The sequence below is a fragment of the Schistocerca cancellata genome, chromosome 3 (assembly GCF_023864275.1).
Source record: "Schistocerca cancellata isolate TAMUIC-IGC-003103 chromosome 3, iqSchCanc2.1, whole genome shotgun sequence".
Taxonomy (NCBI): Eukaryota; Metazoa; Arthropoda; class Insecta; order Orthoptera; family Acrididae; genus Schistocerca; species Schistocerca cancellata.
Window position 1 is genome coordinate 63,875,067 of NC_064628.1, and position 288,358 is coordinate 64,163,424.

Sequence of the window (288,358 nt, forward strand, 5' to 3'; positions counted from 1 at the left end):
ATCCTGCCTCCGGTGTGGATGTGTGTGATGTCCTTAGTTAGGTTTAAGTGGTTCTAAGAGTAGGGGATTGATGACCCCAGTTGTTAACTCCCATAGTGCTTAGAGCCATTTGAACCATCATTATCCCACACCACACGTTTTAACCCCATGGTCGCTAACGTTCCACCTGACACAGCCAACGGGGATTGTCAATAGACCAATAGTGTATGTTTCGGGCGTTTACCTGGCCGTGATTGGTAAATGTGGCTTCAACACTAAATAAGGTACATGATACATCTGGAGTATCCTGTCTTAATGCCCGTGACAGAAATTAACATGATTCTCCGTTTCCACGCAGCTCTGGATGGAGACAGATGTGACAGGGACGAAACCTGTGTCGAAACAGCAGCAAGAACATTTAATTCCCCCTCTTATGCCGTAACTTGTTTCCTACTGTTACATTGTCTGCGTGTTACACTATCACTTTTACGTAACTGGTTGAAGGTGTTGATAAATAATTGCTGATATCGTGACGTCTATCGCGATACCTTGCCGCATACACCATACAAGAACAAACTGCATTCTTCCTACACTCTCCATGCACCGTGGTCATGTCGGCTTTCACTGCATTGGTAAATCCCATCGTCCACTCACTACCTACTACTTGGACTGACACACACTGACTAGCAAGTCGTGATGCATTCAAGGAACGCAAAAGGACACTGTAATCAAACATAACAACATCGTACCTAGCAACTACGCAGGTTGAGTGGCACGAACAACTTTCGGTGAGTAAACTCTTCAGAATACGATATCTCGTAAACGACTCGCACTATAATCCTGCAACAAACACCACTGACATCTTAATGTATCCTACTTTTAGTCTGCCTTAATGTCAATAGGTTGTTCCATGCAATAAAGTGTATGTTTGCACAAAAAGACCACTTTCTAAGTATTACTGAAATGTATTGACTGACGAAGAATATGAGTCTCTGACTACCAATTCAGTCTGTAAAAACGGTACATCTGTAGCACTTGCCATTTCCGCAACATTTGCGATGCAAGTTTTAAGTGATTCCTTCTGTAAACCCGCATCGGAGTCGCTTTCTTGCATATCCCTACAGTAACGCCCTCGGACGGATATTATTTGATAGTGCCTTACGTTAGACCTGTGGAGAGCGCTTTACAAAAAGCTATTAGAAATAGTTTGAAAAGAAGACTATTTTTATTTTGGCGTAACACACAGAACGAAAACAGTCAATGAAGAACATCACAGCCGGTAGTAAAAACTTTCTTTCTGATGTGCGCTTTTTTGTACGACAGCATACAGACCTCGTCAACGGAATTTCGAACTGCTTAGAAATTTTATTTTTCTCGCAACGTTTTAAGCTCTTCGCAACTGATATATTCTTTTCTATATCCTTGCAATCGAAGTTCCAGTAAACGATAAAACAGAAAGACTTGAATGCACTTGTTGTAGCTCGGATTCACAGCCATAGAGAATTTTTTGAAGGACATCATCTTTACGCTAGTGACTGTTATAAGTTTTTATTACACTATTGCAATTTCGGCCTTAGGCCATTATCAAGTGATATTATGGCTCTAAACCAAGTCAACGTAATACAAGCTGACAACGACACACAAATGTGTCAGCTTACATTACGTTGACAGGGCTCAAAGCCATAACATCACTCGATAATGCAATAGTGTAATAAAAACTTATAACAGTCACTGGAGTAAAGATGATGTCCTTCAAGAAAGACTTGAGATGCTGCTGTTCGGAGGTATTAGTCAGTTGTTTCTGACACTCTGAAATGAAATAGTACTTAAATAAAAAGCAGTTGAGCTTCTGTAAAGTCTGGAAGGTAGGAGACGAGGTACTGGCAGAAGTAAAGCTGTGAGTACCGGGCGTGAGTCGTGCTTCGGTAGCTCAGTTGGTAGAGCACTTGCCCGCGAAAGGCAAAGGTCCCGAGTTCGAGTCTCGGTCGGGCACACAGTTTTAATCTGCCAGGAAGTTTCATATCAGCGCACACTCCGCTGCAGAGTGAAAATCTCATTCTGGAAAAAGCAGTTCCTTGAATTATGTGATTGGATGTAAACGGTCGACAGTAACTAGGGTATCAAGTTTCTGTCATCTTGGTCACACCATATAGAGAAGACGAACGTTCAGTGGGTTAGTAAGCTGTAGATAATGATATCTTTAGAGAAGGACGAGACAAAACCCATAAGCACATTTATCTATCGATATTAACATGATTCAATGACTATATACAAACCAAGTTATACCTAAAGGCCGCCCTAGTACTAAGATCCAGATAAATTTTTCCTCATGTTTCAAATTGCCAAACATTTACCTGAAACAAAAGCCGCTAACCAGCCTAAAATCTTCCTAAAGCCACGTCTAAAACGCAAGCTCGGAATGGCTGGAGTAATCGAACGCAGCGACCTGGGTTCTATCCTCGAAGGCTTTCGCCTGTCCAGTCTGACAACGTCCAGAACATTAAACCACGCGACCACAGAAGTGTGGGTCCGTTTTTCGAAGTATAGCAACACATGTTAGCCTCATAAGATAATTTATACATCGAATCTTACTTGCTTTTGAAGCGCGTTATCAACACATTCTATCTTACTTGCTTCAAAAGAGCGCGTTAACAACACATGCTACACTGCCACGTTTGCTGGACACGTGCTAACATCACTTATTCGTTGGCACGGTAAACAAGAGAGATCCGCCTTTACACCTTCTGTTACGAATCACTAGAGGTCACAGAGACCCATAGTATTCGGAAATACCGTGTGAGATTTTCGCCCACTAGCTGTGGCAGACGCTAGGATGGTGATAATTGTTTGACGTGGAGGGTAACCGGAGGTTTTCTCGAAAGTTAAGATTTCGTTCTACTAGTTTTTAATACATGGGAGGATGTAGTAACTAAAATATCCGTTTAAATGTCATACAAATCCAAGGACGTCATTAAGGTACCTTTTCAAGTAGTTAGGCATTTCAACTGCGCCGTCACAATACATAATATATTCGCTAATGAAATTCGTCATAAATACTCCATCACAATTTGAGAAGAATAGTTATTCCATACCCACAACGCCAGGCGGAAAAATTACCTTCATTATCCATTATTAAAGCTGTCAGTGGTCCAGAAACGAGTTCAATATGCAACAACAAAATTTTTTTGTCATTTGCCCAATAACATAAAATGTCTGACAGGAGCGAAGCAGGTTTTAAACCTAATTCAAAAACATTTACTCTGGACAACTCCATCTATTCCATTGAGGAGTTCCTACTTAAAAACTGGTAGCCAGAAAAAAATGTGAAATTGCACGAGTATGGCTAAAAATAATATGTTCATTTATGTTAACATTTCAGAATGAGTTCTGCAAGGTATGCAGGAGAACTTCTGCGAAGTTTGGAAGTTAGGAGACGAGGTACTGGCGGAATTAAAGCTGTGAGGACGGGGTATGAGTCGTGCTTGGGTAGCTCAGTTGGTAGAGCACTTGCCCGCGAAAGGCAAAGGCCCCTAGTTCGAGTCTCGGTCCGGCACACAGTTTTCATCTGCTAGGAAGTTTCAGTGTTAATATTAATTACCCTATAAACTGACGCGATCCACATCATTTCGATAAAAGAATCGTTCAAATGATGGAAAATGTAACTAACTAATTGACGACCAACATTGATTTCTTGGCAAACTGACTGCAGAATTTTCGTGGATTTTTACTATCCCAAATCCAAAACACACAGCAAACATGCTAGGGACCGATAAAGGCAGCCATCTTTCCTGCAACTACACCTAGCGCTTATGGTGGCGCAATACTGTACTTGCGTGCCACGTCAGTAAAAACTTGACCTATTTTCCTTTAAGATGACACAAACACTAAGTCTGGAAGTCGTATGAATAAGTTTGTACGAATTTTCAAAGTTGTAAAATTCTGATATCGCCTTCGCCGACAAGGGGCCTCGAAGACGTGCTTACGGGCCTGTTCGTATTCTGTCAAACTCATTTGGAAAGACTGCAGAAATTATGAGCTCGTACTGATCGTAATTTACTTGTTAGTCTGGTCCAACGTGCTCCGCTCAAGAAGAGGGAGGACCTAAACATTTCGTAGTCAAACTAATGGAGAACGAACTCTGACTGTATAAGCTTCCATTGTGCTATTTCCTCAACGTTTATTTCAAGTACTTGCGTTTAATCGTGAAGTTATTTCCGTATTAGGAACTAGTTACAAAGTTGGATACTTGTTTGTGAAGGTCAGCAAAGACCATGTGTGTTGAACTCATTGTGTTCTTAAATGTTGTTGTTGTTGTTGTCTTCAGTCCTGAGACTGGTTTGATGCAGCTCTCCATGCCACTCTATCCTGTGCAAGATTCTTCATCTTCCAGTACTTACTGCAACCTACATCCTTCCGAATCTGCTTGGTGTATTCATCTATTGGTCTCCCTCCACGATTTTTACCCTCCACGCTGCCCTCCAATGCTAAATTGGTGATCCCTTGATGCCTCAGAACATGTCCAACCTACCGGTCCCTTCTTCTTGTCAATTTGTGCCACAAACTCCTCTTCTCCCCAATTCTATTCAATACCTCCTCATTAGTTATGTGATCTACCCATCTAATCTTCAGCATTCTTCTGTAGCACCACATTTCGAAAGCTTCTATTCTCTTCTTAAATATAGAGGATAAACTACATGCTCGTGTGTTTCTTGCGGAAGTATTCCAAGTCCAGGATACTTCAATTGGCGACGAAGATTTAAACGAACTTTCTATGCAACAGTTGCAGGTAGTGCCTGTGTCCAGACAGTTTCAAGCATGGCATCTGCCGCAGAAACAAGTGGACTTAATCCACCCAGTGATCATTCTGCTGCAGAAGATGCAACACACCAACGAACTCCTGGTGGAGCGATTGGCAGCTGTGGCCCAGTCGATGCTGGAGGTTGCTGGGCAGTCAGGCCAACTGGACGCCTCCATCCGCAACGTCCAGCTGCTGCCACCGCCTTTTCAGGAATAACGTAGAACCGTCGTCGTGCAACATTGCACGGATGCAACATCACAGGAAAGACACAACAACGTGCTTTCCTCCAGGTTAACGCCAGTCCATAAATTTATCAACTGCTACTGCTGTTTCACCCAGAGGTATATCCTCATGCCATTCCTTACAATACGTCGCGATCTAATCTACTTGATTACTTTGATCCTCAGATACACAGCCGGCCGCGGTGGTCTAGCGGTTCTAGGCGCTCAGTCCGGAACCGCGAGACTGCTACGGTCGCAGGTTCGAATCCTGCCTCGGGCATGGATGTGTGTGATGTCCTTAGGTTAGTTAGGTTTAAGTAGTTCTAAGTTCTAGGGGACTGATGACCACAGATGTTAAGTCCCATAGTGCTCAGAGCCATTTGAACAGATACACACAGCGGCAGCACGCTACTAATTTTTTAGTTGTCTCAAACTGTCTTCTGACTTATACAGCGAATGGATAGCTCGCCTCCAATGACTCTCTTGTAAATTCCGTTTCCACTGTGCCCACCCACAAGCTCATACGCTTCTTCAATCGCGCGTGATATATTCCTTGTACATTCAAAAAATGGTTCAAATGGATCTGAGCACTATGGGACTCAACTGCTGAGGTCATCAGTCCCCTAGAACTTAGAACTACTGAAACCTAACTAACCTAAGGACATCACAAACATCCATGCCCGAGGCAGGATTCGAACCTGCGACCGTACCGGTCGCGCGGTTCCAGACTGTAGCGCCTAGAAACGCTCGGCCACTCCGGCCGGCCCTTGTACATTCCCAGGACGAAACGTTACGTCACGAGCTCTTTAAACTCAAAGATCCGTCTCTGGAAGAATGTCTGCCTATCATTCGCGTCTTTGTCTTTGCGGAGTGCTCTGCTCTCTTTACAAGATCCACCACTGGTGTTTGCCTCCCGCCACGTTCGTTGCACTCATTCTACTTCTCCGGTAGTGCTGGGTAGTGCTGAAGAGCTCCCTTCGTGCAGCCAGTGCTTTGTCAGTCACCAGCGCCATCAATGTCGCCACCGACGGGCAACATGCGTCGCCTGTCGAAAATCGACTCACAAAAGGGGCTGGCGCGGCAACATGTCTACTGGAGGGGCATGGACACTGCAATAACCAACGTGGTCGCTGCCTGCCCCACATTCCAGAGCAAGCAAGCTACCCCAACTCGACGATACTTCCCATGGCCCACTAATACCACACCTTGGTCCCGACTTTGCTCATCCTTCCTGAGTGCACCCTGGCTCGTCATTATTGAGTTTGTAATTAACATGGTCTCTACCTCTGCCACACAGACGATAAATGTTCCCCGAAATTACTGTCACGGACAACATACCTCAGTTCACTTCCACCGAATTCTCTTTCTTTTGTGCCGTGAATGGAATCTCTCTCATTCATATGGCACCATTCCATCCAGCATCCAATGACATCGCGGAGCGGTTTATCCAGGCATTCGAGACACAAATGGTAAACCTTTGTCGTCATCACTCCTCGAATGACGCTTTTTGGCATCATATTGGGCCAATTCCCAGCAGCCCTCCCGATGGAAAGCTTACATGGTGGACCACATCATTTTTCTCTCTCCATCCTTCACCCCCAGGAACAGGGGACCGCCTACCACACTCCAGACAGCCCCACTTCTCCTTGCAGCACCCAGTGTGGTCGACCCTGCTGGCTTCCTGTTACAGTGTCCCGCATTCTTGGCTGTGCAATGATGGAAGTCACCCTGCAAAACGGCTCCCGCAGTCGCAAACACATCAATCAGTTTTCTGTTCCAGACACCCAGCGTGGTAACGAGATTACTGAGAATGTCCCTTGATGCTTCTCTTCAGTGGGAAGGGAGGCGTCCGATGTCACAGCCCGACACCCCATTAGAAATCGATCCTACGCCGCATTCACTTCCCCGGACGAGCCAGGACGACACCAGTGACCTTTTCGGGGACTCCCACATCTGTCACTTTCATAAGGGGAAGAGGAATGGCGTGTCGCAAAAGCCGTCAAGCGCCGAAGCCACACGGCAACACACCGCCGTCGGATTGTTTGCCAGCTCAGTCCGTGCGACTACATGAAGTTTCGACTCCACCATTCGCAGCGCGACCTGCAGAGGGCAATCGCCACGAACCTTTTGCTGCATCCGCCAATGTCACGTGCAGCCTATCAGGAGGGAGTGTACCTCCGCCGTGCGTGCGGGTGTTAGAACCGCGCCCGCGCCGATCACGGCAGTTACGACGCAGCCACCCAAGAGAAGTCTGCTCCGGATCCAGCGTCGCCTCGACCACACTCCGCCTTCGCCGCCAAGGAACCTCGGAAACGTGCTCGCGGGCCTGTTCGTATTCTGTCAGACTAATTTGGCAAGACTGCAGCAACTGTGAACTCGTACAGGTCATAACTTACGTGTTAGTTTGTTCCAATGTGCTCCACACAAGAAGAGGGAGGACTTAAACATTTCGTAGCCAAACTAGTGCAGAACTAACTCCGACTGCAGAAGCTTTCATTGTGTTGTTGCCTCAATCAAGACTTGTTTTCCAAGTGCTTGCGTTTAGCGGTGAACTTATTTCCGTATTAGGAACTACACTCCTGGAAATGGAAAAAAGAACACACTGACACCGGTGTGTCAGACCCACCATACTTGCTCCGGACACTGCGAGAGGGCTGTACAAGCAATGATCACACGCACGGCACAGCGGACACACCAGGAACCGCGGTGTTGGCCGTCGAATGGCGCTAGCTGCGCAGCATTTGTGCACCGCCGCCGTCAGTGTCAGCCAGTTTGCCGTGGCATACGGAGCTCCATCGCAGTCTTTAACACTGGTAGCATGCCGCGACAGCGTGGACGTGAACCGTATGTGCAGTTGACGGACTTTGAGCGAGGGCGCATAGTGGGCATGCGGGAGGCCGGGTGGACGTACCGCCGAATTGCTCAACACGTGGGGCGTGAGGTCTCCACAGTACATCGATGTTGTCGCCAGTGGTCGGCGGAAGGTGCACGTGCCCGTCGACCTGGGACCGGACCGCAGCGACGCACGGATGCACGCCAAGACCGTAGGATCCTACGCAGTGCCGTAGGGGACCGCACCGCCACTTCCCAACAAATTAGGGACACTGTTGCTCCTGGGGTATCGGCGAGGACCATTCGCAACCGTCTCCATGAAGCTGGGCTACGGTCCCGCACACCGTTAGGCCGTCTTCCGCTCACGCCCCAACATCGTGCAGCCCGCCTCCAGTGATGTCGCGACAGGCGTGAATGGAGGGACGAATGGAGACGTGTCGTCTTCAGCAATGAGAGTCGCTTCTGCCTTGGTGCCAATGATGGTCGTATGCGTGTTTGGCGCCGTGCAGGTGAGCGCCACAATCAGGACTGCATACGACCGAGGCACACAGGGCCAACACACGGCATCATGGTGTGGGGAGCGATCTCCTACACTGGCCGTACACCACTGGCGATCGTCGAGGGGACACTGAATAGTGCACGGTACATCCAAACCGTCATCGAACCCATCGTTCTACCATCCCTAGACCGGCAAGGGAACTTGCTGTTCCAACAGGACAATGCACGTCCGCATGTATCCCGTGCCACCCAACGTGCTCTAGAAGGTGTAAGTCAACTACCCTGGCCAGCAAGATCTCCGGATCTGTCCCCCATTGAGCATGTTTGGGACTGGATGAAGCGTCGTCTCACGCGGTCTGCACGTCCAGCACGAACGCTGGTCCAACTGAGGCGCCAGGTGGAAATGGCATGGCAAGCCGTTCCACAGGACTACATCCAGCGTCTCTACGATCGTCTCCATGGAAGAATAGCAGCCTGCATTGCTGCGAAAGGTGGATATACACTGTACTAGTGCCGACATTGTGCATGCTCTGTTGCCTGTGTCTATGTGCCTGTGGTTCTGTCAGTGTGATCATGTGATGTATCTGACCCCAGGAATGTGTCAATAAAGTTTCCCCTTCCTGGGTCAATGAATTCACGGTGTTCTTATTTCAATTTCCAGGAGTGTAGTTACAAAGTTGGTTACTTTTTGCCGGCCGGAGTGGCCGAGCGGTTCTAGGCGCTTCAGTCTGGAACCGTGCGACCGCTACGGTCGCAGGTTGGAATTGAGCCTCGGGCATGGATGTATGTGATGTCCTTAGGTTAGTTAGGTTTAAGTAGTTCTAAGTTCTAGGGGACTGATGACCTTAGAAGTTAAGTCCCATAGTGCTCAGAGCCATTTGAAACTTTTTTTTTACTTGTTTGAGACGGTCAACGAAGACCGTTTGTGTTGTGCTCATTGTGTTCTTAAATAGAGAAGGTGAATTACATGCTCGTGAGTTTCTTGCGGAAGTGTTCCAAGTCCACAATACTTCAATTTTCCCCTTAAAAGTATTCTGTCACTACCGGTTTCTCGACGATGTAAACATATGGGGCATTGGTGAGAAAAGTCTGATGCTTTACTGTAAGGGGCGAGCAAAAACCTTCCGTTCGAAGCCCGCACTAACGATTTGCCTACATGTCAGTGCTTATATACCCACATCGAAGTCGCACCGGGTTCCATATACGCTGCCGCAACGCTCTCAAACGGAGACTTTTGGATTCTTACATCTGACTTGACCCTGTACAGAATGGTCGACAACGAGAGGAATTTGGTACTTATAGGCTACAGCAGTAACGTAAATATTCATGTAGGATCACAGATGCCTGGAAGGTTGACACTCCAATAAAACCCGTGGTTATATGCGTTAAACTTCATTAAATCCGCATTTCTAATGCTTCAAGATGAATATTAACACAGTATTACAAACGGCAGCACATTTAATACCTTGCTGGTAACAACATGTACAAACATGACGCAACTGTGGCAGGGATATAAATGTGATTTAAGCGACACCAGTTACCAAGAGAGCACACCACACATCCTTTACATCTCATCTGCAGTCCACAAACCCTTCTTCAGAAGTGAATGGCCACCACGTCTCTACTGGAAGTGAGACACACTTATGGACAGGTGGTACGTTATCCTCCATACGCACTTACTAGGGCGAATAGAGCCAACCAAAGGGCGACCATCCCTTCGCTATGCTTACTTTTCGCTAATACTTTTCAATAATATAGTTGTCTGGCATCAGACTTGACTCTATCTTGCTGTTGTTTTGGTCTTCAGCCCAAAGATGGGTTCGAAGCGGCTGTCTATGCTACTCTGCACAAGCCTCATCATCTCCGAATAATTACTACAAACTATATTCATTTGAACCTACTTCCTTTATTCATCCCTTGGTCTCCGTATACAATTTTTGTCCCTCTCACTTCCCTCCAGTACCATCTTAACAGTTCCTCGGTACCTCAGAACGTATCCTATGAAACGATCCCTCCTTTTAGTCAATTTGTGCCAGAAATTTCATTTCTCCCCAATTCCGTTCAGTACCTTCTCTTTCGTTACGCGATCTAACCACCTAATCTTCGGCATTCTTTCACAGCACCACATTTCAGAAGTTTCTATTCTCTTCTTGTCTGAATTATCGTCCACGTTTCACTTCCGTACAGGGCTACACTTCAGACAAATACCTTAATTAAAGTCATTCTGACTCTGAAGCATAGCACGGCACTTACATTTGCTTTCGTTTCACTTTAAGATCATTATTGGGTTATCAGACGCTACTACGAGACCAGATAATTCGGTGATTAATTGTGCTGCACGATTCGATGCTTATTTTAAAGTTATAGACAACGATTGATTTCTGGATTTGGTTGGTGGGTAACATTATTTTGCTGACCGTAATTTAATTGATGAAAGGAGAAAATATAAAAATGCAGTAAATGAAACAGGCAAAAAGGAAAACAAACGTCTCAAAAATGCGATTGACAGGAAGTGCAAAATGGCTAAGCAGGGATGGTTAGAGGACAAATGTAAGGATGTAGAGGCTTGTCTCACTAGGGGTAAGATAGATACTGCCTACAGGAAAATTAAAGAGACCTTTGACCTTTGGAGAGAAGAGAACCACTTGTATGAATATCAAGAGCTCAGATGGCAACCCAGTTCTAAGCAAAGAAGGGAAGGCAGAAAGGTGGAAGGAGTATATAGAGGGTTTATACAAGGGCGATGTACTTGAGGACAATATTATGGAAATGGAAGAGGATGTAGATGAAGATGAAATGGGAGATACGATACTGCGTGAAGAGTTTGACAGAGCACTGAAAGACCTGAGTCGAAACAAGGCCCCGGGAGTAGACAACATTCCATTAGAACTACTGACGGCCTTGGGAGAGCCAGTCATGACAGAACTCTACCATCTGGTGAGCAAGATGTATGAGACAGGTGAAATACCCTCAGACTTCAAGAAGAATATAATAATTCCAATCCCAAAGAAAGCAGGTGTTGACAGATGTGAAAATTACCGAACTATCAAATTAATAAGTCACAGCTGCAAAATACTAACGCGAATTCTTTACAGACGAATGGAAAAACTGGTAGAAGCGGACCTCGGGGAAGATCAGTTTGGATTCCGTAGAAATGTTGGAACACGTGAGGCAATACTAACCTTACGACTTATCTTAGAAGAAAGATTAAGAAAAGGCAAACCTACGTTTCTAGCAGTTGTAGACTTAGAGAAAGCTTTTGACAATGTTGACTGGAATACTCTCTTCCACATTCTAAAGGTGGCAAGGGTAAAATACAGGGATAGAAAGGCTATTTACAATTTGTACAGAAACCAGATGGCAGTTATAAGAGTCGAGGGGCATGAAAGGGACGCAGTGGTTGGGAAAGGAGTGAGACAGGGTTGTAGCCTATCCCCGATGTTATTCAATATGTATATTGAGCAAGCAGTAAAGGAAACAAAAGAAAAATTCGGAGTAGGTATTAAAATTCATGGAGAAGAAGTAAAAACTTTGAGGTTCGCCGATGACATTGTAATTCTGTCAGAGACAGCAAAGGACTTGGAAGAGCAGTTGAACGGAATGGATGGTATCTTGAAGGGAGGATATAAGATGAACATCAACAAAAGCAAAACGAGGATGATGGAATGTAGTCGAATTAAGTCGGGTGATGCTGAGGGAATTAGATTAGGAAATGAGACACTTAAAGTAGTAAAGGAGTTTTACTATTTAGGGAGTAAAATAACTGACGATGGTCGAAGTAGAGAGGATATAAAATGTAGACTGGCAATGGCAAGTAAAGCGTTTCTCAAGAAGATAAATTTGTTAACATCGAGTATAGATTTAAGTGTCAGGAAGTCGTTTCTGAAAGTATTTGTATGGAGTGTAGCCATGTATGGAAGTGAAACATGGACGATAACTAGTTTGGACAAGAAGAGAATAGAAGCTTTCGAAATGTGGTGCTACAGAAGAATGCTGAAGATAAGGTGGGTAGATCACGTAACTAATGAGGCGGTATTGAATAGGATTCGGGAGAAGAGAAGTTTGTGGCACAACTTGACTAGAAGAAGGGATCAGTTGGTAGGATATGTTTTGAGGCATCAAGGGATTACAAATTTAGCATTGGAGGGCAGCGTGGAGGGTAAAAATCGTAGAGGAAGACCAAGAGGTGAAAACACTAAGCAGATTCAGAAGGACGTAGGTTGCAGTAGGTACTGGGAGATGAAGAAGCTTGCACAGGATAGAGTAGCGTGGAGAGCTGCATCAAACCAGTCTCAGGACTGAAGACCACAACAACAACAACAACAGAATACTTGCGATTGGCCCAGAGAGGCGGAATAACACTCGCATTGGTGTTCTAACATTCTTCCGGCTACTCCACGTGGAGTAACGTCGAAATTTTAAGGACGCTTCGCCGGTGGGCGGTCAGCTTGTAACGCTACCGCCCGCTCGGACGTGCGTTAGCTCTATAAAGCCTGTACTGTAATAAGTTCACGGGCTTCACCTTGTAAACAAGGATTTTAGTACATAAATTGACCGCGTGTACCTAATGGAAGCAAGATCGGACCTATACTCAGTCAGTAACTACAGTGATGCGTCAAGCAAATGTAAAGTATAATTACGCGTTCGCACGGACAAGAAGTACACACAGTAGATATTACCAATGATTAATAATTCGGTCGCCAGCCTAATTAGGCACTGAGTGAGTTTTTCCTTGTACAAGTGGGTGCATGTACAAGCATAATGACACGTAGTAATGTTGCGTTTTATGGCAAAATTTGGAACCAGAAAGAATCTACTGAACTAAGGTTTTCATCTTTTGTACTAATTTGGACGAGCTAAAATTACACAACACCACACAGCAATGATTACTACGAACTGCATTTTGTATATTGATCAGACTGAAATCGGGCATAGGTTACCCTAGAATTAGCAATTTTGAAGCACACATACAATGTCACTATTAAAATTGGAAAAAAAACACTAATACACTTAGGTTTAATATAGAACTTAACTTTGCTGTTCAAATCTGATCAGTACACTTCAAGATGTGAAAGAATGGGCAAGAGAAGGGGGGGGGGGCCTGAAACTGTTATGGTCGTTATACTGAAACTTTTAAGTCCTGAAGGTAAATTAACACTCAAAATTATCAATCTATGGATAACTACTCTTTTCTCTTATTTCTGAATTATTTGACTGTCTCACATTAATTAAATAACATTGCTAACTCATTTCAAAATTTATCTTCCAATTTAATCATACTTTTGTTCTTTATCAACATTTACAATAACACACATAAATTTTAACTTCTTTATAGCATAGCTTTGTCTACTGATAATTCTCGTAAATACTGTCTTTAAACTTTCAGTTCGGGATACTCGGGTTGCACAATATGTGGTAAGGACCCTGTCTAGGTCAATGATAAGGATAAGTGATGGCTAAGGCAATTCTGGTAAAAGTCACCTTATTATTGAACAGTTAAAACAGTTTCGACACTGGTCCACACAGATACAATTCTAAAGATGAATTAAATGTTTGACCTGTGCACGTCGGTGCGGCGGTTGGCGGGCAGCGAGATAGCGGGCAGCACAGCACACATACAAGCACGGCTAAGGCTCTCACTGCATCGGCACTTTCCTTCTTCTTAGCGTCGTAATCTTTCCAATTTTGTGCCTAAGAATATAGCCATGCCAAGTAGTCGTCGGAATCGGCACATCCGAGGCTCAATGGAATTCACTTTTCCTGGATAGCCTCCTCGGTACGGTACATGTTCCTCTGACCGATGCCCAACTCCGACTGTAATACTGAGCCCGTTGTGCCGAACCGCGCCAGTGTGCGTTTTCCCGCGCTCGCCTGCATCCACCTTTTCCCGCTCCCCTACAGGTAGGGTATTCACCACAGGTTTTCTACTACACATATCCTAATGCATTACCTACGTATGGACCAAGTGTATAAATTACAATTTTCACATCTTACAATAGTTTTAACATTAAATACACTTTCTTTTGATTGTCACATTGCTTGAAATCTAACATAAATAATAACATTCATTTCAAAAGTTATTCACAGTTTCTTTAACATCACGACATGAAAAGAAAAAGAAATTCAAAACATTGCTTACATTAATTTACCTAAATTCAGAAAGAAAAAAATTATTATATGTACAGTTGTCGTTACACATGCCCCTGTTTCCAGAAAATTTTCTTAAGTCCAAATTTTATGGGAACACTAAATTTTACAATTATACAGTGGTTCTGAATCTCTACGTAAATGTTCAAACAGATTTACACTACATATTTCCTTTCACTCACTGTATATAGGTTTACACTTTTTTAACATATCAAGAATAATTACTTATCATTTACTCAAATGCCTTTTGCACAGTCCAACTTCCCATCACAACATTACTAAAATAGCAATTTAATCATTTTTTTTAACTTCTCCAAGAAATAATTTCAGATTATGGAATACAAACATTCAACTACAAAAACAAATGCATATTTTGTATACACTATAAGATAATTTGTTGCTGCTTGCTTTGAATAGCAGTCCATTTCCTTACTTACTAAACAAAACACACACACAAAATTTTCAGAAAATTAACTACACATATTTGCTGCCTATTATGCGGATTTGGGCAGTCCTTTTCACTTCATATGGTCACATCCCCTGGATCACAATTACAATTTTCCATCACTATTTATCTGCCCTCATTGGTATTTGGCAGTCCTTCGTTTTATGGTTCACACACTGCCCATTTTCATTTTTGACAGTTCCATCTTTTATCTGGCTGATAGCATTTATCCTTTCTTTTCAGTCCTCTCCTCCATACATTTTTACAGTTACAGTACAATTGGTAATCTGAAACTCACATAACTACATTAGCACACTTTCAAGGGTATACAGACATTTACAAAGATTAGTTACATTTGAAACAACTTGGGTTCAGCATAAGATACAGCACAATTACTCGTTTCTAGGAACATACAGTTTCAGGTCCACAATATTTCTTACACCTAAAGGTCTTTTGGATTTCGGGTAGACCAGGTAGTAAGCATTATCGTGTGGAATGTTCTGTATTATATATGGTCCATTATAAATATATTTAAATTTGGAAATTTCATGGTTTAGTTCACTAGACTTTTCGTGGGTTTTTAAAAGAACATAATCTCCAATTTTAAATTTTGAAACTTTTAGATTTTTATTGTGTCTTTTAGATCTAGATTCAGCTTTTTGCTTTGCCCTTTTTTATCACCAATTCTTTCTTTTGATTCAATCCCAAACTTGTACAAGGTGGAAACTCTAATTTCTCTTCAATTAAACTTTTACTACTTCTGTCTAACAAGATTTCTTCCGGTGGAAACCCTGTAGTTTCATGATGTAATGCGTTCATGACATTCTCAAAATCCGATATGAATCTGCCCCAGGCTCTAATTCAACAAAACAATAATTCAATTTCAGATAACACTGAGTTACAGTAACAACAAAGTTATGCATAATATTAATAATATATACAAATACAGCATCCTGCCCCTTAATCTCTTTATTGACAAGGCAGTCTTTTAAAGTTCATAAAACAGTCACTTAAGTCTGGTGGCTTCTTAGGCTTCTTGAGTTCAAAGTCTTTGCTCACTTGAACTCTTCGCAAAAAAAACACAGAATCGTCAGGTGGCTCTTTCTTTCTTTGTTCTGTTTCAACGTCCGGATTTTGTTTTGATACTTCGTCATCGTTAGGTACAATATCGTAATTAACTGTATCCCCTTTATTTTCACTGATTTTCTCATACCCTCTTTCAGTAAAAGTGTATTCACTTTCTTTTACACCTGAAAATTCATCTTCACTAGAGTCATCACTACTCTCTTCCTCAACACCAGATTCATTTAAGTACGCTACTTTTGCACAATAGGGAAAGTTAGTATATTCAATTTTGTCTGTATTTGCGTATGTTTCATCATCTGAACTATCGTCGGAATCCGACCATTCCGGATCGCTTTCAGGTTCTAACATAAAAGCTTTTCTGAGACAGGCACTAAGTTCTTCCCTCGGTATTGTCGTCAGGCTTGGATTTTAATTCAATCTCCTCTTTTGGCAAAACGGCCTCATCCTCAGCTTTATTCACATCCACTGTGACTTCATATTCGGTGTAATCCTCGTGGACTTTAATTACTTTTAGGTAATCATCTGCCCCTTCTCCATGGTGCCTCTTGGTAGCAGCTTGTACTATTGGCGGATTGTTAGCAGAAGTTATTTCTTCGTCAATGCTGAGGATTTCATCCTCCAACTCCTTCCTATTATTAATCTGCGTTATATTGGCGGCACGCGTACTTTGCGCGGCGCTATTTATTCTCCCCTCTTCAAATTTGGGGCCCGTCACTTTATTGACGTCCCTACTATCTCCCTTTCCACCAACTAATTTCCTCGCCTCATACTCCTTCTTAAAATCCTCCCACTCACATTGCTTTAGGCCCTTGTACAGATCATCGATCTGCACACGCCAATCAGTTACTTCTGCTAATTCATTTTCGCCTTTTACCTCATTGCAAACACTGCTAATCGCACCTCTCTGTGTACTCACAGTCTCATTTACCGTTTCCTTTGCCACAGAATTATCACTCGTAAAATTTTCATTAGCTCTGACGGCTATGTTCGCACCTGCTGCTGCTGTATTGCTAGCGGCTTCTCTCTGAACAGAAGTTCTGCTAGGCTGGGTCGTCGCCCTCTGATGCTCCACTCGCCTGTTAACCTGTAGCGCTCTGTGCGGCCGAGAGGACTCATTCTGGCCCGCACCTGACGCTTGTTTCGCCACAACACGTTGCGTTGCTTCACGCCTGTCTCTAACCTGCCTCATTATATTACGGTCGGTCCGGTATCTTTTCTTAAAACGGGGCCGGTATGTATTGTCCGCTTCCGTTTGGCCCGCAATGTTCGCGGAAGTTAGTTTCCCGCGTCATTATTATTTTGCGCGGTGTATCCTCTACCGCGACCTGGATTATTTCCTCTGCCTCTTCCTCTTCCTCTCTGTATTATATTGACGCGAAATCCATCGCCGTCATTTCTTTCATCATTGTGTCGGTTATTATGGTTACCAAAGTTTTGATAATTGGCACGACTTGCGCGCCAATGATCTTCGTCTTCGACTCTTTCGAGAAACGCTTGGAAGCTGCGATGATTGCTTCCTACGTACCTCTTTGAATCTTCTGGAAGCTTTTTATATAGCTCCCAGATAATTTCTGAATCTGATCATCTACCTCTTAAATGCATCAACTTCCTGTACCAATACTTGCAGAAATCTTTCAAAGAATTCCTGCCCCTGTTATCATGCTGTTTGGCCATGATAAACTCGCGCCATAAATGGTCCTGCTTTTGTTCAGACCAATATTCTTCTGTAAATCTTTGCCTGAATTCTTCGAACGTCATTCGTTCGGTATTTAAATTGATTCCCCAGCGCTTAGCGTCACCTGCTAAGGCGCTAATTACAACGTTTATCTTTTCCTGATCAGACAAGTGCTCAGGAAATACTCTCTCGCAATTTTTGATGAAATCTAACGGATGCCACCCGTTATGTTTCTTGGCTGGATCGAAGCGTTCCTCACCTTCTAATAGCTTCATAATTGGTGTGCCATTACAGACAACACCAGGCCTATCTTTAATTTTGCTCTCCAGATCGAAAATTCTGCCTTGAATTTTCGTAGTATTTTGTTCACAATTTTGAACACATCTGGTTACTTTTTTACCTAAATCCCTTTCAGTGTCTAAAACTACCTTTTTCAATTGTGATATCCCGTGTTGACATTCGTTTACGATCTCAGTTTTAAGACCGAAAACCTTTTTCGTCTACCTTAGTTTCAACCAGAGGTTCTACTTTCTCTTGGATGTTGAGAATTTCAACATCGAATCTACTATTAATGTTAGCAATTTCCTCTTGCATAGTATCCATATTTTTGTTAATAGTATCAATTTCAAATTTCATATTATTTACCACAGAACTTAAATTTCCCACTTTTTGTTCTACCTGCTCTATTTGTTTACTGATTTTAATTCCTTGATCTTTGACCTGTGCTTTAATTTGATCAACGTGTGTTTTAAGCTGCTCGTTTTGTGTTTTGAGTTGATGGCCCTGTGTTTTGAGCTGCTCATCAACGTGTGTTTTAAGCTGCTCATTCTGTCCTGCAATTTGTTTGGTTAATTGTTCAAATAAATCGTTCATGCTTAAAATTTTCACACTATTTTGTTCTACGGAATCTGTGTTTTCCGATCCTACTTCAAAAGTTTCTTTCGGTTCTTTCTTTATCTGTGGTGAATCAAATATGTCAGTGGATTCGTTCACGTACCCACTATCATCTACAAAGTCACCCTCTACTTCCTGTTTTGTCCCTTGCTGTGTTCGAGACGATCTCGACATTTTAATCTGTTCGTTGACGTGTTCATGGTATTGTACGTACGCCAATTGTCTTCCGCTAACGCCATCTGTTATCTGGCCGCGTACACTCCTGCTACTGCTAGCCGCATTCTCCATTTCGCTCGGCACATCTACCGTGTCTACGTTTCTGTCCATACTAAATGCCAATTACACCACACTATTATACTTGACTCACACTGCAGTTTATTTTACTGAACTTTATTGCTATTTGTGCCACAGAACATCCACTGTTCGGTCTTTACGTTAATTTGTAACCGACAACAACTGGATGTCCTGTCACTGGGAAGCCACTTGTAACGCTACCGCCCGCTCGGACGTGCGTTAGCTCTATAAAGCCTGTACTGTAATAAGTTCACGGGCTTCACCTTGTAAACAAGGATTTTAGTACATAAATTGACTGCGTGTACCTAATGGAAGCAAGATCGGACCTATACTCAGTCAGTAACTACAGTGATGCGTCAAGTAAATGTAAAGTATAATTACGCGTTCGCACGGACAAGAAGTCACACAGTAGATATTACCAATGATTAATAATTCGGTCGCCAGCCTAATTAGGCACTGAGTGAGTTTTTCCTTGTTCAAGTGGGTGCATGTACAAGCATAATGACACGTAGTAATGTTGCGTTTTATGGCAAAATTTGGAACCAGAAAGAATCTACTGAACTAAGGTTTTCATCTTTTGTACTAATTTGGACGAGCTAAAATTACACAACACCACACAGCAATGATTACTACGAACTGCATTTTGTATATTGATCAGACTGAAATCGGGCATAGGTTACCCTAGAATTAGCAATTTTGAAAGCACATAAACAATGTCACTATTAAAATTGGAAAAAACACTAATACACTTAGGTTTAATATAGAACTTAACTTTGCTGTTCAAATCTGATCAGTACACTTCAAGATGTGAAAGAATGGGCAAGAGAAGGGGGGGGGGGCTGAAACTGTTATGGTCGTTATACTGAAACTTTTAAGTCCTGAAGGTAAATTAACACTCAAAATTATCAATCTATGAATAACTACTCTTTTCTCTTATTTCTGAATTATTTGACTGTCTCACATTAATTAAATATTATTGCTAACTCATTTCAAAATTTATCTTCCAATTTAATCATACTTTTGTTCTTTATCAACATTTACAATAACACACATAAATTTTAACTTCTTTATAGCATAGCTTTGTCTACTGATAATTCTCGTAAATACTGTCTTTAAACTTTCAGTTCGGGATACTCGGGTTGCACAATATGTGGTAAGGACCCTGTCTAGGTCAATGATAAGGATAAGTGATGGCTAAGGCAATTCTGGTAAAAGTCACCTTATTATTGAACAGTTAAAACAGTTTCGACACTGGTCCACACAGATACAATTCTAAAGATGAATTAAATGTTTGACCTGTGCACGTCGGTGCGGCGGTTGGCGGGCAGCGAGATAGTGGGCAGCACAGCACACATACAAGCACGGCTAAGGCTCTCACTGCATCGGCACTTTCCTTCTTCTTAGCGTTGTAATCTTTCCAATTTTGTGCCTAAGAATATAGCCATGCCAAGTAGTCGTCGGAATCGGCACATCCGAGGCTCAATGGAATTCACTTTTCCTGGATAGCCTCCTCGGTACGGTACATGTTCCTCTGACCGATGCCCAACTCCGACTGTAATACTGAGCCCGTTGTGCCGAACCGCGCCAGTGTGCGTTTTCCCGCGCTCGCCTGCATCCACCTTTTCCCGCTCCCCTACAGGTAGGGTATTCACCACAGGTTTTCTACTACACATATCCTAATGCATTACCTACGTATGGACCAAGTGTATAAATTACAATTTTCACATCTTACAATAGTTTTAACATTAAATACACTTTCTTTTGATTGTCACATTGCTTGAAATCTAACATAAATAATAACATTCATTTCAAAAGTTGTTCACAGTTTCTTTAACATCACGACATGAAAAGAAAAAGAAATTCAAAACATTGCTTACATTAATTTACCTAAATTCAGAAAGAAAAAAATTATTATATGTACAGTTGTCGTTACACATGCCCCTGTTTCCAGAAAATTTTCTTAAGTCCAAATTTTATGGGAACACTAAATTTTACAATTATACAGTGGTTCTGAATCTCTACGTAAATGTTCAAACAGATTTACACTACATATTTCCTTTCACTCACTGTATATAGGTTTACACTTTTTTAACATATCAAGAATAATTACTTATCATTTACTCAAATGCCTTTTGCACAGTCCAACTTCCCATCACAACATTACTAAAATAGCAATTTAATCATTTTTTTTAACTTCTCCAAGAAATAATTTCAGATTATGGAATACAAACATTCAACTACAAAAACAAATGCATATTTTGTATACACTATAAGATAATTTGTTGCTGCTTGCTTTGAATAGCAGTCCATTTCCTTACTTACTAAACAAAACACACACACAAAATTTTCAGAAAATTAACTACACATATTTGCTGCCTATTATGCGGATTTGGGCAGTCCTTTTCACTTCATATGGTCACATCCCCTGGATCACAATTACAATTTTCCATCACTATTTATCTGCCCTCATTGGTATTTGGCAGTCCTTCGTTTTATGGTTCACACACTGCCCATTTTCATTTTTGACAGTTCCATCTTTTATCTGGCTGATAGCATTTATCCTTTCTTTTCAGTCCTCTCCTCCATACATTTTTACAGTTACAGTACAATTGGTAATCTGAAACTCACATAACTACATTAGCACACTTTCAAGGGTATACAGACATTTACAAAGATTAGTTACATTTGAAACAACTTGGGTTCAGCATAAGATACAGCACAATTACTCGTTTCTAGGAACATACAGTTTCAGGTCCACAATATTTCTTACACCTAAAGGTCTTTTGGATTTCGGGTAGACCAGGTAGTAAGCATTATCGTGTGGAATGTTCTGTATTATATATGGTCCATTATAAATATATTTAAATTTGGAAATTTCATGGTTTAGTTCACTAGACTTTTCGTGGGTTTTTAAAAGAACATAATCTCCAATTTTAAATTTTGAAACTTTTAGATTTTTATTGTGTCTTTTAGATCTAGATTCAGCTTTTTGCTTTGCCCTTTTTTATCACCAATTCTTTCTTTTGATTCAATCCCAAACTTGTACAAGGTGGAAACTCTAATTTCTCTTCAATTAAACTTTTACTACTTCTGTCTAACAAGATTTCTTCCGGTGGAAACCCTGTAGTTTCATGATGTAATGCGTTCATGACATTCTCAAAATCCGATATGAATCTGCCCCAGGCTCTAATTCAACAAAACAATAATTCAATTTCAGATAACACTGAGTTACAGTAACAACAAAGTTATGCATAATATTAATAATATATACAAATACAGCATCCTGCCCCTTAATCTCTTTATTGACAAGGCAGTCTTTTAAAGTTCATAAAACAGTCACTTAAGTCTGGTGGCTTCTTAGGCTTCTTGAGTTCAAAGTCTTTGCTCACTTGAACTCTTCGCAAAAAAAACACAGAATCGTCAGGTGGCTCTTTCTTTCTTTGTTCTGTTTCAACGTCCGGATTTTGTTTTGATACTTCGTCATCGTTAGGTACAATATCGTAATTAACTGTATCCCCTTTATTTTCACTGATTTTCTCATACCCTCTTTCAGTAAAAGTGTATTCACTTTCTTTTACACCTGAAAATTCATCTTCACTAGAGTCATCACTACTCTCTTCCTCAACACCAGATTCATTTAAGTACGCTACTTTTGCACAATAGGGAAAGTTAGTATATTCAATTTTGTCTGTATTTGCGTATGTTTCATCATCTGAACTATCGTCGGAATCCGACCATTCCGGATCGCTTTCAGGTTCTAACATAAAAGCTTTTCTGAGACAGGCACTAAGTTCTTCCCTCGGTATTGTCGTCAGGCTTGGATTTTAATTCAATCTCCTCTTTTGGCAAAACGGCCTCATCCTCAGCTTTATTCACATCCACTGTGACTTCATATTCGGTGTAATCCTCGTGGACTTTAATTACTTTTAGGTAATCATCTGCCCCTTCTCCATGGTGCCTCTTGGTAGCAGCTTGTACTATTGGCGGATTGTTAGCAGAAGTTATTTCTTCGTCAATGCTGAGGATTTCATCCTCCAACTTCTTCCTATTATTAATCTGCGTCCTATTGGTGGCACGCGTACTTTGCGCTGCGCTATTTAGTCTCCCCTCTTCAAATTTGGGCCCCGTTACTTTATTGATGTCCCTTCTATCTCTCTTTCCACCAACTAATTTTCTCGCCTCATACTCCTTCTTAAAATCCTCCCACTCACATTGCTTTAGGCCCTTGTACAGATCATCGATCTGCACATGCCAATCAGTTACTTCTGCTAATTCATTTTCGCCTTTTACCTCATTGCAAACACTGCTAATCGCACCTCTCTGTGTACTCACAGTCTCATTTACCGTTTCCTTTGCCACAGAATTATCACTCGTAAAATTTTCATTAGCTCTGACGGCTATGTTCGCACCTGCTGCTGCTGTATTGCTAGCGGCTTCTCTCTGAACAGAAGTTCTGCTAGGCTGGGTCGTCGCCCTCTGATGCTCCACTCGCCTGTTAACCTGTAGCGCTCTGTGCGGCCAAGATGACTCATTCTGGCCCGCACCTGACGCTTGTTTCGCCACAACACGTTGCGTTGTTTCACGCCTGTCTCTAACCTGCCACATTATATTACGGTCGGTCCGGTATCTTTTCTTAAATCGGGGCCGGTATGTATTGTCCGCTTCCGTTTGGCCCGCAACGTTCGCGGAAATTAGTTTCCCGTGTCGTTATTATTTTGCGCGGTGTATCCTCTACCGCGACCTGGATTATTTCCTCTGCCTCTTCCTCTCTGTATTATATTGACGCGAAATCCATCGCCGTCATTTCTTTCGTCATTGTGTCGGTTATTATGGTTACCAAAGTTTTGATAATTGGCACTACTTGCGCGCCAATGATCTTCGTCTTCGACTCTTTCGAGAAACGCTTGGAAGCTGCGATGATTGCTTCCTACGTACCTCTTTGAATCTTCTGGAAGCTTTTTATATAGCTCCCAGATAATTTCTGAATCTGATCTTCTACCTCTTAAATGCGTCAACTTCCTGTACCAATACTCGCAGAAATCTTTCAAAGAATTCCTGCCCCTGTTATCATGCTGTTTGGCCATGATAAACTCGCGCCATAAATGGTCCTGCTTTTGTTCAGACCAATATTCTTCTGTAAATCTTTGCCTGAATTCTTCGAACGTCATTCGTTCGGTTTTTAAATTGATTCCCCAGCGCTTAGCGTCACCTGCTAAGGCACTAATTACAACGTTTATCTTTTCCTGATCAGACAAGTGCTCAGGAAATACTCTCTCGCAATTTTTGATGAAATCTAACGGATGCCACCTGTTATGTTTCTTGGCTGGACCGAAGCGTTCCTCACCTTCTAATAGCTTCGTAATTGGTGTGCCATTACAGACAACACCAGGCCTATCTTTAATTTTGCTCTCCAGATCGAAAATTCTGCCTTGAATTTTCGTAGTATTTTGTTCACAATTTTGAACACATCTGGTTACTTTTTTACCTAAATCCCTTTCAGTGTCTAAAACTTCCTTTTTCAATTGTGATATCCCGTGTTGACATTCGTTTACGATCTCAGTTTTAAGACCGAAAACCTTTTTCGTCTATCTTAGTTTCAACCAGAGGTTCTACTTTCTCTTGGATGTTGAGAATTTCAACATCGAATCTACTATTAATGTTAGCAATTTCCTCTTGCATAGTATCCATATTTTTGTTAATAGTATCAATTTCAAATTTCATATTATTTACCACAGAACTTAAATTTCCCACTTTTTGTTCTACCTGCTCTATTTGTTTACTGATTTTAATTCCTTGATCTTTGACCTGTGCTTTAATTTGATCAACGTGTGTTTTAAGCTGCTCGTTTTGTGTTTTGAGCTGATGGCCCTGTGTTTTGAGCTGCTCATCAATGTGCGTTTTAAGGTGCTCATTCTGTCCTGCAATTTGTTTGGTTAATTGTTCAAATAAATCGTTCATGCTTAAAATTTTCACACTATTTTGTTCTACAGAATCTGTGTTTTCCGATCCTACTACAAAAGTTTCTTTCGGTTCTTTCTTTATCTGTGGTGAATCAAATATGTCAGTGGATTCGTTCACGTACCCACTATCATCTACAAAGTCACCCTCTACTTCCTGTTTTGTCCCTTGCTGTGTTCGAGACGATATCGACATTTTAATCTGTTCGTTGACGTGTTCATGGTATTGTATGTACGCCAATTGTCTTCCGCTAACGCCATCTGTTATCTGGCCGCGTACACTCCTGCTACTGCTAGCCGCATTCTCCATTTCGCTCGGCACATCTACCGTGTCTGCGTTTCTGTCCATACTAAATGCCAATTACACCACACTATTATACTTGACTCACACTGCAGTTTATTTTACTGAACTTTATTGCTATTCGTGCCACGGAACATCCACTGTTCGGTCTTTACGTTAATTTGTAACCGACAACAACTGGATGTCCTGTCACTGGGAAGCCACTTGTAACGCTACCGCCCGCTCGGACGTGCGTTAGCTCTATAAAGCCTGTACTGTAATAAGTTCACGGGCTTCACCTTGTAAACAAGGATTTTAGTACATAAATTGACCGCGTGTACCTAATGGAAGCAAGATCGGACCTATACTCAGTCAGTAACTACAGTGATGCGTCAAGCAAATGTAAAGTATAATTACGCGTTGAAAGGTGGCTACACTGAGCCACAGCGCCAAAGATCGCGCCAGAGAGTATTGTTCCGCCGCCTCCACTGGCAGTGCTTATTGAGACGTAGCGGCAGGCAGTGCTTGCCGAGAAGTTGTGGTGGACACTGCTTGTCGCTGAAGTTGGAGTGAGATGGGGTAGTAGTGAGTGTTTGTTCCATGTTTTATGCAGCTATTTGATGGGAGAGATAGCAGATGTTATTCTAATGGAGACATTGTAATGATCAGAGTGCATTTCGTCAATATAAATTAAGGTAACAAACTACTTTTATTTTTCTCTCTCATTATTTCAGTGACCTAAATAATGCATCATCACAGGTTCAGTCAACAAAGCATCTGGCTTGTGTTCTTGTATTAGAGTGTAATTTTGGTTTTCTTGCACAATTATACCGAGCGAGGTGGCGCAGTGGTTAGCACACTGGACTCGCATTCGGGAGGACGATGGTTCAATCCCGTCTCCGGCCATCCTGATTTAGGTTTTCCGTGATTTCCCTAAATCGCTTCAGGCAAATGCCGGGATGGTTCCTTTGAAAGGGCACGGCCGATTTCCTTCCCCATCCTTCCCTCACCCGAGCTTGCGCTCCGTCTCTAATGGCCTCGTTGTCGACGGGACGTTAAACACTAATATCCTCCTCCTCCACAATTATAGTATTTCTAATTTCCTTTTATCACGTCAGTATAATTGGTATTTAAAAATTCTGGTCTTGTTGAAGAAGAACCGTGCCAGATGTGCGTTGAGTCATACTACCACATACAGAACAGCTACACTTGTGCTTTGTTGGTTTCGTAGGTTTTATAGCTGCTGGGGACTTAATTAATTAATTGTATTAACTGAAATTTTCATTTCATTCTTTGTTGTTGTTCTATGCAGTCAGATTGCGTACTAATACTAGTCAGGGCCAGCCGTTTACGAGACTTGCGTAATCGGACAGCTACAAAAAAAAAATATTTGCATTCCTTATATATATATATAAAATAAAAGCCCCCATGCAGCGTTCGCACGGACAAGAAGTACACACTGTAGATATTACCAATGATTAATAATTCGGTCGCCAGCCTAATTAGGCATTGAGTGAGTTTTTCCTTGTATAAGTGGGTGCATGTACAAGCATAATGACACGTAGGAATGTTGCGTTTTATGGCAAAATTTGGAACTAGAAAGAATCTACTGAACTAAGGTTTTCATCTTTTGTACTAATTTGGACGAGCTAAAATTACACAACACCACACAGCAATGATTACTACGAACTGCATTTTGTATATTGATCAGACTGAAATCGGGCATAGGTTACCCTAGAATTAGCAATTTTGAAAGCACACATACAATGTCACTATTAAAATTGGAAAAAACACTAATACACTTAGGTTTAATATAGAACTTAACTTTGCTGTTCAAATCTGATCAGTACACTTCAAGATGTGAAAGAATGGGCAAGAGAAGGGGGGGGGGGGCTGAAACTGTTATGGTCGTTATACTGAAACTATTAAGTCCTGAAGGTAAATTAACACTCAAAATTATCAATCTATGAATAACTACTCTTTTCTCTTATTTCTGAATTATTTGACTGTCTCACATTAATTAAATATTATTGCTAACTCATTTCAAAATTTATCTTCCAATTTAATCATACTTTTGTTCTTTATCAACATTTACAATAACACACATAAATTTTAACTTCTTTATAGCATAGCTTTGTCTACTGATAATTCTCGTAAATACTGTCTTTAAACTTTCAGTTCGGGATACTCGGGTTGCACAATATGTGGTAAGGACCCTGTCTAGGTCAATGATAAGGATAAGTGATGGCTAAGGCAATTCTGGTAAAAGTCACCTTATTATTGAACAGTTAAAACAGTTTCGACACTGGTCCACACAGATACAATTCTAAAGATGAATTAAATGTTTGACCTGTGCACGTCGGTGCGGCGGTTGGCGGGCAGCGAGATAGTGGGCAGCACAGCACACATACAAGCACGGCTAAGGCTCTCACTGCATCGGCACTTTCCTTCTTCTTAGCGTTGTAATCTTTCCAATTTTGTGCCTAAGAATATAGCCATGCCAAGTAGTCGTCGGAATCGGCACATCCGAGGCTCAATGGAATTCACTTTTCCTGGATAGCCTCCTCGGTACGGTACATGTTCCTCTGACCGATGCCCAACTCCGACTGTAATACTGAGCCCGTTGTGCCGAACCGCGCCAGTGTGCGTTTTCCCGCGCTCGCCTGCATCCACCTTTTCCCGCTCCCCTACAGGTAGGGTATTCACCACAGGTTTTCTACTACACATATCCTAATGCATTACCTACGTATGGACCAAGTGTATAAATTACAATTTTCACATCTTACAATAGTTTTAACATTAAATACACTTTCTTTTGATTGTCACATTGCTTGAAATCTAACATAAATAATAACATTCATTTCAAAAGTTGTTCACAGTTTCTTTAACATCACGACATGAAAAGAAAAAGAAATTCAAAACATTGCTTACATTAATTTACCTAAATTCAGAAAGAAAAAAATTATTATATGTACAGTTGTCGTTACAAGCTGTGAAGACAGTACGGCCGTGGGAGGCGGAGAGTAAGAACATCCCCCGTGGGCGTCGTAGAAAAAGGAGACTTCAGCCAGCAGAGCCGTTGAGGAAAGACATCGGCTACGGGGGCCTACTTGGCCAGGTTCCTGAGCAGCCAGCAATTTGTTCGAGATTAAGCACTGTGCTATCTTGCATCTTGTGTTGGGTGCAAGTGAGATCCTCGCAGGTTAGGCAGAGTAATTTCGCACAAGAGTTTGTTCACGTGTTAAGATAAGCTGTTTACAACAGCTACAGCTGCTGTACTTGCACGTTTAGGGTGCCACCAACCAGTGAGGTTCAACCATTTTCACTTTTCTCTGTTTGTCCATTACGACAAGGGGTTATCGGCACGTACGTACTTTTCAATTCCATAAACTTTATCAACAGCCGTACACTTTAAGATATTTTGTTTTATTTTGAAAGCAACCAGTTTCGGCAATTAATTTTGCCGTCTTCAAGCCCCATACGCTTTTTTCAAATCAACGAACTTACCGTACAGCGCCATAAAAATGGGTATCGTGAATTCCAATGGTTATGCAGCTGATTCATACGAAAGTGTGACAGCGACCAAGCTTGACTTGCTGTCACGTTTTCACATGAATCAACTGCACAACGATTGGAATTCACGATACCCAGTTTTATGGCTCTGTACGATAAGTTCGTTGATTTGTAAAAAGCATGTGGGGCCTGAAGATGGCAAAGTGAACTGCCGAAACTGGTTGCTTTCGAAATAAAATAAAATATCTTATAGTCCATGATTTTAAACATGGCTGCGGCAGCAACTGTTAAGTTGTGTAAGATTGTTAGTAAAATTTATTGAATTGAAAAATTTTGACTTTTGTAGTAATTTGCTAGATTCTGTTATCAATTAATTTCTTCAAGGGTAAAATTGTGGAAATTCTTCCTCTAATTCCTCAACTTTGTCAGCCCCAATTAATTTTACTCAGAGTATGCTACTTAAGTTTATCAATCAATGTACTTATCACTATCCCAACTTGTCGTTGGTTAAAAATACACATTACATATTCGTGATCCTTAGCACGGTCTACAATTCAAGTAGATGGTATCTTGATATAATTATTTTTGTGATAGGCTATTGGGAGACATAATTTGACTAAATTGTCGGTTAGAAATAGAGACGTGAAGTACTCCAATCAGTGAGCCTGGCCGTATAACTCTATGCATTTAATTCCGTTGCGCTCAGATTATAGGTCATTGCTTATAGGGTGTATTTCTGTGCCCACGTTACTTCCGAGATAGAAATTTATAGCAGGTATCCCCATGCTTCACTTTAAACACCGCACTTCCCAACACTTAAATTTATATTCGATGTTAACAAATCCTTCTTTTCCAGAAATGCTTTTCTTTCTATTGTCAGTCTGCATTGTACTGGGTGATCAAAAAGTCGGTATAAATTTGAAAACTGAATAAATCACGGAATAATGTAGATAGAGAGGTACAAATGGACACACATGCTTGGAATGACATGGGGTTTTATTAGAACCAAAAAAAGACAAAAGTTCAAAAAAATGTCCGACAGATGGCGCCTCATCTGATCAGAATAGCAATAATTAGCATAACAAAGTAAGACAAAGCAAAGATGATGTTCTTTACAGGAAATGCTCAATATGTCCACCATCATTTCTCAACAATAGCTGTAGTCGAGTAATAATGTTGTGATCAGCACTGTAAAGCAGTCCGGAGTTGTGGTGAGGCATTGGCGTCGGATGTTGTTTTTCAGCATCCCTAGAGATGTCGGTCGATCACGATACACTTGCAATTTCAGGTAACCCCAAAGCCAATAATCGCACGGACTGAGGTCTGGGGACCTGGGAGGGCAAGCATGACGAAAGTGGCGGCTGAGCACACGATCATCACCAAACGACGTGCGCAAGAAATCTTTCAAGCGTCTAGCAATATGGGGTGCTATTTTTGCTTCTAATAAAACCCCATGTCATTCCAAGCATGTGTGTCAATTTTACCTCTCTATCTACATTATTCCGTGGTTTATTAAGTTTTCAAATTCATACTGACTTTTTGATCAACCGGTATATCCTCGCTACTTCGGCTATCATCAGCTATTTTGTTGTCCAAATAACAAAACTCATCTACTACGACGGTGTGCTAACAAGTAATGCCACCGAATTTTTTGTATGAAAACTCTTCAAGTGTTTTAAATATAACTAGCTTTCTTAACGTTGTATATCTTTATCCTTGATGTCTACATATTTATTTCTCAACGTAGTCACCCTGGCGACGGATACATTTCTCCCAACGAGAGGCAAATGTGTGGATATCGTCACTGTAGAATGTTTGGCTTTGTTGACGGAACCACCATCTCACCTCCGCTTGCACCGGTTCGTCACTATTAAAGTGAAGTCCACGGAGGGTGTTCTTCAACTTTTGGAAACAGATGAAAATCGAATGGAGCCCAACCGGAACTATATGGAGGATGATCGATGACAGTGGACCCAAGGCGTCGGATTGTAATAGATGTCGTAGCGCTCGTACGTGGTATGGTAATGTCACGCTGAAGGACAGGGTGATCCATGTGTGGGCGAACTCTTCGAATTTGTGATTTCAGTTTTCTGAGTACCTCGCAGAATCTTGCTGGTTCACTTAGCCATTAATTCCAAATGCACCACACCTTGAACATCCCGTAACACCGTGAGCGTGACAATGCCTGCTGACGGCATAGTACTGAACATTTTTGGCGTCGGTGATCCTTTGTGGCGGAACTCCATTGATGCTCATACAATGTAAGCTTTCACGGCCAGAATTGACTTCACTTAAAACTTCCGGGCTGATAGGCCATGGTCGATGGATAAAACTTTCCCCTAAAGTTTCACCTCCGACGGCGGGAGACATCTTCAGAGGTAAAGCGGCGAACTACAACTAGAACTCGAGGGAGTGCCCATATATAGGCAGTGTAAAGATTTCTCTAATAATGCCAACGTTCTTGGTTGAAAGTAATCGATCGTCATTCTTATCGTGCCACGTTGACATCCAAATTTTACCTAATATAACACCTTCCTCTTTTCTGTTAAAATTATTACAGTGTTTATAAATCTCAGTAGCCTCTCTATTCACGCTGCATGATAATGTGTTTTTTTCGATCTAACGCTCTTCTCACTAAATTTTATTTCATGATTACCCTCTTGGTGAACCATAAGGTATACAAGAAACTCACGCATACTGACCGTTGCCCTCGTAAAGAGTCTAGCCGCTACCCCAGACAAAAAAGAGCTGTGATTAATACTTTGGTAGACAGTACGTATAAAATTTGTGAACTGACTTATTTAAAAGATGAGGTTGAGCATCTACGGTCGACATTCAAGAAGAATGGTTGTTCTAACAAGGAGATAGGCCGAGCACTTCACCCTAGGAAGGGAATCAGAATGAACGAAGAACAGCGGCCGTCCAAGGGGAAAGTTTCCCTTCCGTTCGTTAGTAAGATTACAGATCGCATTGAGAAAGTGTTGAGCAAGTATGGTGTGGCAGCTATTTTCAGACCCACCAGAAAGACAAAAGAATGTTAAAGATCGGCAAATATATACGACTTCCTTTGGCTACGCCGGGTGTGTGTGAAATTCCTTGTACTTGTGGACGAGTTAATATCAGTACCACGAAAAGAAGTGTTAACACTCGTCTGGTTAAAGCACTAGGAACTGTCGTTGGGACATACGGGTAAATCGGCCGTAGCGGAACAAGTTTAGCAGGAGGGAAATCATGAAATAAAATTTAATAAGACGAGCGTCATGTCGAAACTGCCGCATTATCATCCGCGCATGTATAATAATAATTTTAACAGAAAAGAGGGAGGTGTTAGATAAAATTTGGATGTCAACGTAGCACCGCAAGAATGACGATCGATTACTTTCAGCCGAGAGTATTGGCAACTTGTAGCGATATCATGTAATGGATGTGGTACCCTCTGCTGTGCTTATATATTCGGTGCTCCCTCGAGTTCTAGTTGCAGTTCACCGCTTTACCTCTGAAGATGACTCCCGCAGGAGGAGATGAAACGTTAGGGGAAAGTTTTATGCTGCTCTCTCGTTTTTGAGGTCAAAATAAAGCCAGCTTTCATCACCGGTCGCAATATCGTTAACCAACCCATCAAGCTCACGCTCAAAATGCAAAGAAATTTACGGTTGTCTAATCTCCTCCGTTTTATGTTAGGAGTGACACCCACCGTGCATACAGTTTTCCACACCGCAGTTCCGTAGTGATGGCCTGTACACACTCTCGCGATAAGCCACGCTTACCTGAGAGCTGAGTCTGTCTTAACAGACGGTTTCTTCTGTTGAATTCCGCTGGGTCTCGTCGGTTGCCATACGCGGACGTCCAATCTGAGCTCTGTCATACACTTCGGACCTCGGACCTGAAGTCCTGATAGAGGTGTGCGACCATAATAGCAGTAATTACGAAAGCTAATTTAAAACTACTGGTAAGTCGCATAAGTACTACAGATCCGATGGTATTGAGCCGTTTATTTCTCAATATAATGCTAATTGAGCTTTTATTATTTTATATTAACATTTTGATTTCACACATAATCAGAAATGCTGCCCACTAGCTACTCCCCCGCAAGCGGTGCCTTGACACTGCAACTGTAGTCAGCTGCTGATTAGGTCTACTTATATACGCGAGTATATGTTTTGCTTGACATTTGGACGGACATTATTCAACGTCCTTGTCAGTGTATATAATGATCTTAGGTGGTATGTATTTATGTTCTTAAAAAATGTGTGTAATTAATTACGTTTGACATTTATGTAACGTCATTTTTCGTTGGTGAAGCTGTATTGTAGGATATCATTATTTGCACTTCTCTTTATTAGTTGTTTACCAGGTCGTCCAATGATAGGCTATATCCGAAACGCGTCATGAGAGCAATAAAGCATCTTGATCTGTATTACTTATGCGACTTACAGCATTTTTAAATTCATTTTCATAGTTCTGTCACACAACTCGCGGTTAGCACAAAGTTTCCTTCTTTACGAGAACAAACAAGACAATGTCGCACATTACTGATGTCGGTACAATCATCGCCGAACACAGATTTCTTTCCTCTTAAGGATTTCAATTTGAGCCACGTTTTCTGCAGCTATAAACTTGATCACAGCACCCTGTTTCTCATGCACTGACGTAGTTACGTTGCGCATCGCCTTGTTACAAGCTACAATTCGGAGCTTGTAGCGTCGCAAGTTGTTCCGAGCGAACTTTCGTTTTAAGGTAGCTTTCTGTATGTAACTTCGGGGGCTGACATCTAGCGGCCTACCCGGGAGACACACGTGCATCTATCACTGCCTGCCGCGGGAAAGCTATTCTATGTCTTACTGAACGCGTAGATTCACCATCTAAAAGAATCTAAATAAAGGATAGTAGTTTTTTTGTAATCGCTTTCAAAATTTGTATGCTGCACTTCGTTATTAATAGAAAGGTAGTGTGAAAATCTCAGCTTTCTAGCGGGCATATTTTCGGAGACAGAAAAATTTACTTTAAAGCTAGAAAAACTACACTTAAGGAAGCAAATTCACCCGGGAACGTTTATGACTTGTTTTTGGTTCTCAATTGAAATACTCACCTGAAGTATTAGGGTACAGAATTATTCAACTGAAATTTAATTTAAAAAATTTCAAATACCTTACAATTTTCGTAGTATGAAATCTAGGATAATTTCAGAAAGAACTATTAAAATCAATATTTATTTTGTTATGTGTTATGTGAGCCTGTGAGTAAATGAGAGTGTCTATGTGGGACATTTGCCAAATTTCAGTATTGCAGTATATACTGTCTTAAGTAACGTGCAAGATTTACACAAGCCTGTCGTGGAAAAATGATCCTAGGGGATTTACCCACTTTGCTGATGACGTATGTGTAGGTGTGATTCCTCCCGCCGGTGGTTCGAGTCCTCCCTCAGGCATGGGTGTGTGTGTTGTTCTTAGCGTAGGTTAGTTTAAGATAGTTTAAGTAGTGAGTAAGTCTAGGGACCGATGACCTGTGCAGTTTGGTCCCTTAAGAACTCACACACATTTGAGCATTTTCTAGGTGCGATTGCTATTGTAACAGAGCAGCCAGAAAGTCAGCTGGAGTAAAATCTGCATCTAAAGAATATTTCCAGAATTGTCTTTTCGTTTCTAGTTTATTAAACATTACTATAATATTTGTATGTCAGATTGACGCAAATGCGTCTAAGGATTGGTGCAGGCCAGTTTTGGGGCAAGTATGATCACGAGCGAGTATTCTGATTGGCCGTCAGTATGGTCAGCCAATCAGAATTAAGACGGTTTCCGCTCGTTACCTGATAGATGTACTGGGATTGAGGCTGGAAGAAGAAAGTCGCTCGCTAGCTTTGAACGCGGACGGTCATGTTAGTAGTGCCAGTAAAATAATGTGTAAGATGAAGAATTACTTAGTGTTTGAGTTATTAGTGAGCTAAGTCGATAGCAGTTGTTGTTGAGGACTGCTTGGCGAAATTTCAGAGGTTTTGACTAAATCTGTTGGACAGATATTCGCGTGTGAAATATTGCCTTTCATAGGATCCGCGTTGCATGTTTCAGTATTCAACCACTGAGCATTTTTGGCGAGCAGTTTCTTTTTTAGAAATCCATAAGAAGGACCAAATGTAGTACCTCACATTAGTGGTGAAATTAATGACTGTGAAAACGTTGTTTAATTTGGGTCGGGTTTGGAAAGATTTCTGGTTGCTGTGTGTGTGAAATCTGTGTATGAATCGTGAAGTGGAAGGAAATAACCAATAGTTTAAATGTGGACTGAACAGTACCTTTTCTTTGGTTATCAAGGACAAAATAAACATTATTGTGTTGAAATTTCGGGCATTATTTTCCAGAAGCCAATCCATTTTCTTATTGCTCGATAAAACTGGATGAGAGTATTTCTACAGAACTTTCTTTCGTAACTAGAGTTGTGCGGCCTCAGTAATTGTAGATATTATTTGGTGTTTCTTATCAACGCTGCTTTTACATCATCTTGTAAGTATCTACGCTGCCGAGTAAAGGGACATTGAGCTGACGCCGTTCTGAGGTAGGTGAATTTTAATTTGCAGCCTGCACAGTGACAACGACTAACAGACACGAGAAATTAAACCTCGACCCGCCACAAGTCCTCTAGCACTAGAGAGTTACAAATTGCATCAGCGAAGCGAGGAAGTCGACCGAGTAATATGCATGACTTACAATACCTGAGTCGACATTGAGAACGGAGTAAAAAATTCGGAGACATTACTTCTCAGCACGCCCTCGTACTTTAGCGTCTCATTTTCTAATTTAATTCCCTCAGTAACGCCTAATTTAACTGGATTACAGTTAAATTACCCTTGTTTTACTTTTTTTGATGCCCACCTTATATCCTCCATTTAGGGCACTGTCCACTCTGTTCATCAACTGTTCTCCCACGACCTTTGCTTTCTCTGACAGAGCTACAATGTCATTGGCAAAGCTGGAAGTTTTTATTTCTTCTACGAGGTATGTCCACAAAGTAAGTTCCGTTTGGTTATATAAAACAAAGTTGCACAGACACAGAAAAAATATTTATTCCTCAAAAATCTACAACTGTTAAGCTACTTTTCTACATAGCTTCCGAACTTTTGTAGCCACTTGTCATAGCGTGGCACAAGTTTTTGTATGCCGTCTTCGTAGAGGGTTGGTGGTGTGAAATCTTATTGGACGTAACTGCTAAGGTCATCAGTCCTTAAGCCTACATACTACTTAACCTAAATTATCCTAACGACAAACACACACATTCATGCCCGAGGGAGGACCCGAACCTCCGCCGGGACCAGCCGCACAGTCCATGACTTCAGCGCCGAGACCGCTCCGCTAATCCACGCGGCATAGAGGGTTGCCGCATGTGTATTCAACCATGCGGTAACGTTCTTTCAGCTCGTCATCATGGTTAAGTGTTGACCACCAAGGACAGATTTTAGGTGTCTGTAGAGATGTTCTTTCAGCTCGTCATCATGGTTAAGTGTTGACCACCAAGGACAGATTTTAGGTGTCTGTAGAGATGTTCTTTCAGCTCGTCATCGTGGTTAAGTGTTGACCACCAAGGACAGATTTTAGGTGTCTGTAGAGATGTTCTTTCAGCTCGTCATCGTGGTTAAGTGTTGACCACCAAGGACAGATTTTAGGTGTCTGTAGAAATGTTCTTTCAGCTCGTCATCATGGTTAAGTGTTGACCACCAAGGACAGATTTTAGGTGTCTGTAGAGATGTTCTTTCAGCTCGTCATCGTGGTTAAGTGTTGACCACCAAGGACAGATTTTAGGTGTCTGAAGAGATGGAAGTCGCTACGAGCGAGGTCCGGGCTGTACGGAGGATGATCAAACGAGTACCAGTGAAATTCCCGTAAGAGTTGTTTGGTCACATTCGCCGTATGAAGTCGGGCATTATCGTGGAAAAAAACAACACCTTTTGACAGTAACCCTCGGCGCTTGTTCTGTATTGCGCGGCGCAATTTCTTACTGTTCTCGCAGTAACCATGTGCTTTCTTTGCATTTAGAAAACGAATCACAGGTTTGATTTCACACGCGGCGGCATTTTTAATTACGGCTGACATTATAAAGAAGCGCTACAAAGCACACGCCGGCAGCAGCGATCTGTAAATGGCGTACCTATCTTCTCCTTGAGTCAGAGTAATTGCCGCGCATGCTCGGAACTGCGATCGTAGCGCTGCCGTGGATGGAAATAGAAACGGAACTTACAGGGTGTTTCAAAAATGACCGGTATATTTGAAACGGCAATAAAAACTAAACGAGCAGCGATAGAAATACACCGTTTGTTGCAATATGCTTGGGACAACAGTACATTTTCAGGCAGACAAACTTTCGAAATTACAGTAGTTACAATTTTCAACAACAGATGGCGCTACGGTCTGGGAAACTCTATAGTACGATATTTTCCACATATCCACCATGCGTAGCAATAATATGGCGTAGTCTCTGAATGAAATTACCCGAAACCTTTGACAACGTGTCTGGCGGAATGGCTTCACATGCAGATGAGATGTACTGCTTCAGCTGTTCAATTGTTTCTGGATTCTGGCGGTACACCTGGTCTTTCAAGTGTCCCCACAGAAAGAAGTCACAGGGGTTCATGTCTGGCGAATAGGGAGGCCAATCCACGGCGCCTCCTGTATGTTTCGGATAGCCCAAAGCAATCACACGATCATCGAAATATTCATTCAGGAAATTAAAGACGTCGGCCGTGCGATGTGGCCGGGCACCATCTTGCATAAACCACGAGGTGTTCGCAGTGTCGTCTAAGGCAGTTTGTACCGCCACAAATTCACGAAGAATGTCCAGATAGCGTGATGCAGTAATCGTTTCGGATCTGAAAAATGGGCCAATGATTCCTTTGGAAGAAATGGCGGCCCAGACCAGTACTTTTTGAGGATGCAGGGACGATGGGACTGCAACATGGGGCTTTCGGTTCCCCATATGCGCCAGTTCTGTTTATTGACGAAGCCGTCCAGGTAAAAATAAGCTTCGTCAGTAAACCAAATGCTGCCCACATGCATATCGCCGTCATCAATCCTGTGCACTATATCGTTAGCGAATGTCTCTCGTGCAGCAATGGTAGCGGCGCTGAGGGGTTGCCGCGTTTGAATTTTGTATGGATAGAGGTGTAAACTCTGGCGCATGAGACGATACGTGGACGTTGGCGTCATTTGGACCGCAGCTGCAACACGGCGAACGGAAACCCGAGGCCGCTGTTGGATCACCTGCTGCACTAGCCGTACGCGGTCGCCCTACCTTTCCAGCACGTTCATCCGTCACGTTCCCAGTCCGAGATCCTTTATTGTTTCGCTTTTCGGTCCATTGGTTACATTAAACCTCCGTTGAAAACTTCGTCTTGTTGCAACAACACTGTGTTCTAGGCGGTGGAATTCCAACACCAGAAAAATCCTCTGTTCTAAGGAATAAACCATGTTGTCTACAGCACACTTGCACGTTGTGAACAGCACACGCTTACAGCAGAAAGACGACGTACATAATGGCGCACCCACAGACTGCGTTGTCTTCTATATCTTTCACATCACTTGCAGCGCCATCTGTTGTTGAAAATTGTAACTACTGTAATTTCGAAAGTTTGTCCGCCTGAAAATGTACTGTTGTCCCAAGCATATTGCAACAAACGGTGTATTTCTATCGCTGCTCGTTTAGTTTTTATTGCCGTTTCAAATATACCGGTCATTTTTGAAACACCCTGTACTTTGTGGACGACCCTCGTACGTGAATTTAGTTCCTGTCTTCCGCATATATGCAGACCGAAGTAGCGAATGAAAATTTGTACCAAGGCGGGGATACGAAACTGGTTCTTCAGCTCACTAAGCAGATGCGCTAACCACTATGCCACCCTGGCACAGTGGCATTGTACAACAGCATGGGCCACTCTAGCACACATCTCTACCCAATCCAAATTCCCATTCCCATCTCCGCTGATCTGGTATTCCCCGTAAACTAAAACAGCATGCAGAGGCTCTCTAATTGCATTGACACAGTACCTCAGCATGGAACGAAGCTGGGGATCCTGCCTAAAATTTTCATTCTTTACTGCAGTCTGCACGTATACATGATATCTTCGTATATCCATAATCTTCAGATGATGTTGTAACAACATCGAAACTAGTTGCCAATAAAACCAACACCTTTATACAGCTGGAGGAATTTCGTCATTTTTTAACATATACAGGGTGTCCGAAAAGTCTTTCCCTGATTACATAAATTGATAACTCAGGCTAGAAGTAAGATACAAATATGAAACTGGTGTCTAATTTTTTACAAACTATCGAAGTTTTTTTCACATATCAGTAAACTTCCATATGAGCACCCTTGGTAGCACGTAGCACATCTAGGCGATATTCAATTTCCGTCCACGCATTAGCCAACATCACTGGAGGGATCGATTCAACGACTGTGATGACCGTTGCCGCAGGGTTTCAAGATCTGGTACACGTGTTCGGTAGATCTCGTCCTTGACATAACCCCATAAAAAGAAGTGTAATGGGGTTATTTCAGGAGAGCGTGGAGGCCAAACCGTTGGCCCATCACCACCAATCCATCGCCCAGGAGAGGTCATATCGAGATAGGCACGGAAGTCCAAACCCCAATGAGGCGGTGCACTGTCTCACTGAAACAAGACATGGGGGTGATACTGAAGCAGCTGAGGAAGAGCACACAGTTGCAACATGTCCAGATACACTGCAGATGTGATGGTAGCCTCAGCGAACAAGAATGGCCCGATAATTCGATCGTGCAATAGCGCGCACCAAACATTCACCTTTGGACTGCCTCTGGTGCACTCCATGACCTCGCCATGGGGTTGTGAACCCCAAATGTGCACATTATGGCGATTCACTACTCCACTGAAAAAAGGTCGCTTCGTCGGAAAAGGCAATTCGTCTGAGATAACCATCATCGTCCTCAATACGCAAAGTCATATCGACGTGTACTGTCATTGGGCAACAAGGCCTGAACTATGTGGAAGTTTACTGATATGTGAAAAAAAACTTTGATAGTTTGTAAACAATTAGACACCAGTTTCATATTTTCATCTTACTTCTAGCCTGAGTTATCAATTTATGTAATCAGGGAAAGACTTTTCGGACACCCTGTACATCATAGGTGTTTGAGACCTGATAAGATCTGTGGAACCATATGGTTTCACTTCCTTTCCTCCACCTGAAGTTGCATTCCTGTTAATTTAATTCTTCCTCAATGTATAGATTAATAACATCGGGGATAGTCTTTAAGTTGCTCTTTCTCTGTTTCAAACATTAGTTTTAGTTCTTCGTGTATTACTCTATTTAGTTTCTGTAATGAGATTTGCTGCGACAGTATCTGGCGGGCAGCCTTTGCTAGCCACCTCCTGGAAGCTCAGTTAGGTTTCCTTGCTACTCGCCGTAGCCCACATATACTTCTGTGTGGCCATGTCAGAGAATCTGAGGCAGGACCTCGAGTCGATTGTGACACGCGCCGTGCCCAGCACAGAAACCATAACTCTAAGAACACACGTGCCCAGTATCTTTAATTCGATTTTGAATAGCTGTACCTTTACATGTCTCACAGCTGCAAAATACTAACACGAATTCTTTACAGACGAATGGAAAAACTAGTAGAAGCTGACCTCGGGGATGATCAGTTTGGATTCCGTAGAAATGTTGGAACACGTGAGGCAATACTGACCTTACGACTTATCTTAGAAGAAAGATTAAGGAAAGGCAAACCTACGTTTCTAGCATTTGTAGACTTAGAGAAAGCTTTTGACAATGTTGACTGGAATACTCTCTTTCAAATACTAAAGGTGGCAGGGGTAAAATACAGGGAGCGAAAGGCTATTTACAATTTGTACAGAAAGCAGATGGCAGTTATAAGAGTCGAGGGACATGAAAGGGAAGCAGTGGTTGGGAATGGAGTAAGACAGGGTTGTAGCCTCTCCCCGACGTTATTCAATCTGTATACGAGCAAGCAGTAAAGGAAACAAAAGAAAAATTTGGAGTAGGTATTAAAATCCATGGAGAAGAAATAAAAACTTTGAGGTTCGCCGATGACATTGTAATTCTATCAGAGACAGCAATGGACTTGGAAGACCAGTTGAACGGAATGGATGGTGTCTTTAAGGGAGGATATAAGATGAATACCAACAAAAGCAAAACGAGGATAATGGAATGTAGTCGAATTAAGTCGGATGATGTTGAGGGTATTAGATTAGGAAATGAGACACTTAAAGTAGTAAAGGAGTTTTGCTATTTGGGGAGCAAAATAACTGATGATGGTCAAAGTAGAGAGGATATAAAATGTAGACTGGCAATGGCAAGGAAAGCGTTTCTGAAGAAGAGAAATTTGCTAACATCGAGTATAGATTTAAGTGTCAGGAGGTCGTTTCTGAAAGTATTTGTATGGAGTGTAGCCATGTACGGAAGTGAAACATGGACGGTAAATAGTTTGGACAAGAAGAGAATAGAAGCTTTCGAAACGTGGTGCTACAGGAGAATGCTGAAGATTAGATGGGTAGACCACATAACTAATGAGGAAGTATTGAATAGGATTGAGGAGAAGAGAAGTTTGTGGCACAACTTGACCAGAAGAAGGGATCGGTTGGTAGGACATGTTCTGAGGCATCAAGGGATCACCAATTTAGTATTGGAGGGCAGCGTGGAGGGTAAAAATCGTAGAGGGAGACCAAGAAATGAATACACTAAGCAGATTCAGAAGGATGTAGGTTGCAGTAGGTACTGGGAGATGAAGAAGCTTGCACAGGATAGAGTAGCATGGAGAGCTGCATCAAACCAGTCTCAGGACTGAAGACCACAACAACAACAACAACAACAACCTTTACATGGTTCAGACTCTCTTCTGAGTCTTTGTACCGCAGGAGATCATTCATAACTTTTGTGCAGTGTAGCACGACGTTTTGGTTATTGGACGTACGCTGTTCCCGTGACGCCAACAGAATTCGATAGTGGGCTCGTCAGTACGGCGGTGCGGCACGTAGGCGATGCCGCCAGGGCAGCAAAGAGGGCGCGCTATCGCATCTGCGGCGTGCAAACGGCGGGACGGGCATTGCCGGAAGCAGGAGATGGCAGGGCAGAGCCGCGGCTGTGCCGTGCCCACAAAGGGCGCGGGCCGCGTATTGATCTGCCGACACCTCGCCTCGCCTAGCCACGCACCGCACGCGCCGCGCGACACGCAGCACGCAGCACGCAGCACGGCGGGGAGCCACGGCGCGACTCCGAGCGAAGAGGCCGGCAGGCGGCTGGCTGCTGCTGCGCCTCTGCCCACATCTGCGTCGTACCGTCTTCCTGTTTGCATCTACACCGCTTCTCTGCAAGTCACAATACCGCGTATTCCTAGATTTCCAGACTGTGCAACACAAGCGGCTTGAAGTGAAATTGCCTGCTTATGGAACATCGTCTCAGTTATGTAACTGGATTCGTTATTTCCTGTCAGAGAGTCCGTAGTTCGCAATAACTGACGGGAAGTCATCGAGTAAAACAGAAGTGGTTTCTGGCGTTCCCCGAGGTAGTGTTATAGGCCCTTTGCTGGTCATAAACGATTTGGGACACAACTGAGCAGCCGTCTTAGGTTTTCTGCATATGATACTGTCATTTATCGACTAGTAAACTTATCAAAAGGTCAAAAAAGGTTGCAAAACGATTTAGAAAAGATATCTGTTAGGTGCAAAATTTGGCAATTGATCCTAAATAGCCGGCCGCTGTGGCCGAGCTGTTCTAGGCGCTTCAGTCCGGAACCGCGCTGCTGCTGCGGTCGCAGGTTCGAATCCTGCTACGGGCATAGATATGTGTGATGTCCTTAGGTTAGTTAGGTTTAAGTAGTTCTAAGTTCTAGGCGACTGATGACCTCAGATGTTAAGTCCCATACTGCCTAGAGCCATTTGAACCATTTAAAAAAAAGATCCTAAATAACAAAAGTGCGAGGTCATCCACATGAGTGCTGAAACGAATCCGTTAAACTTCGATTACACGATAAATCAGTCAAATCTAAAGGCCGTAAATTCAACTAAATACCTAGGAATTACAATTACGAACAACTTAAATTGAGAGAAACACATAGAACATGTCGTGGGAAAGGCTAGCCAGGGCCTGCGTTTTATTAGCATGACAGAAAATGTAACAGATCTACTAAAGAGACTGCCTACACTACGCTTCTCCGTCCTCTTTTACAATACTGAAGCGCAGTGTGGGATCCTTACCCGATACGATTGACGGAGTACATCGAGAAAGTTCAGAGAAAGACAGCACCTTTTGTATTATCGCGAAATAGAGGAGAGAATGTCACAGAAATAATACAGGATTTGGGGTGGGCATCATTAAAACCAAGGCGTTTCTCGCTGCGGCGGAATTTTCTCACGAAATTCCAATCACCAACTTTCTCCTGCGAATGCGAAAAAAATTTTGCTGACGCCGACCTACATACGAAAAAACTATCATCATAAAATAAAGAAAATCAGAGCTCGCACGGAAACATATAGGTGTTCGTTTTTTCCGCGCACTGTACGACACTGGAACAATAGAGAATTATTGTGAAGGTGGTTCGCTGAACCCTGTGCCAGGCACTTAAATGTGATTTACAGAGTATCCAAGTAGGTGAAAATGTAGAAGCCAGAGGGCACTTCTGGTACCGCACCACGGAGTATGATGCCGAATCTCTCTGAGTTTGCTATCTTTCTCATTTCGCCGGATGTGTTTGGGAGGGATCAATACGTTGTCGAGCTCTTCTCGAAACGTACAAGTATACAGGGGGAATTTTGATACACTGCGGGAATGTAAAGTACTTCACCATGTAGCAACAGTTCTGTGGTGTCACCGCCAGACACCACACTTGCTAGGTGGTAGCTTTAAATCGGCCGCGGTCCATTAGTACATGTCGGACCCGCGTGTCGCCACTGTCAGTAATTGCAGACCGAGCGCCACCACACGGCAGGTCTTGAGAGACTTACTAGGACTCGTCCCCAGTTGTACGACGACTTTGCTAGCGACTACACTGACGAAGCCTTTCTCTCATTAGCCGAGAGATAGTCAGAATAGCCTTCAGCTAAGTCCATGGCTACGACCTAGCAAGGTGCCATTAACCATTTCTAGAGAGAGTCTCACTTGTATCATCAAGAATGCTGTATACAAATGATGGATTAAAGTTAAGTATTCCAGCAGCTACGTACTTCTCTTTATAGCATTCATTACGTATCCTGTTTCAGACCTAACGCCAGCCGGCGTGTGTAAACGCGTGCCTTTCGGTTACCCGTCACTGTGGACTGGCTGTCTTTTCAATCCACAACAGTTTGGCGACGCGGATCAAAAAGGATCTGGTTCTTTATACTTGCTTTGCCCTAATTTACTTGTGTCATGGCTTCGCCACATTCTCCAGATGTACTGTCCGAATTTTATCGCTTTCAGAATCAGCAGACTCAGGCCTTATTGGATGCCCTTGGACAGCTCGTCCAGGGTCAACGTGCACTGCAAAACGATGCGGCCGCCGCCGTTTCACCGCTACCGCAGCTACAACAGGCAGTTGCACCCCAGTTTCGCCCTTTTGATTCAGCCCAGGAAACATGGACGGAGTGGTCACGCCAATTTGGATTCCATCTCGCCGCCTACAGAATTCAAGGTAATGAGCGGCAGCCGTTTTTGCTTTCGTGTGTAGGTGTGTCCACCTACCGTGTGATAGTGAAATTGTTTCCCCGACGCGACGTCGCAACTCTGTCCTAAGAGGAAATTTTGTCTGCATTGGATGCCTGTTTCAAAGAAACAGTCAATGTCGTTGCAAAAAGGTATACGTTCTTTCGGACAAAACGTACGGCCGGTCAGACTAATAGGGAGTGGGTTGCAACACTGCAAGGCCTTACAAGGGATTGTGCTTCTGAGTGTGAATGTGGACTCCCTTATTCAGATACTATGGTGCGTGATGCAATTGCACAGAACGTTTCTGATGTTCGCATAAGGGAACAGATTTTGAAACTAGTCAATCCCTCCCTTCAACAAGTGATAGACATATTGGATAGGCAAGACACACTTGACTTTGCTCCGGAATCATTTGAAACTTCGCCAGCTGTGTGTCACATTAACCGGCCCGCCGGGCGAGCTGCACGGAACTGTAAACAGCCCTCGCGCACGTACGCGCAGATACGTGTGCCGCGCAAGCACGCAAATGCAGTGAAATCATGCCCGTGGTGTGCAACTAGACATTCGCGTGAGAATTGCCCGTCACGCCAAGCTATTTGCTTTTTCTGTAATAAAAAAGGACATGTTCAAAGTGTTTGCCAGAAAAAGCTCAGAACGGACACTCACAACCATTCCAAGCCCTTTGCTTCGCGCCGGAATGGGTATCGAACCAAGGACACTCAGGCTCGTGAACCTTCGCCCATGGACATTCATGTAGTTAATTCCACACCGTTCAGTGCTACTCTCTCTAATGGTGACTGTGTTCGTCCCACAAATACTGTGCGTCGACGTCGCCGGAAATCGCGTCAAGTCGCAAGTGCTTCAGTACCAGAAACAGTTCACGTTGCACGAGACAGTCGCTCTTGTCGACAGCAGGACAATAAACTTTTTGTAGACTTGGAAATTCATGGCAACGTGATACCATTCCAGCTCGATACCGGAGCTGCAGTTTCACTACTCAATCACGACACGTACAAACAACTGGGCGCACTTCCGTTGCGTGCCGCAAATGTTCAGCTTACTAGTTATTCAGGACAGCATATCCCTGTGTTAGGACAGTGCAGCCTTCTTGCAACATACAAGGGACAAACAAAACTTGTGTCATTTTACGTTCTTCGTTCTTCTTCTGCAGTGAACTTGTTTGGTTTAGATTTATTTCAGTTGTTTAACTTGTCTATCGTAAATCAGGTCCTATCAGTGAACCAGACTGTGCCTTCCGCCAGTGTTTCTCGTCTATGTGAAGAATTTGCAGACATTTTTGCACCGGGCCTTGGTTGCGCTAAGAACTATGAAGCACATTTGGAACTGAAAGTCAACGCGCAACCGAAATTTTTCAGAGCGCGCAATGTTCCCCACACATTGCGTGATGAGGTCGCAAGAACATTAAAAGATTTAGAATCACAAGGTGTAATTGAACGCATGCAGGCTTCTCTCTGGGCCTCACCCTTAGTAATTTTGCCAAAACCTTCCGGAAAATTGAGACTTTGCGTGGACTTCAAGGCAACAGTGAATCCATAACTAGTGACTGCAACTTTTCCTTTGCCCCGCCCGGAAGATCTTTTGACAAACTGTGCCCGGGTAAATACTTTTCGAAGTTGGACCTCGCAGATGCGTACTTGCAAATACCGGTGGATGAAGAATCCTAGGGCGTATTGGTGGTTAACACGCATCTTGATTTGTACCGATTCAAAAGACTGCCATTCGGGTGTGCATCTGCCCCTGCATTGTTTCAGCAATATCTGCAAACTGTTTGTGCGTCGGTCCCTACTGCAGCAAACTATCTGGACGATATTGTGATCTCCGGAAAGACAGCAGAAGACCATTTAATCAATCTACGAACATTATTTCAGGTCTTCCGACAAAATGGTCTTCGCTTGCGGAAGGACAAATGTGTGTTTTTTGTTCGTGACTTACCATATCTGGGACATGTAATCAATGCCCAAGGCATACATCCGAGTCCAGCGCACCTCCGTGCCATACAGGACTTGCCTTCGCCGCAGAATTTGAAGCAGCTACAGAGTGTGTTGGGAAAAATTAACTATTATCATAAAAATATTACGCATGCCTCTTCCATTTCAGCTCCGCTTCATCGCTTACGCCGTAAGGGTGTTCCGTTCGTCTGGTCGACGGAATGCGAACGCGCCTTTCGACAATTGAAATCGGCGTTGCTTTCTAATACTTGCCTTACGCCATTCGATCCCCAGAAACCCCTTTTGTTGATGGTAGATGCATCGGATTTCGGGATCGGTGCTGTGCTTGCGCACAAAGATGGTTCGCATGATCGCCCTATTGCCTTTGCGTCCACATTGCTGTCGTCTGCGCAAAGAAATTATTCCCAGATCGAGAAAGAAGCTTTGGCTCTCGTGTTTTGTGCTACAAAGTTTCATGATTTCTTGTATGTTCGTCCCTTTACCATCATCACAGACCACAAACATTTGACATCGCTTTTTCATCCGAACAAGCCTGTACCTCCACGTACAGCGCAGAAATTCATTCGATGGTCTCTTTTCCTCTCGCAGTACCGCTACGATATCTTGTATCGGTCCACTGCTAAGCACGGAAACGCCGATGCGTTGTCCCGTTTGCCTGTTGCTGAGGATAGAGCATTCGATTCTTCCGAACTTGCTTGCATGTTCATTGATGCGGAAACCGATGATGTGGTCGAATCGTTTCCGATTGATTTTCGTCGTGTAGCTGCAGCCACAGCTGCCGACCCTGTCCTTGCTACCGTTTTGCGTTTTGTTGCTACGCAATGGCCTTTGTCAAAGTCACGGATCGAGGATCCGTTGGTTCGCCGATTTTTATCTCACAGGGAGAGACTTTTTGTTCGACGTGGTGTTTTGTTGTTGCGTTCTGATAATGATCAGTCTAGGGTCGTGGTCCCACGTTCGTTACAGTCCTCTGTCTTAAAGCTTCTCCACCAAGGACATTGGGGTATAGTGCGAACGAAACAACTTGCTCGTCAGCACTGTACTTGGTTCGGAATCGATGCTGCGATTACGCATATGTGCTCTTCTTGCATGGCGTGTGCCGAACAACAATCCGCACTGCCGCGGAAATTCTTTGCATGGCTAAAAGTCACTTCCCCTTGGCAACGCTTACACATCGATTTTGCTGGTCCCTTCTGGAATGTTCGATGGTTGGTTGTTGTCGATTCCTTCAGTAATTTTCCATTTGTTGTCCGGATGTCTTCCACGACGTCATCTGCCACCATCCAAGCGTTGGCTGCTATCTTTTGCATTGAAGGTCTACCACAGACTATTGTTTCCGACAATGGCCCACAATTCATGTCCGCAGAATTTCAGTCTTTCTGCAAGGCCAATGGTATTCAACATCTGACATCCGCGCCGTTTTCGCCTCAGTCAAACGGTGCCGCTGAACGATTGGTCCGGACTTTCAAGTCACAGATGTTGAAGTTGAAAGAGTCGCAACCTCGGGAGGACGCGTTGTTGCTCTTTTTGTCCTCGTATCGCTCTCAGCCCCGCGATGGTCGCTCGCCGGCTGAGCTGCTTCACGGTCGTCCTCATCGAACCTTGATGTCTTTGCTGCATCCGCCGCATCAGGTTCCTGTGCAGCGGCAGCCACCTGCTTTTGCTCCTGGCGACGTAGTATACTATCGCAACTATCGCGGTTCACGGCGTTGGCTCGCAGGGCGCAATCTTCGCTGCCTCGGCCGCGCGATGTATTTGGTTTTGGGGGCCTCTGGTGAGGTGCGTCGGCATCTCAATCAGCTGCGCCTCTGTCGTCGCACGGGTTCTGCCGCTCCCCGTCTGCTTTCAGCGACGGTGCCGTCCGGTCAGCGCCCTGAGGACCCATCTACTGGCTCGCCTCATCCCCAGGTGTTACCGACGATGCCTTCCATTTTGCCCCATGGCGACGCGCCGCCGCCGCCGCCGCCGCCGCCTGTTCTTCCGCCGGCGCCGCCCGCAGTGGACGCTTCGCTGCAGCCGCCAAGCGCCTCCCTGGGTCACGCGCCGCCGATCGCTTCCCGTGACCAGCTGTCCTCCGCCATGGACCTCTTGCCCGCTCCGGACCACATGGCGTCATCGCGCGTCGGATACCCCGATGCAATGGAGGTCGACCCGTCGGCCCCTCCTGTCTCTTTACGGGCGCATACACCGCATGTTGACGTGCACCCTGGACTAGGTTTCCAGGCGTTTCCTAGCTCCCCTCGGACCGAATGGCCGGGTGCGGGTGGCACAGCCTCGCCTGTTGTTAGGCTCCCCACCTCATCGCATACGTCAACATGGGGCCCTCCCCACGGCGGGCGGAAGCCTTATAACACGACCGTTCGCCGATTTGCGGGGGAGGAATGTGGTGTCACCGCCAGACACCACACTTGCTAGGTGGTAGCTTTAAATCGGCCGCGGTCCATTAGTACATGTCGGACCCGCGTGTCGCCAGTCAGTAATTGCAGACCGAGCGCCACCACACGGCAGGTCTTGAGAGACTTACTAGGACTCGTCCCCAGTTGTACGACGACTTTGCTAGCGACTACACTGACGAAGCCTTTCTCTCATTAGCCGAGAGATAGTTAGAACTTCAGCTAAGTCCATGGCTACGACCTAGCAAGGCGCCATTAACCATTTCTAGAGAGAGTCTCACTTGTATCATCAAGAATGCTGTATACAAATGATGGATTAAAGTTAAGTATTCCAGCAGCTACGTACTTCTCTTTATAGCATTCATTACGTATCCTGTTTCAGACCTAACGCCAGCCGGCGTGTGTAAACGCGTGCCTTTCGGTTACCCGTCACTGTGGACTGGCTGTCTTGTCAATCCAGAACAAGCTCGAAATTTATCAAACTTTTTGGAGATGCTTATAACATAATGGGTATTAAATAATGAAAGTTTCATTCCTTTCGAAACTGATTTCCATCATCAGCATCAGTATGAAGTGTGACTCCAAGAGCACGAACACACTCCTATATCCGTTGTAGCATTGAAGCAAACAGTCGCCGAATGTCATATTGAGGAATTTCTTGGCATGACTGAAACAGATGCTATGTCAGTTCATGAAGAATGCTAGCTGGAGTCTGATATGAATGTATACGTCTTCCTAGACATCGTCTATGGACGGTTAATCAGCGAACCTGACAGGCCAGTCAAGGATCGGTACACTCCTCAGTGCATTTGTAATGTGGCCTGGAGTTTGGGGACTTTCATTTCCCTATTGGAAAATGCCATATGGTACCGCATATCCTGGTCGTGAAGTGTATGACTACATGGTTTATCAGTCTTGCCACACTCTGGTAAGTATTTAGCCAACCTTCAACAATCACCAAACCAGTGTTCTTGTTATATCCAACACCTCCCCACACCATGATTCCAGGAGTTGGAGCCGTATGTGTCTCGAGAATCGTCGCCTTCTCTAACCTTTTCCACGTTATGTACAGACACGTTGGGATCAATCCGACCATTTGACCGTACAACAGGTTCTATTCCACAATCTAGATTTAGGCCTTAAGCCATTACCAAGTGTTACAAGTATCAAAAATCATTAGATTTGAGTAGAACACAAGCCAGCGTCAAAATATGTATATTCGGCTATATAAACCACTTTTACTTTTGACAAAAATGGTTAATATAACCGAAGATACATATGTTGATGATGTATTCTACTCGAGTCTAAGGATTTTTTATACTTGTAACAATTAATAATGGCCTAAGATCGAAATCCTATGTTGTGGAATAAAACCTGTTGTAGAGTCTACAGGGTGTTGCAAAAAGGTAGGGCCAAACTTTCAGGAAACATTCCTCACACACAAAGAAAGAAAATATGTTATGTGGACATGTCAGGAAACGCTTACTTTCCATGTTACAGCTCATTTTATTACTTCTCTTCAAATCACATTAATCATGGAATGGAAACACACAGCAACAGAACGTACCAGCGTGACTTCTTGTTACAGGAAATGTTCAAAATGTCCTCCGTTAGCGAGGATACATGCATCCACCCTCCGTCGCATAGAATCCCTGATGCGCTGATGCAGCCCTGGAGAATGGCGTATTGTATCACAGCCGTCGCCAATACGAGCACGAAGAGTCTCTACATTTGGTACCGGGGTTGCGTAGACAAGAGCTTTCAAATGCCCCCATAAATGAAAGTCAAGAGGGTTGAGGTCAGGAGAGCGTGGAGGCCATGGAATTGGTCCGCGTCTACCAATCCATCGGTCACCGAATCTCTTGTTGAGAAGCGTACGAACATTTCGACTGAAATATGCAGGCGCTCCATCGTGCATGAACCACATGTTGTGTCGTACTTGTAAAGGCACATGTTCTAGCAGCACAGGTAGAGTATCACCTATGAAATCATGATAACGTGCTCCATTGAGCGTAGGTGGAAGAACATGGGGCCCAATAAAGACATCACCAACAATGCCTGCCCAAATGTTCACAGAAAATCTGTGTCGTTGACGTGATTGCACAATTGCGTGCGGATTCTCGTCAGCCCACACATGTTGATTGTGAAAGTTTATAATTTGATCACGTTGGAATGAAGCATCATCCGTAAAGAGAACATTTGCACTGAAATGAGGATTGACACATTGTTGGATGAACCATTCGCAGAAGTGTACCCGTGGAGGCCAATCAGCTGCTGATAGTGCCTGCACACGCTGTACATGGTACGGAAACAACTGGTTCTCCCGTAGCACTCTCCATACAGTGACGTGGTCAACGTTACCTTGTACAGCAGCAACTTCTCTGACGCTGACATTAGGGTTATCGTCAACTGCACGAAGAATTGCCTCGTCCATTGCAGGTGTCCTCGTCGTTCTAGGTCTTCCCCAGTCGCGAGTCATAGGCTGGAATGTTCCGTGCTCCCTAAGACGCCGATCAATTGCTTCGAACGTCTTCCTGTCGGGACACCTTCGTCCTGGAAATCTGTCTCGATACAAACGTACCGCGCCACGGCTATTGCCCCGTGCTAATCCATACATCAAATGGGCATCTGCCAACTCCGCATTTGTAAACATTGCACTGACTGCAAAACCACGTTCGTGATGAACACTAACCTGTTGATGCTACGTACTGATGTGCTTGATGCTAGTACTGTAGAGCAATGAGTCGCATGTCAACACAAGCACCGAAGTCAACATTACCTTCCTTCAATTGGGCCAACTGGCGGTGAATCGAGGAAGTACAGTACATACTGACGAAACTAAAATGAGCTCTAACATGGAAATTAAGCATTTCCGGACACATGTCCACATAACATCTTTTCTTTATTTGTGTGTGAGGAATGTTTCCTGAAAGTTTGGCCGTACCTTTTTGTAACGCCCTGTAATTGCGGTTATATCTTTCAAAAGTTTCACAAGACTGTTGCTCCACACGAAAATAAAATCATTCGAAGTGACAGTCATCGCTGAACACGGAATGCCACCCAACGTACCAGCTGACCTTGGTGTACACTAGGCATGTCTAAAGTGTGCGTGGTATATGTCAGTGGTATACGACAGAAGGAAACCTAAGATCTTAATCCAGCCTCCAGCAATCTCTTCCCGGCGATTCGTGGTGTCACTCTGCCTATAGCCTCTGCTCGTATTTCAGCTGTTGTCATCCGCCTATTCGTCAGAAGTACTCGACCAATCCTTCGAGCTCTTCGTGACGTAGTCCTTATTAAAGGGGCCGTGCCCGCTCTTCTAACCACACGTCCCGAGCCCATTGCGTTGCTAGTCGTTCTGCAAATACTGTCTGTGCGATCTGTCGGTATGACGCTCCCGTGCCCCTCCAGCCACTGATTCGGCCTTTCTCAAAACATGGCGATGAACCGCACGTACAGGTCCTCTCAGCCTGCTCTGTTGCGGTCTCGCCGGCCGCGGTGACCGACCGGTTCTAGGCGCTTCAGTCCGGAACCGCGCGACTGCTACGGTAGCAGGTTCGATGTGTGTGATGTCCTTAGGTTAGTTAGGTTTAAGTAGTTTTACGCCAAGGGGACTGATGACCTCAGATGTTAAGTCCCATAGTGCTCAGAGCCATTTGAACCATTTGTTGCGGCCTCTGCCTTACAAGTTCCATTGACGCCACACACACCCAACAGTCATCATGTACTCACAACAGTCTCCATCTGTAGAAATGGCTTTTGTAAGTAGTGAAAATAAGCTCGCATAAGAATGAAATTTTAAGCAACATATCCCACAGGCTTGGAAATGACAGTGTCAGTTTGTCAGCGTTCGGTCATGGGGTTCATGGTGCAACACTTTCCATTAATCCAGTAATCCTCCCCGCGTTGCACAATGTCAATCATGAACGCCAGCCCCTAACGCTTTGGTACTTACTAAACCATCCGCGACCAGACGCACCGCTTTTCAAATGGTTCAAATGGCTCTGAGTACTATGGGACTTAACATCTGAGGTCATCAGTCCCCTAGAACTTAGAACTACTTAAACCTAACTAACCTAAGGACATCACACACATCCATGCCCGAGGCAGAATTCGAACCTGCGACCGTAGCAGCAGCGCGGTTCCAGACTGAAGTGCCTAGAACCGCACGGCCACTAGAGGTCGGCGCACCGCTTTTCATTCGATTTTCACTCCCAATGATAGTCTGGTATCTGTTTCTGTTACAGATAGTTCTACATGGTCGCTCCAGTTTCAGTAATTCCATACAGCAGCTCCTATGCATTTTACCGTTTGCTTGCGTTTCCAGTTATTTTTTGAAAATTTGTAACCCAAAATAATGGAGGCTTTCCGACTATTTATATTTAAAACGTTACACTTTTTTACGCTGAGGATTAAATGCCATTCCCTGCACCATGCGTTGATCATCTGCTGCACTTTCTGCACTGCGGTTTTCTAGCGCTGCAACTTTTCTGTATGCAACTGCATAGTCCGCGAACAGTTTTAAGGAGATTTCCGAACGATCCAGATTATCACACAGTCGGTTACTTTCAACCATTATCAAAAGTGACCCCACTTTTACGTTTCGTAAAGACCACAGTCTTACTATTCTCCCGTTAAGAAGTTCATGCGATTCGTTGTAATAGGCTAATCTTGTGACGATGTGATACTGCTACAATTTTTACTTTTATTACACTTCCTCGTAGATGAATGCTTCTTCTGCAAAAAGTCTGAAATTTTAACAATAACACCTTCTGAGGTATTGGTCGTCAAACTGTGGCCCGAGGGCCGTATGCGGCCAGAATCAAGTATTGGTGCGGTCTGGGGTTCCCTGTAGAATTTTACAACAACGTGCAACTAGCAGCTAACAGTCGAATGAAAAAAAAGAAAAAAACGAAAATTAAGAACTTCTTAAGGGTGCTATTTCCCTGCTCAGTAACAAACAAAAATTCAGAGAGTAGTATTTTAAGATGTGCTTCACTATAATTGACGTTTGTGAATGCGGCCGTGAGCTAAGTAAAGTTGGCCTCTTACCCCTGGGACGGAGAATAAGTAGCGCGGCCGCTGTAGGGTTGTGGGTGTGAGAGACGGAATGTTTTATCGACTGTGTTCCAGTACTGACAACTCACCGCCGTGCACAATTGGTACCGATCAGCTGCTATGGCATAACTTTTCGTACGGAAATAACGTGGAATCGCGAATGCGCATTAGAGAGACGGTCATCTTCAAATGCGGTACTTATTCGTAGTAAGGAACATTAAATTAATTAATACTGTCGTGATACAAAGCAGTGGGTAGACGTATACTGACATTCAAAATATTAAGCAAAAATTTGTGGTTGTGTCTCATGTTGCGTAATGCATTTAAGTGCAGTTACTGTTATTATTCTGTCCGGCCGGGTTGGCTGATCGGGTCTAGGCGCTTCAGTCTGGAACCGCACGACCCCTACGGTCGCAGGTTCGAATTCTGCCTCAAGCATGGATGTGTGTGATGTCCTTAGGTTAGTTAGGTTTAAGTAGTTCTAAGTTCAAGGAGACTGATAACCACAGATGTTAAGTCCCACAGTGCTCAGAGCCATTTTTTTGTTATTAATCTATTACTGATCCACTCACACAGACACCACAACAAAATATCGTTAGGCAATTACAGTGTGACATCAACGATGGGGTCGCTGAGGATGGCAGTAAGAACAGCCGACACGAAATTTTGTGGGTGGTGGTGACGTTTAACTATCACTGCTTGGAGGACGGCGGCTAACTCATAGCGCCCTTACACTCGCTAGTCTATTGGGGGCTCACAAGGTACTAAAAGATGAAGGTTACTAATTAATAACATCGGTACATATGCTGTCCGATGCGCCACCTAAAAAATATTCGCTCTTGAGCGAAAAAGTTTGAGACCACTGTTCTAAGGCATCTACACTCCTGGAAATTGAAATAAGAACACCGTGAATTCATTGTCCCAGGAAGGGGAAACTTTATTGACACATTCCTTGGGTCAGATACATCACATGATCACCCTGACAGAACCACAGGCACATAGACACAGGCAACAGAGCATGCACAATATCGGCACTAGTACAGTGTATATCCACCTTTCGCAGCAATGCAGGCTGCTATTCTCCCATGGAGACGATCGTAGAGATGCTGGATGTAGTCCTGTGGAACGGCTTGCCATGCCATTTCCACCTGGCGCCTCAGTTGGACCAGCGTTCGTGCTGGACGTGCAGACCGCGTGAGACGACGCTTCATCCAGTCCCAAACATGCTCAATGGGGGACAGATCCGGAGATCTTGCTGGCCAGGGTAGTAGACTTACACCTTCTAGAGCACGTTGGGTGGCACGGGATACATGCGGACGTGCATTGTCCTGTTGGAACAGCAAGTTCCCTTGCCGGTCTAGGAATGGTAGAACGATGGGTTCGATGACGGTTTGGATGTACCGTGCACTATTCAGTGTCCCCTCGACGATCACCAGTGGTGTACGGCCAGTGTAGGAGATCGCTCCCCACACCATGATGCCGGGTGTTGGCCCTGTGTGCCTCGGTCGTATACAGTCCTGATTGTGGCGCTCACCTGCACGGCGCCAAACACGCATACGACCATCATTGGCACCAAGGCAGAAGCGACTCTCATCACTGAAGACTACACGTCTCCATTCGTCCCTCCATTCACGCCTGTCGCGACACCACTGGAGGCGGGCTGCACGATGTTGGGGCGTGAGCGGAAGACGGCCTAACGGTGTGCGGGACCGTAGCCCAGCTTCGTGGAGACGGTTGCGAATGGTCCTCGCCGATACCCCAGGAGCAACAGTGTCCCTAATTTGCTGGGAAGTGGCGGTGCGGTCCCCTACGGCACTGCGTAGGATCCTACGGTCTTGGCGTGCATCCGTGCGTCGCTGCGGTCCGGTCCCAGGTCGACGGGCACGTGCACCTTCCGCCGACCACTGGCGACAACATCGATGTACTGTGGAGACCTCACGCCCCACGTGTTGAGCAATTCGGCGGTACGTCCACCCGGCCTCCCGCATGCCCACTATACGCCCTCGCTCAAAGTCCGTCAACTGCACATACGGTTCACGTCCACGCTGTCGCGGCATGCTACCAGTGTTAAAGACTGCGATGGAGCTCCGTATGCCACGGCAAACTGGCTGACACTGACGGCGGCGGTGCACAAATGCTGCGCAGCTAGCGCCATTCGACGGCCAACACCGCGGTCCCTGGTGTGTCCGCTGTGCCGTGCGTGTGATCATTGCTTGTACAGCCCTCTCGCAGTGTCCGGAGCAAGTATGGTGGGTCTGACACACCGGTGTCAATGTGTTCTTTTTTCCATTTCCAGGAGTGTATTAATGACCCACTCACACAGACACCACAACAAAGTTTCGTTAGGCAATTACAGTGTGACATCAACGATGGGGTCGCTGAGGATGGCAGTAAGAACAGCCGACACGAAATTTTGTGGGTGGTGGCGACGTTTAACTATCACTGCTTGGAGGACGGCGGCTAACTCATAGCGCCCTTACACTCGCTAGTCTATTGGGGGCTCACAAGGTACTAAAAGATGAAGGTTACTAATTAATAACATCGGTACATATGCTGTCCGATGCGCCACCTAAAAAATATTGGCTCTTGAGCGAAAAAGTTTGAGACCAATGTTCTAAGGCATCTATATGTAATGCGGGCAGTAACGGCGCTACCACACTTCTCTGGAGGACACACGAGATTAGGGCTGTGTCTGAGTACCAGCTGAAACGTCCCCTTAGAACAATTCTACAAGACTGTGCTTAAACTGACATACAATATTTTTAGCGCAACGCAATCTGACTTTCAAAAATCCCTACAAAAGAATGGCCCTGACTAACATTAACCTATACGTTTCACAAATCACTTACCTCACCAAAATCTTCGTTACTCAATCTACAGAAATACAGCGAGCGCCACTACTGCCAGCTAAATAAAAGATTCAAACTACAGAAGGCACTAACTACTGATAGGCATAGTTAGCAAATGACAGATTTTAATAGAGAACAAACAATGTATTTACCTTAATGGTCATAATATATATAGCAGTTCATGCCACCCAGTATTACAAATTTCAAAACTCCGCCATCTCTCTCCCCACATCCACCACTGCTGGCGGCTCACCTCCAACTGCGCATCGCTACGCGCTGTTAACATCCAGCTGCCCAACACTACAATGGCAGACAACAATGCAAACTAGCCACAGACCGCACACAGCACAGCCAGTGATTTTCATACAGAGCGCTACGTAACGTTGCCAATAAGAAAACATAAACAGCCTACTTACAGAGCCTCTATCACAAATAGCGCGTCACGTTGCGACTGTCAGACTTGGCCAGGTACCCCGTCCACACCTGTTTCCTTGAGTAATGTGTTGTGACCGTAGAAAATATTTATTTGTATTCTTGCTTTTGTGACCGTAATAAGAGTAGATTAAAACTGAAGAAACTGCAAAAAGGTGGAAATTTACGGAGATGGGACCTGGATAACCTGAAAGAACCAGAGGTTGTACAGAGTTTCAGGGAGAGCATAAGGGAACAATTGACAGGAATGGGGGAAAGAAATACAGTAGAAGAAGAATGGGTAGCTTTGAGAGATGAAGTAGTGAAGAGATGAAGTAGTGAACGCAGCAGAGGACCTAGTAGGTAAAAAGACGAGGGCTAGTAGAAATCCTTGGGTAACAGAAGAAATACTGAATTTACTTGATGAAAGGAGAAAATATAAAAATGCAGTAAATAAAGCAGGCAAAAAGGAATACAAACGTCTCAAAAACAAGATCGACAGGAAGCGCAAAATGGCTAAGCAGGGATGGCTAGAGGACAAATGTAAGGATGTAGAGGGTTATCTCACGAGGGGTAAGATAGATACTGCCTACAGGAAAATTAAAGAGACCTTTGGAGAACAGAGAACCACTTGTATGAATATCAAGAGCTTAGATGGAAACCCAGTTCTAAGCAGAGAAGGGAAAGCAGAAAGGTAGAAGGAGTATATAGAGGGTCTATACAAGGGCAATGTACTTGAGGACAATATTATGGAAATGGAAGAGAATGTAGACGAAGATGAAATGGGAGATACGGTACTGCGTGAAGAGTTTGACAGAGCACTGAAAGACCTGAGTCGAAACAAGGCCCCCGGAGTAGACAACGTTCCATTAGAACTACTGACGGCCTTGGGAGAGCCAGTCCTGACAAAACTCTACCATCTGGTGAGCAAGATGTATGAGACAGGCGAAATACCCTCAGACTTCAAGAAGAATATAATAATTCAAATCCCAAAGAAAGCAGGCGCTCACAGATGTGAAAATTACCGAACTATCAGTTTAATAAGTCACAGCTGCAAAATACTAACGCGTATTCTCTACAAACGAGTGGAAAAACTGGTAGAAGCCGACCTCGGGGAAGATCAGTTTGGATTCCGTAGAAATACTGGAACACGTGAGGCAATACTGACCTTACGACTTATCTTAGAAGAAAGATTAAGGAAAGGCAAACCTACGTTTCTAGCATTTGTAGACTTAAAGAAAGCTTTTGACAATGTTGACTGGAATACGCTCTTTCAAATTCTAAAGGTGGTAGGGGTAAAATACAGGGAGCGAAAGGCTATTTACAATTTGTACAGAAACCAGATGGCAGTTATAAGAGTCGAGGGGCACGAAAGAGAAGCAGTGGTTGGGAAGGGAGTGAGACAGGGTTGTAGCCTATCCCCGATGTTATTCAATCTGTATATTGAGCAAGCAGTGAAGGAAACAAAAGAAAAATTCGGAGTAGGTATTGAAATCCATGGAGAAGAAATAAAAACTTTGAGGTTCGCCGATGACATTGTAATTCTGTCAGAGACAGCAACGGAAATGGAAGAGCAGTTGAACGGAATGGACAGTGTCATGAAAGGAGGGTATAAGATGAACATCAACAAAAGCAAAACGAGGATAATGGAATGTAGTCGAATTATGTCAGGTGATTCTGAGGGAATTAGATTAGGAAATGAGATACTTAAAGTAGTAAAGGAGTTTTTCTATTTGGGGAGCAAAATAACTGATGATGGTCGAAGTAGAGAGGATATCAAATGTAGACTGGCAATGGCAAGGAAAGCGTTTCTGAAGAAGAGAAATTTGTTAACATAGAATATTGATTTAAGTGTCAGGAAGTCGTTTCTGAAAGTATTTGTATGGACCGTAGCCATGTATGGAAGTGAAACATGGACGATAACTAGTTTGGACAAGAAGAGAACAGAAGCTTTCGAAATGTGGTGCTACAGAAGAATGTTGAAGATTAGATGCGTAGATCATATAACTAACGAGGAGGTATTGAATAGGATTGGAGAGAAGAGAAGTTTGTGGCACAAGTTGACTAGAAGAAGGGATCGGTTGATAGGACATGTTCTGAGGCATCAAGGGATCACCAATTTAGTATTGGAGGGCAGTGTGGAGGGTAAAAATCGTAGAGGGAGACCAAGAAATGAATACACTAAACAGATTCAGAAGGATGTGGGTTGCAGTAAGTACTGGGAGATGAAGAAGCTTGCACAGGATAGAGTAGCATGGAGAGCTGCATCAAACCAGTCTCAGGACTGAAGACCACAACAACAACAACAACAACAACAACAATAAGAGTCCAGGCTCCATAGGCAAACAGCCAGCCAACATAAAGAAATATTCCACCAGGACGTCGGGCCAAGATAAGCGGCGGAGGATGCCAAGTATGGCTTGTTAATCAAATAACTTAGTGTTTGACTTCCTGCCAGAGGAAGCAGCATGAATCAAACTTGTGCAATGGAAGACGCAAACACCAGGGTGATAATACAGCAAGAGAGAGTGTCAGTCACGTGTATAAAAGACTCGTGTGGAACCAAATTAAGTTGTGTGCAGTTAGAAACGAAAGTGTCGTGTGGACCCAAAGGCATTCTTGTGCAATCCGATCACTTAGAAATGAAATGGTCGTGTGAAACAAATTAACTCGTGTGCACCCAAGTACATAAGAAACGAAATAAAAGGCCAGGCAGCTGAAAGCTAGAGGCAGAGATTCAGATGGAGATTCAGAGCTAATGTCAGCAGTTTGTAGATTTCGCAGCGAGACGCCAGTGGGGCCGAGTAGGTCCATAGCAGCCGACACAGCTGATAAAGACTTCAACTACGAGAAGACGGTGATAGACTCTGGTGGACACTCAGGAACTGCAGGTCAAGTAGGATTTTTAGAGTCTCATTGGAATAGTGTCGAACAGAGGCTGTCAGTCTTTGTCTCAATTACTTAGAGAGATTTCAGCGCTAACCAATAAGAAGTGATTGTTTTGTACTTGTTTCTTATATGTACCGGCAATTAGCTTTGAAGTAGCAGGTCTGAATAAATAGACTGAATCTTACTAAGAGGTTTATGATCCAACACCTCACATAAGTATATGTGAGAATAAACTTGAATGAAACTAACCAATCTTTTCTGCCTATTGCAATTCTGTAACCTATTTTCAGGAAACTTATTTGCTTCAAACCAAGGAGATTCTCTCCCTCTCATCTCCGATATAAAGGTTGACAGCAATTTATAACTAACCCATTGTCGTTAACGCCCCGAATGCGCTACGCAAACGCAGTTCGCACTTACTTCATTCTGGTATAGTGAGGCTGTGCCGGGACGCGACAAATGGCGTGCTATTCAAATGCAACAGATTTCGAAATTCTAAAATCCCGAATCTACCATCTTATCTGTGTGCCTGATCCTTATTATATTACAGTTTGCTACGCTTAATGTGAAAGTGAAAAATGAAGCCTGTCCGTTTTCTGGGATTTTTCAGGCGTTTGAGTTTCGTGTCTCAAAAACAATGTCTTTGAAGCGGTAGCCAGATACGAGAGGTCTAAGATATTAAACCACATGCACAACCACAACTTGTATATGAGCGTGCCTGTTTCTGACGAGAATCTCCCCAGAGGTTCTGACGCATGCCTGAAAACATAGACGGTCCTTCTCCGTCCCAGGTTAAAAAGAGGGTCTATTTGCTTGTTCCATGGCTCATAATCGTGATCTCTCGCTGTGACGTGAAACTTGTCAGATATTTTACAAGAGTAATACGGCAGTACAGTCTCCCAGTGAATAATGTGGCAGTGCAGAACTTCCTTTTTTCTTAACTTACGAGTACTTCACTCTATCAGGCACAGAGGACTGCGCGCAACTACAGAGCTCCCCTTGGCTGAACTCTACTCCCTGCTTTCTGCTGCCAATCTCCCTCAATGCTGATCTGCAAGAAGTTCTCACTGATTCCACCTTTCCATCTTTTCTTTCCCCTTAAGCTACGTTTATTTAATACTTTTTTTTTACATTTTATTAAAACGTTATACATTCTGCACACACACACACACACACACACACACACACACACACACACACGTATCCACTTTTACGTACTTAGAAGATCTTATACCCTTCAGATCGTAATTGTCGAAGTAAACATCATCGGTTTCAGATGAATTAAGTCTCCCTCTGTCTGTTCGTTGAGACAGTGTCACCCCTCTGGCAGTGACCGAATAGAAATTTGTCTGTGACAAGTACTCTTCATACAGCCCGCCCGGTTGGCCGTGCGGTCTAACGCACGGCTTTCCGGGCGGGAAGGAGTGCCTGGTCTCCGGCACGAATCCGCCCGGCGGATTTGTGTCGAGGTCCGGTGAACCGGCCAGTCTGTGGATGACTTTTAGACGGTTTTCCATCTGCCTCGGCGAATGCGGGCTGGTTCCCCTTATTCCGCCTATGTCGGCGATTGCTGCGCAAACAAGTTCTACACGTACGCGTACACCACCATTACTCTACTACACAAACATAGGGGTTACACTCGTCTGGTGTGAGACGTTCCACCGGGGAGGGAGGGGCGGGGTCCACAGGGGGGGGGGCACAGGGGGGGGGGGGTTGTGGACCACTGCGGCTGCGGCGGGGACGGAGCCTCTCCGTCGTTTCTAGGTCCCCAGTTAACATACAATACAATACAATACTGTTCATACGATACCTAAATGGAAGAAGGCACTTTGCAAAGCTGATGGTACCAGTGATAAGTAGCTGGATTATTTAAATCGAAATCGTTAACGTTTACTTAACACAGAGCGAGTTAGAATGAACTTTGATATTACATATTCTTGTCTATAAGTACTACGTTCACGATGAAATCAAGTTTTCATTATCATGTTTTTGCGAATAAAAATCCAGTGTCGAACTGGGCATAAGAAAACTTACATCTGTAGCTCCATCCTGCGACTAGCTGTGAACTGCGCGATGGAGGCTACTCTCATTGTACCTTATGTTAAGGTGATTCTTCCTGCTCCATTCATGGACAGAGCAAGGGAAGAATAAGTACTTGTACATCTCTGTGAATGCAGTTTTTACGTAATTATCCTACACGATTTCAACAGGATAGGTATGTATGGGTCCGTAGGATATTCGTAGTTTTTGTCCTGAAAGAGGGTTCTTGTATTGTCCCAAGCGGGTTCTTGGGACATGTACGGAATCTTTCTTTGAGTGTCTGTAACTTCAGAGTTTTTAACATTTCTGCTACTCTCTCTCGTCAGTTAAACAAACCAGTGACCAATCGCACCCTTCTATGTACACACTAGATGCCTACTGTTGATCTGATACTAGAGCATTATTGAATTATTGTCCGTACAATTGCCTTGTATGTAATCCCTTTTGTAGACTAACTGCAACTTCCCAGTGTGCTTTACCTAAAACTAAGCCTATATGGTTGTTCCACTTCGTATCTCTACACATTTGTGTTCCTAAATATTGGTCTGACATGAGTGACTCACGTTGATACTGATTAATACTGCAGGCCACAATTTTACGTTTCATGAGATGCATAACTTCGGATTCCTGTGCATGTAGAGCTAGCTGTCAATTTTTATACCATGCTGATTTGCCGAGAAGTAACTAGATATTACTGCCGTTTTGACTGGGTAGAATAACTGCACTGTATGTGAAATGCCTGAGATTGGAAGTAACAGTACCCGCAAAGCCATTAATGTGTAACATGAGCAGCAACGATCCTATTACTCTCTACAGGGCACTCCAGTTATTACATCAGTGTCTGCGTCTGGTCTGACAGAGCATTTGATGTGGAACGTGTTGGTTTACAGTCCACGTAAACCTGATATCCTATCATGGCCACAAGGTGGCAATTTAGAGGTTACAAAATAGCAAACCGGGTTAGATTTAATAAGAATGAACGCATTAGTCTTTACTCGTGTAACTGGAGATACACCAATGAAACAAAAGACCAATGGCATTCAACAATGTCAGACTGCAGCACGCGGTCTATTTTGAACAAATACTTTTTTATTCGCATTTGTCCTAATCGCGTTTGGTCAGCTTACGACAGATTATAAATTGCGACCGTTACGAAAAAAAGGCAAAAATCTGAAATTGCTGTCAAATAGAAAAAACTATAAAAACTTTTAAAAGAGCAAAATAAAGAGAAAAAAATGGAATATCTAGTATATTGTCACGAAAGTGATACATCAAATGATCATCCAGCGCCAATCATGGCCACTTGAAATCAACTGCCGTTCCTACTCGTACATTGTATTTATAAAGCGGACCAACTATGTTCATAGAGGGCGCTCGAGCATGCTCGGGTACATGTGCGAGAGGCACAATTTAAAAACACATATATCAGTACTTATATTTAAAAAAGTATTATTTTTCATTTTTTGAAATACAATCAACTACAATTTAGACTTTGTATGACTACTCTTGCAATGAAACGAAATGTACACCTCACTGCCTTGCATATCACAGTACATATCGGCATATCAAATGTAAAACTATTATGTACAAACATAAACATAACTACATTGCGCAACATAGTTATGTTTATATTTGTACATAATACTTTTCCGTTTGTACATTTGACATGCCAATGTATGGTAGTCTTCATGGTAGTGAGGTATACGTGTGTAATGTGAAGCGACTTGTAACACTGGTGAATAATATGTCATAAAAATTCAAAAGCACAACATCCGATGATGACAGCATAGCTCTGTCGAAACCAGTCATTCAACCGAAAAACGTAAGTAAACTTTTTATTATTTCAAAAGTGATCGCCATAGCTATTGATACACTTATCCCACAGTGAGACAAGACGATTGATTCCTTCACGGAGAAAAGTTTGCAGTTGTCTACGGAACGAAGATTGTACCCAGGCGTCCACTTCTTTATTCGAAGCAAATCGACTGTCAGGAATGTCTTTCTTCAGGCCTCCAAAAATATGGAAATCGTATGGGGGGGGGGGGGGTGAGAGAGATCAGGACTGTATGCAGGAAGTCGTTCCCAGTTGATACCAAGACCGTTTCGACTGCTCTGCTGACGTTTCTCTAGGGAGCCCTTACACGTCTTCCATACAGTCCCCATCTCTCCCCGTCCGATTTCCATATTTTTGGAGCCCTGAAGAAAGACATTTGTAGCCGTCGATTTGCTTCGGACGAAGAGATGCCCACCTAGGTACAATCATGCTTCCCTAGGCAACCGAAAACATGTCTCTATGAAGGCACTGACCGCCTTGTCTCACAGTGAGATAAGTGTATCAACAGTTACGGCGATTACTTTTGAAATAACAAAAAGTTTACTTACTATTTTCCATCTGCTTCATTTTAATAAATCTGGATGACCGAAGTGGGATTTGATCCACCGTCCTCTAAGAGAGCAGTGTGGGTGATGAAAACGGATTGATTGTCTTATCGTCGTTGGTTTCGGAACCCATTGTGGCGTGTTTTTCAGTGGTTTGGTATTTAACTAATTTGTAAATAAAAATATAATGTTTTTTCATCACAGTGAGTAATTACAAAATAATTTTTTCTCCCGGCTAAAGATTTGGTCAAGTTGCTAAAGAAATCCAAGTTAACGTTGTGTTAAAGTGTTGTCTGTAAGTCGTGTAAGTATCACTACATCACAGTTCATACAACAGATTCTATACAACTATTGATTATGATGGAAACAGTTATCTTCAGCAAAATGATCATTAAAACCACCGAATATCAGCCGCGTACTACACTGACGTATCTTACCTGAAACAATATTCTTCGCAACTCGTGCGTAATTAATTTCGGCTCCATACATCAGCAAGAAAAAGTTTGAAACTTCCTGGCAGATTAAAACTGTGTGCCGGACCGAGACTCGAACTCGGGACCTTTGCCTTTTGCGGGCAAGTGCTCTACCAATTTTTTTTTTTTATTTCTCCCAATTTATTAGTCATAACATTCCACAGTAGTACATAATTTTCAACTGACATTTACAAGTAATAAAAGAAAATAAAATTAATTACAGGTTCCTTCTACCCAAGCACGACTCACGCCCCGTCCTCACAGCTTTACTTCTGCCAGTACCTCGTCTCCTACCTTCCAAACTTGGGTAGCTCAGTGGTAGAGCACATGCCCGCGAAAGGCAAAGGTCCCGAGTTCGAGTCTCGGTCCGGCACACAGTTTTTATCTGCCAGGAAGTTTCATATCAGCGCACATTCCGCTGCATGGTGAAAACCTCATTCAATAAAAAGTTCGTTATATGGATCGTGCTATGAGCACTGTTTTTAAAGACCCAATCTGATTCCAATTATTTTCATTAAAATGAGTTCAGGACCATTGGTACACATTTATTTTTACACATTTTTATTACCTTCGGCATTTATGTCTGCAGAGTTGCGTAATTTGATTTTGCCGCTGAGATAATCGTTAAGATGGCGGCAGACAATTGACAGAGACTTTCTATTGTTAGAGCAAATTTCCTTTTAACAGGATAAGTATTTGAATTAATGCCGATTAAACTTTACTTTTATATTGTGCATTATTTACACTAATTTTCATCAAGCAAACCTTTGAGACTTTCGTAAGAAACACAGATAAAAATTGGATACAAATCGCTATCATCAATGGCTGCGCTTGCAGCGAAAGAAATAATTAACACAGATAATGCTTATTGGGAGAGGAACTAAAGTTACAAATAATTATTCTCACATATTTATAATAATAAAGAACTTTATTCTCAAGTAATAATTAACAAATAATTAGAATTTTTAACAGACCTCAGTTTGATATGCGTCTTGCGTCCGCAACCTACGAAAGCCAACCAAAAAAAGGTAAAAACAAAAAAAGACTAACTCAGATCATAAAAGGAATTTACAATTATCATTGTCTTTGTAGGATACACATCGATATGTCCAATTACATCATAAAATATTATTTAAATAATTAATATTTATCATCGTTTTGTTTTATTTCACTGTTTTTCTATATGTCGGATAGATAATGTTTATAACTGTTAGAGGCATAATTTCCTCTCGTCGCACTGTAGCTCAAATTTATCTCGTGGGTGTTACACCGTGTTGATCTCCATGGAGTAGAATGGTTCAGTAGAATGGCAATAAGTAGGAAGCCCGAAAGCAAAGAATTATACTCGAAATGCTCCGAAACTAAAAAACAGAGGAAAGTAGAAAAACGAAAATGTAGTCTATGACGAGCGTTGTGAGGGAGCGTCAACCCTAACGCAGAGAGGCCACTGATAGCTGGATGGCTGGGTGTTATCTCAGTTACTGCAGCGGGGAGAGAGCAGAGTTTCCTCTCCGACTGTTGTAACTACGACGCCTCCCTCCTCCCCCTCCTCCCCCCCCCCCCCCCCCCGGCCTGAAATTCTCGCTTCCCCCACACAGCTTGCAGTTCTGTTCGGCTCCCGAGCCGGCGAGGCTTAGAAGGAGTTCGCGGCGTTTTGTAAGTAGCTTTTCACTCCACCTTTTTTTATTTTTATTTTACAAAAATTTCGGCCCCAGAAAAATCTCGCCGGCGTAAAAGCGGAAGCCTTTTCACACTTTCATTAATTGAAGGCGTCGGGAAATAGAGAAATGTTCATTCGCCGGCGTGCAGTTTCCCACCGGTGGCAGAACTGCGGTGACGTGCTGAAAAGGTGAGCGATGTCTCTTAGACGAAAGGAAATAAAAAAAAAGCGAGGAAAGAAAAGCGGCTTTTCGACGGCTGCAATAGTGGAGCTTAATTATGAGACGGGCGCGATTAAAAAAGGAAATTGAAATGAATTTTCTTTTCATCGCGAAGGTGCAAAATGGCTGCTTAAAACACTCCGCGAGAACAAGATCGAAAGTGTGACAAGTGCTGCATAATGACGTGAGGTGCGGACGTAAAAAACGCAATTTGTGTGACAGTGGGGCGCCGGCTTTGGCGCTGGCTAAGTGACGGAAGTTGCAGCTAAGCGTCAACTCCAGCAAAGCGGAAGGCTCCGGCTGGCGGTGTTGGGCCTTACGGCACGAGCTCGGTTCACCTCCCACCCGAACACTGCCGCCGCGCGCTTTCGAACCAGACTGCCCGTGCCTGCTCGGCAGCTTGGGATCCAGCCACACCTTCGTGGAGAATTCATCCAGACCTCATTACAACAATTTCTTTAATTGCAATTTCTGCAGTCTTGACAATAAATCCGTCCTCTCGTTATACCTATAGAGGACTGTAAGTCTATATAATTAAATTAATTAAGTTTTTTATTTAATGTAATTTAATTCGTCTGATACCATAGTACCATAGGAGCCAAGTTTACTTTGCCTTGGAGCTAGTCAGATGAAACTTTACCTTAGTGCTACTACACACATCAAAAAAAGTTTTGCATCACCCCGGTTCACAGTACTCCTGAAGTTAGACGTTGATTGTGGATATTGCATCGCAGACATAGTCGCTTTGACTGTTCAGAGATGTCACTAAACCCGCCCGAAGATGTAAACAACTATGCATGAGCAGTGCCTATTAGACCGAGGGGGTCCAACAGTTACAGTCATTCCACCAGGAAGGAGGTAAAAACGTTCAAATGTTTGTGAAATCTTATGCGACTTAACTGCTAAGGCCATCAGTCCCTAAGCTTACACTCTTACTTAACCTAAATTATCCTAAGGACAAACACACACACATACCCGAGGGAGGACTCGAACCTCCGCCAGGAAGGAGGTACACGGCTCGTGTTGTCTGTAGGTCAACCATGCCTAGACAGCTCATACCGCAGTTCGATCGCGCCCGCATTGTTACTTTGTGACAGGAAGGGCTCTCAACAAGGGGAGTGTCCAGGCGTCTCGGAGTGAATCAAAATGATGTTAATACTTGTTTTGTAAATAAAACTGCTTTTTCCTGCTGCTGCTTACTTTATTTGTCCCATACGCGTTTCGCCTTCTCCTGTTCTAAGGCATCATCAGTGGGATCTATAACGATACAGTTTTGTTAGTTACAGATTATCAAACAGTTCACTTCGCGATTTTTTGTAAAAAAAAGTAATTACTTACGATTTGCTGATCTGCGTTTCCTCACATCTGGTCTGGAGGTCGCACTACCACTTTTATCACTGCCATATAATCACATCTTTGTGTTCTCTACTTCCAAACACTGTTCACCATGTTTCTCACTCTTTTTTGTGGTGGACTATTGTTCTTTTGTCACTCGATACAACTATTTCGTCGTACACTGCTTTTCACAGCGTAAATATTGCGACTCCATTATGTGTTTCATCTTCTTTTGTATATTTACCTATTTGTTGCCAACCTAACGAAGTATATGCTTGTTACTGACTTCTACTTATGATGTTTATACCGTGTGTGTGTGTGTGTATGAGTGAGAGAGAGAGGGGGATAGAGACGACTTTTCTTTTTTTCTTTTCGGGGGAGGGGGGATTACCAGCTGTTAGCGAGTGACTGAAAACTTTGGTGACAGCTGTTTTGACTTTTCGTTTCAATATTCTGTGGAGGCGTTCATAGAGGAGTGAGTGTAAAGATGTTGGGTTCTTCTATTATTATTACATTGGACAGTATTATTATATCAATACTTTTTGCGAACTTTATTCTATTATTTTATCTATTTGAGTAAATAATGAATGGCTTGGCATGTGTAATTGGTCATTCAACAGGAATTTCCCCTCTGCTTTGGTTTTATGTATGTCGTAATTTTCTTGCATGGTCAGAAGGTGTTTTTTATTGTTGATTCTAATTATTTTCATGTCATCTTGTCAGAGTGATGTTGTTCGGACAGAGAGAGAGGGTCTGTCGATGACATGCCTCGCTCAGGCCGCCCAAGGGTTGCTATTGCAGTGGATGACCGCTACCTACTGATTATGGCTCGGAGGAACCCTGACACCAACGCCGCCATGTTGGATAATGCTTTTCGTGCAGCTACAGGCCGTCGTGTTACTACCCAAACTCTGTGCAATAGGCTACATGACGCGCAACTTCACTCCCGACGTCCATAGCGAAGTCCATCTTTGCAGCCACAACACCATGAAGATGGGCCCAACAACATGCCGAATGGACCGATCAGGATTGGCATCACGTTCTCTTCACCGACGAGCCTCGCATATGCCTTCAACCAGACAACCGTCGGAATGTGTTTGGAAGCAACCCAGTCATGCTGAACGCCTTAGGCACACTGTCCAGCGATGCAGGAACGTGGAGGTTCCCTGCCGTTTTGGGGTGGCATTATGTGGGGCCGACGTACGCCGCTGGTGGTCATGGAAGGCGCCGTAACAGCTGTACGATACGTGAATGCCATCCTCCGACAAATAGTGCAACCATATTGGCAGCATATTGGCGAGGCTTTCGTCTTCATGGAAGAAAATTCGCGCCCCCATCGTGCACATCTTGAGAATGATTTCCTTCAGGATAACGACATCGATCGAATAGAGTGGCTAGCATGTTCTCCAGGCATGAATCCTTTTGAACATGCTTGGGATTGATTGAAAAGGGCTGTTTATGGACGGTGTGACCCACCAACCACTCTGAGGGATCTACGCCAAATTGCTGTTGAGGGGTGGGACAATCTGGACCAACAGTGCCTTGATGAACTTATGGATAGTATGACGCGACGAATATAGGCACGCATCAATGCAAGAGGACCTGCTACTGGATATTAGAGTACCAGTGTGTACTTCAATCTGGACCACCACCTCTGAATGTCTCGCGGTATCGTGGTACAACATGCAATGTGTGGTTTTCATGAGCATTAAAAAAGGGCGGAAATGATGTTCATGTTGATCTCTATTCCAGTTTTGTGTACAGGTTCCGGAACTCTCGGAACCCAGGTGATGCAAAACTTTTTTTTTTATGTGTTATATAAACACGCTACGTGGTCACTGCTTTGAGATGCACAGCTGCCACATGATGACGCTATGTCTCAAATAGTCGCAGCAGAATAAAATATTATTTCATAGCGGTTTTTGGTGGTAAAAGATGGTTTTTCATAAAGCCCGACAACCACAATTTAATGAAGATGTTATTAGTAAAGAATTGCAGATCCACATCATTATTGGCACGATTTTCAGATACAACAGTCATATACGACTTGCATCTGGGAAACGATTGCAGCTTTATAACGCTGCTAATAATAAATATAAATCTCCATCTCTCGCGTTGTGCAGCGTATATGCAACATAGCGCGACTTTGATGCGGATATATACGAGGTGCGACAATAACGTAATGAGAGTGACGTGAAAAAAAATGTTGCTTACCGTTTTAGTCAAGTTTAGTGTTGTCTCCTTCAAAGTAGTTCCCTTCTGATAGCACACACTTTTTCCATCGCTTCTGCCATTGATGGTAACGTTTCTGGAACTCATCTTCTGTAATATACTCCAAGACTCTCGTCACAGCTTTTTGGACATCTTGTGTTGTTTTAAAATGGTGTCCCTCGACCACCGTTTTGACCTTGGAAATAGAAAAAAGTTGCACGGAGTGACATCTGGTGAACAGGGTGGCTGCAGTAGTACTGAAATCTATTTTGAGGTTAAAAATTGCTGTACTGACAGAGCAGTATGGGATGGCGCATTATCGTGATCCAGAATTCAATTATCAGCAATGTTGGCACGGGCACGAAGAAATCTTTTACGAAGTCTTTCTAAAATTTATTTGTAGTAATATTGGTTAACTGTTTGTCCAGGGCCGGCCGTGGTGGCCAAGCGGTTAAAGGCGCTAGTCTGGAACCGCGCGACCGCTACGGTCGCAGGTTCGAATCCTGCCTCGGGCATGGATGTATGTGATGTCCTTAGGTTGGTTAGGTTTAAGTAGTTCTAAGTTCTAGGGGACTGATGACCTTAGAAGTTAAGTCCCATAATGCTCAGAGCCATTTGATTTTGTTTGTCTAGGAGGAACACACTTTATGAACAATTCCCTTGGAATTAAGGCAGCACACAAGCATGCATTTCACTTTTGACTTAGACATGCGAGCTTTTTATGGTCTGGGTGATCCCTTTGAGCACCACTGAAAACTTTGGCGTTTAGTCTCTGGATCGTACTGAAAAAAAAAAAACTTTCATCAACACGGCTCTACAATTCTGGATCGATTTCCGTTTGCTTTAACAGATCGGCTGCCACATTTTTCCGTGTTTCTCGCTGTTGTGGTGTGAGATTTTTGGGGACCATTTTTGCACAAATCTTTCTCATACCAAGATCTTCAGTTATTATTAGACGAACCGTTTCTCGATTGATGATGTTCAGTTCTTCTGCAATCATTTTCACGGATAATCTTGGATCAGATCGTACGAGTTCACACACCCTGGCCAGGCTGACATCTGACCGTCAGGTTGATGGTCGTCCACTGCGGTCTTCAACATTCGTTCTGCCTTCACTAAACATTTTATGCCAACGAAAAACTTGAGCTGATGACATAACCGCCTCTCCAAAATCCTTCTGAAGCTTACCGTAAGTTGTCGTCGCGTTTTCACCCAATTTAACGCAAAAAGAAATGGCATAACATTGCGCAATATTATGCGGTTCCATTTCCGTGACGAGAGACACAAACATGTATTAACTTTGTAACGCCGGAAATGCATATCCTCCTATTTCCATCTATTGTACTATACATTTTTCTCCTTGTTTTGTTACCTCAAGATATGACATTTCTGTGTCTTTATATATTGTAATTGTTTTACTATTTGTATATATATATTTATGCATCTATGTCGATGTATTATTGGTTTGTTTTGTGAATATTATTTGTATTTATACGCTGGGTCTGGCCTAGGGAAAACTATACTATCGAACGAATACATCGATAGGTTGTGTGGAGAACGAAAGTGTTTAGGATCTTTGGTAGTGTGAACTCTGCCGCGTGGAGTGCGGGCTGAGCAGAGAGAGTCTGGCTGGGGTGGTGCAGTGGAGCAGGTGTATTGTGTGAAGCTCCCGCGAGTTGCCGCGCTTTCGGGGTTTGGCAGAATGTAATTGCGCTCGACTTGCGATGATAGTGTCTGGCACGGTGTCACGGACGGGAAGCATTAGCTGGCGCACATCAAGAGCCCGTTTCGCCTGGTGACCGTGTCGAGAAGAAGGCGCGCCAACATCCAGCTTCTGCAACAGCGACGGCCAACAATGAGTGACTGTCGCCACCTCCTCGATCGACGGCTTCAAACCTTCAATCAACCAACAAGGAAGACTGGAAGCACGTAAAGTTTTAGAACTGTATGGCAGACCTCAGCTTTTCAAACTGTACCATTTTCGTAACTATAATTACAGGAACTTAGCATGAACATTTGTTGCTCATTGTCCCAATTGCATTACCAAGCAGGGTCCCTTCCTTTTCCGGAAGAACCCGAGTGTCGTTGAAATTCAAACGCCAGCATTAAAGCAATATTATAGCATTTCACTGCTTTAATTTCAGAGTTCAGTTAAAGTATTCATAGCTGACTACAATATTTAGATTACACAAGCACGAATTAAGAGTGCGAGTTTTGTTACCGTATTTTAGCTTACCTGTGACTGCAGCTCAGCTTGGTACGTACTAAATTTTACTATTGTTAATTGTTCAGAATCGTTTAAATCAAGTTCAAAGTTAAATCTCTTCTTTCTAAATTGCGTAGATTCAAGTAGCTTTTTGAAATGATTGTTGAGGTAGTCCAAGACTACCCGTATTTTACTGAATTTCGATGTGCTTCAGAAAGAAAGCTCACTATTATCTTCAGTGCGCTGTTTTCTTGACAACAAATGGGACTTAACTTCTGAGGTCATCAGTCCCCTAGAACTTAGAACTACTTAAACCTAGCTAACGTTCCATGCCCGAGGCAGGATTTGAACCTGCGACCGTAGCGGTCACGCGTTTCCAGACTGTAGCGCCAAGAACCGCACGGCCACCCCGGCCGGCTCTTGACAACAGCTGGAATTGCATGTCAGAATCTCCGTGCAGTTAAAGTCCATAGGATGACCGGTGCCAAGACAATATTCTGCAGTTCCAGTTTTATTGCAAGGATGTGTGGCGCTTATGCTCAGTGCACCGGTTCTCCACGGACCTCACCAATGTATGACATGCCACAACTGTAAGCAACGCAGTCGATACCCGTCCTAGGCAAACCACGATCATCCTTAAGGGAACCTAAAAGGATCCTAATCTTATATGGAGGGCGAAAGACACATTGCACATCATATTTCCGCACAATACAGCCAGTCTTGTTGGAAACGTTCCCTGCGTTAGGCAAAGACGCCGTAGACTTCGGAGCCAACTAGGTACTATCATCACGCACCCGGTACATCGTAGATCGACTCTGTCTTTCACTATATCCATTCTGACGAAAGTTGATCTCAAGAAGGGCTAACTCAGCTGACAACCGCTCAGTGTCTGGAATGACTTGTGTCCTGTGGCCGGATAGGAACAACAATCTGCGTTATCTACACACTGAATAGACACAGGATGGAAAGACAATTCTAGAATTGAACGTTTCATGACTTACGTGAGGCCCTGAGAGGCACCTCAATCTGAAGAGGTTGCACAATGTCAATAATTTTCTGTGGCTCTGCTGGGGGTATGTTCGTATTGTGGGTGTGGCCCAACAGGAACCATATGTTGTAATGTCACTGAAACAAAAAATGAGCATAGTCTTAAAAAACTAGTTCCTCCAACTCTCTCCATTGACGTTACTCCTCACTGCGATCATATGTGATTGCCTTAGCCTACTGGGTAATGCGCTAGAATTTCAATAAAGAGAAGAAGCGACTGCAATTTCAGATGGATAAAGGAGGGAAGGGCAGTGTCAAGGGGACCGCAGACAAATTGTTGTTTCCCCGCGTTCCAAGAAGATGGGCGCATTAATAACCGCGCCTGCCTCTGCCGCCCCTCCCACAGAGACCTGCTGCGGCGGATTGCCTCTGGGGCTGACGGGCTGCCGGGCTCAAGTTGCGGTTCCTACCAGTCTGTCAGCTAGCCTACAGCCTCCACTCAAGACAGGGGCGCACGGAAAACGCCGAAGCCAAATACTCCTCAAGCATACCGATTATGTTGTTGTTGTTGTGGTCTTCAGTCCTGAGACTGGTTTGATGCAGCTCTCCATGCTACTCTATCCTGTGCAAGCTTCTTCATCTCCCAGTACCTACTGCAACCTACATCCTTCTGAATCTGCTTAGTGTACTCATCTCTTGGTCTCCCCCTACGATTTTTACCCTCCACGCTGCCCTCCAATACTAAATTGGTGATCCCTTGATGCCTCAGAACATGTCCTACCAACCGATCCCTTCTTCTGGTCAAGTTGTGCCACAAACTTCTCTTCTCCCCAATCCTATTCAATACTTCCTCATTAGTTATGTGATCTACCCATCTAATCTTCAGCATTCTTCTGTAGCACCACATTTCGAAAGCTTCTATTCTCTTCTTGTCCAAACTATTTATCGTCCATGTTTCACTTCCATACATGGCTACACTCCATACAAATACTTTCAGAAACGACTTCCTGACACTTAAATCTATACTCGATGTTAACAAATTTCTCTTCTTGAGAAACGCTTTCCTTGCCATTGCCAGTCTACATTTTATATCCTCTCTACTTCGACCATCATCAGTTATTTTGTTCCCCAAATAGCAGAACTCATTTACTACTTTAAGTGTCTCATTTCCTAATCTCATTCCCTCAGCATCACCCGACTTAATTCGACTACATTCCATTATCCTCGTTTTGCTTTTGTTGATGTTCATCTTATATCCTCCTTTCAAGACACTGTCCATTCCGTTCAACTGCTCTTCCAGGTCCTTTGCTGTCTCTGACAGAATTACAATGTCATCGGCAAACCTCAAAGTTTTTATTTCTTCTCCATGGATTTTAATACCTACTCCGAATTTTTCTTTTGTTTCCTTTGCTGCTTGCTCAATATACAGATTGAATAACATCGGGGAGAGGCTACAACCCTGTCTCACTCCCTTCCCAACCACTGCTTCCCTTTCACGATTATAGCGTTTGAAATAAAAACGTGTTTGTATCTTCCGCAACCTACCACCATCAGAAATCGAATGATGTTTACATACGATTGCCCTTCAGTCGTAGATGGTCAATTTGCACGTTTATTTGTCTCTGTTTCAAACTATCTGATGGAAAAAAATCACAACATCAAAAAATAAATAATGTAGAGCAATGAAACTTCGGGAATATGTTTTTCGAGGTAACTGGCCATTAAAATTGCTACACCTCGAAGATGACGTACTACAGAACCGAAATTTAACCGACAGGAAGAAGATGCTGTGATATGCAAATGATTACCTTTTCAGAGCATTCACACAAGGTTGGCGCCGGTGGCGACACCTACAACGTGCTGACATGAGCAAAGTTTCCAACCGATTTCTCATACACAAACAGCAGCTGACCGGCGTTGCCTGGTGAAACGTTGTTGCGATGCCTCGTGTAAGGAGAAGAAATGCGTACCATCACGTTTCCGACTTTGATAAAGGTCGGATTGTAGCCTACCGCGATTGCGGTTTATCGTATCGCGACATTGCTGCTCGCGTTGGTCGACATCCAATGACTGTTAGCAGAATATGGAATCGGTGGGTTCAGGAGACTAATGCGGAACGCCGTGCTGGATCCCAACGGCCTCGTATCACTAGCAGTAGAGATGACAGGCATCTTATCCGCATGGCTGTAACGGATCGTGCAGCCACGTCTCGATCCCTGAGTCAACAGTTGGGGACTTTTGCAAGACAACAACCATCTGCACGAACAGTTTGACGGCGTTTGCGGCAGAATGGACCATGGCTGCGGTTACCCTTGACGCTGCATCACAGACACGAGCGCCTGCGATGGTGTACTCAACGATGAACCTGGGTTCTCGAACGGCAAAACGTCATTTTTTCGGATGAATCGAGGTTCTGTTTACAACATCATGATGGTCGCATTCGTGTTTGGCGACATCGCGGTGAACACACATTGGAAGCGTGTATTCGTCATCGCCATACTGCCGTATTACCCGGCGTGATGGTATAGGGTGCCATTGGTTACACGCCTCGGTCACCTCTTGTTCGCATTGACGGCACTTTGAACAGTGGACGTTACATTCCAGATGTGTTACGACCCGTGGCTCTATCCTTCATTCGATCCCTGCGAAACCCTACATTTCAGCAGGATAATGCACGACCGCATGTTTCAGGTCCTGTACGGGCCTTTATGGATACAGAAAATACTCGACTGCTGCCGTGGCCAGCACTTTCTCCAGATCTCTCACCAATTGAAAACGTCTGGTCATTGGTGACCGAGCAACTGGCTCGTCACAATACACCAGTCACTAATCGTGATGAACTGTGGTATCGTGTTGAAGTTGCATGGGCAGCTGTACCTGTACATGCCATCCAAGCTCTGTTTGACTCAATGCCCAGGCGTATCAAGGCCGTTATTACGGCCAGAGGTGGTTGTTCTGGGTACTGATTTCTTAGGATCTATGCACCCAAATTGCGTGAAAATGTAATCACATGTCAGTTCTAGTATAATATATTTGTCCAATGAATACCCGTTTATCATCTGCATTTCTTCTTGGTGTGGCAATTTTAATGACCAGTAGTGTTATTAACACTGAGAGGTCGCAGATTAATGCAAGCGCGAGATAAGCCATTCATCATCATCATCATCATCATCATTTAAGACTGATTATGTCTTTCAGCGTTCAGTGTGGAGCATAGCCCCCCTTATACAGTTCCTCCATGATCCCCTATTCAGTACTAACTTTGGTGCCTCTTCTGATGTTAAACCTATTACTTCAAAATCATTCTTAACCGAATCCAGGTACCTTCTCCTCGGTCTGCCCCGACTCCTCCTACCCTCTACTGCTGAATCCATGAGTCTCTTGGGTAACCTTGCTTCTCCCATGCGTGTAACATGACCCCACCATCTAAGCCTGTTCGCCCTGACTGCTACATCTATAGAGTTCATTCCCAGTTTTTCTTTGATTTCTTCATTGTGGACACCCTCCTGCCATTGTTCCCATCTACTAGTACCTGCAATCATCCTAGCTACTTTCATATCCGTAACCTCAACCTTGTTGATAAGGTAGCCTGAATCCACCCAGCTTTCGCTCCCATACAACAAAGTTGGTCGAAAGATTGAACGGTGCACAGATAACTTAGTCGTGGTACTGACTTCCTTCTTGCAGAAGAGAGTAGATCGTAGCTGAGCGCTCACTGCATTAGCTTTGGTACACCTCGCTTCCAGTTCTTTCACTATGTTGCCATCCTGTGAGAATATGCATCCTAAGTACTTGAAACCGTCCACCTGTTGTAACTTTGTTCCTCCTATTTGGCACTCAATCCGTTTATATTTCTTTCCCACTGACATTACTTTCGTTTTGGAGATGCTAATCTTCATACCATAGTCCTTACATTTCTGATCTAGCTCTGAAATATTACTCTGCAAACTTTCAATCGAATCTGCCATGACAACTAAGTCATCCGCATATGCAAGACTGCTTATTTTGTGTTCACATATCTTAATCTCACCCAGCCAGTCTATTGTTTTCAACATATGATCCATAAATAATATGAACAACAGTGGAGACAGGTTGCAGCCTTGTCTTACCCCTGAAACTACTCTGAACCATGAACTCAATTTACCATCAACTCTAACTGCTGCCTGACTATCCATGTAAAGACCTTTAATTGCTTGCAAAAGTTTGCCTCCTATTCCATAATCTTGTCAAACAGACAATAACTTCCTCCAAGGAACCCGGTCATATGCCTTTTCTAGATCTATAAAGCATAGATACAATTCCCTGTTCCACTCATAACACTTCTTCATTATTTGCCGTAAGCTAAAGATCTGGTCCTGACAACCTCTAAGAGGCCTAAACCCACACTGATTTTCATCCAATTGGTCCTCAACTAATACTCGCACTTTCCTTTCAACAATACCTGAGAAGATTTTACCCACAACGCTGATTAAAGATAAGCCATTGCAAATGTGAAATGCTGGTACGTTAATAACAGGCGTAACCGCCAAATGTTGAATGCAAGCATCCAAACGTGCATGAATTGTGCTGCACAGGTGCCGGATATCAGTTTGTGGGACGGAGTTCCATACCTGTTGCACTTGCGACGTTCAGTACACGGACGGTTAATGCTGGTTGGGGATGACACTGGAGTTGTCATCCGGCGATGTCCCATACGTGCTCGACTGGAGAGAGATCTGTTGATCGAGCAGACCAAGGCAACATGTCGACACACTGTACAAAATGTTGGGTTACAGCAGAGTTATGTGGCCGAGCGCCATCCTATTGGAAAACACTTCCTAGAATGCTGCTAGTGAATGGTAGCACAACAGGTCGAATCACCAGACCGACGTACAATTTTGCATTGAGGGTGCGTAGGATAACCAAGAGAGTGCTCCGGCTGTCATGAGAAATCGCACCCCAGACAATAACTCTAGGTGTTGGTCCAGTGTGTGTAGCATGCCGACAGACTGGGAGCAGGTCCTCAATTCGCCTCCTTCTAACATCACTGGTACCGAGGCAAAACCGGCTTTCATCAGAAAACGCAACAGACCTCCACCCTGCCCTCCAATGATCTCTTGCCTGACACCACTCAAGTCGCAAATGGCGCTGGTTTTGGGCCGGTGAATGCACGTTACAGGGCGTCTGGCTCGGAGCTGTCGTTGAAGTTTCAGATTTCTGAGAGTTCGTCGTCTCACTTTGGTGCCAACTGTTGTTCGAATTGCTGCTACAGATGCTGTACGATGCGCCATACGCCGAATACGATGGTCTTCCCTATCGTAGTGCCACATGGCCGTCCAGAGTCCAGTCTTCCTGCCACTTACATGAATATAGTCCATGCCAATCGAGAGGTTTCACGTCCAATCACCGGCTTTATTCAAATATCTACATGTGTAAGAAAAATTCCAGAAAAAGGAGGGGGGAGAATTAGCTAGAAAAATACACAAGTAGTGCTCGTGGATAAGCCGAAAACCATGACTAAATGAAAGGATCTATTACAAAAAATAGCACTCAGTAACTATGGATCAAATAAAAGTTTCCAAATGAAGTAGAAAACCACATCATAATGTCAAAAAACACTTAGTACAAGGAAATCAAACAACATCAGCTGTTACAAGCTCTCCCAAAATAAATAAAGACAATATCCCCATGAGGCTAATTATCAACTTTAACACTGCTCTCACATACCTCATTGTAAAGTTGAAACATCAGTTCTAATCTGAACACAAACTCAGTAACAACAGCAGTAGAATTAATCCCAAAAGGAGAAAACACACACACACACACAGGCGTGCACGTACACACACACAAGAATATCATCAGAGTAGCCGACCAGAGTGGCAGAGCGGTTAAAGGCGCTACAGTCTGGAACCGCACGACCGCTACGGTCGCAGGTTCGAATCCTGCCTCGGGCATGGATGTGTGTGATGTCCTTAGGTTAGGTAGGTTTAAGTAGTTCTAAGTTTAGGGGACTGATGACCTCAGAAGTTAAGTACCATAGTGCTCAGAGCCATTTGAACCATTTTTTATCATCAGAGTACTCCAAGTACTCCACAAGCACGTCAGCCACCCATCCTCCTTCCCCCTCCTTCCTGCCAACCCATACAGGCAACTCCATTGTTACCCTCTGCACTTCCCTTGGTTCGTCAGTTACGACAGCAGTTAAATCAAGATTGCTGTAAAACGCATCGTAATTCATGTTCACAGTAGCCCAAGTTTGATACGATAAAAAGCCACAAAACATAACGGAACTACCTCCGGCATGAACTACATTATCCGCATACAGTGGGTACAAACGTCCCATTGAGCCTTCGGTGGATTCAACGCCTTGCACCATTTGAAAACAGACAAAATCGCGGTTCACAATACCTCACTAGACGCCTCCACTTAGCTGAAGTCCAGTATCAATGCTGTTTAGCCAATAGAAGACGTGCAGCTTTACGTGCCTCTCAGAGCCAATGTATGGCATTCGCTTCGCGATGTTCACTTGGAAACTGGTTGAGATAGGCCTATATTCATTGACAGCAACAATTCCTTCGGGTATGACAGCGATTGTCATTGAGAAGATGTGACACTCGTCTCGGGCTACTGTCGGTTAAGATAATTTTACGACCACTTTTCTTACTCCTTGTTGCATGGCTGCGACAGTCCGTGGTGGTAAACCAATATATGTGGCAACTTCATTCACGGTGTGCGCTTGGACACGTCCAGGCTGGCACTGTGCCACGTCTCCATGTCTCACCGTGCTGATTCCATTCAAACAGCGGCACGCACACGCCACTTCACCGGAGAAAGGCGGCGGAAATGTGTAGCGCAGGGAGGCTGTACATGACAGCCTCATACCAGTTCTACAACATAAAAAAACTGTGGGCAATAATTCGAGTTTCCGACATCAAGAGTGTCTAGTGCAAACAACATCGCAGAGACAATGCTTCCACGTCCCACCACAAAGGGCGACCACAAGTGTTAAGCGAATGGACGTCACGTTACCTCCACAGAGCCAACTCTCTTCGACAAGTAAGATAGATTCCGATTTGAATGTCAGAGTCAGGAACCCTAGCAGGACTGTCCGGAGACAAATTACACAGTAAAGGCTTCAGCAGGCGACGACTGAGTCGCGTCCCAGTGCCTCTATGTGACTTTTGGTCAGTCAGTGTAACGCTACGTTTCCATTCTGACAATTTCCAGACACATGTCGCGCAACATATGCAGGGAGCATGTTGTGTGTTGTAACTAACCTGTTACTAGGGGTTATTCCTTATTATTGGGAATGGAAATACTTATTGCTTATGAAATTAACTTGAGAAGATTAGGGTCGCCACCGACTCTAACCATACAACTAATCGAAGGTTTGGTCAACTCAGAAAATAAATTAATTTGATCATAGACCAAAAACTCACAAAAATGCATACGTTGTGAGGTCGCACACAGCGGATACGATGTAATTAATAGTATTGCCTGTGCACTGTTCACGACAATCAAACATTTAAAATAAAATAGAAAATGCATGAACACTGCATAAGATCAGCTCCCAGCAACACACCTGAAAATATGACTTAATCTAAAGCATTTGTTATAAAATACAAGAGGAGACTAATCACTGGACCTGTGCATAAGGAAACGCATTGGATGTGCTAACGGGAAAGCTACGAGGTGAGTGGCTTAGGTGCAAAAACGTAATCTAGGAACACAAGAGAAAATTGTAGGTAAAATCATTTATTCCTAAGATAAGGACGTGAGGCATATACACGATTCCTGATAACCCGTGGTTTGTGGAGATACAATTTCTAGGTATAGTGCCCAAATTCCAACAATATCACATCACACAATCATGTTAACATTATCTAAAACAAACATGCGATCGGACAGTTAGTGATGCCGGTAGCCCAACAACTATAATGTTCTACCACGTGGTTGGCTCCCCACGGACGAAAGACACATACACCAAGGAAAATTTACGGGAAGGCAAAGCTCTAAATATTTAGAAAGGTGAAAGCTTATGCAGGCACAGCTGAAGGCAAACAGACATTCATACAGAAACGAGTGCTCATTTCTTATCGACACCTTTGTGTGGCGCTCTTCCGGCGGGTCCAAGTCTGCTACAGAAATTTGCTAAAAAAAAAATCTGCCAAAGTTTTGCATTCCTTGCTGCGACAAGGCAAAACAATCTTCCAGATTTGAACAGCGAGACCAAAAGCTAACAGCTCTTCTCTCGCCAAGTAACAACGCGCCACGCGGTCAGTCTAACTCACCCTTCTTCGACTGGAGCACAGCTGTGGACGCTTCCCGTACCGGCGGCAGACTGCCCCCTTTTTTCTCTCCAGCCTCCTCCACGATCCGCGTGGACCGGAAAGCCCAAAGATGCCATTTCTGCCACCAACCTAACACAGGTGGATTTCTCACAAATAGCGCAAACCTCTTTGCCTACTTGACCACTACGAGAGTTGGCTATTCTGTACCAGTGCTGCTGAATCTGTACGACTATCGCAGACTTTCTGCAGCAGACTACGCCACCGTCTAGCAACGTGACACAGAACCACATCCATTCAATCACGCCACTATGAGAGTAAAGAGAAAAGTGAAACAAGGAAAAGAAAGAGAAATACTTGTGAAATTGGGCTACCGGACTAATGAAAGGTGGCTACAGGATCCTTTCAGTGTCATTTTGTCGACTGTTTTCAATTACCTGCGACAACTGCAACTTTTTGATAGAGTTCTGGAGTGCAGGCCTGTTTGTACAGTGAATCAGATACAGTGTTTTACAATGATTCTTAGTGATTTGTCGATTTTAAATCAGTATGGACAGCTCAGCTACTTCAGCTTTTACGGTAATTGCAGGCGCATAAAATGAAATGATCGTATGTTGGCCGGGAGGCCCCATGCGGAGAAGTTCGGCCGCCGTATTGCAAGTCCTTTTTAGTTGAGGCCACTTCGGCGACTTGCGAGTCAATGAAGATGAAATGATGATGAACACACAACACCCAGTCATCACGAGGCAGAGAAAATCCCTGACCCCGCCGGGAATCGAACCCGGGACCCCGTGCGCAGGAAGCGAGAACGCTACCGCAAGACCACGGGCTGCGGACTGCGGGCGTATAAAAAAAGGTGAAAACGACAGAGATGGTGGATTAGAAGTTTTCTAGATAGAAGACATTCGGAAGGAGCCTGTAACTCGTTAATACTAGACTTACTCTCCAAAGTCCGTACGAGAAATTTGTTAGAAGGCCAGTAAGTTATTTTTGATGTCTGTGATTGCTGCGCAAACAAGTTCTCCACGTACGCGTACACCACCATTACTCTACCTCGCAAACATAGGGGTTACACTCGTCTGGTGTGAGACGTTCCCTGGGGGGTCCACCGGGGGCCGAACCGCACAGTAACCCAGGGTTCGGTGTGGGGCGGTGGAGGGGTAAAGTGGACTGCGGTAGTCGCCGTGGGGTTGTGGATCGTTGCGGCTGCGGCGGGGACGGAGCCCCTCTGTCGTTTCTAGGTCCCCGGTTAACATACAACACAATACACATAAATTATTTTGAGGTTTTACTAAACCTTGTTAGACCGGACATTACAAAAAACAGGAAATGTGGGGAAGCAAAATCGCCTGGCGAAACGTTAGCGACAACTCATCGCTTCTTAGTAACAGATGTTAGCTAAAAAGAAATGGTTCAGATGGGTCTGAGCACTATGGGACTTAACATCTGAGGTCATCAGTCCCCTAGACTTAGAACTACTTAAACCTAAATAACCTAAAGACATCACACACATCCATGCCCGAGGCAGGATTCGAACCTGCGACCGCAGCGATCGCTCGGTTCCGGACTGAAGCGCCTAGAACCGCTCGCCCACAGCGCCGGCTAACAGGTGTTAGCTACAGTTCTTTAATGCATCTACACAGAATCTTCAAAACCGCCATTTCAGAATTCATACAGTATGTGTGCAAGGCCACTATTGCAGCTTTGAGAGATTGTATTTGTGGTGTCACCGCCAGACACCACACTTGCTAGGTGGTAGCTTTTAAATCGGCCGCGGTCCGCTGGTATACTACGGACCCGCGTGTCGCCACTGTCAGTGATGGCAGACCGAGCGCCGCCACACGGCAGGTCTAGAGACACGTCCTAGCACTCGCCCCAGTTGTACAGCCGACTTAGCCAGAGATGGATCACTGGCAACTACGCTCTCATTTGCCGAGACAATAGTTAGCATAGCCTTCAGCTACGTCATTTGCTACGACCTAGCAAGGCGCCATAGCATTTGATATTGAGATTATAACATGTACCGTCAAGAGCGATGTACACCAATTGTGGATTAAAGTTAAGTATTATATCAACTACGTACTTTATTTGCTACTATTAATTCCCTTAACTGTTCCAGACCTCACGCCAGTCAGCGTGTAATTAAACGCGTGCATTTCGGCCTCCTCTAGCTACAAGGTGTTGGCTCTTTTGCCAACACTTCAGTATTAAGGTATGAACTGTTAACATGAAATTTTGTTCAAGCTTGAACGTTAATTTTGAGGAAATAAATGTACCAGTTGACAATCATCTTGTTTTATTTGCACTTCCTTAGAGGAATATTGGGGCTCGCTGTTGCTACTTTGGGGAAAAAGTATGAACTCTGTGGACTAATTTGCTAACAGTTACTGGTGGACCAGTTGCTAGGATGAGGCTGGTTGTACGCATGAACTGTTTGCTGTGAACGAGCGTAATTTGTAAATTCAGGATGAAATAGTTGAGAAAATGGGCTTTCTGCTCCTCCACATTCACCTTGATGAAGTACGGTTGCAATGCTGTCGCGAACAGAAGCCTTAGTTTCTCTGTCTTGAGTGTTTTTTAATGACTCACCTATGTACTCGCCAAAATATACATTCTCACCCCTGCCCTTATTCACAGTAATGTCTCCTACTTATATAGTTCAACAAGTTTCGTCTATTTACATTTAGACCAGTCCACGACAAAACAAACACACTCGTCAACACAATAGTGAAATACCACGACCACAAACAAGAAAGCGCGTTTAAGGTTATACTCGCAAAATTCTTGATTGTGATTACAGACTGTACTGCGCATGCGCAAGTCCGGGCTACATGTTGCCCTCGGTCTCCTTTGTTAGTGGTACAAGTTGCGGCACACTTGTCTCTTGGGAAACTTCTGCTCCCTTCACTTGCCGCAAAATGTTGCACTCTGTTTTCATTTGAAATAATTTCGGACATATGTGCCAGAACATGACGTGCAACTTGTTGTGGGACAGATATGTAGTAATGGAAACGAAACGTAGCAGGTACGTCGGCTGGAGGCAGAGCAAGCGGTTAATTGAGATTGCGTGTAACAGAAGCCGCATTCGAGCTTTTACGACGTCTGACAGGCTGCCAAGCTGAGCACCTGCCGCTCGTTAGCAAGTGGCCGGTAATGGCGCGCTTCCAAATGGTCTCCGCTAGTGCACCGCCACGCACGTGGCTTTCTAAAATCCGCTAATGAGGCATTCCCATCTGCTCTGCGTACTCCGAGGAGGTAATATATTGCGCATTCAAGGTAAAAATCTACTACTACCGGATTGATAAAATATTTCAGGCAGCCACTCACCTATAAAACTAGTGTCGATTCTATCAGAGTAGCCCGTTCACGGAATAACGAACACACTGACGTCATGACTGAGGAACTTAAAAGTATTTAACCAAATCATTATACGCTGTACACGAAAGGTAGAAATCATGGTTGCTCACAGAAGAGGTAATAAAGATGGTAAAGGACTCATTCGATGTGAGAATTTCTTGTCAGAAACGCAAACCAAGACGATACGGTTAGCCGAGCCCTCGAAAGAGAACAAGGAGTCAGTTGCTTAATGCAATGGACATTTGCAGATAATCACAAAGCAAAACCCGCTCAGCAGCTGGACATGCTGGATGTAAACGTTAAACTTGTACTCGAGACCCTTACAGAGGTTGTAAGTAGGCTGTTTATGTTTTCTTAATGGCAACGTTACGTAACGCTCTGTGTGCTAGTTTGCATTGTTGTCTGCCATTGTAGTGTTGGGCAGCGGCAGCTGGATGTGAACAGCGCGTAGCGTTGCGCAGTTGGAGGTGAGCCGCCAGCAGTGGTGGATGTGGGGAGAGAGATGGCGGAGTTTGGAAATTTGTAAAAATGGATGTCATGAGCTGCTGTATATATTATGACTTTTGATGACTATTAAGGTAAATACATTGTTTGTTCTCTATTAAAATCTTTCATTTGCTAACTATGCCTATCAGTAGTTAGTGCCTTCCGTAGTTTGAATCTTTTATTTAGCTGGCAGAAGTGGCGCTCGCTGTATTGCAGTAGTTCGAGTAACGGAGATTTTTGGTGAGGTAAGTGATTTGTGAAAGGTATAGATTAATGTTAGTCAGGGCCATTCTTTTGCAGGGATTTTTGAAAGTCAGATTGCGTTGCGCTAAAAAATATTGTGTGTCAGTTTAAGCACAGTCCTGTATAATTTTTCTAAGGGGACATTTCAAGGTGAATGGATGTTTTCAGAACGAATAAAGGAGAATACATGAAATGCATAGTATCAAGGCAAAAGCTTGCCAAAAAAAGTCTACATATTCACCTGTGTGGGAAAAGATACTAGAAGTACCATTAACGTTCACTGTCTGCCACGTACGCATTCACCATCACTACTCTACCACGCAAACATTGGGGTTACACTCGTCTGCTGTCAGAAGTTCCCGAGGGGTGAGGGGTCCACTGGGGACCAAACCGCACAATAACCCTGGGTTCTGTGTCGGGCGGCGGTGGGGTGGGTGGACTGCTGTGACCTGTTGTGGGGTTGTGAACCACTGAGAGCTACGGCGGGACGAAGCCTTTCCGTTGTTTCTAGGTCCCCTATTCAGTACATACAGACAATATACAAACACCATTAACATTTCTTGCTCCGTTCGCAAATATTCCTTGGGAATAATGACTGGCAGTAAACGACAGTATGACTACCTGATTTTGCCATCGGTCATTTTGTGAAATTTATTTGGCACTAAGTAATATACAGTACGCCACTGTTAACACCCGTCTCCATAGCCGTCAATTTAGAGGCAGCCATTTCGAATCCTTGCAGCGGAAAAAATTTTCACCCCCGGTATTTGACCATATACAGGGAGAGATGTAGTAGCGTAAGGTTCTTGATCATCAGAATTGGCGTCAAACTCGCGGATTAAATTCCACACCGCTACGTAGTGTGCCACAGGGTGAGGGCATCTGGCAGTGTTGACGTCGATCCGTCAATCAGGTGGAGACATTAAGCCGTTTAGTATCGCTGGTGCCACTCCACAGGAGTAAGCTGAGTGTGTGTTGGCATCGGCTGTCACCCTGTCCTTGTCTCACTGTCACAGGGTACCAAGTATGACGTCACGCTTACCCCACAGCCACTTACATTTATGCCGCAATTTACACGCACCGTGAACAAAGTGTCATTGAGCCCGGATGAAGAAAATCCTTTCCGATTAGATTACTGAATCTGCCCCTCGGTGTCTCCCAGACAACGTCATACGTCTCTTTCTTTAGCATGTGGTAGCATTTCAAATAATCTAGACAACAGAAGCGAGCCACGCATTCGTTACGTAGGATATTACGTCGTTCTTCTGCCTCACCATGATTGTTTCCTTCTCTGCTGGTAATGGATTGCTACACTGTGGTATGGATTTGGCTTAAAATAAAACGCATGCATTACTTATTCACATATGAGATAAAATTTCGCCAGTAGCGATGACATTTCAATAAAAACTCTAAATGTATTAAAAGTTAAATAGTAATTTGTAAACAACAGAAGCTTTGCTTGTACAATAGCTGCATGACTCATCTATACACAGAACTAAAGCAGTAAAACATCTTAGAACTAACGCTGAAAATGAAATATGAATAGTTATTGCAGTTAATACCGAGTACTTCTTCCGCAGCTAACTTATCAAGACGACCTACCATGCCGTCTGTAACGTCTACCTGTGCCCAGGGAAAATAGTACATTTTTACTAAAACGCGCTACCAAAAAACGCGTCCCGCCACGGTAGCAGCCTATCAAGAAAAACTGTCCAATCAAATGGCGCCTGCCACCCCTCCCCCCCACCCCCGCCCTTCCTCCCAATCCCCCGCAGGTCATTTTTGATATTATTTGTTGGTCAAATGATTGAGCGGAGCGAGAACTAGACTCCTTGGAAATCACGCAACTGATTATTGTCCGAATTTTCATAGCCAAATGAAGGGTGTGAAATGGACAAACTGGCTATCAGTGTTTCAATAAAGAGTTAATAGCCTGAAAGCAAGCAGTATAATTACGAAAAACTTAATTAGCGATTTGAGGTAAAATAACGAAATGAATTTTTTCCGGGTTTTCTTAGCTAAACGAAGACTGGGCGATGGACAAGTGGGATATTAAATTGATCATTGTCCGGTCTAATTTTGCAAAAAAAAAATTTATCGTTTGAAAGTTAAGGAAAACTTAATTAGTGATTTCAGGGAAAATTACACAATGGATTTTCGTCCGAATTTTCATAGACAAACGAAGAGTGGGAGATGGACAACAGGGTAGGTGTCAAACTGACCAGAGTGAGGTCTAATTTTGCAAAGAAAGATTTATTGCTTGAACGTAACCTGGTTGATTAAGAAAAAATTAGTGCTTTAAGGGAAAATTGTACAACGGATTTTTGTCCGAATTCTCCTACCCAAACAAAGACCGGGAAGTGGACGAGTGGGGTATCAAATTGACCAGACTGTGGTCTAGTTTTGCATAGAAAAATCTAATCGCTTGAAAATCATCGGAGTAATTAATAAAACTGAGGGAAAACTGAGATATTTCGCGAAAAGCTACTGGTGGCTATGTAAATGAAGTGGCAAGAAGTTCATGACTGCAAGGTCCAACTCTTTTGCGCATAAAAAGTTACATTGGTATCATATTTAACCGCAAATAAAAATTGAAAAAAAGGCCGTCAAATGTTTTCTGAAATGATTTGTCTAAAACTAAGAAATAGATTAGAGAAACAAGTCATACGCCTTTCAATGATGCTCGAAATAATGTACAGCAAATGAGGTGCCGATGAGAATTTAAAACTCAATGTTTAAGTTGTTGGTTTTCAGTATAATTATAGGTTTGTTGCAACTCTGCATGCTAGTCAGTCCTGTGAAATCTTCTTCATATCCATATGACTGCCGCAACCTGCATCCTTTTGAACCTACTGACTTTTATCCCCAATACTTTCTTTCATTACTAAATTGACAACTCCTTGATGTCTCACGATGTGTCCTGTCGACTGATCCCGTGCCATATTTTTTTTTCCTCAGTTCGATTCAGTACCTTCTCATTCGTTACTCGATCTGCGTATCTAATCTTCAGCATTCTTCTACAGCAACATTTTTCAAAAGCTTCTATCTTCTTCTTGTACGAATTGCTTATCATCCATGTTTTATTTCAGACAAATACCTCCAGAAAAGTCTTCCTAATACTTAAATTTATATTAATGGATAAAAATTCCTTTTTTCAGTCCGCATTTTATGTTTTAATATGAGTGCTGCAGAACTCCTGAATTGGTCGCTAAATGAAATGCCACTAGTTAAGAAACCAATGACTCTATTTGACGCGTTTTGGGAGATACAAATTATCAGATAGTCTGGGAACCAAAATACAAATGACAGAAAATATGCAAAGATAAAGAGAGTAAGATGACAAGAGTACAAGCATTACAAAGTTTCATCATATTCAGAGTGAATCATACACCATGATCATCTAGGTATTCAGATGCATAAAGACACGTTGTAACTGATACTGCAGTCATGGCAGACTAAATTCAAGGTAGACAATTTACACCACCAGAGGGCGGTGAAGCATACATAGGTGGTGCCTCATAGCGGCGAAATAGGATGATAAAGTTTAATTTACTTACATAAAAATTGTTGAATATAACAAAGATATACAAAGTAAGAGAGTTAAGCAACAAGCCATAAAACAATGTTTACATTGGTATAAAATGCCATCAATAGAATAGATATAGAAAACAATATGCGTAAGGTATACATGCGTAAGGTATATATGGGAGGCGTAATAAAGCTTTGGAGTTAACAGAACAAAATATTGTAATAAAGAAGCAAATAATTTTATAGTTAACGGATGTCAGGGACTCAAACCCTCAAGAAAACACATTAAATGCAGTGCGTACTGAACGCCTACTTCCGAACAATGAAACATAAAAATGTGTCATACACAGAATTAGAGCAGTTACCCCCCCCCCCCCCCCCATCACAGGACAGTGTGAGGGAGATCGCACAAGTAAGAACATAGGTAATAAGTGAAAATACTGTGCATAATGTAGAACAAGTATTAACAACTCATTAAAGAGTACTACAGAATATTTGTCTTATGGATTACGCAGGCCGTACTCATTTGCGGTACATGATTTCGAGAAGCATTGAAAGGTGCATCGAATATTTCTCTAATGTGTTTGATTTCTTTTACATAAGTCATTTCACAAAACATTTGACCGGTCTTTCTCAATTTTTTTATTTTATTTATTTATTTATTTATTTATTTTGTCTTTTCACTTCAATCATAAATTTCCACATGTCAGTCAATCTTGTCTAGGTATTAAGTACCTTTTACAACGTCACTATTGTTAATTATAATTCAATTTGAACTATATTAGTTCATGTTATGCTCGCTGATTTGCTGGAAATGATTTGACACGCAAACATGGGCTGCGACTGCTGTGGAGGACTGATACAGAGCGCCTTCCACTTTGAGCCAGCCTCAAGCACTTCTCAGGAAGGAATAAATTCTCATAAAGATCTCAATACAATTTCAAAGTGGTGCAGATACTTCCAGATTACTTTAAATGTTCAGAAATGTAATGTTTTCACTTCACGAAAGGCAGAACACTCTATGACCACAATATCAATGGGGCGCACTTGGTTTCAGTCAACGCAAACAAATATACCTCGGTTTAACAATTTGTAGTGATATGAAGTGGAATGTGTAATTCAAAAAATGGTTCAAATGGCTCTGAGCACTATGGGACTTAACATCTATGGTCATCAGTCCCCTAGAACTTAGAACTACTTAAACCTAACTAACCTAAGCACATCACACAACACCCAGTCATCACGAGGCAGAGAAAATCCCTGCCCCGCCGGGAATCGAACCCGGGAAGGAATGTGTAATTCTTACACAATGAGTCACCATGTTACACACACTTATTCATGAGTAATATTTTTATCGATTTATACTTATTTCTTCATACTGATGACTTCTGTAAATGAATAATGCTATTTTGTATTTTTTTGAATTTATATACAGCTATTGTGCAATTTTGAATTGCAATTTACGATGTTGCTGGTCCACGTATAGGAATCGACAATCATAAATGTTAGAATAGAGAGCAAAAACGCGGAGGGGAGCGCCTCTGTGCTACGGAGACAGAAAAATACGAAAGGGAAAGGTGGAGCGCGCGGGAAGATTGTGTGCCACTCGAGAACACTGCAAGAGCCGTACGGGAACCGCCAAGCTATAAGCACGTCTTGGTACAGCGAGCTATCGTAGGCGCTAGAAGTTGTGCAAAAGGCCGAGCATAAACAGTAGTTCCATTCCTAGCAGATGAAAAGTACGCGGAAGCTCCAGGGGCACGTTAACAAATATTGTGCTGTTTAGGTACTGCAGCTATGAGAGTTGAGCAGCCGACGACAACGACGAAACACCGCTTCATCATCTCCAAACAAAGTACTGATATAGTATTGTAATGTGTGGACCATCCTTTAAATGTGCTTTTCTAGATTCTATATACTGTGTTAACTTAAATGTTTTGCGGATAGTGAAATACTTAGAGCATACTATATGGGATAGGTACCTGCTACGAATTCTTTATTCAACTTTAGTGTTACATTATTGAGTTTTAGCTTAATTGTCATCATTTAAAAATTGAACTTTAACAATTGCAGTTATTCCATAATAAATCTTTAGCTTCGGACAATATTTGCCATTAAGTTTACTCTCATTGCTTAAACAAAGACAAATACTTAATCAGTGTACCATGGTGTTTATAACAGTGAAAAAATAAATAGTTTATTCAAAGCATGCATTTACACAGTAATCTTGTTGTTAAAAATAGTGCATGTCCGCCTTGGTCTTGCGACAGTAATTTTACTTGCCATAAACCCGTACACATCTGTAATTTGGCTATTTCGTGCTTAGGATTCCATTTCAAAATTAATTTGCATGAACTCCAGTTGCTCTCAAAGATAACGGTCAAAATTCGTGTTTACTTCCACGGATATATAAGGACGATCACAACATTCACAGAAGGATTTAATTTTGCTGTGAGCTACTAATATTAAATTAGCTGCAGTAGGTTTACAAGCAGTTACAGAGGATTGTTACAAACGATTCCACAGGGTAAGTCAGAGGTAAAGTAGGTTGTAGGATACAGTGGAAATGCAGTGAGTCTAGAAAGGATACTGCTTACAAAACATACGTGAGACCCACCATAGAGTATTGCTCCAGCTTGTCGCACCCATACGAAAAAGTACCATCAGGGATGCTGAAAGTACGCAAAGAAAACAGTAGGAATGTTCACAGATATACACTGCAGAGTCAAAGAAACTGGTACGCCTGCCTAATGTCGTGTAGGGTCCCCGTGAGCACGCAGGAGTACCGCAACACGACGTGGCACGCACTCCACTAGCGTCTGAAGTAGTGCTGGAGGGAACTGAACCATGGATCCTGCAGGATTGTCCATAAATCCGTAAGAGTACGAGGGAGTGGAGATCTCTTCTGAACAGCACGGTGCAAGGCATCCCAGATATACTCAATAATGTTCATGTTTGAGCAGTTTGGTGGCCAACGGAAGTGTTTATACTCAGAAGAGTGTTTTTGTAGCCACTCTGTAGCAATTCTGGATGTGTGGGGTATCGCATTGTCCTGCTGGAATTTCCCAAGTCCGTTGGAATTCACAATGGCCTTGAATGGATGCGGGTGATCAGACAGGATGCTTAAGTACGTGTCACCTGTCAGAGTCGTATCAAGGCGCATCAGGGGCCCCATACCACTCCAACTACACACGGCCCACACCATTACAGAACCTCCACCAGCTTGAACAGTCCCCTTCTGACATGCACGGTCTATGGATACATGAGATTGTCCTCATACCCGTACACGTCCATCCGCTCGATACAATTTGGAACGAGATTCGTCGGACCAGGAAACATCTTTCCAGTCATCAACAGTCCATTGTCGGTGTTGACGGGCCCAGGCGAGACGTGAAGCTTTGTGTCATGCAGTCATCAAGAATACAAGAGTGAGTCATCGGCTCCGAAAGCCGATATCGATGATGTTTCGTTGAATGGTTCGCACGCCGATACTTATTGATGTCCAAGCATTGAAATCTGCAGCATTTTGCAGAAGGGTTGCACTTCTGTCACGCTGAACGGTTCTCTTCAGTCATTGTTGGTCGCGTTCTTGCAGCATCTTTTTCCGGCCACAGAGATGTAGGAGATTCGGTGTTTTCCCGGATGCCTGATATTCACGTACACTCGTATTCAATTGATATTGAGATTCTATTAATGTATCATCAAGAGCGATGTTCTACAAATGTGGATTAAAGTTAAGTATTCCAGAAGCTACGTACTTTTCTTTATAGCATTCATTACGTATCCTGTTTCAGACCTCACGCCAGCCTGCGTGAGTTTAAGCGCGTGCCTTTCGGCTTCCTCTCATTGTGTCTAGGCTGTCTTGTCTAGACACAACATATTTGGCGACGAGTCTCCAAAAGGGTCTTCTTCTTCTTCTTTCTACTTGCTTAATTTACTTGTGTCATGGCTTCGCCACATTCTCCAGATGTACTGTCCGAATTTTATCGCTTGCAGAATCAGCAGACGCAGGCCTTATTGGATGCCCTTGGACAGTTCGTCCAGGGTCAACGTGCACTGCAAAACGATGCGGCCGCCGCCGATCCACCACTACAGCAGACACAACACGCAGTTGCACCACCTTTCCGTAATTTTCATGCGGAAGTGGAAAGCTGGACGGAGTGGTCACGCCAATTTGGATTCCATCTCGCCGCCTACAGAATTCAAGGTAACGAGCGGCAGCCTCATCTCCTTTCTTGTGTCGGTGTGTCCACCTACCGCGTGATAGTGAAATTGTTTCCCCGACGCGACGTAGCAACTCTGTCCTACGAAGAAATTTTGTCTGCTTTAGATGCCTATTTCGAAGAGTCAGTTAATGTAGTTGCAAAAAGGTATACGTTCTTTCGTACAAAACGTACGGCCGGTCAGACTAATCGGGAGTGGGTTGCAACTTTGCAAGGCCTTACAAGGGATTGTGCATTTGAGTGTGAATGTGGACTCCCTTATTCAGATACTATGGTGCGTGATGCAATTGCACAGAACGTTTCTGATGTTCGTATCAGGGAACAGATTTTGAAACTAGTCAGTCCCTCCCTTCAACAAGTGATGGACATATTGGAGAGGCAAGACACACTTGACTTTGCTCAGGAATCATTTGAAACTTCGCCAGCTGTGTGTCACATTAACCGGCCCGCCGGGCGAGCTGCACGGAACTGTAAACAGCCCTCGCGCACGTCCACACAGCCACGTGTGCCGCGCAAGCACGCAAATGCAGTGAAATCATGCCCGTGGTGTGTTACTAGACATTCGCGTGAGAATTGCCCGTCACGCCAAGCTATTTGCTTTTCCTGTAATAAAAAAGGCCATGTTCAAAGTGTTTGCCAGAAAAAGCTCCGATCGGACACTCACAACCGTTCCAGGCCCTTTGCTTCGCGCCGGAATCGAACCAAGGATACTCAGGCTCATGAACCTTCGCCCATGGAAATTCATGTAGTTAATGCCACTCCGCCCAGTGCTACTCTCTCTAATGGTGACTGTGTTCGTTCCACAAAAGTGTGCGTCGACATCGACGGAAATCACGTCAAGTAGCAAGTGATTCTGTACCAGTGTCTGTTCACGTTGCACAAGACAGTCGCTCTTGTCGTCAGCACGACAATAAACTTTTTGTAGACTTGGACATTAATGGCAACGTGATCCCATTCCAGCTCGATACCGGAGCTGCAGTTTCACTACTCAATCACGACACGTACAAACAGCTGGGCAAACCTCCGTTGCGTGCCGCAAATGTTAAGTTACATAGTTATTCCGGACAGAATATCCCTGTGTTAGGACAGTGCAGCCTTCTTGCAACATACAAGGGACAAACAAAACTTGTGTCATTTTACGTCCTTCGTTCTTCTTCTGCAGTGAACTTGTTTGGCTAGATTTATTTCAGTTGTTTCACTTGTCTATAATCAATCAGGTCCTATCAGTGAACCCGTGCCTTCAGCCAGTGTTTCTCGTCTATGTGAAGAATTTGCAGACATTTTTGCACCGGGCCTGGGTTGCGCTAAGAACTATGAAGCACATTTGGAACTGAAAGTCAACGCGCAACCGAAATTTTTCAGAGCGTGCAATGTTCCCCACGCATTGCGTGATGAGGTCGCAAGAACATTAAACGATTTAGAATCACAAGGTGTAATTGAGCATGTGCAGGCTTCTCTCTGGGCTTCACCCTTAGTAATTTTGCAAAAACCTTCCGGAAAGTTGCGACTTTGTGTGGACTTCAAGGCAACAGTGAATCCACAACTTGTGACTGCTACTTTTCCTTTACCCCGCCCGGAAGATCTTTTTGACAAACTGTGCCCGGGTAAATATTTTTCGAAGTTGGACCTCGCAGATGCGTACTTGCAAATACCGGTGGACGAAGAATCCCAGCGCGTCTTGGTGGTTAACACGCATCTTGGTTTGTACCGATTCAAAAGACTGCCATTCGGGTGTGCATCCGCCCCTGCATTGTTTCAGCAATATTTACAAACTGTTTGTGCGTCGGTCCCTATTGCAGCAAACTATCTGGACGATATTGTGATCTCCGGAAAGACGGCAGACGAACATTTCGCCAACCTCCGCACATTATTTCAGGTCTTGCGACAAAATGGTCTTCGCTTGCGGAAGGACAAATGTGTGTTTTTTGCTCGTGATTTGCCATATCTGGGACATGTACTCAATGCCCAAGGCATACATCCCAGTCCAGAGCACCTTCGAGCCATACAAGACTTGCCTTCGCCGCAGAATTTGAAGCAGCTACAAAGTGTGCTGGGTAAAATAAATTATTACCATCGCTATATCCCCCATGCCTCTTCCATTTCAGCTCCGCTTCATCGCTTACGCCGTAAAGGTGTTCCGTTCGTCTGGTCGGCGGAATGCGAACGCGTTGCTTTCTAATACTTGCCTTACGCCATTCGATCCCCAGAAACCCCTTTTGTTGATGGTAGATGCCTCGGATTTCGGGATCGGTGCTGTGCTTGTGCACAAAGATGGCTCGCATGATCGCCCTATTGCCTTTGCGTCCAAATTGCTATCGTCTGCGCAAAGAAATTATTCACAGATCGAGAAAGAAGTTTTGGCTCTCGTACTTGGTGTTACCAAGTTTCGTGATTTCTTGTATGGTCGTCACTTTACCATCATCACAGACCACAAACCTTTGACATCGCTTTTTCATCCGAACAAGCCTGTACCTCCGCGTACAGCGCAGAAATTCATTCGCTGGTCTCTTTTCCTCTCGCAGTACCGCTACGATATCTTGTATCGGTCCACTGCTAAGCACGGAAACACCGATGCATTGTCCCGTTTGCCTGTTGCTGAGGATACAGCATTCGATTCTTCCGAACTTGCTTGCATGTTCATTGATGCGGAAACCGATGACGTGGTCGAATCGTTTCCAATTGATTTTCGTCATGTAGCTACAGCCACAGCTGCTGACCCTGTCCTTGCTACCGTTTTGCGTTTTGTTGCTACGCAATGGCCTTTGTCAAAGTCACGGATCGAGGATCCGTTGGTTCGCCGATTTTTTGCTCACAAGGAGAGACTTTTTGTACGACGTGGTGTTTTGCTGTTGCGTTCTGATAATGATCAGTCCAGGGTCGTGGTCCCATGTTCGTTCCAGTCCTCTGTCTTAAAGCTTCTCCACCAAGGACATTGGGGTATAGTGAGAACGAAACAACTTGCTCGTCAGCACTGTACTTGGTTCGGAATCGATGCTGTGATTACGAATATGTGCTCTTCTTGCATGGCGTGTGCCGAACAACAATCCGCACCACCGCGGAAATTTTTTGCATGGCCAAAAGCCACTTCCCCTTGGCAACGCTTACACATCGATTTTGCTGGTCCATTCTGGAATGCTCGATGGTTGGTTGTGGTGGATTCCTTCAGTAATTTTCCTTTTGTTGTCCGGATGTCTTCCACGACGTCTTCTGCTACAATCCAAGCGTTGTCCGCTACCTTTTGCATTGAAGGTCTACCACAGTCTATTGTTTCCGACAATGGCCCACAATTCATGTCCGCAGAATTTCAGTCTTTCTGCAAGGCCAATGGTATTCAACATCTGACGTCCGCGCCGTTTTCGCCTCAGTCAAACGGTGCCGCTGAACGTTTGGTCCGGACTTTCAAGTCACAGATGTTGAAACTGAAAGAGTCGCATTTGCGGGAGGACGCGTTATTGCTCTTTTTGTCCTCGTATCGCTCTCAGCCCCGCGATGGTCGCTCGCCGGCTGAGTTGCTCCATGGTCGTCCTCATCGAACCTTGATGTCTTTGCTGCATCCGCCGCATCAGGTTCCTGTGCAGCGGCAGCCACCTGCTTTTGCTCCTGGCGACGTTGTATACTATCGCAACTATCGAGGTTCACGGCGTTGGCTCGCAGGGCGCATTCTTCGCTGCCTCGGCCGCGCTATGTATCTGGTTATGGGGGCCGCTGGTGCGGTGCGTCGGCATCTCAATCAGCTGCGCCTCTGTCGTCGCCTGGGTTCTGCCGCTCCCCGTCTGCTTTCAGCGACGGTGCCGTCCGGTCAGCGCCCTGGGGACCCATCTACTGGCTCGCCTCATCCCCAGGTGTTACCGACGCTGCCTTCCATTTTGCCCCATGGCGACGCGCCGCCGCCGCCGCCGCCGCCTGTTCTCCCGCCGGCGCCGCCCGCAGTGGACGCGTCGCTGCAACCGCCGGGCGCCTCCCTGGGTCACGCGCCGCCGATCGCTTCCCGTGACCAGCTGTCCTCCGGCATGGAACTCTTGCCCGCTCCGGACCATCTGTCGTCTTCGCCAGTCGAGTGCTCCGACTCGATGGAGGTCGACCCTTCGGCCCCTCTTGACTATCTACGGGCGCATACACCTCATGTTGGCGTGCACCCTGGACTAGGTTTTCAGGCGTTTCCTAGCTCCCCTCGGACCGAATGGCCGGGTGCGGGTGGCACAGCCTCGCCTGTTGTTAGGCTCCCCACCTCGTCGCATACGTCAACATGGGGTCCTCCCCACGGCGGGCGGAAGCCTTATAACACAACAACCGTTCGCCGATTTTCGGGGGAGGAATGTGGTGTCACCGCCAGACACCACACTAGCTAGGTGGTAGCTTTTAAATCGGCCGCGGTCCGCTAGTATACGACGGACCCGCGTGTCGCCACTGTCAGTAATTGCAGACCGAGCGCCACCACACGGCAGGTCTAGAGAGACGTACTAGCACTCGCCCCAGTTGTACAGCCGACGTTGCTAGCCATGGTTCACTGAGAATTACGCTCTCATTGGCCGAGACGATAGTTAGCATAGCCTTCAGCTACATTTGCTACGACCTAGCAAGGCGCTGTATTCAATTGATATTGAGATTCTATTAATGTATCATCAAGAGCGATGTTCTACAAATGTGGATTAAAGTTAAGTATTCCAGAAGCTACTAGCATTCATTACGTATCCTGTTTCAGACCTCACGCCAGCCTGCGTGAGTTTAAGCGCGTGCCTTTCGGCTTCCTCTCATTGTGTCTAGGCTGTCTTGTCTAGACACAACAATAACACCATGTTCAAACTCACTTAAGTCTTGATAACCTACCATTGTAGCAGCAGTAACCGATGTAACAACTGCGCCAGACACTTGTTGCCTTATATAGGGGTTGCCGACCGCATAGCCGTATTCTGTCTGTTTACATATCTCTGTATTTGAATACGCATGCCTACACCAGTTCTTTGACGCTTCAGTGTGTGTGTGTCCCCTGGGAGAGCCTCTCGGAGATGCTGTGAAAACTAAACTGGCAGAAGCTTGAAGATAGATGCCAGCTTTCCCAGAAAAGCCTACTTACAAAGTTTCATGAACCATCATTAAGGACACCTTCAAACGTAACCACTTAGCTGCGCTTCTTAGCATCGCTGCCGATAGTGGATGCTGCAGGTTTCACACGCAGCCGCCGTGGCGCTGCTGGCCGTCTCCGTAGTCTGCTTCGCCCCGAGTTCCGACCACAGAGAGTGGCTCCTCTCGCGACTATGCGAGGAACGTGATGGTAGCGTTCAGACTGCGTCACAGCCGCACCACTTTTATCACATGCGCGAGCGCCGCGCTGCTAATGCACAAATCGTGGGCCGCTTTGTTCCTAGTGTAGCAGGTGCTACATCTACACATCTACTTCTACATCTACGGGTTTACTCTGCTATTCACAATAAAGTGCCTGGCAGAGGGTTCAATGAACAACCTTTAGGCTGTCTCTCTACCGTTCCACTCTCGAACGGCACGCGGGAAAAACGAGCGCTTAAATTTTTCTGTTCGAGCCCCGATTTCTCTTATTTTATCGCGGTGATCATTTCTCCCTATGTAGGTGGGTGCCAACAGAATGTTTTCGCAATCGGAGGACAAAACTGGTGATTGAAATTTCATGAGAAGATCCCGTCGCAACGAAAAACGCCTTTGTTTTAATGATTCCTACTCCAATTGACGTATCATATCTGTGACACTATCTCCCCTATTTCGCGATAATACAAAACGAACTGCACTTCTTTGCACTTTTTCGATGTCATCCGACAGTCCCAGCTGATGCGGATCCCACACCGCACAGCAATACTCCAGAATAGGGCGGACAAGCGTGGTGTAAGCAGTCTCTTTAGTAGACCTGTTGCACCTTCTAAGTGTCCTGCCAATGAATCGAAGTCTTTGGTTTGCTCTACCCACAATATTATCTATGTGATCGTTTCAATTTAGGTTATTTGTAATTGTAATCCCTAAGTATTTAGTTGAATTTACAGCCGTCAGATTTGTGTGACTTATCGCGTAATCGAAATTTAACTGATTTCTTTTAGTACTCATGTGAATAACTTCACATTATTCTTTATTGAGGGTCAATTGCCACTTTTCGCAGCATACAGATATCTTATCTAAATCATTTTGCAAGTTGTTTTCATCATCTGATGACTTTACAAGATGGTAAATGACAGCATCATCTGCAAACAATCTAAGAGGGCTACTCAGATTATCTCCTATGTCGTTAATATAGATCAGGAACAATAGAGGGCCTATAACACTTCCTTGGGGAACGCCGGATATTACTTCTGTTTTACTCGATGACTTTCCGTCTATTACTACGAACTGTGACCTTTCTGACAGGAAAGAGGAAGTGGTTGGTTTGCACTGTCGCCGACAGTGGCGTTGTATACGTTAACACACGGACCAAACACCAATACAGAAATTTCGCCACTGATACTCAAAAGTAGCCTGGAATGTGCAAGATGAAATTTGACGCTTACAGCAACGAGATCGCAAACTAGAATGCCTGGTAGCCAATGCTAGGGAAATCCTAAACAAATTATCACAAGCATGTTCACAGCAGAGAAAAGCTTAATCGGTAAGAAAGATAATTAAACTTCCTGGCAGATTAACACTGTGTGCCGGACCGAGACTCGAACTCCGGACCTTTGCCTTTCGCGGGCAAGTGCTCTACCAACTGAGCTACCCAAGCACGACTCACGTCCCGTCCTCACAGCCTTACGTCTGCCAGTACCTCGTCTCCTACCTTCCAAACTTTACAGAAGCTCTCCTGCGAACCTTGCAGAACTAGCACTCCTGAAAGAATGGATATTGCGGAGACATGACTTAGCCACAGCCTGGGGGATGTTTCCAGAATGAGATTTTCACTCTGCAGCGGAGTGTGCGCTGATATGAAACTTCCTGGCAGATTAAAACTGTGTGCCGGACCGGTCGCGAGTTCGAGTCTCGCTGCAGAGTGAAAATCTCATTCTGGAAGAAAGATAATGTTTATTTCTACCAAATCCAGTAATACAGGAAATACTGTAGTTACATTATAAATTCAGTGCATGCAAAGTTGTATTTCAAGCAAACATCTCAGCTGTACGAGGTGCATTCAAGTTCTAAGGCCTCCGATTTTTTTTCTAATTAACTACTCACCCGAAATCGATGAAACTGCCGTTACTTCTCGACGTAATCGCCCTGCAGACGTACACATTTTTCACAACGCTAAAGCCATGATTCCATGGCAGCGGCGAAGGCTTCTTTAGGAGTCTGTTTTGACCTCTGGAAAATCGCTGAGGCAATAGCAGCATGGCTGGTGAATGTGCGGCCACGGAGAGTGTATTTCATTGTTGGAAAAAGCAAAAGTCACTAGGAGCCAGGTCAGGTGAGTAGGGAGCATGAGGAATCACTTCAAAGTTATTATCACGAAGAAACTGTTGCGTAACGTTAGCTCGATGTGTGGGTGCGTTGTCTTGGTGAAACAGCACACGCACAGCCCTTCCCGGACGTTTTTGTTGCAGTGCAGGAAGGAATTTGTTCTTCAAAACATTTTCGTAGGATGCACCTGTTACCGTAGTGCCCTTTGGAACGCAATCGGTAAGGATTACGCCCTCGCTGTCCCAGAACATGGACACCATCATTTTTTCAGCACTGGCGGTTACCCGAAATTTTTTTGGTGGCGGTGAATCTGCGTGCTTCCATTGAGCTGACTGGTGCTTTGTTTCTGGATTGAAAAATGGCATCCACGTCTCATCCATTGTCACAACCGACGAAAAGAAAGTCCCATTCATGCTGTCGTTGCGCGTCAACATTGCTTGGCAACATGCCACATGGGCAGCCATGTGGTCGTCTGTCAGCATTCGTGGCACCCACCTGGATGACACTTTTCGCATTTTCAGGTCGTCGTGCAGGATTGTGTGCACAGAACCCACAGAAATGCCAACTCTGGAGGCGATCTGTTCAACAGTCATTCAGCGATCCCTCAAAACAATTCTCTCCACTTTCTCGATCATGTCGTCAGACCGGCTTGTGCGAGCCTGAGATTGTTTCGGTTTGTTGTCACACGATGCGCTGCCTTCTTTAAACTGTCGCACCCATGAACACACTTTCGACACATCCATAACTCCATCACCACATGTCTCCTTCAACTGTCGATGAACTTCAATTGGTTTCACACCACGCAAATTCAGAAAACGAATTATTGCACGCTGTTCAAGTAAGGAAAACGTCGCCATTTTAAGTATTTAAAACAGTTCTCATTCTCGCCGCTGGCGGTAAAATTCCATCTGCCGTACGGTGCTGCCATCTCTGGGACGTATTGACAATGAACGCGGCCTCATTTTAAAACAATGCGCATGTTTCTATCTCTTTCCAGTCCGGAGAAAAAAAATCGGAGGCCTTAGAACTTGAATGCACCTCGTATGTTAATCCTGATTACAAATTTGATGTACATTTAAATCATTTACAAGGCCCCTCATTCATTAAGTAATCAGCAGTCTGTTCGCGTGCATTTATCAGCGTTTCCAGGCAGAGAGCTGTCTACTGGCACCTCATCCTCTAATCCAGCAACAGAAAGTGTGTCCACAATCTTATACCCATCTCTTTTCCTGACGAAGTTATGCATATGGCAGTAATTTTCTATTGTAATTTGTACCCAGTCCTACTGAAGACTTAATGAAATATCCTCCAGTTATTGCTCAGTGTTTTGCACAAGATGAGCAGAGCTTAGAGCGCCACTAATATCAGGGGAAGCGCTGCAAAGTAGTACCGTGTGAAGCCGGCTTAAGTAACGCCCTTTCTATCGATCCCGTAGAAATTACCATGACAATGTTACACTAATTACAGCGGGCACAACGAGCAATCATTCTTCCCGCACTCCCTACGCGAATGGATAAGGAAGAAGCACCAACGTGCGATACAATGAGAAGTGTCCTCCACTGTGCACTTCACAAGAGATAGCTGAGCGCCGATGTAGACGTAGAATACCGGCAGGAACGACTGCCATTCGCTCGTCGAGTACGGGCACCGAACGTTTGCAACCATCATGCAGCCACTGAAGATGAAACGCTACGGTATTCATGTACCATTCTGATCTTAATACTCTTATTCCTGCAAATTCACGGCGGTCTTGTAACGTTAGAAGAAAACTCGAACCGTTTTGTACATCATGCTCAACAACATGAAACTGAGAGACTCTACTGCTGTGTAATGGACATGAAAATGATACACGAAGCTTTCTATAGCGCACATAAGATGAGAAGCTCGAACCAAGCTTGTCGAGTTTTAACAGGTTCTTTTTTTTTACATTTGCATTAGGATGTTACAGCTGTCACTTCACGGTGTGTGTGCATCTTCTGGTTGTGTTGACAGTGCAGACGGCTGGGTCTTCTGCGACAGGAGGATCTCGACAGGCGGGAGGACGTCCTGAGGTCCACCCCCAAGCAGTGGCTTTCCAGCCGTGCGGAAGAAGAGCTTGCGGCCCACAAAGCGATGTCCGGCCCCCCCGGTGGCCACCGAAATTGCACGTCAGACCCTCCATCTCATCCCAAGCCGACAAACTCCTCTCTCTCTCCTGTCACCAGCACTGCCGCCGCTTCTTATAACCTGATCATTTCATTTTGCGACCATCGCTCATCAAGTCCAAATAGTCCAAAGCCAACTACACCACACGACGGCCTCCATTGCCACAGTTTAGCGTACAAATAGCACACGTCATTAAACTCTATATTACAGTATTTACGCAGCCTAGCAACGAAAGATATCTGGTACTCCCAACTTCTGTCTATCTACCAGATTAAGTGCAGGTTATTAATAAGATATTTACGAGAGGTGTTCAATAAAAAAATGCAACACATTTTTTCTCCGCCAATTTCGGTTAAAAAATGCGGAATCGTGGGACATTCCCACTTCAGCCCCTATAGTTTCATAAAGTTGATAGGTGGTGGCGCTATACGTAGTCTTCAAAGTGGCGTCTGTAACGAAGGTGCATTCCAAGCAGAGAGCTGTAATGGACTTTCTATTCGCGGAAAACCGTAGCATCGAAGATATTCATACGCGCTTGCAGAATGTCTACGGAGACCTGGCAGTGAACAAAAGCATGGAGAGTCGTTGGGTGAGGCGTCCGTCTTCATCGCAGCAAAGTCGTGCAAACCTGTCCGATCTCCCGCGGGCAGCGCAGAGCTATGACTCCTGCATGTTGGAACGTGCGGACACTCTCGTTCGAAGAGATCGGCAGATTACAATCAAACAACTCACTGCACAACTCTGATGTCCTGCCTCAAGGTGCAACGATCAACTCTGAAGTGTATTGTGCTACCCTCAGAAAACTGAAAAAACGACTTCAGCGTCCTCATCGCCACAAAAATGAGAACGAACTTCTCCTTCTAAGTGACAACGCAAGACCTCACAAATCCTGTGCACCCGAGAAGAGCCCACAAAACTTCATTGGACTGTTCTTCCTCATCCAACCTACAGCCCATAGCACGCACCTTCCGACTTCCATACGTTCGGCCTTCGGCCTATAAAGTATATGCTGCAAGCTAGCGAAGTATAACGCCCTCACAACTAACGCTACCCTCTGGCAGGAATTTTGTATTTGACCGTGTTTTTACCTAATGGACAGAGGGTATCGACATGGCTTTTGTGACTATGGCAGTTAATAGAAAGCCGAAAGACTTTAATTTAGGAAATAATAAAAAAGTGAAAGTTTTCGTGAATAAAATAATAAACGGTCGCCAGCCTATTTAGGCATAATAATGTGGGAACATTAAGTTCAAAGAATTTAACTGTAATTTTGCAACAGGGACTTTCATTCCCTCTCTCTTTGTGAAGTGCTATGAATACACACAGCTACCAGACGAACTGAACAGTGGTTAGCAGCAGTTACCATTCGCATAAATTAGCAGTCACAGAAGGGTAAATGGTACTTTACTCCTGTTAATAATAATCATCATCTCAACTATTAACCAATTCAGCACGAAAAATTTATCAAGAACATCACGAGACTAAGTGGAGCTTGACAAGAGTCCTGGTTTAACTAACACACAAACACTTTTTTTTATATCCTCTCTTTCATGGAAATACTTCAAATTCCTTTAGTAAAAGCAATATTTAATTTAACTTTCTCATAATAAGAAAGAAGATAGTGCGGCCCATAAACTGTCATTCACTCTACTAGCAAATTCTGTGACTATTTCAGAGACAGATTGCATTATACTAATATGGATTTCTAACCCCATTTGTACTTGTTTATATTTCAATACTTTATAGCAGTTTACTCAGTTGTTAATCGCAAATAAAACTTCAGAAATTAGTGCATTGTAGTAGTCAAAGCAAAATTATTATTGAAAAAGCACACACACGAACATACTGGTCCATACTAAGATACATATTTGATTTCCTGATGTTGGCGGAGCAGTGGTGCAATAGTGGAGGTAAGCACGTGGCGGCTATCTGGTCTCACCTCTTGCTATTTAATGCTCTTTCAAGATTTCTTCTTGGCGACGTATTAATCATTTTAGAGCCACTCCATAATACAGGAGCACCATATTACAGCCGAAATCACATCCGAGGCCATTCCATCATAAATCGGCTTCCGAATGCCTCACTTGGCACCCACGGTATTGACTGTACAACTGCTGGCCACTGACTGCGTAATGTGCTCTCTCTCTTTCCGCCCCGAGTGGCCGCCAAATCCACCTTTTCACGCACGCCAAACCCCTTCCGCAGCGGAGGGGTTCCCTACACCTTTTCCTTTATATAACCCAGCTTCCCTAAGTACGAGCATTCATATTTTATGAAGTTTCACTATTTTTAAACATTATTAAATCTTTACAATATATATCATAAACTTCCACTTTCCCTCTGACAATTCAAAGATCTTAACTAGTACAGAACAATCACTTCATAGTTACGTATACATAATAACACTGTATAAACTACTTACAATCGGAAATGGTATTACAGGCCCAATGAAGGAAGCACTCCGAGGGAAGCAGTACGTGGACATAAGGAGGACGTTGGCTCGCATGCCGGAGTGGCCGAGCGGTTAAAGGCGCTACAGTCTGGAACCGCACGACCGTTACGGTCGCAGGTTCGAATCCTGCCTCGGGCATGGATGTGTGTGATGTCCTTAGGTTAGTTAGGTTTAAGTAGTTCTAAGTTCTAGGGGACTTATGACCACAGCAGTTGAGTCCCATAGTGCTCAGAGCCATTTGAACCATTTTGACGTTGGCTCCAACGCCGATCGGTAGCGTGGTACTATGCGGGCAGATAGGCTCTCCCAGTAAGACGGCGTAAGGCCGTCGCATTGAACGGCGATTGTGTAAAAAAATTAGGTTTTGTAGACAAAGGAGTGGAGAATAACAGGATTTAAGAAAGGAATACATTATCCGTCGTAGGCTGTATGTAATATACATATGTAATACATGACATAGCAACTGTGCTTGATAATGGCTCACGGCCGAAATTAGCTAATGGCGCGATTTTAATAAAACACAATACGGCCTACAACGGCACTGTATTCTTTTATTAGTCACTTTGTGGCTGTGGATCCCCGCGGAAGCAAAATAATAAGATCTATTGGAATGATGTATAAAAACAACCTGCTTTCGCAAAAAAAAAATGAGTTGGATTACTTACGTAACGTCCCATGTTAATAACGTACGCAAACTGATTTGAAACTCTCGTCTTCTAATTCTGATAAAAGTCTTTGCTTAAAATGTAATGAAAACTCATACAGTAATTCCTATTTCGCTAGCTAAGATAGCAGAATAACGACAACTTGTCTACTCTCTATGAGCTTGCTTCCGAACAGCATGAAAACATCGCATAGTAATACAGCATCTCTGAAGTGAGCTTTCAGATGTGCAGACAGAACTTTTGTCGCCAACATACATCATCTCCATAGTCATGCCATTATAACACAGTGTAAACGCCCTAAGTCGTAACTTATCTCTGGAACGATTAGCGTGTCAGCTCCTTCTCGTACCCGCGCTTTGCCGCGGTACGATTGGTCGCGATCGTCTTCTTAGGCGCGCACGGAACGATTGACAGGAAGTGGGCGCAGCAGCGAGACACGGTGGAAGTTACGCTGGTTACCGAGAGATGGCAGTGCTGGTCGTGCTGTGGTTGATGGTGGGCCGTACGAGCCCGGAATTTGTTTTGGCCGAGTACGGAAGCAATGTTCGTCAGTGGACGACTTGGCGTGAGACTTCTTCCTACGTATTGAGGCCTGAATGCAACAGTCTGCATCCTATCACCGTGCTAAGACTTCTGTCTTCAGTTGTGTTAATCCTGGTGGGTAATCTGTTTTCCCATCTAGGATATTTCTGTTACGATTCACTGTTGGATGGCCCTCAAATGTGCTATCGCGTTTGTGTGTGGGATTTCCTCGCTCTGTAGGTGCCATTGTGCTGACAAGTACTACCTGTGTCTACTGCGTAATTTATTGAGTCTAACTTACGAAAGCTGTGTCAATTCTTCAAACTATGTAGAGCTTGAGTAGGGGAAATTCTAGTGGAGTAATATCTATTTATTTAAAGCCCAATACCTGTAAAGTTCTATAAGAGCGACTGTGATAAAGTCTGTTATTTTGTTTCAAGTATGTTATATTGAATAGCCGCGTGTGTAATCTAAATTGTGAATCAACTGAAGTGCTGGTAAAGGAGTTTCTTGAAGTACTTGATTATGTACTGGTCACCTCTGCTCAACTGCGTGCGCAAGAAACTCAAATTATGCAGTGCCATTTTAGTTGTAATTCTAAAGAGCCTATAATGGTGTGCTGTTACTGCTTTGCGCACTGCTAGATTATTTCAATAAGCCTGCTACTGACATCAATTGATGGTCAAAGTTGCAATGAAACTGTCTTAATTGCTTTATAAAGTATTGCAATTTGCTTGAAAAACTTCGGGCTTATTGACCATTTATCAGGCTGTATGTTAATATCTGATGTAACATCTTGCACGCAAAAGATTGGCTGCCTTCACAGTTGGAGAATAACGAGCCATGTTCTAATAGTACGCTGGTGTGTTATAGAAAAATCTTGTTTTCTAAGGTGGTTTGGCTGCACCTCACGAGCTGTCGCGTTATCAGTACAACTGAGTAGGTCTACGACCGCGGAAGGCTGCAAAGTTTGAGCAGTACTGTAGCTGATGCATGTATTCTACCTTTAAGAAATATTTTTTCTGACTTAAAACTGTAGCTAATAGAAGTTTTTGGTTCTGAGTTAAAAAAAGTCATATTGAAGGAAGTCACTGCCATATTTCTTATATTAAAATACATGTTCTTAAACATTACGCTTATTGCTTTGGAACATTTGTTCACTTTATTTATTATTTGAACAATTAATAAGCTGTAGTACGATAGTGTCTCTGTACTATTACCAGTGTTCGTTGTTTCTACGCCGGTTAAATAAATTTTGTTGTTGAGAATCCCCTTACTCCCAGAAGCCTTGAGACCTGCTATCAACATATCAAGCCCTGCAGGTTTTGAAAGTCATTACATTGCTAGTACAGATTCCGATCAAAAGTATCGTGAGATTTGTACAAGCGATTCAAAGCATCCTAACAACTATCATTCGATATCTGGAGTGAACTTGGCTGAAAGCTTTGATGAGATAAGTGGAAAGGTAATTCACTTTTTTTAGAGAAGTATAGGACTCGCGATTTTTCAGGTTTTGTGTTGCACTTGATCGAATGACATAGCCTGTTTCAATAAACTGGAAACCTCGGATGTAAATAATGGTAAGGAACAGTCGATGAGAAACAGTTTTTGCATGTGAAACGTGGTGATGGGGTTTATTCAAATTAGTTAGTTCAGAGATAAACTGAGAGATAGCCGACTGTCTCTAATTTCAGATTCCCACTAATGGTAACTATGTCAAAACGCGTGCATGTGAATAGTGGTTAAGTGCCAAAAACATGGCTGCCAACAGTAGTAAAGAGTGCGGTGTTCGTCTCAGGAAAATTTATTTCACTTCTAATTTGAACGACTCTGAGGATGATACGAACAATGCCGCCTCATTGATATATTGCTGAACGCAAAGGTGTTGCTAATAAAGTAAATGTAGATAATTCTTAAAGCATGTAAACAATGGTAAGGTGTCTCTTACTATTGTTAACGTGGATATACTTGGCAGCGTGATGGCAGAAATGTTTAATGGCCATCCTCATCATTGTTTATGTACTGTAGTAAGGTACTTCTTAAAATTAATTTTATATTCTGCTGAATCATAGATTGAACTTGGACGTTACTATGCTCTGTTGTTTCAGAAATTTTTAATGCAAATCTTAATATCAAAAACTGAAAGAATGAAGACCTTTCAAATTTGTATTTCTGAGATGTATCGCAGTAATGTTCTGTTAACTCGCCTGGCAAGTAAACAGTGGAACGTTAACTGCTAACCCATATTAAATGCAGTCAGTTCCCAAGTAAACAACATTAAGTACCCATTGACGAATTTTAAGAGTAACATTTTGGGTAGAATTTATCATTTTAAAAATACATCGTTACTATGGATACTTTTGGAAACAATGACTTACTGAATAAAAAATTACGTTGTACGCACTGGAAATGTCTTATTTATGAGATTTTATTGAAACTTTTACTGCGCAATTTCTCGAAACAACGAACTTGTCCTTCACCATTGCTTACGGCTGAGGCCTTCAATTATTTTGTGGTGGCATTTCAAAATGGCTTCCAATTACCCCAAAGTGAAAATAACTTGAAAAACCTCGAATTTAGAGATATGACATGCGGCAAATTTGCGATACATCACTCTTTGAAATATTTTTCAGATGAAATTCTTCCATTTTGTTTTCTGGTGTAGCTTTTAGCTTCACTCGTCCTTAGAAACACTAAAACATTAATGGCACACTATAATTCTCCGTGTCATAGATACTAATTATACAGTTGCTTATTGCAACTACATCCTCTTAAATAGTATAATGGCATGGTGATCTTATATTCCAAAAGAAATAATGTAGATTGTCGTATATAAATCTTACCTCCTGATGAAAATAGCTCTAAAAGTGTTTACGCTGATTGCAGTAACTGGCAGCACACTCCCACTCTATGGTACTGAATATACTCATATTTAGGACTTGTATCGTAAATACAGTATATGACCGATCAGTTACATAAATTCCCCAACGGTACTAGCTGTTTATTACAATGTATCTCGTTATTTTCAACAGATTGGTTCAAATCGCTCTGAGCACTATGGGACTTAACATCTGAGGTCATCAATCCCCTAGAACTTAGAACTACTTAAACCTAACTAACCTAAGGACATCACACACATCCATGCCCGAGGCAGGATTCGAACCTGCGACCGTAGCGGTCGCGCGGTTCCAGACTGAAGCGCCTAGAACCGCTCGGCCACAACGGCCGGCTTCAACAGATAAAGCGTCTTTTATTAATATTGTAACCTTAAACAGACATTTGTGGTACTTACGTACGATGTTTCCTCTTTGTTGAATCTGCGTGCGTAGCAGCAGCAATTGTTGGCCATTGCTGTTGATAATAAATAAATGTGTAATATTAAAGTTTCGCTCTTAACACACAACGTAAACACACAACTTTGTACGAACGTCACTGGAAAATCCCAGTTTGATATTGGCCATAAACGCATTACACTAAGCTCACTCCATAGATATTCCTCCTATCTGGCACGTGCCAGTGATCTTCAGAGAGTATTGTCAACGATAACAACATTGGCGTCGCAAAATGACGCCTTAAAATTGCTGCGACTGAACACGAACTTATCTCTCTTCATCGGGGGCAGTCGACATATGTGTCATGTCACAACTAGCAGTCACTCATATTCGTCGACGATAAGCATGTTCCTCAAGTCAGCAGTGTTTTGACCGGTCACTAAAAAGCGAAATACAGTTTTCCGTTAAAGATAATTTAGTTACGGAATGACGCACATGTAATTGCAAACGGAAAACGAGCGCGAAAATCGGATGAAGCTATTTTTCAGAGAAGTCATTCCAGAATGCAGCTCAAGTGATTTAGGGAAGGCATGGAAGTGGGTATACCACGGATGTGATAAAATCTCTCGAATTCATCATTCTTAACAGTGTAAGATTGGTAGCAAATACTTAGTCATTGTATAATGGATTGCATATAATTTGAATTTGCACGCATTAAAAGTTGGTTCTGATAGTACAACATAAAACTGATTCAAATATCCTGTCGCTTTTCACATTAGTGAGGCTACAGTTGAGCTTTAAGTGTACTCCTATGATGCCAACAGGGTCTGAACCTGGGGATCTATACAAGGAACAGACCGCTTCCCATAAGATCATGTGAAGTATTAAGACAAAGTTACCAACAGATATTATTCAGTATCTCAACTTCATCGGGGGTACCTCAATTAAACATGGAAATATGGGTACCATAGCTCACACATAAATAATGAGGAAAGTTTTATCAAAGTATCGAATGAAACAATAGGTCAGAATAAAGTCTTGTTTATTGCTGAAATGTAGGGTCTTGAATAAATTATACAAGGAATTATTAAGTACACAATGATTAAAATGGATTATTAAACATACATGACAATATATTGGCATGGAGGCGGGGGGCTAAATTGGAAACTAATTGCTAATAATGTCGTATAATTTGCTATGCTCATGTGAACTGCCAATGACTGCTGAATTAACTAACATATTAAAGGAGAGCCACTAAAGTACATGCGAGCACCAATACCTTGCCTGAGTGCATGTTGAATCCAATTAGCTGTGTGCATGAATTACTTCAGAAAAGTAAGAGCTTAATTCGAAACAAATAACTTCCCATTCGCTTTGCTACATTGTGCGCAAATGTTGCACACGTTTACCTCCGTTCTAAAACTCAGATGCAGATTGAAAGGTCTCTGTTGGATTCCTTTCATGTTTAATTTCTTAAATCTGTTGCCATTTATGGAATAAATTCCTCTTCTAAATGTACTGTGGCGTTTCTGACTATCTGGGAGGAGACTGAGCAGTGGAACGTGTTACTTTTACACATAAACAAGAACGATCTGTCACACTACTACACTTTAAAGCACAGTTTATATGTAATTCTTATATGTAATTCATGTCACACAGTCTCATACGGAACCTACATCCGCTTTCTTTTATATACTGTATATGATAAGATACTGTCATCCCCCTTCCCTTTTGTGTGAGAGGATGAATGAGCATATGTATTTCTAGTTGCATGCTTGAGGGTAGCAGACAAGGCTGTCTGCTAGAGAACAGTAGGACCAACGTCGGAACAGGTAGCTACGCTTCCTAAAAGCAAAGAGGTTTCTATTCTTAGTATGGTCCTGTCCGTCCGTTGTCATGTTGGTATAGGAAGCTGCCCCTCTGGCCACTTCCGTTGGTCTTTGTGAGCCACCCCTCAGGAAGTACGCTGGGCAGTAAGGCAGTTGTAGGGTGGCCGTGGCGAGCGTCTGAAGTGGTAAGATCTCCGGCTAAGCGCGTGTCTGTTAAGTCCATAAGACAATGGATTTCTTAAGTTCAGCCTAACTGAAAATTTAATCACCTTGATTTCAGGTTTAGCTCTAAAATATCTAATGCTATCTTAAAGTGCAGCGGAGTGTAATTATCGTGTGAAGTTCAGATTATTTTTCGGTAGTTGCTTTGTTACTACTTTGTCAGTAAAATGGAACCACGTGTTGATCAGTAACTCTAACTAAATTCATCAATCTTAAATCCGAATGTGCGTGAGATTATAACGTCTCGTCTTGAGAATATTTTTTTAATATAGCAACTTTTCTTTATGCTTTTCTTTATGTTCAACCCACGTGGGGTGTACTTTGCGAGACCAGTACCACGTGCTTATATAACTGTTTGACCCATCAGGTTAATAGTAAGACGTTAGTAACCAGTTCAAGGTTTTTCTTTTGTCAATTTCTTTTCGATCTAATGTATTTTAATTATCAAAATTATTGTGCAGTTGTACGCTTTGTGTAAACCAAGTTGACCACGTGGAGCATGTGGTGTAATCATCAAAGTAGCCCTCAGCTATTCTTTTTGCGAAGACTTCACAAAGAGTTAATATGAATTTAGTATACCAGTGTGTGGTAATTACATGACGGACAGGATTGTGGTATGAACGTAATTTCTTTGGGTAAAAAAAAAAAAAAAAAAAAAAAAGAACTGAATCTGTTGGTTGTGGTTAATTTCTTCTTGCTTATGTTTCAATGTTCTTCGTGTGTTATTTTATGAATGCAGTGTGGTATGCAGTCTCCCAATCTTGGCTCCATATTTTATGTGTTCCGTAAGATTACAATCTCACATTTTTTCAATCGTAAATAAGGCACCAGCTCAGTTATAACTCACGTATAATATGCTGAAATTTCAATGAACAATCTTAAAATAAATTTCCAAATATAAACTGATTTCTTTCCTTTTATTTAAATTCTCCTTTTTATATATATATTACCGGTTTTGTCTGCTTGGTAAACCTAGACTAAATATCTGATGAAACAGTTGCCCAGTAATCCACGGTTAACGTCCCCAGACAGATCACGGCTTTTAACCCACTTTCATTGTCAATTAGCTCTGATTTCAGCATACCAAATTAAAGTTACAACGTTACACATCAGCATACCAAATTAAAGTTACAACGTTACACATGGCGACCCTGTTCTGTGATTCTGCTAGACTCTGGAATCTCTGAAACGTTAGATTGCGAGCGCGTTATAATCTTAATTTTTTTTCCTACAGCGCTCAAACAACTTCTGTGTTGTTTCCGAGCAGACTTTCAAAAGATTCACGGCGTTGTTGATCGGCGTTGCGTTGTTTGTCTTGTTTTGTTTTTTATACTTGTGTGTTTTATATGTCTGTGTGTTTTTTATTCTCGCTTGTAAATTCCACTGTTTCGATCTAAAATAAAAATTTGTTTTGCGTGTGAAAAAGTGCGTACTAGGTTGGGTATCTTTCGTGTGACTGTCGTAATTTTTGTGGGACACATTTATTTTGATTAGTGTGTCGCATACCGGTTATAAATTGCACTAATGCAGACACGTAACCAAACTAAAAGTAAGCGGTCCGACAACCTAAGCAACATGGACCAAGGGGATAATTTAATTTCGAATGTTAACGCGTCGGGCGGTTCCGAAAATGCAATGGGGAATACTTCAGACGAAATGCAAGACAGGACGAACGGGCTCACATCAGAGCCACAAATTAATTTGCCTTCAACTAACCAAATTGATTTGGCAGAACTCATGAAAGCCTTATTGCAACAAAATAAAGAATCATTTGAAAAATCGTTCCGAGAACAAAAAGAATCATCAGAAAAATCGTTCCGAGAACAACAAGAATCATCCGAAAAATCGATCCGCGAGCTAGGCGAACAAATGACGCATAAATCTGAAAAATCGATCCGAGAGCTAGGGGAACAAATGACGCAGAAATCAGAAAAATCGATCCGAGAGCTAGGCGAACAAATAGACGAAAAACTAATCCAGCAGACAAATAAAGTCGACAAGTCGATGCAGAGAGTGTCCGATGATATCTCACAAAGAATAAACAATCTGGCAAGTGAGATAAAAAGTGATATTATGAAAGAATTAGGCCGTACATTTGAACAAATCGATGATCGTCTGCAAGCTTTAGAACAGAGCAAGCGGAGGGGCGATACCGAATCTAAAGAAAGCGAAGAACGGCTACTTACGAATTTCCAAGAGCTGAGGGAAGAATGCCAAAGGGAACACCAGCAGTTACTCTCGAGGGTCCAGCAGGCGGAAACGCATTGTCCCACGTCCGTTAGCAACACAATAGCGGACAACAGTTTAGCGATCCACGCGTTGGAACAGCAAATAGAACAATTGAAGCAGACTGGGGCGGAGGACAAGAGACAAATTGATGATAAGATTGCGGCATTAGCGGACACTGTAGGCACGATGAAGCTGACGGAAAGCGAGAACAATACTACACCGGTAGCGGCCGCAGAGACCGAAGAAGTGCGTTCGCTTCTTAGATTTCAGAAGGGACAGTTTGAAGTGAACAGACAACACAAAGCTGTAACAGGCGAATTACAAGAACGCGTGGCGCATCTGGAAAACCGCATGGCGTGTGATTCCGAACTCGCCAATAGCACTAAAAATAGCCGTATGAACAGTGCAGAGAGGGACTCCGGCCACGAGGGAGATTTTGACGACAGGGAAGAATGTAATTTAAGGGGCAGACATGAGAGAAACAGAAACATTCAAGGGCCTCGCCAGGAGGAAATGCGGGGATTTGATTTCAAACATTTCCTTACGGTGAGAAAGTTTGAAATATTCCGAAATTCGCAAAAAGGAATACATCCACGAGCATGGCTCGAGCAATTTGAGTTCTGTCTTCCTCCCGACTGGGCAAGTTCACATAAGATAGAATATATGTGTGGCTATTTGGAAGGCGAACCGGCGATTCGCATGAGGTCGGCAGCGCGTCACTGCAACTCCACTCGGGAGTTTCGACAAGCCTTTCTGTCCGCCTATTGGTCGGAAACGGCACAAGATAGGGTCAAACATGGCATAATTATGCTGCCAAATTTGAACCAGTCTGGTTTCGGCAGCCCTGCACGTCTATTCGACCACATGCTGCAGGCAAATCAATTTTTATACGACCCATACGGGCCTGCGGAACTAATTAGGATATGCATCACCAAATTGCCGATGCACTTGCGGCACGTCATTCTTGCGGGACGATGCAAAGAGGACGTGGAAACGTTTAAGACGCTTCTCCAAGAGTTGGAATACAATACAGGAGAATGCCCGCCTAATCAGGCACAAAGTTATTACGGGGCACAGCAGCGCGACCGCAGTCGTGGCCGTATTACTAATCAACGGCGTGACTGGTCGTCGCGACGCGAACGGAACAATAATCGGGACCGGCCGTATAGAAACTGGGGTGACAGTCGCGAACACAGGTGGAACAACAGAAATGATCGAGGACGTAGACAGAATCGTGAACGGAACAGTTACGGCAACCAGAATCGATACTACGGTGAACACGGTGGGAATAGGACTATAGGCGGAGCACCTCATGGTGTTGAAATTCGGCCAGCTAACCCTAGACATAATCCAGCAAATGGAAATGAACAAAACCGGCAATGACAAACGATCAGCGCAGAAGGCGCCCAATCGGAAACAATGAACGACATGGCAAAGGAGTGCATACGGTATATAGAGAGGGAAGATATTAGAGAGGATTTGTTGCAAGAAATTACGAGTACTAAAATTTCGGGAGTAAATCCAGTCGTGACAGTTGCAGTAAACGAAATATGTTTTAAGTGTGTCATTGACACTGGAAGCCCTTTCTCGATAGTGAGCGAGGCAGCATTTCAAAAATGCGAAGGGACTGGGACTTGGCCCGTTTTTCAAGTGCGAGGAATTAAAGTGAAGGGCGCAATCTACGGTAAGAGCATAGAAATCCGAAGGCAGACTCGGCTTAATTTTACCTGCCAGGGAAGAGAGTTTGAGTACAATTTCTTTGTGCTCCCAATGCTGAATGTGGCAATGATTTTAGGAAATGACTTCATGAATGCCCACCATGCAGTAATTGACATGGGTGGAGGAGTAATGACAGTTCATGTTGGGGATCAGCCAATTAATTTAGTATTTGATGAATGCATATTACGTGCCGAATCAGAAATTAGTTGCCTAAAATTTCAAACTCAAACCGAGTCGCAACCAGACTGGAGCTACTCGTGAACTACGTAAGTGAGTCGTGCTCTACGTCTGGTGAGCAGGGAAAATATGTTGCTTTTGCTGATGCACTGAGAAAGAGCATCGCGGGTGTCAGAACCACGGACAGGGAAAAGGAGAAATTGTATTGCCTACTTAGGAATCATGAACGGGTATTTTCTGAGACTCCCGGGGCGATTAAGGGTTTTACTTACCAATTCAGGGTACGTGAACATCAGAAGTTTTCTGTTAGACCATACCCTATTCCCGTGGCATATAAAGCCCAGGTGGAGAAGGAAATAAACAAGATGTTAGAACAAGGAATAATTGAGCGGGCAGTAAGCTCGTACAACTCACCCTTGCTTGTCGTGCCAAAACGCGACAACTCGGTTCGTTTGGTGCTAGACTCGAGACAGATAAACACAATTATTATGTCGGAAACGGACAGGCCTGAGAGCCTTGAGGAACTCTTACAACGTTTCCACGGGGTAAAGGTACTATCATCTGTCGACCTCCGTTCGAGTTTTTGGCAAATCGTGCTACACCCATCTTGCAGATTATATACTGCGTTCCTGTGTTACGGAAATTGTTTCCAATTCCGGCGCCTCCCGTTCGGACTAAATGTCTCATCAGCTGCTTTTATAAGGGGATTAAATAGCATTTTACCTGATGATTTGAAACAGCGAGTGACAATTTACGTGGATGACATATTAATTGCGGAAAAGTCGTGGGAGGACCATAATGACGTTCTGAACAGACTACTGGATGTTTTTGAGAAGGCAGGTGTAACAGTCAACTTATATAAGTCACAGTTCGGACGAGAGAACATAAAATTCTTAGGCCATATTGTCTCAGCAAATGGAATACAACCTGACCCGGAGAAAATTGCGGCGATAGCGGAGTGTGCAATGCCGACAAATAAAAAACAGTTGCGCGCATTCTTAGGCCTGTGTAACTTTTATAAGCGATTTATAAATTTTAGTGTACTTGGTACACCCCGTCTATGTGGACTAACAGGGAAGAACGCTTTGTGGGTCTGGGATCAAGAGGCACAGGATGAATTTTATAAATTGAAAAAGGCATTGGTAGAGGCTCCCATCCTCGTGCATCCCGACCTGACACAAGAATTCTGTTTAATGACGGACAGTTCCTTGTCAGGATTAGGTGCGGTACTGTTTCAAACGGAAGGAAATGATGATATTACAACTTGGAAAACAATCTCGTTTGGGAGCAGGGTGCTCTCTCGATGTGAAAAAAATTATTCAGTGACGGAACTCGAAGCACTCGCGATAGTTTGGGCATTCTCAAAATTTAGGTATTTTTTATTTGGGAGGACCACCAAGGTGTACACTGACCATCGTGCACTCCAATTTCTTATGAGCACAAAAATCACGCATGGGAGACTAGGACGCTGGGCACTATACCTACAGGAATATAACTTCACTGTAGAATACATTCCTGGACAAAAAAATGTAATTGCTGACGCTCTATCGCGCATTCCTATAGGTTTGCTTCACACAGAAGAAAGGGAACTGGGTGAAAATAATTTTAGCATCCTATACTTACAGAATGTAGCGTTCGAGAATTTTGTTACCACCTCTTTAGGGAGTATAGCGGACGAACAGGATAAGGACGCTGTACTGAAAGATATAAAGACGAAGTGGGAGGACAAGGAGAATGTAGGAATACGCCAGTACTACTTAGTGCGCAATAGAATATTATTCAAGAAACGAGCCCCGGACGACTCCAGATGGGTGTTGGTGATTCCGGAGGAACTCGTAAACAAAATTATATGGTACATACACTTGAGTTATGGTCACTTCGGAGCACAGAAATGTTGTGAAAAACTGAAAGAGACATGCTATTTTAATAACATGCTACGGCGTATTCGTGGTGTACTTAGAGTGTGCGGACCTTGTCAGCGAGCAAAGGCGGCCACAGTGACTTATGCTGCATCATTGCACCCGATAATACCAAGCAAACTTTGTGACCTCGCGGCCGTGGATCTATTTGGGCCACTAATACGATCTAAAGCAGGTTTTGCATATGTTTTTGTAGCGGTGGAGCTAACCTCCAAATTTGTGTGTCTGACTCCGTTGAAGCGAGCCACAGGAAGGGCAGTGGCAACTGCATTTGAAAAGCAGTTTCTGCATGAAGTTGGGAGCGTGAAAAGGGTTATCTCGGATAATGGACCACAATTTAGATCGCAATACTGGCAGCGGATGCTTCGAAGAAGAAGAATTAAACCTATATATATATCTCTCTTTCACCCCAGCTCGAACCCCAGTGAGCGTATTATGCGTGAATTAGGAAAATTATGTAGGTTATACTGCAGTCGTGATCACCGATCGTGGGACATACACCTAAAAGGATTTCAGAACATAATTAATGAGTTGCCTAATACGTCAACAAAGCTTCCGCCAATCACTGTGCAAAAAAACAAGGAGCCCCCAAGCAAATTCAAAGAGGTGGTGCCTTGGCCACTAGAGCCGAGACTACGCCGGAACGCAATTGTTGACTTAGCTTTACGCAACATCAAGCGTGCAGCAGAAGCCAGAGTCAAGGCGTATAAGAAACACGTGAGAAAAACAGTGTTTCATGTAGGACAAAAAGTTCTTATCAGATCACACAAGCTGTCTAACAAACGGTCAGGTGTCTGCAAGAAATTTTTTAATCTCTTTAACGGCCCGTATCGGATAAGGAAGATTCCCCATAAAAACGCCATAGAAGTGGAAACTCTTCGATCGAAGAAATCAAAAGGACTACACCATGTGTCAAATGTAAAACCATACATTGAGTAGAAAGAGCAGTGAGGAGTAGAGAGGACGGTGAAGAGAGACAATTGATTAGTTTAAATTTATAACATGCATTTTGAATAATATATTGGTAAAAATAGTGATAAAGATGTTTCTATGTGATGGATTGAAGTGATGTTTTAAATTTTTTTTTTTGTGCAATTGGGATTTAGTTTGATTCAAACGTGAAGATAAAAGGTTTCTTTGTGAACGAGTAAAATGCTGTTTATGTTTTTTTTTGTGTGTAAATTGAAAAGAGTCGCTCCTGAGGAAAGCAAGATCGTTGCTGAATTAGTGCATAAACTCAGGGGAATATCCGATCTGTGGGTATTATGGGTCTGGCAAACCCAGGTCCCCAGCTGTTAGTAGCCGTGTTTCCGATTTTCTGTTTTCAGTGCTACTATCTATCTATTACTATTCTATATCTGTCAGTGTAAATGAGGATCTCTTACTATAGTATGCGTGCTGTATGAATATTTTAAGATAGGAAAACTCAGGGGAATATCCGATCTGTGGGTATTATGGGTCTGGCAAACCCAGGTCCCCAGCTGTTAGTAGCCTTGTTTCCGATTTTCTGCTTTCAGTGCTACTATCTATCTATTACTATTCTATATCTGTCAGTATAAATGAGGATCTCTTACTATAGTATACGTGCTGTATGAATATTTTAAGATAAGAGAACTCTGAGAAAGGAATGAGTAAGTTTGGAATCTTGAAAACAGGATGCGATAATACGATTGTTGAACCATTGGCTTCCAATAGGCGATGATATGTTAATATTGATGATATATGTCTTTTTTTTTGTTCTTTATAGCTGAGTACGTAAAGTGCTGTCTGTGGATTTCGTAAGTATATTGATTCCCTTCAAGGTGAAAGAAGAATTGTGGTTTGTGTAATTTACGTGGCTCTGAAATATTATTGTGGTAGTCAAATACCAGCAGCTTTTCAGCAAATGGAGAATGGAACGGAAATATGGATCCTTTTTGTAGTCTTGATTGATGTTGAGCCAAAGCCTAAAAAATTATTCTGCGTTAATACTTGTCCTAGAAAAGCGACATTTATGTGTTTTGCTGATGCTGTGAGCATTACAGCTTACTGTTTTCGCTGGTGCGGGATGCACTGCAGCCTATATGATTTGTACTGAGGAAATTTCCCTCTTGAAGGTAGAGGATGATTAAATAATTTTGATTATGGGAACGAAGGAAAGCTTGGTTTAAGGTAATAAGGATAAAGCAAAACATTTGTCATTTAAACTACAGGAGGATTCGGATCTTTTGTGTCTGTTGTAAGTTCAATATGTTAAGATGATACTGTTTTACAGAATAGAGGTGACCACAATTTTGCCATTCATGAGAAATGAATCCAGAATAACCACCACAGGCGAAATAACTGATTTGGAAGCGAAAGGTAACGTAAAGAAGGAACGAAATCGCAGCAAAATGGGTAAGAAAATGTAATATAACCTGTATAATGCAAATATTTTTAACCTTTTCAGTCATCTGCGTGATTAATTGTTGTGGTAACGTAATTTTAGGTGAAATTTTCTTACTGTTTTAGCATTTGATTTATTAAAACGTAAGTGAACCACATTAGTGATGTGGATTTAAATATTATATTGTCAGTTCATTTAAATTTAATTTTTATACTGTCAAGTCATTTCACTTTTATTTTTTTTACATTGTCAAGTCATTTAAATTTTATTTTATATTGTCGATTCATCTAATTTTTTATTTAAAAAAAAATATTAAGTCTCACTTTGTTCTTAAAAATTGTGAAAGACAATACTAAGTGGTATTATGTATGACATTGTGTAATCACATAAGGATGATGAAAAATTTCTGTGAATGCAGTTGAGAACGTGAAAGCGAACCGGCAAAACTCTTAAGAGACTGCGGGAGCAGCCGGACTAGTTGTAAACTGGCGGGTTTCCCAGCAGGACACGCTGTCAGCCACGCCACTTTGGGAGCGCGGCCGACAACAAAAGAGGGTACGCGGCAAACACTTTCCCTTGTACCTGGAGCTAATGGGCGGCCGCCCCGGGCGACCCTTCCTCGAGGCGATGACCTGAGATGGGCGAGCGGTCCACCGCGCGGAAATCCATCTGCTGGCAACGCACCACACGCACGCGACCGTGACGAGACGGCCGCGGTGAAACAACACAAGGGGCGTGGAGCCTTTTGACAGGTACTGCCCAGAGAAACTTGCAGACGTCAACGACGCCTATCGACATTTCCTGATGGATGCCTACTGTCAAGCGACAGTAAATCTTGGTTCGATGTTCTCTGGTCGCTAAGGGTGGCACAAAAGAAGAGCCATTAAGTGTCATCCTTGCCCGAGAATATCAACCTGGCGTGTCAAACGAGGATACCGCACGAATTTGACAATACAAACATGGAACCAAATCGAGATGTACGTGACACGAGAGAAACTTCATGAGAGGGCAGAGACGGGGGGATCGCACGCAACAGATGGACAAAAATCCCTACTGACAGCTGCGGCGAAGAACCCCCCCCCCCCCCTTTTCCCTTATATTGTGCCTCGGAACAGTGGAACTACTGAGTGTGTCAGTGAACAGTGATTATACGGTTCTTAGTCCAGTGCATATACGTGTGTTTCTGTCAGAGAAACTCTGACTCGTGTGTTTTGCAGGAGTTCGATTTATTGGTGTTTATTAGACTGACTCTTGTATTTTGCAGGTGTTCTATTTATCTTTTTTAGTCTTTGACTCTTGTTTTTTGCAGGTGTTTTATTTATAGGTGTCTTTTTTGTTTTAGATGTTGACTATTGTACTGTTTTATTTATCAATGTTTGTTTTTGTGTGATGTATTAGATTTGTGATATTTTGTTTCGTAAATTCATTGCTGTGGCATTGCTTCGTTTATCAGTCAGATAGCTTTTTATTCTCATTGAACTGTGATCGATTAGCCTTTGCATGGGGCATATTTACTGTGAGGAACCCCTTAAGGGTAACAATCACATAATTATTGTAGTTTCAGTATAATGACACAGTGCTCATTGTTTTCTAGCTAATTGAAATATAGTAGAGTGATTAAATGAGTGCCACATAGTTATTTTAATTCTACAAATTATTAGTTTTATACGATATAGAATTTTTTTTGCGATAACCACTTTGTAAAACATGTTTTTTCTCTTATCATTTTGTTGCTTTTGCAGATTGTGCATTGTTATGTTCTGCTTTTTAATACCGATGTTATTTGATGTTCTTTTTTTAATTGCTGTGGCACCATGCTATTTTCATAAATTTTGCTTGTTAATAAACAGTCATAAATTTTCCTGTGATCAGTTGGCTCTTGCAATGAGCAAATACTGGTGAACTCCATAAGGGTAACAACCAGAAATTGTTTTCATATTAATGACACAGGAACCATTGTTTTTACTTGCTGACCGAATTAGGTCTACACTACCTTTTAAATAGGTGTCACAGATTGTGTTCTTTTTTTCTGTTTGAAATTGGTAGATTCTAAAGATGTGTTGAAATTATTGTGTTTTAGCAAGTAGCTGGTGTCCTTTTGCCTTTTCTTTTACACTTTTGGTTTAAGTAGGGTGTGAGAAGCCTGCTTGGGAATGTCCTAGCATGGCCAGAAAATTCCCTGCACAGTCTTTTCCCGGAGCGTTGGGGTTATGAAAGGTCTCTGTTGGATTCCTTTCATGTTTAATTTCTTAAATCTGTTGCCATTTATGGAATAAATTCCTCTTCTAAATGTACTGTGGCGTTTCTGACTATCTGGGAGGAGACTGAGCAGTGGAACGTGTTACTTTTACACATAAACAAGAACGATCTGTCACACTACTACACTTTAAAGCACAGTTTATATGTAATTCTTATATGTAATTCATGTCACACAGTCTCATACGGAACCTACATCCGCTTTCTTTTATATACTGTATATGATAAGATACTGTCATCCCCCTTCCCTTTTGTGTGAGAGGATGAATGAGCATATGTATTTCTAGTTGCATGCTTGAGGGTAGCAGACAAGGCTGTCTGCTAGAGAACAGTAGGACCAACGTCGGAACAGGTAGCTACGCTTCCTAAAAGCAAAGAGGTTTCTATTCTTAGTATGGTCCTGTCCGTCCGTTGTCATGTTGGTATAGGAAGCTGCCCCTCTGGCCACTTCCGTTGGTCTTTGTGAGCCACCCCTCAGGAAGTACGCTGGGCAGTAAGGCAGTTGTAGGGTGGCCGTGGCGAGCGTCTGAAGTGGTAAGATCTCCGGCTAAGCGCGTGTCTGTTAAGTCCATAAGACAATGGATTTCTTAAGTTCAGCCTAACTGAAAATTTAATCACCTTGATTTCAGGTTTAGCTCTAAAATATCTAATGCTATCTTAAAGTGCAGCGGAGTGTAATTATCGTGTGAAGTTCAGATTATTTTTCGGTAGTTGCTTTGTTACTACTTTGTCAGTAAAATGGAACCACGTGTTGATCAGTAACTCTAACTAAATTCATCAATCTTAAATCCGAATGTGCGTGAGATTATAACGTCTCGTCTTGAGAATATTTTTTTAATATAGCAACTTTTCTTTATGCTTTTCTTTATGTTCAACCCACGTGGGGTGTACTTTGCGAGACCAGTACCACGTGCTTATATAACTGTTTGACCCATCAGGTTAATAGTAAGACGTTAGTAACCAGTTCAAGGTTTTTCTTTTGTCAATTTCTTTTCGATCTAATGTATTTTAATTATCAAAATTATTGTGCAGTTGTACGCTTTGTGTAAACCAAGTTGACCACGTGGAGCATGTGGTGTAATCATCAAAGTAGCCCTCAGCTATTCTTTTTGCGAAGACTTCACAAAGAGTTAATATGAATTTAGTATACCAGTGTGTGGTAATTACATGACGGACAGGATTGTGGTATGAACGTAATTTCTTTGGGTAAAAAAAAAAAAAAAAAAAAAGAACTGAATCTGTTGGTTGTGGTTAATTTCTTCTTGCTTATGTTTCAATGTTCTTCGTGTGTTATTTTATGAATGCAGTGTGGTATGCAGTCTCCCAATCTTGGCTCCATATTTTATGTGTTCTGTAAGATTACAATCTCACATTTTTTCAATCGTAAATAAGGCACCAGCTCAGTTATAACTCACGTATAATATGCTGAAATTTCAATGAACAATCTTAAAATAAATTTCCAAATATAAACTGATTTCTTTCCTTTTATTTAAATTCTCCTTTTTATATACATATCACCGGTTTTGTCTGCTTGGTAAACCTAGACTAAATATCTGATGAAACAGTTGCCCAGTAATCCACGGTTAACGTCCCCAGACAGATCACGGCTTTTAACCCACTTTCATTGTCAATTAGCTCTGATTTCAGCATACCAAATTAAAGTTACAACGTTACACATCAGCATACCAAATTAAAGTTACAACGTTACAAGATAAAGGCGTCTGTGATCGGCTCTGTGACAGTGTCAAAACGATTATCAGCCGAAATGTTGTCGTCTGCTGGAAGAGCAGACACAGACCCTGTGTTCCCTCTCTGGAGCCTTCAAAAAATTCTGCTGGTACTGCCAGCACCAGATTCTTCTCAACCAATCGCTGTGGGCCTTTCGATTTCCATCCAATGAAAAATGAAAAGGATGCATGGCAAATACAGGACGTGCTTGGATCAATTGTAGTTGTAAATTGTTGTAGTTGTGCTGGGGAAGTCTCTGAGCTTCAAGCGCTAATAGAAAGCACAGAAGTTGAAATCGTTATAGGTACAGAAAGCTGGCTAAAGCCTGAAATAAGTTCTGCAGAAATTTTTACGAAGTCTCAGACGGTGTTCAGGAAAGATAGATTAGGCAGAATTGGTGGTGGAGTGTTTGTGTCTGTCAGTAGTGGTTTATCTTGTAGTGAAGTCGAAGTAGATACTCCGTGCGAATTGGTATGGGTAGAGGTTATACTTAACAGCCGAACTAAGTTAATAATTGGCTCCATCTACCGACCCCCAGACTCCGATGATATAGTTGCTGAACAGTTCAAAGAAAATTTCAGTCTCTTTACAAATAAATACCCCACTCATACAGTTATAGTTGGTAGGGACTTCAACCTTCCCTCGATATGTTGGCAAAAATACTTGTTCAAAACCGATGGTAGGCAGAAAACAGTCCGCAGCTCGTGGTCGTGCGGTAGCGTTCTCGCTTCCCACGCCCGGGTTCCCGGGTTCGATTCCCGGCGGGATCAGGTATCTTATCTGCCTCGTAATGACTGGGTATTGTGTGATGTCCTTAGGATAGTTAGGTTTAAGTAGTTCTAAGTTCTAGGGGACTGATGACCATAGATGTTAAGTCCCATAGTGCTCAGAGCCATTTGAACCAGGCAGGAAACATCTTCCGAGATTGTCCTAAATGCTTTCTCCGAAAATTATTTCGAGCAGTTAGTCCACGAACTGTAAATGGTTGCGAAAACACACTTGACCTCTTAGCCACAAACAATCCAGAACTAATAGAGAGCATCATGACATACAGGGATTAGTGATCACAAGGTCTTTGTAGCTAGGCTCAATACCGTTTCTTCCAAATCCGCCAGAAACAAACGCAAAATAATTTTATTTAAAAAAAGCGGATAAAATGTCACTAGAAGCCTTCCTAATAGACAATCTCCATTCCTTCCGAACTGACTATGCAAATGTAGACGAAATGTGCCTCAAATTCAAAGATATAGTAGCAACAGCAATTGAGAGATTCATACCTCATAAATTGGTAAGAGATGGAACTGATCCCCCATGGTACACAAAACAGGTCCGAACGCTGTTGCAAAGGCAACGGAAAAAGCATGCGAAGTTCAGAAGAACGCGAAATCCCGAAGATTGGCTAAAATTTACAGACGCGCGAAATTTGGCACGGACTTCAATGCGAGATGCCTTTAATTGGTTCCACAACGAAACATTGTCTCGAAATTTGGTAGAAAATCCGAAGAAATTCTGGTCGTATGTAAAGTACTCAAGCGGCAAGACGCAGTCAATACCTTCGCTGCGCAGTGCTGATGGTACTGTTACCGACGACTGTGCCGCTAAAGCGGAGTTATTGAACGCAGTTGTCCGAAATTCCTTCACCAGGGAAGACGAATGGAATATTCCAGAATTTGAAACACGAACAGCTGTTAGCATGAGTTTCTTAGAAGTGGATACCTTAGGGGGTTGCGAAGCAATTCGTATCGCTTGATACGGGCAAGTCTTCAAGTCCAGATTGTATACCGATTAGGTTCCTTTCAGATTACGCTGATACAATAGCTCCCTACTTAGCAACCATATACAACCGCTCGCTCACCGATAGATCTGTACCTACAGATTGGAAAATTGCGCAGGTCGCACCAGTGTTTAAGAAGGGTGGTAGGAGTAATCCATCGAACTACAGACCTATATCATTGACGTCGGTTTGCAGTAGGGTTTTGGAGCATATACTGTATTCAAACATTATGAATCACCTCGAAGGGAACGATCTTTTGATACGTAATCAGCATGGTTTCAGAAATCATCGTTCTTGTGCAACGCAGTTAACTCTTTATTCACACGAAGTAATGGCCGCTATCGACAGGGGATCTCAGGTTGATTCCGTATTTCTGGATTTCCGGAAAGCTTTTGACACCGTTCCTCACAAGCGACTTCTAATCAAGCTGCGGGCCTATGGGGTATCGTGTCAGTTGTGCGACTGGATTCGTGATTTCCTGTCAGGAAGGTCGCAGTTCGTAGTAATAGACGGCAAATCATCGAGTAAAACTGAAGTGATATCAGGTGTTCCCCAGCGAAGCGTCCTGGGACCTCTGCTGTTCCTGATCTATATAAATGACCTGGGTGACAATCTGAGCAGTTCTCTTAGGTTGTTCGCAGATGATGCTGTAATTTACCGTCTAATGAGGTCATCCGAAGACCAGTATCAGTTGCAAAGCGATTTAGAAAAGATTGCTGTATGGTGTGGAAGGTGGCAGTTGACGCTAAATAACGAAACGTGTGAGGTGATCCACATGAGTTCTAAGAGAAATCCGTTGGAATTCAATTACTCGATAAATAGTACAATTCTCAAGGCTGTCAATTCAACTAACTACCTGGGTGTTAAAATTACGAACAACTTCAGTTGGAAAGACCACATAGATAATATTGTGGGGAAGGCGAGCCAAAGGTTGCATTTCTTTGGCAGGACACTTAGAAGATGCAACAAGTCCACTAAAGAGACAGCTTACACTACACTCGTTCGTCCTCTGTTAGAATATTGCTGCGCGGTGTGGGATCCTTAACAGGTGGGGTTGACGGAGGACATCGAAAGGGTGCAAAAAAGGGCAGCTCGTTTTGTATTATAACGTAATAGGGGAGAGAGTGTGGCAGATATGATAGGCGAGTTGGAATGGAAGTCATTAAAGCAAAGACGTTTTTCGTCGCGGCGACATCTATTTACGAAATTTCAGTCACCAACTTTCTCTTCCGAATGCGAAAATATTTTGTTGAGCCCAACCTACATAGGTAGGAATGATCTTCAAAATACAATAAGAGAAATCAGAGCTCGAACAGAAAGGTTTAGGTGTTCGTTTTTCCCGCGCGCTGTTCGGGAGTGGAATGGTAGAGAGATAGTATGATTGTGGTTCGATGAACCCTCTGCCAAGCACTTAAATGTGAATTGCAGAGTAATCATGTAGATGTAGATCCTAGAAAGCTCCCTCTTCTTAAAGAATCTGCTGTGATTAATCAGTAGTGCACATTCCGCTCTTAGAGCAGGGACAGAAAGCCGAAATTCTCTCCCACTATGAGTTTGGTTTCATATTTCCGCCAATGACAGAGGCTACACGTAGGCACTCATGAGTTTTCCTCCCAGCTACAAAAATAATTTTGGTGAGTCAATCCGGAGTTCGCTTACAAAACTTATGCAGCAATTACTGCTGGTCTCCTTTGCGCCCAGCAGATTTCTCTCGTTCTGTATGTATCATGTTTTCCCATCCCCTTACAGATCCCTATCCTTTTAGAAAGTACGCTTTCCACTGCGGCCCACAACGCCAGGTCACAACTTGCTAAGTTCAGCCTACTCCCTCCTCCCCACCCCCCCTTATTCCTCCTGCGGCCGTTCCAAAGAACGCCCGTCGCCCAGTGCATACCTGGTAGCAACTCTTCCTTTTAGCCAAAGTAAAATTTTACATAAGTCTGCACCTGCGGTCCTCGAACTCTCACATTCAGCCAGAGGATTCAGCTTACAGAAAAATTACACGTCTTCCACCACCATACAGAAATGAAACGAAGTACTAGTTATATTCACATCCATTGCTGATGTTTCATTTACTTGCATACTTTCCTGCTTCACGTGTAATTTTAACCGATTTGGTGGTCAAATTTAAATAGTGCGTTATTAAGCAGGTTAAGAAGCAGTTTTGAAAAACTACCCCGTAACAAATCTTTTGTATATACTCATTCAATCCGTTGTCATCAAGTGGCTCACGCTATCCCTTTTGGTTTGCTTTTTAGAAGTTACGACCATAGTTGCTACCATTCGTTGAAGGTCAGTACCACTTTTTATTCACAGTGACATAATAGACATTGTGGGAAAACCCCATAATGTAATTCAAACACACGTGATATAAAAGCAATGCACCATTCGATTTTAACTAATTTTTAGACACAGACTTTTGAGATAATAGAGCTGTCTGATTCTCATAAATAGTTAAAATTATCTAGCTTCAGACAACTAGTTTCTCGCTCAAGACAATAGTAAAACTGATATGAATTGTTCAAACCATGCGTAAGAAATCACTGACAGTGGCACTTCCCATCACTGCCTACACAATATCTGACACCAGTTTGAAAGTCGTCATATCAAGTGATAATTTTTATATACATGACAATGTTACATTAAATTCCCGTTTTAGTTCATTTGTGGTAAATTTGGTTTCTCGTATTTTTATACGTCTGCTCTTACGTCAATCTGGATCAAATGTGCTATAGATGCATACAGAACTACTGTCTATGAGGGACTCCCATTTCTATTGTAACGTGCTGAATTAAACAGAAATTCGGCCCTCGGCCACAATGTACAATATGTAAAATACATTTTACTCTTGGCGCACTCTTTTGCTATTGACTATCTTCCAAATCTGCAGACAGCAGGTGACGGCGGCAAACGGCAGTTTCTTGTTGAAATTATACAGGTTGGGGCAAATAAAAGTAGCCCAGAGAACAGTTGTAGGGTACAAAGAAACATAGCAGACGAAAAGAAATACAGTGCTAACCTGACTGTACCAGATGTTGAAAGTGACCACTGGGCACTTTGCGGCACTGGTCAGCATGTTACTAGCGGTGCCTCTAAGCTGGACTGCTTGAGTTGCTGCAGTCTCATCCGAAATGTTCTGCCGCAGTTCTTGAAGGCTACGAGTGTTGTTGCGAGATACCTCATACTTGAGGGCTCCCCACGCGAAGTAAACGCACACTGCCAGATCAAGTGACCTAGGTTGCCAGCTAGGGCAACGACCATACTGACCTCTGCCAACAACTCTGTGAGGCGTGAAGATTATGCAAATGTGCTCTAACATTCGGCCGGCTGTACGGACAGTTGTTTCCATCCTGCTGGAAGTGCGTCACTGGATGTGGCTACACGCATTCATTCACGTCCAATCGTATCCGGTCGCCCCGGCCACTTTTATTTGCACGTACATTGAACTTTGATTTAGGTTTTCCGTATTTTCCCCGAAGTCAATAAAGGGATGGTACCTTTGAAATCGACACCACCGATTTCTTTCACCAATCCAAGTTTGTGCTCCGTCTTTAATAATCTCGAAGTCGACGGGACGTCAAAACCCTCACCCTCTTTCTCTTGGAAGGTATTTCTTCTAGGTCAGGGGTTCCCAACAAAATTTTCTCGAGGACCACCTCATCGAGCATGATTGGTACCTCGTCATATCACAGTACCAAGTACATAAAAAAGCCAAATTAAGAGTCTTTTTATACGTTTTCTGTTTTTGATACTTAGAAAAAACATTGAAATATTCATTATTGAAAAAAATATTGAGCTTAAAACGTTTTCAGTTTAGCCATCATTGTTATTGTTAAATTTTTGATTATTGCTCAAAATCTTTGTCTTCAAATCTGGGTGTTTAGTATAACAAACTCCATAAAAAAATGGACGATTGTCGTCTGAAATGCGAGTTTCTGTGTAAAGTGACTGTCAGTTGTCAGCTGCAAAGAGGCAGCGCGTGCAGTGTAAGGCATACAGCAGAACTATTTGCCTCTATCTAACTCTAGTTTTGCGCTAGTGTGTGCTAGTGTCAGTTGGCTCTAGGAAGACGCTAGGCGCAGAAGATAGCGTTCGCTAAAGCTCTGCTCATGCAGGAAGTGGCCAAAACAAAAAAAATCTTGTTGTTGTTGTTGTTGTTGTCTTCAGTCCTGAGACCGGTTTGATGCAGCTCTCCATGCTACTCTATCCTGTGCAAGCTTCATCATCTCCCAGTACCTACTGCAACCTACATCCTTCTGAATCTGCTTAGTGTATTCATCTCTTGGTCTCCCCCTACGATTTTTACCCTCCACGCTGCCTTCCAATACTAAATTGGTGATCCCTTGATGCCTCAGAACATGTCCTACCAACCTATCCCTTCTTCTGGTCAAGTTGTGCCACAAACTTCTCTTCTCCCCAATTCTATTCAATACTTCCTCATTAGTTATGTGATCTACCCATCTAATCTTCAGCATTCTTCTGTAGCACCACACTTCAAAAACTTCTATTCTCTTCTTGTCCAAACTATTTACCGTCCATGTTTCACTTCCATACATGGCTACACTCCATACAAATACTTTCAGAAATGACTTCCTGACACTTAAATCTATACTCGATGTTAACAAATTTCTCTTCTTCAGAAACGCTTTCCTTGCCATTGCCAGTCTACATTTTATATCCTCTCTACTTCGACCATCATCAGTTATTTTGCTCCCCAAATAGCAAAACTCCTTTACTACAATACTAAGTGTCTCATTTCCTAATCTAATACCCTCAGCATCACCCGACTTAACTTGACTACATTCCATTATCCTCGTTTTGCTTTTGTTGATGTTCATCTTATATCCTCCCTTCAAGACACCATCCATTCCGTTCAACTGCTCTTCCAAGTCCTTTGCTGTCTCTGACAAAAAAAATCTTATCATACGAAATACTTTTAACATATTTTTTTATTCTAATAGCATCTTGCGGACCCCTCTGGCATAGCTCGCGGACCCCTGGGGGTCCGCGGACCACCTGTTGGGAACCACTGTTTTAGGTGATCTTAGACAACAAATGTTAAATGTGATGGTCCGTTGACTCCAGTATAATTGGTGAATTCATAGATCAGGTTCAGGTTCAGTCGTAGAAAGGAAATGGAGCGTCTGAGGCTATCTGTGCGTTTTAAATGTGTTTTCGGTGATGACTACGAGCCCTACAATATGCCACAGGCATTTCCGATCACCTGTTACGTTTAGTGATAAGTGTAATAATTTTGGGCGACAATATAGATTCACAACCATTTCCCTCAGGGCAAGCGCTTAATGGAAAGGATTTTCTATTCCGTCCTGAGCCTGATTGGGATTTTGTACTGTGGATACCTTTATGGACACTGCAAAAATAAGTTTTCGGTGGTTTACTGATGAGTGAATACAAAAATGAATAATGAAGTACTGAAAAAACGGACCATACGCTCCCTACATTGGACGCTGCAGAGAAGTTCAAAAGTTGAATAAATAATTTTGCTCATGATATCGTGAATGAGAACAGACAACAATCATTTTTGCTCCCTTCTTAAGTCTTATTACGCTAAGCAAAATATTTTTCTTTGACAGGATTCGAATCTACAGTACGTCCATCGTATAGCCATGTGTTATCGAGATTGGTGTGGGAAACGATTATTGTGCTTCACACAGCAAGAAAGTGTTCAAACATTATGAATTACCTCGAAGAAAACTGTCTATTGACACATACTCAACATGGGTTTAGAAAACATCGTTCCTGTGAAACACAACTACCTCTTTATTCACATGAAGTGTTGAGTGCTATTGACAAGGGACTTCAGATCGATTCCGTATTTTTGCATTTCCGGAAGGCTTTTGACACTACCACAAAAGCCGCTCGTAGTGAAACTGCGTGCTTATGGAATATCGTCTGTTATGTGACTGGATTTGCGATTTCCTGTCAGGGACGTCACAGTTCGTAGTAATTGACGGAAAGTCATCGAGAAAAACAGATGTGATTTCTGGCGTTCCCCAAGGTAGTGTTATAGGACCTTTGCTGTTCCTTATCTATATAAACGATTTGGGAGACAATTTGAGCAGCCGTCTTCTGTTGTTTGCAGATTACGCTGTCATTTATCGACTAATAAAGTCATCAGAAGATCAAAACAAACTGCAAAACGATTTAAAAGAAATATCGGAATGGTGCGAAAAGTGGCAGTTGACCCAAAATAACGGAAAGTATGAGGTCATCCACATGAGTGCTAAAAGGAACTCGTTAAACTTCAGTTACACGATAAATCAGTCTAATCTAAAAGTCGTAAATTCAACTAAATACCTAGATATTACGATTACAAACAACTTAAATTGGAAGTTGGTTCAAAAATGATTCAAATGGCTCTGAGCACTATGCGACTTAACTTCTGAGGTCATCAGTCACCTAGAACTTAGAACTAATTAAACCTAACTATCCTAAGGACATCACACACATCCATGCCGGAGGCAGGATTCGAACCAGCGACCGTAGAGGTCGCTCGGCTCGAAACTGTTGCGCCTAGAACCGCACGGCCACTCCGGCCGGCTAAATTGGAAGTAACACATAGAAAATGTGGGGAAAGCTAACCAAAGACTGCGTTTTGTTGAGAGGGCACTTCGAAAATGTATCAGATCTGCTAAGGAGACTGCCTACACTACACTTGTCCATCCTCTTTTAGAATACTGCTGCGCGGTGTGGGATCCTTACCAGACAGGACTGATGGAGTGCATCGAAAAAGTTCAAAGAAGGGCAGCACGTTTTGTATTATCGCGAAATATGGAAGAGAGTGTCACAGAAATGATACAGGATTTGGGCTGGACATCATTAAAAGAAAGGCGTTTTTTGTTGCGACGGAATCTTCTCATGAAATACGAATCACCATCTTTCTCCTCCGAATGCGAAAATATTTTGTTGGCACCGACCTACATTGGGAGAAACGATCACCACGATAAAATAAGGGAAATCAGAGCTCGTACGGAAAGATATAGGTGTTCGTTCATTCCGCGCGCTATACGAGATTAGAATAGAGAATTGTGAAGGTGGTCCGATGAACCCTCTGCCAGACACTTAAATGTGATTTTCAGAGTATCGATGTAGATGTAGGTGTAGATGTAGATGAAATAAATCTCGAGGCATGAAAAAACTGAAAAAGAATGTAGTGAAATCTGTAGTCAATTTTGTACGCAACGATACCTCACACGTTCTGTATAAGTATCACTAATCCTTTGTCCTAGGAACTGAACGAAAAGCTGTACCATGTGCTGCGAGTACGGTGTGGCGCCTCAGAAATACGTAGCCACAGATGCGCGCAGCGCTGAGTTAGTTGGCAGTCGAGCAATAGGTTCCAGTCAGCTCCGGGCCATCAAGCACCGCCGAGAGTAAACGGCTTCGCGGAACATAAGCAAACCGAGCCCATAATTCCAACCGCCGTGTCAAGAGCTGTTCTGGAGTAGCGTCGCATTAAGATTAAGTGCCTTTGATCGCCTGGAGCAAACACTGCGGAAAGATAACGTTTAGAGGAACTAACGCGATATACGACAGCTCGCGCCGAGCAACGAAAACAAACGGTGGATTTAATTTGCGCGTGCGCAAGCGCTGAGGATTCAGTGTTGCCATCTGTCTCCCAACACTGTCAGCCTGCTTGCTTTTGAGTGCCGCATTTAACCGACTTAGAGCTGCTACGCTGCACACAGCTACTAGATAAAAGGTTCCGTGCTGAGTCTGTACTCTGAATGAGTTAAATATATAGGTTCCAAACTACGTCGCTAAGTGACATTGGCAAAGACCAGAAATTTTTATCGATACTAAAGTTCTTGTCGAATCAAATGCTCTCACCAATTCAAAATGATGTGCTGTATCATCACTTAACACTTCCGCGCTGAGATGCCGTGGTCCATACGTAAGACTCTCCCCCGACGTTTCGCCTTCGACTGCGGAAGGCATCCTCCGAGGACAATCGGCGAACTGCCAAAGGTCAGGGAAGAGTCTTATGTATGGACCACGGCATGTCAGCCCGGAAGTGTTAAGTGATGACAACACCTGCCGTGAAAGCCTTCATTCTAGGATGTGCTGTATCCTTTCATTCCGAGTAGTTTATCGATAAGTATAAAATCATACTAGAGTATCTAAATACTAATTTATTTACAGAGTGATCAAAAAGTCAGTATAAATCTGAAAACTGAATAAATCACGGAATAATGTAGATAGAGAGGTACAAATTGACACACATGCTTGGAATGACATGGGGTTTTATTAGAACCAAAAAAATATAAAAGTTCAAAAAATGTCCGACAGATGGCGCTTCATCTGATCAGAATAGCAATAATTAGCACAACAAAGTAAGACGAAGCAAAGATGATGTTCTTTACAGGAAATGCTCAATAAGCCCACCATCATTCCTCAACAACAGCTGTAGTCGAGGAATAATATTGTGAACAGCACTGTAAAGCATGTCCGGAGTTACGGTGAGGCATTGGCGTCGGATGTTGTCTTTCAGCATCCCTAGAGATGTCGGTCGATCACGATACACTTGCGACTTCAGGTAACCTCAAAGTCAATAATCGCACGGACTGAGGTCTGGGGACCTGGGAGGCCAAGCATGACGAAAGTGGCGCTGAGCACACGATCATCACTAAACGACGTGCGCAAGAGATCTTTCACGCGTCTAGCAATATGGGGTGGAGCGCCATCCTGCACAAACATCGTACGTGCCAGCAGGTGTTTATCAGCCAGGCTGGGGATGATGCGATTCTGTAACATATCGGCGTAACTCTCACCCGTCACGGTAGCAGTTACCTGCTGGCCAGCGCCATCTGTCGGACATTTTGTGAACTTTTTTTGTTCTAATAAAACCCCATGTCATTCCAAGCATGTGTGTCAATTTTTACCTCTTTATCTACATTATTCCGTGGTTTATTAAGTTTTCAAATTTATACTGACTTTTTGATCACCCGGTATATCTTTCCGTATTTAAGTCATAGTTCCCTTGTGATTTGTTAAGAGTAAAGAATATGAAAAAGTGAGGAACAAAAGATAACAGAACTAGACCTGATAAACACCTGTTTCAAAACTGTTAGTAGCATTTGTGACTATTTCTCTCTTCAGTTAAAAAAAAAAATGATCGTATGGTATTTATTGGCCGGGATATCCCCTTCAGGGTTCGGCAGCCGTATTGCAAGTCTTTTTACTTCACGCCACTTCGGCGACGTGCGTGTCTTCAGTTGCAAAGGCGAATGAAGACAAAAATGATGATGGCAGCTCTCTTAAGAACATAGACCATAGATAACATAGCGCACGCATCAATCTCTGCCGTGTTGACGTTAGAAACCAACATCTAAGACACGTGGCTCGGGGCAGCAAGGTAAACTCATCGTAAAAAAGTGAATCTCTATCATTAAGCACTATGAGAAATGGAGCTGACACTTTTTTTTCATTTATACCTGGAATCAAGCATAGATTTTAACAATAAAAAGACTGCCGGCCGGAGTGGCCGAGCGGTTCTAGGCGCTACAGTCTGGAACCGCGCGACCGCTACGGTCGCGGGTTAGAATATTGCCTCGGGCATGGATGTGTGTGATGTCCTTAAGTTAGTTAGGTTTAAATAGTTCTAAGTTCTAGGGGACTGATGACAGCTCTTAAGTCCCATAGTGCTCAGAGCCATTTGAACCAATAAAATGACTTATCGTACTGCAATTATACGTCATGTCCTAGTACAGTTAACCAAATATTTCAGAAATTCCTAATATTTATGCAATGGTTATCGTTATTACTCTTGGCCATTTGAAATGCATTGACAGTTCTTTTGACAAACGACAGAATTACTGTCATTTGGCTAATGCCTGTTTCACTGCACTGCCAGCCTTAATACATTGCTTCTACAGTTGTAAAAGATGAACTATCGGTTTGGCAGGCAGCATTAGTTTTCTGACGATTCCTCATCTATTTTTACGCTTTTATAAGAAATGAAATTCAATTATGTCCATAACGGCCGTCTTTTACCATAATAAAGAATTTATATTTTATGACTTCTGCTCCATCTAGTACAGATACCACAACAATGGGCATAATATGTTAGGAAATACGTAACAGAATGTCTGTAGTGAGTTAGATATTAATGTTCTGTCATTTTAAAAGTCAGTCTTTCATCGAGTTCGATATCTAAGGATCAACGTACATTCTAACTTTCAACTCATGGAAATATATCTGCAGGATACAAACAAGACTTATCTGAGCGTATGTAAAGGTCATTAATTCTGCTACTAGCAGAAAGTACACCATTTGATCTGTAACGAGTCATAAATTGTACACTATAAATGCATAATGACATAATTGGCTTCGTAACTCGTCACGTGACTTAGATATTGGTTTCAGTAAAATGACGTCATGTGCAGTCTGTTATCTATGGTCTATGCTTAAGAACATAATACTGCTAAGAATTTGCTACAGAGGTTACTTTACTTAGATAATACTGACTGAGACCAAAGAGTTTGCTTAGAACACATTTTTAAAGGTTTTCATTCTGTTCACAGGCGTTATTAGTTTGCCTAATAGAATGTCATATGCACAGAAAGGTATAAAAAGGGTCGCAAAAGCTACGCTGTCTTCCAGTATAGTTGAGAAATTTCTTTACACTATTTAGTCATTCTGTTCACATGCGTTTGTTAAGCTAGCTATATTTCATCATCATAAATTGTTTGCTTTTTATGCACTTTTAAATGAACACTCGTATAAAATAATACAGTTATTTTACATTATAGCAACTGCCCATATTTCTGTGCCAGAGTAAAGGAAATTATTTTATTCTAATGTTACTCGAGAAATTAAATTAGTCAGTTACTTTAGGTGTTTTGTTACTATAGTTACTTTTTAAACACCCAGTCAACATCACCATTCTTAACAAGTGTGTCTTCATCTGTTTTACGATTAAGCTGTTAGCCAGTTCATACATCTGCGGATTTCTATATTTTGTAGTATGCAAATTTGCGCCCTTCGTTTTGTGCGAGTAGGATTTGCAAATACTTTTCAATATTGTCGATAATGTGCCAAGAGTCAAATAACTGGATTAGTGGATTTTTTTGGAGTCTTTATATGAAGTGCTGCACGGCGTTTGTTCAATCCTGAGCCTGGGTTTGAGTCATTCTGAGCAACGTAGAAGTGGTTCCAGTTTGGGAAGCTTCTTCTACGTACACATATTCATAGTACCAGTAGATGTCTTATGCTTCCTTTCATCACTTTTACAGGGATGTTGGACATGTGACACTACAATTTAAGTACAATAAAAATAACATTACTGATATATACAGGCATTTACATACTTACAGGCCTAGGAAAACAAAGATGAGACAGGTAACCGTGGCCCTAAAGTAGGCAATATCTGGGAATTTGCCTCAAGTAATTCAGGGAGACCACGGAAGCCTAAATCAGGATGGTAAGTCTGCTTCAAAAAGTGACACCTCATTCAGTTAATCCCAAGTGTACAATATTTGCAAAGAAGTTATTTAATAACGTAACAGCCAGTGCTACACTGTTCATTCATTCTCTTAGCCACTGCACACACTACAAACACTACATACGCGTCCAGTGTGATCCCAAGACTATTGTGACGATGTCTGGTTTACACCTGTATTCCTCAATTTACCATTTACTAACCTGAAAAAAAGGCTCAGCATACCTTATGTGAGTTCGGAAAGAGGGTAAGATTTCAGTATTATACAGAGTGCAACAGGTATGAGTGCAGATATTTTCATGTGTGATACATCAACATGGCCATACATCAGCCGTTTTCACCCCCTGCGTCGAACAGTCTTCCCACAAACAGGTCACAAACGTGGTCGTAACTGCACCAGTAAGCGGACTACACCTGTCAGTATAGACTGATCCTTTTGCGCCTGCTCTTAAACACCTGATCTTTAATCCAGTCTCTTTAATCTCGCTGGAAAATCTATTGTACAGTTTCGTTCCTTGGTAGAAAATGTTGTTTCGCTTTTTTTTCTTTCTTATTCTCTCTAGGTAAACGCAAGTTCACTGCAGATCTTCCACAGTCTTGGACAGAGCTGCATTTGCAGCAATTATTAGTGTTATGTTTAATGTGCACAACTGATTAGTAATCGCACTGACATTGTGTAGTTAAAATCCTCGGTGTTTCGAACAGATCTTTACCACGAACTCAACTCCTAATTTTGGTCGTTATTCTTATGGCCTTTTCCTGTAATTTAGGAACACTGTTCATATTTTGTTTGTTCCACGTAAAAGAAACCCACAGCTAAGAACTGAGCGTTCATTTGACCAATCCAAGCTAAAAGACACCGCCTGTTAAAAACTGGTGAGAGGGCTCTAATGAAATAATATGCTTATGACATTCTGTTTGGAAGTGTCTTTGTGTGTCGTCATCACTTCCAATGAGACTCGATATTCATTCCTAGAAATTTTGTATTTATTGCACAGTCTACAGAGGTGCCATCTGGGTTTAACAGTGTCACTTTCCCATTTCAAACTGAAATTCATGTCATTCGTTTTCTTTATGTTATGTTTCACTTTATTGCATATTGAGCAATAGTAAAGTTCCTTGAGGGCTTCATTTGCTTTTTCTACAGTGAGTTACCTTGTTTCTTCAGTGACTATAATATTTCTGTCATCAGCAAAGAGAATTTTTTCCCGTGACTAATACTATTGGGAAAATCATTGCTGTATATCAGGAACATTACTGACCCTATATTAATATATTTTGGTTCTAATAAGTGTTTCACAAAAAGCTTAGCCTTATCTGAGGCATGTGGTACCTGTATACTTCGTATCTACTAGGGCTTCATTTGCTTTTTCTACATTGAGTTACCTTGTTTCTTCAGTGAGTATAATATTTCTGTCGTCAGCAGAGAGAATTTTTTTCCCCATGACTAACACTATTGGGAAAATCATTGCTGTATATCACGAACATTACTGACCCTATATTAATATATTTTGGTTCCGTTTCACAAAAAGCTTAGCCTTATTTGAGGCATGTGGTAACTGTAGCATTTGTACCCTATCCACTAGATATGTTTGCAATCCGTCATTACATGTGCTTCTTATTCCTGACGATTCTAGGCTATTTAGTAGAATATTATGGCAACAGCATCAAAAATCTTATTAAGATCTAAAAATATGCCTTTGACACACTCATCTGTGTCAAGTGCATCAGGTAATACTTTTGTGACTTCTACTGTTACTGATTCTGTACTTCCGGCACTTCAAAAAACAAATTGTGATCCATCTGGAAGGTAATTCGTTAATCTGTTTTCCATAATTAGTTCTATTATTGTTGAGACCTGTGAAAGCAAGGAAATAGGTTTGTAGTTTCGTGTAGCTTCTGCATTAACTTTCTTTTGTAGAAAGAAATCTTCCTTCCTTAAAAAAAAAATACTCTGGAAATTTTCCTCATGTGAATGAATAATTTATTATGTTTAATAAGGGAGCCTGTATACTCCATATGCATTATTTCAGCACACACATTGGTACTTTATCTAAACCTACTGACACCTTATTTGGGTTCTGTACAGTCTTAATGGCCTTCTTATTCTGTGTGGTAACATGAACTGGAAAAAGTCTTAATGTTGGATACCTCTTGTTCTATTGGAGGTTAACAGAGGTGTGAAGACAGCGAAGCCAGCTTGAAATATGTGTACTGTTTATGTGGAGAGTCCCATCGAAGAACTAACGTCCTAAATATTTTCCCGCTCAAGTAGAATTGTTTTGGCGTGAATTATTCACCCCAGTCGCGATTACCAACTGGCTTTAATGAGGATCTTTTTTTATGGTTTTGTCATTATGGTCAACGTCAGTGTACAAGGTAACTAGCAAATTTAATGAACTGCAGTTATTTATACTTCATACGGCGCCTGCACTCTGTGAGCAATGTTGGGCAGGAAAAAAAGAAAGGGAGGACGATTAAGGTTAAACGTTTTGCCGATGATGAGACCATTAGAGACGAAGCAGAAGTTTGGACTGAGTAAGATGAATAAGGAAACCGATTTCACCCTTTAAAAGGAAAGATCCACGCATTTGCCTTAATCGATTTAAAGAAATCGTGGAAAACGTAAGTCAGGATGGTCTGATGGGAATTTGAACCACTGTAGGCAAACTTACTAAAAAGAAAATAGTGGATGAGATCCAACAAAAAATATCTCAAGCGACCAGTTTCAGTTCATAAAATGTAATCTTAATTTCTCTCATGTTTTTATCTGATACATTATGTCAGTATAAGCAGAAGAATAGAATTTTTGACAAGGGTGAAATGACACAATTTCTTAAATTTTTTCGCCTCTAAACCTACGACGTACTAAATAATGGTTACTAGAAGACTTTTAAAGAACTTAAGATTTGCCCTGTTTATCGATCTGGTTTTTTATAGCTCGGTAACTGAAGAGACAAGAAGTTGACAGATTATCAACTTCTCCAGAGAGAGTGAAGCTGACCTCAAATGTAGTTCTGCTTCACAAAGTGACCACGTTTCCACTCACCCAGCGAGCCAGGGCTACCTGTCCCAACTCTCTTCCCGCAGTAGTCCAGAACACAGATAATTAGCAGCGTGAAATACGAAATTAATTGCAGATTAGGTGTAGGACGAATTTCTTGCAATCAGAATCATAAATCTGATAACCCAATGTTACGTCAGTATCAACAGATTATTTAATGGAAATGATACGATAATGTCTAGTGAATTGAACAGGATAATTCTGGGCCACTCCAGGAAGAATTCGATATCACATAGTTCCCAAATGCATTCTACAGTGCTACCAACTATTAATTACAGCAGTAGCAGGAAGAGGATATTTCTACATCCGATATGTTTCATTAGCTGGCTGGCACTTGAGAAGTTCTAGCTTCAGTGACGGGAAAAATCAAGAGAATTCAGCAGGATAATTCTGTGCCTCTGGAGGAATTAAGTTAATGATCATACAGTTGCGAAAAATAATCTGTGAGAATACCAAGTCTCAGACGATCAAACAGCGGAAAAAATTTCTGGGACATACTCTAAATGTCTGACAGCCATGCTGTTATCCAAAGCCGGCACTAGCTGGCGATCGGTTTTACTGAACATTTTAGGATTATGCAGCGTTATGTGACACCAGATTCTTATTGTAGTTTCCACCGCAAACACTGTAACATGAAGGGAGTTCTCCATGCTTCCCTTCCAGGAGTCTGTTTCCATTCAGACATCCCTTCCACTCACAGATTCTTATTGTTACATTTTTCTTCAAATTGAGCTCCATGTTGTTTTAATATCATCTGGACGATAAAAATGTTGCTAAGAAAAGGTAACAACTACTACAATAAAGCTTTTTGCGGATGTGTGCATTCAGCAGTGATTGCCCGCAGCCGCAACGTTTTTGAAAAATTCGCGAAGCTTTCAACACAAGTCTTTCAGTAAGTGGTCGCCAGATCGATTTAAAATAAAATTAGTGCCACTTTCTGTGTCATATTCAACCCAAAATGGAGTACTATTTAAGACAGAAGAGTTCTAGCATTTACACTTCGGTAATACTCACGCAAATATTCTGTTAGATGAAAGGACCCGTTAGTGCGAACCTATCAAGAACTAAATTAAGATTAAAACTGCAAGAACTCGAGGAAATACGAAGAGACAGTGCCCTTCGCTGAGCTTGATGAACTCCTTTTTTTGTTACTATGGATTCTCTCTGTCTTAAGCGTATTGTAAGTAGAAAAATCTTTCATCGGCACTTCTTTTTCTGTACTTGGCGAAGCATTGTCAGTCGTTATATTGTAGCCATTGTGAATAGATGATACTAACAATTATATATATGATCAGAACGGTAACGGTGTTTAATGAATGTGATAGCGTTAGACTGTCCAACTGCTTTAAATGAGTAGCGTTTCGCTTCCAGGTGTTCTCCTGGGTTGTTGTTGTTGTTTCTATTTAATGTGCTACATTTAATGCATTAAATGGAAACAACTATTCGGCTGAAAATCCGGAAGCAAATCGTTAATCAACTGCACTAAGAAAACCTGAGCCATCACATTTCTGTGAATGCTGTTTTTTTATGGCGCTCTCTATTTAGCGCTGTGTGCCTGAGATAAAGTAATATGATGTCATCCTTAATGATTTCTTAGGAGCAACAGCTTTGATTAAGCTCTACCTGTTTCATCTTGTCCGCAAGGCATCATCCGCTATGCACTGATGTGCAAATAGGAACACGTTATTGCTTCGCAGGCTGATTTTTCATTGAACAAGAGGCAGAGAATTAAACCAAAAATCTCCTGACATTTGAAAGAAAACACCTGACAACCTGCTCAGTCTAATATACGAAATAACCTCTCTCATTAGCACAAAAGTTTTAACTACGGAATCTGTCACACGCAGAGACAGACCATTCAGCTAAAGTCTTGCTGAGAGTGTTGAATAGAAGGCTATATGGCAAGCTGGATAGAGGGATTGCAGAGGAAAAGGAACAAGAGATGCTATTGGCCAGTTAAGAACTATAGGTAAAACATATATGGAACAAGGTAGGGAAATCTTTGCTGTTTTTATAGAATTAGAAAATGCTTTTGACAGAGTTCAGAGGAACAAGCTAATGGATATTTTGAAGAGGAAAGGAGTAGATTGGAAAGAGAGACGACTGATACAGAATCTATATTTACACCAGAAAGTAAGGATAAGGATTAGAAATGAAATGTCAGAAGGAAGCAGCATTGGATGAGGTGTTAGACAAAGTTGTTGCCTTTCCCCACTGTTGTTTAACGTATATCTTGAAGAGATTATTGTGAAAGGCTTAGATAGCAAAAGAGGAATATGTATTGGTGGAAAGAGAATAGGCCGGCCGCGGTGGCCGTGCGGTTCTAGACGCTGCAGTCCGGAACCGTGGGACTGCTACGGTCGCAGGTTCGAATCCTGCCTCGGGCATGGATGTCTGTGATGTACTTAGGTTAGTTAGGTTTAAGTAGTTCTAAGTTCTAGGGGACTGATGACCTAAGATGTTAAGTCCCATAGTGCTCAGAGCCATTTGAACCATTTGAAAGAGAATAGAATGTGTAAGATTTGCTGATGACATGGTATTAGTGGCATAAAGCGAGCGGACAGTGAATAAGATTCTCAAAGATCTGAATGAAGCTTGTGTGGAATATGGGATGCAAATAAACACAGCAAAAACAGGGAGTATGGTCATCAGTACAAGACGCAGACTGTCCAACATTAAAATAGGACAATCTACCATTAGACAAGTAAGTGAATTTAAATATCTTGGAAGCACAATAACTGAAGACTTGAGATGTCACCAGGAGGTGAAAACTCGAATTGCCATGGCGAAGGAGGCACTCAACAGAAAGAGGAGACTCTTTATGTGGCAAATTAGATAAAGGTCTAAGAAAAAGGCTTGGCAAATGTTTTGTCTGGAGTGTGGCACTATATGGGGCAGAAACATGGACGGTGAGACGAGAGGATGGAAAAAGGTTAGAAGCATTTGAGATGTGAATGGGGAGGAGAATGGAGAGAATAAGCTGGATGGAAAGAGTGAGTAATGAAGGAGTATTGGAAGCGGTTGGTGAGAGAAGATGTCTGCTGAAGGTTGTAAGAGAAAGGAAAAATAACTGGTTGGGACATTGATTTAGAAGGGAGTGCTTGCTAGCAGATGCTTTGGAAGGATTGGTTTGTGGGAGAAGACTGAAGGAAGAAGGAGATACAAGATGATAGACAACATAAAGGGAAGAGGAAATTATGCAAAGCTGAAGAGGATGGCAGAAGACCGGACAGCCTGGAGAACTACCATGTGAAAACCTGCCTTTTGGCAGAACACTGAATATGATGATGATGATGATGATGATGATGATGATGATGATGATTAGCACAAAGCAGTGACGTATGTTGCTCAAGGTGGTGGGATATACAAAACCTTTTGGGTGAATGGAAAAAAGATAAAACAACTGAATAAAGCTGCAAATAATTATTTAACTAATATGAACTATGATATTAATTGAACATAAGCAGTGTTGTGCCATTATACATTCCTTTTCAAATGATATCGTAATTTTCCACATTTTGCAGTTATTGATTGCAATGTAAAGTCACGTGATTGTAAAATTCTCCGCCAATACAACAATTTCTCCTCATTGCCATTTAATGATTATTTTTGTGTTGATAGTTCAATGTGTGTACTGTTTTTACAAAGAATTAAAAGCAAGATTGTGTCTATGGGAGCAAAGAGATAGTTCGGCTGTGGCCCTGAGCTGTTTATCGTTTGCGACAAATTCATTTAAGCTGTTATCAATATTTGTTTTGTAAATAAAAAAAAGCCTTCTCTTGCTGCACTGTATTTTATTTTCCCAGACGCGTTTCGCCTTTTTTCACTTTAAGGCATCATCAGTGGGATAGTTCTTCGCGTTTTTAGTTGACATCTGCGTTCCCTCTCCTCTATTTACATGCCGGAGGTCGCACTACCGCTCTAGTTACGAAACACAAGCATGTTTTACAGCGGCAGTGCGACCTCTAGTATGTGACCAGATGAGAGGAACCTCAGATCCCAACTAAAAACGTGAAGAAATATCCCACTGACGACGCTTTAAAGTGAAAAAAGGCGAAACGCGTCTGGGAGAGTAAAACAGTGCAGCAAGAGAAGGCGTTTTGTATTTACAAAACAAACATTTCTGAGCTTACTGCACAGGATGGTCACACAAACAGTCTCGTTATTATCGCTATTCTCTGACTTTTTGGGAAGTATATGTTTCACTGCAACAAGGCGTTCCCAGGCTCTACAGGCTAAAGAATCAATAATTAAGATTCTACGTATTACCTATGTAATGACTCGTACTGTTCTGGGTTAATTTCTGAGAGACTGCAAATAAAATTTCCACGGTGCCTTTACAATGGTATACTAGTAGAAAGTAATATTAAATTTGCTCCGCCTCTAAATTTGTCTCTAAGGTTTTTGGCGTATCCAGTCTACACAGCTACTTAACAAAAATTTGAATTTCTTCGACCTTACTACACAAAGACACAACAACTAACATCAATTTTTCATATTTATGTGAAAGTCACCGCCACCAGCATAGCCATACACTAAAGCTCATATCAAAATATGATTAAGCAAAAATAATCTGGTTCCCAGCACATAGTGATTAAAACTACACTCAGTGAAACAACTACAAAAACGAACTACAGATAACCATACAAATACCTATGGAGAATGAATACGAAGCAACAAACTACTTAATAGACAAACTGAATAATACAGTTAAAACAAAAATGAAAGGGACGCAGAGCACAGAACAACTAATAGATTATCGCCAACATACAAACACATACGCATTCAACATACACACACACAAGAAGTACCCACAACAAGCAAATGGTACAATATCAGTGACAACAACAAAGTAACAGGCTGGACCCGCGGTTTCTCAGCCTTTTTTTCATTTTGGGCACACCAAAGTACAGGGTTATTACAAATGATTGAAGCGATTTCACAGCTCTACAATAACTTTATTATTTGAGATATTTTCACAATGCTTTGCACACACATACAAAAACTCAAAAAGTTTTTTTAGGCATTCACAAATGTTCGATATGTGCCCCTTTAGTGATTCGGCAGACATCAAGCCGATAATCAAGTTCCTCCCACACTCGGCGCAGCATGTCCCCATCAATGAGTTCGAAAGCATCGTTGATGCGAGCTCGCAGTTCTGGCACGTTTCTTGGTAGAGGAGGTTTAAACACTGCATCTTTCACATAACCCCACAGAAAGAAATCGCATGGGGTTAAGTCGGGAGAGCGTGGAGGCCATGACATGAATTGCTGATCATGATCTCCACCACGACCGATCCATTGGTTTTCCAATCTCCTGTTTAAGAAATGCCGAACATCATGATGGAAGTGCGGTGGAGCACCATCCTGTTGAAAGATGAAGTCGGCGCTGTCGGTCTCCAGTTGTGGCATGAGCCAATTTTCCAGCATGTCCAGATGCACGTGTCCTGTAACGTTTTTTTCGCAGAAGAAAAAGGGGCCGTAAACTTTAAACCGTGAGACTGCACAAAACACGTTAACTTTTGGTGAATTGCGAATTTGCTGCATGAATGCGTGAGGAATCTCTACCGCCCAGATTCGCACATTGTGTCTGTTCACTTCACCATTAAGAAAAAATGTTGCTTCATCACTGAAAACAAGTTTCGCACTGAACGCATCCTCTTCCATGAGCTGTTGCAACCGCGCTGAAAATTCAAAGCGTTTGACTTTGTCATCGGGTGTCAGGGCTTGTAGCAATTGTAAACGGTAAGGCTTCTGCTTTAGACTTTTCCGTAAGATTTTCCAAACCGTCGGCTGTGGTACGTTTGGCTCCCTGCTTGCTTTATTCGTCGACTTCCGCGGGCTACGCGTGAAACTTGCCCGCACGCGTTCAACCGTTTCTTCGCTCACTGCAGGCCTACCCGTTGATTTCCCCTTACAGAGGCATCCAGAAGCTTTAAACTGCGCATACCATCGCCGAATGGAGTTAGCAGTTGGTGGATCTTTGTTGAACTTCGTCCTGAAGTGTCGTTGCACTGTTATCACTGACTGATGTGAGTGCATTTCAAGCACGACATACGCTTTCTCGGCTCCTGTCGCCATTTTGTCTCACTGCGCTCTCGAGCGCTCTGGAGGCAGAAACCTGAAGTGCGGCTTCAGCCGAACAAAACTTTATGAGTTTTTCTACGTATCTGTTGTGTGTCGTGACCATATGTCAATGAATGGAGCTACAGTGAATTTATGAAATCGCTTCAATCATTTGTAATAGCCCTGTACTTTTCAAACTTTCGCGGTACCCCTACATGTGGTTTTATTTCGTAGACGAAAAAAGCAAACACATAAAGTACACACAATACATTTTCTAAATTATGAAACAATTATTAAATACAATTTATTACTTTAAGAAACGATTTCACGATAAATTTTTATGTTCTAGGTATTTTACCTGCGGAAGATTAGAAGACATTAAAAATCTCGCGACACACCTATTACGTATTCGTGAGGCATCAGTGTGTCATGACACGGCGGTTGAGAAATTATGGTATAGGCAACATAAGGGCTAAAAATAGGCTACAAAACAGATAACTCAATAAAGAAAAAACTAAGGGCAACAAATACCAGCACAGACAAACAAAACACGTCTGCCATATCTCAAACAACAAGTGAAAACTGCCATTCAGTTTATATTGGGTAGACAAGCAGAAATTTGAATACTGGGTACGCAGAAAAAAGAGCATTGGCAAGCAAGAGCTGTCACTCTACATTCACAGAACACTTTATGAATATGGACCACAGAACAACACACATCAGATCGAAGTCAATAAAAATTCTGGAATGCAGCGACAGCCTCCCTCAAAAACTAATAACTGAGAAAAACTGCCAAATACAGAAAGCCGAGAGAGAGAGAGAGAGAGATCTCCAAACAATTCCCGCCAAGAACACATTCAACTAACAGTCATCTTGTTTTCGTATCTTGTAAATCTTGTAAGCAGTGACACATTAATAGTTTAAAATGCAATTCTGACAGTGAAGATAATGGGGAAACTAGAAAAGTGGAAACATGTCACATATACACACACATAGACACATAACCTTCACACAGAATAAATAATGTTAACTAACATTCTTAGTTGTAAATTTTCAATATAAATAACTTTCTACATTAAGTTCTCTATGGTTTCAGACAGCAAATTGCGTGAGTAAAACAACTGTAACGCAAAGTACAGAGGACCACAGCATGTCGTAACAAGTACATACAAAATTATTTTGTCTGTCGTAAATGTGTGTAACACTTTTCTTAAAAACTGAAAAACAGTAATTTTTCTGTTATTTAACAGAAATAAATTAAAAAACACAGATGATACTGTAACTTTGGCGAATCACGTTTGGTTAAAAAGAAGATAAAAATGTTTGCTCAAGGCAAAATCCTATCGAAAAACAAATTTATTAGTTAACTGAATAAACACGCACTGCACTCTCACCCACATGTATTTGACATGGACTATCACCGTCACAGAACAGTTACTAAGGAAAGTATGACGCTAAAGTTATTCAAAGATGGCAAGACAAATATTGGCACATGACTTGTAATGCCTCAACAACGAGAACGGTGCCAACCGTTGCGTTTTATTTCAGTCTGCTTTTACTGAGATGAGACAGTTTATATCTGGTGATGCAATATGCTGGCAAATATGGCTCTCCATCAGTTCCTGACTAACCATTTGTGCGCTGCAGTCGACGGATTGTGAATTATTTATTACTGTTAGCTCATTCTGCATTATCTTTTCCAGTGGTATAATACAGAGTGAGGCACGCTGAAGAGCGATTTTTAAAACGCTGTTAAGTAAAAACACTTCGTTATTTTTTTATTTCATAATCTTGAAATACATGAAAAAGCAATAATAAAACGTCCGTTACTTTTTGAAGATAACTCCTGTAAGATGGCGTCCGTTTGGACGCACACTTTCCTCCAGCAGGACCTTGAAGTGACTCATCAAATTACGCAGCACTGCCTGTGGGATTTGAACAACTTCCTGTCGGATCCGCTCTTTCAGGGCTTCAATTGTTCGGGGAGGGTTATCTTGGTTAACTTTGCTTTACAGATAACCCCACCAGAAAAAGGCACATGTTGTGAGGTCCGGTGAACGAGAGGGCCACGCAACATCCCCATTTCGCTAGTTCACATGATTTGGAAACAAACGATTGACAATATTCATGCTTACTCGAGTAATGTGGGAGGTTGCTCCGTCCTGCTGGTAAAACGTCTCATCGTTCACTTCGTAGTGTGCAAGTTGTGAAGTAAAAAAGTTTTCCAACATGCCTGCGTATCTCTGCGAAGTCACTGTTACAGAATTGCCAAGGCCATCTTCAAAAAGTATGGCCCTATGATCCCTAATGAAGACATGACACATCACACAATAATTATTGCGGAGAGTAATGGTTGCTGATGCAGTTCTTTAGGATTAAGGTCACTCCAAAATCGAAAGTTCTGCTTGTTCAATAACCGGAGAAACGGGAGCAAGCTTCATCACTCATCCACGAACGGTTTACAATGTCATCGTCTTCATTCATCATATCCAAAGATTCTGAGCAGAACCGGCTTCGGCTCATATAATCTGTTTCCTTAAGGACCTGAACCATTTGAATTTTGTGGGGGTGAAGTGCAAATCTTGGTGTAAAATTCTTCTTACCGTTCTGTTTGAAATCCCAAGTGTAGCGATGTCTCGGGGAGCTGACCGACGATGGCTTCTGTCAATAGCAACTCTTACACGTTCGTTTTTTTCTTTTTTCAGGTGTGCGCACAGTTTTTGATCTCCCAGTTTTCTTCTTAGTCGTTTATACCGTCTCCTCAACGTTCTCAACCCACTTTTTAATCGCTCTGGCAGATGGCACCGGCCGATTCCAATTAATGTTGAAGTGGTTGCGAAATGCACAACGTGCTAGCTGCTACGAACTACCGTTTTGATGAAAAGCTGTGACAGCGTACGCACGATGCTGTGGGGTCCAACACTCCCTTATGACTAAATTCTATTTCGCACCAAACGTAACTGACGCTATCCCCTCCACTTCTCTCCGACGCAGCTTGATTCGCGCGCTTTTTAAAATCGTCCGATATTATACCTCACCCTGTGCAGTTTTGCAGACTCCCTCCAGTAGTAATATTAACAGTAGTAGCAGTAGTAGTAGTAATAGTAATAGTAGTTCTATTCATCCATAGTTCACTTTTAGAAGGGCATTGGACATGTCTTGGTATTACAATTCAAGGACAACCAAAACTAACGCAATTCATTATATAGAGGGATTTCCGTATTTAAAGGCCTAGTTTGACACGGTAGTCGGCCGTGGCCTTATATTAGGAACCATCACGGCATATGCCTGAAGTAATTTAGGGAAACCACGGAAAATCCTTTCATGTGTGTGTAACATGCCGTGTCTTTTAGTTACATATTATTCATATGTATATTCCATTCTTAGCAATGGAATTCTTTTTTGGGGAATAAATGCACAAAATATGAACACAATTTTCAAACTCCAGAAAAGAGCCATAAGAATAATAACCAAAAATACTAGTTGAGCTCATTGTAATGATCTGTTCAGAACACTGGGAATTTTAACTGCTCCATGTGAATACATTTACCAGTTAGTTAGACACATGAAAAATAACATTGGTAATTACTGCACAAACAGCTCTGTCCATGACCATGCAACAAGAGATCGTCAACTTGCATTTACCAAGAAAAAATAAACATAAAACTCAAAACAGCATTTCCTACCAAGGAATAAAACTGCACAATAAATTACCAAAAGAGATTAAAGCAATTGAAAAAATACACTTACTTAAAAAGGCAGCTAAAAAGTACCTGTTACGCAATACATCTTATACATTGAAGGATTACTTAGCTAAAACAGCGTAGGGGTTTGATAAAAAAGTTATACAAATAAATAATAATGATTATAAAATATTCAACATTCCACATAATACCTTCACTTTATGGGTTTTTCCTTTTTTTTTCTTTCTAGAAATACTTTTCTTTTTTTCCTTTCTAGAAATACTTACCCCAAGCTATGCATAGCACAATACTAACACCTCTTCTCTTTCTGAGTTCAACATCTCACTCGTTATGGAGGGATGCTGACTCAGTTTTTCAGGATAGCAAATGGCAAGTTACGGTACAGAAAATGGCCCAGAGATCACCAGTGTGTGTGTGTGTGTGTGTGTGTGTGTGTGTGTGTGTGTAGTGAAGTGTTATGAAACAATGTGTGTATAGTGTGTGCAGTGACTGATAGTGAGATATTAGTGAACGATGTGGCATTACTTTATTTAATAAGTTATTTGTAAAAAAAGTATTGTATACCAGGAGTAAATCTAATTATTGTCTCTAACTAGAAGTCTGTAAATATATGTGTATACGAATTAGCTTATTTGAAATTGATCTAAATTTGTTAATGCTTTGACACGCCCTATATCCTTGTAAAAAGAGATCTACGGATGAATAAAGCTACTAATACTACTAAAACGTAAATCAAGATGGCCGGATGAAGGTTGAAGCCTCCACCCTCCTGAACACAAGGCTAGTCTATTTAAAACAGTTATAGCTTATTCTTTATCCCCAGTGTACAATTCTGTGCCACAAATAATTTATTTATCGATATAAAAGGCTACACTATTATTCACCTCTCACTTCCAATCACTGCAAACACTCTACACACATTGTTTCATAATGTAACACCACACATACTATCATATGCTCACAGGACCATAGTGACAACTTTCATTTGTTTGCCCGATAAACTAAGTTAGCACCGCTGTATAATCAGTGAGAAGTTGAGTTCAGAAAGAGGCTAAGACGTTAGTATTATTCACTGCGTTCCCGTCTGCACCTCATTTGTGGATCACTAGTTTCACCTCACATGACGAACGTCTCAGCAAAAACTCAAAGAAATTTGTGGAGGCAAAGTCAACAGCTGCTCCTTGATATTGAGTACATAAATCTTTACCCTTCAGAGTGACTTCAACATAAGAGCTTTTGTGTTTGATAATTTTTATGATACAATTATACCTTCTGATTATCGAATAATCCACGTAAATATGTAACAGCACAATCACATGAACCTCAAGATATTTTCCTAATACGTTCCAACAATGTTTGTTAAGTATTATAGACATTCATAAATTATTATCAGGTAGAATCGGAGCAGAACTCAACGGTGTATCGCGCAGGTGTGGCCTGCCCTCTCGTCAGCGTCCGGCACCCCAGACAAACCGATGGCCACCTGGTGCAGATTTCGGACAGCCGCACGATTTTTGGACGTTTGGATTCCGTCCCAGAAATTATTCCTGCTGTTTGACCATCGAGACTTGGCACTCTCGCAGAACGCGTTTGACAAATGTATGATCGTCGACTTACTTTCCTGAGTAACACTGAATCATCTTGCTAAATTCGTCTGATATATTCCTCTCATTCCGATGAAATAGTCTGAACAGTTCGTACGTAAAACGTGATCATAAGCTAAAAATTATTTTCGTATAAATTACAATTACTCTTATTTCCCAGTACATGAGCGATTCGCCTGCCGAAATGTGAGAATGTTCGCGTCGAGACCGTCTTGCTGTCTGTGTGCCATGACGTTCGTTTCCGGAAGTGAAAGCATCTGTACCCACAGGTTTAAAACTCCTTCCTATTACACTACTGGCCATTAAAATTGCTACACCACGAAGATGACGTGCTACAGACGCGAAATTTAACCGACAGGAAGAAGATGCTGTGATATGCAAATGATTAACTTTTCAGAGCATTCACACAAGGTTGGCGCCGGTGGCAACACCTACAACATGCTGACATGAAGGAAGTTTCCAACCGATTTCTCATACACAAATAGCAGTTGACCGCCGTTGCCTCGTGAAACGTTGTTGTGATGCCTCGTGTAAGGAGGAGAAATGTGTAACATCTTGTTTCCGACTTTGATAAAGGTAGGATTGTAGCCTATCGCGATTGCCGTTTATCGTATCGCGACATTGCTGCTCGCGTTGGTCGAGATCCAATGACTGTTAGCAGAATATGGAATCGGTGGGTTCAGGAGAGTAATATGGAACGCCGTGCTGGATCCCAACGGCCTCGTATCACTAACAGCCGAGATGACTGGCATCTTATCCGCATGGCTGTAACGGATCGTGCACCCACGTCTCGATCCGTGAGTCAACAGATAGGGGCGTTAACAAGACAACAACCATCTGCACGAACAGTTAGACGACGTTTGTAGCAGCATGGACTATCAGCTCTCAGACCATGGCTGCGTTTACCCTTGACGCTGCATCACAGACAGGAGCGCCTGCGATGGTGTACTCGACGACGAACCTGGGTGCACGAATGGCAAAACGTCATTTTTTCGAATGAATCCAGGTTCTGTTTACAGCATCATGATGGTCGCATCCGTGTTTGGCGAGATCGCGGTGAACACACATTGGAAGCGTGTATTCGTCATCGCCATATTGGCGTATCACCCGGCGTGATGGTGTGGGGTGCCATTGGTTACACGTATCGGTCACCTCTTGTTCGCATTGACGGCACTTTGAACAGTGGACGTTACATTCCAGATGTGTTACGACCCGTGGCTCTATCCTTCATTCGATCCCTGCGAAACCCTACATTTCAGCAGGATAATGCACGACCGTATTTTGCAGGTCCGGTAGAGCCTTTCTGGATACAGAAAATGTTCGACTGCTGCCCTGGCCAGCACATTCTCCAGATCTCTCACCAATTGAAAACGTCTGGTCAATGGTGGCCGAGCAATTGGCTCGACACAATACGCCAGTCACTACTCTTGATGAACTGTGGTATCGTGTTGAAGCTGCATGGGCAGGTGTACCTATACACGCCATCCAAGCTCTGTTTGACTCAATGCCCAGAGGTATCAACGCCGATATTACGGCTAGAAGTGGTTGTTCTGGGTACTGATTTCTCAGGATCTATGAACCCAAATTGCGTGAAAATGTAATCACATGTCAGTTCTAGTATAATATAGTTGTCCAATGAATAACTGTTTATCACCTGCATTTCTTCTTGGTGTAGAAATTTTAATGGCCAGTAGTGTACTTTTTCTCCCTTCTCTAAACCAACTGAAAACGACCACAACGAAATTCAACAACACAGTCCTAAGAACGACTCTGAGATCGTGCTGCTGTCTGCATAATGAACAAGCAGCATTTGACAGTTATCATCCTTCTGCTAGAACATAAAAATATCCAACAATTACTGTACTTGTACTTTTAATTAGTATGTATGAGCTTCTCTGTCGCTCATGGTGGAGCTGGAAAAAAGGAAGCATTAGCTGTTCAGCAAACAGAATACCTCCGTATCTAAAGCTCTCAGCATCCAGAGGGACGTTGGGTGTGTTGTTTCAGTACGTTATTAGTTTCTCAAGACAGACATTTGAGGACTGTAAGGATTGGTCAGGCTATGTTTATGGTCTGAAGTTCTACAAAAAATGCATGGAGTTTAGTCTGCATTTTCCGACTTTTGAAGACAGGTTTTGCGGCCAGCAGCAGAAGCACGTGACTTTATAGTGCCTTCTACAGATAGTAATAGCTAATCCGTAATTGTGGTTGACAAAGTGCGCTGTGTGTAGACTTAGAAGATAATGATGATTATGTCCCATACTCCGAGGAGCGTAGGGAACGATGCGGGAGACCCGTACTGCCGACTAGGCAAGGTCGTAGCGGAGGTGGTTTGCCATTGCCTTCCTCCGACCTTAATAGGGATGAATGATGATGATGAAGACGACACAACGACACCCAGTCATCTCGAGGCAGGGAAAATCTCTGACACCGCCGGGAATCGAACCCGGGACCCCGTGCGCAGGAAGCGAGCAGGCTACCGCAAGACCACGAGCTGCGGACGACTTAGAAGCAGGTGTTATTAATCGAAGCGAACCTTATAGAGAAAATTGCTAGTGGTGAGAGGTGTTGACCATGTAAAAGGACTAGACGAGTTTTATTGAAGTAACATTAAACCATATTCTTTCCATGGAAACTGACTTGTTGCGTTTCTGGTGATTTTAAAAACATTTTTTTTTCTCTCTCTTCTTACCTAGCATTATGAAATCATATCTTTCCTGAGCTTGCGATGACATTGTATGTTCATAGTGGGGATTTATGTGGAAACTGGAAGTGATGCATATTTCCGGCACAGTTGTACGAAATTTGAACTTAAACCTGACAGCGTACGGCTACAGAGATGACAATCGTATAGAACATGACAATGACATAGAACTAGTGACTAGTTTATTCTCGCCTCCCGAGTCAAGGCTACGTTGATGAGACTTACCTATATTGCGTTAACACGAAAGAGAAGAGAGATAATCCGGGTCCATCGATAGATTACTCCCATAATGCCATAAGTGTGTCGTGTAGTCAGAGTGCATGCCGCAACGCACTTGGTCTACTTCGATAAAATTAGTGGGTGGCGGACGCTGCCCACCGCGACCTTCAGTTACCAAAATATGTATCTAACAGCCTCAAAGAGACCTTCAGTGACATTTATATGGCATTAGTTCACCTCGTAGGCGCGATTTCAATACGAGACTACTTACATATACCATGAATTATGTTTGATGCCAAAATGTTTAGTTTATTTCGTGTCTCATATTCTCTAACACCGTTACTTAACCAGTTTTTGATCTCTTAGAAACTTTTTCAAATTATTCCACAGCGATACCAAGTGTCGGTTCTAGTCTATACGTTTATTTTCTGTTCTGGGTTTGCTTTATTTATGAGACCATCCAGTATTTTCAATCAAGCAAGATACGATGAGCAGTGGTATCAGGAATCAAGTTAAAGTGTGCACGAGCTATTTCGAAGGTGTTACTAAGCCTTTACAATAGTCTCCAAAATGGAATGAAATTGCATTAGCGTTACTCACTGAGTCAGATTAGGCTGCAAGTACTTAGTATTTGACACAGAAATCCATCCTAACAATTACATCGCGATAATTGTCAGGTGAATATTCTGCTAGCCTGGAGGAGTCGTGAGCGAGAAAACGAACTAAGCAAGGTACTAGCAAAACGCAGGAGTTCCTCGGAGCTGCACAGAAATTTCGTCCCATTCTCACCTAGTTGAAACCCCTTTGTGTTACTTTGGTTTCTTTCTGTCTGAAGCACTCTGAAAATTGATAAGCCCGTTCATTACTTTATTGAAACAGTATCACCAGCAGTTACGTTGTAATCATTATAAGTAGACGATCCTATTCATCCCTTTGGTTTTTATAGACTGTATGACAGTTTTGCATGAGGATGACCTATTCAAGACATTACTATTGGCGTTTTGTATTCTTTGTTCCACGTTCTGATTACAATCGCTTCTCCTTTCATATCACCCGAAGCTAGGATCGAAGTAGCACTGCACCCACTCGCTTGTTTCCTTTTGTTCATGCGTTTCTATATCATTGTGATCCGTGCACAGCTTGATTTCTTGATTTGATCTGAAACTTTGATATCCAGCTTATGGAATTTGTTTTAAGGCTGTAATATTCAAAACAATAAAAAAAAGTTCATTTACTAATAGGGTCTGGTGAGGCTAAGCAAAGCGAATGACTTTTGTGGAGTGAGCTTGTTAGATTGCAGTATAGTTAATAAAGAGACAAAAAAAGCTATGACAGCTACTGAAAAGTGGAGCTGCAAAAGTAATTCCACGTGCTCTTTACTTATAATGTTCGGGTTGCAGTTAGTATATCTGGATATTATTCATAACCATGCTTTAGACCCAAATCGTCGTTACAGAAATGGGAATGAAACTAGGTACTTCAATCGCCAGCCAAAGAGGCAACGTGGCAGCTTCCATGAAGCCACATCTTTCAAACGAGTGTTTTCCATATGCAAGCCAGCTGATGATATATATACAGGGTGGTCCATTGATCGAGACCAGGTCAAATATCTCACGAAATAAGCGTCAAACGAAAAAACTACAAAGAACGAAACTTGTCTAGCTTGAAGGGGGAAACCAGATGGCGCTATGGTTGGCCCGCTAGATGGCGCTGCCATAGGTCAAACCGATATCAACTGCTTTTTTTTAAAATAGGAACCCCCTTTTTTATTACATATTCGTGTAGTACGTAAAGAAATATGAGTGTTTTAGTTGGACCACTTTTTTCGCTTTGTGATAGATGGCGCTGTAATAGTTACAGACACATGGCTCACAATTTTAGACGAACAGTTGGTAACAGGTAGGTTTTTTAAATTAAAATACAGAACGTAGGTAAGTTTGAACGTTTTATTTCGGTTGTTCCAAAATGATACATGTACCTTTGTGAGCTTATCATTTTTGAGAACGCATGCTGTTACAGCGTGATTACCTGTAAATATCACATTAATGCAATACATGCTCAAAATGATGTCCGTCAACCTCAATGCATTTGGCAATACGTGTAACGACATTCTTCTCAACAGCGAGTAGTTCGCATTCCGTAATGTTCGCACATGCATTGACAATGCGCTGACGCATGTTGTCAGGCGTTGTCGGTGGATCACGATAGCAAATATCCTTCAACTTTCCCAACAGAAAGAAATCCGGGGACGTCAGATCCGGTGAACATGCCTCGACGACCAATCCACCTGTCATGAAATATGCTATTCAATATCGCTTCAACGGTACGCGAGCTATGTGCCGGACATCCATCATGTTGGAAGTACATCGCTATTCTGTCATGCAGTGAAACATCTTGTAGTAACATCGGTAGAACATTACGTAGGAAATCAGCATACATTGCACCATTTAGATTGCCATCAATAAAATGGGGGCCAATTATCCTTCCTCTCATAATGCCGCACCATACGTTAACCCGCCAAGGTTGCTCATGTACTACTTGTCGCAGCCATCGTGGATTTTCCGTTGCCCAATAGTGCATATTATGCTGGTTTACGTTACCGCTATTGGTGAATGACGCTTCGTCGTTAAATAGAACGCGTGCAAAAAAATCTGTCATCGTCCCGTAATTTCTCTTGTGCCCAGTGGCAGAACTGTACAATACGTTCAAAGTCGTCGCCATGTAATTCCTGGTGCATAGAAATATGGTACGGGTGCAATCGATGTAGCATTCTCAACACCGACGTTTTTGAGATTCCCGATTCTCGTGCAGTTTGTCTGGTACTGCTGTGCGGATTAGCCGCGACAACAGCTAAAATACCTACTTGGGCATCATCATTTATTGCAGGTCGTGGTTGACGTTTCACATGTGGCTGAACACTTCCTGTTTACTTAAATAATGTAACTATCCGGCGAACGGTCCGGACACTTGGATGATGTCGTCCAGGATACCGAGCAGCATACATAGCACACGCCTGTTGGGCATTTTGATCACAATAGCCATACATCAACACGATATCGACCTTTTCCGCAATTGGTAAACGTTCCATTTTAACACTGGTAATGTATCACGAAGCATATACCGTCCACACTGGTGGAAAGTTACGTGATACCACGTACATATACGTTTGTGACTATTACAGCGCCATCTATCATAAAGCGAAAAAAGTGGTCCAACTAAAACATTCATATTTCTTTACGTACTACACGAATATGTAATAAAAATTGGGGCTCCTATTTAAAAATCGCAGTTGATATCCGATTGACCTATGGCAGCGCCATCTAGCGGGCCAACCATAGCACCATCTGGTTTCCCCCTTCAAGCCAGACAAGTTTCGTTCTTCGTAGTTTTTTTCGTTTGACGCTTATTTCGTGAGATATTTGGCCCAGTCACTATCAATGGACCACCCTAGATATATACAGGGTGCGTCAAAAAAAATTATACACACTTTGAAGCGTCATAGAAAATTTATTTCCCGTTCTACAATGTTAAATTTCTTGAAATGAAAAGCTTAAAGTCCAATTGGAAAAATAAATTTACTTTGTAAATGTGATTAATGTTCAAACTGGTGGCCTTCAGCATCAATACATTTCTAAGTACGAGTCACCACTGTTTCCGTACATCGTACCAAAGTATCCAATGAGATTTCTGCTCACACCCCCTGAATCTATTTCCAAAGTGTGTTCAGGTTACGTGCTTTACGTTTCTACACCTCATCTTTTACTGTGCCCCATAAGAAGAAATCCAGCAGCGTGAGGTCTCGAGAGTGTGCAGGAAACTCGATTGGTCCCCTGCGTCCTATCCACTAGCCTGGCACATTGATATACAGGTATGCTCGTACGTCCCTATGATAGAGCGGCGGGGTGCCATCTTGTTGGAAATAAAACTCATCATTTCCGTATAATGCACGAATGGCAGGTGCGTTTCTCCAGTAACAATACCTTCAAAGCGGAAAGTCCCAGTGAGTCCCCTTGCAGACAGACCACACCACACATTTATACCAGGCAAATTCACAGCCTTTTCAATTGCAATGCAGTACACACAATTGTGCCTATTGACAGTTCCATTGAGTTTGAATTGGGCATCATCCGACCAAATTATGCTATCCATAAATCCCAGTTCATCTCTCACCATCTCCTGAACCCATTCACAAAATTCTAACCTTCGATCTGGATCGTCGTCAATTAGCTGTTGCACCAGCCTTGGAATGTACACACGAAACTTGCCTTTCTTCAGAATGCGTAGCACGCTACTAGCACTTACATTACTCTCACGTGCCGCTTGCTTTGAAGATTTTTGAGACGAACGCTGAAACAGTTCCAAGATCGCAGTTGTGGAATCATCACTTGTAGCTGTACGAGGTCGCCCTGATCGACCTCTACGCACATCACACACTATTCCAAGAATTTCGAATTTGTTTCATAGACGTGTAATTGTTAACCTTGATGGTGGTTCTGTACCATACTCACTTCTCCACTGTCTTAGAACCGCAGCTACATTCTCAAACTTCCAGTACCACTTAATTATCTGCTTCCGCACTTCAAAGCTCAAACGTACGTCCGCCATGTTGCAGTTACTTCCTTGCCACTGCTGCCACCTGTTGAAGAAACCTAACATTACTTTCTCACAGATATTTAACCTTGTATAACGGGAAATAAATTGTCTATGACAGTTCAAAGTGTGTATACATTTTTTGACGCACCCTGTATATATATTGGAGTGATACAGAACTATTCCGCCAATTTCACTTGATAGTTTCTTTCATTTTCATTAAATAATCCGAATGATTCTAATTAAGTTCTAACGTTGGGTTATCAGATTTATGAATTTAATTACAGGAAGGTCGCCGCACTCTTCATCTACAACTAAACTCATATTTTACAGTACGAATTATCTGTGTTGTAAAGAACTGTGGCAATAATAGTGTAGTGCAGGCAGCGCTGGCTCACTAGCTATGTGGAAATGTGGTGGCCTGTCAAGCAGAATGGCTTTTGCTGTCAGTTTGAGTTTCACTGAAGACTGAAGATTTGTCAGGTTTTAGCCAAGTGCAAGCTGGCAGATGGAAAAAAAAATAGGAAATCAACTTTTCCTTCATAAGTCTTCTCGCAACCGTGATATGGTATGTCATACATCTGAAGCTGAGAAAGCAAAGAACTTGTGCCAGATTCGAATCCAGGCAAGACATAACAAAGTTTGTGTCGTTGCTTGGCTACTTCTGAAAAAATTCGTTATCTAACTTAGTTGACTATGCTTACTTAACGATCTCATTAGGTTGTGGGTTCTAGCGCCTGTCCAGTACAAAACATTACTCTACATCATTTCAAGTTCAAGCGTGTGAATCAAGATGCATGTAACATATTTCGTGGGTAGTTAGGAGCGACAGCTGTTGTTGGATAGGAGTGCCTGTCCAATGCCGATATTTTCATCTTGTGATTTAGAGCTGAGTCTTGCTAATTGATAGTGACCAAAATGCAAGTCGTTCACGCCTCTTTGTGACACAGGGTGAGCCCTGTATCCGCACCCCCACCAGACTTCCTCCTTTTAGGTCCTTTCCTTGGTCTCTTCTTACGACGCAGAACACAGAAACAACTTCGTCCGTGCGCCTGGTTACATATCCTGTCCACCTATATTTCATTTTCGTTACAGAAATAATACGTTTCTCTCTCCCGTCCGTTCCCATATGCATTTGTCTATTTTCGTATTCTTCATAGCAATTCCCAACATGCATCTCTCCATTTCTCTCTGCGAGTTCATTAAGCTTGTGAGTTTCTGAATTAGATGAAACTTGAAATGGCTGCTGCTATATTATAACTTTCACGAAGCAACGCAAGAGCTCCACACGGGAGAAAGTTACGTAATGTCCCGTGAATTTACGTAAATCTATGGGCACCAATGAACCATCAGCGAGAGAGAAATTGATACGTGTTATTACAAAGGCGTGCTGGAAAGAAATACCTCCAAATTTACTATGGGAATACCCTTAAAGCTTTTAAATAAAACAAACTTTAATATCTTCGTTCTTCATGTCTACATCTTTGCAGCCCCCTCCTGCTAGAGAGCTCAGAATTGTAGCGTGTGTACTGAATCATATTATTTTTCTTTTCGTTTTTTTCTTATATATAAGGTAAATGTAAACTGAATGAGCTATAAACCAGACACCGACAAAAGTAAATTAACGAGTTGTTTTGTGGCAAGGATAATGTTTTGATGCATCGTTAAATACCTGTATTAAACAAAGTAAGAAATTCGCTCTTCAATTTATTGATTCATGTATCTTCACGCGTGTTTCGGGAAGTGGTAGCGTACGGGCGTATCCTTGGATCCGTTGTACCAGCATTGTCAAAACCGTTAATTAAAAGTATTATAAAAAGTTATTAGAAAAGGAATATTTATTTGCGCGGTTATAAGTTCAACCCCTATCTGTTCACCATTTCACTCGCCGCCGAGATCCTGCATCCAGAGGTTCGGTGCAGACAAGAATAATTAACGCCGTACCTGGAAGAGCGTTCCTGCATCGACATTATCACACTCAAGACTACACACAATGGAATTAATCTGAACGTAATGACTCAGACTTGATAGGCACCTATTGAACTTGATTTACTTATACTAAAAATATTGTGCTTCGTTTGTTAAGAACTTATAGACAGATCGACAGTTTCAATGGTTGCGGTGATTATTTGGTACCACATACTACTGGAAGCAGCGGTACGTAATGCAAATTATGTTTATTGACGTTGAATGTTATCATATTCAAGGTCTGTTGATATTAGTCACAGTTAAAGTTCACCCAAGATTGTGTATAGATTGATAAATTGCCTTCTAAATTTTCTCAACTATTCACAGTCAGTGTTTCCAATTATTCAAGCAGTCATTAATCCATTTCCACATCCCTATACACTTGTAACATGGTTGTGTGATGCAGCTATGTCGGTGCGTGAGAAAGGGCGTGCTGTGAGCGACTTTTGAATTCGCAGAGTTCGCCCACACAGTGAGCACCTTCTCCTTCAGCATGACAATGCTAGACCAAACAACGAGCGCAGTGACCTCTACAACAACCCGACACCTTGGTTCGCTGTCATCGATCATCCTCTGTACAATCCCGACTTGGCCCCATCCGATTTTCATGTCTCCAAAACTTGACGAACATGTATGAGGACTTCAATTTGATACTGATGAAGCAGAGCAAGTAGAGGTGAGGTTGTACCTCCAGCAATGAAGACATAGATTCTACAGCGACGGTATCAACAAACTCGTTTGGAGAAATGTGTTCATTGCTGGGGTGACTTTGTTGAGGACTAAATATGTAGACATGATCATGTTTGTTCCATTTAAAAAGCTTAAAGATTTTTCACATAAGCAATTCGAAGGCATTACTCTTCAGCATGTCTACGTAGGTTTGCGGGGAGAACTAGGGAAACATAGTAACTAGAAACGCAATCAGACTTCATCAGGCATTGAGGTACACTTTGCCGTGATACGCCTAGTTTTAAGTGATCAAAGGCAGCTGCAACACGAACATTATACTTCTGTGTATATTTTTAATTAAATAATTGTATATAGTTGTGATCTTTATTCGTTAGCAGATATTTGTCGGGAACATTTTTTGTTAGCATCCAGAAAGTTTTGCATTTTCGACGACGACATAAGGTAACAGGATCAGCATTTTTTTTTGTTTTTTTTTTTTCTGTAGCGTGCACTCTTTGGTTGCAATAGCTCCAATTAGAGATGAAATTTTCTTTCTGTTAAATCGAGCCTAGTCGTCAAATATGGAGTGTCTAGGAAACCTACTTTCTCGGATCGCTAGACAACATTCAAACAAATCATATTAATGAGTTCTATTGCAAATGGTAAATATTACAATACTTAACTTTGTTCATTACACAGATGTGTCGCAAGCAAAGGGCGACATGCAAGATAGGCAATGTTCTTCAGTATAAACAATTCCCAAGTCTGTGTTACATAAACAGTATGAGCAAAGTAACTAGCGCTGACGCTTCCGTCCAGTTTGCTAGTCTTGAAGCTACCCTTCAACTGGGCCGCCAGCGGTCGGACTTGGCCCTTACGTCCTCCTCACCTACAGGGGCCGCTACTGCCGCCTGGAAGGAGGTCCGGTCACCGTGCGATTGGCTGACCTCTTCTCGCAGCCTTCTCTGTTCTGTCGTTCCCCACTGGTGTGCCGGCGCTTGACTTTACACTGTAACACCTTCAACGTCCGTTCAACCGATTTTGTAATTTTCATATTCGTAACTTGGACAGCTTTTCTGCCTATCTGTTAACCAAGCTCTTAACATATGAAAACTAGTAATAGTTGTATAAGTCAGATATTTTTATATTACGAGTACACCAATATACAAGGTGTACATTAAGTCCAGAACCCTTTCAATTATTTATTGCGCAAGAACTAAACATCGTACAAATGTCATACATACTGCATTTTGAAGAGAAACACTGAAAGTTTTTTTACAAACATTCGATATGCGATCCATGAGTGACCCGACAGACGTCAATACGGTAATCGATTTCTTGCCATACCGTCCCAGCATGGCATCGTCGACTGTGGCAGTTGCTTCCCGTATTCTCTCCCGGAGCTCTGCTACATCACGTGGTAGAGGCGGTACATACACTAGATCTTTAATGTGTCGCCACAGGAAAAAGTCACACGGAGTAGAGATCTGGTTGTCGGGGAGGCCATTTCACGAAACAGCTCTCCACTTCTGTATCACGGCCGATCCATCGATGCGGCAGCTCCGTGTTACGAACTTCACGATGAAAATGGGGTGGAGCCCCACCCTGCTGAATGATGAACGGAGAGTCCGATTGAAAGGTCTCTGTTGGATTCCTTTCATGTTTAATTTCTTAAATCTGTTGTCATTTATGGAATAAATTCCTCTTCTAAATGTACTGTGGCGTTTCTGACTATCTGGGAGGAGACTGAGCAGTGGAACGTGTTACTTTTACACATAAACAAGAACGATCTGTCACACTACTACACTTTAAAGCACAGTTTATATGTAATTCTTATATGTAATTCATGTCACACAGTCTCATACGGAACCTACATCCGCTTTCTTTTATATACTGTATATGATAAGATACTGTCATCCCCCTTCCCTTTTGTGTGAGAGGATGAATGAGCATATGTATTTCTAGTTGCATGCTTGAGGGTAGCAGACAAGGCTGTCTGCTAGAGAACAGTAGGACCAACGTCGGAACAGGTAGCTACGCTTCCTAAAAGCAAAGAGGTTTCTATCCTTAGTATGGTCCTGTCCGTCCGTTGTCATGTTGGTATAGGAAGCTGCCCCTCTGGCCACTTCCGTTGGTCTTTGTGAGCCACGTTCACGAAGCACGCTCGGCAGTAGAGGAGTTGCAGGGTGGCCGTGGCGAGCGTCTGAAGTGGTAAGATCTCCGGCTAAGCGCGTGTCTGTTAAGTCCTAGGACAATGGATTTCTTAAGTTCAGCCTAACTGAAAATTTAATCACTTTTATTTCGGGTTTAGGTCTAAAATATCCGATGTTATCTTAAATTGCAGCGCAGTGTAATTATCGTGTGAAGTTCAGATTATTTTTCGGTAGTTGCTTTGTTACTACTTTGTGAGTAAAGTGGAACCACGTGTTGATCAGTAACTCTAACTAAGTTCATCAATCTTAAATCCGAATGTGCGTGAGATTATAACGTCTCGTCTTGAGAATATTTTTTTAATATAGCAACTTTTCTTTATGCTTTTCTTTATGTTCAACCCACGTGGGGTGTACTTTGCGAGACCAGTACCACGTGCTTATATAACTGTTTGACCCATCAGGTTAATAGTAAGACGTTAGTAACCAGTTCAAGGTTTTTCTTTTGTCAATTGCTTTTCGATCTAAAGTATTTCAATTATCAAAATTATTGTGGAGTTGTACGCTTTGTGTAAACCAAGTTGACCACGTGGAGCATGTGGTGTAATCATCAAAGTAGCCCTCAGCTATTCTTTTTGCGAAGACTTCACAAAGAGTTAATATGAATTTAGTATACCAGTGTGTGGTAATTACATGACGGACAGGATTGTGGTATGAACGTAATTTCTTTGGGTAAAAACTGAATCTGTTGGTTGTGGTTAATTTCTTCTTGCTTATGTTTCAATGTTCTTCGTGTGTTATTTTATGAATGGAGTGTTGTATGCAGTTTTCCAAATCTTGGCTCCATATTTTATGTGTTCCGTAAGATTACAATCTCACATTCTTTTCAATCGTAAATAAGGCACCAGCTCAGTTATAACTCACGTATAATATGCTGAAATTTCAATGAACAATCTTAAAATAAATTTCCAAGTATAAACTGATTTCTTTCTTTTTATTTAAATTCTCCTTTTTATATATATTTTTTACCGGTTTTGTATGACTATTAAAAGATTATCATTAATGTTAGTCTGCTAAATATCTGATGAAACAGTTGCCCAGTAATCCACGGTTAACGTCCCCAGACAGATCACAGCTTTTAACCCACTTTCATTGTCAATTAGCACCGATTTCAGTATACCAAAATTAAAGTAACAATATTACAATTCAGCATAACAAAATTAAAGTTACAATATTACACATCAGCATACAAAAGTCACACGGAGTAGAGATCTGGTTGTCGGGGAGGCCATTTCACGAAACAGCTCTCCACTTCTGTATCACGGCCGATCCATCGATGCGGCAGCTCCGTGTTACGAACTTCACGATGAAAATGGGGTGGAGCCCCACCCTGCTGAATGATGAACGGAGAGTCCGATTGAAAGGTCTCTGTTGGATTCCTTTCATGTTTAATTTCTTAAATCTGTTGTCATTTATGGAATAAATTCCTCTTCTAAATGTACTGTGGCGTTTCTGACTATCTGGGAGGAGACTGAGCAGTGGAACGTGTTACTTTTACACATAAACAAGAACGATCTGTCACACTACTACACTTTAAAGCACAGTTTATATGTAATTCTTATATGTAATTCATGTCACACAGTCTCATACGGAACCTACATCCGCTTTCTTTTATATACTGTATATGATAAGATACTGTCATCCCCCTTCCCTTTTGTGTGAGAGGATGAATGAGCATATGTATTTCTAGTTGCATGCTTGAGGGTAGCAGACAAGGCTGTCTGCTAGAGAACAGTAGGACCAACGTCGGAACAGGTAGCTACGCTTCCTAAAAGCAAAGAGGTTTCTATCCTTAGTATGGTCCTGTCCGTCCGTTGTCATGTTGGTATAGGAAGCTGCCCCTCTGGCCACTTCCGTTGGTCTTTGTGAGCCACGTTCACGAAGCACGCTCGGCAGTAGAGGAGTTGCAGGGTGGCCGTGGCGAGCGTCTGAAGTGGTAAGATCTCCGGCTAAGCGCGTGTCTGTTAAGTCCTAGGACAATGGATTTCTTAAGTTCAGCCTAACTGAAAATTTAATCACTTTTATTTCGGGTTTAGGTCTAAAATATCCGATGTTATCTTAAATTGCAGCGCAGTGTAATTATCGTGTGAAGTTCAGATTATTTTTCGGTAGTTGCTTTGTTACTACTTTGTGAGTAAAGTGGAACCACGTGTTGATCAGTAACTCTAACTAAGTTCATCAATCTTAAATCCGAATGTGCGTGAGATTATAACGTCTCGTCTTGAGAATATTTTTTTAATATAGCAACTTTTCTTTATGCTTTTCTTTATGTTCAACCCACGTGGGGTGTACTTTGCGAGACCAGTACCACGTGCTTATATAACTGTTTGACCCATCAGGTTAATAGTAAGACGTTAGTAACCAGTTCAAGGTTTTTCTTTTGTCAATTGCTTTTCGATCTAATGTATTTCAATTATCAAAATTATTGTGGAGTTGTACGCTTTGTGTAAACCAAGTTGACCACGTGGAGCATGTGGTGTAATCATCAAAGTAGCCCTCAGCGACTTCACAAAGAGTTAATATGAATTTAGTATACCAGTGTGTGGTAATTACATGACGGACAGGATTGTGGTATGAACGTAATTTCTTTGGGTAAAAACTGAATCTGTTGGTTGTGGTTAATTTCTTCTTGCTTATGTTTCAATGTTCTTCGTGTGTTATTTTATGAATGGAGTGTTGTATGCAGTTTTCCAAATCTTGGCTCCATATTTTATGTGTTCCGTAAGATTACAATCTCACATTCTTTTCAATCGTAAATAAGGCACCAGCTCAGTTATAACTCACGTATAATATGCTGAAATTTCAATGAACAATCTTAAAATAAATTTCCAAGTATAAACTGATTTCTTTCTTTTTATTTAAATTCTCCTTTTTATATATATTTTTTACCGGTTTTGTATGACTATTAAAAGATTATCATTAATGTTAGTCTGCTAAATATCTGATGAAACAGTTGCCCAGTAATCCACGGTTAACGTCCCCAGACAGATCACAGCTTTTAACCCACTTTCATTGTCAATTAGCACCGATTTCAGTATACCAAAATTAAAGTAACAATATTACAATTCAGCATAACAAAATTAAAGTTACAATATTACACATCAGCATACAAAATTAAAAGTAGCAACATTACACATGGCAACCCTGCCAGGATGCGATAATACGATTGTTGAACCATTGGCTTCCAATATGCGATGATATGTTAATATTGATGATATATGTCTTTTTTGTTCTTTATAGCTGAGTACGTAAAGTGCTGTCTGTGGATTTCGTAAGTATATTGATTCCCTTCAAGGTGAAAGAAGAATTGTGGTTTGTGTAATTTACGTGGCTCTGAAATATTATTGTGGTAGTCAAATACGAGCAGCTTTTCAGCAAATGGAGAATGGAACGGAAATATGGATCCTTTTTGTAGTCTTGATTGATGTTGAGCCAAAGCCTAAAAAATTATTCTGCGTTAATACTTGTCCTAGAAAAGCGACGTTTATGTGTTTTGCTGATGCTGTGAGCATTACAGCTTACTGTTTTCGCTGGTGCGGGATGCACTGCAGCCTATATGATTTGTACTGAGGAAATTTCCCTCTTGAAGGTAGAGGATGATTAAATAATTTGATTATGGGAACGAAGGAAAGCTTGGTTTAAGGTAATAAGGATAAAGCAAAACATTTGTCATTTAAACTACAGGAGGATTCGGATCTTTTGTGTCTGTTGTAAGTTCAATATGTTAAGATGATACTGTTTTACAGAATAGAGGTGACCACAATTTTGCCATTCATGAGAAATGAATCCAGAATAACCACCACAGGCGAAATAACTGATTTGGAAGCGAAAGGTAACGTAAAGAAGGAACGAAATCGCAGCAAAATGGGTAAGAAAATGTAATATAACCTGTATAATGCAAATATTTTTAACCTTCTCAGAGTCATCTGCGTGATTAATTGTTGTGATAACGTAATTTTAGGTGAAATTTTCTTACTGTTTTATGTGTGAATACATGAGTATGATAAATGTATAATTGCGAGTCTCTTTTCAGGTGTGCGAACTGGTATAAATGTTTTGGCGTGTAAATAACCATTGTTCTTTTTACTGTGTATGTTTAAGGAAAGTTCTCCATATTTATCATGTGACAAGACGTATGCCGCGAGCGTCAAGAAGAGGACGAATTAGAACAATGTTGTAGTGGTATATACACGGTGTTGAAATAGCATTGAAGTAGCTTATTGGCTTAACTAGTAGTGGATAGAAGTAGAATATTGAGTAATGCATGTTTATGGGTAGTTAGTTTGTAGAATAGACAACAGGTGTGCATGTATGTGTGTGTAAATAACATGTGAACCCTATGCTGTCCTGACCTATACTTGCACAAGACATAATCCTATTCATTTTAGTGAATTAATAAATAGCATTTGATTTATTATGTGGGTTTAAATATTATATTGTCAGTTCATTTAAATTTTTATTTTTATACTGTCAAGTCATTTCACTTTTATTTTTTTTACATTGTCAAGTCATTTAAATTTTATTTTATATTGTCGATTCATCTAATTTTTTTATTTAAAAAAATATTAAGTCTCACTTTGTTCTTAAAAATTGTGAAAGACAATACTAAGTGGTATTATGTATGACATTGTGTAATCACATAAGGATGATGAAAAATTTCTGTGAATGCAGTTGAGAACCTGAAAGCGAACCGGCAAAACTCTTAAGAGACAGCGGGAGCAGCCGGACTAGTTGTAAACTGGCGGGTTTCCCAGCGGGACACGCTGTCATCCGGGCCACTTTGGGAGCGCGGCCGACAACAAAAGGAGAGTAAGCGGCAAACACTTTCCCTTGTACCTGGAGCTAATGGGCGGCCGCCCCGGGCGACCCTTCCTCGAGGCGATGACCTGAGATGGGCGAGCGGTCCACCAAGCGGAAATCCATCTGCTGGCAACGCACCACACGCACGCGACCGTGACGAGACGGCCGCGGTGAAACAACACAAGGGGCGTGGAGCCTTTTGACAGGTACTGCCCAGAGAAACTTGCAGACGTCAACGACGCCTATCGACATTTCCTGATGGATGCCTACTGTCAAGCGACAGTAAATCTTGGTTCGATGTTCTCTGGTCGCTAAGGGTGGCACAAAAGAAGAGCCATTAAGTGTCTTCCTTGCCCGAGAATATCAACCTGGCGTATCAAACGAGGATACCGCACGAATTTGACAATACAAACATGGAACCAAATCGAGATGTACGTGACACGAGAGAAACTTCATGAGAGGGCAGAGATGGCGGGATCGCACGCAACAGATGGACAAAAATCCCTACTGACAGCTGCGGCGACGAACCCCCCCCCCTTTCCCTTATATTGTGCCTCGGAACAGTGGAACTACTGAGTGTGTCAGTGAACAGTGATTATACGGTTCTTAGTCCAGTGCATATACGTGTGTTTCTGTCAGAGAAACTCTGACTCGTGTGTTTTGCAGGAGTTCGATTTATTGGTGTTTATTAGACTGACTCTTGTATTTTGCAGGTGTTCTATTTATCTTTTTTAGACTTTGACTCTTGTATTTTGCAGGTGTTTTATTTATAGGTGTTTTTTTGTTTTGTTTTAGATGTTGACTATTGTACTGTTTTATTTATCAATGTTTGTTTTTGTGTGATGTATTAGATTTGTGATATTTTGTTTCGTAAATTCATTGCTGTGGCATTGCTTCGTTTATCAGTCAGATAGCTTTTTATTCTCTTTGAACTGTGATCGATTAGCCTTTGCATGGGGCATATTTACTGTGAGGAACCCCTTAAGGGTAACAATCACATAATTATTGTAGTTTCAGTATAATGACACAGTGCTCATTGTTTGCTAGCTAATTGAAATATAGTAGAGTGATTAAATGAGTGCCACATAGTTATTTTAATTCTACAAATTATTAGTTTTATACGATATAGAATTTTTTTGCGATAACCACTTTGTAAAACATGTTTTTTCTCTTATCATTTTATTGCTTTTGCGAATTTTGCATTGTAATGTTCTGCTTTTTAATACTGATGTTATTTCATGTTCTTTTTTTTAATTGCTGTGGCACCTTTGCTATTTTCATAAATTTTACTTGTTAATAAACAGTCATAAATTTTCCTGTGATAAGTTGGCTCTTGCAATGAGCAAATACTGGTGAACTCCATAAGGGTAACAACCAGAAATTGTTTTCATATTAATGACACAGGAACCATTGTTTTTACTTGCTGACCGAATTAGGTCTACAATATCTTTTAAATAGGTGTCACAGATTGTTTTTTGTTTCCTCCTTGAAATTGGTAGATTCTAAAGATGTGTTGAAATTATTGTGTTTTAGCAAGTAGCTGGTGACCTTTTGCCTTTTCTTTATTTATTTTTTTTAGTTTAAGTAGGGTGTGAGAAGCCTGCTTGGGAATGTCCTAGCATGGCCAGAAAATTCCCTGCACAGTCTTTTCCCGGAGCGTTGGGGTTATGAAAGGTCTCTGTTGGATTCCTTTCATGTTTAATTTCTTAAATCTGTTGTCATTTATGGAATAAATTCCTCTTCTAAATGTACTGTGGCGTTTCTGACTATCTGGGAGGAGACTGAGCAGTGGAACGTGTTACTTTTACACATAAACAAGAACGATCTGTCACACTACTACACTTTAAAGCACAGTTTATATGTAATTCTTATATGTAATTCATGTCACACAGTCTCATACGGAACCTACATCCGCTTTCTTTTATATACTGTATATGATAAGATACTGTCATCCCCCTTCCCTTTTGTGTGAGAGGATGAATGAGCATATGTATTTCTAGTTGCATGCTTGAGGGTAGCAGACAAGGCTGTCTGCTAGAGAACAGTAGGACCAACGTCGGAACAGGTAGCTACACTTCCTAAAAGCAAAGAGGTTTCTATCCTTAGTATGGTCCTGTCCGTCCGTTGTCATGTCATGTCATGTCATGGCCACTTCCGTTGGTCTTTGTGAGCCACGCTCACGAAGCACGCTCGGCAGTAGAGGAGTTGCAGGGTGGCCGTGGCGAGCGTCTGAAGTGGTAAGATCTCCGGCTAAGCGCGTGTCTGTTAAGTCCTAGGACAATGGATTTCTTAAGTTCAGCCTAACTGAAAATTTAATCACTTTTATTTCGGGTTTAGGTCTAAAATATCCGATGTTATCTTAAATTGCAGCGCAGTGTAATTATCGTGTGAAGTTCAGATTATTTTTCGGTAGTTGCTTTGTTACTACTTTGTGAGTAAAGTGGAACCACGTGTTGATCAGTAACTCTAACTAAGTTCATCAATCTTAAATCCGAATGTGCGTGAGATTATAACGTCTCGTCTTGAGAATATTTTTTTAATATAGCAACTTTTCTTTATGCTTTTCTTTATGTTCAACCCACGTGGGGTGTACTTTGCGAGACCAGTACCACGTGCTTATATAACTGTTTGACCCATCAGGTTAATAGTAAGACGTTAGTAACCAGTTCAAGGTTTTTCTTTTGTCAATTGCTTTTCGATCTAATGTATTTCAATTATCAAAATTATTGTGGAGTTGTACGCTTTGTGTAAACCAAGTTGACCACGTGGAGCATGTGGTGTAATCATCAAAGTAGCCCTCAGCTATTCTTTTTGCGAAGACTTCACAAAGAGTTAATATGAATTTAGTATACCAGTGTGTGGTAATTACATGACGGACAGGATTGTGGTATGAACGTAATTTCTTTGGGTAAAAACTGAATCTGTTGGTTGTGGTTAATTTCTTCTTGCTTATGTTTCAATGTTCTTTGTGTGTTATTTTATGAATGGAGTGTTGTATGCAGTTTTCCAAATCTTGGCTCCATATTTTATGTGTTCCGTAAGATTACAATCTCACATTCTTTTCAATCGTAAATAAGGCACCAGCTCAGTTATAACTCACGTATAATATGCTGAAATTTCAATGAACAATCTTAAAATAAATTTCCAAGTATAAACTGTGAAAGGTCTCTGTTGGATTCCTTTCATGTTTAATTTCTTAAATCTGTTGCCATTTATGGAATAAATTCCTCTTCTAAATGTACTGTGGCGTTTCTGACTATCTGGGAGGAGACTGAGCAGTGGAACGTGTTACTTTTACACATAAACAAGAACGATCTGTCACACTACTACACTTTAAAGCACAGTTTATATGTAATTCTTATATGTAGTTCATGTCACACAGTCTCATACGGAACCTACATCCGCTTTCTTTTATATACTGTATATGATAAGATACTGTCATCCCCCTTCCTTTTGTGTGAGAGGATGAATGAACATGTGTAATATTGTAACTTTAATTTGGTATGCTGATGTGTAATATTGTTACTTTAATTTTGGTATGCTGATATCGGAGCTAATAGACAATGAAAGTGGGTTAAAAGCCGTGATCTGTCTGGGGACGTTAAACGTGGATTACTGGGCAACTGTTTCATCAGATATTTAGTCTAGGTTTAGCAAGCAGACTAACATTAATAATAATCTTTTAATAGTCATACAAAACCGGTAATATATATATATAAAAAGGATAATTTAAATAAAAAGAAAGAAATCAGTTTATATTTGGAAATTTATTTTAAGATTGTTCATTAAAATTTCAGCGTATTATGCGTGAGTTATAACTGAGCTGGTGCCTTATTTACGATTGAAAAAATGTGAGATTGTAATCTTACGGAACACATAAAATATGGACCCAAGATTGGGAGACTGGATACAACACTGCATTCATAAAATAACACACGAAGAACATTGAAACATAAGCAAGAAGAAATTAACCACAACCAACAGATTCAGTTTTTACCCAAAGAAATTACGTTCATACCACAATCCTGTCCGTCATGTAATTACCACACACTGGTATACTAAATTCATATTAACTCTTTGTGAAGTCTTCGCAAAAAGAATAGCTGGGGGCTACTTTGATGATTACACCACATGCTTCACGTGGTCAACTTGGTTTACACAAAGCGTACAACTCCACAATAATTTTGATAATTAAAATACATTAGATCGAAAAGCAATTGACAAAAGAAAAACCTTGAACTGGTTACTAACGTCTTACTATTAACCTGATGGGTCAAACAGTTATATAAGCACGTGGTACTGGTCTCGCAAAGTACACCCCACGTGGGCTGAACATAAAGAAAAGCATAAGAAAAGTTGCTATATTAAAAAAATATTCTCAAGACGAGACGTTATAATCTCACAAGCATTCGCATTTAAGATTGATGAACTTAGTTAGAGTTACTGATCAACACGTGGTTCCACTTTACTCACAAAGTAGTAACAAAGCAACTACCGCAAAATAATCTGAATTTAACACGAGAATTACACTCCGCTGCACTTTAAGATAGCATTAGATATTTTAGAGCTAAACCTGAAATCAAAGTGATTAAATTTTCAGTTAGGCTGAACTTAAGAAATCCATTGTCCTACGGACTTAACAGACACGCGCTTAGCCGGAGATCTTACCACTTCAGACGCTCGCCACGGCCACCCAGCAACTGCCTACTGCCCAGCGTGCTTCCTCGGTCTCACAAAGACCAACGGAAGTGGCCAGAGGGGCAGCTTCCTATACCAACATGACAACGGACGGACAGGACCATACTAAGGATAGAAACCTCTTTGCTTTTAGGAAGCGTAGCTACCTGTTCCGACGTTGGTCCTACTGTTCTCTAGCAGACAGCCTTGTCTGCTACCCTCAAGCATGCAACTAGAAATACATATGCTCATTCATCCTCTCACACAAAAGGGAAGGGGGATGACAGTATCTTATCATATACAGTATATAAAAGAAAGCGGATGTAGGTTCCGTATGAGACTGTGTGACATGAATTACATATAAGAATTACATATAAACTGTGCTTTAAAGTGTAGTAGTGTGACAGATCGTTCTTGTTTATGTGTAAAAGTAACACGTTCCACTGCTCAGTCTCCTCCCAGATAGTCAGAAACGCCACAGTACATTTAGAAGAGGAATTTATTCCATAAATGGCAACAGATTTAAGAAATTAAACATGAAAGGAATCCAACAGAGACCTTTCATAACCCCAACGCTCCGGGAAAAGACTGTGCAGGGAATTTTCTGGCCATGCTAGGACATTCCCAAGCAGGCTTCTCACACCCTACTTAAACCAAAAGTGTAAAAGAAAAGGCAAAAGGACACCAGCTACTTGCTAAAACACAATAATTTCAACACATCTTTAGAATCTATCAATTTCAAACAGAAAAAAAAGAACATAATCTGTGACACCTATTTAAAAGGTAGTGTAGACCTAATTCGGTCAGCAAGTAAAAACAATGATTCCTGTGTCATTAATATGAAAACAATTTCTGGTTGTTACCCTTATGGAGTTCACCAGTATTTGCTCATTGCAAGAGCCAACTGATCACAGGAAAATTTATGACTGTTTATTAACAAGTAAAATTTATGAAAATAGCAAAGGTGCCACAGCAATTAAAAAAAGAACATCAAATAACATCGGTATTAAAAAGCAGAACATAACAATGCACAATCTGCAAAAGCAACAAAATGATAAGAGAAAAAAACATGTTTTACAAAGTGGTTATCGCAAAAAAATTCTATATCGTATAAAACTAATAATTTGTAGAATTAAAATAACTATGTGGCACTCATTTAATCACTCTACTATATTTCAATTAGCTAGCAAACAATGAGCACTGTGTCATTATACTGAAACTACAATAATTATGTGATTGTTACCCTTAAGGGGTTCCTCACAGTAAATATGCCCCATGCAAAGGCTAATCGATCACAATTCAATGAGAATAAAAAGCTATCTGACTGATAAACGAAGCAATGCCACAGCAATGAATTTACGAAACAAAATATCACAAATCTAATACATCACACAAAAACAAACATTGATAAATAAAACAGTACAATAGTCAACATCTAAAACAAAAAAACACCTATAAATAAAACACCTGCAAAATACAAGAGTCAAAGTCTAAAAAAGATAAATAGAACACCTGCAAAATACAAGAGTCAGTCTAATAAACACCAATAAATCGAACTCCTGCAAAACACACGAGTCAGAGTTTCTCTGACAGAAACACACGTATATGCACTGGACTAAGAACCGTGTAATCACTGTTCACTGACACACTCAGTAGTTCCACTGTTCCGAGGCACAATATAAGGGAAAGGGGGGGGGGGGGGTTCGTCGCCGCAGCTGTCAGTAGGGATTTTTGTCCATCTGTTGCGTGCGATCCCGCCGTCTCTGCCCTCTCATGAAGTTTCTCTCGTGTCACGTACATCTCGATTTGGTTCCATGTTTGTATTGTCAAATTCGTGCGGTATCCTCGTTTGACACGCCAGGTTGATATTCTCGGGCAAGGATGACACTTAATGGCTCTTCTTTTGTGCCACCCTTAGCGACCAGAGAACATCGAACCAAGATTTACTGTCGCTTGACAGTAGGCATCCATCAGGAAATGTCGATAGGCATCGTTGACGTCTGCAAGTTTCTCTGGGCAGTACCTCCCAAAAGGCTCCACGCCCCCTTGTGTTGTTTCACCGCGGCCGTCTCGTCACGGTCGCGTGCGTGTGGTGCGTTGCCAGCAGATGGATTTCCGCGCGGTGGACCGCTCGCCCATCTCAGGTCATCGCCTCGAGGAAAGGTCGCCCGGGGCGGCCGCCCATTAGCTCCAGGTACAAGGGAAAGTGTTTGCCGCTTACTCTCCTTTTGTTGTCGGCCGCGCTCCCAAAGTGGCCCGGATGACAGCGTGTCCCGCTGGGAAACCCGCCAGTTTACAACTAGTCCGGCTGCTCCCGCTGTCTCTTAAGAGTTTTGCCGGTTCGCTTTCACGTTCTCAACTGCATTCACAGAAATTTTTCATCATCCTTATGTGATTACACAATGTCATACATAATACCACTTAGTATTGTCTTTCACAATTTTTAAGAACAAAGTGAGACTTAATATTTCTTTTTTTTTTTTTTTAAATAAAAAAAATTAGATGAATCGACAATATAAAATAAAATTTAAATGACTTGACAATGTAAAAAAAATAAAAGTGAAATGACTTGACAGTATAAAATTAAAAATTTTAATGAACTGACAATATAATATTTAAATCCACATCACTAATGTGGTTCACTTACGTTTTAATAAATCAAATGCTATTTATTAATTCACTAAAATGAATAGGATTATACCTTGTGCAAGTATAGGTCAGGACAGCATAGGGTTCACATGTTATTTACACACACATACATGCACACCTGTTGTCTATTCTACAAACTAACTACCCATAAACATGCATTACTCAATATTCTACTTCTATCCACTACTAGTTAAGCCAATAAGCTACTTCAATGCTACTTCAACAAAGTGTTTACACCACTACAACATTGTTCTAATTCGTCCTCTTCTTGACGCTCGCGGCATACGTCTTGTCACATGATAAATATGGAGAACTTTCCTTAAACATACACATTAAAAAGAACAATGGTTATTTACACGCCAAAACATTTATACCAGTTCGCACACCTGAAAAGAGACTCGCAATTATACATTTATCATACTCATATATTCACACATAAAACAGTAAGAAAATTTCACCTAAAATTACGTTATCACAACAATTAATCACGCAGATGACTCTGAGAAGGTTAAAAATGTTTGCATTATACAGGCTATATTATATTTTCTTACCCATTTTGCTGCGATTTCGTTCCTTCTTTACGTTACCTTTCGCTTCCAAATCAGTTATTTCGCCTGTGGTGGTTATTCTGGATTCATTTCTCATGAATGGCAAAATTGTGGTCACCTCTATTCTGTAAAACAGTATCATCTTAACATATTGAACTTACAACAGACACAAAAGATCCGAATCCTCCTGTAGTTTAAATGACAAATGTTTTGCTTTATCCTTATTACCTTAAACCAAGCTTTCCTTCGTTCCCATAATCAAAATTATTTAATCATCCTCTACCTTCAAGAGGGAAATTTCCTCAGTACAAATCATATAGGCTGCAGTGCATCCCGCACCAGCGAAAACAGTAAGCTGTAATGCTCACAGCATCAGCAAAACACATAAACGTCGCTTTTCTAGGACAAGTATTAACGCAGAATAATTTTTTAGGCTTTGGCTCAACATCAATCAAGACTACAAAATGGATCCATATTTCCGTTCCATTCTCCATTTGCTGAAAAGCTGCTCGTATTTGACTACCACAATAATATTTCAGAGCCACGTAAATTACACAAACCACAATTCTTCTTTCACCTTGAAGGGAATCAATATACTTACGAAATCCACAGACAGCACTTTACGTACTCAGCTATAAAGAACAAAAAAGACATATATCATCAATATTAACATATCATCGCATATTGGAAGCCCATGGTTCAACAATCGTATTATCGCATCCTGTTTTCAAGATTCCAAACTTACTCATTCCTTTCTCAGAGTTCTCCTATCTTAAAATATTCATCCAGCACGCATACTATAGTAAGAGATCCTCATTTATACTGACAGATATAGAATAGTAATAGATAGATAGTAGCACTGAAAGCAGAAAATCGGAAACAAGGCTACTAACAGCTGGGGACCTGGGTTTGCCAGACCCATAATACCCACAGATCGGATATTCCCCTGAGTTTATGCACTAATTCAGCAACGATCTTGCTTCTCTCAGGAGCGACTCCATTCAATTTACACACAAAAAAAACATAAACAGCATTTTACTCGTTCACAAAGAAACCTTTTATCTTCACGTTTGAATCAAACTAAATCCTAATTGCACAAGAAAAAAAAATTAAAACATCACTTCAATCCATCACATAGAAACATCTTTATCACTATTTTTACCAACATATTATTCAAAATGCATGTTACAAATTTAAACTAATCAATTGTCTCTCTTCACCGTCCTCTCTACTCCTCACTGCTCTTTCTACTCAATGTATGGTTTTACGTTTGACACATGGTGTAGTCCTTTTGATTTCTTCGATCGAAGAGTTTCCACTTCTATGGCGTTTTTATGGGGAATCTTCCTTATCCGATACGGGCCGTTAAAGAGATTAAAAAATTTCTTGCAGACACCTGACCGTTTGTTAGACAGCTTGTGTGATCTGATAAGAACTTTTTGTCCTACATGAAACACTGTTTTTCTCACGTGTTTCTTATACGCCTTGACTCTGGCTTCTGCTGCACGCTTGATGTTGCGTAAAGCTAAGTCAACAATTGCGTTCCGGCGTAGTCTCGGCTCTAGTGGCCAAGGCACCACCTCTTTGAATTTGCTTGGGGGCTCCTTGTTTTTTAGCACAGTGATTGGCGGAAGCTTTGTTGACGTATTAGGCAACTCATTAATTATGTTCTGAAATCCTTTTAGGTGTATGTCCCACGATCGGTGATCACGACTGCAGTATAACCTACATAATTTTCCTAATTCACGCATAATACGCTCACTGGGGTTCGAGCTGGGGTGAAAGAGAGATATATATATAGGTTTAATTCTTCTTCTTCGAAGCATCCGCTGCCAGTATTGCGATCTAAATTGTGGTCCATTATCCGAGATAACCCTTTTCACGCTCCCAACTTCATGCAGAAACTGCTTTGCAAATGCAGTTGCCACTGCCCTTCCTGTGGCTCGCTTCAACGGAGTCAGACACACAAACTTGGAGGTTAGCTCCACCGCTACAAAAACATATGCAAAACCTGCTTTAGATCTTATTAGTGGCCCAAATAGATCCACGGCCGCGAGGTCACAAAGTTTTCTTGGTATTATCGGGTGCAATGATGCAGCATAAGTCACTGTGGCCGCCTTTGCTCGCTGACAAGGTCCGCACACTCTAAGTACACCACGAATACGCCGTAGCATGTTATTAAAATAGCATGTCTCTTTCAGTTTTTCACAACATTTCTGTGCTCCGAAGTGACCATAACTCAAGTGTATGTACCATATAATTTTGTTTACGAGTTCCTCCGGAATCACCAACACCCATCTGGAGTCGTCCGGGGCTCGTTTCTTGAATAATATTCTATTGCGCACTAAGTAGTACTGGCGTATTCCTACATTCTCCTTGTCCTCCCACTTCGTCTTTATATCTTTCAGTACAGCGTCCTTATCCTGTTCGTCCGCTATACTCCCTAAAGAGGTGGTAACAAAATTCTCGAACGCTACATTCTGTAAGTATAGGATGCTAAAATTATTTTCACCCAGTTCCCTTTCTTCTGTGTGAACCAAACCTATAGGAATGCGCGATAGAGCGTCAGCAATTACATTTTTTTGTCCAGGAATGTATTCTACAGTGAAGTTATATTCCTGTAGGTATAGTGCCCAGCGTCCTAGTCTCCCATGCGTGATTTTTGTGCTCATAAGAAATTGGAGTGCACGATGGTCAGTGTACACCTTGGTGGTCCTCCCAAATAAAAAATACCTAAATTTTGAGAATGCCCAAACTATCGCGAGTGCTTCGAGTTCCGTCACAGAATAATTTTTTTTACATCGAGAGAGCACCCTGCTCCCAAACGAGATTGTTTTCCAAGTTGTAATATCATCATTTCCTTCCGTTTGAAACAGTACCGCACCTAATCCTGACAAGGAACTGTCCGTCATTAAACAGAATTCTTGTGTCAGGTCGGGATGCACGAGGATGGGAGCCTCTACCAATGCCTTTTTCAATTTATAAAATTCATCCTGTGCCTCTTGATCCCAGACCCACAAAGCGTTCTTCCCTGTTAGTCCACATAGACGGGGTGTACCAAGTACACAAAAATTTATAAATCGCTTATAAAAGTTACACAGGCCTAAGAATGCGCGCAACTGTTTTTTATTTGTCGGCATTGCACACTCCGCTATCGCCGCAATTTTCTCCGGGTCAGGTTGTATTCCATTTGCTGAGACAATATGGCCTAAGAATTTTATGTTCTCTCGTCCGAACTGTGACTTATCTAAGTTGACTGTTACACCTGCCTTCTCAAAAACATCCAGTAGTCTGTTCAGAACGTCATTATGGTCCTCCCACGACTTTTCCGCAATTAATATGTCATCCACGTAAATTGTCACTCGCTGTTTCAAATCATCAGGTAAAATGCTATTTAATCCCCTTATAAAAGCAGCTGATGAGACATTTAGTCCGAACGGGAGGCGCCGGAATTGGAAACAATTTCCGTAACACAGGAACGCAGTATATAATCTGCAAGATGGGTGTAGCACGATTTGCCAAAAACTCGAACGGAGGTCGACAGATGATAGTACCTTTACCCCGTGGAAACGTTGTAAGAGTTCCTCAAGGCTCTCAGGCCTGTCCGTTTCCGACATAATAATTGTGTTTATCTGTCTCGAGTCTAGCACCAAACGAACCGAGTTGTCGCGTTTTGGCACGACAAGCAAGGGTGAGTTGTACGAGCTTACTGCCCGCTCAATTATTCCTTGTTCTAACATCTTGTTTATTTCCTTCTCCACCTGGGCTTTATATGCCACGGGAATAGGGTATGGTCTAACAGAAAACTTCTGATGTTCACGTACCCTGAATTGGTAAGTAAAACCCTTAATCGCCCCGGGAGTCTCAGAAAATACCCGTTCATGATTCCTAAGTAGGCAATACAATTTCTCCTTTTCCCTGTCCGTGGTTCTGACACCCGCGATGCTCTTTCTCAGTGCATCAGCAAAAGCAACATCTTTTCCCTGCTCACCAGACGTAGAGCACGACTCACTTACGTAGTTCACGAGTAGCTCCAGTCTGGGTTGCGACTCGGTTTGAGTTTGAAATTTTAGGCAACTAATTTCTGATTCGGCACGTAATATGCATTCATCAAATACTAAATTAATTGGCTGATCCCCAACATGAACTGTCATTACTCCTCCACCCATGTCAATTACTGCATGGTGGGCATTCATGAAGTCGTTTCCTAAAATCATTGCCACATTCAGCATTGGGAGCACAAAGAAATTGTACTCAAACTCTCTTCCCTGGCAGGTAAAATTAAGCCGAGTCTGCCTTCGGATTTCTATGCTCTTACCGTAGATTGCGCCCTTCACCTTTATTCCTCGCACTTGAAAAACGGGCCAAGTCCCAGTCCCTTCGCATTTTTGAAATGCTGCCTCGCTCACTATCGAGAAAGGGCTTCCAGTGTCAATGATACACTTAAAACATATTTCGTTTACTGCAACTGTCACGACTGGATTTATGCCAGAAATTTTAGCACTCGTAGTTTCTTGCAACAAATCCTCTCTAATATCTTCCCTCTCTATATACCGTATGCAGTCCTTTGCCATGTCGCTCATTTGTTCCGATTGGGCGCCTTCTGCGCTGATCGTTTGTCATTGCCGGTTTTGTTCATTTCCATTTGCTGGATTATGTCTAGGGTTAGCCGGCCGAATTTCAACATCATGAGGTGCTCCGCCTACAGTCCTATTCCCACCGTGTTCACCGTGATATCGATTCTGATTGCCGTAACTGTTCCGTTCACGATTCTGTCTACGTCCTCGATCATTTCTGTTGTTCCACCTGTGTTCGCGACTGTCACCCCAGTTTCTATACGGCCGGTCCCGATTATTGTTCCGTTCGCGTCGCGACGACCAGTCACGCCGTTGATTAGTACTACGGCCACGACTGCGATCGCGCTGCTGTGCCCCGTAATAACTTTGTGCCTGATTAGGCGGGCATTCTGCTGTATTATATTCCAAATCTTGGAGAAGTGTTTTAAACGTTTCCACGTCCTCTTTGCATCGTCCCGCAAGAATGACGTGCCGCAAGTGCATCGGCAATTTGGTGATGCATATCCTAATTAGTTCCGCAGGCCCGTATGGGTCGTATAAAAATTGATTTGCCTGCAGCATGTGGTCGAATAGACGTGCAGGGCTGCCGAAACCGGACTGGTTCAAATTTGGCAGCATAATTATGCCATGTTTGACCCTATCTTGTGCCGCTTCCGACCAATAGGCGGACAGAAAGGCTTGTCGAAACTCCCGAGTGGAGTTGCAGTGACGCGCTGCCGACCTCATGCGAATCGCCGGTTCGCCTTCCAAATAGCCACACATATATTCTATCTTATGTGAACTTGCCCAGTCGGGAGGAAGACAGAACTCAAATTGCTCGAGCCATGCTCGTGGATGTATTCCTTTTTGCGAATTTCGGAATATCTCAAACTTTCTCACCGTAAGGAAATGTTTGAAATCAAATCCCCGCATTTCCTCCTGGCGAGGCCGTTGAATGTTTCTATTATTCTCATGTCTGCCCCTCAAATTACATTCTTCCCTGTCGTCAAAATCTCCCTCGTGGCCGGAGTCCCTCTCTGCACTGTTCGTACGGCTATTTTTAGTGCTATTGGCGAGTTCGGAATCACACGCCATGCGGTTTTCCAGATGCGCCACGCGTTCTTGTAATTCGCCTGTTACAGCTTTGTGTTGTCTGTTCACTTCAAACTGTCCCTTCTGAAATCTAAGAAGCGAACGCACTTCTTCGGTCTCTGCGGCCGCTACCGGTGTAGTATTGTTCTCGCTTTCCGTCAGCTTCATCGTGCCTACAGTGTCCGCTAATGCCGCAATCTTATCATCAATTTGTCTCTCGTCCTCCGCCCCAGTCTGCTTCAATTGTTCTATTTGCTGTTCCAACGCGTGGATCGCTAAACTGTTGTCCACTATTGTGTTGCTAACGGACGTGGGACAATGCGTTTCCGCCTCTTGGACACTCGACAGTACCTGCTGGTGTTCCCTTTGGCATTCTTCCCTCAGCTCTTGGAAATTCCTAAGTAGCCGTTCTTCGCTTTCTTTAGATTCGGTATCGCCCCTACGCTTGCTCTGTTCTAAAGCTTGCAGACGATCATCGATTTGTTCAAATGTACGGCCTAATTCTTTCATAATATCACTTTTTATCTCACTTGCCAGATTGTTTATTCTTTGTGAGATATCATCGGACACTCTCTGCATCGACTTGTCGACTTTATTTGTCTGCTGGATTAGTTTTTCGTCTATTTGTTCGCCTAGCTCCCGGATCGATTTTTCGGATGATTCTTTTTGTTCTCGGAACGATTTTTCAAATGATTCTTTATTTTGTTGCAATAAGGCTTTCATGAGTTCTGCCAAATCAATTTGGTTAGTTGGAGGCAAATTAATTTGTGGCTCTGATGTGAGCCCGTTCGTGCTGTTTTGCATTTCGTCTGAAGTATTCCCCATTGCATTTTCGGAGCCGCCCGACGCGTTAATATTGGAAATCAAATTATCCCCTTGGTCCATGTTGCTTAAGTTGTTGGACCGCTTACTTTTAGCTTGGTTACGTGTTTGCATTAGTGCAATTTATAACCGGTATGCGACACACTAATCAAAATAAATGTGTCCCACAAAAATTACGACAGTCACACGAAAGATACCCAACCTAGTACGCACTTTTTCACACGCAAAACCAATTTTTATCTTAGATCGAAACAGTGGAATTTACAAGCAAGAATAAAAAACATACAGACATATAAAACACACAAGTATAAAAAATAAAACAAGACAAACAACGCAACGCCGATCAACAACGCCGTGAATCTTTTGAAAGTCTGCTCGGAAACAACGCAGAAGTTGTTTGAGCGCTGTAGGGAAAAAAATTAAGATTATAACACGCTCGCAATCTAACATTTCAGAGACTCCAGAGTCTAGCGGAATCACAGAACAGGGTCGCCATGTGTAATATTGTAACTTTAATTTGGTATGCTGATGTGTAATATTGTTACTTTAATTTTGGTATGCTGATATCGGAGCTAATAGACAATGAAAGTGGGCTAAAAGCCGTGATCTGTCTGGGGACGTTAAACGTGGATTACTGGGCAACTGTTTCATCAGATATTTAGTCTAGGTTTAGCAAGCAGACTAACATTAATAATAATCTTTTAATAGTCATACAAAACCGGTAATATATATATATAAAAAGGATAATTTAAATAAAAAGAAAGAAATCAGTTTATATTTGGAAATTTATTTTAAGATTGTTCATTAAAATTTCAGCGTATTATGCGTGAGTTATAACTGAGCTGGTGCCTTATTTACGATTGAAAAAATGTGAGATTGTAATCTTACGGAACACATAAAATATGGACCCAAGATTGGGAGACTGGATACAACACTGCATTCATAAAATAACACACGAAGAACATTGAAACATAAGCAAGAAGAAATTAACCACAACCAACAGATTCAGTTTTTACCCAAAGAAATTACGTTCATACCACAATCCTGTCCGTCATGTAATTACCACACACTGGTATACTAAATTCATATTAACTCTTTGTGAAGTCTTCGCAAAAAGAATAGCTGGGGGCTACTTTGATGATTACACCACATGCTTCACGTGGTCAACTTGGTTTACACAAAGCGTACAACTCCACAATAATTTTGATAATTAAAATACATTAGATCGAAAAGCAATTGACAAAAGAAAAACCTTGAACTGGTTACTAACGTCTTACTATTAACCTGATGGGTCAAACAGTTATATAAGCACGTGGTACTGGTCTCGCAAAGTACACCCCACGTGGGTTGAACATAAAGAAAAGCATAAAGAAAAGTTGCTATATTAAAAAAATATTCTCAAGACGAGACGTTATAATCTCACAAGCATTCGCATTTAAGATTGATGAACTTAGTTAGAGTTACTGATCAACACGTGGTTCCACTTTACTCACAAAGTAGTAACAAAGCAACTACCGCAAAATAATCTGAATTTAACACGAGAATTACACTCCGCTGCACTTTAAGATAGCATTAGATATTTTAGAGCTAAACCTGAAATCAAAGTGATTAAATTTTCAGTTAGGCTGAACTTAAGAAATCCATTGTCCTACGGACTTAACAGACACGCGCTTAGCCGGAGATCTTACCACTTCAGACGCTCGCCACGGCCACCCAGCAACTGCCTACTGCCCAGCGTGCTTCCTCGGTCTCACAAAGACCAACGGAAGTGGCCAGAGGGGCAGCTTCCTATACCAACATGACAACGGACGGACAGGACCATACTAAGGATAGAAACCTCTTTGCTTTTAGGAAGCGTAGCTACCTGTTCCGACGTTGGTCCTACTGTTCTCTAGCAGACAGCCTTGTCTGCTACCCTCAAGCATGCAACTAGAAATACATATGCTCATTCATCCTCTCACACAAAAGGGAAGGGGGATGACAGTATCTTATCATATACAGTATATAAAAGAAAGCGGATGTAGGTTCCGTATGAGACTGTGTGACATGAATTACATATAAGAATTACATATAAACTGTGCTTTAAAGTGTAGTAGTGTGACAGATCGTTCTTGTTTATGTGTAAAAGTAACACGTTCCACTGCTCAGTCTCCTCCCAGATAGTCAGAAACGCCACAGTACATTTAGAAGAGGAATTTATTCCATAAATGGCAACAGATTTAAGAAATTAAACATGAAAGGAATCCAACAGAGACCTTTCAACTGATTTCTTTCTTTTTATTTAAATTCTCCTTTTTATATATATATTTTTTACCGGTTTTGTATGACTATTAAAAGATTATCATTAATGTTAGTCTGCTAAATATCTGATGAAACAGTTGCCCAGTAATCCACGGTTAACGTCCCCAGACAGATCACAGCTTTTAACCCACTTTCATTGTCAATTAGCACCGATTTCAGTATACCAAAATTAAAGTAACAATATTACAATTCAGCATAACAAAATTAAAGTTACAATATTACACATCAGCATACAAAATTAAAAGTAGCAACATTACACGATTAAATTTGAGGCAACCGCCATTGCTGCAACATTTCCAAATAGGAATATCCAGTGACAGTGCTCTCGACGAAGAAGAATGGCCCGTACAGTTTTCGACGTGACAACGCACAAGAAACATTTACCTTTGAGGAATCACGCTCAAATTCAGTGCATTCGTGAGGATTCTTTGTACCCCAGGTTCGACAGTTATGCCTGTTCACTTTCCCATTAGTGTGAAAAGTGGCTTCGTCGCTAAAAATTAAGCTATCAACAATGATATCCCCACCCTCATTCAACTTGTTGCAACTGCGAACAAAACTCAAAACGCTTGTCTCTGTCGTCGTCATTGAGCTTGAGCACTAGCTCCAATTTGAATGGTTTCATAGACAGCTTCCGTCGCAGGTCTTTCCACACTGTCATCGCAGCCATTTCGAGTTCACGGGATGCACGACGCACCAATTTCTTTGGATTCCTTATGAATGTCTCTCGTACGCGCCTAACAATCACTTCATTCACACTGGGACGTCCGCTTCTCTTTGCCGGGCACAAGCAACCCGTCGTAACGAATTTGTTGTGCCGGTGGTAAATGGCCTTCGTTGTTGGTGGCTTCTTACCGTACTTGGTTGTAAACATCCGTTGAACAGCAGTAGCGCACTTGTTTCTGTCGAACTCCAACACACAGAAAGCTCGCTCTGCACCTGAACTCGCCATAATTGCTACTAGCGCAATCAGCAAATTACCAAACTACGCTGTGGCGGTATACATGAAAAAGAAAAATAACTTTCAGGATTTCTCTTCAAAATGACATATGTACGATACCTGTACAATACTTGGTTCTTGTACAATAAATAATTGAAAGTGTTCCCGAACTTTATGTACACCTTTTATTATCTTTGACTGCTTCACTTTTCGTAATTATAAGCAGCATTTGATTTCATCCAACGTTCTTTAAAGTTTCCAATAGGGCAGGGTAATTTTTCAAATAAACTTTTCAGACAGTGCAGTTTAACAGTTCACAACAGAATATTTACTTTCACTCTTCATAGTAATAAAATGTCACAATTAACAAATGTGTGTCGTAATCACAGTTACATAGTCTTCGAAACAGACAACCTCTCGTTACTACTATAGCATGAACACTGTAATTTCAAAAGTTATATTCATACATGTCTTTCAAATTTTTCCTTTTTTTTCAATTAAAACAATAATGACCACAGGTAATCATAGGAAAATGGCCACATCTACTCGCAGTCGCTGGTCGCCGGCTAAAGGTGTCGTTCTGACGCCGCTACGATGGTCCGCTCCCAGCAAAGTATACGCGGCCATGTTGCGCTCATCTCAGCTCGTTTAAGATGAAGCACAAAAGACACAAAATTTTTAATTATTTCATAAAATCTAAAGTTAATTGCCGGCACGTCAGCCAGGGACGAGAGGGAAGAGAACGCTTTGAGAAGAGGTCAGCCAGTCGAATGCTGACCGGACCTCCCTCCAGGACGACAACGCAACATCAGCGGGCTATATGCGGAGAGGACATCAGCACCACGACCGGCTGGTGACGGCGCAGTTCAGTGGCAGCTTCAAGGTTAGCAACTTGGATAGCAGCATCGACGGTGGTCATTCCTTGCACTCTCTATGTAGCACAGACTTCAAATGGTTCAAATGGCTCTGAGCACTATGGGACTTAACAGCTATGGTTATCAGTCCCCTAGAAATTAGAACTACTTAAACCTAACTAACCTAAGGACACCACACAACACCCAGCCATCACGAGGCAGAGAAAATCCCATGACCCCGCCGGGAATCGAACCCGGGAACCCGGGCGTGGGAAGCGAGAACGCTTCCGCACGACCACGAGATGCGGGCACTCACAGACTTCGGATTGTTTATACTGAAGAAGATTGATTATTCTGTATGTCGCTCTTTGCTTGCGATACATCTGCATAATTGTCAAAGTTAAGTACTGTAATTTTCTTTTTGTAGTAAAACTCATTAATACGACTGGTTTGAATGTCTAGCGATCCGAGTATACAGGCTTCCTAGACACTACAATTACTTTTTTAAAGAATCAGATCATAGAAAGGCAACCAAGGCAGCAGTTTGCTCGCAAATTCCATCACACTACAACTTGTCGGCTTAAAAATCCAGAAAATTTACCTGTAAGTAACGGTTCACTCAGCACTTGCCAAAGCCTATGTAACTTGTGAATTTTACACGTGTCTAATTTTTTTTTTCTTCCAGCAGATTATCGTATTAATAATATATTGGAAGTGGACGTAATGTAATGTTAAACAATAACCGTTCTTTCTCGTAAGCGATGAAACGAGACAGATCAAATATAATTTGTCTTCAGTCTGGCTCTGTGTAAGACCTCCCGTTGTGATATTTCTGGCTTAGTCAGCCATCATATTAGGCTCCAAGAAGCTGTTCCCAGAGCAGTGGAGATGCAAGAAGTATATAGATGACGAAATGTGGTGTGAGGTACCTGTGACAGATGTTAGATTCGGTACCATTCCCGTGAGAAAGACCGCCTGCATAATGCTACTGCTCTGTGATTGGCTGCTGTGTTCGGAGCAAGGGCGCCAAAACGCTATAATAATTATTATTAGATTAACTACTCATTGGAATGACTTCACTTTTTAATATAAATATCTCTCAACAGCTGACTATCAATCAGTCATTTTAGAATTATTAAAAACAATTTAAATTAAAAACAAAAGACTGACGAAATTGCAGACGAAGCACTTCGGAAGCTTTCGGGTCAAGCCTTTTCTGGTATGGCGCGCGAAGTGTTTCGGGGTGTTCGTCACTCTGGATTAGGCAGTCGAGAAGAACAGACATGTCGTCTGTCGTAGGATGTGTTTCCAATTTTTATTTAAGTTCCTGTTCGTCACTCTGTATTAGGCAGTCGAGATGTACAGTCATGTTGTCTGTGGCAGGATGTGTTTCCCAGTATTCAGTATTAGAAGATTCACTCCGATAGTCATGAGGCACAGACACGTGCCACAAATGTTGTTGTTGTTGTGGTCTTCAGTCCTGAGACTGGTTTGATGCAGCTCTCCATGCTACTCTATCCTGTGCAAGCTTCTCCATCTCCCAGTACCTACTGCAACTACATCCTTCTGAATCTGCTTAGTGTATTCATCTCTTGGTCTCTCTCTACGATTTTTACCCTCATTAGTTATGTGATCTACCCATCTAATGCTCAGCATTCATCTGTAGCACCATATTTCGAAACTTCTATTCTCTTCTTGTCCAGAGTATTTATCGTCCATGTTTCACTTCCATACATGGCTACACTCCATACAAATACTTTCAGAAACGACTTCCTGACACTTAAATCTATACTCGATGTTAACAAATTTCTCTTCTTCAGAAACTCTTTCCTTACCATTGCCAGTCTACATTTTATATCCTCTCTACTTGGACCATCATCAGTTATTTTGCTCCCCAAATAGCAAAACTCCTTTACTACTTTAAGTGTCTCATTTCGTAATCTAATTCCTTCAGCATCACCCAACTTAATTCGACTACATTCCATTATCCTCATTTTGCTTTTGTTGATGTTCATCTTATATCCTCCTTTCAAGAGACCATCCATGCCGTTCAACTGCTCTTCCAAGTCCTTTGCTGTCTCTGACAGAATTACAATGTCATCGGCGAACCTCAAAGTTACAAATAGTGTAAGATACATTTTCGTAAACATTGTGTTTGATCATGTACTTTGCTGTATCAGAAGGTGTTGTATTAAGATCATGTAGTCTTCTCGTGTGGCTATATTAAAATACGCGGGTGCCATCCCAAAGAAGTGATACATTATTCCAGAACATAACCTCGCTAAAAGTCAGTTTCAGCCACAAGATACAGAACCTACGACCTGCGTGCTGTTTTCTGCGCTGGGGACATCAACCTGAGGACAGCAGGTTAGTGAACTATAACAGAACCTTCGTATTCCACACATTGCAGTGGAAACAACTAGGCATCTGCATGCACAGAACAAATGTGCTCAGTGACACGTCATCTGCAGTTATGCAGAGGAGGTAAAGGAGGATGATCGTTATTAACACCAACAATCAATTCGTTCTTCCTTTCTTGCCGTACCATCCCCCCTTGTGTTACTTTTGTATCTGGTAATTACATCACGTCAGAGACAACGTGTTTGGTTGTCTGATACAAGATCGTCTCACTTTATTGCACGTATTTTAAAGACAATATTAATCGTTTTTAACGAAACGTGCTCACCATAACTTTTGCGTACATTGAGCGCAGGGGATGAAAATTTCGTTTAGTGCCTCTTACGTCAAAGAAGTTTGTTAGGCCACGAGACAGACAAATTTTGCTCTCGCGGGGCTACGTGAATAGGCTGGAGAGCAAAGCCTATGATACCCGTGGCGGTAATCTCTGCCAATGGGTTTGCGCAGTACAAACACAGAATATCGCAGCCGGGCCCCTGTGGTCGGGCCTCTCCTACGGAGCGGAGCTGCGGCGCCGGCGGCTGCTGCGGTGTGACGTAAAGGTTCCTAATTGAGGTGCGGGCCTCTGTGGAAGGCTGCTGCAATTACGTAATGAACGTCGTCACCCCTCCCCCGCGCCGTAGTAATTACGGCTCCCAGAATACGCGGCGCCGCCAGCCGTTTCCTACCTCCGCAAAACCATTACCTTTGTTAAACGCGAAATGAAGCCTTTCTTGTGTTTTATCTCCGCACAAAGAATGACGGCTAGAATTTTTATAAGATTATATCCGAGCCGGTTACCTATTCATCAGCCGCCAAAGCCTCAGCCGGGACTAGAAGGAAAAACCGAGAAAAAAGGGGCGAAAGCGAGAAGCTGCTTGCGGGTTGCGCCGTCGTCGCCCTCTCGGCGCACGGGAACACCGAGCAAATCCAACGCCGGCGCCGAAAGAAACGCCGCTCTTTGCAATTGGTTCGTTTGACGCTCTTTCTGGCAAGGTTCCCTTTTTCTACATCTCGGGTAGGTAGGATTCCTGAATGTGGGCGAATTAAAATTTGTTCTAGTCAACCGATTCCCAGTGCGCATGCGCGCTGCGTTGCACCGGCAGAGAGTGCTCCCGTCTCATGTTTCACTAATTGGACGCCAGGTGTCTCTTTGTGAGGCAGTGAATGGCGCCCGAATCCGGGCGGTGTTAACGGATCGTGCCCAGAAACGATTGCCGACAGTAATTAAAAGGCGCATTTCCACAGGACGCTAAATGACCTATTTTTGATTCAGAGAAAGTCGCATTCCATAAAGGTCCCCGTTTGGAAGCGTTTTCGAGTAGTGCAAAAAGCCAGTCTCCCCCAAATGAAATCTGGTGCATGGGAAACCACTTTGATACATCTCAGAGGTGCAGTACTACACTAGCTATTCGCATAAATGACTATTGTTATCATTGCATCAAAATTAGTCTTTATGTTAGTGTTATTTTTGAGTTTGTTTGAGATTTATCTAAGAGTAATACTATTGTTATACGGGAATATAAGATTAAATGAAAGAATTAGCGGTATCGGGAGGAAATGATTAAATACATAAAATGATCCCCATTGGCGACGCAAAATCTACAATTAATAATAAGAAATGGAAACCATACTTTATATCGGGAAATATTAATAACACGAAATTATGTGATATTGGTCAGAACTTTATGGTCGTCAGTTACTTACACAATTTACTAAATAGAGACTGATATTGTAATCCCTATTGGACGCTATAGGCTCATGTAACATGCATCCTATAACCCCTGAGTGAAAGTCACTGAGTGATTTTTCACCAATGATTTTGAAATTGGCAATAAATTAGGTTTCACTCTAGAAAAATATGCATTAAACAAATGTAGAATACCAACACTAGACTCAGTAGAAAAGCCAAAATCGCTGGGGGAGTAGGAAACTTGTCGATGAGGACCTCAACTAGATCAGTCATCCAGAATGAGATTTTCATTCTGCAGCGGAGTGTGCGCTGATATGAAACTTCCTGGCAGATTAAAACTGTGTGCCGGACCGAGACTCTAACTCGGAATCTTTGCCTTTCGCGGGTATGTGCTCTACCAACTGAGCTACCCAAGCACAACTCACGGCCCGTCCTCACAGCTTTAATTTCGCCAGTATCTCGTCTCCTACCTTCCAAACTTTACAGAAGCTCTCCTGCGAACCCTGCAGAACTAGCACTCCTGAAAGAAAGGATGTTGCAGAGACATGGTTTAGCCACAGCCTGGGGGGATGATTCCAGAATGAGATTTTCATTCTGCAGCGGAGTGTGCATTGATATGAAACTTCCTGGCAGATTAAAACTGTATGCCGGACCGAGACTCGAACTCGGGATCTTTGCCTTTCGCGGGTATGTGCTCTACCAACTGAGCTACCCAAGCACAACTCACGGCCCGTCCTCACAGCTTTAATTTCGCCAGTATCTCGTCTCCTACCTTCCAAACTTCACAGAAGCTCTCCTGAGAACCTTGCAGAACTAGCACTCATGAAAGAAAGGATGTTGCAGAGACATGGCTTAGCCACAGCCTGGGGTATGTTTCCAGAATATATAGAATATTAGATCAGTCATATTGTGAATGTGTTAAAACTTCTGACATCCATGTTATCGCCAATTTTGGAGACGTATAAATCATTTCAGTAACGTATTTAGCTTTTTAAATTTATTGAAAGCGCAAAGAATAGTATTCTTGAGTCTCAAATTGTACAAACAGTATTAACTGGCTAGAAGAAAGCAATTGGAAGTATGTGTATGGTTTACAACTTTAGTATGAAATTTGCTTAAAGCCTCATGAGCCGGCCGGAGTGGCCGTGCGGTTCTAGGCGCTGCAGTCTGGAACCGAGCGACCGCTACGGTCGCAGGTTCGAATCCTGCCTCGGGCATGGATGTGTTTGATGTCCTTAGGTTAGTTAGGTTTAAGTAGTTCTAAGTTCTAGGCGACTAATTACCTCAGAAGTTAAGTCGCATAGTGCTCAAAGCCACTTGAACCACTTGAAAGCCTCATGTTTGAAATTAATTTTAATTCTATTTGTGGTGTCACCGCCAGACACCACACTTGCTTGGTGGTAGCTTTAAATCGGCCGCGGTCCATTAGTACATGTCGGACCCGCGTGTCGCCACTGTCAGTGATCGCAGACCGAGCGCCACCACACGGCAGGTCTAGAGAGACGTACTAGCACTCGTCCCAGTTGTACGGACGACTTTGCTAGCGACTACACTGACGAAGCCTTTCTCTCATTTGCCGAGAGATAGTTAGAATAGCCTTCAGCTAAGTCCATGGCTACGACCTAGCAAGGCGCCATTAACCATTTCTAGAGAGAGTCTCACTTGTATCATCAAGAATGCTGTATACAAACGATGGATTAAAGTTAAGTATTCCAGCAGCTACGTACTTTTCTTCATAGCATTCATTACATATCCTGTTTCAGACCTAACGCCAGCCGGCGTGTGTAAACGCGTGCCTTTCGGTTACCCGTCACTGTGGACTGGCTGTCTTGTCAGTCCACAACACTATTTATTATTAAATAATTTGAGTTGAGCAGGGCAATTGCAATTACACGGTCCAGTCGAGTTAATGTCACTCTAGAGTCGAGCGAGACCGGAGCGCACGGGCCGATGGCGTCAACGGGGAATCCCCGGTACAGCGCAGACACACAGCAGGGGCGGCTGACAACACAGGCCACACGGCGTAACACTGAGTCCAGAGTAAAAAACCAATTTCGATACCAAGATGTAGCAACTACCAGTGACCAGATCAACAATGAACAGAATGTCAATCACGAGCGCCGACAGAGAATGACTGCGGTATGAGCCCCTGCGCTGACGCCTTCATAGGATCACAGGTCAGCGCGGCGGCTGCAGCCCGCTCATAGCGCTCTGGCGGCAAGGATGTGGAGCCATGTCGACTGCTGTGCTGTGGCAAGCTGCGCCAGGTTTCTCGGTGGAGGATCAATGACGTGAACACCCTGATGGAGGTGATCCCCAGGGATTCAAGAGTGGGTTTAAATCTAGGGATTTTGGTGACCACTAGACCACGGTAAATTCATTCTTATTGCAAATTTACGATGATAGGTTCGAGGCTTATATCCATCATCACTTCTTTCTGAAGCTCTTCAGCATGTCACACGGACAGTGCGCACACTGTAGGTGGAATGTTGTCTGTTGCGTCACTGTCTATTATCTCATGCACAAGCGATTCGCTGTATGTTATCTTGACTGTTTTGTTTCTTTTCTCTCACGTAACCCTGAAACCCTTTGTCCACATTGATTCCATAGGGCTACACTGACAGTGACATGGGAGTAAATGCAAAAGTGTGTGATCCCATTCACGTGCAAGGAAGTCAAGATTGTACGTCCCGTCACGTGACTTGTATAAATTAACGAGCTGCAGGAGATCGGCACGTGTCTGGTTTACACGGTCCTTAATATTTTTATTTTTTATCATGCTGGGGCGTTTGTACTTCATGTTTTCTCTATAACAGTTGAATTATAATTGGCAATGACCGACTTCGAAGAAAGGTATGACAAGAATAGTGAATCACGTCACGAAAATGGCAGCGTTCATTTCCGAATGGTGATCACTCACGTTTTTCTTACACGTAAATTTTGTGAAGTAGACACGCTGCTAATGTCAGAGACGTTGCACCACAGAAAGTCAAACATAAGGTCTAAATGGCTGTTGGGTGTGTGCCTTATGAGACAGCACAGGGACAGAGTGTCGTGCTTTTGATGACACTTCACAGTAAGCATCGATTGAAACTGGCTTCTTCTGGAATTTAGTGAAGGAGGAGATTGGTGTTTAACGTCCCGTCGACAACGAGGTCATTAGAGACGGAGCACAAGCTCGGATTAGGGAAGGATGGGGAAGGAAATCGACCGTGCCCTTTCTAAGGAACCATCCCGGCATTTGCCTGAAGCGATTTAGGGAAATCACGGAAAACCTAAATCAGGATGGCCGGACGCGGGATTGAACCGTCGCCCTCCCGAATGCGAGTCCACTGCGCCACCTCGCTCGGTCTGGAATTTAGTGGTGAAAGAGATTGGACACTATATAGCTGCAACAAACAGTGTGCACAAGCAACAGTGTACTTCGATGGAGTGGCAGCAATTTAAGTATCAAGGTATTGTAGATGTGATGGGCATATAATTTGATGGGGACAATATGATGTTAGTTAGCAAAGTGGCTTAAAGAGTATTACTAGAAAGAATATTGTATGTCTAAGGTTCGAAAGTTATCTGCAGTTCGAAGATGATCCGTACCTGTGGTAATAGTTGCCACTGAACTATTATATCACAGTAACAGCTTCACCACAAGTAAGACTGTACCATTTTAGACAACCTATGTTGTGAAAGGCTTGGCATTGTTGCAAAATTATTCTTTAGAAAATACAGAGTGTTTAAAAAGGAATATGCTGGCTTTAAGCTTTTGGAGCATTTATTACATTCAATTTGCAGTGACAAATAATATATTAAATCAAAGAACAACTCACAGTTCTTCTTACAAAAGTTCGATGTAAGCACCATTTGTCACACATTGGGTCAATAGGCGAGTTCTTTTCAAACCTCGACCAGTGTGTCTACAGTAATTGTTGCAAGAATGCCGTTTCTTAAGTCAGGTAGATCAGCTGGTAGAAGAGACACATACGCAAAAACCTTTATGTACCCCTTCAGGTAAAAATCGCATGGCGTCAGGCCACGTGTGAACGTGGAGCTCACATAAAACAAGCTCTGTCATCCGGTCTACTGTGATGAATCCAGCGGTTAGGTACAATGTCGTTTAACCATTGCCTACTGATTTATGCCAGTTTGGCAGCGCGCCATATTGGTGCCTGATTGAGGAAAGTGAAACAGTTCTAGCGTATCAAGTTAACAAACACCAGTTACAGTTGCTTTACCAAAAATGAAAGGCCCATTAAATTTCCACAAAAGACGTTCAGTTTAGTGGAGCCTCACTGCAACTGTATCATCTCGTGGAGATTTGCTGACCCTCAAATGGGCACATTATGTGTGTTCACATTTTCACTTAGATTAAATGTTGATTCGTCGCTGAAGACGACACGATTCCGAAAATCATCGGTGTCATGCAGCAACATTTTGTTTGCAAAGTTGGTACGTAATAAATAGTCTGTAGGCTTCAGAGCTTCCAAACTATAGAGACACAATTGTTAGCATCCCCTTAAAAGTCTCCACACAGACGTTAATGGGAATGCTAATTCACAACTTCCGAACTGATTTCTTGGGGGCTACAAATGAAAGCCTCTCACTCGCTCAACACGTTCTGTAGTCACTCTTGCTCGTTCAGTACTCTTCCCTTTGCACGCAGGTATACAAACAAAATTGCTGGAGTTGCTCTTTCATTTGATGTATTATTTATAACTGTAAATTGAATTCAATAAATGCTACAAATTCTTAAAACCCATATACTCATTTTGAAACTCCCTGTGTAATGAGAGAGCAAAAATTTACCATAATACTATAGCAATTATTTACCCACATCATTATTACCGTAAACAGGGTCCATATCCAATCATCCTGACAACTGTGTATTGTACTGTGGAAAAGAGAGAGACTTCAATATTAAAATGATGAAGGTACCAGAAAGTAAAGCTAAATTTTGCTCTTCCATGAAAGAGCCATTCTTGGGCATTAATCAGAGTTACCATGTAAATCTTGAATTGCAACAACATTAATTATTTTGGGAAACGACGTTTATTATTAAGCTGAAGTCATTGAATCTGGCAAACTATAGTTATCTTTATAGTTTAAGACATTTATTCACTATTGTGCAGTAAGGAAATTTCATGTATCATTCTCTTAGTTTTCGTATTTCGCCATTGTCTTAACATATGGCTGTTAATTGTGATCGAATTAATACTTGTAATTATTGTGTTTTTGGTGACGAAATATTTGAAAAGAGTGGCAAACTAAACGCAGCACGAGACAATAAATCAGTTTTAATGTAAAACAATTCAACAGTTTTGAATATAATGGTAATTGAGGAAATAGATTTTGTGATAGTTTGCATCTTCAATAGAGCTCCCGTATAAGTAACGACTGTTGTTGCCCCTGTATGTATCATTAATGGTTAGTAAGTTCAGATTCAATCGAAAACAACTTATATCAAAAATTTTTGTCTACTTTAGCACTAGCAACCATATGATTTCACTACGTAATTAAATTTTCACTAAATTACAGTTTTGTATTCAGTAACAAATTTGTTTATTTGATAATTATTTGTTTATTTAATCATTATTAGAGAAACATACCCATGTGTCAAAGTTACAATTAGCTGTACCCTTTTCTATATCATTCCAGATTACCTTCTTCAGATCTGACGCCTTTTCTGGTGATTGGGTACATTTAAATACTTTTGATTTTGCAAATATTAAATTGTGTAGGGGGATTGCAACTTGTTTCTCAACAAGTGAGCCACATGGCCCGAGGCCCCTTTCATGGATTGTGCAGTTCCCCCGTCAGACGTTAGTCCTGCCTCAGGCATAGGTGTATGTATTGTCCTTAGCATAAGTTACTTTAAGTTAGATTAAGTAGTGTGTAAGCCTAGGGACTGATGACCTCAGCAGTTTGGTCCCATAGGAACTTACCACCACCACCCCCACAACAAGTGAATGCTCCTTCATTCACCACCACTTCCATACTGTGAACATTTGTGTTGAAGTGATTCCTTTGCAGTTCCTTAGTGTGTGATTTATTAATGCAGTAGTAGTTACCAACGCCGCAAATTCAACAAGAGGGTTAGAAAATGTGTTGTGTCTAATGTATGTGGCCAAAGAATTAGATAGTGGAGCAAGCAGTTTACTGAGTGTTACGAATAATGTGCAAATGATTTGTTTAAACATACTTTGACACAGTGTACAACACTGTGGGGTTGAGGCTACAGCATTGCTGGAGTGGATGAGGTAGTTTTGGACTTGATACAGTTCATTACATTTCAATGTTGATCAAAATGCTGCCTCGCCTACATGTAGCTGAAGCAGGGAGCTCAGATACAGGGGATGGACAAAAAGATGTAAGCACAAAACCAAAACACATTACCAGGCCTAACATTGTCCAGGGAATCTTTTTGCATTCGAAACCGCTCTCCAAAGTAGTCTACAAAGGACCAATGATACTGAGATTTGGGGACTGTGGTAGCCAGTGGAATTCCAGATCACTCAGCAGTTCCCTGCTTATGGAGCTCCTTCTGAGGCTTGTAGAATTTGCGAATGAGATTCTGCTGTAACTTTTGCAGCTGTTGTAGTCTTATTTTTATTTTCTCAATCCTTTTCAATGACCATCTACCACGAAGAGTCAACACACACTTTCGTTTGCATTGTGACTTGACTGAAAATTTTTTTCCGCTTTCTCTTTATGTGGCATATGTCTTGTGTTGCAGAGCTTCTTGAAATACCTAGCACTTCATCTCCCTTGGTTACAGAATCATCCATCATACCAGTACCAACAATCTGCCTACGTTAGAAATCACTTAGCTCCAACATAATGCACTCACAACGACATAGAGCGCTGTTGTACGCAAGACTGACACTTGCAACGATTCAGGAAGTTACGCAGGCTCTGTTCATGGGGAAATACAGCAATGTAACTTGCAGGCCTGGCTAGCATCTGCATTTTGGTCAAGCAAGCATTTCTTGTGGTGTTAAATTATTTTTGTCAACTCCTGTAGCTACATTTCATTCTCTGTCGCCGGTGCTTATAATCCTTAGCATAAGCCGATAATGACAGATTTGGGGAAAGACTGCAACTGTTAAATGACATGATCAATGTGGCTCCAAGTACTCTAGTGCATGTAATATACTCACTGCACAGTTGAAAGTTTAGTATAAAGGTTCTGAGCTATCATGCTCCAAAAACATTCACACTGTTGCCCTCAAGTCCTTGCCCTTAGAATCATCCACACCATAATTATTGCAAAGTGTCAGACACTTAAAGTCTATTTTAGAAAAATGCTCAGTTTCGATTGAAAATCATTATCAACACGAAATAAATTTAATGTAAGACGTCGTGGTCTCCTGACCTTCATTGCTTACATATTCCGTCCTCACAATCATGTTCCACACATCAAGACGCTTCATTCAAACCCAAACTCGATAAGATAGTCAATGTTGTCTTGAAACGTCCCCTTAGAACAATTATACAAGACTGCGCTTAAACTGACACACAATATTTTTTAGCGCAACGCAATCTGACTATCAAAAATCCCTACAAAAAGGAATGGCCCAGACAAACATTTAACTATACCTTTCACAAATCACTTACCTCACAACAATCTTCGTTACTCGAACTACTGCAATACAGCGAGCGCCACTACTGCCAGCTAAATAAAAGATTCAAACTACGGAAGGCACTAACTACTGATAGGGATAGTTAGCAAATGAAAGATATTAATAGAGAACAAACAATGTATTTACCTTAATAGTCATAATATATATAGCAGTTCATGACAAATTACAAAACTCCGCCATCTCTCTCCCCACATCCACCACTGCTGGCGGCTCACCTCCAACTGCGCAACGCTACACGCTGTTCACGTCCAGCTGCCCAACACTACAATGGCAGACAACAATGTAAACTAGCCACAGACTGCACACAGCACAGCCAGTGATTTTCATACAGAGCGCTACGTAACGTTGCCAATAAGAAAATATAAACAGCCTACTTACAGTATGAATTCACGTAAACGATATGCAATCGACAAGTGAGCGCACCGTGGTTGAAATACTCGAGGCTGGCGTCCACACATACATTCCAGACACGACGGTCACAGAGGCTTTTAGTTCGGGAGAGAGGCTGCACAGCGAGACGCCAGGCCCTTCAGAGGACGACCCAGCCCATGTCGGCTGATGACCGCTCGTAGCGGACAGCGTGGGCCCGAGTGAAAAGGGGGAACGACCCCGTGTTCGGCTTAAAAGCAAATTCCGCTACACTGTGTGGGAGCGGCCAGCCTATGCATTCTTTACACATAGCACGCAGTTTCAGAGACTTTCACAGGGAGACAGCAAACGCCAAACGCCAAAGCTATAGGTTTCCGGATTCGTTGCCTTAAACGAAACATCATTCTCCCGTTTTAGAAGAGCAATGCTGATTGGCAGACGATATTTCTGACACCTTGAGCTGAAGGAATAATGGAAGAGACCGAAAGCTATACCCCTTCACGTCTGGTGTGGAGAGGCGCCGTTCCGTTGTCGCTCTTGGAGCGAGGAACAAGTTTCTCCTCAGTCCTTCACTGAGAGAGCACCTCTGTCGAGTGCGAATCAAAGGGCGACTCTATATTGAGTCCTTGCGATTAAGCGTTGCTCACTGTGTTGGCCGACACACTTATTGTGCGGTGTGAACGGACAGAGTTACAGTTAAACGCCTGCGAGCGAATTATGAGTGGCATCGCGGTGGACTGGTTATCTGACCGGTGTACCACGCCAATAGTTAGACTAGGGGCGAATAGGAATCCTTGACTTCATCAAGGCATAGGGAGAGTTTGATTGGCGAAGGTCAATCCAGATAGAACGAGAGTTATCTTATTTGTCAGCAGCAAGCGGCGCAGACAGCAGTCATCGCAGCTTACGGTATTGTGCACTACAGCTATTGCGAGCCCCATATTTCCTCCACAACAGTACACTTCACTGCATTTCACATGCGACAGCCTCCACCGTACCTAGCAACATTCTAAAGGATAATTATTCAAGTTGAGTAGGCGCGCCTCTCAGCCATTCTGCCAAGGCAACAAGCATCTTAAACTTTGTGTAGAAATTTCATTAGCGAATACTATCCTTGAAAGGTAACTTCACATTCCGAAAAGAACCAGGATATAACTTGTTCAATTCATAACTAAAAGTGCCATTGTGATTTCTCAGAATTTTTGCAAAATAAATAATACTTTTCGTTAGTTTCACTTTTTTCTTACACGAACTAGCACTACTCCAGTACCCAAGTATCCCACTAGTTACGTAAGAAATTTTGTGAATTTTTGTGTCATTTCCTTACAGCGGACGATTCCAGAAGATATTTATTGCTGAAAGTTTTTCGGGTATATCTCTTTAGAACGTTAGGAGCGTCTGTCTGACTTCTGTAGTAGTGTGGGGGTGGAAATTGCATCTTGCAGGAGCCACAGGCTAAACGGTACATCTCAGATTAATCCGTTGCACAGAATAACAGATCAACCCCACACACCTCAGAATGTCTATGCCATTGACTGAAGCAGAACATTTAGGAGTCTATTTCCTGAGGGTCCATTAGTAGGAAAGAAAATGGTGATAAGTCAGACTCGACTTGGCCATTACAAAATTTATGTGAGAGGACGAGAGGGAAATGAATTTTGCTGCTAAATTGATTTGCATACTAATGGACTCTGTCAGTAACATGGCATATATGAAGAAAGTGTCATGTTCTAAAGAAAACAGATTGACAGTTCTTGTTCTGAGCAAATTACTTCATTGTCTTCTGATTGCGTACTGAAAACACTTTTCCTCTGTATAAGTAATCTTCAAAATATACTATATTGTTTACTAAATACTGATTAGTAAAAGATACGATTTTTCATAATATTGAGTATGTTGTTTCCACTTTTTACGAACAAATGTGTGTAATCAAACAATTAATAATGCAGTTTCTTTTCCTGGTGTCGATAATTACATCCTTCAACTGATGTCACTGGATCCTCACTTCACACAGGGAACAGTTCTAAATATCTAGCTGTAAATTAAGAAATTAAAATAATTTCCCATATGAGAAATCAAACCTAGTCCTGTTGGATGAAAGACAGCTATGTTAGTCATTTAATTACGATAATAATATTATTTTTTATTTTTATTCTTATTGTTTTTATTATTATTATTGCAGAATGTATGTACTCCTATTACACAAATAAGGAAGTCTCTGAATGTGTGAAAAATGTAAATAAGGAAAATATATTAGAATGTAACAACCGACTTTTTTTCAGTCTGTTACTCACAGTTCTGTATTATTTAACAAAATTAACACTAAACAGACATCTCATAATAACATCACAGTAACAGAAAAATAAAATCAGTTTATGAATTGTTGCACACACTGTAACACATTCACATCTCAGTCTCTAGTATGGAAAGATGCAGGAAATTTAACAACTTGCTTAAAAATGCATGTAAGAACTTAAATGTTTTGCTTGCATACAGGGAAAAGAAATGTTGAAATGTTATGAATCCAGGAGCATTTAAATTAAGAGAGCAACCGAAAACATGAAAAGGTAATGTCCCTACAAGGCCGATTGTAAACTAAAGGGGAAGCCCTGCTCAGCCACTGAGCCATAAATTAAATACTTACCAGAAATTGCACTTTTACGAGTAATAATCCACATTTTTGTAAAAATATAACTGAGTTGATTAACCAGATTAATGATATTAACATGCCACCAAACAGTATATTGTTTTCACTAGATGTGATGAACTTATTTTTATGAACTTGCCTCTGGTTAAACAATTCATATTTTGAAGAACAATTTCCTGAAATAATGGAAACGTGGGGGGGGGAGGAGGGCAGAAATCGTTGTACTTACTGAATTTTTTCAGCTTATCTTATCCTACAACTACTTCATTTTTAATGGTAACACTTACAAACAATATAAAGGTTAGGCCATAAACCAAACATTAACTAATGTTTTTCTTGATCATACAAAAAATAAGCTTTTCAGAGAGCAACCAATGTTAGATGAAAAGATAATGTATTATAGGTATCATGTAGATGAAACAGTTATTTTGCTTAGTGGAGCAAAAGAAGAGGTATCGATTCGTCATCAGAAATTCAATGACCTTCACAAAAACATCCAATTCACAATCGAATATGGAGAGGAGAAGCGAATGGAACATTCAGATGTTACTATCCACAATGATCACAGAACTCATATGTTTAATGCTTTCTGAAAATCAGCCACATCTGATACGATAATCCACAGTACCTCATGATAACCTAAGACAAATAAGAAAGCTATTTTTCATGCAATGTTAGACAGAAAATTCGCTTGCAACTAACTGATAAGAACACTGAAATAGAGTTAGAATCATAGAGAGATACAACAATATAAAATAGATAAATCCTGAATTAGTTAATAAAATCTGTGAAGAGAAGTCAAAAGAAGACTATAAGTGGGAGAGAAATAACCTTAATACATGGAGAAAAGAAACAGTAACTAGAAGTACATTCTTACCATATATTGTACAATGACTATCAAAAGTAACTACATATTTCATGAAACAGGAATTTAAATTGGTGTCCAGACTGGTAATACCATGCAATCTAATATAGAATATAAATCTGACCTGACACCCCACTACCACCAACCAGACATGTATAAAATATAGTGCAACAGTTGCAATAAATTTTACATTGGATAAAGCAGTAAAAAATACGTAAATAATACAAAGAGCGTTGTATCACTGACAAAAGCAAGTTTGCTACACCCTTAATGGATGAAAAGCATACAGCAAACAATTGAAAACATTGTCACTTTTCTACCCAAAACAGAGAAAGGTAGATATATGAATCTCATGCAACAGAGAGAAACATTTTCGCATTATGTTAAAGAACCGAATTTCATGTTCAGTGAAGGACTTAAACTGAAAATAAAATATATTTATGGAAAATTTTCGTGATATTTTACTACAGAGAACGTCATTCTTACCATTTTGTTTTACAAATGTTTTGGGATACTGTGTAACAGTCACTCCATGTATCTACATTTGCTTAATAACAAATATTATTTATGAATATTATATTTTGATATATTTCTGCTGGGATATAAAAATAATACCTGTTACTGATACGAATTTGTAAATATTGCTACCATTTTACCACAATTTTCAAATATCCTTTTTACATCAAAATTGTTCTGTATTTGTAACATTCTACAACAGGTACTGGAAAATGGTCTCTGACCAAAAGCAGTTTTACAATTAAAACTAAATTACACACAGCTTGACATGTTACAATATGTCATTTCTAAGACTTTCTACTTGTTTTCCATTGAAGTCTATACCAGTAAGGCATCAACTTTGAATGTATATCCACTGGCAATAAATTGTTCAAATATAAAATGAAATCAAATAATTGTCCAATGCTTTCATGGATATATGTTGAAATCTTTTCTATTAACTTGTATTCAGTTGTTCATTCTTCTAGTCGCTTTCAGTTAGCTACCTTATAAATTTTAATAGGTTTGTGAACTTTCCCTTCCTTAAGCTATTATGCTGTGTGCTTGTATACAGTCAAAAATCTTCTTCGCTTTTATTTTTTTGTCAATGTTTAGTGTATTGTTTGTTCTTTAATTCATTTCACACCATGGAACTTTTTTGATTGGGTATGGAACGTCATTTGGGTTCAGAAAATCTGTTGATGTTACAATTTTGGGAATCATTCTTGTTATTCTCGCTACCTTTGGCCAGACAACTTACCAAACCTGTGTTCTTGACTGTCAATAAAATTACAAGACGGACAGGTGGATGTGTCTGCTAGGTGGATGTCATAATGTCTTGTGTTAGGCGGAAAGTTTCTGTTAATTGCTTTCAACTGATATTTTTCCAGAATGCTTCCCAATCGCCTTCTTTTCGCTGGAATGTTTGTCTATATATAACTGAATTCGATTCAAAATGCGTAAGATGGTGAAATACGGTTGGGGCATTTTGCACATTTTTAGGCAGGTTCACACTAACAAGAGTAATTATGTATAGCAAGTGAGATGTTACAGTGTTGGATGATATCTCCCACAGCTTATACATTGTAGATGCATATAAAACTATGGACTTGACACTAACATCCAGGTTTATTCCACTGTCGTCTGCAGGTAGAGCTAGTGTCAAATCTAACTCTGAAAATGTTTCCACAGATTACGAAGTGACTTAAGACAGACGTCGTTCTGGTATCCAGGTCTCGGGGAGTAGCTATCACTTGCTCCACATAGACGATTCTTAAAATGATATACATATTTGCGAGTGATGCCCTCTGAAGTTGTCGAGTTTCCTCAAGCTTTGCTACACTTGCTTTTATGCTTACGAGTATTTTTTTTCTTTTCTTTTGCAATTAGCAATGATTGTGTCCTTTATGTTCCATCTGTAGTCGATAATAAATATTTTTAGATGGGAGACCATCTTTTTAGTTGTCCTGTGTCTTGTATAGGTATTCTGTGCCCGATATTCATCATATTTGATTTTGATTTATTTAATTTTGATCCTGATGTCAGATCGTTTGGGCCAATGATTTGAAGAGCTTTTCTATATCACTGACAATGATTTACTGTCAGTCTTAACCACGAGGCTCTTGTCAGCAGCATAAGGCCTACATACAATATTTTTGGCATTCGTGTTTAACACATTTAACTGATGTTCCAGAGTGGCTAGCAAAGGTTCTAATGCGATGGCCAACAGGGCCATCAACAATGGGCAATCTTGTCTTACCGAACTATTGCAATTACATGTTCGCTCTAGCTGAGTGTTTGTTAGGGTTCTGGATGGACTTTGGATTAATAACCGGAACATTAAATTGACATAACAATGTGAAAAACCCATTGCTTTCATGTTTTCAAATAAATAATGACAGTTCACTGTGGCAAAGGCCTTTTGAAAGTCGAGAGACACTATATTGCATTTTAATTTGAGAACATCTGCTGTGGGTATTATACTCTGTAGTAGCAGGCGACCTGTGTAATCGATTTAGCCTGGCCGACGTTTGTTTGCTTAGGATCAGTTACTATATGCATTACAGTCTTGAGCCTTTGTTTTAGTACACGGGTCATTCTCTTATAGTGATTATTAAATAGAGTAATTAGTCTGAGGTTCCTGATGAATCTTGCTGTTCGGGTTTTTGGATACTCACTGCAGGGTTTGAAGTTCAGTGTAAGAGTTTTAAGCGCTCATGTTCCAAAATTATTCATGCCCTCTTACACAGATTCCTTCACTTACCATAAGTGTTGCCAGAATATCAAACAATAAAATCTATTTTAGCAAATTCTGAAGTGAAAGTTTTTATGGCTAAATCAACTTCGTGTGAGTAGTCACTATCACCAGCTCCTAAGTATGCCTGTCTCAGAACATGTAAGGAGTAAATATTTTCTGAAGCTCGACTAGTTGGAATGATAATGATGGTCAATCAAACTCGCATAGGCCACTAGAGAACTCAGTTTATGTGAGGGCTTAGGATGAAATGAACTTCGTTGTTCAAAGCAATTAGCTTACTGATGGCCTATTTCAGTGAAACGGCGGATGTGAACAAAGTTATCATGTGCTAAACAATGCAGGCCGACGTCCGACATTTTTCGGTCGGCAGAAATTATGTCGTTATCTTCTGACTGTGTAATGAAAGTACTTTTCGTTTGTATAAGTGCTCTTCAAATTATACTGTAGTGCTTGCTGTATATTTTTTTCTTAGTGTCTATAATTACTTCCTTCAACAGATAACGTCGTTAGATCCCTGCCTGTATTACTAAGCGGCCATTCCGGCGACTGGTACGCAGCGCCAGTTGCAGGTTGTCTAGCTAATGCTTTCAGGGAAACAAAAATTTGATTTTCAATATTTCGCATAACTACCGACCACATTCAAAAATTTAAAATCCTGTCATGATGTACTTACGCTGAAAATTTAACACACTAAGTACAGTTTTACAGTTAGAAACTGCATTTGTTTTGAGGCAGTGTAATTGACGGTGTGCGAATATCCATACTTTGTTCATCCAGTATTCGAGAATTAGAGCACTTAGCGAGTTCCAACAAACTTTAAGCATAGTTTCAAACCTTTTCTATTAGCTTACATGCTTAACGTCAAATAACACATGAAGTGATTTGTAAAGTAATCAGACGTTTGAAGTTGTTTTAGGGTAGTGGTTCGACTCTTTGAAGAATCCGGGGTTGACAGGTAAATTAACAAAGATATTAAAATATTTTCCCATGCCGGGAATCGAACCCGGGCCTGCTGGGTGAAAGCCAGCTATCCTAGCCACTAGACCACATGGGAGCACGAGAAGCTTTGGTTCCACAAGCCAAAACTACTAGTTACATTTGTTGCAGTTCGCTTTTTTTATGTTGTTTGTATGTCGTCTCAAATGCGTACTACGAAGTTTATGCATAATGCTGAATGTTGATATGACTTTCTGAATTTCTCGATCTTTGGTTCACACGCTTGTCCAGTGACTTTCTCTGCTCACATACTGCATTCTTCACATAAGTAATTAATTACAGAAATACATTTTTTCATGTTTTTACACACTGTCAACAACAGAATGAGAAACAGATTCGTAATTTAGTACAGGTGCGTGAAATGCACTTCGGTTTATGAGGTTATTGCGCAGAATGTTGCAATAGATGCGTTACCGGTGAGAAGTGTTGCCATGAAAATATTGAACAGAGAGCTACGAAAAGAATACATCAGATCGCATACTGGAATTACATAACGAGAAAAGAATGAGAGAATCCCTAAAGATCTCGTCAAAACTATTCATAAGGAACTTAACTCTTCTCTTTTTACCGAACGACCATAATCCACCGAGCGGCATACACCATGGTCACACGCTGTTAACTTTCAGTATACCTTTGATACAACACACTGTGATTGAAGTTTTACTATGCCTTAAATGATATTAGTGTTGCGTTTAAGCACGAATCGTGAGACGGCTGTCTGTGCGTGTGTGAATACTGTAATCTTCTTTGTAATCCGATACGCGTCCTTTAACATCAGACTGGCATTCGCTTCAGTTCCACGGACAACCTTAAAAAAAAACATGTAAAATTACCATCTGAAATTCTCAGAACAGAGAGATTTTCGTAACACTCCAAACATAGCGCTCTGTCATGGACAGAAAGTAATCGTAGGCGATACATGTGTATTTAGCGCGACCTGAGAGAGAGTAACATTGTATCAATCCTGTTCATTCTCTCTGCTACGGAATTAGCACATGGCACTGACGAAATTGTTTCCTTGCGATAGTTCCAACATCACTATTCGGAGATGAGGCAGCTGTCGTGTCTAGGGTTGCAAAGTGCCCGGCTTCGGCCGAATATGTCCGGCTTTTTACGGTCGTGTGTGGCCAAATATACAGGGTGAATCACCAAAAATTTGCACCTCGAATATTGCGGAAGTGGAAAGTGCTACTGATGTGCGATTTTCACAGAATGGATCGGTAGTCAGAGGCTCGTATTGTTATCCAATAAACAGATTGTAATAATACTTAGAAAATGTATTTTTTGTGCAAACATACACATTAACAAACTAAAAGTATGGTAGAATGTCAGTGTTACTTGTCGCAGGACTGTAGAGCGAGTAGTTTAAAGAGATATCGTACTCTGAAAAGTTTCCACATCTACACTTGTTCTGCGCCGTTCAACCCGAGTAGTTTCTGGGCAGTATGTTGTTCTGTTTGCTTACACTGTGTTTGTGTGTTCCCTGAGTGCATTGTGACCTGCTAGTCAGTCAGTTTGTGACAGTACAAGGAGTGGGTCGTGAGTGGACGATGGGATTTACCAGTGTAGACAAAAGCCAGCAAGCTCACAGTGTATGGAGAGTGCAGGAAGAATGCATTTCTTGCACGTGCATGCGGCAACATATCCTAAAAGACGCCAACCATCCCAGCAATTATCACACTCTTCAGCCAGTTACGTGAAAATGGTGGTGTAAGACGTACACAATGTAACGGAAGAAAACAAATGACTGCAGAAGAGGGGAAATTAATATTGTTGCTGCTGCTGCAGTCGGGCCGCGCGTTAACACCCGCGCGAGGAAGCGTCCTAAGCATTCTTCATTGGCTCCATCCCTATCACATCTCTCTCCATCACGCGCTGCAAGGAAACGAATATGAGAATGGTGTTAACTTCTGTCGTGGGCATTAAGACAGGATACTCCGGACATATCATGTGTCCAGTGGCGGTTTTAAAAATTTTGCGCCCGTAGACACCATATTATATGCGCCCCCCCCCCTCCCAAAAAAAACTGTTTTAGTCTGAGTAATAACTATTACCGGATCACTTCACAACTGCCGTTTTCGGTGGGAGCGCTGTGAGCTGTTTCTGTACTCTGCTATTCGTTGTTCTGAAGGACGCGTCAGCGGTCTACTCGCGCTCAATCAAAATGTAATATGGTTCCTGAACTGTACTTGGTGTACGGTAGCAGATGAAACAAACTTAAAACTGCATTGTATTAATACACTCCTGTGTTGAAAGACAACAGAAACGAACACAAGGAAAATAACTTTTCTTTTGTGGCCTAAAAATTCAGCAGAGCGTGTAGGAGACAACGAATTTTTGATATACATTCACTTTTAATGTGTTGTTTTACACGAAACCGTTGAAAATGAAAACAAAAAAGTTGTTGATCTAAAAATTGAAGCGAACGTGTCATACAGTAGAAATTAATACGTGCATTTACAGAGACGCGTTCAAAATTAAAATTAAGCTGTGGTTTTACGATCTCATAACTTGAATGTGTAACACATAAAAAACACGTTCGCTATTAATAAGTGAATCTATGGGAAAGCGTAAGAAATGAAATGAAATAGAGATTTCGGTGCACGAACTAATAACTAAATACAGACGTACAAACACAGAACTGGATTTGCTAGTACATAATTTTACAGAGTAGTGAGGAAAAATCAAATTTATTTTATAATCCAATAGTTAACGTGTAAAGCATTATGGTCTGTGTAGCTAGATGCTGCGTAATAAGTGTACACAATAGCTTTAATCCACGTAAGAGCAGAACAGTTTTGTACTGCAGCTACTGCTCTCACCATAGCTCTTTCTAACGGTATTAGCAAAGATTTTACGTATTTATCGACAGAACTGAACTATCTTATTTATTAACACTTTTTCACCTGAGCGCACTCTCCGATAACGTACATTTCCGCGATAACTACGCATTTCAGCCGAGTCGCGCGGGATTAGCCGAGCGGTCTTGGGCGCTACAGTCGTGGACTGTGCGGCTGGTCCCGGCGGAGGTTCGAGTCCTCCCTCGGGCATGAGTGTGTGTGTGTGTGTGTGTGTGTGTGTGTGTGTGTGTGTGTGTGTGTCGTTAGGATAATTTAGGTTAAGTAGTGTGTAAGGGAGAGACGGGTCATATACAATATGTACAACAACCAATAGGTAATAATAAGAGTGGACGATCAAGAACGAAGTGCTCGTATTAAGAAGGATGTAAGACAAGGCTGTAGCCTTTCGCCCCTACTCTTCAATCTGTACATCGAGGAAGCAATGATGGAAATAAAAGAAAGGTTCAGGAGTGGAACTAAAATACAAGGTGAAAGGATATCAATGATACGATTCGCTAATGACATTGCTATCCTGAGTGAAAGTGAAGAAGAATTAAATGATCTGCTGAACGGAATGAACAGTCTAATGAGTACACAGTATGGTTTGAGAGTAAATCGGAGAAAGACGAAGGTAATGAGAAGTAGTAGAAATGAGAACAGCGAGAAACTTAACATCAGGATTGATGGTCACGAAGTCAATGAAGTTAAGGAATTCTGCTACCTACGCAGTAAAATAATCAATGACGGACGGAGCAAGGAGGACATCAAAAGCAGTCTCGCTATGGCAAAAAAGGCATTTCTGGCCAAGAGAAGTCTACTAATATCAAATACCGGCCTTAATTTGAGGAAGAAATTTTTGAGGACGTACGTCTGGAGTACAGCATTGTATGGTAGTGAAACATGGACTGTCGGAAAACCGGAACAGAAGAGAATCGAAGCATTTGAGATGTGGTCCTATAGACGAATGTTGAAAATTAGGTGGACTGATAAGGTAAGGAATGAGGAGGTTCTACGCAGAATCGGAGAGGAAAGGAATATGTGGAAAACACTGATAAGGAGAAGGGACAGGATGATAGGACATCTGCTAAGACATGAGGGAATGACTTCCATGGTACTAGAGGGAGCTGTAGAGGGCAAAAACTGTAGAGGAAGACAGAGATTGGAATACGTCAAGCAAATAATTCAGGACGTAGGTTGCAAGTGCTACTCTGAGATGAAGAGGTTAGCACAGGAAAGGAATTCGTGGCGGGTTGCATCAAACCAGTCAGTAGACTGATGACCAAAAAAAAAAGTGTGTAAGCTTAGGGACTGATGACCTTAGCAGTTAAGTCCCCTAAGATTTCACACACACACACTTTTCAGCAGACGCCAAGAATACGCGTCAGATGTAATATACTACAGTATCAGTATGACTTGACTGTACAGTTCCGAGCGGCCTGAGTCATTCCGGTATTGTTTAGTGTTGTCGGGCGCCTTCGGTCACGCCTGCACGTAAACGAGGTTTGGTTCCGAGTTCTGTCATCGGCAATTGTAAAATAAACAGGTAATACGTTGTTTGTAAATTCAGTGAATGCGCTCTAAGCTATAATAAAAATCACATTATAATCTTATATTTTTAAAACTAATATGAATAAATAAACTCACCAGTCAGCAAAGTCTGCATCTGACTTTGACAGCAGAAAACTCGTTAATCATATCTTCATAGTTCAGACGGTTATCATTTACGAGGTTGGCTTCGATTTGAAGAATGGACAGGGCGTTCAATCCCTCCTCAGACAACTTAGAACGTAGGTACGATTTCAGTCTTTCAAGAGCCGAAAACGAGCGTTCTGCTGAACAATTTGTAATTGCCATATATAGAAATATTCTAAGAGCAATGTCAGCATTCAGGAGCACGGACTGTAACCTCTCTGTTCGTAAAAATTTACTCATTCCGACTGGTATATCACTAATCTCAGAAGATTTCAAAAGTTCCGCAAAATTTACGCATTCACTAGGGAAGGAAGGCTTAAAATCTGTTTCATATGACGCTTGGAGTTTTGCTACACGTTCAGCAATATCATCAGGTGAAGTGTTCTCAAGGTTACTGAACTCTGTGATGGAGTCCAGCAGTGTTCCATATCTTTCCTTCCTCCTCACTCATCTGGCATACAAGTTGTCGAGTACTGCGAGAAAACAAAGACAGACATAAATTATGCTAAACAAGTTATTGATTGAATGCCGTAAACAACTAACAGATGGTTGAAGAGTACAATGGACAAGGATCCTGGGTGCCAAAAGTGAGTCAAGTACTCTGGCCCTAAAAATGTGGATAACGCAGTCTGAATTAATCTGACACTGAGCAGACTTCGATTAAATCTACTATTGTTTCACTACATAGGTGCAGCTGAGAGCAAGTGGCGATTGAGATCTGTACACCCTGACAATGACGGAGCAGCAGTACGTTACTCTGTTTGCTTTGTGCTGTGATGTAACTTGCAGCTGGCGGTATGTGTGCGGCGGAGGTGAGGCGTGAGGTGGCACCTGTGAATCGATCGCAGCCACGGATCGCAATTTACTCTCTGCCAGAGCCCTGAAATCACGGTAGATTTCAGTGTGTGACACACCCGTTCGCTGGTCGTACTAAGGACCAATTTGGCTCCTTATACGACAGAGCACAAAAGGGTACGAAACGTCGAGGCTGGTAAACCAGAAACGATTAAGTGTGCCCTCGGCAAACGAGTAGTCCGAGACGTTTGAAGTCACACTATCGGTACAGTAAAAACTTCACCACAGGCTCCCCATTCTAAACTACTTGCAAGTGAAGTCAGTCTCAGAACAGATCCCAAGCACCAACCACACATGCCAGGGCATGAAGTCTCCTACCAGACCAAAGTCCAGCACACGAGGGCTTTGCACCTCTTCAGAAAAAAAAAAATCTGTCATTCCACAAAGTGCAGGAAACGACACTGCCTTAACGCCATCTTGAGCCAATCACAAGGCTCTAGAGGCGCTAAGTCTCCCCTCCTACACGACAGCACAAACTCATGTCGAACCAGCGCTAAAGTTGAGAAATCTGCATCTCTGGAAAATAAAAGAAACCGCCAATTACTGGCTTTTTAAGTTTTCACGGAGGGGGAAGATAATTTTTCTCCAAAGTCATGTCACTTCCCATGCCAACAAGCGAACAGATACAATCTGAAAGATTTAGTTCTAAATTTGAGGTGTAATAAAGATTCTATCTCCACATTCTCGTTCACATACAGTATCTTAATATGAAACGTAATTGATCAATATGTGAAATTTTCACAGTAGAATCTTCTATTTTAGAGAAATATTCAGCCTGTTTTATTTCATTTATGATAATTCTTTTTATTCGTTCAGAAATAAGGTCTATTATTTCATCACAGATTGTTGAAGAAAGATAACATGTATGTCACTGCTCTGGATTTCCATATCGTTAAACGTGCTCTGTGAGAAAAGGATCAAACTCAGCTATAACTTCAAGAGACATCATAAATAGTTAAAGAGACATCATAAATTGATCATTATGTAATGAATGGAATCTTTCAACGTGTCCACGTAGGGGAAGTCCAGAACTTATTAGCTTCTTCACTACTGCAAACACATTTTTCAACACACTGCGCCAGTACATTTTTTCTGTCTCAACATATGACTCGAAATGGTTATCTACTGTTCCAAGTGACTTTTTTCTTATTAAGAGTGATAACTCAGAATTTTTGTGTTCAAGTGAATTCACATGATGAGATGAAATATTAGAAATATTTTTCAATCTGCAATACCATTAGCAGCAATCATAGCCTTACCTCCGAACAATTTACATGGTGCACAAAAAACAGCACCGGTGGTACAGGAATCATACAAAGTTGATTCACCATTTAAAAGTTTTCAGCAAAATACATTTCTGTTCAAATACCTGGTTTTGTCGCCTATTGATCTTCTTGAATTGGAAAAATCACCATTACAAATTTGATTAATGCCACATTGTAAAAGAATGTTGATAGTTGATTCATTGACACACCATTCTGCAGGATCATCGATAATGACGTTATTTCTTTTTGTAATATCTGACTCGACACTTACTTTTTTGTGAAGCTCGAAATGAGGAACAATTTGCTTTTCTACATTTTTAACTTTTGTTTCGTCTATATTTACTTCTTTTACAACAGGTACAGTGCCAGAAATATCATCCATACTACTTGAACTCAAAGTCGAACCTGCAACATTTTTTCCGAAAAATTTATCTACTCTTCCCAGCGTTTTTAGAACATTGGCTTCTCGTTCTCGCCTCTCCTTCGATAATTTCCGAAATGCTGTTATTCATGTTAAGGCACTTACAAAATTGTCAACCAACAGTTAAAACAAAAAAAAAACAAAAAAAATTGTAAAAGGAAAGAAAGAAAGACTGTACCCAGTTCGAATCGTACTATACAGCACATCAGCACAAAGCTTTCTACTTTAAACACGGCACACGAGCACAAAGATTTTTCAAGTCGGAGCTATGAACTGACCAACTCGGATTACTCGACGTAAGTGTGCTATGAAAGAACGACAATGAAGAATAATTTAATTTCATTGCCGCCTGTTTCTCTGTTGTCACTGAACAGTAAAACCACACCTGCCGGCTGGAATTCGTCTCCTAAAGAAAACGGGACAGTCCCTTTTTTGGCTTCTGTTTCTCGCGTCGCCGGAATTTTAGCTGGGACGCAAATCTGTTCTGAATATTCTTGACACTGTCTTTCTAATTTAAAAAGCAAATAATTTTTGCAGTTTCATGCAGCGAGGTGTGTTGGATCGATTCTTATCCCACTTATTCTTACAACATTTTAGCGGTTTCTGTGAGCAAAGAAGACAAAAAATGTTCAAATGTGTGTGAAATCTTATGGGACTTAAACTGCTAAGGTAATCAGTCCCTAAGCGTACACACTACTTAACCTAAATTACCCTAAGGACAAACACACACACCTATGCCCGAGGGAGACTCGAACCTCCGCCGGGATCAGCCGCACAGTCCATGACTGCAGCTCCTGAGACCGCTCGGCTAATCCCGCGCGGCAGAGAAGACAGACTACAAAGTTTAAGCAGTCCTATTACGGTATACTGATAATTTTTACTTATGGACCGTCTGACAGCAACTGAATAAAACACAATTTTAACGCCCTACGCGTTTCGCCTTTATTTTTTGCAAGGCATCATCAGTGGCAGGTTGCATGGACAATTTCTTACATATTACGCTCCTGTTGCATTTTTGGTGTTGTTCTTCTTCTTATGAATGCCAATTTACGGTTTTTTCCCACATTCCACAGCACTATAAACTGAACACTTGTTTCAATTTAAGTAGTCCTGTTGGCAGTTAATGTGGTGTGTTGTCATTTGTGTGAACACTTCTGTTGTGTCTACACCCAAATGCACCTTTTGTTCCAACACAAAATAAAAATAACGTTTCCTCGAAGAAAAAAAGCTTAGTTAAGAAGTTTAATATAAAATTTGCAATGCCACATACTATTCGATTGCCCAGAGTGGGAACTTTGATATCGTGCACGCTGCAGCACAATAAATGAGACAAACGAAAGTTGGTTTCTTCTTCTTACTTCACCAGAAAAGTAAATAAGTAAATAAATAAACAAAATTTTTAAACTCTTGTGAAAAGTGTATTTCATACATTATTAAATATTCTGCTTACGTTCTTCTCGTATAAACATGTGTTTGAAAATGTAAAACATTCCCATTATCGACATGTTTTGTTAAGCGTGTGTCATTAAATCAAAGTTCAGATATTGAAGACCACAGAGCTTTCACATTAATTCCAATAATCGAGGGTTGACTTGATACTTCCCCATACTTTCTACAAGAAATTTAAGTAGACTCGGGTTTTACACACTGAAGCCCACACATGTTACAGTATTTAAGAAACTGCTGATTAGTTTATCACAGCTTTTCAGGGGTCCCGGTATTTTCACGGGGAAAATATGGTAGGGTTAAGTAGAAGCCAACAACATTTTCGGCATAAGAACGTTTCAAACATTGTATTGTAGATTGCCGTTCTGACAGCTTACTTCAAAATATTTTGAACAATCAAATATTGTAGATCGCCGTCCTGACAGCTTACTTCAAAATATTTTGAACAATCATAAAGATGATACCAGACAAGAACCCAAGTTAAATTTCCATTCACTCACCAAGTAAACTATGTATATTTCCAAGCTTTCATTATCGAATTTCGTACGTAAGGCTTATTTAAACTAGGAAGTTACTTAACAACATTAATAATTTTTGTCGCTTGTAAGAGCAGTTTCTTTAAAACCTAAAAAGTTAAAATGAGAAGAGAGCAAAAAATGCTGTAGGACACACTTCTTTTGCAACAGGTGCAGTGCCAGAAATATCATCCATACTACTTGAACTCAAAGTCGAACCTGCAACATTTTTTCCGAAAAATTTATCTACTATTCCAAGCGTTTTTAGAACATTGGCTTCTCGTTCTCGTCTTTCCTTCGATAATTTCCGAAATGCTGTTATTCATGTTAATGCACTTACAAAATTGTCAACCAACAGTCAAAACAAAAAAAAAAACAAAAAAAATTGTAAAAGGAAAGAAAGAAAGACTGTACCCAGTTCGAATCGTACTACACAGCACATCAGCACAAAGCTTTTTACTTTAAACAACTTAAAAATGCTGTCCCCCTTAATGTGCCGCCCCTAGACCCATGCCTAGTGGGCCTATATGTAAATCCGCCATTGCGTGTATCTTGTTTAGTGATGAAGCCAGTCGTGGCCAGGTAAACCGACGAAACATGCGCTATTGGTCTGTTGAGAATCATCCCTGTTAGCTTCGTCAGGTGGAACGTGAGCGTCCCTGGGGTGTAAACGTGAGGTGTGGGATAGTGAACCATCACCTCATAGGGCCATTTTTCACACGTGGAACACTGAATGCGCACTAGTATTGCAGCCTCGTAAGTGACCCCATCTTCCACGGATGCTAGAAAACGTTTCTCTGCGGACTAAGAGGAACCTGTGCACCAACATGATGGCTGTCCAGCCTATGGGCTAAGAATTACAGCATGTCTTCACGAATTGTTTCCAAATCGTTGGATTGGACGACGTGAACCTGTATCTAGGGTGGCCCATTCCTTCGATTCGACGCCTGTAGGCTTTTTTCTGTAGGGAAAGCTGAACAACGCTGTCCATTAGGACACACAAATTACGTCCAATGATATACACTGACGTATGACTGCAGCGTGCTCCCACGGCTCAGCTGAAATGCTAGCACATGGGCAGCAGTCGTTCCACACCAGACTGGAAGCGTATATTGCTGCTGCCGGTGATCATTTTGAACACAACTTGTGATGATCACTTGTCTCGCTACTGGTTAGAATCAACAAAACTAGTGTTCTTTGGTGTGTGCTACGACAGATATTGTGCAAGTGTCGGCGTGGGAACTTTCCAAAATACACTCCTGGAAATGGAAAAAAGAACACATTGACACCGGTGTGTCAGACCCACCATACTTGCTCCGGACACTGCGAGAGGGCTGTACAAGCAATGATCACACGCACGGCACAGCGGACACACCAGGAACCGCGGTGTTGGCCGTCGAATGGCGCTAGCTGCGTAGCATTTGTGCACCGCCGCCGTCAGTGTCAGCTAGTTTGCCGTGGCATACGGAGCTCCATCGCAGTCTTTAACACTGGTAGCATGCCGCGACAGCGTGGACGTGAACCGTATGTGCAGTTGACGGACTTTGAGCGAGGGCTTATAGTGGGCATGCGGGAGGCCGGGTGGACGTACCGCCGAATTGCTCAACACGTGGGGCGTGAGGTCTCCACAGTACATCGATGTTGTCGCCAGTGGTCGGCGGAAGGTGCACGTGCCCGTCGACCTGCGACCGGACCGCAGCGACGCACGGATGCACGCCAAGACCGTAGGATCCTACGCAGTGGCGTAGGGGACCGCACCGCCACTTCCCAGCAAATTAGGGACACTGTTGCTCCTGGGGTATCGGCGAGGACCATTCGCAACCGTCTCTATGAAGCTGGGCTACGGTCCCGCACACCGTGTGGCCGTCTTCCGCTCACGCCCCAACATCGTGCAGCCCCCCTCCAGTGGTGTCGCGACAGGCGTGAATGGGGGGACGAATGGAGACGTGTCGTCTTCAGCGATGAGAGTCGCTTCTGCCTTGGTGCCAATGATGGTCGTATGCGTGTTTGGCGCCGTGCAGGTGAGCGCCACAATCAGGACTGCATACGACCGAGGCACACAGGGCCAACACCCGGCATCATGGTGTGGGGAGCGATCTCCTACACTGGCCGTACACCACTGGTGATCGTCGAGGGGACACTGAATAGTGCACGGTACATCCAAACCGTCATCGAACCCATCGTTCTACCATTCCTAGACCGGCAAGGGAACTTGCTGTTCCAACAGGACAATGCACGTCCGCATGTATCCCGTGCCACCCAACGTGCTCTAGAAGGTGTAAGTCAACTACCCTGGCCAGCAAGATCTCCGGATCTGTCCCCCATTGAGCATGTTTGGGACTGGATGAAGCGTCGTCTCACGCGGTCTGCACGTCCAGCACGAACGCTGGTCCAACTGAGGCGCCAGGTGGAAATGGCATGGCAAGCCGTTCCACAGGACTACATCCAGCATCTCTACGATCGTCTCCATGGGAGAATAGCAGCCTGCATTGCTGCGAAAGGTGGATATACACTGTACTAGTGCCGACATTGTGCATGCTCTGTTGCCTGTGTCTATGTGCCTGTGGTTCTGTCAGTGTGATCATGTGATGTATCTGACCCCAGGAATGTGTCAATAAAGTTTCCCCTTCCTGGGACAATGAATTCACGGTGTTCTTATTTCAATTTCCAGGAGTGTATGATATCTCGTAAATGACTCGCACTAGAATCCTGTAACAAACACCCATGACATTCTAATTTTCCCTATCTTTAGCCTATTAATGTCAATAGGCGTTGCTCCAACTAAAAAGATGTTAAAAATTGTATGTTTTCACAACAAATATCGTTTCTAAGTACTATTACAATCTGTTGACTGGCTAACAATACGAGCCCCAGAGTAACATTTCATTCTATGTAAACCGCACATTAATAGCGCTTTCCGTTTCCGCAATATTAACGATGCAAGTTTTAGGTGATTCACCCTGCATTTATGTCCGGTCTGTCCAGATTTTGTTAGGCTTGTTAGTAATGAAGTAGAGAATGCAGAACTAAGGCTCGTTCCAAGCTAATGACGTAAGCCATTAGGCCAAGGCGATCGCTTTCAAAACGCCCAATGGACAAAGAGTAGCTAAACTGCAAATCGACACAGTCATAAAGATGAAATTGTTGTTCTGTAATTTAAAATTATCCGCTCAAAAGTTCCAAGAAATGATAGCCAAGCAAGATAATGTTATTGATAAAGTGGGTTCAGATGTGAAATATTGCTCATTAACTACGGATAAATTTTATTTCTTTAAAAGTCTAATGAGGCTAATGTAAACAACCAAAGTTATTGACTATCTTTTCTAATTTCGTCCCAGAAGAATATATAATTGTCTATTTATTCAAGTTGGGCTTATCGTTTATTTTTATATTGGATTGTCTTAGGAATAAGACAACTGAGCACTTACTTGCTGTCATAATTGTCAAATTATAAGACGTTTAAGGCTGATTTCACAGAAAACGACCAGGATTGCTTGTTGTTGTTGTGGTCTTTAGTCCAGAGACTGGTTTGACGCAGCTCTCCATGCTACTCTATCCTGTGCAAGCTTTTTCATCTCTGAGTAACTACTTCAACCTACATCCTTCTGAATCTGCTTAGTGTATTCATCTCTTGGCCTACCTCTACTATTTTTATCCTCTACAATACACTAAAATACTAAACTGGTGATGCCTCAGAACATGTCCTATCAACTGATCCCTTCTTCTAGTCAGGTTGCGCCCCAATATTCTCTTCGCTTAAATTCTATTCAGTACCTCCTCATTACTTAAGTGATCTACCTATCCAATCTTCAGCATTCTTTTGTAGCACCACATTTCGAAAACTTCTGTTCTCTTCTTGCCTAAACTATTTATCATCCATGTTTCACTTCCATACATGGCTACACACCATACAAATACTTTCAGAAAAGGTTTCGACACTTAAATATATACTCGATATTAACAAATTTCTCTTCTCCAGAAACGCTGTCCTTGCCATAGCCAGTCTACATTTTATATCTCCTCTACTTAGACCATCATCAGTTATTTTGCTCCCCAAATAGCAAAACTTATCTACTCGGACTACTTTAAGTGTCTCATTCCCTAATTTAATCCCCTCCCCTCAGCATCACCTGACTTCATTCGACTACATTCTGTTATCTTCGTTTTGCTTTTGTTGATGTTCATCTTATATCCTCCTTTCAAGACACTGTCCATTCCGTTCAACTGCTCTTCCACTTCCTTTGCTCTCTGACAGAATTACAATGTCACTCGAAAACCTTAAAGTTTTTATTTCTTCTCCACGGATTTTAATTCCTGCCCTAAATTGTTCTTTTGTTTCCTTTACTGATTGCTCAATATACAGATTGAATAACATCTGGGATAAGCTACAATCCTGTCTCACTCCCTTTTCAACCACTGCTTTCCTTTCATGCCCCTCTACTTTTCTAACTGCCATCAAGTTTCTGTATAAATTGTAAATAGCCTTTCTCTTCCTGTATTTTACCCCTGCCACTTTCAGAATTTCAAAGAGAGTATTGCAATCAACATTGTCAAAAGCCTTCTCTAAGTCTACAAATGGCAGAAATGTAGGTTTGCCTTTCCTTAATCTATTTTCTAAGATAAGTCGTAGGGTCAGTATTGCCTCACGTGTTCCAACATTTCGACGGAATCCAAACTGATCTTCCCCGAAGTCGGCTTCTACCAGTTTTTCCATTTGTCTGTAAAGAATTCGTGTTAGTATTTTGCAGCCATGGCTTATTAAACTGACAGTTCAGTAATTTTCACATCTGTCAACAGTAGCTTTCTTTGGGATTGGAATTATTATATTCTTCTTGAGGTCTGAGGGTACATCGTCTGTCTCATACATCTTGCTCAGCAGGTGGTAGAGTTTTTGTCATGGCTGGCTCTCCCAAGGCTATCAGTAGTTCTAATGGAATGTTGTCAACTCCCAGGGCCTTGTTTCATCTTAGGTTTTTCACACGGTATCATATTTCCCATTTCATTTTCATCTATGCGCCCTTCCATTTCCATACTATTGTCCTGAAGTACATCACCCTTGTACAGACCCTCTATATACTCCTTCCACCTTTCTGTTTTCCCTTCTTTACTTAGAACTAGATTTCTGTCTGAGCTCTTGATATTCATACAAGTGGTTCTCTTTTCTCCTAAGGTCTCTTTAATTTTCCTGTAGGCAGTCTATCTTACCCCTAGTAATAGATGCCTGTGCCTCCTTATATTTGTCCTCTAGCCATCCTTGCTTAGCCATTTTGCACTTCATGTCAATCTCATTTTTAGGACATTATTATCCTTTTCACCTGCTTCATTTACTGCATTTTTATATTATCTCCTTTCATCTATCAATATCTCTTCTGTTGCCCAAGGATTTCTACTAGCCCTCGTCTTTTTACCTACTTGATCCTCTGCTGGCTTCACTATTTCATCTCTCAAAGCTACCTATACTTCTTCTGCTGTATTTCTTCCCCCATCCATGTCAATTGTTTCCTAATACTCTCTCTGAAACTCTATAGAACCCCTGGTTCTTTCAGTTTATCCAGGTCCCATCTCCTTAAATTCCCACCTTTTTGCAGTTTCTTCAGTTTTAATCTACAGTTTATAACCAATAAATTGTGATCAGAGTCCACATCTGCCACTGGAAATGTCTTAAAATTTAAAACCTGGTTCCTAAATCTCTGTCTTAACATTATATAATCTATCTGAAATCTTCCAGTGTCGCCAGGCCTCTTCCATGTATACAACCTTCTTTCATTATTCTTAAACCAAGACATAGCTATGATTAAGTTATGCTCTGCACAAAATTCTACCAGATGGCTTCATCTTTCATTTCTTACCCCCAGTCCACATTCACCTACTACTTTTCCTTTTCTTCCTTTCCCTACTATCGAATTCCTTCACACCATGACTATTAAATTCTCTTCTCCCTTAACTATCTGAATAATTTCTTTAACTGTATCATACATTTCTTCAATCTCTTCATCATCTGTGGAGCTAGTGGGCATATAAACTTGTACAACTGTAGTAGGCATGGGTGTCGTGTTGTAACGCCGGGAATGCATATCCTCCTATTTCCATTTATTGTACTATAAATTTGTTTTCCTTATTTTTGTTACCTGAATATATAACATTTATGTGTCTTCGCATATTGTAATTGTTTTACTATTTGTATATATATATTTATGCATTTATGTCGATGTATAATTGGTTTGTTTCGTAAATATTATTTGTATTTTTACGCTGGGTCTTGCCTAGGGAAAACTGCTATCGAACGATTACATCGATAGGTCGTGTGAAGAATCAAAGTGTTAACTCGGTCGCGTGGAGCGCGGGCAGAGAGAGAGTGGCTGGAGTAGCGAGTGGAGCAGGTGTGTTGTGTGAAGCTCCCGCGAGTTGCCGCTCTTTCGTTGTTTGGCAGCATGTAATTGCGCTCGACTTGCGATGATAGTTTCTGACATGGTGTCGCGGACGGGAAGCATTAGCTGGCGCACATCAAGAGCCCGTTTCGCCTGGTGACCGTGTCGAGAAGAAGGCGCGCCAACATCCAGCTTCTGCAACAGCGACGGCCGACAATGAGTGACTGTCGCCACCTCTTCGATCGACGGCTTCAAACCTTCAATCAACCAACAAGGAAGACTGGAAGCACGTAAAGTTTTAGAACTGTATGGCAGACCTCAGCTTTTAAAACTGTTCAAATCACAAAATTACAGCAACGTAGCATGAACCTTTGTTGCTCATTGTCCCAATTGCATTACCAAGCAGGGTCCCTTCCTTTTCCGGAATGAACCCGAGTGTCGTTGAAATTCAAACGCCAGCATTAAAGCAGCATCATTCGATTTCATTGCTTTAATTTCAAAGTTCAGTTAAGGTATTCATAGCTGGCTACAATATTTAGATTACACAAGCACAAATTAAGAGTGCGAGTTTTGTTACCGTGTTTTAGCTTACCTGTGATTGCAGCTCAGCTTGGTACGTACTAAATTTTACTATTGTTAATTGTTCAGAATCATTTAATTCAAGTTCAAAGTTAAATCTCTTATTTCTAAATTGCGTAGATTCAAGTACCTTTTGAAATGATTGTTGAGGTAGTCCAAGACTAACCGTATTTTACTGAATTTCTATGTGCTTCAGAAAGAAAGCTCACTATTAACTTCAGTCACTAAATTAACTTTCGATTATCCGGTTTTATTAATTCTTTTGCTAAATTAAGTCAGAGTGTAGCGAAATTTATTACTTCTGACAAACTTTCAGTTTTCACACTACACGTGTCAACCTTCAGTTGCCACGCTTCTAAAGTCTATTCACCGAGAGCTGGGACGAAACATAAACAGTGTCACGTGAGCGACTACGCTCGTTTCCAGAGAAAGCATTCGGTGTTCACGTGATACGTAGGGGTGTGGAAAATCCTTGGCGCCCGCTTTGCAGCTGGCGGCGTTCGGCTGGCTGCCGAGCTGTCACAGCGGACCGTCAGAAACCTGGGCAACAATGTACGAAATAAATTTAACAATAATGTTAAACTGAGTTCATTCTGTCGAAGCAGATTTATTTTCATTCAGGTTTCTAACAAAACGCTCCATTCAAACACAATTAATTGTTAATTTTAATAACAATACCAGTAATAATAATGATAAAGGACGAAACGAGGTTCTCTCTGTCGAACTTGAACTGTTTTCATTGAGGTTTATAACAAACCGCTCCTCTATAATGCAGTCTAATTTCCACATTTGAGTTTCCACTTTTTCTACGACATGGAGGACGCACTTGTTCCAATCCTCTGCAGTCACTGTTCTTGCTGCTTCTTCTAGCAGTGCTTTAACTTCCGGCATCTTGTATGTTTTGTTTTTCGCTGCAACATAGCTTTTGATTCTAGCCCACACTAACTCAATGGCGTTTAATTCACAGTGGAACGGAGGAATTCTGAGAACAGTTTTCCCTGCATTCTTCGCCATTTCATCTATTGCGTATTCGTTGTGCGCTGTTCAGTGATTTTTAACTATATCTAAAAGTTCTTTTTTCAACATACCGTCTTCGAAATCGATGTCTTTAGATTTTAGCCACCCTGATATTTCGTGCTTATTGGAATTCGTATTGGGAACTTTTTCTTTTCTCCGAGAATGGTACGGCGCGTTATCAAGAACAATAACTGCATTTTCCTGAAGCCGAGGAAGAACATCTTGAAACCACTTCTCGAAGGTTTCGGCGCACATCTCCTCATGATAATCTCCACTTTTCTTGGATTCGAAAGTCCAGAAACATCCTTCAACGAACCCTGCTTTGCTGCCAATGTGTGCGACAATCAGACGTTTCCCTTTACCTGATGGGCCCTTGCTTCCGGTGGATAATCCGGACAGAAACGCTTGTTTTGAGGAATTTATAGTGTCATCTACCCAGACGTAACTTCGGGTATGTCCTGCGTTCACCCACGTCTCGTCCAAATAGTAAATGGGTCCGCCTTCATCTTTCAACCGTTTAATGGTTCGAAGATAACGCCGCCTTCATAAAATGATGTCATCTCTGCCTATTAGCATGCTATCGCGTCCATTCATTTCTCTCAAAAACTTATAAAATGTAGTTCTCCGAAAATTGCCCAGATCTGCATCTTCGTTTACGACTGTAAGCACTTTGTCAATTGTTGGCAATTCGTTACGAAAAAAAAAATCATGCACTTTCCTTTGTATCGCATTTCTATCGAAGTCATCAACACTTTCAGAAAGTTTCTGTCGTAATTTTCCTTTCTTGGGAGACTTCGAAGAGTGTGTGGCCTTGTGCTCACTTATCACGCGATACACTGAAGAACGTCCAACACCTGTAGCTGCAACTGTTTTCGAAACAATGTCACTCATCGACTGCTCTGGATGTAACAGTTCCATTTTATACGCATTAAGCACCATGTGCTTCTCAGAAGAACTTAATGATTTCTTCTTTGCTCACTTCTTTGGTGGACTCAGAACTGACATGTCGACCTCGCTCGCTGAATCCGTGGATGACATAATGAGGACAGCCGTATCTGATGCTAATGAAATAAGTGAATATATAAAATAAGAAACGATGCGATGCTATTGGATGCGCACATAAACAGTGAATGCTCAGCGTGACTACAAACACATATACTTACTCTAATAATCAACAACTAGTCTTTCACGCCTCTTTACAGATGAACTTAAGATATCCTGAGATCGCCGCTCTACAACACCCACTAACGAGCTGACACCTGCAACTGAGACGGCCCCACTGACTGAGCGCCGCGCCTGCGAACCGCACAATGCACCGCTCATAAAGGACAAACGGTTGCACCCAGCACATTCGAACAAACTACAAAATTAAATTCAAACCTTTCTGAAACTTTTCTCACTTACACCCCCACAAAAAAATGTAAAGGGGAAAAGTTTGTCGCTTACTATATTTCGGATGATGATTTGGTAAAAGTTCTGCATCAGACGTGAGATTTTAATTTATTACTTCACTATTACGGTCTCTATTGGGCAGAAAATTTGCAGACGTCATCAACATACAGTTCTGAAGGCAATTATAAAATTATTTTGCTGTGCCACACACAGTTTTGGAGATATGACGTGATAAATATTGAGTAACACGAAAAAACTTTTCCTGAAAGCTTAAATGTTTCTCTTTTTCAGTGATAATAAATTTTAATGTAATGTAAAAAAAGGTGTCGGAAGGTAGATCTCGGATTACTTTATCATGTTCAGGTGCCAAATTATAAAAAACACGACTTTCATTTTTTAACTTCTGACGCCCTGCCTTGTACACACACCGCTCGACGGCAGCGCTGTGGTCACGCGCCTTGCCGTATTTACAGTACGTGTCTTGTTTCGGTGAATGGAGTATAGTGCTAATTATATGTGTAATAACCTTTCTTTTTCAGTTACTATAGTAATTGTCCTTAGGACTGGCGACCGTAATTTTCCCCAAATCTCAAATATCTAATTACCACTAGTTAATTGTTAATGTAACGGCCACACATTTACTTTCTTTATTAACTTTACCCCTTTCCAAAATTATTTTCCACCAGTTTCATTTGCATTTTTCCTTTCATTTAGATGTAACCCTTTCCTCCCTCTTTACCGACAATTTAACTTCCGTGACGATTGCTTTTCCCAAATTTCCATTAGGTACACGGGGTTTAATTTTTCACTGTCATTAAGGTCGATAAGTGAGGGGGAGGTTACAGTGTCTATCTTGACTACAATAATGCGTTCACTATGCTGTTCATAGTAACTTACCCACGCTCCTATTTTTTTATTCGTTATCAAACCTATTCCTGCATTGCCCCTATTTGATTTTGTATTTATAAACCTGTATTCACCTGACTATAGGTCTTGTTCCTCCTGCCAATTATTATCACTGTGCAATGAAGGGATTAAAAAGAAATCAGTACCAGTCTTCACTGAACATCCCTCGTAAAACACAAATCTCCTTGAAGTTAACAACAACGTCTAAATTAGTTCAGTGGCTAAAAACATTACCCATCTTAGGTTAAAAAATTAGTTAGATTAAAAACTCAGCCAACCAGTTGCAAATAAAGATTTATTGTCCCTCAACATGGTTTCGATTGTAAGAGGTCCATAACTAAGGAATTTATTGCTAGTGCACTCGAGCAGATGTAACTTCGATGGATTGCTCACGCGCTGCCTGCGATATGTATGTTACAATAGAATCGCAGACCAGAGAGCAGTGTCGGCAGCAGTAGCAGTAGTAGTAGCTCACAGTCGGGCGGTTGGGTCAGGTCGCTCTTAGAGAGCAGTTGTCGAGTTGTATAGCTAACAGAGAGCACTTGTGTCCTGTATGGAATTACTAAGGCCGGTCGTGGAGAATGATGGCGGTGCCTGAGCATGTAGTATAATGTAACAGCAAAAATTACTATTATTTATTGCCGTGCACATATGTAATTTGCAACAACTCATTTTGTACTATTGTTATATCGAAGTCACATGTAAACAATTTTCAATAATTTTTCAATAATAATCTTTCTTATAAAGATAACTTTTGACAGTCATTCATCTGAATGTAAAGTTTTTACTAATTTCTTCCTTCCATACTCAACGTCAATTATCGTAAAGAAAAATCAGTTCTTTTTTTATACATAATCTCATATAGTAGCAGATATATACGCATTATCCGGCGACATAATTGAGGTAAGAATCTTTAGTTTATTCAGAATAACTTTTCAGGGCAATGACGCAGCATTGCTGACGACTAGATTTTCCAGTTTAGATTCAGTCAGTTAATTATTGAGAGGTCATATATGAGTCACATTTTCATTGGGAGGTTAGTCAGATTTTTATGGCGATGTTACAGAAATAAATAAATTGTTGGGAGGTTACACTTGTCGACAGCCGGCCAGGAAGGTATTTTTTTTTGTGAATTTCTGACAAATAGTTATATATCTGCTCTTATTTACCTAATATTAAATGTAGTTTGCATCTGGCGCAACGCATTTACTAATTTGTCACTCCTTCTTTATCAGTTCACTGGCAATTTATTGCTCTTTGTTGTTATTGTATTTGTTCCATTCTTGATTTGTCTTTGTTTGATTTTGTGCCTACCTTTGACTTGTAAAAATGCCGCGAGAAACTGACAACAGTCTATCGCGATGTGTAATGAGTGAAAAAGTTGACTTGAATAATTTGAATGATAATACTAGCGGCACTTAGTGTCATAATGATATTCCTCCAATTACAGATAATCAGTGCGTGGTGACCACCAGTAATAATTCTAATCTAAATAATGAGCAAACAAATTCAGTTATGTCCACACTAAATTTAACGACAATTGATGACGCGGCACGTTCCGTTATAATGATCGCTGCCCAGCTTGATACATCTTATTTGCAAAATTTACACAGTGAACAGATAAATGTTTCTAACGAAGATGAACAATGTACTGAAAATACGTCAGATTTATTTGATTCCGAAGTAGTGACTAACAGTGCACATCCAATTAGCAAACCTTTTTATGAATCAGACAATAACCAAATGGTTACACAAAACGTGACAAATGTAGATGCACCATCACACTGCACAGAGAATAGTGTCGCTAATTTTGGCATGGATCAAGTTATGGCCGTATTGTTACAACTTAATGAAAAACAAGACAACAATTATAGACAACTTAATGAAAGTCTCAAACAGTCGAATGAAAAACAAGACAACATTTATAGACAACTTAATGAATCAAACAAACAACTTAATGAAAATTTCAAACAATTGAATGAACAACACGACAACAATCGTTGCCATGCAATGTCATAATATTAAAGAACAGTTACATGAGGAAATTAAGGCTTGTGCTAGGAATAGTAGTGAAGAAATTACATATGTTGCACAAGAATTAAGTAATACACAAGCAGCCACAACAAAATTACTTAGAGATGAAATTCAGTGCAGTCGCTAAACAATGTTACACGACGAGTTTAAATTAATGTCAGCAGGACTTTCACGCACTCTGGATGCGAAAGTCGACAAGAAATTTGAACACCAGAACAGCCAAATTGACGAACGTTTTAATCACCACCTACAAACGCGTTATCGTAAATTCGTACAGGAACAGAACAAAGTAAAGAAACAAGTCATGGAAAAAGTTACTACACAGAGACAGGAAGACAAGCGTAAGTTGTTTACGAAAGCAAAAACATACGTAGACACCAACATCGCTACAGTATCAGACGAAATCAGTAGTATCAAACAGTTGAACACAGAATTGTATGATGAAATCTACGATTTAAAAACAAAAATAGACACTAATATTCGGACTTTGGAAAATAAACACACAGTAGACTTTCAGACAGTGACCAGCAGACTTGAACGATTGGAATTAATACAGGATCCCGATGCCATTAACGCAGACGTTAAGAAATTAAACAAAACCAGACATAAAATGCAAAAACAAGTTAATGCTTGTGACACTAAGAATGACGATCAGGTAAAAGCACTGACTGAAAAATTTGGTGAATTGGCCAGTCGTATTGACGTTATCGAAAATAACAATGACACCAAATCAGACGATATGTGGCCAGTTTCGTTCAATCAAACACCCGAGTTCCAAAATATACAGCAATCAGTGAGACAGGTACGTCCAATAACACATTACGTAGAAAATTGTCATCTTTACAGCAAGAACTGACATAAATTAAAAATGTTTCAGCCTCTAACACGGAACAGCATACGCCACAATATGAACATTTTTCAGCTTTTAAATCCTCTTTCAACTTATTGCAGCTAGCCTTGAAGGAAGTTTCTAATTCTGCTTTAGTGGATTCTAATTTATTGTCCAGTACTTCAAACCGTGTATTAAAATTAGTTTGGCTGGCCACAATCCTGTTATTTACCTCAGTTATATCAGATTTTAATCCAGCCATCATTTTGGCATTACTGGCTGTCATTTTAGCGTTACTGGCTGTCATTTTAGCATTACTGGCTGATATTGCCTGCAATATTACATTTAAATCAATTGCCCCAGTATCTTTGGGTTGCTCATTAGCTGGTTTCTTACCACACTCAAATGACGAGAAACTAGACCCAATACCAGAATCACCAAAACTAAATAAACATCTAATTAATCTGTTATATCCAACTTCTCCTTTTTAAACATTACCACCTCTGATGACTGTTTCATTTTTAAATCATCAGAGAAACTATCATCCAGTAAATTAACAATCTCTGATTTCTGCTTTACTACAGGGGTTTCTGTTATTGAGTCATTGCCTCTTTTCACATTATTGTCAGGGGACAATGGTTCGGATTTCACTTTAACATGAATATTTTCAAGCAGATTTACATTTGAACAGTTGTCTGGATTTGCACTTTCTTCATCAGACATTGGTTCTGATTTAAGTTTAACCTCAGATTCTTTTAGTGGTTCCATCGCCGACAGTCTTTTAGCGAAGGTTAGTAAAAAGGTGAACAGCTTTTCACTTAACTTAGTTCCTTCTGCACGACGTATGGCGATGCCGGCGTTGCGTACCAGGCTTACTGATGCGGCTCGGCGCGTTGAACTGCAGACGGCACCTTGACAGCTGCTGTGTGTGTGTGTGTGTGTGTGTGTGTGTGTGTGTGTGTGTCCGGGCAACAGCAGGCTCGGCTCTGGCCGCAACGGGCGACTGCAACGGGGCGACACTGGCTTCTTGCGATGCCGGCGGAACAGCTAGATTCAGCGCCAGTTTCGTCAATCCAGATGCGTTGTAATCCAAGGCGTCGTTAATCCAATTGCGTTGTCAATGTGCACACGTAACACTGTTCATCACTGTCCTACTGTTCAGTTGCGTGTCGCATTTCAATACCGAACTCGAATAATTAAAATCACTTTCACTCAGTTTAACAGTATTTTCCCCGTCCGATTAGCACCATATATGGGGCGGCGAGTGGAAAATAAAGTTATTCATTCTCTAACTACAATGCTGGCAACCAGAAAGTGGTTAGCAAAAATGTGTAATTAGAGTTCCCTAGATAACGAAACTGTTCAATAATCGTTATCGATGTACATGTTCTAAGTGAATGCTCACCAATATCTGATGTTAATACTCATCAAATGCCACGCAAGTAATGATAGAAAGTCTGTCCTGCGGCGACACGTGAAACGCAAACTGAGACTAAATCACTTGAGTTGTTCTGTAATTGACACTTTGCCCCAATGTGTACTCATTGTTCAGTGCATATCGAGTTACATAATACGGCATCCAAGGCTGTTCCTGTCAACTGCACAAACGCGACACAGCTTACAACACAGAGTGCACGTTGATACGAATCTAGAAGAGAACTGGGGCCTGACTCTAGCTCGCAGCGCTTTTATTTATATAGCCGCGGTACGGACCGCCGAAGGCGCAGCCGACATTTGCCTTACTGACTAGCCCCTGGGGCTAGCAGAACACCACTTCAAGTTACTAAATAATTAATTGCTTCATTTGCTGAAGGCCAACGAAGCTCTCGATTTAATTGTGCAATCGGCACACAGGTAAGTATCTATAATAAAATTCTAATGTGGCTAGTTTAAATACTTTTGGAAAGAGAATTATTTTAGTTGTACTTCACACAATAGCTGAGCTCTGAACTTGCCCTCTGGAGAGACGCTACAGCTATAGTTTTATATCTATCTTTTTGAAACTCCTCACATCTTTGTTATTATAGCTTATCTCCATTCTATCTAAATCTAAACATCCTAGCTTCGTCTAATCACTTACTTAATCTATCCTGCTTCTGAACTTTTAGGACACAAAAACAGAAAATCATGAATTTCAACCAAAATATTACTTTGTGAGATCCAGCATGCCATTTCCATTAAATTACAATGAAAAAGGAATCCGAATATAAATTTGGAAGTTTCTAGCTCCTTCCTGTTGCGCCCATGATTTTTACGTAAAATGTCCATATTTCGAAAACTGTTAAAGTTACTAAACTGAAATTTATCATATTATTATTTTAGTATCTTTCCTGGCATGCTATCAACTTTTCAGATTATTTACTTTATTTTTAAGGTATTGCACAACATTCGTAACGTCATAGCTAGTTATGAGGTGCATTCAAGTTCTAAGGCCTCCGATTTTTTTTCTCCGGACTGGAAAGAGATAGAAACATGCGCATTGTTTTAAAATGAGGCCGCGTTCATTGTCAATACGTCCCAGAGATGGCAGCACCGTACAGCAGATGGAATTTTACCGCCAGCGGCGAGAATGAGAAGTGTTTTAAATACTTAAAATGGCGACGTTTTCCTTACTTGAACAGCGTGCAATCATTCGTTTTCTGAATTTGCGTGGTGTGAAACCAATTGAAATTCATCAACAGTTGAAGGAGACATGTGGTGATGGAGTTATTGATGTGTCGAAAGTGCGTTCGTAGGTGCGACAGTTTAATGAAGGCAGAACATCGTGTGACAACAAACCGAAACAACCTCGGGCTCGCACAAGCGGGTCTGACGACATGATCGAGAAAGTGGAGAGGATTGTTTTGGGGGATCGCCGAATGACTGTTGAACAGATCGCCTCCAGAGTTGGCATTTCTGTGGGTTCTGTGCACACAATCCTGCATGACGACCTGAAAATGCGAAAAGTGTCATCCAGGTGGGTGCCACGAATGCTGACGGACGACCACACGGCTGCCTGTGTGGCATGTTGCCGAGCAATGTTGACGCGCAACGACAGCACGAATGGGACTTTCTTTTCGTCGGTTGTGACAATGGATGAGACGTGGATGCCATTTTTCAATCCAGAAACAAAGCGCCAGTCAGCTCAATGGAAGCACACAGATTCACCGCCACCAAAAAAATTTCGGGTAACCGCCAGTGCTGAAAAAATGATGGTGTCCATGTTCTGGGACAGCGAGGGCGTAATCCTTACGCACTGCGTTCCAAAAGGCACTACGGTAACAGGTGCATCCTACGAAAATGTTTTGAAGAACAAATTCCTTCCTGCACTGCAACAAAAACGTCCGGGAAGAGCTGCACGTGTGCTGTTTCGCCAAGACAACGCACCCGCACATCGAGCTAACGTTACGCAACAGTTTCTTCGTGATAACAACTTTGAAGTGATTCCTCATGCTCTCTACTCACCTGACCTGGCTCCTAGTGACTTTTGGCTTTTTCCAACAATGAAAGACACTCTCCGTGGCCGCACATTTACCAGCCGTGCTGCTATTGCCTCAGCGATTTTCCAGTGGTCAAAACAGATTCCTAAAGAAGCTTTCGCCGCTGCCATGGAATCATGGCGTCAGCGTTGTGAAAAATGTGTACGTCTGCAGGGCGATTACGTCGAGAAGTAGCGCCAGTTTCATCGATTTCGGGTGAGTAGTTAATTAGGAAAAAAATCGGAGGCCCTAGAACTTGAATGCACCTCGTACAGTGGACTAGGCTGGCACCCAATGGAAAGCATATGAATTCTTTATGGCGTGAGTAGGCTGCTTCCCTACATATTCAGTGCCCTCAGGCCAGCAAACAACTGCTCTGGGAGCTCTATCCTGAGAATAATGTCGAACACGGCGGAGCAGCCGACGAAATCCCCTTGCTTAGATCCATCCGTGTAAACGCTCATAAAATCTGGGTGGCTTTTTAAAATCCAACTAAATTTCTTGTTAAAAAGGTAATCTGAAGTAAATTCTTCCGGTGTGCAGTCGGTTCGAAAAGTAACCCGGGCCTCTTTTGTAGCCAGGGGGAGCCCCTACTGCACTTCTGACATTGTACCTAAATGTCTTCCTTCGCACGGATCCCGAACGGCGGTGCTGGAACAGACGTTCCAGTGGTGGCTGTGCAACGGAGATCGATGCTGCCGATTTCGAAACGTACAGAGCCCTGTAGGCGTGGCATACAACGAGGAGGAGAGTTCGAATAGACAGCGGAGGCCCACCAGCCTCTGCACGCAGGCTAGCAACTGGACTCGTGCCGTAAGCCCTTGTTGACAGCGTAATACCCTCGTGCTCAACCAGCGTTTCGAGGTGCTAAGGCCTTGCTGAACCATAAATGTGGCATCCGTATTCAAACTGACGGCTCCATCAAGTCCATGTGACTGACGCATTCAAGGACGTTTAAAGCCTTGATGCGTCTTCAAGGTGTGGCATCCATATTAGCCTCTCATTAAAAGTGTAATCTTTCCTTTAAAACTTGAGAATAGTAACCGCCAATAGTAAAACAGGGACGTTAAAAAGACAGCGGGAGTCATTAAAATCAACACAAATAGCTTTCTCCGAAGGGAATTTAAAACATGTAGTGCAAGAACATTCGTCCAAACGCCTGAACATCAAATGCAATTGCCGAATAGCCATTGCGAGGTTGGGAGACGCACAATGAAAAAGTCGTCCACGAACAAGGAACACAGTACAGGACGCCGTCCTGTGGACCTAGTACTGCTGATCCCAATTACTCCATTCAGAGACGCCATTCTCCTGCTTAAAACGGTCAGGCAGCACATTCTCGACCCTGTACCCAAAATACCTCTCAGACAGGAAGGACTGTGTGAATGGAACCTTACTCATGTTTATACGTGCCTTTAGTCTGAAATTGTTTTATTGTGATAACTTCTTTTTTTCTTCTTTTAATTTGTAGTCTGATGCTGCTGACACGAATAAACAAACAAAGTTATTGTAAATAATATTCAGTTGTTTAGGGCAACAAAATTTCAGATTGTTATAAATTAGAAGCTGACCTCGGGGAAGATCAGTTTGGATTCCATAGAAATACTGGAACACATGTGGCAATACTGACCCTACGTCTTATCTTAGAAGAAAGATTAAGGAAAGGCAAACCTACGTTTCTAGCATTTGTAGACTTAGAGAAAGCTTTTGACAGTGTTGACTGGAATACTCTCTTTCAAATTCTAAATGTGGTAGGGGTAAAATAGAGGGAGCGAAAGGCTATTTACAATTTGTACAGAAACCAGATGGCAGTTAGAAAAGTAGAGGGGCATGAAAGGAAAGCAATAGTTGAAAAGGGAGTGAGACAGGATTGTAGCCTATCCCTGATGTTATTCAATCTGTATGTTGAGCAATCAATAAAGGAAACAAAAGAACAATTTGGGGCAGGAATTAAAATCCGTGGAGAAGAAATAAAAACTTTTGAGGTTTGCCAATGACATTGTAATTCTGTCAGAGACAGCAAAGGAACTGGAAGAGCAGTTGAACGGAATGGACAGTGTCTTGAAGGGAGGATATAAGATGAACATCAACAAAAGCAAAACGAAGATAACAGAATGTAGTCGAATGAAGTCAGGTGATGCTAAGGGGAGGGGATTAAATTAGGGAATGAGACACTTAAAGTAGTACGAGTAGATAAGTTTTGCTATTTAGGGAGCAAAATAACTGATGATGGTCTAAGTAGAGGAGATATAAAATGTAGACTGGCTGTGGCAAGGACAGCGTTTCTGAAGAAGAGAAATTTGTTAAGATCGAGTATAGATTTAAGTGTCAGGAAGTCGTTTCTGAAAGTATTTGTATGGAGTGTAGCCATGTATGGAAGTGAAACATGGCTAATAAATAGGTTGGACAAGAAGAGAATAGAAGCTTCCGAACCATGGTGCTACAGATGAATGTTGAAGATTAGATGGGTAGATCACATAACTAATGGGGAGGTATTGAACAGAATTGGGGAGAAGAGGAGTTTGTGGCACAACTTGACTAGAAGAAGGGATCGGTTGGTAGGACATGTTCTGAGGCATCAAAGGATCACCAATTTAGTATTGGAGGGCAGCATGGAGGGTAAAAATCGTAGAGGGAGACCAAGAGATGAATACACTACGCAGATTCAGAACGATGTAGGTTGCAGTAGGTACTGGGAGATGAAGAAGCTTGCACAGGATAGAGTAGCATGGAGAGCTGCATCAAACCAGTCTCAGGACTGAAGACAACAACAACAACATAAATTCTTAGTTCCCCATCCTTACAAACGTTGAGAGTGGCATAGCTGCCTTATGACAGTTTGCAGTGGGGTGGTTGCGCTACTGTTCTGCAGGGGGGGGGGGGCTCAGTCCCAGACACGGGCCCTTGGGAGGTAAAGACGTTGCGGCACCTCCCCACGCTTCCCAGTCCCTCCACCCCACCACCCCCAGGGCCCCTGTTAACTGTGCCCACAGCAGCCGGCAGCTGCCGCCCCGCTCAGCGCTGTACTGCGCTGGGCTGGGTGGGCCGCTTTTGTGCGGCTGTCAAAACACAGTCGGCGAGGCGCGGCGTTCCTTTCAGAGCTCATTCCTGCAGGCGCGGCCACAGAAAGCGCCACAAAGGCGCGGCTGGAACTGAACTGCCCCTGCGAGAAACCACTCGCCGACTGTCTGCACAGCCAGATACCGTCTCGAGTGGCGGCCTACCTCTCGTAAGTTGTCACCTCTACAAAAGAGAACTTCACCTCAGGGGGCAGAGCTCGAATTTACTGATTCGCAGATAACGGGAGGAACGCTTAGTCTGCACAAAGGTCGATTCAGACTGGACGTCAACAAAGTGTTCACGTCACTGTAAAGGTACCTTACGTCAAACGGCGGTTGGTTCACACCAGATGAAATGCCAAAATCACGTCACGTCGCACCGTCCAGTATAGAACGCTAAACGTAACGTTACAAGCGAATCGCCTTCTTACAAAACGTCGGGACGCAGTCTTGACATGAAGACACTAGCAATAATCACAGACAAATACAAAATCCATATTTGAAGCAGTCAATTCATGTAAAAGTAACGAACCGTAGAGTAAGTCCAGATCGGCGGACATGTTCGATGTTGCTGCAGACTTTCCCTCCTTATGTTCAACTTTCATTCAGAGAAAATCTTTTAGAAAACAATGACATATATTGAAGACGAGATGCAAATTACTGGAAAATGGATAATTACAAGGGTGCGCTGAAAACTATTGCCTCCAAATTTTGATGTGGAAACAAACGTTATGAACATTCTACATCTTATTCCTCGTGTCTACGTATTTGCAGCCCTCTGCCTCTAAAGGGAACCGAACTCTAGCTTGTAACACGGTGGTCTGTAACATAACAATGTCGGTGCGTGAGAAACAGCGTGCTGTAATCGAGTTTCGAATTCGAAAAGTTCGTCCAGATATTGAGCATCCTCTCCTCCAGCATGTAAATGCCAGGCAACACACGAGCGCCGCCTCGTCTGCAGCAATGTGACGCCTTGGATTCATTGTCACCGACCGTCCGCCATATAGTCCCGTCTTGGCCCCGTCCGATTTTCACCTGTGTCCAAGAACGCCGCTGAGGACTTCACTTTGATAGTGACAAATCGGTGCAAGCAGAGGCGTGATTGTAGCTCCGTCAACAAAGCAAACTTTTTATAGTTGCGGTAACAACAAACTGATCTCTTGGTGGGAGAAATATATTCGTCGCCAGAGTGACTATGTTGAGAAACGAAAATGCAGACATAAAGATGTAGAATGGTAATAACGTTTGTTTTATTTAAAAAGTATTAAGTGTTTTCACATAAAAAATTTTGGGGACATTACGTTTCAGCACACCCTCATAATAATCAGTGGGCTAAAAGAAACAATTATACAAGATCTCATAAAACTTCTGAATTTTGTGGACAAAAACACCAAAAAAATAATGCCTAAATATGAATATTAAGAAAACGCAATAGATTATACTAATACGACAACTGGAGCCGTTTACAAATGTCACCAAGTCGTTTGACTTCACAAACAGAGCATGTGCTGATGTTTAAGAATGCTAGAAAACGGCTCTCTGAAGACTGGACATCATAAAATGTCAGACAGAACTTGCTCGTAATGCTGTTAATGAAATCTGAGAATGTATTTAGTAATGTTAACTTCAAACCACACCTCAGAATCCCGTTTATAAAATTATACGTCTGATCCATTCTGCTGTGTGGCAAGCATTCTAGGCGCTTCAGTCCGAGACCACGCGGCTGCTACGGTCGCAGGTTCGAATCCTGCCTGGGGCATGGATGTGTGTGGTGTCTTTAGATTAGTTAGGTTTAAGTAGTTCTGAGTCTAGGAGACTGATGACCTCAGATGTTAAGTCCGATACTGCTTAGAGCCATCTGACCAATTTTTTTAAACTGTTAACTGGATGTTAAAGTTCGCACATGGCTGCATTTTTAGATGTGCATGTGCTGTCGACTCTCCAAAATCTCATGGACAGCACGAGTACCAAATGAAGAAATTTTGCGACAATTAATCAAAAATAGAAGTTGTTATTCACAATTAAGAGTGGAAAAACTGTTTCTTTGGGCAATTCATGCAGAATCCAAAGTACTGGCTATCGCATTGGACACGTAGAAGGCAGAAGAAATTGGGAGCGGAAGTAGGTATCATAGTTTGAGAACATAAAGCAACGGACAGGATTGTCAACACCTCCTACCCATACGGACCTGTATGATTTACGGACGAAGCAAATTAAAAAAAGAGAGACAGAGAGAGAGAGATGCCGAGAACTGAAAGAAACGGAAAACCGTTGTCTTTAAGACACTAAAAGATTAACAGCTGCCGGCCGGGGTGGCCATGCGGTTCTAGGCGCTACAGTCTGGAACCGCGTGACCGCTACGGTCGCAGGTTCGAATCCTGCCTCGGGCATGGATGTGTGTGATGTCCTTAGGTTAGTTAGGTTTAAGTAGTTCTAAGTTCTAGGGGACTGATGACCTTAGAAGTTAAGTCCCATAGTGCTCAGAGCCATTTGAACCATTTTGATTAACAGCTATTTGTGTATACAGATATACAGAACAATATTTACAAAGAAGCACAACTTTCTCAATGCGAAATGACCGTATTTTTGTTTCTCGAATGTTGTTGTAAGTTCGATTTTTCTTTGCGATTATCTCATGTCTTCGTCGTGTGATCGTCTAACCTCATGTTTCTAACGCATTTCTACGTAGTGTATGTGTTGGATCTTTCCTTTACATGTGTATCTGAACAGGTCAGTCACTTGGAAGTGCAATGCTTCTCCGTAAACTCACTGTAACAATTGGCTTGGAATATGTTCCGCAGGTCAACGTCACGAAAGGCCGTCCATGCTGCAGTCTATGCGTCCCTGTCTTCACAACGCACGCGATTCCACCACGCGATCAACAGGTACGACTACCCCGCTGCTTACCGGGGGTCCAGAATCATCTCTGTGCACTGCTGCATTAGCGAAGCAGTTTTACATAACGGTCCTCAGCTTCGCTTTAAAGCGTCAGATAAAGTTTACAGGTCACAACTCTGACACTACTGGTCGTTGCCTTGTAGCAGTCCGATCGCACTTCCATAGATTCCTACGATACGGTAATGATGATGATGATGATGTTTGGTTTCTCGGGCGCTCAACTGTGCGGTCATCAGCGCCCGTACAAAGTTCCAGTTTTTTCACAGTTTTTTCATAATTCTTTTTCACAGTCCTATCTAACCACTGTTACGAATGATGAGGATGATGATGAAATGATGAGGACAACACATACACCCAGTCCCCGAGCAGAGGAAATTCCCATCCTGGCCGGGAATCGAACCCAGGACCCCGTGATCCAGAGGCAGCAACGATAGCTATTTTCTTTTTAATCTCATTTTGTTCGTTTTCGTTCGTTGCATCTGCTCGGGGCGGACGTCGCAAGACACCCATTTCAGTGTTCGTCGTTGATCCATTAGCTCAGTTGTTTTTTATTGCAGAGGGCAGCTAACCCTCTGACCGAACACGCTGAGGTACCGTGCCGGCTGAATGATGATGAAGGACACACAACACCCAGTCCCCTGCCGGGGATTTTTTTTTTTTTTTGTTCGATGCATATGGTCGTAGCGGACGTCACATGACATCCGCTGAAGTTCGTTGTTGATTCTTCCACTCAGTTTTTTTATTACAGAGACCAGCCGGCTCTCTGACCGAACACTCTGAGCTACCGTGCCGGCAAATGAATTGCAGCCAACAACACCCGGTGTTCCCCGGCGGTCACCCATCCAAGTAATAACCAGGCCCGATGTTGACATCGGCAACGAAAACAACCTCAGTTGCATTTCAGAAGCCTTAAGTTGAGCAAGTCACAAGAAAATTAAAGACCCCAGTTTACACGAAATACGAATGCTATTCCCAGTTAAATCTCACCAACTTGTTTGTAAGCACAAATCTCGCCACCTTCTTTGTAAGCAATGCGTGCTTTGTATGTGACAGAAGTGTTTGACATTACTAGAACAAGTGTTGTAAGTAGGCTGTTTAGATTTTTATATGGGTAATGCCACGTAGCGCTCTGTATGAAAATCACTGGTTGTGCTGTGTGCAGTCTGTGGCTAGTTCGCATTGTTGCCTGCCATTGTTGTCATGAACTGCTATAGCTGGATGTGAACAGCGCGTAGCGTTGCGCAGTTGGAGGTGAGCCGCCAGCAGTGGTGGATGTGGGGAGAGAGATGGCGGAGTTTTGAAAAATGTCATGAACTGCTGTATATATTATGAATCTTGAGGTAAATACATTGTTTGTTCTCTATTAGAATCTTTCATTTGCTAAGACTATCAGTAGTTAGTGCATTCCGTAGTTTGTATCTTTTATTTAGCTGGCAGTAGTGGCACTCGCTGTATTGCAGTAGTTCGAGCAACGAAGATTTTTGTGAGGTAAGTGATTTCTGAAAGGTATAGTTTAATGTTACTCAGGGCCATTCTTTTGCAGGGATTTTTGATAGTCAGATTGCGTTGCGCTAAAAAATATTGTGTGTCAGGTTAAGCACAGACATGCACAATTGTTCTAAGTGGACGTTTCACTTGTATAAATTGTTCTAAGGGGACGTTTCATATGTCGACCCTTAGCCTAGGATACCTCACTGGAATCTTCTGATTTTTTCTTGTAGTTTGTGTATTTAGTGTAGCTTTTGTTTATTGCTAGCGTGTAATTGTAGAGAGTATCTCCTTTGTAGTTGCAGTCTTTCATTGTTGTACTGTAAAACAGTTGTGGCATGCATGTAGATTTGCACCAAGTATTTCGCAGATGCAATTAACTAGATATTATTTTCAGTGCTATATTGTGTTCTCTTATTTTTGCTATTCAAATTGTGCTTTTCTGTGTTATCGTGTGAAATATTGTGACAATAATGGCGTGTGAAAAACGTAACACTCGGCTCCAAAGTAAGCTGAGAAATGACAGTGAAGACGAAAGCAGTGTGTTGGCCCCACCATGTAATGAATTAACTAATATTCAAAGTAGTAATTTGGTAACTGTGCATAGGGAAATGGAGCGGGCGTCAAACAATGGCGTAGGCAGTGAAACAGGTAGTGAACAGGGAAGCATTATCGATCGATCGGTCGGCAACAGCTCGCCTCAGGAATCCGAAATGATAGGACACAATTTTGCAAATACTGTAGATTCAGGTTTTGCGTCCTCACCGTTTTCCCAAATGAGTCAAGACACATTTTCCGCTTGTCAAAATGTGAATGTTGCCGGTGCAAATTCACTGCTGAAAAGCACTGAGGAACATGTTTCAGACACCAGTGCATTGTTATTACAGTTAATGCAACAAATGGGACAAAGGCTACAAAAGTTAGACACAACGCTTGAACAAAATCAGAAACAAATGGGACAAAATCTTCAAAAGTTAGACACAATGGAACAATACCAGAGACAAACACAGCAAAAGTTAGACACAGTGGAACAAAATCTTAAAAAGTTAGACACAATGGAACAAAATCTTCAAAAGTTAGACACCACACTTGAACAAACACGTGAAGATTTAACTACTGAGTTACATAACATCGAATCGAAATATCAAAAAATCTGTAATGACGTAAAAACACAAATTTGTGAGCATTTCCAACCTATTTTTTCGCGTCATGAAAATGCATTACAGAATCACGAAGCAGCCATAAAAGAACTGCAAACTATTGTTCATGAAAATCATGAGACCTTGCAAGCTAAAATGGACTCAGTTGCATCTACCGATTCGGTTACGCAACTTGCAAAAACTCAGGAAAACTTAAAGGACACAGTAGATACTCTGAAAATTGGTTCAGAAAGACACATGGAGGAAATTAGTTCATTATCAGAGAAAGTAGCCGAACTTTCGGATCAGGTCACTAACTTATCTACGAAGGTAGATGATAATCTGAATGACACAAAACCAGTAGTCTTTAATGACACAGAAGAGTGCGAACAAGTTAGGAAATTCAAACAAAATCAGAATCAAATTAATACGTAACACCAAAGAGAAATCCGGGAAGTACAAGATCAGCTGACACAGGTAATACAAGAATTACGTATTTCAGAGGACACTCGCGCTCCAACACGGGAAGAGGGACATAGAAATACGGAAAAGCCACAAAATAATAACACAGGGCATTTTGGTAATTATGAAAGAAATTGGCAAGGTACACCGAATTTTGAGATGGAACCGCCGACACGACGTAACAATGACCGATATGCTACTCGCCGACACGATGATTTTGACTATAAACTGTTCATTACTACACGTAAATTCAAAACGTTTAAGAATTCTGCCAACGACATTCATCCACAAGCGTGGCTCCATCAATTCTCTCATTGTTTCCCTCCCAACTGGTCATTGGAGCACAGGTTAGAATTTATGTGTGGCTACTTAGAGAATGAATCAGCTGTAAGAATGCGATCGGTCATTCACGATTGCCACAGTGAAGGAGAATTTTATCATGCCTTCCTCTCAGCATATTGGTCTCAAGCCACACAAGACCGCGTAAAACATAGCATCATAATGATGAAACATTTCGAACAATCTGAATTTTCCAGTCTTGTGAAATATTTTGAAGACATGTTGCACAAGAATCAATACCTGTCAAACCCATACAGCCCCTCAGAACTTATCCGCATTTGCTTCATCAAACTGCCTGAACATTTACGACATATTATTTTAGCAGGACGTTGCAAAGACGACATTGAAGCTTTTCAGGGACTGTTACAAGAATTAGAAATTGACACAGACAGTCGTGGGATGCGAAAACAGGAAAACAATCACTACAGGTCACATCCGTCACAATTCCGTGACAACAGAAACGATAACTGGACGCGACAAGGCTATTCTCACCACACAAATCGTGACCAAAATAGACACCACCCGTATGACAACCGTTGGCAGAGTAGTAATAATTACAGGGAAAGACCACCTCTCCGCAGTAATGACTATCACAGAGACAATCAGAGAAACAGACAATATGGGAACCAAAATAATTATTATCAAGGGAGACAGAATAACTTTAGACGCAACGGTCCAGCGCGCAGTTACGATTCAGGGAGAAATTCTCCACCACGTGACCGACAAGAAAGAAACTATCGAATCTACCGACATGACGACAGACGATATGATCGTAATGACAGACCTGAATTGCATCAGAACTGGCGAGATTTAAACAGAGCAGAGCACTCTCGTCACGATGAATTTGTAGAAGTTAGGTCTCCAAATCCCAATAACGACGCGCGCCAACAAAGAGACAATAGGCAATGACTCACTCCGCTGGCAGCCACAATACGTACTTATGAAACTGATGACGCAGCTGCCGTAGCTAGTAATTACGTAAAAATGGAAGACATTAGGGACATCTTACTCCAGGAACACGACGTAAAACATAACAATATTGCATATCCTGTGATTCACATTACTGTAAATGACATAAAATTTACGGCAGTACTTGACTCTGGCAGTCCCATTTCAGTAATTAGTGAAACAGCTTTTAGCAAATGCAACAAATCGAACGATTGCCCCACACTTCCGTTACGTAAGATTAAATTACAAGGCGCAATCTTTGGAAAAAGTGTAGATGTACGCCAACAAACCAATTTAGAATTCTTTTGCCAAAGCCACAGCTTCTCTATGAACTTTCTTATTGTTCCATTACTGTCGACGGAAATTATACTGGGAGTAGACTTTTTGAATGAATACAAAGCAGTCTTAAGCTTTCACGATGCTGAAATAAGTTTAGAGAAAGAAGGTAAGTCAATAGCTTTGAAATTTGAAGACTGGCTCTCAAACCATGATGAGGAAATTAATCGGCTTTACGTTCTGTTAGACAACAGTTCGGAATTTTCTACAGAACTAGACACTAACAATCACTCTGCAAGTACTGACAGGGATGACATCGACGGCATATTTGAAATTAATGAGTTAATTCAGAATAAAATTCAAACAATTGAGAATTGTAATGACACTGATAGGCAGGACCTTTTTGAGATTTTACAAGCACATTCCACAGTTTTTACTCACAAAACAGGAACAATCAAGGGATTTCAATACCAATTTCGTGTTCGTGAGCATACTAAATTTTGTGTTAGACCATACGTAATTCCAGCACATTATAGGGACCGTGTTAGAACAGAAATACAATCTATGCTTGACGAGGGCATTATTGAGCCTGCAGTAAGCTCATACAACAATCCGTTACATGTTGTTGAGAAGAAAAATGGATCGATCAGACTTGTCTTAGATTCGAGACAAATCAATACTATCATCATTCCTGAAACAGACAGGCCCCAGACGATGGAAGAACTTCTTCAAAATTTTAATGGTGTAAAAGTGTTGTCTTCCATTGATCTCAGATCCAGCTTTTATCAGATCGAACTTCATCCAGAATGCAGAAAATACACAGCTTTCCTTTGTTTCGGCGTTTGTTATCAGTTTCGGAAACTTCCTTTTGGTTTGAACATTTCTTCGGCAGCATTCATTCGCGGGTTAAATTCCATATTACCTGAGTTCTTAAAACGTCACATCACCTTATATGTGGACGATATCCTAATAGCAGAAGCTTCATGGGAACAACATAACCGCATCCTCGACAGTTTGTTACGTATTTTTGCAGAATCTGGAATTACAGTTAACTTGGAAAAGTCTGAATTCGGTAGGACAAAGGTGAAGTTTTTGGGACATATTATTTCTTCTGAAGGCATTCAGCCGGATCCTGAAAAGTTAGAAGCAATCAGAGCCATTCCAGTTCCATCCACAAAAAAACAAGTCCGTAGTTTTCTAGGTCTCGTAAATTTTTACCGTCGTTTTCTGAATATGCAAATTCTAGTTACACCAAAACTTTGTTCTCTCACTGGAAAAAATACTATTTGGAACTGGGACGAACAAGCACAGTTGGAATTCAATTCTTTGAAAGAAACGTTACTTCACGTGCCAATACTAGCTCATCCAGATCTGTCACAAGATTTCTGCCTTAGCACGGATTCTTCTAAAGTCGGTCTTGGTGCCCACTTATTTCAAGAAGCCATAGAAAATGACACTACCATTCAGAAAACCATTGCTTTTGCTAGCCGAGTGCTAACAAAATCTGAAAAAAATTATTCCGTTACTGAATTAGAAGCTTTAGCCATCGTTTAGGCATTTAACAAATTCCGTTTCTTTCTTTGTGGTAAGCACATAAAAGTATACAGTGATCATCGTGCATTACAATTTCTTATGTCTTCAAAATTAAATCATGACAGGCTAAAACGTTGGGCATCGTTTCTGCAAGAATTCCGCTTCACAATAGTCTACATTCCCGGCAAGGAGAACATTGTTGCGGACGCGCTGTCACGCGCACCGGCTGGGCTTGAGAAAAGTAACACAGAAGGCAACCTCGAGAAAGATTTCAGTATTCTTTACATTCAGAAAGTCGCCTTTGAAAACTTCATCACCACATCTTTAAAGGACATTGCTCATGAACAAGATAAAGAGCCGATTTGGAAAGACATCAAAAGTAAATGGCATGAAAAGACAAACACTCAGATTCGGCATTATTACCTGGTTAGAAACAACATACTCTTCAAACGCTGCACTGTTGATGACAAGCTATGGGTACTTTGCATTCCAGCCGATTTTGTTAATAAGCTCATTTGGTACATTCATTTCAGCTACGCACATTTTGGTCCACGAAAATGTTATCATATTCTTCGAACGACTTGTTATTTTAACAATATGGAAAAGAGAATTCGAAGAGTCTTGTCTATTTGTAAACTTTGTCAAAAGGCGAAACCATCTACTGTCTCCCATCGTGCTCCGCTGTTTCCTATCATTCCTTCTAAATTAAAAGAATTTGCTGCTGTTGATCTCTTGGGACCGCTTGTCAGAACATCGAATAGATTTTCGTACGTTCTAGTCGCTGTTGAACTTACTTCAAAATTTGTTTCTTTCACTCCGTTACGTAAAGCCACTGGACGGTCTGTATCCAACGCCTTTGTTAAAAATTTCTTACGTGAAGTTGGACACGTTAGTAAAGTCATTTCAGATAACGGACCGCAATTCAGATCTGCTGTTTGGTCACGCATGCTTCGGAATCATAAAATCAAACCTGTTTTTATTTCATTGTATTCACCACATTGTAACCCGTCTGAACGGATTATGAAAGAAATCAATAAGCTTTGCAGACTTTATTGTCACAGAAAGCATCAGCATTGGGACAGATATTTACACTTATTTCAAAATGTGCTGAATGAAATGCCTCATGATTCCACTGCTTTACCACCTAATCTTGTACTGAAGAATGTAGAACCTCCGAACAGAATCAGAGAGCTTGTACCTTTCCCGAATACACGTAAACTTCGACACAAAGACATAATTGATTTGGCTCTTAAAAATATAAAATCTGCAGCAGACAAAAGGAGAAAACTACACGGTAAAGCAAATGCAAAGAAATTATATATTGGTCAGAAAGTTCTCATTAAAGCTCATTCATTGTCACATAAGAAGAAACACTTGAGTCACAAATTCTTTCTAGTTTACAATGGACCTTACAGAATCCGACGTATACCACATGATAATTGCGTTGAAGTTGAAACTCTGCGTACTAGGAAGAGTAAAGGTTTACACCACATTTCTCATGTAAAACCATTTATTGACAGATAATCTGCTTTTTAACTTAGTCTTTGCAATTTTCACTTCACGCTACTTGTACAATTTGTCACACTGAGAAACTGTTAACATGCAACTATGTTTTAAAGCTAACTAACCATCCAGTCAAGAACATAGGTAACTTAGACAAGTAATTGCGAATGCATTGTTATTGCGAACAGACGACACAGTGTTGTTATTTATACATTCCTCTTTGTTAGTTGCACGATTACGTAACGAATATACGGCTTACATACTTAGAACATATACCAGCACTGCTAATGAAATTTTCATGCAACATTTTGGTTTGCTTGAGAGTGGATTCTGGATTTGAGGTGCTTTCTGTGAAATGCCAAATGACACAGTGGTTAGTTTATGTGACAGCTACACGATTTTATCACGACGCTGCTAATGCGTGACAATTTACAATGTTGCTTTTGCGGTGTATCTGTTTTATATCTGCACAGTTTTTTCTGAATTCTTCTATAAAGTGAGACATGTTTTAGTGGTGACTTTTGTGCTATTGCTACAAGGAGACAGCCTTTTCCGTAGGACAACAATACGTTACAGCACAGTACTTTCCTCATCACGGCAATAAGCGTAATAAGTATGATATCTATACGCAAAGCATTTCACTTTGTTTATCATGAGGTAAGTACATTGACTTCTGCAGAACTTAGCTTTCGGAGGACAATAACTACGACACTTCCCAGAGATTATCTTACAGCAAGACGCATATTTAGCGCTACAGGACACGTATTTGAGTGATTAATTTTGTACTTAAAACATTTATTTTTAAAGATTTTTGAATTACAAAGAAAGTTTTTCGTAATACATTTCATTCCATTGCTGTAATCTGTAACACCTGAGGGTATAATTACAATAATCCTCAGGGGGGTACACGCCTACTTTGTGTATCATGTGTTTGGCAAGCACAAGGAGCCCTAGCTAATATGGTATTTGCTTATACAACTTTACACATCGGTACCATATTTCTCTAACACATAAATTACACAGCTATCTGATCATTTAACTGAGAGAGACAAACCTTTTTACTACGTCAGTGACACATGTTTACGTAATTACACTGTTGGGTAACTTCACACTTATGAAATTGTATTTTGTCTGTACTTTTTGCACTGTTCATATTTTTTTGGAACCATTGTGATACTATGAGAGCTTTGAATGATGTATTTGGTATGGGATCATGATTTTTAAAGAACGTTTGAGGTAGATGACACTTTTGACATGAGCAGAGAATTTTTTTAGATTCTGAAATTATTGCAGAAAGCTACGACGTTTTTGAGATTTGACTGAGGTGTTATGATGTTATTATTACGATGACGATGTGTATTATGCTGCTGAGGTATGTTTATGATTAATAGGCTGATGCTATATGAGTTATTTGATTATGCTACTTATCTGTTATGATGCAATATTGAAGAAGTGTCGACGAATAAGGTAAGGAGTAATGAAAGAAGTTAAGGACTCTTGACTTGTGAAAAAGGATGTTGGAAACCGAGAATCGTACTTTAAGAGTTATGAGATGTGTGTAAATGCGTGAATGTATCACAATGCCGACGAAAATTTTTTGGACACTGTTATATTCATAGGAGTTTGTTTCTACACATTTGCAACGTAAATTCTCGACCCGTGAAATTTTGTATATGAGACTGTCACTGTAGCGGAAACTGCTGTCGTAAATATTTCCGTAAGAAAGTTAATTGACCACCTGCACGTGCGTCGTCGGGACACAGCTGTGTCAAACACCTGGAGAACAAGCCATTAGGGTGTGCCTTTCATCGCTAATGCGACACCCTCGTTACTTGAAAACATATGATTTTTGTAATGCGTTGTGGGCACACAGCTGTGTCAAACACCTGGAGAACAAGCCATTAGGGTGTGCCTTTCATCGCTAATGCGACACCCTCGTTACTTAAAAACATATGATTACTCGCACTTTGTGCTAATTATTGAAATGCTTATGAATTGATGGGAAATATTCGTACATCTGCACACCTGATTATGACAAGTGTCTTTCTCCGAGAGTTGAGTGCTACTGACTTATGAAATGCCACATGACTATTGAATGATATTTTTATGCTTTGCTTTTCATAGTTGCTTATTTCATTTAATATCTGGTTTCCAGCTGTGTTGCAGCATTAGTTTTATAAAATAAACTTAGATGCATTTGCTAATGTGAACTCTTTCTGTCAACAGATCTATTAAATAATTATTTTATGATCCACATTCTTTAAAAAAGGAGCACTTGGAAAGAAAAGAACAATAAGAAGGAACTAGTAACAGTAACAGGACACATAATTTTCTTTTCAAGTACATGGTAATATTTCTTTTTACAATAAGTTGTTGTGGTGCACCACTTTAATTACATAGACATTAAGATGTGAATATACATTTCCCTTGTCTGCATTATTGTCTTTAGTGTAATATTTTTTCTGCTTGAGCTATGTCATGTTTAGGTATAAGTTGCTGCTGTTTGCCAGGCATAGTGTTATTGAATTTGACTTTTGCTAATTTCTTAATGCTGCTTGCTTCGCAAATCTGCGTTTTTTTTCATTGCTGTTTATATTAACTGTTTTATGTGATGCTGCATTGCCTCGTCCCTTGGTGTATATATCTGAGCTCAGTAGATTTAAGTTAGCTTAAAAGGGGTAGACTATATTAGAAACTAACTATGATGACTTGGAAAAAATGCATTGAGAAGCTATAAGAAAATGGTCTGGCAAAAAAAAGGGATACTGTACAGTGGAGAAAAACTATTTTTGACAGAGGATCTGAACAGAATACAGAAAGCAGGCTTAGATAGGACTTTTGGGAATAATGATGAACGAAGGGAGATCTCCATGCAAAATACTGCAAAAAAAACCCTGTCCTTTCCTTTTGTGTTATCCCACTATGTGTTTGTGTACCCTTGTGTATTTGTTTTCTTCCTGTCTCTGTGTAGTTTCATAGAATTTTTTTCTTCTTTTAATATTAAGCTACATTCACTATGATGAGGAATACTGTTATCCTCAAATATACTTTGCATTAATAATATGGTATTTTCTTTGTAAAGATGTTTAGACATTATGTATTCTGTTTTGTTTTAATGCTCATGTGTGAAGTTGATGTTTCAAAAATTATTCTGATCGTTTATGTATTTACTTATGTCATAATTCCTGTAACACTGATGTATATGTTTATTTCTATTCTTTTGTAAAGCCCCTATTACTACAAATGTTATCTGTATTGTTATGTTTTTAATGATGTATTTTGTATCTTTGTAATTGTATTCTTATGTTCTATAATTGTAATTGACACCAGTTCATCATATTATCAACTTGTAAGCATTCATTTCACCGCACACTTTTCTGTTGGTCATACTATATGGACACTATGTGAGAAGTTGGGACTGTTCGTGTTTGCACGTGTGTTACTAATTCAGCAAGGGACTGGATAACAGCATTGCTGGTTCTAAGGAGAATTCCAAAAACTTTGTGAGTGCACAAGTGGTGGTTATGGACTTGCTCTATTATCCGCAAGACTCTTCAGTGGTGATTGTGCACCTGCACAGTTGCAACAGATGGCTGCTGGCCGTCTCTACAAGGACTACAGTGGGTCTGCATCTTTGATGGCCCACCAAAACCATTGTCTCTACAAGGACTACAGTGGGTCTGCATCTCTGGTGGCCCACCAATACCACAATCTCTACCAGGACTACAGTGGGTCTGCTCTGTGATGACCTACCTACCAATATTCGTCAGAACTTCGAATGACTCTGTGGGTTTGCTCTGTTGTGGCCCATTACCTGTCAGCATGTCAAGAGTCAGCACTGTCTTTCCGTTGGAAGGACACCACTACTTCTTCAAGACTACATGGAAATCCACTACTTCTGTGTGCAATTTTTTTTTACTAATGAGACTTTATGAAAAAAAACTGTAATTACTATTATGATGAATGATCAGGACTGTCTTTATGGACTGTGAGAAAATTTTAGCTTTTGACCAACATTGTATCAATAAGTGTGTGCATTTTATATCTTTGTTACTGTAATTGTGAAAATTTTTTTTCAAATCTGTATTGGCCAGTGCCCAACACCATTTGTAAAAATTTTTTTGTGGGGAGCATGGGGGCTATGTAAGTAGGCTGTTTAGATTTTTATATGGGTAATGCCACGTAGCGCTCTGTATGAAAACCACTGGTTGTGCTGTGTGCAGTCTGTGGCTAGTTTGCATTGTTGCCTGCCATTGTTGTCATGAACTGCTATAGCTGGATGTGAACAGCGCGTAGCGTTGCGCAGTTGGAGGTGAGCCGCCAGCAGTGGTGGATGTGGGGAGAGAGATGGCGGAGTTTTGAAAAATGTCATGAACTGCTGTATATATTATGAATCTTGAGGTAAATACATTGTTTGTTCTCTATTAGAATCTTTCATTTGCTAAGACTATCAGTAGTTAGTGCATTCCGTAGTTTGTATCTTTTATTTAGCTGGCAGTAGTGGCACTCGCTGTATTGCAGTAGTTCGAGCAACGAAGATTTTTGTGAGGTAAGTGATTTCTGAAAGGTATAGTTTAATGTTACTCAGGGCCATTCTTTTGCAGGGATTTTTGATAGTCAGATTGCGTTGCGCTAAAAAATATTGTGTGTCAGGTTAAGCACAGTCATGCACAATTGTTCTAAGTGGACGTTTCACTTGTATAAATTGTTCTAAGGGGACGTTTCAGTGTATTGCAGTCTGCAGCTCCCTAACACTGGGAAATGTTGACAGAGTAGGAATTTCGTCGTAAAAAAAAGATAGTACTGGAGTGATTAAGATCTCTGAATGCACTGTCAAACATCTCCCATCACAGTTAATGCAGAAAATGCATTATGTATAGAACTGCCTGTAGCAAACACTGTTCTGGGCAAAGCATGAAGCAAAAAGTTAATTTCAGCTCGTTACTTGTTCAATTTAAAACAGCAAGGAAACTTTTCATTGGGACGAAAACCCCCGTCCATTGATTATTTGTAAAAGTTTATTATTAAGTTCAATGGGACATACCTTGGTGAACTGAAATAAAAAATGAAAATATTCAATGAATTTAAGAAAATGTGCTGAATAGATACCAATTTCAATATACTTGACTGCACATGAAACTAACTAGAATGCGAATTACATTTTAGAAGTAACCTTCATTTGTTGTGTCCGTAGTCACACAGTTCATTTCACTATGGTTCGTCTGGCACACATTTTAGAACAGAGCGACGTCTCTAGGTACTGACGATACAAACGCTTAAAACATTGTAATCTTTTTTATCGTTTGCCATCTGTACTGTAAAACAGCTTTTCAAAGCCGAGAGCGATTACAGTGGACACGCAGAGCCACATGGGTGTGTCCGTAAGAAATTACATAATTTTATAGATGTATATTTAAGCGCTATGTAAGAGGTAGTCAAATGAAAACGAGGCTGATGGAAGAAAATAAGTAAACTGTTCATCATTTCAAAAGCAGTCGCCATAACTGTTAATGCTTTTATCCTATTGTGAGACAAGAATCCCTGCATACAAAAATGTTTGGGGTCGCCTACGGAACCATGATCGTACCCAGGCGCGCACCTCTTCATCCGAAGCAAGTTGACGGCCACAAATATTTTTCTTCAGGGCCCCAACAATTTGGAAATCGCATGGGAGGGATCGGGACTGCATGGAGAATGGCGGGCCCACATGTTGCCAACGTTGTTTCGACTACTCAGCAGACTTTTCGCTAGGAAGGCCTTACATATCCCTCATACAGCCCTGATCTCTCCCCATGCGATGTCCATATCTTTGGAGTCCTGAAGAGCAACATTCGTGGCTGCAAATTTGCTTCAGACGAAGAGATGTATGCCTGCATACAATAATGGTTCCATAGGTAATCGCAAACATTTCCCATGAAGGCTCTGGCGGTCTTGTCTCACAATGGCAAAATGTATTAACAGTTATGGGGATCAATGTTAAAATAATAAACACTTATTTTTTCCGTCTGTCTCCTTTTCTTCTGACTGACCCTTCTAAAGAGTGTAAACGGGATGAGTGCAGATATAAAAATGTGACACCTTGATGTGAGTAGAAAGATAGAGCTGGGACAATCTGCATTACTACCAAATTTATTCAAGATGGTGGCGCTCTCTTTGTGGTTCCTCTACCTCCTCTCCATGGGAGGTAAATGTGGCAATGTCGTACTGATGGCATCACCACCCCTATTCCTATCCCATCCTCCACTTACCCCCTCCTCACACCCATTTCCACTCTCATCCCCCACTTCCCCTCCCCTCCGCCAGTCGTGAATTGGCTAGAAAAGACTTAGTCTGTGCTGAGCTGCTGGACAGGAAAGACATAAGATACTGTCTTGGGAACTGTGTTCACTTATTTATATGTGTATTATCCTACTGGAAGAATTTCCTAAATTCTGCGGGAGAAACCGGACTGACAGTTATCCTACAGCCTTGATGCTTAAAATTTGATGAAACTCATCTGCTTAAAATTGGCGGGATGATAGAAAAATGCTCTCGTGAAAAAACGGATCTCATGACACAAAATGGGCAGTAAATTCGAGAAATATATTGTTTATTTATTTAAACTTTGATTGAATTGGTAGGAAATTTGTTCAGCTGACGAGACAGTCATGCTGGGTAGAGAGGAGTTTAATAAGTGTACTACCTGTAAGCATCCAGCTGAGCACTGCATCCATAGCCTCCTGCACAAGGAATGGAGGCAGGTGATAATGGATGAGCATCATCATTAGCTAACAACATTGCATTACCAGCTTTTGGTCTACAATATATAACTACAGAATGGATCGCGTTTTTGAACCTGTCAAAGGCTGTTTAAGTGTTTTAAACTCTAACAAACAGTATTTACAATGTGCTTCTCTGTTCTCTCTACCAATTACAACCATGTGGTGTCAGCTAAGAAATACCTTACAGAACAGTTGCTGCGTGCTTTTAAACAAATGTTCTGCAGTATGTTTCCTGAGGCGATAGGAAGACATGCAAATTGACTGCTGTCTTGAATGTTTCCTTGGAAAAGAAAACTATCTGCCTGTAAATTGACATGGATCTGCGTTAAAGAATGACAGAAAGAAGATGGAGTAATCGGTTGAGAGGAGTTTTAACTAGGTAGACCGATGATGCTTTCTAGAAAGAGGGAGATGTTGTGACAGGTAATTTATCTCAAATTTAACCACTTTTTTCTCTTGATCTCTTGGGGTGTATCAGTCGTGTGGTATAACCTCCATTCGACTCATATACAACTGTTTGTTGTGTATGTGGCCTAGAGAGCTATCTACCTGCAAATCGTTAACAACAAACCTCTCCATACTACAGTCAGCACAGCACTTCCAATGCATACTTGATGAATCTTAACCACAAGACTGATACAAAACCTGTTTCGGCACCCTCCTCTAGACAAATAAAGACGCATGTGAAGTACTCCATTTTTCTGCCACATCTTGAACATAAACCAATTCTTCAGTTTCATAACTGCAGGAACTCTGTGATAGGGGTTTGTGAGGTACTGCAGTCCCTGTGTATACTTTTGGTTGACAGTTGTTGTGTGTGGAAGAGACTGTGTACTCTTCATGAAGTTAGTGCAGCCTGGTGTGTAATTTCACATGTCAAACATCGCTGCTATGCATTTGCCTATGCCCTCATAGTTATTTCATGCATGCTGCCAATCATTTTATAGGACTGATGCGAGCATAACATGATTTCCAAATCGTAACTGAACGTGACCAGCAGGTGCTATACACCTTGAGAAACCTTTATAATACCTATATCACACAGAATCTATGTTTTTTTCGACATAGAATGTAATGGTTTTACCATCTTAAAGTTTGTCACCATAGCGAGCGGGATAGAAAATTTTCAGGGTGAATGTATGCCAGGTGTTGGAAAAATACACTCATGCTCATAAAATAAGGATAATTGCAGAATGTGGTGTCACACAACGTAGCACTACACGAAACTGGCGCTAACAGCATAGGCACATAGGGAACAAACACGACACAGATCTGTAAGTCCACGGTATTGGTGATAAGTTGAGAAAACCGTCCCGAAACACATGTGTTACAAAACGCCACTCTTTCCTGCGCATGTACCCCGACATCAATATGGGATATGATCACCATGCGCACGTACACAGACCGCACAACGGGTTGGCATACTCTGTATCAGGTTGTCGAGCAGCTGCTGGGGTATAGCCTCCCATTCTTGCACCAGTGCCTGTCGGACCTCCTGAAGGGTCGTAGGGGTAGAAGACGTGTAGCGATACGTCGACCGAGAGCATCCCAGACGTGCTCGATGGGGATTAGGTCTGAAGAACAGGCAGGCCACTCCATTCGCCTGATATCTTCTGTTTCAAGGTACTCATCCACGATGGTAGCTCGGTGGGGCCGTGCGTTATCATCCATCAAGAGGAATGTGGGATCCACTGCACCCCTGAAAAGGCGGACATACTGGTGCTAAATGAAGTCCCAATATACCTGACCTGTTACAGTTCCTCTGTCAAAGACATGCAGGGGTGTACGTGCACCAATCATAATCCCACCCCACTCCATCAAAACACGACCTCCATACAGGTCCCTTTCAAGGACATTAAGGGGTTGGTATCTGGTTCCTGGTTCACACCAGACGAAAACTCGACGAGAATCACTGTTCAGACTATACCTGGACTCGTCTGTGAGCATAAACTGGGACCGCTGTTCCAATGACCATGTACTGTGTTTACGAGCTCTCCTGTGACCAGGGGTGAGTGGAATGCACCTTGCAGGTCTCCGGGCGAAGGAACCATGTCTGTTCAGTCGTCTGTAGACTGTGTGTCTGGGGACAACTGTTCCAGTGGCTGCGGTAAGGTCCCGAGCAAGTCTACCTGCAGTACTCCGTGGCCGTCTGCGGGCACTGATGGTGAGATATTGGTCTTCTTGGAGTGTTGTATACTGTGGACGTCCCGTACTATAGTGCCTGGACACGTTTCCTGTCTGCTGGAATCGTTGCCATAATCTTGGGATCACACTTTGTGGCACACGTGCTACGACCCGCTGTGTTTGACCAGCCTCCAGTCGCCCTAGTATTCTACCTCTCATAACGTCAGCAATATGTGCTGTTTGAGCCATTTTCAACACACAGTCACCATTAGCACGTCTGAAAACGTCTGCACACTTACTCGCTGCACTGTACTCTGATATGCATCAACACATCTCTGCGTATGTGGACTGCTGCCAGGGCCACCATGCGACGACCGCAGGTTAGACGCACCCCATGGTCATACCCCGAGGTGATTTAAAACCGCAAAACGCCCACCAGAGCGTTGTTTCACCATGTATCAGCATTATCTTTAATTTATGAGCATGAGTGTGTTTCCTGCACTGGGGTGCATTCCGCGAGTGATACATCGGAAATTTCACTGCTTTAGTGTTATAGCATGCTTAAGTGCACAACGATGTAGCCTTAGGAGAGTGCGTTTATGTTCTACGATCATTTCTCTTTCCCCAGTATCTTCTTGGTATGGAATCAAAAAATGGTTCAAATGGCTCTGAGCACTATGGGACTTAACAACTGTGGTCATCAGTCCCCTAGAACTTAGAACTACTTAAACCTAACGAACCTAAGGACATCACACACATCCATGCCCGAGGCAGGATTCGAACCTGCGACCGTAGTAGTCGCGCGGTTCCGGACTGAGCGCCTGAACCGCTAGACCACCGCGGCCGGCTGGTATGGAATCCAAACACTACAACAATGTTACAGAATTGATAGCACAAGTGATTTATGTAAAATGTTTGAACTCCTTCCATCTGGAGCTCCATCATGCATAAACCATACGTTTCTTCCTCTTTTTTTTTTAACTGTCTGTTATATCACCCCAACACTCTCAAATGTATCAGGCTAGTATTTACTATACACCAACAATGAGTGCTAACGTCCTCAGCGTGCATGCATCTAGAGAGATCATGTTTACTGGGATGGGTGACGTGAGTAAGAGTGGTATGGTACAGTCTTCACAGAACGGCAGTTATGGTGTTGGAATGAGAATATCGGTCTATATCACTAACTTTGGTCGGTTGTGCAAGTCTGGAACATATTTTGTGCTCTTTCCGAAAGCAAAGTATCGACGTTTATTGATTATGTGGAACTCAGCTCGTTCTGTCTCTTTGTGAGACGTTAGATGTAGTGGGTATGGCGCCTTACTTCTCATCAGTTCCAAATTAAATTGGTGACAATGTTGTGAGGAAGGTTGATTAAAGACAGAGGAACAGTTAGAATATGCACAGAGAGACCATATAGAGTTTCACCCAGGATCCTTAACAGATAGGCTTAACTAAGGGGCAACTAGTTTCAAAATAGAGGGCAGAGTTATGCTATGGCTATGATTCAGTTTTTGGGGTGGTAATCATCAAAGGTATTGGTGAGATCTTTCGATCTCCGATGTTATCCTATGAATGTGAGAATACTTTGTGACTCCCATCCACATAGAGAGAGACGAACAATCGTACTAAAAACGTATCGAATTTATAAAGTTTTTCATCTAAGGAACATAGTTTATCCACCTCCTCTCTGCTTCTTCCTATTTCCCACATTACGAACGTATTTGTGTCATCTACATCTACATCTACATTTATACTCCGCAAGCCACCCAACGGTGTGTGGCGGAGGGCACTTTACGTGGTGCCACTATCATTACCTCCCTTTCCTGTTACAGTCGCGTATGGTTCGCGGGAAGAACGACCGCCGGAAAGCCTCCGTGCGCGCTCGAATCTCTCTGATTTTACATTCGTGATCTCCTCGGGAGGTATAAGTAGGGGGAACTAATACACTCCTGGAAATTGAAATAAGAACACCGTGAATTCATTGTCCCAGGAAGGGGAAACTTTATTGACACATTCCTGGGGTCAGATATATCACATGATCACACTGACAGAACCACAGGCACATAGACACAGGCAACAGAGCATGCACAATGTCGGCACTAGTACAGTTGAAACGTCCCCTTAGAATAATTTTACATATGAAATGTCCACTTAGAACAATTGTACAAGACTGTGCTTAACCTGGCACACAATATTATTTAGCGCAACGCAATCTGACTTTCAATAACCCCTACAAAACAATGGCCCTGACTAACTTTAACCTATACCTTTTACAAATCACTTACCTCACAAAAATCTTCGCTACTCAAGCTACTGCAAAACAGCGAGCGCCACTACTGCCAGCTAAATAAAAGATTCAAACTACTGAAGGTACTAACTACTGATAGGGATAGTTAGCAAATGAAAGATATTAATAGAGAACAAACAATGTATTTACCTTAATATTCATAATTGACATTCAGTCTTACAGATTATCAAAACTCCGCCATCTCTCTCCCCACGTCCACCACTGCTGGCGGCTCACCTCCAACTGCCCAGCGCTACGCGCTGTTCGCATCAACAATGGCAGACAACAATTCAAACTAGCCACATACTGCACACAGCACAGCCAGTGATTTTCATATAGAGAGCGCTACGTAACGTTGCCAATAAGAAAACATAAACAGCAAACTTACATAAAGAAAACATAAACAGCCTACTTACATAGCCCCCATGCTCCCCACAAAAAATTTTACAAAATATTTTTGGGCAGTGGCCAATACATATTTGTTAAATTTTTTTTTTTTTTTTTTTTTTTTTTTACAGATACTAGAACATCGAAATCAAATGCACACAATTATTGATACAATGTTGGTCAAAAGCTAAAATTTTCTCACAGTCCATAAAGACAGTCCTGATCATTCATCATAATAGTAATTACAGTTTTTTTTACAAAGTCTCATTAGTAAAAGAAATTGCACACAGAAGTAGTGGATTTCCATGCAGTCTTGAAGAAGTAGTGTTGTCCTTCCAACGGAAAGACAGTGCTGACTCTTGACATGCTGACAGGTAATGGGTCACAATGGAGCAAACCCACAGCAGAGTCATTCGAAGTTCTGACGAATATTGGTAGGTAGGTCATCACAGAGCAGACCCACTGCAGTCCTGGTAGAGAGTATTGGTGGGCCACCAGAGGTGCAGACCCACTGTAGTCCTTGTAGAGATGGCCAGCAGCCATCTGTTGCGACTGTGCAGGTGCACAATCACCATTGAAGAGTCTTGCGGATAATAGAGCAAGTCCATAACCACCACTTGTGCACTCACAAAGTTTTTGGAATTGTCCTTAGAACCAGCGATGCTGTTATCCAGTCCCTTGCTGAATTATTAACACACGTGCAAACACTAGCAGTCCCAACTTCTCACATATTGTCCATATACTATGACCAACAGAAAAGTGTGCAGTGAAATGTAACTAACAAGTTAATAATATGATGAACTGGTGTCAATTACAATTTTATAACATAAGAATACAATTACAAAGATACAAAATACAACATTAAAGACATAACAATACAGATAATATTTGTAGTAATAGGGGCTTTACAAAAGAATAGAAATAAACATATACATCAGTGTTACAGGAATGATAACATGAGTACATACATAAAAGATCAGAATCACTTTTGAAACGTCAACCTCACACATGAGCATGAAAACAACACAGAATAAATAATGTCTAAGCATCTTTACAAAGTAAATAACATATTATTAGAAAAAGTCTACAACAGAGCTCTCATCAGCTAAACACATAAAGACAGGAAAAATACAAATACACAAGGGTACACAAACACATAGTGGGATAACACCAAAAGGAAAGGACAACACACAATTACATATTGGGAAAAAGCAGCCAAGAGGAAAGGACAGGGTTTGTTTTACTGCAGTATTTTGCTTGGAGATCTCCCTTCATTCCATAGATTGTTCGTCTTATTTCAACCTTTGCTTCCACCAAAAAAAATCCTATCTAAGCATGCTTTCTGTATTTATATGTTCACACATTGCTTACCTCATCATTTATTTCCAAGAAAATCCTACCTATACCTCGTTCCTGTATTCTCTTCATATTTCTTTCAAAATAATTATTTCTGATTGTACAATACTCATTGGGGCCCAAATCTTTCTTCGCAATGCATTCTTTACCTATTCTCCATAGTCAGTTTCTTATATAGTCTACCCCCTCTTAAGCTAACTTAAATCTACTGAGCTCAGATATATATACCAAGGGACGAGGCAATGCAGCATCACAACAAATCAACACAAACAGAAATGACAAAAAAATGCAAATTGGCAAAGCTAGCAGCATAAATTAGCAAAGCAAGTGCAATATTACAACTAATATAAGGCACTGTGCAGGAAACAAGAAAAACTAGCTTAGAAGAGTAACACAAAGTCCAATTCAGTAACACTATGCCTGGCAAACAGCAGCAACTTATACCTAAACATGACATAGCTCAAGCAGAAAAAATATTACAGTAAAAACAACAATGCAGACAAGGGAAATGCATATTCACATCTTAATGTCTATGTAATTAAAGTGGTGCACCATAACAACTGATTGTAAAAAAAATATTACCATGTACTTGAAAAGAAAATTAAGTGTTACTGTTATTAGTTACTTCTTATTGTTCTTTCCTTTCCAAGTGCTCCTTTTTTAAAGAATGTGGATTACAAAATTATCATTTAATAGATCTGTTGACAGAAAGAGTTCACATTAGCAAATGCATCTCATTTTATAAAAGCAATGCTGCAACACAGCTGGAAACCAGATATCAAATGAAATAAGCAACTCCGAAAAGCAAAGCATAAAAATATCATTCAATAGTCAGGTGGCATTTCGTAAGTCAGTAGCTCTCAACTATCGTAGAAAGACGCTTGTCATAATCAGGTGTGCAGATGTACGAATATTTCCCATCAATTCATAAGCATTTCAATAATTAGCACAAAGTGCGAGTTATCATACGTTTTTAAGTAACGAGGGTGTCGCATTAGCGATGAAAGGCACATCCTAATGGCTTGTTCTCCAGGTGTTTGACACAGCTGTGTGCCCACGTCGCATTATGTGCAGGTGGTCACTTAACTTTCTTACGGAAATATTTACGACAGCAGTTTCCGCTACAGTGACAGTCTCATATAAAAATATTTCACAGGTCAAGAATTTTATTGACATAAACATACCTCAACAGCATAATACACATCGTCGTCATAAAAATTACATCATAACACCTCAGTCAAATCTCAAAATCGTCGTAGCTTCCTCCAATAATTTCAAAACCTAACAAAATTCTCTGCTCATGTCAAAAGTGTCACCTGCCTCCAACGTACTTTAAAATCATACTCCCTTACCAAATACATCATTCAAAGTTCTCATAGTATCACAATGGTTTCAAAAAAATTATGAACAGTTCACAAAGTGCAGACAAAGTACAATTTCTTAAGTGTGAAGTAATCCAACTCTGTAATTGCGTAAACATGTGTCACTGACGTAGAAAAAAAATGTTTGTTTCTCTGTTAAATGATCAGATAGCTGTGTAATTTATGTGTTAGAGAAATATGGTACCGATGTGTTAAATTGTATAAGCAAATACCATATTAGCTAGGGCTCCTTGTGCTTGCCAAACACATGGTACTCAAAGTAGGCGTGTACCCCCCTGAGGATTATTGTAATTGTATCCTCAGGTATAATAGCTTACAGCAATGGAATGAAATGTATCACGAAAAACTTTCTTTGTAATTCAAATATCTCTAAAAATAAATGTTTTAAGTACAAAATTAATCACTCAAATACGTGTCCAGTAGCGCTAAATGTGCGTCTTGCTCTAAGATAATCTCTGGGAAGTGTCGTAGTTATTGTCCTCCGAAAGCTAAGTTCTGCAGAAGTCAATGTACTTACCTCATGATACACAAAGTGAAATGCTTTGCGTATAGATATCATACTTATTACGCTTATTGCCGTGATGAGGAAAGTACTGTGCTGTAACGTATTGTTGTCCTACGGAAAAGGCTGTCTCCTTGTAGCAATAGCACAAAAGTCACCACTAAAACATGTCTCACTTTATAGAAGAATTCAGAAAAAACTGTGCAGATATAAAACAGATACACCGCAAAAGCAACATTGTAAATTGTCACTCATTAGTAACGTCGTGATAAAATCGTGCAACTAACAAGGAAGAATGTATAAATAACAACACTGTGTCGTCTGTTCGCAATAACAATGCATTCGCAATTACTTGTCTAAGTTAGCTATGTTCTTGACTGGATAGTTAGTTAGCTTTAAAACATAGTTGCATGTTAACAGTTTCTTAAGTCTGACAAACTGTACAAGTAGCGTGAAGTGAAAATTGCAAAGACTAAGTTAAAAAGCAGATTATCTGTCAATAAATGGTTTTACATGAGAAATGTGGTGCAATCTTTTACCCTTTGCTCTTCTCAGTACGCAGCGTTTCAACTTGAATGCAAGTATCATGCGGTATTCGTCCGTAAAGAATACGGGAATTTTGCTCAAGGTTAGCGTCAATGTTATTTTTCTCGGAGCCAGCCGGCGCACGCAGCTGCCTGCGGTGCGAGTCATTGTCTGTTTCTTTGTTGGCGCGCGCCGTTATTGGGATTAGGAGGCCTAACTTCCACAAATTCGCCTTGCCCAGAGGGCCCAGCTCTGTTTAAAGCTCGCCAGTTCTGATGGAGTTCAGGTCTGTCGTTACGATCATATCGCCTGTCGTCATGTCGGTAGTTTACATAGTTTCTTTCTTGTCTGTTACGTGGTGGAGAATTTCTGCCTGAGTCGTAACTGCGTGCTGGACCGTTGCGTCTAAAGTTATTCTGTCTCCCTTGATAATAATTGTTTTGGTTCCCATATTGTCTGTTTCTCTGATTGTCTCTGTGATAGTCATTACCGCGGAAAGGTGATCTTTCCCTATAACTATTACTACTCTGCCAACGGTTGTCATACGGGTGGTGCCTGTTTTGGTCACGATTTGCGTTGTAAGAATAGGTTTGTCGTGGCCATTTATTGTTTCTGTCGTCACAGAATTGAGACGGATGTGACCTGTAGTGATTGTTTTCCTGTTTTCGCATCCCGCGACTGTCTGTGTCAATTTCCAGTTCTTGTAACAATCCCTGAAAAGCTTCAATGTCGTCTTTGCAACGTCCTGCCAAAATAATATGTCGTAAATGTTCAGGCAGTTTGATTAAGCAAATGCGGATGAGTTCTGAGGGGCTGTATGGGTTTGACAGGTACTGATTCTTGTGCAACATGTCTTCAAAATATTTGACAAGACTGGAAAATTCAGATTGTTCAAAGTGTTTCATCATCATGATGCTATGTTTCACGCGATCTTGTGTAGCTTGTGACCAATATGCTGAGAGGAACGCATGGTAAAATTCTCCTTCACTGTGACAGTCGTGAATGACCGATCGCATTCTTACAGCTGGTTCATTCTCCAAGTAGCCACACATAAATTCTAATCTGTGCTCCAATGACCAGTTGGGAGGGAAACAATGAGAGAATTGATGGAGCCATGCTTGTGGATGAATGTCGTTGCCAGAATTCTTAAATGTTTTGAATTTACGTGTAGTAATGAACAGCTTATAGTCAAAATCATCATGTCGGCGAGTCACATATCGGTCATTGTTACGTCGTGTCGGCGGTTCCATCTCAAAATTCGGTGCACCTTGCCAATTTCTTTCATAATTACCGAAATGCTCTGTGTTATTATATTGTGGCTTTTCCGTATTTCTATGTCCCTCTTCCAGTATTGTGGCGCGAGTGTCCTCTGAAATACGTAAATCTTGTATCAACTGCGTCAACTGATCTTGTACTTCCCGGATTTCTCTTTTATACTGTGTATTAATTTGATTTTGATTTTGTTTGAATTTTCTTATTTGTTCATAGTCTTCTGTGTCAGTGAAGGCTACGGGTCTTGTGTCCTTCAGATCATCATCTACCTTTGTAGATAAGTTAGTGACCTGATTCGAAAGTTCAGCTACTTTCTCCGATAGTGAACACATTTCCTCAGTGTGTTTTTCTGAACCAAGTTTCAGAGTGTCCATTTGTGTTGAAATCGAATCTACTGTGTTCTTTAAGTTTTCCTGAGTTTTTGCCAGTTGCGTAACCGAATCGGTAGATGCAACTGAGTCAATTTTAGCCCACAAGGTCTCATGATTTTCATGAACAATGGTTTGCAGTTCTTTTATGGCTGCTTCGTGATTCTGTAATACATTCTCATGACGCGAAAAAATAGGTTGGAAATGCTCACAAATTTGTGTTTTTACGTCATTACAGACTTTCTGACATTTCGATTCTATTTTATGTAACTCAGTAGTTAAATCTTCACGTGTTTGTTCAAGTGTGGTGTCTAACTTTTGAAGCTTTTGCTGTGTTTGTCTCTGATTTTGTTCCATTGTGTCTAACTTTTGAAGATTTTGTCCCATCTGTCTCTGATTTTGTTCCATTTGTTGCATTAATTGCAATAATAATGTATTAGTGTCTGGAATCTGTTTCTCTATGCTTTTTAGCAGTGCATTTTCACCGGCAACATTCACATTTTGACAAGCAGAAAATGTGTCTTGACTCATTTGAGAAAAAGGTGAGGACCCAAAACCGAAGTCTACAGTATTTGCAGTATTGTGTTCTGTCATTTCGGATTCCTGAGGCGAGCTGTTGCCGACCGATCGATCAATAATGCTTCCTTGTTCACTACCTGTTTGACTGTCTACGCCATTGTTTGACGCCCGCTCCATTTCCCTATGCACAGTTACCAAATTACTACTTTGAACATTAGTTAACTCATTACACAGTGGCGCTAACACATTGCTTTCGTCTTCACTGTCGTTTCTTAGTTTACTTTGGAGCCGAGTGTTACGTTTTTCACACGCCATTATTGTCACAATATTTCACACGATAACACAGAAAAGCACAATTTGAATAGCAAAAATAAGAGAACACATTAACATAGCACTGAAAATAATATCTAGTTAATTGCAGCTGCGAAATACTTGGTGCAAATCTACATGCATGCCACAACTGTTTTACAGTACAACAATGAAAGGCTGCAACTACAAAGGAGATTCCCTCTACAATTACGCGCTAGCAATAAACAAAAGCTACACTAAATACACAAACTACAAGAAAAAATCAGAAGATTCCAGTGAGGTATCCTAGGCTAAGGGTCGACATATGAAACGTCCCCTTAGAATAATTTTACATATGAAATGTCCACTTAGAACAATTGTACAAGACTGTGCTTAACCTGGCACACAATATTATTTAGCGCAACGCAATCTGACTTTCAATAACCCCTACAAAACAATGGCCCTGACTAACTTTAACCTATACCTTTTACAAATCACTTACCTCACAAAAATCTTCGCTACTCAAGCTACTGCAAAACAGCGAGCGCCACTACTGCCAGCTAAATAAAAGATTCAAACTACTGAAGGTACTAACTACTGATAGGGATAGTTAGCAAATGAAAGATATTAATAGAGAACAAACAATGTATTTACCTTAATATTCATAATTGACATTCAGTCTTACAGATTATCAAAACTCCGCCATCTCTCTCCCCACGTCCACCACTGCTGGCGGCTCACCTCCAACTGCCCAGCGCTACGCGCTGTTCGCATCAACAATGGCAGACAACAATTCAAACTAGCCACATACTGCACACAGCACAGCCAGTGATTTTCATATAGAGAGCGCTACGTAACGTTGCCAATAAGAAAACATAAACAGCAAACTTACATAAAGAAAACATAAACAGCCTACTTACACAGTGTATATCCACCTTTCGCAGCAATGCAGGCTGCTATTCTCCCATGGAGACGATCGTAGAGATGCTGGATGTAGTCCTGTGGAACGGCTTGCCATGCCATTTCCACCTGGCGCCTCAGTTGGACCAGCGTTCGTGCTGGACGTGCAGACCGCGTGAGACGACGCTTCATCCAGTCCCAAACATGCTCAATGGGGGACAGATCCGGAGATCTTGCTGGCCAGGGTAGTTGACTTACACCTTCTAGAGCACGTTGAGTGGCACGGGATACATGCGGACGTGCATTGTCCTGTTGGAACAGCAAGTTCCCTTGCCGGTCTAGGAATGGTAGAACGATGGGTTCGATGACGGTTTGGATGTACCGTGCACTATTCAGTGTCCCCTCGACGATCACCAGTGGTGTACGGCCAGTGTAGGAGATCACTCCCCACACCATGATGCCGGCTGTTGGCCCTGTGTGCCTCGGTCGTATGCAGTCCTGATTGTGGCGCTCACCTGCACGGCGCCAAACACGCATACGACCATCATTGGCACCAAGGCAGAAGCGACTCTCATCGCTGAAGACGACACGTCTCCGTCCGTCCCTCCATTCACGCCTGTCGCGACACCACTGGAGGCGGGTTGCACGATGTTGGGGCGTGAGCGGAAGACGGCCTAACGGTGTGCGGGACCGTAGCCCAGCTTCATGGAGACGGTTGCGAATAGTCCTCGCCGATACCCCAGGAGCAACAGTGTCCCTAATTTGCTGGGAAGTGGCGGTGCGGTCCCCTACGGCACTGCGTAGGATCCTACGGTCTTGGCGTACATCCGTGCGTCGCTGCGGTCCGGTCCCAGGTCGACGGGCACGTGCACCTTCCGCCGACCACTGGCGACAACATCGATGTACTGTGGAGACCTCACGCCCCACGTGTTGAGCAATTCGGCGGTACGTCCACCCGGCCTCCCGCATGCCCACTATACGCCCTCGCTCAAAGTCCGTCAACTGCACATACGGTTCACGTCCACGCTGTCGCGGCATGCTACCAGTGTTAAAGACTGCGATGGAGCTCCGTATGCCACGGCAAACTGGCTGACACTGACGGCGGCGGTGCACAAATGCTGCGCAGCTAGCGCCATTCGACGGCCAACACCGCGGTTCCTGGTGTGTCCGCTGTGCCGTGCGTGTGATCATTGCTTGTACAGCCCTCTCGCAGTGTCCGGAGCAAGTATGGTGGGTCTGACACACCGGTGTCAATGTGTTCTTTTTTCCATTTCCAGGAGTGTATATTTGATACCTCATCCAGAAACGCACCCTCTCGAAACCTCGACAGCAAGCTACACTGCGATGCAGAGCGCCTCTCTTGAAGGATGACACTTGAGTTTGCTAAACATCTCCGTAACGCTGTCACGCTTACCAAATAACCCTGTGACGAAACGCGCCCCTCTTCTTTGGATCTTCTCTGTCTCCTCCGTCAACCCGACCTGGTACGGATCCCACACTGATAAGCAATACTCAGGTATAGGCCGAACGAGTGTTTTGTAAGCCACCTCCTTTGTTGATGGACTACATTTTCTAAGGACTCTCCCAATGAATCTCAACCTGGCACCCGCTTTACCAAGAATTAGTTTTATATGATCATGCCACTTCAAATCGTTCCGCACGCATACTCCCAGATATTTTACAGAAGTAACTGCTACCAGTGTTTGTTCCGCTATCATATAATCATACAATAAAGGATCCTTCTGTCTATGTATTCGCAATACATTACATTTGTCTATGTTAAGGGTCAGTTGCCACTCCCTGCACCAAGTGCCTATCCGCTGCAGATCTTCCTGCATTTCACTGCAATTTTCTAATGCTGCAACTTCTCTGTATACTACAGCATCATCCGCGAAAAGCCGCATGCAACTTCCGACACTATCTACTAGATCATTTATACATATTGTGAAAAGCAATGGTCCCATAACACTCCACTGTGGCACGCCAGAGGTTACTTTAACGTCTGTAGACGTCTCTCCATTGAGAACAACATGCTGTGTTCTGTTTGCTAAAAACTCTTCAATCCAGCCATACAGCTGGTCTGATATTCCGTAGGCTCTTACTTTGCTTATCAGGCGACAGTGCGAAACTGTATCGAACGCCTTCCGGAAGTCAAGGAAAATGGCATCTACCTGGAAGCCTGTATCTAATATTTTCTGGGTCTCATGAACAAATAAAGCGAGTTTGGTCTCACACGATCGCTGTTTCCGGAATCCATGTTGATTCCTACAGAGTAGATTCTGGGTTTCCAGTAATGACATGATACGCGAGCAAAACACGTATCTAAAATTCTGCAACAGATCGATGTCAGAGATATAGGCCTATAGTTTTGCGCATCTACTCGACGACCCTTCTTGAAAACTGAAACTACCTCTGCTCTTTTCCAATCATTTGGAACCTTCCGTTCCTCTAGAGACTTGCGGTGGTGTAGGCAGGGTTCACAATGTATCCACATGTATGTAGCACTCGCAGAGTAGTGGAGGAGGTGATTTAGCAATTGAGAACCATGCCGCAATGTCATTGGCTGATACTGTCACGAGATTGATGCGATGAGACGTTTTGTCGACGTGACGAGTCGTCTAGAGCAGTTGCTTGGAACTCGAATAATTGGGTAAAATGCATTGAAATTGAAGAAAACCTGGTAAAACTGCGAAAATTTATGTAAAATACGTAATATGAGGAAAATACAACAAAAAATGTTGTTTATACAGCTCCAACTTCAGCCGTTTGCTCATTCATCATCAACAACATTGTCGTAGATTGAGTTCGAAGTTTTACTCAATTCAGTGTTATGAAATAACGAGGAGCTTGCTGTCAGGTGCAAAAATGACTGTGCTTTTTTTCTTTTTTATAACATGTGAATAGACAACTTGAAAGCTACTGTTCTGTATTGATTTTGGACAAAAAAAGACATTTTGTCACTGGAGTGAGTGATTGATTATTTTGTAAAAAAATTTTGTTTATTTATAGACATTTTTATGAGACAGTCATAAGCGGTTTCGGCCATACAATGACCATCTTCAGACTCTGAAGGCTGCATACACTGAACCTGTATTGATATTTGAGCATCTGAAATGTATGCAGTACCCATATGCTGAAAGTTTATATACGAGACACGCACAGTGCTCAGAGGCTAGGAGAGCGCTAGCTACGGGAGGCTGCTGCAAGTGGCGACAGCGGTGATGGTCGGCGCCGGCGTATTGAATAGTGACTGCCTACAGCGACCTCAGCGGCCGCTGATCACTGTGCCCACCCCTCTGGCGAGTGCAGTCCCCTGGAGCTGCTTCTTCCCACCGCAAGACGTAACCGAGGGCCGTAACATGCTGTTGGCCTCTCTTCTCCCAGAGAGTTGTGCACGACAAATAGTCATCTATTTCGCTATTGTTCCTGAGGTCGTCGTTTCCTAGACATGCGTTTAATTTCTGCCTGTTGACTTTTCAGTTCTTCATCTGTGACGAAAAGTAAGGAATTTCGCTGTTGTTCCACGGGCCGGTGTCTCCGAGAAATATGTTTAATGGCCTGCAGGAAGCATCCTGTTCTCGAGTCTTTTGTCTGTGTGTGACTGATTTCTGCAGACCGGTAACAGTATATCACTAACAGGAGATGAATCTCTTTGTCTACCACCAACGACAAGTTAGAACAGACATGGAAAACCGGTATTCCTACCTCCAGGGGGAGGAGAGGAAAGAAGGAGGGGAGATGGCGGGGAGGTAAGGCTGATTATGCTTAGTCTGTATCCAGGTTCGAATCCTGCCTCGGGCATGGATGTGTGTGATGTCCTTAGGTTAGTTACGTTTAAGTAGTTCTAAGTTCTAGGGGACTGATGACCTCAGATGTTAAGTCCCATAGTGCTCAGAGCCATTTGAACCATTTTTGTATCCAATTTAAGTGAATATTATTTAAATAAAAAATGGTTCAAATGGCCGTGAGCACTATGGGACTTAACATCTGAGGTCATCAGTCCCCTAGAACTTAGAACTACTTAAGCCTAACTAACCTAAGGACATCACACTCATCCATGCCCGAGGCAGGATTCGAACCTGCGACCATAGGGTTGCGCGGTTCCATTTAAATAAAGTTCGTTAACCAAATCACATTCAGTTGTGCTGATGGGTTAACCATTAATACTTTCTACCAATGAACAGTCTTACTTCAGTGCAGTGCGTGCGACGAAACTCGGAGCCGACGACGAATCTGCGTTGCTGGAACTGCTGCTGTTGCTGAAGACGGTAGCATCTTGTGGGGCCACGGCTAATTATAGGAACGGGCAATCGTAATTAATACAGCCTCTTCCGCCCGTCCACTGTCCATACTCCTGCTACTAGTCATCTGGCCGGCGCGCGTACATGATGCCGCCGAAAATGGTACTCTCTACTGCGAGAGCGTTAGCACCACACTTCCGCACACTACGAGTACTAGCGCTGGAACCCGTCTCCCGCTCTCTGCGCAACAACCCCCTACCCGAAGATTTTACAACGCACAAGCACTGCTATTATAGTTGCTAGTCGATGCAAATAAAAGTTTCTTTGGCTTTTTCCCAGAGCTTATAAGTTTCACGGTAAACACAGATAAATACAATGAAACGTAAACAGATTTCTACCTTAATGTAGACATACAGTGAAGCAATGTCCTTACTTATTAAAAGAAAGCATTTAAATTACAAATATTTAAATACAATTCAAAAAAATTATATATCGGTAGCAGGTGCCATGTGTCCTGCGTTTTCGGTGTACAGCCTCCTCCCAAATCAACCAACCAATCAATCAACATCTACATCTGTAATCTGGACTCCACAGTGAATTCCATGGCAGAGGGTATGTCTCATTGTACCACTTATTAAGGCCTTTTCCGCTCGATTCATGTATAGAGCACGGGAAAAATGATTACTTAAACACCTTTGCTAGCGCTGTCATTAGTCTAATCTTCTCTGCGATTTCTATGGGAGCGATACTTAGGGGCTTGTAATATATTCCGAGACTCATCCCTTAATGCTGGTTGCAGAAACTTGCTAAGTAGGCTTTCACAGGATAGTTTGCGTCTAATCTTCAAGCGTCAGCCAGTTCAGTTCTTTTGGCATCTCTGTGACATCCTCCCATGGGCCAAAACAAACTAGACCATTTGTGCTGTCCACTCTATCCGTTCAATATCTCTGTTAGTCCTAGGTGGTAAAGTTGAGCAATGTTCTAGGACGTGTCACACGAGTGTTTTGTATGCCATCTCCCTTGTACATTGATTGCATTTTTCTCGTATTGCGCCAATAAACCTTAGTCTGCCACCTGATTTACCTACGGCTGAGGCTAACCCGTGATCGTTCCATTTCGTATCCCTACAAATTGTTACACCCAGGAGTTTGTATAAACTGACCAAATTCAGCAATGGCTCATTGATACTGTAGTTATAGAATACTACGATTTTTAGTTTTGTGAAGTGCAAAATTTTACATTTTTGCGTATTTAGAGAAAGCTGAAAAATCTTTGCACCAGTTTAAGATCTTATCAACATCTGACTGAATGTTTGTGAATCTTTTTTGAGGCAGTACTTAGCTATAGGTAACTGTATGACCTACGAAAAAGCTGAGGTTACTATTAATATTGTTTGAAAGGTCATTAATATACAACATGTACAGAAAAGGTACCAACACACTTCCCTGAGGCACGCCTGAAATCATTTTTACATCTGTTGATGACTTACCATCCAAAATAACATGCTGTGTCCTCTCCACCAATAAATCCTCACTCCAGACAGAAATCTTGCTTAATACCCTATATGATCGTACTTTCGACAGTAAGCGTATGTCTGGTACTGATTCAAAAGCCTTTTGGAAGACAAAAACCACTGCATCCACTTGACTGCCTTCATCCGTGTTTCACGTGATCGATGTTTTCAGGATACGTGCTGGCTGGCATGCAGGAACTCACTCTATTCGAGATACCTCATTACGACTCAGTTCAGAATATGTTCTAATATTCTGCAATAATGTACAATATGAAACTTTCATCACTCTAAAATTCAAAATAAAATAAAATATTAGCAACAAATATATGCATGCATCGCTGCTCTTACTACTTCGGTGGACGATGTACTTCTGGTAGTGTTCATCCTGACTAAATATTTTTGTTCAACGTGATTGTTTAAATTTGTTACCTCGTTTCTCGTGGTTTTCTATTTTTTTCTAATTATGATGACCTTTCTTTGATACTTGATTTCATTAATATTTCATGTTTGCATTCAGGTATTCTTCTTGTATATTATCTATACAAATAATTAAATTATTTTTTCATATGTTTGCACCATAGCTATAATAATGGCTCCCAGCTACCACATCTGTGATTCATGTGGTACACGTCTCTCTGAAATCGCTTATTTCTTGTGATTTAAATCTATATTTTCTCAGTTGTCTATTTAATTACACACGTGACAAGTTCAGCAGGACATCTGTGTCTGCTCTTTAACACTTCATCTTTTTACAACCTGTGGTCTTAAAGCTAAACATTTTCATTACTATAGCCTAGGGCACTTAAAACTTTCATTACTTATTAAACTCGGCCTCTTAAGCCAACATTTCCGTTTCTGTGAAACTGGGGCTCTTAATCACAATTGCCCACATTTTCGTGTGAAAGAATACTATCTGTTCTTATACTGTTTCATATTACAAAATGGCTGAGGCTGTTGTGGCCACTTGTTGACGTGTATTCTGTTGGCTTCTCTCTCTGGATCTTCAGCTGACAGTTGTTTAAGGATTTTCTTGGTGTTTCGCCAGCACGAGTTGCTGGTATTGTCAAAGGTTCTCGCTCCATTGCTGGTGGCAGACTGGAATCCAGCTTGTGAGGGCTAGTTTTGCAGACACATGTTCAACTGCTTGAAAGTAACCTGGTAAATTAAGAAAACCTTAATTACTGATTTGAAGGAAAACTGAACTATTTCACGAACAACTGCTGCTATCTATCTACACTCCTGGAAATGGAAAAAAGAACACATTGACACCGGTGTGTCAGACCCACCATACTTGCTCCGGACACTGCGAGAGGGCTGTACAAGCAATGATCACACGCACGGCACAGCGGACACACCAGGAACCGCGGTGTTGGCCGTCGAATGGCGCTAGCTGCGCAGCATTTGTGCACCGCCGCCGTCAGTGTCAGCCAGTTTGCCGTGGCATACGGAGCTCCATCGCAGTCTTTAACACTGGTAGCATGCCGCGACAGCGTGGACGTGAACCGTACGTGCAGTTGACGGACTTTGAGCGAGGGCGTATAGTGGGCATGCGGGAGGCCGGGTGGACGTACCGCCGAATTGCTCAACACGTGGGGCGTGAGGTCTCCACAGTACATCGATGTTGTCGCCAGTGGTCGGCGGAAGGTGCACGTGCCCGTCGACCTGGGACCGGACCGCAGCGACGCACGGATGCACGCCAAGACCGTAGGATCCTACGCAGTGCCGTAGGGGACCGCACCGCCACTTCCCAGCAAATTAGGGACACTGTTGCTCCTGGGGTATCGGCGAGGACCATTCGCAACCGTCTCCATGAAGCTGGGCTACGGTCCCGCACACCGTTAGGCCGTCTTCCGCTCACGCCCCAACATCGTGCAGCCCGCTTCCAGTGGTGTCGCGACAGGCGTGAATGGAGGGACGAATGGAGACGTGTCGTCTTCAGCGATGAGAGTCGCTTCTGCCTTGGTGCCAATGATGGTCGTATGCGTGTTTGGCGCCGTGCAGGTGAGCGCCACAAGCAGGACTGCATACGACCGAGGCACACAGGGCCAACACCCGGCATCATGGTGTGGGGAGCGATCTCCTACACTGGCCGTACACCACTGGTGATCGTCGAGGGGACACTGAATAGTGCACGGTACATCCAAACCGTCATCGAACCCATCGTTCTACCATTCCTAGACCGGCAAGGGAACTTGCTGTTCCAACAGGACAATGCACGTCCGCATGTATCCCGTGCCACCCAACGTGCTCTAGAAGGTGTAAGTCAACTACCCTGGCCAGCAAGATCTCCGGATCTGTCCCCCATTGAGCATGTTTGGGACTGGATGAAGCGTCGTCTCACGCGGTCTGCACGTCCAGCACGAACGCTGGTCCAGCTGAGGCGCCAGGTGGAAATGGCATGGCAAGCCCTTCCACAGGACTACATCCAGCATCTCTACGATCGTCTCCATGGGAGAATAGCAGCCTGCATTGCTGAGAAAGGTGGATATACACTGTACTAGTGCCGACATTGTGCATGCTCTGTTGCCTGTGTCTATGTGCCTGTGGTTCTGTCAGTGTGATCATGTGATGTATCTGACCCCAGGAATGTGTCAAAAAAGTTTCCTCTTCCTGGGACAATGAATTCACGGTGTTCTTATTTCAATTTCCAGGAGTGTATTTGTGCCGTGCGCGGAACCACCCGAAAGCTATATTTTATTTTCCCGACTTCGTGTCCCCATGGTAGAGTCGGTGGTGGTATAGATTCTCTTTACCATAGACTAACTTGTCTTGTGAACGTGCTCCGTTAGGCGGCGCGTGCGGGTCAGCGCAGAGTTCTGGGTTTAGCAGCGGCATGAGGAAGGTGGCAAGACGGTCCAGTGCTGGGAACAGACCCGTGTTTATGCGGGAAAGCGTCTTGTCTGGATCTGGAGCGATAGCGCGGTCTCGTAGGGATTGAGAGGCGTTTGTCTGAAAAGAACTTCCTCTTCTTGATTCACGTATTCGGTGGTCGCACTGTACTGGTGCTCACAGACGTGTTGACACTGAACACACTTTCGGGCCCTGTATCCGTTGTCTGGAAGAGACTGTCAACCAAAGCAAAACTGGAAGATCAGTACAGCCTTCACTACACTGTTGCTTGCACCGAGCTTGGCGGCGCAGTGGTTAGCACAGTGGACTCGCATTCGGGATGACACCGGTTCAAACCTGCGTCCGGCCATCCTGATTTAGGTTTTCCGTGATTTCCCTAAATCGCTTCGTTTGAAAGGGCACGAACGACTTCCTTCATTATTCTTCCATACTCTAATTGGACCGATGACCTCGCTGTTTGGTCCCCTCCCCGAATCAACCAACCAATTAACACTGTTGCTGCATCCTGGTTGCATTTATGGACGAGAACTCGTTCGCTCAACGTGAAGCTGAGTTCTACTATTCATTAGCTGCTGATCTGTTTACTTTATCCGTTCATGTTGTAAAGATTGTTACTGAGTCTGCCCTTGTGGGCGCCATTTGTGTTGTGTGTACCTGTGGGACCGGTGGTAACAGATTTATGTTGGTTTTATCATGCCAATTTAATGACGTGTATAATGTACCGCCAAAGAGTGTACGCAAGAATGAAGTTTTGAAGTAAAATATGATTGTAAGCTTACAGCACTGTGAACCCATTGAGATAGAAGTGAACGAACAACCTTTAACTAATCGCCTTTTGCAACTGAACGATTCGTGTCTCCTTATATGGCATTCATCTGAAGTCGCTCTGCGCCTAAATTTGTTCTGAAACAGTTGGGCACTTCCGAACCGTACTTGAATAAATCTTAAATCGTGCATCAAGTGAAACCGGTGTGTGTAAAACATGTGAGTGGGAGTTCCGCTGTAATTTTAATTGTGTATTTTAAGTAATGTTGCTAAATTTGAATGACTCAATTTATCATTATAAACCTTGTTTCAGGTTTACTATACACGTTTTTAAGTCTAGGACTTAAATTTTAATGTTAAGTAGTTACTTAGTTTAGTTGAATTGATGCCGCTGTAACTGTCTTGAGCTTAAACTTGACATCTTTGTGTCGCCGCTATTGGCCATCAATATTTGATCTGAGTTAATATTTAATCAAGAATAGTGTAATGGTTACCTTTTTTTTAAAAAAGGGAGTTGGGCAACATATAAATGTTGATTACCAATTTCTTGTTAATAAATTTATTTTAAAAACATGGATTTATGTTAGCCCGGCACATTACCACTTCCTCCAGCTCCTATCGTACTACTATTTTTCGCATAAAAAGTTACACTCGTGTGATATTTAACTGTGCAAATGACTTCCTTCGAATCAAATACTAAATTTCGTGAACAGAAAACTCTAGGAAGCCAAATGAGATATCAAAAAGTTCATCTCTGTAAGTCTTGGCTATTTTGCGTAGAAACAGTAGCGCTGGTGTGATATTTAATTTGTAAAATAGTTTCCTTCGAATCAAGTACTAGAATTAGGACATTTCGAGAGAAGCAGAAACTGGAAAGACAAATGATGTGTCAAAAACTTTATCGTTTCAAAGCCTAGTTGTCTTGCACTTAAAAAGTTCCATTGGTGTGATATTTAACTGTCAAAATGATTTCCTTCGAATGAAGTACGAAATTCAGAACTTTTAGAAAACAGAAGACACTAGGGAAGCAAATGAGTAATAAATAAGATCATGCTTTGTGAATAAAACTAGAATATAACATTTTTTAAAAAATGAAAAACATGTCGGTCAGATGTTTTGTGAATTGATTTTTCTAAAAGTAAGAAATAAAACAGATTAGAGAAACATTTGATATGCCTTTTAATGATGCTCGAAACCATGTACAGCAAATGAGGTGCTGCAAATGTTTCTCTAGTGTACTTTATTTCTTTTTCTTTTTTTTTTTCAAACCATTATTTTATACTTTCTCTTGTCTTTAGGTATTTATACTTACTGCTTTCAGTCCTATGGTGTTCTGACATGAATTTTTAATTTATCTTCGTAGCCCTATGTCTATTTTCGATTTTGTATTTCTTGCCGCAAAAATTACTTGAGTGTCCCATATACCACTCTCTTAACAAAGAACGTTCAGCCAATTTTTTCTTCACTTAGGTAGGGGGTAATCAAAGGTGGCTGTGTGTGCAATAATAAACTTTTGTCACTCCAAGATTTACCATAAAATATAGTTTACTACTTCAGCAGACGATTTGTACAGATACACAGATATGCACTTCTATAAGCAAAAAGGTGTCAATAAGGTCTTTGACCCTGGGCTATGCGCCTGTTCGGCTTCATTTAGTTCTGTAAGGCTGGTCATCCAAATGATGACAGCTTCCTCTTACCACTTCTCAGGTAAACTTTTTGTGGAGGGATTCACTCTTGTAGCCATGTCTGAAGGAGAAGCATCTGGCTTGTCCTCTGGAGGCCAGCTGCCGCCGCTTGCATGCATTTTCAGTACTTTACATGCGTTATGAAATGCTCTCCATCTTGTCTCTCGTGTGAAGAGAAGGAATTTCAAACTTCATGATAACTTTCCACATTGCCTGGCGTATTATTGAAACTTTATCCATGCTTCTTCTCGGTGAATATGTCAAGTGTGTTGGAATGATATTCCGTGTTTGATGAGACCAACGCCTTTTACTTGTATGCTGCTTCCTTTTGGCAATCAACATAGGAAAATAAGTTCATAATTTGATCAAATTATCACTGTGGATTTGTGGTTGGTAAGTGATCATGCGCCATATACTTGCACCAAAATTTACTGTTGATCGATAATTCAGTTAGAATGTTTACCCATACAGACGTTCCGTCTTCTAATTTTTCTTTTCCATGACATATAAGTGTTCGCTTAGTTTCAGTTTCCGTCATACACTTGTAGTAACTAAGACAATTTTGAACAGATTAAGCGACTTGTGTTCACGTAGTTGTGAGACTTCATCCATTGGCCACGCGTTTTAAGAACTTAGATGCGACCTGGACCACCATTTTCCTTGCTACTCTTCTTTCTGATTAGTCCCATTTGTGATTGATAGAAAGAGCCACTAAATCCAAGGTGGAAGTTTTTACTTCTGAAGCAAAGCTACATCGCCAATTGATGATATTAACATACGTCCAAACTGGACTGACAACTGTTTAAATTATTGTCGTAATTTACATAAGTTAAGCTTGTAACTGAGTCAAACCACACTGTTCTTGCACTTCGTCGTGTTCATGAAGAAAAATATAGTAGGAGTTTTCATAAAGCTACCTCCTTTACTTTTTGAATCATTAACTAAAACCAATTTTCATGCTAAAAACTATAAAAACGAGTTGGATTACCCTGCCTTAGTAAATAAGATACAAAGCTAAAAAGAAGCGCCGTACTTCATATGAAACTGTACCAACCTACACTCTATTGTTATTCAGCAAAGGTAGAGAAATCAGAAAGAGAGAATTGAGAGGCCACTGACTACCCTGGGTTATGTTACAAACTTCTGAAGGTTAAAGTTCAAAAGTTATAGTGCTGAAAATCTTTTAAAAGTATTAATAGAGTATAGATTTTCTTACAGAAAAATTGAGATCGCTGTAGGTGTTCAAATAACAACGATATAAATAATTTTGTAGTCAGAAAGCGTGCTGGATGGGCATAGCTGCCAACACTGGAAGCAATTTTGGAGCGAGTGTTCCATTCGCCATCTGCACCGCGAGGACATAAAGACCGATGTGTCTGCACTTAGGTGATTCGATCGATGTCTGTCACACGGAATGCGTTGCGCTCCGCTACAGAATGTGCCATGAATCTGACCGCGACAGTGTCCTCTTGAGCCTCGGATGGCGTTAATAAAGACTGGCATGAGTTTTTTTTTTCTTCTACCGATTGAGATATCGTATATATCGTTTGAAACAGCGTAAAACTGAACTTAATATAGGATTAATAATTTAACTGTAAAACCACTGTTTCGTTTTGAATGTTCTGCTGTATTACAGAAAACCGCGAGGCAAGTGTCTGAGATAATTCACTACTTTTAAGGCGAGCAATTAACTTTACGTAATTAGGAACAGAATAAAATCATTTCTGAACTGTGTCGAGTGCTGAGTATGATAGAGCAAGCTTTAATGATGTTCAAAACTAGTAATGGTGAGTGTGAAATTTTATCTGAATATACTGCTCAGTTCAACGATACTAGACTTTTATTTATCGTCATGGTCCTGACCCCTCTGCTTTGTTCTTAGAGAGTTAGCGCCCTGTAAAAGGCTGTGGTGTCCGAAAACTGCACAATACTACCAAACATGTGAACTTAAAAAACTAAATTCAAAGCCAATAAATTTACCCGCCGCCTACAGCTCCATTTCGAAACGTTTCTGTCGATGTTACGTGTCTGTAAACAACTGTGTCGATTGCACACAGCCTCAAAGGGCTAAGGACAACTGAGGTATGTCTTATGCTACCTCAGATTTTAAGGAAGCCTCTCCATGAAGAACATTCAGAAAAACTATCGTAGTTAAATACAGGTTTGGGTACAGGTAAAGGATGGTAGTTCTACACTTCCGCTACGTCTTCATCAACATCCTTACTCTGGAAGCCACCATACGGTGTGTGGCAGAGGCTACTTCGCGTACTCTTGTCACTTCCTTCCTTTCCTGTTCCAGTATGGTGCCTGGAAAGAACTATTGTCGCTAAGCGTCGATGTGAACTCTAATCCCTCTGATTTTATCTCCATGTACATAGAATGAAGCAATATGTTAATTCTTCTAGCAAAGTACGGTCAAGAAATATGACAGTAAACCACACGAACATGCACAATGCTTGTCTTTTAACATATGCCAATCGGAGTCGATAAGTATTTCCAGGACGATTTCGCGGTTACTAAATGAACATATAACGAAAAGCATTGCTCTTCGTTGGATACTCCATTTCTTCTGTCAATGCTTTCTGGCGTGTGAATCAATCTCACGAACAATTCAAAAATCAGTCGCTCAATAGGTTTCTATTATTACTCCTTCGGGAGTTGACCACATATCTTGAGGATTCTCCCAATGAATGTCAGCCTGGTATCTGGCTTTCTTACAAATACAGTGTCTCATCAAAACTATCAGTTCTCTCACATGTAATGTGGAACTGACCACTACTTGTCATTAGAGAAGGACCCGTCAGTATAAAAGGAGATGATGGGTAATATGCTGTCAGTACAGAAGCAGTGGCAACAGAATGGTTCAGTTAAGAGAGCTCAGTGACTACTCATCGGGTGCAACCTGAGTAACAAATGCATCAGGGACATACGAGGGGCGTTTGAAAAGTCCGAGCAAAAATTAAAACTAATTACCTGTTTGGGGTAAACTTTTTATTTTTCGACATAGTCTCCTTTTAGACTAATACACTTCGTCCAACGCTGTTCTAATTTGTTAATCCCTTCCGAATAACAGGAATTGTCCAAGTCTACAAAATAGCTAATAGTTGCTGCAGTCAAGTCCTCGATTAAATAAAATCTTTGTCCTGCCAGCCATTTCTTCAAATTGGGGAACAAATAGTAGTCCAAGGAGGCCAAGTCTTGAGAATAGGGGGGATGTGAAAAGAGTTGGAATCCTATTTCCTATAATTTTGCGACCACAAATGCTGAGGTGTGTGGTGGAAAAGGACTTTTTTGTAGTCCAATCGCCGGCGTTTTTCTTGCAGCTCGGTTTTCAAACGGTCCAGTAACGATGAATAATATTCACCCGTAGTAGTTTTAACCTTTTCCAGATAGTCGATGGGGATTATCCCCTGCGAATCCCAAAAGACAGTCGCCATAACCTTTCCGGCCAAAGGAATGGTCTTCACCTTTTTTCGTGCAGATTCTCCCTTGGTAACCCATTGTTTAGATTGTTGTTTCATCCACAGTGACAAAACGACGCTTGAAGTCCTGCGGATTCTTCCTGAACAGCTACAAACCATCCCTGCAACACTTAATACAATTTCGTTTATGGTAAAGCGTGAGCAATCGCGGAACAAATCTTGGCGGACAGCTTTCTCATGCCCAATGTTTATCCAAAATATTATGTTCCCGTTCATTCGAGATGCCCACAGCACTAGCAAACCTCACGCACCTTAACTCTTCTGACATCCATAACGATATCATGGATTTTATCAATGATTTCTGGAGCCGTAACCTCCACAGGGAGTCCAGAACGTTCAGCATCACTTGTGCCCATATGGCCACTCCGAAAATTTTGGAACCACTTATAAACTGTTCTAATCGAAGGTGCAGAGTCACCGTAATGTTTATCAAGCTTCTCTTTAGTCTCCTGAGGCGTTTTGCCTTTCATAAAGTAATGTTTAATCACCACACGAAATTATTTTTCGTCCATTTTTTGACAATAACTCGACTTCCTTGATTCACACGAATTTCAAACACAAAGAAGTAGACCAATATGGCTGAAACATGATGTACGTTATTTCCAAAGATGCTACTAACTAAACATGACCACGATACGCGCCGGTGGTGCCATCTCTCGGACGTCGCACGGACTTTTCAAACCCTTCTAAGGCTGCCCAAATCGATTGTTGATGTGACTGCGAAGTGCGAAGAAGCAACCATAGCTGAACCAAGACCAGGCACACCTCAGGCGACGACAGAAACTGCTAAGCATTGCGGAGAGTGATGATAAGGATTTGCATGAAATCGACGGAAGGAATCACTCGCGAATCCCAAAGTGCTCCCAGTAGTCCAGCTGGCACAGCGCCTGGCCACACAGTGGTCGAGCAGCTCCTCATAAGCCACACACATCTACAGCTAAGCGACGGCTTAGGAGGTGTAAAGAGCGATGCCACTGGGCAATGGGTGACTGGAAGCGAGTGACTTGGAGTGATGTATCACGCTATACCCTGTAGCAGTCTGACGAAAGGGTTTGGGTTTGGCGAATGCCTGTAGAACGTTGCCTGCCGTCGTGTGCAGTGCCAACAGCGCAGTACAGTGGAGGTGGAATTACGGCATGGTTTTTTGTTTTCGTGTTTAGGGTGCGGTCCCGTTATTGCGCTTAAGAAAACGCTAAATACGGAAACATATGAACACATTTTACAGACGAGGATTGTACCAGCATGACAACGCACGTTGTCATAAAGTAGCAGCTGTGAGGCAGCTGTTGAAATGGACTGGCCTGCCAAGGCCCCCGATCTAAACTCAATGGAACACTTTTGGAATGAGTTAGACCTTTCGCTCCAGAACGCAGCGTCCAACATCCGTATCGTCTTTATAATAGTTTCGAGTACTGTGCAAGAATGGGCTACCATTCCTCCAGACATTCAGACACCCCATTCAAAGTGTCTCTAACAGGGTTCGGGCCGTCATAAAGTTGAAGGGTGGACACACCCAGAATTAATGTCCACCAGTGGATGTCCAGATACTTTTGATCAGACCCTTAATTCCACGTACTCGTTTCACTTTAAATCGCTCCGAACCCATACTCCCCGATATTTAATGGATATGACTGCTTCAAGTGCTTATTCTGTAGCCGTGTAATCATACAATAATGGGTCTTTCCGCTTATTTATCCGCAGTACGTTATATTTTTTTATGTTGAGAGTCAACAGCCAATCCGTGCATGATGCATCAAGCTTCTGCAGGTATTTCTGCATTTGGCTACAAGTTTCTAGCACTGCGACTTCTTTGTATAAAACAGCATCATCCACGAAAAGCCTCATGGAACTCCCGAGGTTTTGGTTCAAATGGTTCAAATGGCTCTGAGCACTATGCGACTTAACTTCTGAGGTCATCAGTCGCCTAGAACTTAGAACTAATTAAACCTAACTAACCTAAGGACACCACACACATCCATGCCCGAGGCAGGACTCGAACCTGCGACCGTAGCGGTCACGCGGTTCCAGACTGAAGCGCCCGAGGTTTTGTACTAGGTATTTTATGTATACAGGGCGTTTCACAGTTTTTGTTAAAGGCTTCTTGGCGTCGTAGAGCGCACTTACTGGATGAAGTTTTGATAAGGAACCCACACATCGAATTTACCGTTTGGATCTAAAATAAGTTTGAAGACTGGATCACTTCCAAATCTCCTGCTTCACTATGGGTGTACTGCGGAAACAATGGACACTGACCCTTGTGCTCTACAGGAGCCCATCGTACAGACAATGTGTCAAGTACTCGACGTCGGTTCTCTTCTGCGTGAACAACGACGTCCCCTTGGAAATCGAGAGTCTGGCGCGTCCTCGGAGCACCACAGTCAATTGACCTTTGCGAACGTACCTGTTACTCGCAGCCGTTGTTGTTGTACGCCGTATCGTAATTACATGTGCTGACGACGGCGTCCTTGTGTCAGCTTGTGTGCGCACCGTGAAGTGAGGAACTTGAAAGTGATTCAATCTTCATTATTATTTTGTATTAGTCTTGCACATAATAGTTCGCGACTGGGAACGTTCTGTTTAGTTCGCGGTTCCGTCGCGAACTAGGTCGCCCTTTTAGTTCGTTAGCTCCCATCTCGATTTACAGAAAGACAGTTCGCTCGCTTTGCTACCGCTACTGCACACGCTCTTTTATTCGTTATGCTAGTCTTTTAAATAACGACCAGTGTTGCCAATGCCTGTATTATTACAGTTTTGTGTCGAGTAATTAGACTTCGAAAGAGCAAATAAACCAGTTATTTACACAAATGGGTAAAATGGGGTAGTCACCTACTTTACATACAGTGCACTCGTAGTATTTTAATTTTAAAATATATTTATGTATTTATTTTTAATAGTTCATTGTAGGAATATTACTTACAGAATATGCTAAATACGTTTTTTTGTGAATAAAAATACACTTTCATAAATATTCGACTTTTTTAAAGTTTTGGAAATAACCAACAAAAAATATTTCTGCTTTAGGCACAGGTTAAGTACTGAATGGCACAAACAATACCTTTCTCATTAACAGAAGAAACATTAACACTTATAATTTGTTACCAAACAATTAGACATACAAAACTAACTATGACCCCTGAGTGAGATCGTATTCTAAAGCATACTTTTGTGCTTTGCATAATCATTCTTTAAATAATCAGTCTTCTAATTTTCAAGTGAAATATTACAAAAATTTACATATTTTACGTAAAAACATTAATTTGGAAACTTTGTTCTTTGATAACAGTGTTCTTCGTTCGTTAAGGATTTGTCCCGTCGCCGAAACAACGCATTCGCAGGGCACTGTTGTCGCTACTATGCAAAATCTCTTTAAACCATATGCATATACGTGAGGATATAACTGACGACGCTCGTGCCTCCACTCAAGCGCATCTTTTTTTCGATCTAAATACTCTTCATTGGGGTATTTATCGAGTTCGCGAATACCAGCAGCAAGTCGGTTATGTGGTCTAGTGATTTTTCTTATTTCTTGTCCATACTCATTCCACATAGAGTTTTTTTGTATTTTCATTACAGCTGCTACTAGAACAAGACCCCGAAGGGTCGCTAGCAGTAGGATCAGCCACTAAAATATCTCGATTCTGCCTCTGAAGTAACTGCACTCTGCCAACTTTATTTTTTGAGGCGTTTGGCCGGCCGAAGTGGCCGAGCGGTTCTAGGCGCTACAGTCTGGAACCGCGCAACCGCTACGGTCGCAGGTTCGAATCCTGCTTCGGGCATGGATGTGTGTGGTGTCCTTAGGGTAGTTAGGTTTAAGTAGTTCTAAGTTCTAGGGGACTGATGACCTCAGAAGTTAATTTCCTATACTGCTCAGAGCCATTTGAACCACTTTTTTTTTTTTTGGCGTTGTATTGCAACTTCACAAGGTTTTTGATTTCTAAATCCTCTCTGTCTAAATCGAGGGTCCAGAATAGTACACTCAGCGTATAGAATGTTATTCTCTAAATCTTTAAAACGGCCTTCCATGCCTTTCTTGAGCACTGATTGCACAGCATGCTTCTGCAGAAAACTGTTGCAAAACACCATAACTATTGACAAAGTCACATTTCTTTCGGCACTTATTTCTACTGTAATTTCATAGACTGGACTAAGTAAGGGCAAAACTCCTTCTATTATTTGCCAGTCACTTTCATTTATTGTTACGTCAGAACGCAGAAGTGCTATCGTAGCAATCACTGCATCCTTTACCTTCATTATTCGCTGAAGCATGTCAAAAGTAGAATTCCAGCGGGTCTGGACGTCCTGTTTGAGCTTGAGGACAGGCAGATTCATTTGCTGTTGCGTAGCAACCAGTTTTTTTTGTTTTTTTTTTTTTTTGCCTTGTGTACTACGATTGAAATACTCGACAATATTTTTAACTTGCGCCAAAACGTCAGATATTTCTTTAGTAGCTTCTTGTACAACAAGATTTAGAGAGTGGGCGAAACATGAGACTGATCGCCACTCATCAAGTCTGACAGCAGATAAGATATCTGCAGCATTATCGCTAACAATAGCAGCAACTTTGTGGGAAATATGCCAGTCTGTCATAACGTCTTTCATGAAATTGCACAAGTTTTGGCTGGTATACCGCACTTTATAATTAATACAACCAAGTAAAGCCAACTGAAGTTTAGTCCATTCATCTATAAAGTGGGCTACAATGGCTATATAGCTTTCATTATTCCTCGACATCCAACCATCAGTAGTGAGAGAGAACGCAGATACAGCTTGCACGTTCTTTTGTACTTCATCCATTATCTCATTGTGAACCCTTGATATTAAATTTTCCGATAACGTTTTTCTTGATGGAAGTTTGTACTTTGGGCAATGAGAAACTAGTTCTATCAGTTTTCGAAAATCTTTCTCTTCCACAATTCGTAGAGCGTGATGCCCTTTTAGCTACCGTCTTGACAACTTGTCTGTCTACTTCTTCAACCTTTCGGACTGACTGTGGTCTTTGAATATATTGGTTCACTGATTGTTGGGAGGCTCATATCGAAATAACATTCTGCAATAAGGATGTAGTTTGATTTGCTTGCAGTGAGTTTAAACTAGACATTATCGGTGGTTGTCTTATTTCCGTTTGAGCCTCCTGCAATACTTATTAATGTTGAACAGTGGTTACATTTTGCTTTTCTTTTATCTGTGTCTTCAGTGAAATGTGTCCACAAGGAACTATGCTTCCTTTTTGATGACATCGTGATAAACAGCCTAAAACAAAACATAGTAAACCTATAGTCAACCGATACGCATTACCGTACTCCGCATCGTCGCATTGTAGAAGTCAATTGTTATGTGATGATAGTCATTTTACATTACACATTTTAGGTACTGTACTTACCTAAAGCTGTGTAGGATTTTACTTCTTGACACTATGATTATATGTCAGACACTGCAGTGCAGAATACCGTAAAACAGAAACCATGACTACATGAGGCAGCTACTGCCATTCCATTAACCCACTCAGCACAATGTGGGGTTGTCCTAGATTAGGGTCCTAATGAAGTGTCTACGATGACCAGGTGTTTGATGATTTTATAGTACGATTGCATTGGTTTGCTTCGGGAATGCAATTGGGTTTTAAGACAAACTCTTTTATGCTTTTTATCGTTAATATTGCGGTAGCTGTTTGTCGTACCACACAAAATACGACCTAGACCACACATAAGTAACTATGTATTCTGACATGGTTGTCACATTTCCTTGTATTTTAATTTATTTTCTTGTTATTTATATTAGTTAATTTTTATTAAAAAATAATTCTTCCACTGTTCCACTGGACATACGAATGTATGCAGTACATCTGATGTGTTGCATGGCCTATTACAACTGTGTGTTACGGTTTTATGAATAATAGCGTTCACATACGTTCATATATCATGCGTTATTTGCGTAAAACAGGGAAAGCTATTAACAACAGCATGACATAGGCAGAAGCATATGTGCCCTAATGTTCCATATAGTTTTAATGACGTACAACATATCTCTTTGAGCCACTTACATAGTTAACATGATACCTGTAAATTGTTAACGTATGTTCTATATTTTTTTATAATTTTTTTATATTAGTACATTTCTTCTAATCATTGCACAGGGGCCTGAAGATGGCATCAATGTAATGCCGAAACTGGTAGCACACAGAAGTTCATAAAATAAAATAAACTTCTACAAATCATACGGCTGTTGGTAAATTATTGCATCAAGATGTTCATGCCAGCCGTCGTCCCACGATCCAGAATCGATCAATACAGATTACATCGATATCTGTCATTTTTGCGTTCGTACGAGTGTAAGGAGAAACCTGCAGCTGAGTTTCGATGCGAACGCGCCGTGAACGCAAAGGTGCAGTGGAGTGATCCATCTCGAGTGGGTGGCAGGTGGCAGCTGCCGCCCCTGTGGGTGTCTCGAGGTTGGCAGCGCCTCGCGCAAGTAATTACGCGCCGTTCCCAGCACCGAGCGCAGCTGCTGCGCTGAGGTGTGGCGCTGGGGCCGCCTTTCCCTCCTGCTTGCGGTGCGGTGCGTGGCGGGGGGTGCATTGTGCGCCCGCTGAATGGGAAGACAGCGCCGGGGCTGAAAACCCGCCACTGCGAGCGAATCATCCGGCGGCGACGGTGACAATGGCGCCCCGGGCGACCGCCGTAACTCAATTACAGCCAATCTGCCCCACAATGGCGGAGCGTCGTCTGCCCCAGCCGCCCGGGCTTCCTGCTTCCTGCCAGGCATTTCACTTACAGCAAAGCCGCCCTCTCTCCTCCGCTTCCTCAGTCTCGTACGCCGTAACGGAAATCGGCTCTCTTTGAGGTGTTCTGTGCCGATGTACGTCTACACCACTGGACATCGTCGACTGCGCTACCGGCGATCAATTACTGGGACCAGTCAAAGCGTTCAGGAACTCGGGCTTTTTACCAGAGCAGGAAAGAGTCGGGTAGCATCGGACAGTGGATAGTATCTGACGAGTCTTGTTTCTGATCTCTAGCGCTGGTGGCAGCGCCTGTCTCTCGACTGCTGCGTGAACTGTGGGGGAACGTGATCACTCACACGATTTTCAATATATACACTCCTGGAAATTGAAATAAGAACACCGTGAATTCATTGTCCCAGGAAGGGGAAACTTTATTGACACATTCCTGGGGTCAGATACATCACATGATCACACTGACAGAACCACAGGCACATCGACACAGGCAACAGAGCATGCACAATGTCGGCACTAGTACAGTGTATATCCACCTTTCGCAGCAATGCAGGCTGCTATTCTCCCATGGAGACGATCGTAGAGATGCTGGATGTAGTCCTGTGGAAGGGCTTGCCATGCCATTTCCACCTGGCGCCTCAGTTGGACCAGCGTTCGTGCTGGACGTGCAGACCGCGTGAGACGACGCTTCATCCAGTCCCAAACATGCTCAATGGGGGACAGATCCGGAGATCTTGCTGGCCAGGGTAGTTGACTTACACCTTCTAGAGCACGTTGAGTGGCACGGGATACATGCGGACGTGCATTGTCCTGTTGGAACAGCAAGTTCCCTTGCCGGTCTAGGAATGGTAGAACGATGGGTTCGATGACGGTTTGGATGTACCGTGCACTATTCAGTGTCCCCTCGACGATCACCAGTGGTGTACGGTCAGTGTAGGAGATCGCTCCCCACACCATGATGCCGGGTGTTGGCCCTGTGTGCCTCGGTCGTATGCAGTCCTGATTGTGGCGCTCACCTGCACGGCGCCAAACACGCATACGACCATCATTGGCACCAAGGCAGAAGCGACTCTCATCGCTGAAGACGACACGTCTCCATTCGTCCCTCCATTCACGCCTGTCGCGACACCACTGGAGGCGGGCTGCACGATGTTGGGGCGTGAGCGGAAGACGGCCTAACGGTGTGCGGGACCGTAGCCCAGCTTCATGGAGACGGTTGCGAATGGTCCTCGCCGATACCCCAGGAGCAACAGTGTCCCTAATTTGCTGGGAAGTGGCGGTGCGGTCCCCTACGGCACTGCGTAGGATCCTACGGTCTTGGCGTGCATCCGTGCGTCGCTGCGGTCCGGTCCCAGGTCGACGGGCACGTGCACCTTCCGCCGACCACTGGCGACAACATCGATGTACTGTGGAGACCTCACGCCCCACGTGTTGAGCAATTCGGCGGTACGTCCACCCGGCCTCCCGCATGCCCACTATACGCCCTCGCTCAAAGTCCGTCATCTGCACATACGGTTCACGTCCACGCTGTCGCGGCATGCTACCAGTGTTAAAGACTGCGATGGAGCTCCGTATGCCACGGCAAACTGGATGACACTGACGGCGGCGGTGCACAAATGCTGCGCAGCTAGCGCCATTCGACGGCCAACACCGCGGTTCCTGGTGTGTCCGCTGTGCCGTGCGTGTGATCATTGCTTGTACAGCCCTCTCGCAGTGTCCGGAGCAAGTATGGTGGGTCTGACACACCAGTGTCAATGTGTTCTTTTTTCCATTTCCAGGAGTGTATATACAGGGTGTTACAAAAAGGTACGGCCAAACTTTCAGGATACATTCCTCACACACATATAAAGAATATATGTTATGTGGACATGTGTCCGGAAACGCTTACTTTCCATGTTAGAGCTCATTTTATTACTTCTCTTCAAATTACATTAATCATGGAATGGAAACACCCAGCAACAGAACGTACCAGCGTGACTTCAAACACTTTGTTACAGGAAATGTTCAAAATGTCCTCCGTTAGCGAGGATACATGCATCCACCCTCCGTCGCATGGAATCCCTGATGCGCTGATGCAGCCCTGGAGAATGGCGTATTGTATCACAGCCGTCCACAATACGAGCACGAAGAGTCTCTACATTTGGTACCGGGGTAGCGTAGACAAGAGCTTTCAA

The 288,358-nt window shown here is 42.0% G+C and overlaps 1 non-coding gene across 1 annotated transcript; it reads right to left on the reverse strand.

Annotated features, from left to right (window-relative positions):
* Window positions 1-206,962: 206,962 nt before the first annotated feature.
* Window positions 206,963-207,034, reverse strand: Trnae-uuc (transfer RNA glutamic acid (anticodon UUC)). The gene has a single exon. It is a non-coding gene; the product is annotated as a tRNA-Glu (tRNA).
* Window positions 207,035-288,358: the final 81,324 nt, after the last annotated feature.